Source organism: Gopherus flavomarginatus, chromosome 2, assembly GCF_025201925.1.
Source record: "Gopherus flavomarginatus isolate rGopFla2 chromosome 2, rGopFla2.mat.asm, whole genome shotgun sequence".
Lineage (NCBI taxonomy): Eukaryota > Metazoa > Chordata > Testudines > Testudinidae > Gopherus > Gopherus flavomarginatus.
In genome coordinates, this window is record NC_066618.1 from 161,746,034 (window position 1) to 162,005,707 (window position 259,674).

Sequence of the window (259,674 nt, forward strand, 5' to 3'; positions counted from 1 at the left end):
GGGTATATAATCTCACCCTCAGCTAAGGCCAGGGATTTACATGCCTGCACCCAGATTAGTGATTGGAGGAGGCAAAAAGATCCCTTAGGTCAAGAAATAAACTGAGTGAATGAATGAATGAATGAATGAATGAATCAAATCAAACCTGCTTGGGAGTAATTACATATCACACCACCCATCCCCATTTACCAGACTGTCAGCTCCTCTTCCTGATTGTTATCAGCACACTGGTTACATTCTTCATTCAGATACCTGTTCAATCTGATGAATTTGTCTGTTTCTAAATACATGCCTGGTGAGAGCCTGCTTTAATACCTTGGGCTTCCCTCACTTGCTCCAGTCTAGCAAACCACCTCTCTAATGGGAGATTTGGGGCATTTCATTAGAGTTCTCACCACTTAGAATTGGAACAGCCCAATGCAAAAAACATTTTCAACACAGTAAAGAAACGATGTTTAACAGAGCTCTGTTATAATTGTACTGTGTTGAACAGAACTACACATTTACACAAAAGTTTTTCAACCATTCAGTATTAAAACTGAGAAGAGAGGCTATAAAACCAGGAATAGATACAAGATTCTTTAATCTACCCCCTGCTTTGAGAGGAGCCATTCAATTGCACAGATGCAGAAACTTTGCAAAATGCAACTTCAAAATGAATTCTGATCATTTCACGGAGAAATCTTCAAGCCTAGAGTGTCAGTTCTAGATCAGCATCTCAACATATTCATAGACAGTTTTAAAATCTTAGGTTTTTTTAGCCTCATCCCCTCACATAAATGTATCATCATGTTTTTATTTGTGAGCCTTTCAACTATTCATGCAACATCCTCAGGAAAGCTGCTTACATGGCAACTGGAAAATTTTGGTACTTGAAACAGCTATCCCAGCTTTAAGAGAAAGAATTAAAAAATATTTTTCTTACAGTAACCAGCAACTTTTAAGCACATAGCTGCAAAAACAAATAAAATGTAGGATTCTGCTCTTTAAAGTATTAGATTAAAAAAAGGAAAATGAAGTAGAAATGCAAAAGCATCAAATAAATTCCAGGGTGTTGCAAGGGATTTCCTGGACACAGATCTGGGAATATTTTGTCTTTGGTTTCATACAAGGACCAATATTTGTAAAGCACCAAAAAAAAAAAAAAAAAAAACCAAAACACACACTGAAAGCTACATTCAAAAAACAAAAAGTGCTATTGGAAGACACCATCAGATTTTTGAAGTACACCCAGTGCTTTGGTTTCGAAATTAGGAAAAGGGCAAATATTCAATACTATTGCATAGGCAAGGTTTTCATTCCAGAAAGTCATTTTTTGGAACATGGACTGTTTGTTTGAAACTGTTTACCAGAAAGATCAGTAACAGTTCCAGAAAAGCTTCCGGGTCACTAATCCAACAGCTCGTAATGTACTACTACTACTGAGGCATGGACTGTGGCCAACTCAATGATCTAGTTAAAGGTATATTTTGGAAGTCTTACTTCATGGACCATAATGGATCAGTTCACAAACTCAGCACCTTTTAAACACACAAAACCTAGTTTTCCAGTAAATCAACATTTCCTTTGGTGACGTTAGTCATCTGTGTTTAGGTTTCTGACTTTCTGAACTCATCAGCTGACAATGTCAAAGGAACTTTTCCCCAGACTGCTGTGTAAATCCTGGGTGTAAGCTGACCAATATGGTTTCATACATTTCAGGAGTTTTCTGGCCTACTGTAATCTGTTGTGGTAAACTAGAAACTACACAGAATAGGTGTAAAAACCTTGGCAGAGAGGCAGAGAAAAAAGGAATGAACATACAACAAATGCCGTTTTTATTTAGTTACTTTCATGCTCTCTAACCCAAAGCACAGAGAAAGATAGAATAATACACACAGAAACCTTGATTATTCATGAAGCTACAGGAGCAAAAGGTGGCACCTGATGGAAGGCAGGTGGGTAGTACAGTGGGCTAATATACTGTGGCTTTCCACTTCTGAAAGCTAAGGAGCTAAAATGGCTTAAGTCACAAGTGGAACTAGTATGGTAGCTCAACCTAGTCCCCAGGCATCTCTCATGCCATTGCAGCAGCACTTCTGGCCTGCTAGTCAATCGAAGTGCTGGAGCAGCAAGGCAACCCCAGGACTGGAGCAACAGGGAGAACTTCCTGAAATTCCAGTTTGCACAAGCAGCAGATCATCAGAACAGTTCACCAGGTTGGCACGGTGACAATGTACACCTACATCACATCATCACTCAGTCTCACACTCTTTAATGGAGCTGGAGATAATCCCAGCAGTCACTGGAAATGCTAGGTGCGTGTGACTGCCCCATGCACACCACTTCTTGTGCCTCAGGACATCCTATTAGCCCATGTGGGAGTGAGGAAGGCGGGAACTCCAGAAAAGCAGCAGATAACCCTCCCCCTGCCAAGTTTGACAATGTCTTTAGTGTTTTCCTTGGGCTCTGAATCAATGCAGCTCTCCTACTGCAACCCCCTCTAGGGTAGGAGTGCAGAAACAGGGATTCATGGGAAAGATGCCTTTCACCACACTGATGCAGTTTCTGCACTATGCTTAGCCTTAGCCTGCACTACAGAACTCTTTCTCTAGCACTGAAATGCAACAAAATCATCCCAAATGTAAACAGGACCTCTGTGTGAAGATCTAGCTTTCTCCACCACCCAACACCTGCTGTTTGGCTGAGATTTAAGCTCCTAGAGGATGCATTTACAGTACAAGTACTGAGACATCTCTTAAAAAGTAGGAAATAAAATAAAATAAAAATAAAAGGCAGTGCTATGTTTCTTCTTAACAACGTATCCAGCCACCAGGCTCAAAAATACCTGGCTGTCTCCTTAGGGCTTGTCTACACTACTGCTTAAGTCGCTGTAACTTACATCACTCAGGGGTGTGAAAAAGCCACCCCTCGAAGCTACACACAATATATGGACTTAAGCGCTGCCCACACCAGCCCTAAGTCGGTGGGAGACACTTTCCCACCGACATAGCTCCCTCCTCTCATGGAGATGGAGTAATTATGCTGATGGGAGAGCACTCTTCCATCAGCACAGTGCATCTTCACCAGACGTGCTACAGCAGCGCAGCTGCATCAATGCAGCGTGGTAGTGTAGACTAGCCCTTAGCATGTCACCTGCATATGCTGAAGAAGCAAGCGAGCTCAAACTCTCCCTCACAATGGAACCCTGCACTCCCATTTCCTTGGGCAACCAGCTGACCGGGAACAGATTTAATTGTCTGCAAACTGAACGCTACCCTTTGAAACAAGATTTATCCGTTCCCGTTGCATCTTCACCTCCCTTTGCAAATGGCTGTTACCAGGAACGCACTCTTAAATGGGTACTGTTAAGTATCTTTAACCTTAGGTCAACACTCCAGTAAAGCTAGCCCTACCTCTGCTCCTTTCCTATGACCAGGAACGCCCTGATCACATCCCTCCCTTGGTGTACGAAATTAACACCATTTACTTCTGTGTTGTTGAGCCAGCCTCAATGCCATTAGCCCAGCAGTGGGGAGATGGGATTAAAATGCTTCTGCAGAGGTAGCATACTGCTTTTGTTTTCATACGCAGGAGAGCAGAGCAACAGAAGTCAAGCAGCAGAATACCCCACTGGATTATTGCATTGATTTTAAAGGAGGTTATGTTTCTGGGTCTAATGTTCAAGTGTCCTTTAAGTAACCAAGTAAAAAGAAATGCCGAATATATATATTTATAAAAACAAACTTAGAAGAGAGTCTCCTTTTATATGGCTGTCAGAAGCACTGGTGTGCAGTGTCCCCTCAGAAGGTGACCACAGAGCAATGAAAGCTCCATCCAAGAGGCTCCCTTCTCCATCTGCTGTTTGAGGAGCTAGAGTCTCCCCTTCACCTCCCAGCTTTCCAGGCTACAGGAAAAAGAGTCTCTCACACAGCTGAATAGCTGGCTCATGGTGCAGAAACTGTCCTGCGAGAAAGGCCAGCTTGTGAGCATATTTGCAGGGGGCTGGAACTCTGATAGTGCCTGGCCAGTTCCAGTACATGTGGCAAAGCTTGAAAGTCAACCTAGAAACAACAAGAGGAAAGAAGATTCCATTAGAATTCATACCTCCCTACTTTGGACACTGTATGTCTAACCCACAGGGAACACCATGTGTTTGTGGAGGGCTGTCCTTTCCACGTCACCGGATAGGAGCTCTTTAAGGACCAAACCCTTCTCTCGCTGAATTGTCATACTAGGGCAAACCGTTAACCTAGCTCTGACAGCAGCCCATGCAACATATTTTGGACACTAGGAATCTCCAACGGTATTATATCACCTTTATTAACAGTATATTTATCTTTAGGAACTTGGGATTGTCTTCTGGCTCCATGGGGAGTTACAAGGAGCTTCCTGCAGGAATTAAAATAACTAACTGGGAGGCGATACATCAATGCAAATCCCTAGGCAGGTATACAAGTCAGGAGAGTCCTCCTGCCTTGAGGGAAGTTGCACATACCTGTTTGAGCTGGTTAAAAGGAGGCTACCATACAAAGAACTCAGCTGTATAAAGTGATCACCCTCACATAAGGGAGAGGTCACTCTCACTCAATCCAAGAACTGACACAACTATAACCCAGGGACCCCCTGATGCCACCTGATAGAGAGCATAGGGGGTGCATAGGGTTGTACAGGGGTCCCCTGGATCAGACATCTGCATACTAGTTCACCAACAGGGGCATGTGAGGCCTCTACTGAAAGCCATGAAAAATGTACATACAGATAATATTTAAGGAGTTATGTATCTACACTGAAAATATGCTCTTAGAGTTCAGGCATGTGACCGAATGGAGATGCTCCTTTCAGGAAGGACGTAAATGACACCTACCTCCCTGCCTGTCCATTTGTGTACTGTATGCCTTACACTGTGTGCCTATGTGCATACTTAGCCAGGGATGAACTGAGAGATTATAAAATCTACAGGAACACACACAGGGGAATGTCCTGTTCATGAATTATGACAAATGATTGGTCTGGTATATCTTGGAGTGCAAAGAGACACTTAATCCTTCACTTCAGAGGCACACTGACAGCATGCATGTCTCACAACAAAAAGGTCATGACCTGCCTACAGGGATTTTGGGTGAGCAATACTCTTACGTCTAATAAAATATCGTGCTAATTAAACCTAGGCTCTAGAATGCGTGCTATGATTTTATTTTATAATGGAGCTGTTTCCAATACTTCTAGTTGCTACTACTTGATTTTCTGTACTTTGTTAAATAAACTTATACTTGATTTCACTATAAACATATTTAAGTGTTACATGTTAACTGAAGTGGTGAGTAGAGGTGAAAATGAGGTGCACTGTTTCTTTGGAAGCAGTGGATTGGTGAATACCATGAGTCTTAATGGAGCAGAGATTGCACACTCAATGGAGAAACTTGGAGGGCTTAATGGTTGGAATGTGCCAAACACTGGTCTGCAGAGGCACAGTGGAGCCTGCGTAGCTTGAGAGAGGAGGGCTTGTTTTGTCTGTGGCCAGTAGAGCTGGGGAACTGACCCCCAACAGGCATAGACAAGGCTTCCTCATGCTAAGGGCAGGTGGTAAGCAAGGTGCCCCACAGTCCTGGATACCCCCAGAAAGTGTCACAACAACCTTGTGACTAACAGGGACAGACACTGAGGACAGGGTTTTAAGGACTCTGTTCTTAACAGGGTCTCCATGTAGAAGGTGGACAACTATCTGGTACGCTGAGACCTACGCATTAAGATATGTTTTCTCTGAAATGCTTCTGTTCAGAACAAATAATACTTTGCTTTATGAAGGCTGGTTGGTCACTGGTTAACCCTGCCATTACCCAAGAAAAAGAACAGCTGGTACTGAACTCAAGTCAGATTTGACAACATTATCATAGTGAACTGCAACTTAAATGCTCAGACTGGAGGAGAGGAGTCAAAGGACCGTGCCCCAAGAGAGGTGATGGCTACAGGCCTGAGACCCTTGAAGAGGCAACAAAGGGGATCAGAGGTGCAGTTACCTCAGGAAGTGTGACAGCCAGCACCAGGTACTTCAGAGAAAGGTGCAAAAATCCCTAGTGGACAATTATGGAATAATCTACCCACAGGAAAAGTATGTTCCTGGTCCTCTTGAAAAAAGCAATGACCTACTTAATACAAACTGTGCATACACTCATTATCCATAGATTTCTAACCATTTTCTGAATCCTGCTCAATTATATATTGTCATTGGCAGTCACTTCCACAGACTAATTATACATTGTTTAAAGTAGAGTCTCTTTTTATCTGATTTACATTTATTGCTTTTTTCAATTTCATCAATTCTCTCCCTGTTTTTATACAATGAAGAAGGATAAACAGGGAAATTCAATGTGCCTTCTCTGTACCATTCATTTTTGAGTCGTTAGCATTTGAGCCAATGAACTAAGGCACGACCGGAAGTAATTTCACCTCATTCTTTGTAAAGGTACATGTTGGTCTCTAGCTAACTTCCAGGTGGAGATTGTTTTGCAACAACAGGCCTTGGGGAAAGTTCCAGCTTTGCTGCTGTGTATTGCAAGAGTATTTCTCAACATTAAGTCCTGTTGGAGAACAAGAAATGGCCAAACCAATCAGAGTTTGACATCATCATTGCTGGACTTTTGGCCATGATTCCCCCCCACATCCCTTCAATAAATTCAGAAATATCTCAATCTAGTATTTCCCTGAAAAAGAAAAATGAGAAATAATATGCAAAGATGCCCAACTCGCAAGTGATCCCACCTCACCTAGTAGGACAAATTTTGCAAATAAACTCAGAGTCTATTTCCAAAATGAAGATGTGCCATGCTGGATCAGACCACTGCACCAGTAAGTCCAATACACTGACTCTCGCAGCAGTAGATAGCCAGCATTTCAGGGGGTGGGGAGCAGCTGCTAAATGCACCTCTGCAATCACATCAGAAGGCACAAGGAAGTAACTTCCACTTCTCTTTAGGGCAGGATTTGGACAACAACATCACAAAACATTCAAGACCAGAGTTACATGTCATCAGCGCCACCTCCAGCTACTCAGCCTCTCTGCTGTGCAACTTTGTAGGGAGGGGGTGTTTGAGGAAGACCCCTCTACTCACTGCTCTCACCTTTGCATGTGGTCAGGACTGAGGTTGGCTGTGTTAAGCACACAGATATAGTGAGTCGGGATGCCGCAACCCTGTCGGACGCGATGAGACAACAAGTAAAAATCCACCCTGAGAAGGATAAAGAGAAACACTTTAAAGAGTCAAGTTGTCCACCTGTAAACAAGAGAAAAGCCTGTGGCAGTTCCTTAGGTAGGTCTGTTAAAGGGGGTTTACACCTGAAGTTGAGTTTGCTTTATCAAGATTTCATTCTAAGTTGAAATCACAGCATGATGTCATTGCCTACTCCCTCTGTGTATCCTCCCCAGGGGTACACTAGCATCTAGACATCAAGGATACAGCTGCAGTGCCCAAGAGCTGAATATGTAAGCGGGCCCTTCGTTCCCAAAGCACTTTAGTCTATATTCATGCAGCACATTCTGTGATGGAGAGCAATCAGTACCGTGGGGAAGTGGATGGGAAATTTTGAGCAAGGACAGAGCAAAACCTTATAAATGCTTGGGGTATGTTTTATGCAGTGTTGTAACTGCGTTGGTCCCAGAATATGAGACACACAAGGTGGGTGGTATAATATGTTATTGGACCAATTTCTGCTGGAGAAAGAAAAAAAACTTTTGAGCTTACACAGAGCTATTATTCAGGGGTATGTTTAACATACACAGAGAACAGATGGGACCCTCTTTGCAAGGTCTAATGAGAAAGTGCTCCAGAGTAAATGGCATTGTTACATAAGGTATCCTACTGAGGCAGGTAAACTAAGGGCTGAATTGAACTTCTGGGATCTAGAAAGTCTAGGTACCAAATTCGTTAAGACTATCCCCTCTGGCTATAATTGGCAGCTTCCTCCTATAAGCCAGTGCTGAGCCATATTCAACTCTTTGCTCTGGAATTGAAATATGCACTAGATTTCCACAAGCCAGTAATGCAATGCAACTTGACTCTCCACTTTTATTGGCAGTTACAGAATGGTGATGGGGCAATATATGGATGCTGGCAGAGAACAGACTTTTGTGGGTTGCCTGCCACTCACCAATCCCTGCTGGTGACAGTATGGTCAATTACAGTCCCTGGAGTGGGGGCTACAAAGTGCTCAGTGGACGCAGAGTAGAGATTGGTGCCGATTTTCTTCTGGACCACAAAGACCACCATCTTGGGCTGGTAGTTCTCAAAGGCTTCAAAGCATTGCTGGAGCTGTGGGATCTCGTAGCTGACCACTGTGTTCAGCTGGGCGTCTGACACTCCATCTCTATAAATTGCTATCTTCTCAGGCAGACAGTGGTTCACCTGAATAAGAAACAAGACAAGACAAAGAATGGAAGCTCCTTTGCTGGAGGTTTTCCAAAGGAGACTGGATAGCCATTATGTTGGATGGTTTAGAAACAACAAATCCTGCCTCTTGGCGGGGGGTTAGACTAGATGATCCTCATGGTCCCTTCAAACCCTATCATTCTAAGAATAGTCTAGGGTAACATGGGTGAATTTGATGTCTTAGTGCAGCTTCATGCTGTGAAGGAGACCAAATTATATTTGGAGATTATGGCCTGAGAATCCACAAATATAAGATCAAGTACCATTCTTGATCTGTAACAGAGTACCCACTGACATCAAAGGGCAGTTTGCAAAGTTGAGTGTAGGACATGGACCTTTTAGTTAAAAAGTCACTGCGGTATGCAGCATCACTTGGTGGGAAAGAGGTCAGTAACTGTGAACCTAAATTGCTTGAAAAATCTGACTCGATGTGTTATTAGCATTAAGAGTTAACACCTAATTTTGAAGAAGCATTTTTCAGGCTGAGACAGTGCTGCATCAGTTTTTATTTGGAAGGTTATAACCCCAACCACATGGGCTAGAAACTTATTCTTTCCTTGAAGTGAAAGCTCGCATTCTGTGAAACAGATTGGGCCACAAAGACTACACAAATACACTGACACTTCTGGCTTTGACCACTGATCTTTTTACTTTGGGTTTAAATGCAGTCAGTCTGCTTTTGGACACAAATAATGCCAACTTAACTGCTGCCCTGGAAGATGCTGGTTCATCGACTCCCATGTGGAATGAGTTTGCTGGGTCTCAGTCCAGGCCCAAGTGGACAAGTATCCATATTCTAAAAACCACCATCACAATCAGCACCTTTCTGGACAGCCTCATCAAAAAGGCTAAGGACTGAATGGGCCATGGAAACTGAATCCCCCTTCTCATTCCAGAGCACCATTAAGGCATATTCACAGGACAGTATTTGGAAAAGCTTGCCCTACCACGGCTCATGAAGGACCTGTCCTGCAAGTAGACTTCAGTTTCCAGAGTTGTTAATTTGGCACCTTCCACAAGAAGCACTCGAGATAAAAACCTACCGTATCTAATTTTCATGTTTATAAATAGGACTGACTGCCTTTTAAAGGAGTGCCTTTGCAACTCAAAACCCTAAAGCAGACCTAACCGTGTGTCTGGGAGCATGGCTTTATTTGCGGACACCCAGTGAAGATTAAAGCATATACATGACCCGCTGAAGTGGTGAAATAATCAAGAAACTACATCATGGTCCTTACACTTTCATACAGAATGTACCATTCCTTTCTTTGCATCGAGGAGATTTATGGTGAGATAAAAGGGCTGAGGTTATTCAGAGAGGAGAATATAACTGCTTAAGATAGGTAACGGTATTGAAAGTGAGAAGACTCATCCAGCAATAGCCACAGTTGTGAGTTAGGCCTCATCAAGGTAATTAAGCAAGTCCCTGAGATAAGGAAGGAAGATTAAGCATGCCATGCCAAACAAGGGGCCATTTTAATTTTTAAATTCAAAGTGAGCTCTGCAAAGTCTTTTACTCACTTGCTTAACTTTTAATTTGTTCTACTTTTTGTTTAGAAAGCCCAGTTTAGTATCTTCCACTGATACTACATATGGTAGTTTTTCAGTCGAGATGAACTCCAGGCTGTGTTGGGAATGTTGACACTCATGAACACATGGAGTGACAAACCCAATTACTCATGTACTGAAGCACGGTGAATAGGTGGATGCTACTTATTGGGTAAGATCCAGTTTATGGTGGTCTCTTGGGACAGCAATCCAGTATGTAGAAATTAGCAGACTGAGTCAGGCCTAAATCCATCTAACCCAGTATTCTGTCTCCAACAGTGGCCAGCACCAGATGTTTTAGAAAAAGGTGCAAGATGCACATTCATATATGGGACAAATCTGCCCTTCACACTGGTCTCTAATAGTTAGAGATTGGCTTAAGTCCTGAAGCATGAGGTTTCATATTCCTTTCAAATTTTTTGTCATTAAATATAACAACTCTGTATATTCTTGATATCCATAGAACTATCCCATCTCTTTTTATATCAATAAATGGTACTCCCAACTCTTCACCCTAGGATACTGAATAGAGATGGTGCCTGCACTCCTGAGTACAGAAAAGGAGATGCATGTTTCAGGCTAGGCACACTTTTCTCTTTGCAGTTCTATCCATTTCTTGTAGTGGTCAGCGAAGAGTCACCTACTATGTTTCCTCACCTCATAGAACTTCTGTAAGGCCCCGACCAGACAAAGCTTCAAACTGTCTGCAATTTCCTGATGAGGCATCTGGAACACAACCCTAGAATACCACTTTGAAAGAGTACTCGTGGCAGAAAGAAAAAGATAAATATTACCTACACGACTCTTGTGAGTCTAAGCCCAAAACAGTTCTACAATTCAAAACAAATTCAGCTCCAGCTTTGCATATATCTTTTCTCAGACTGTTTCTGAAAGGATTCAGGCGCACGGCAATAGGGGCAGCACATGATCAGAGATAATGCCAGGTGGTCCTTGGCATTTGGAATTGGTGACTGCAAACAAACAAGTTATTAAACACTGTTGAAAAGGACAATCAAGGTTAAGTCAATATCTCTTGTCTTCTTTAGTAAGGGCAAGGCAGTGCCATAAAGCGACTTTATTAACAAAGAAAAGAGTTTCGCTTCCAGCCACGTGATGTAACTTTTCCACCAAAAATGCAACTGCCTAGCAGCGCAAGTGTAGGGAAACACTCAAGATCTGAAGACTTTTCATCTGTGTATGACAATATGCAGTTTCATCACAGACACCACTTTTTCCTCCAGCAAGGGACTGTCAAAAGCCTGGAAGAGTAAGATAAACTTCCCAGAGAGTCTCCCAGTTTGCTATTGGCCAGGTCTTATTGTGTGTTTGGTTGACCAACACTTCAGAAAGCAGTGGGGAATACACAAGGAGAAAACTGATCAAAACAGCAACTCCCTACTTGAGAACTATGCAGGACCTTCACTGTGACAGAGTAATCTGGAATGCTCCATTAAAAAAAACAGATCCATCTGTCTCCCTCTGTAGTCCATGGCATGTGCCACATTCCTTGCAAACGCTGGCTGTAGTGTGAAGCGCACACATCAGCCAAACACTGAGCTGCTTAGAGGTCCATGTTTACAGGCATGTAAAGAGGTAGAACATACTCTAATTTAGAAACAACTTACTGATTGGTGCTTGCAATGAAGCCAACCACAGAGCGCATTCCCCTGCTGGGATCATGGTACACATCCATGCCAATCACCATCAGCTGTTTCTGGAAAGGAGAAAGGAAGCCCAGTGCATTGGGGAACTGTGAGTCAGAGGCATAACTCACCATTTCACTGGAAACTACATCTGAACACTTTCTAAAGAGCAAAAAAGCAGAGCTGAATTAAATGCCAAGAGGGAGTTCCACCCTCAGTTTGATGCCTGTAGTGGTCATAAAATCCCTGGAATTAATCAAAAGTGCTAGTTACCACCAGAGAGCTAACCAGATAGTTCATTTTATCTATCCTTCATCGGTACTGTGGTATACAACATTCCCCCCCCCCCCCAAATAAAGTAGGGAAGTGTTATTATCATTGTACAGATAGGTAATGGAGGCACAGAGAGAATAAGTGTGCAGGGAAGAGGTCTGTAGGAGAGCTGGTAATCAAACCCATGCCTTCTGAGTCTCAGGCTAGTATGCTGATAGCCTAAGAGAGACAGATTAAGGGTAAGAGTACATTCCCCTGTGAAAGAGGGAAGAAGGGGGATACATTTCAGAGACGTTGAATGCCCCTTTCACACTATGAACTATCTTCCTCTATCTGATCTAGGATGAATTAATATTTGTGCACACACAAAGGAATGAAAGGCCACAGAGAAGTCGCAGATGAGAGCCCTGCACCTACAGGTAGGTCATTCAGGGTGCTGAAGCCTCCCTTGATGGAAATAACTTTCACATGACTTACCAATGGGATGTCCACTCCCCAGAGTTCCCCACCTAGCTTGCAATTAATCTGCAGCAGAATTTTCTGTGCTATGCTCCTTAATTTGTTTGGCTGGGTCATGATAGTTCGAGCATTGATGACCTGCAGCAACGGGAAATATTAAAAATCAGTTAACTCCAGCTAAGTTTTCAAGACTGCAGAAGCAGGGTCTACTTTTTTCCTCCCCAGACTGTATTGCTGCTATAAATCAATCATAAATTTAAACAGATTATACTTGCATATTGCAAGGCATCCAACTACACAACTTTAACGGCTGTTAAGTTTTTCCATTAGTATTCTATTTCTTTGCTTTTTCTCACAACTTTTAAGTAGTAAAAGTAAGACTTTGCATTTGTTAAAGCCTGTATAACCAAGTTCTGATCCCTGGATCTGCAACTGTAATTCTCATTAAGTCAAGAGTTTTGAATGTGCTACGCCTTCACTTAGCAAAAGTCTCATACACAGCAAACACAAACACTGATACCCATCCAGCCCTTTACCCCCAATTCATCCAAAGCTCCCAAGTATTTTTAAGGATGCTTACACCCTAGACTAGCATTTATGTCTTTCTCCACCCATCGGAAAAGAAAAGAGGTTTCCCCAAATGGAATGATGTTTGCATTACATCCTCCAGCAAACTAAAGTGTCTTTCTAGCAAGTTTCACTTTTTTTTTTTTTAAACACACACACAGACACTATAGTGCAGCTACAACAGCCAGCACATATCTTCCTCTTCTGAATGGAATCAAAGCTCCTCAACAGTTGCCATAGGTCTTACATTCACACAGCTAAAGGAGAACCTCCTTTTGCTTAAATGGCAGAGGTCTGAGGTTTTGGAACAGGGGGATTTGAGTTCTATACTTGTTGTTCCGTTGGCTGAGGTGTGAAGCACATGAAGCCCCAGCTAGCCCCAGATACTTACAGAGATAACTATGAAACAGTTCTTTAAGGCTAGACACAATGTTCACAAGCAAGGCAAGAGTCCACAATACAATTTGAATGTGACTAATTACAGATTAAATACAACCTATTGTTATTCTACTATAGAAAACATGACCACCAAGATGATGTTCCAGCCACCCGAGGCCTTTTTCTAGGCATGCCATCTTTGCTATTCTGGACTTAATTTAGAGGAATGCAGTAAATTACATGGCTTGTTCACTGTATACTTAAGGGTTAGGTTAAATGGTCATGATTTTATGTTACTGTAGGATTTTGTTTATTTTTAACTATAGCCAGATGAGCCTGCCTGCTCTACTGCTTCCAGAGGTGTACTGGATCCAGAGAGAAATGGGATGGGAAGCTTCAAATGTAGACGAGGATGAAACGGACAGTATTTTGTGGTCTCATTCCAGGCAAGAACTTTGTGTATGGAATCCTTGCCTCCAGCATGTCAACCCCTCACCCCAAGAAGTTATAATACTGCAGTGACCTGACTCACCTGAGAGGGTACTGGAGATTGCACACAGCACAGCTTTTTAATGGCTCCGTACAAGTCATCTCTGGTCCCAGTGATGATACATACAACCATCTGCATCTTACCCTTCAAGGGACAAATGCAGAATCAGGCTTTAGCACCACAAATTTTGCTCGATGTTCACAGACTTTTCTCTGCCTTGGCAATGGAATGAATGCAGCCTCCCTGAGAAGCACTGTGATGAAGGGAAGTAACACACAATCCTGGGACATTAGCTCCCACTGTCTAATAAAGCAGCAGTCAAGAGCGGTATCACAGCTATTTGTCACAGAGCGAGCAGAATCCTCACCAAGAGCCTATTATTGTAGTTATGCCAATACTCTTAAGAACAGATTTGGTATTATTAGCACCTTCACAGTAACAACCGTGTGTCTCATTAGTTGTTAGGTCTCCCCAGCTCCCTCCACCCCCTTGTTTATACCTAAGGCTTGGAAATGGACTGGATTTGGGAGCACAGGTCTTCAGTAATAGCACCATGAACCGCAAAACTCCAATGTTCCTTTCTAGTATCAAAGCCCTTCACTGATGGGCTCCCATCCAATCTCCACGACATGAACTACTGCAATTAAAGCAAACCTCGTGCCTCATTTAACTGAGATAACAAGCACCAAGGCGTTCATAACTGCATGTTGTGAAAGATCCACTGGCACAAAAGGCATTACTGCGGAGGGCTGGGAAATAATTGTTCCACAAATAACTAATGTCAACAGGCCAAGTCCTTATCACCATAATGGTGCAAAGGAACATTACAAGTGCAACATCTGCATTAGATCCCAGGAACTGAACATGGGCAGGTTGCAAAGTCTCTCAAGACCTCTGCTGATCAGTTGCCTATCTTCAAGCGTCACAATCAATATGCAGCTCTTTATAGTTAATATATTAATTCAAGATAAACTATTTGATAGGCTGCAGCTGAAGAGCAGAGCAACACCATACACAAGTCCCACAGAAACAGTCCACAAAGGGTACACGGTATTTAACGTGGCTAAGTAGGTCTCTCCCCTATGCACAGGGCCTTTAAAGTGCTGCAGAGCTTTCCAGCTCCCACGATTTGTATTTAGGGTGTACCCGAGTCTGATACCCTTGTGATGCTGTATGATTGAAATATGACCATTTCCATCCTCAATACTGCCACTGTTATTCAGTTGCAACAAATCTTGTGCAAAGTGTGTCCCATAAGGTGTCAATGGAAAAGTGATGATTTGCCAAATAAGACTATCCTGCTTAAATCCATGTATCATCACTGTATCTCAAATGTGGGCATTACCCCAGGAACAAAACACAGGGTAGTTTACATCCAATCTAGCCAGCCCATTGTGAATGGGCTATTCAAGCTTGATGGCCCATTAAGGACATTTCACTCATTATGCCCAGACAATTCTTTCTGTGGATGGAGGGTGTTAGAGATTGAGCAGAAGGACCCAGAGGCGGATTGAGTAAACCAGCTTCATTGTTGTGGCACTCGTTCCCCTCGGCCCAATTGTCCAGTAAGCACTGAATTAGTTACAGCACACTCTTTTTGTTTAAGTTAGTATGTAAATATCTGCACTGACTATACCACCACAAAAACCCTTACTGAGTAATATGAAGGCCCATACAATGAATATTAATAGCTATATACTGAGTATTATTATCCCTGCCCCTGATTACTGTTTACAGCATTAAGCATATTCTACAGACAAATTTTACCTTGAAGATACATTTCTTTGCAATAATTGTAGCCACAAATTCCCTTGATCAGCAGTTCACAGGGAAGGAAGGAAGGGGCCATGAGCCCGAGTTCGTTTATGTAGCTAGGAAAGTAAGGGAGGGGGGAGATAACCCCTCTTTGCACAAAGAGGATCCTTTGAACAACTACATTCCTTACGCAGCTGCTACACTTATCAATCCTTACCAAACAGAAGGGAAGGGAGAGAGGTAGCACTTTATCTATCAAGCGCAAAAAACGGTGCCTGCCCGTGCCTCTACACCCTAATACCATGTCAGCATACCAGTGGTTTCCCAGGTCTCTACTAAACCCTTACATATCCCAGTAGAAGGATGCTTCAGGCTCCAAGGAGCCAATGGCTGCCTCAGTGTGTCAAAGCATGAAAGGATATGTGATATGCTCATGTGACCCTGGACTCCATCTTAGGCCAGTGACTTTGCACAAACAGAGGCTGCGAGCTGTGTCTGAACCAGTAAATTTCCAGGCACATGGCAAAGGGTATAAAAGACCCTCTGAGATGACTCCATTTTGCCTCTTTCCTGCCCTGATTCTCTGAACTGTGGATTTACAACTAAAAGGACCATACCGCATTATGGACTGAGGACCTTCCAATCTTTTGGAAGCTACCAGACAGATTTTACAAGCCAGCCATCTGTACCATCACTGCTACAAACCCGATCTAAGGACTTTGCAATTATTGTATGTATATGATCTATTAACCATTAACAACTTCTCTTCTTTTTTTCCTTTTATTAATAAACGTTTAGATTTTAGTTACTAGAAGACTGGCAGCAGCATGACTATTGGGTAAGATCTGAGTTACATATTTATCTGGCTATGTGTCTGATCTCCTGGGATTAAGAGGACACCATATGTGATAAAACTGGTTTTCAATAACCACTCAGAGTCCAGTGTCTAGATGGTGAAATAAGGGCTGGAATGCCTAAGGAGACTGCATTTTTGACTTCTTGTTAAATAGCATGGCGAGACAGAAGTTTACTTTTGTCACTGGCTTGGTGTAATCCAATGATAGAATAACCACCAGTCTGCCCTATTTTTCAGGGGTTTGTTCTGAATGTGGCATTCTAAGTTGTGACCCACTGAGGCATGACTAAAAGGGCAGAAATGAGACACACAGCAGAGTGCAGCTTCTTCCCACCTCAAGGCAGGACCAGGCATACTGTAGCCATGATCGCTCAGGTGGCTTACGTATCACTTAACAGACGTCAAGCCAACAGTCAATGCTTTACAAGAGCCCTCCTTACAGACTCCAACGGAAATGTGGCGCACACACAAGAAACACAAGGAAACTACGCTATGCGCACGTCTGTCCATGGATGATACTTTAAAGAATCCTCCCAAATGGACAGATTCATAAATACATTTCTCATATGTGCAATCAGAGTGTCCCAATCTCCGAGAGATATTAGAATGCCAACTGAAAAGCTTTCTAAATAGGATTACCCAAACCCCATTCACTCTGTCCCTTCCTCCAGATTACCTCAGTGCCCAAGATGGATTTGATAGTCCTGGCATAGGTCTCTATTCGATCATCTTTCAATTCCACCCAGGCGGGCTGGTTTAACTGCATGCCAATTGGGCCAGAGACCTTCTCTAGCATGCTGACCAACTCTCGTGCTTGGTCCACGACCCGTTTTGGATAAAACAATGCCCAGTAATGCATGGGAATCTAGGAGCAGAACCAGACAGCCAACATCATCATCATATAGCCTGTATAAGTGAAGGTGGTAGTGATTTCCCCCCAAGGATCTTAAAACACCTTACCAAGCCATTAATAAAGCCTCACTACCCACCCAACAAAATAGATATATTTCTGTTTTACAGATGAGGAAATCATAGCATAGAGAAATTAAGTGGCATGCCCAAAGTCAAAGAGCTAATCAAAGGAAGAGCTGGGGAAAGGTAGGGTGACCAGATGTCCTGATTTTATAGGCACAGTCCCAATTTTTGGGTCTTTTTCTTATATAGGTTCCTATTACCCCCTGCCCCCATCCCGATTTTTCACACTTGCTGTCTGGTCACCCCAAGGAAAGGACACAGAAGACCCAGCTATTAGAAACGTCTTGCCTTCATATCCCACCAAATTTGAGGTAAGACAGCCAGAAAGCAGACAAAATGTGCATCTGCACTGCACAGTCAGCTTCCAGAGGCCCTGCTCCTTGCTCTCCTGCAGCACAGACTCACCGTGTACTTCAATCTACACAAGCTCAGGAGGAGAAAATTAAAAAAAAAAAAATTGCATTAAGTGATAAAAAGAGAGGATCCTGACTTCTAGTTCCAGATGGAGCACTTCTGAACATCTTTCTCCTAACTAGACACTTCAATGAGCATGCATATTCTGAGGAAGGACTTTTCCCACTAACACCTTGGAAAGACAACCATTGCCAATGTTAACAAAGCTGGTGCCTTGGAAAAATTCAACTCCATGTCCAGCAGGAACAGAAACAGTCGGGCAGCACCAATACTGCTTGTGACCGTCTCAATTTAGAAATCAAAAGGGACACTTTCAAAAAAAAAAAAAACAAAACAAAAAAAAAAAAACCGCACATGCACACAAAACAACCAGCTGAACAGGCTACTCCATTGTCTTCCTGGTACTGGAAAGCAACCTCTCTGTCTGCAAAGGAATTTACTGTAGAGATGGCGACTTCTCTTGTTATTTCTTTGGTCCAGTTTAGGTCCTCAGAAGTCATAAAACAGCTGGTCCTCAGGTTTATTTTTTCCATGGGGAGAACGCGCCCTTGTGTCTGAAGAGAAGAGAACAAGAGCCATATGCAACTGTTGTATACATGCATACTGCAGACATCAGGAAACGCTGCTGAAGTCCCCTCTGCCTTTCTAGTATGCGTACTTCATGTGATCTTGCTTCATGCAGTGCAGTATACCACTGCCAAATACATCAACATGGAAGGGAAAGGAGACTTTCTTCCTACTGTTCTTCCAATGAAGGGTATGTAAATAGCGTCAACTGAACTGTGTATTGTTAATTTATGTCTAAGCTGAGCCTTAACGCTTATGAATTTTTTTTTTTTTTTTAAAAAGTCAAAAGTATTGCCACGGGAAAGAAAAATCTAGATTATTAATATCAAAGCTTTAACCTTAACTCTGTTAATCAAATTGCATAGAAGTCAGGAAAGCCAGAGTTAAAGGTTTTTCATTTTGTTTTTTTGCACGCTGGCCCTTGCGTGTAAGCATTCTGAGAGGATCTCTCATTCCACCATCACTTAAATGCACTTTTTGTTAATAAGGAAAGGGGACAGTAAAAGGTACAGTTTTGTTTTCAGCTATATGCAAAGTTGATGGAGAACAGGATCCAGTAAAGATCAATGAATTGACAGAGCACTTGAACATAGCATATGGAACAACGCAGCACTAGCAGGGAGTGACACCTACAAGGGATTTTTCCGTCTCTGGGCTGGTCTACATTGAGGGGCGGGTAATCAATCTAAGATATGCAACTTCAGCTACGTGAATAGCGTAGCTGAAGTTGAAGTATCTTAGATCGATTTACCTGGGGTCCTCACGGCGCGGGATCGACGTCCGTGACTCCCCGTATCGACTCCACTACTGCCGCTCGCTCCGGTAGAGTTCTGGAGTCAACGGGAGCACGTTCGGGGATCGATATATCGCGTCTAGATGAGACACGATATAGCGATCCCCGAAACATTGATCGCTACCTGCCGATATGGCAGGTAGTTTGGACGTACCCTTAGTCTAGGAGTTAATGGGAGGACATAAAACATGTTGGGTTTTTAAATTCACTGACATTCTATAGTTAGCTAAATCGGCTGATTTCCAGTGGTTGCACCAGGAAGCCAGACAATTGTTTGTTGTGGGTATAAGAGAATACAGTGTGGTGACCAAATGCCATATGGTCCCCTTGGCAGTGTGGTACACATGTATCACAAGAGGATATGCCACATCCCCACCATTCAGAACCTGCTTCTGGTCTTGTGCGCTATGGAATTCACACATGCTTTTACTAAGTCACCGTTACAGATGGATAAGATCTGCAGTGTTTGCTCTGAAGAGGAAGACAGACATTACATAGTCTTACAGCATTAGAGTCATTAGGACGCAGGAAGTAACCACTTCCCTTAAAGAATTCCAACGGGTGACAATAATCTGCCTTTCAATAGCACCTCTCATGTTATCAAATACATTAAACCCCCTCACCCTTATGAAGTATTATCACTATTTTATAGATGGGAAAACTGAGACAATGAGGTTAAATGACTCATCCCAGGCCACAGCAAGCCAGTGGCAGAATCTGTAATAGAGTGCAAGAGCCCTGTTATCCAGTCTCTTGCTCTAAGCACTAGATAATACTCATGTACGAGGGGAAATATATCTTACCTTATACACATCCTTGTCCAAACATAGTCCCCATCGTGACATTTCCTTGCTGGCAGCCTCATTCACCTCAATCCTGTGCAGGAGATTCCTCAGAGATGCGTGGTGCTGCTTAGGGCTCAGATTAATTTGATGGGTTAGGTCCTAGAGAGGTTGGGTAAGGGAACAAAAGAAGTCACATCTGAGAATGTTGCTATCCTGAGGTGGAATTGTATCGATATCAGACCTTGACTTGTATAAGCAATCATTTTCAGGATGATATCATATATTATTCCACTGACACAAGGACACCCAGCTGCAGTTTCATAAGTCATGACACACACACAGCAGCATGGTATATAAGCATAGACAACGCTGACAGTGACATAAAAAAAGCTATGTGCTTAGGAATAAGTCATACGCTTCGAGGATCAGAGTGTGGCAAAATGCAAGTACTGGTCCAGTTGTTCCCAGGTAACTCCTTACAGCAAAGGAGGAAGGACAGTGATTACTGAATCCCATTTATCTGGAGCCACATTACACAATATCTGGCGATTTGCTTACTTAGATGTTTATAATAGTGTGTTATCAAGCACCTAGGTGCCTTACATTTATAGGCAATTACAAGACATTGCAAGTTCCTCAAACTTCCCTGCCACATGTTCTCTCTCTTGTACAGCTCAACTCCTACCCCCCAAGTCCTACCCCCCAAGCTAACCCATACCCACTCCCCAGCTCCTTTAACAACTCCAATCCCCTCCGTTGAAATAAGCCCATAATCCTGCAAATGCCTGACAGATCTCAGGGCTCAGCCTAAAATCTCTAAATTTGGGCTATGGCAGAACACTAGAGGGAAAATAGGTTTGAGAAGACCAAGCCAATGGCTGTGCAGAGTTTAACCCTCAGAACTGGCCATGCAGTCAACTCACTGCACTGTATCTCCTATGACAGGAAAGGCAGGGTAGGGTGCACAGACATCAATATGAATGTTGTTGCATTAAAGTGCTTAGTATAATCAGATCTAGTATGAATTGGCTTCTAGATTCACTCTGATAAACCACCAACTGGGTGCTAGTTTGCAAGTCTTGGGAGCGGAGCAGAGGACATAAGCAACAAGAAATGTCTGCTCGTGGGGGCTGAAGACCTGCCCTGCGGCAGCAATGCTCCAACCTTCATGGCTCTGAAGTCCTTCTTCATCTTCTCAGGGATCCCGGTCATGTAGGAGAGCTCTGGCAGCAACAGAATCTCACCCCTCTGAAGCTGAAGGGAAAGGGGAGCCAGTACACATTAACATACACATACTGCCTGGTGAGTTGCTCCCAGCCATATCATGCACAAGAAAAATACTACCAGCCCTTGCTACTGCTGGGGGAAGCAAAAAAGGGGTGAGCTTATACTGCTGGAAAAAGAGAGAATAGAATCAAGTGCGTCCCAGGTTTAGTTCCTAGTAACATTAAGGGACCATTTCTGCCACTATTGATATCCCAGTTGCCGTCGATGGGGCTCAAATGGGTGCATGTGGACCAGAGTTTGGACATATACCGCTACCTTGATATAACGTCACCCAATATAATACGAACTTGGATATAACGCAGTAAAGCAGTGCTCCGCGGGGGCGTGGCTGTGCACTCCGATAGATCAAAGCAAGTTCGATATAACACAGTTTCACCTATAATGTGGTAAGATTTTTTTTGCTCGCAAGGACAGCATTATATCGAGGTAGAGGTGTACTTTGCCTGGCCCCATTGGTTCCTTCCTAACTAACAGCAGGTCAGTGAACACTTTGAGGCTTATGACTTGGTGAAGCTGCAAAACAATTCACTTCTGACTATGATAAGGACATACATCAAGCAGAACCAACCGTTGACACCAGAAGAGTTAAAAGAAGCCACAGTACAATTGCAGAAGGAAACCTGGATGGCTGAGAGGACTGGTAATGAGAGAATTTTCAGTACAGTGACTGAAGTTGCTTTATCAAATAACTGTTTGGATGGTTTGATGGGAGGACTCGGGTGGGGGCAGTCTCTGTCTAAGGGGCCACCACATTTGGCACTAACTGGCCTCAGCAGAGAGGTCAAAACTGAATAGGCCATGGGGATTGAACTCTTGACTCCTAGAAGTGGTCCACCCATTATACCAGGATTGTGGCACATGGGCACAAAGGGGATGCTGCTGCCTGTGAGTAGACCCCTTCACAATCCAAGGCTGCCAACCTATCACTGGGAATCTGGTGCTGAAATTCCACTACTAGACTTTCCAGCTGCAAAAACAACTCACCTTCCCTTGGGGAGTCCGCCTTTCATTGGGTCTGTGAATAAGCAGTGGCTGGTCCAGCTCCCTGACTGTTATACCATAATTTTTGCTGGAAAAGGAGTTGGGGAACAATTTTAAAGAAGCACTTTCCTGATACCAGAGCAACAAGCTCAGCTCACAGACTGCAGAAGAGGCTCTGTCATAACAGAGCTAGAGATGAGGTCTGAGGGGTCAGACTACATCTTCATTAAAGTTAACGTAAGGCAATGCTCCAGAGGCACACAAACTGAGGTTTCCTGTTCAATGTTAGCTACTAATCAGATTCTTTCTTCCCGCAACATGGCCCTCTGTGTGGCACATACAGAAGTGTCTACCTGTAATAGTCTATGAAGGTGATCTCTTTCCCATCAGACATGGTGAAACTGTCCTTTGGAGTCTTATTCCAGTCAATGTCATCAATACGGTACGTGTGATTATTATAACGGGTAATGATGATATTGCCAATTAGCTGCTTGGTGCACTCATCCTGGAAGGTCTCTCTTCTCTGCTGGTAGATTACATGCCTTTGTGGAGAAGGATGAATGAAAGCTCTCAGATTTCAACCATCTTCTTATACAAGAACGAACTATAAATTATTATATTCTCTAGCTCACGGATGAATTGCACTAACAAGACAGCATGGGGGAAGCTTGCACTACCTGTACTGTAACTGCTCTGTAACGAAACAGAAGATACACAACAACAATGCTTAGACTCCTAACTCAATTGCACTTGTCTGAAACCAACCTTCTGGGAGGTTCAAAGGACAATGCTATGGGATCATCTGATCCCCCCTTTCAGAGAACTATTCCTCATGGCATACTTACTGAAACAGCAGTTCTTTGTATGCACCACCACTGTTTTCTGAGCCCACAAGATGTTTAATTCTGATTTCTCTTTTCTTACTCACATTATATCCAGGACAGAATCATTCCGGATAACCTTGTGGGAGACGTCTGCCAACAGGAAGAGACCTCCATCCGTCCTCCGGATACTGGCTGAGTAACCTGGCCATATCTGCAGCCTTTGGAAAAACAGATTGCATACAAATCAGGATGCTCATCCAAAAAAGTCATAGGGAATATCAGTATATGACTAAGAGCTGTTCTACCAGTGAGAATGTACAGTGAACACAAGGCAAGCACAACACAGGGAATACATTTAACCTAGTCAGCAGGTAGAATTTCAGCTAAAATCTCTGAACTGCAGATCAAAAAATAAGCAGTCTTTTTCAAGTAAAAATGACTAGACAGGAACCTCAGCATTCAGACAACGTACGTGGCAAAGGCCTTGCTGTAAAGGTCTGAGTTTCTAGACCTGAGATGCTCAAATACAATGATGATAGGCCTACCAATACAGTAAGTAGCCCAAGTGTGGAGCCTGGGTCGGTTTGTCTGAAAGGACTGAACCTGTGACCTCAGGATCCAAAAGCATTAGCTCAGAGGCAGTAGCAGACTCAAACCTCTGTAAGTGGTCTAAGCCACCAGTAAGGGACAGGACAGACACTGTTGTCCTGAGTTACTCACACTGAATGAGGATGGAGATTAATGAAGGATTTTTCATGACATGACTGCCATGGGGCATGCCTTTTGCTCAGAAGAAGCCATAAAGGTGGGAAACAGAATGTGAGCCAACCACCACTCTCTCCAGATTGTTTTTTTGTCTTACTTTTGCCTGCACACATTGTAAATTTACAGGCATGGACCATATCTGCCTCTAAATCTGTAGAACATCCAGAACACCATCACAATAGGTTCCCAATCCAGACTGAAGCCTCTTTGTACTACCACAATGCGAACAATAATCATCTGTGAATGGTTCCTCTCCTTTTGTCGAGTCCCGTATGTTCTCTTTGGACATTTCCAAAGTCAGTTTCTGGAGTTTCCCTCCCCCCAGGTCAGTTGGGAAGATGTTCTCAATCAATAGTCCTCATCTATAGAACCCATTCCTGCCAACAGCCCACAACTGCAGGGCTTGACCTCTGCAAATCAGGCCTTTAGAATGTTAAATATTTGCACACATCCTGCAGCTAGTTAGACTAACGTACTGAAGGGACAGGCTCTTCTCCCTCTTATTCACTTTAAGTATTGAAAGGTGCATGGGTACCATGGCAATAGGAGACAAATAATAGTACTAACCTATATTGCTGCAGCATTGTAGGAGTGGTGGGATCATAGAAGTTTCTCCCAACAAGTTTCATATCTAAAATCCTCATCACCCTGGAATAGAAAACTAGGATAATTATAGGATTCTAGGGGCTAGGATAGATAAATGTAACCAATAAAATTGCATTGCATAGCTTACACCATTAGGGAGACACCACAAAAACAGTTATTAAAGGTCTCATCCTGTGAGGTGCTTAGTATCCTCAACACACAATGGAGTCAATATGAATGGAGAAAACTCCATTTTGCAAGATTGGGCTCCTATATGCACTAAAAAAAAAAAAAAAGTAACGGCCCGTCTGCCAAGGAAAAGGAATATGTATGCATCTTTTTTTCTTTGAGGCAAGACACCTGAAACAGGTTTCAGCTTGCTTTTTAAATTTTTCCCCCTTGCCTGTTCTTTTATCTTAATATATTAGGAATGTCACCTCCCCAGTTTTTGCTGAAGGACTAAAGAACTGGAGTGGGAGACTTCTCAGACCTCAGATGAGGGCATGGGGGAAAAGGAGCGTTGCTGAATCTTTCAAAACAATTCTCTTCTCTCCCAGAAGTTTGTCAGTGTCTGTGTTAAATTGGTGTCAACAACAACAAAAACGTTTAAAACAGAGACTAAAAATCAGGTCTCTCTCCCTTGCTCAGGTTCTGGTCTCTTGGTTCCTGGAGTATCATAATACTATGAGTTCTCTAGTTAACCACAGAATTTTCCAGTAAAGACAGAGCAGACAAGGCCTGAATTTCCAATATAAAACTTTTCTGGAAAAACACAAAACTTCAGGCTTTTATCGGAAAGCAAGCAAACATTCTCCCCAATAATCCCCCAAAACACATTTCCCTTCCCTTTGCAGGTTCCCTTTTTAGAATAGCTTGCGTATGGAGAAACTAGCCTTTTAAGTCATTGTATTCATTTGGTTAACCATTATGTATAGATTAATCTGATCTGGGTTTCTACCACCGCCTAAGATTACTCAAACTGAAAGAATTTCCAAGTCTAATCAACATTTCATCAATAAACTACTGTTCACTTTTGCCTCTCTCTCTTAAGCAGGGCAATGAAAACAGATAGCTGGCTTCACTTTCAGGTTCTCATGCACTAGCCCAATAGTGCAATGTTTGTGTTGCAAACACACTGGAAGGGAATGGTTTAAAATTTTAAATCCGAAACAATGGCTTAATTGACTTTTGTTGTAAATGTTCATGACAGCACTTTAGTCATTAGGTTTTACAGCTTTCCCTCGCCTCAAAAAATATATATATTTAAAATTAAGTTACCAATGCCCATTTAAATAAAAAGTTATTTTACTCATTTTAAAGAGATTGGAAAACTCAAAGAAAATTGGGGAATACAAATAGAACCTCCCAGAATAAAACAACAACCCTGTGAAACTTCAGCATAGAAGAAAAAATAAAAGCAATTGGACAAAAACATTCATTCAATTTCTTTGAAGAACCAAAATATGGTTAATTTCCTCAGCCCTCCATAGGTCTTGATCTTGCATCCAGTGGAGTTGCAATGGAGTTGCATCCAGTGGAGTCAAAGAACAAGAAGCAATGGGCTTAAACTGCAGCAAGGGAGATTTAGGTTGGACATTAGGAAAAAGTTCCTAACTGTCAGGGTAGTTAAACACTGGAGTAGATTGCCTAGGGAAGTTGTGGAATCTCCATCTCTGGAGATATTTAAGAGTAGGTTAGATAAATGTCTATTAGGGATGGTCTAGACAGTATTTGGTCCTGCCATGAGGGCAGAGGACTGGACTTGATGACCTCTCGAGGTCCCTTCCAGTTCTAGAGTTTATAAGTCTATAACTTTCATTCATTGACAATAGTGCAGGATCATGATTAGGGAGAGCATACCAAACAAAGAACTGAGTGTTCTTTAAAACGAAGCAAAGAAAGGGGAAGAGCAACTGAACCTGTAAGCAATTTTTTATTTCTATCTGCCTAACTGAACTATATACACCATGCCAATAAAATGGAGTCTAGTGGGTGAAACTGCACAATAAAAAAAAATAGATGTTCTCATACAAGACAAACAAGACTTTCCTTGATTTGTTTGAAATGGGACTGAAACCTCCGATGTCCCAGACTACACATACAAAATGTTGTCATGATGCTTGCAAGAGATTCTGGGGCATTCATAATCAGAAGGCAAGGCAGATGGTTAGTCTGAGATAAATGCCTAAATAACTGATGAGGTCACTGAACATGGTTAAGGATAAATGGATAGATTTTCGATTATGATGCAGGTGTCTGCAAAAATTACCCTGTAGTAACAGGGTGTTGGTATATGTATAGTAGGTCCCTTATCTAGCTTTGGAAGATTTGATCTTCCTCCTCTTATGTTTTTGTAGGATTTCCCTCTCCCTTTATACTCCACATCCACAACCCCCTCACCTCACTTTCTCAGGCATCAACCTTCAGACCAGGAACGTAGCATTGTACAGCCCGAGGCAAAAATCATCCCTTCGGTCCGCCCGAGCTGCAACTGTTTAGAAACTTGAGCGAACCCCAGAAGCAAGAGACTGAATAAAGGCAACCCAAGTCTCTAGTAGAGCACAGTCATTACACAACTGGGATATCCTGTCATCTGGCTGGCAGCCTTGTATTCAAGTCAATGGTTAAGCATCATGCCAAGTCACTGGCCTCAACTTTTCCTTACCTTCTGAAGACCACATTGTAAAACGGAATGCACAGGTCCGAGCTGGGCTCTAGGATTTTAGTCATCTGAAGCTTTATGGAGATCTCAGCTCCATCTGTCTTTCTCTGACACGTCAGATCAACAGTCTAGTACAGGGATGAAGATATCTTAACAGCAGCAAGAAGTGAAACTACTCAGATCATTAACTATAAAAACTCTTTGGAGCCACCTTGTAGCTGAGAATTTGTTACAGCAGGTCCTTCCTGCTGTCCAAAAGGATTAATCTCTGCATTACCAGAGAGCATCCAGTGTCTTCCAAGCAAGAGCTGCTCCATACAAGATAATCCCTAGTAGGAGGGGAAACTTTTTTGGGGAGATGCAAGTATCTGGTCTCAACACATTGCTCCAGCTGAAGTGATGTTGGCAAAATCACAGCCCCCTTCTCCCACTTCCAGCTCCTGAGATAGATTAAGATGCTGAACCACATATTTGTTCTGACCCAGGAGACTCGTAGTGATATGTTTTGTGATAGAGTCTTGAAACTTCCAAGACAGTTATATTAGCAAATCTCTGTGTGTGCTGCCTGCTGGTGAATGACAATTTTGTGCTCCTGAAAGATAAGTACTGCAGATGGGTGCTGTGCAAACTTCCCAAATGTAACTGCTGAAGTACACCAATTTGGACATGTAAGATCCTGGTCTATTCTAGTCCTGGGTCCCCCAAACTGCCAATTGTGCAGCAATTCTGCTAAGTGGAGACAGAATGGTACCAAAGCCATGATCCCTTGCCACACACTCTAGGCTCCCTTCATTATCTCTACTTGTTAGAGGCAGATTTTTCCCTTTTCTAGTTCCTGAAGCGTATGGGGAATGTGTGCTTTTCTTTACTTGCGAGAGTGGCGGGAAAGCCATTTAAAACATTTGAAATCACCAGCTGTTTCTGTGCTCACCAGAATTTTACACATATTCCATGGATTATGTAAATCTAAACCAGGCCATAAGAATTACTGTCTTAGGATATGCCAGTCACAGGATAAAATACCTTCATTTTTTACTGGTAAGCTTCACTTTCACTTTTAAAAAAAGCCACGTACTCAGCTGATACACTCTGGCACTCTATAATAGCTCAAATCATGTGGCACCATGCAAGAGTCAGCCTGTGTGTTTTCTGCACCAATATCATGTCTTACTTGAGGCAACTTGACAGGCAGGTAGAGGATAGAGCCATCAAATGCCGTAACATCTCCTGTCACCGATCTATGTTCCATCATCATCCCAAACCGCATACTCTTGCATTCCACATTAGGACTCCAGGTCAAGGAATTAAGGAGAAAGTGGGGAGAAGAGGAGAGAGAATGCTTTATAGTGTCTACAATATCCTTTTACTTGGAAAATACAAGGATGCATTCAAATTCTAGTTAACACTATTGTGTCCATTACAGGCTCTCAGAGTGCTTTAGTATTACACCTCACAACCCTGCCACAGCTATAACCCAAACCCAAGCCCATGAAACTGCAACAAAAGAAAAATCAGTGCAATATGCAGATTAATATCAACACACAAGAAGAAAGCAGGGGTTCAAATCAACTCTACTGTGTCACCGACAGCCACAATCCTTATCCTATGCTATGGCAACTTAATGCAAAGAAGACCTACAACAACATGTAATGTTTGTGACTGTTGCCCCATCTAGTGGCTATTCCAGAGTAACTATTAATGCTCATGGTACAGTATTAATGCTTTATGCCTATAGAATGGATTTGTATTGTGTTACATTTCCAGGATAATTTTGTGACCATCAAAAGGATTCTGGAAGAACTGTTACCATAACATTCCTCTAATTAAATCCAGATACTCAAAGTATAGCATGTTCCCCAATGCTTAATTTCAGGAATTGTGAAATCAAGCTAAATTAAAGCTATTTTCACTAGGCATGCTGTCCTCCAAATCTCCATGGGAATTGCTTGAAAATCATTCAGAAGGGCAAGTTTATAGAAGTCATATGAGTTCCGCTGCTAATTTCACTAGCTTCTATACCTCTACAAACCTTACTCTAATTGAGATAGATGTTCAAGTGTGCAAAGTGTCACTACCTGAAAGTCACATGGTACTGGTAAACGGCTTCATTTTTGCAGTGTATTTTAATCAGGTTCAGTCCTAAGGGGAAAGGAGTTCCTTTAAATCCTTGCTTCATTAGCGGTTCTCTGTAAAGATATGAAGGGAAGGAAGACAAAAGCACAAAACAGTTTTGTCTAGATTAACGCAAAGAGGCAGCGCAGGATGCCAGCACTGGCTGAGGATCTAAGAAAAAAATATATATCTGAGTGCATCAACACCACCCCTAGACCTCTTCTATATTTTTCACCTGTGCAACAATTAGTATGTGCTGAGAACATCTCATTAGTACTTTCCACATGTGCATCTCAAAGCACTTTGCAAAAATTCATCAACTCCCAACACCCACCTAAACGTAGGAAATATGGTATCCATTTTACAGATGCGTAAACTAAGGAAAAAGAAGAGGTTAAGTGACCTACCCAAGTTTGTTCAGTGACTGAGTGTGTTCTTATCACAATGCCTGTTTAAAAAAATATTAGTTTTAAGAGACAAGTTCCAGCAATATTCTATCCCAGTAAAATTGGCTCAGCTTTGCAACACTGTAAATTCAGATTGTGTGAAGTCTGTTTAGAATCTGGATTGGTTGGTCTGGAAGGGTCTTCCTGAAGCTCACTAGTACTGTCCCCTACCCTTCTCCCGCAGCATGATCCATGTTACTAGTCCTAAACTAAGTCAGGTAGCCGGGTGCCTAGTCTATCTTCGAATATATTAAAAAATGACTCCCCCTGTTGTACAATTAGCAAGTCAGAGTGTAGGACAGCAGCTATCAGTGGGAAGCAGCTGCACAAAGCTACACACGCTGTCACTGTCAGCATTTTTCGTTAACCAGTTTCAGAGAAAGGTTACCTAGATACTGTAGTTTCTTTCACTAAGTAAGCTAGCCCTTCTCTTAGTTTTTTCAAGGCAGCTAAGAAATCCTCCCCTTTGTGGTTTCCACTCTGCATCATGTCCTATTCTTTGTTAATCCAAGACCAAAGCCCCATACCAGAAGGCATCAATGCAGAATATGAGAGGTAGATATTTGCGCCCTCTTCCCCCAACAGCATGAAAGTCTGCAGCAATGAGTCCACCAGGCACCAAGCCACATCACTGAACAGAGGATTTACCTTGGGGTTTCTACAGCATAAATTGCTACAGCATCTATGTACCTACCAGTTGATCTAAGAGGTGTTTAGAAATAAGCAGGCAACTCAACACATCCATCTCTCACTTACTTTCTCTCCATCTGTTCAACAACGGTGGGTGGAGGACTTTCTGGCTGGGGCGCAAACCTGGGGGGTGACAGCAGCGGTTGTGAGAGCTGAGGCTGAAGCACACCTGTGCGCAGGAAAGTCAAGTCTGTAGGAACTTTGCACAACACCCTGCTGAGTGACATGGCTCCTCTTCCAGGAGCTTCCATTTGCCCACGGCCAAGAATTCTGAATCCATATATAAGAATGAAAAAGAAAGATGTTAACCCTTCCCCAACTTTAAGTTTCCACCCACCTTATAAATTAGATGACTTTACTGATGTGAATGTAGGTTATGTTTAAAACAGGCTTTGGTATGTCTTTATTCCACTCCTCTGGTTTTGAGGCTGAAGCTTATTTAAGCCTAAAACCAAGATCCAAGCCTGACAAGACTCAGAGTGTGACCAAACTCGACACACCTGTGAATCACTAGCCAGATGTCATTTCTTCTTTCTGCAGATTTGTATTTCACTAAATGGCACAACTATGACTTCTTGCACTCAGAAGACTCCCCGGTATCCCTGTTCCAGAACCCAAACCCTATAAAAGTAGCACATCAGTGATACCTGACTCTTCCACAGGGAGTTTTAAGAGAGACGTGGACATTGTAGATGGAAGAGAGCTGTTAAAATTCCATCTAAGCCTTCCCCACAAGCCAGTAAAAGACAATTCCCCCTGGTACATTCTTCTTATTTATAAATTTGTATTACAGTAGTGCTTAACTGAACAGGGCTCCATTGTGCTATGCCTGTAGTAAAGATACAGTCCATTCTCCCAAAACTCTACCCAGTCTTGTTTTAATTGAGTCCTCCACTGACTTTCTTTGGAATGTGGTTGAAAACAGAGGTTTATGGGTTGTGCTACGAGCAAACAATCTCCATTTTGCTCCTCCACATGGATTGTATATTTGATTTTTCATCAGTACAATTGCTTGCTATTCCTATCCTATTTCACCTTGGGATAGAACAACAGCACCAACCTTTTACAAAGAGCCTGAGGAAGTTTACTAGCAGTCATGCTTACAGTGCAGGAGCCACACACATCTTGACAATCTGTCTAATGGCACTCTACCTCAACCCTCTTTCTACACATACTCTACAGCAGAATGACAAAGAAAACGAGAGTGCAGCTCTTTCATCACCCAGTCCAACCAATAGCAACTGCTGCATACAATCCTCCAGAGTGGCAATGTCAAACACAATTACTGTACTGATCTCCTGGAGACACAAAGAAGACTAACATCATGCCTGTGAGTTGTTAATACTAATAAATCTCATTTCTGGAGCATTTTCATTCCCCAGTTCACCTACAAGAATTAATTAATTTGTTTATCACTGAAATGCAGCCACCTCTGGTATGCAGATCACCAATCAAACACCACAAGAGAGAGAACTCTGGCCAAGGACATCAAAGGACTTCTCAACTCACACAAAAAAAGCACTGCACCATTTTTACAACCCGTATAGAGCAGACAGACCTTGTTTTTATCTCATTCAAAAGACCAGCACATGGCAAACTGCAGCATACTCAATCTACCTGCCTTGGCAAAATAAAAGATTGAGTCATCCCTGCTGGGATTCAGGCCTGTGCTGCTGATGAACATTAGTATTTCAAACCTGCTGTTTAGACTAACAAGGCATCTCCAATGTCTGTTACATACACTACACATGTGCAATATACAAGCCTAGTTCACTGGTATATGAAATCTATTGCTGACTAAGCATCACATGCACAGTTCTTTCTGAATCAAGAGTTCAGTTCAGGCAAACATTTTACTCACCTGCCAGGAGAAAGCGACATCCTTTCCACGTTGCTGTCCGCAACTGGCATGACATTTGGTGATGGAAAGGTGGGTTGCACTGGCATGACTGCTTTAGGTTTGGCCTCCATATCACCCATGCCCCTGCCTAAGATGCCTCGACCTGAATGAAGGGATAGATTCAAAACATGCCTGAAGAAATCTCCCAAATTATGAAAGAGGTTTCTTTATCAGTTTAAATACTACACCACAAAACAGCCTTTACTGGAACAGAACCTTATACAAGGCTGGGATAACTTACCCAAAGGCTGAACTGCCCGTCCCAAGGCAGGTCTCGGGACTGTCTCAAAACCAAGTCCTTGGAACATGGAATGCAGGGTCGTGGCAGATGGAAGAGGTTCCTGCAGAAAGCCAAAGGATAAAGCTTTAAAGAATGGACAGAGAAGCCTCATTAAGACCTAAACGGAACAATCTCAATGATTAGCTGTACTTCCAAGATACATATCATGCAAGAAACTCTCTCTTAAGTAAGGAAAGCCTCCTTAAGATTTCTCTGTAGAGGCAGCTTATTTGACAGCAGTGTTTTCCTGCAACCCAAGCAGACCAAAAGCAGAGTTTTCTTAGCTTTTCCCCAACAAATATCCACTTGCTGCAGCTGTAAGGTTTCCCTGCAGAGGTTTGTAAACTACAGACCTCAGGTTACACATTCACAACTGCCAAGCAACAATTAAATTCTAAAGTTAAAGCTTTTTAACTTAAAACTATTACAAAGCCAGTTGAATTACAGTGACATTCTTATCTTATAATAAAAAGTCATAAGTTTTTGATCCACATCTTAGTAGGTAGCATTCTAGGAAGTTGGCTGCTAGTCATTCAACTGAGCCCCTACAGAAAAGTAAGTGATGAAACATGGCCAGGCCTCTTAAGAGCAAGAGAACGAATGCTCAGACATCATCCATGCTGCAAAGAGCATATTCAGTTTATTCCACTAGTCAACATCATCAGACACAGCGATAAGAACTGCTATTCAGTTCCACCTGTTTAGGTTAATGTTAATATAATATCCTTAGCTAGAACAAAAACACTAATAGCAGTGAATATATTATTTTCTAATCAATAAGAATGTTATCACTGATCCGTAGACACCTAACCAGAGACAGTCTGCCTTGGAGAGCTTACAGTCTAGAAATACAGTTGTCATAGAAAGTCTCTGATTAAGTTACTTACACACTGTTATATTAAGAATTTAAAATATCAAAAGTCATATTTTGCTACACTTCTTAAAGACTACCTTGATGGGAAGAAGCTGTAATTTTGAAGGGAGAAGTGAGTAAAATGAATGAGCATATTATATCGCTCTCTTTAAGGAGTGGAGCAAAACTTACTTCTACCAATCCTGTCCAAGAGGTCTCATTGCAAATAAGACATTTTAGATTAGAGTTGAAATGACCCAGAGCAATTAAATGAAATCTAAATATTTGATAGGGGAGGTGTCAAGGTCTTATTCCCACTCTGAACTTTAGTATCCAGAAAGTGGGGACCTGCACGTACCCCTCTAAACTTAATTTTTAGCTTAGATTTGATAACGCTGCCACCAACCAAAATATGGTGTTTGGTACACTTTCTGTCCCCTAAAAACCTTCCCTGGGGAACCCAAGACCCAAATCCCTTGGGTCTTATAACAAAGAGGAATAAACCATTCCCCCTCCTTCCTTTCCCCCCACCTAGTCCTGGTGAGTTTACTGTGATTCAAACTCCTTGAATCTTAAAACAGAGAGGAATTTATCTTCCCCCCTCCTCCTTTCCCCCACCAACTCCTGGTGAGTTCAGACCCAGTCCCCTTGGGTCTTACACAAGGGGAAAAAATCAATCAGGTTCTTTAAAAGAAAAGCTTTTAATTAAAGAAAGAAAAAGTAAAAATTATTTCTGTAAAATCAAGATGGAAATGTTTACAGGGTCTCAGCTTTACATAGACCAGAGGGACTCCCTCCCCCCTAGCATAAGTATAAGTTACAGCAAACAGAGGTAAAATATCCTTTCAGCAGAATACACATTTGCAAATAAAGAAAACAAACAAAAAGACTATTCTGCCTTCTAGCTATTACTCACTATTTTGGACATGAGAGACTGTTTTAGAAAGATTGGAGAAAACTGGTTGCACGACTGGCTCCTCTTAATCCCAAGAGAGAACAAAGAACAACCCAAAAAGCACAAAGACTTCCCTCTACCAAGATTTGAAAGTATCTTGTCCCCCGATTGGTCCTTTGGTCAGGTGTTAGCCAGGTTCACTGAGCTTGTTAACCCTTTACAGGTAAAAGAGACATTAACCCTTAACTATCTGTTTATGACAGGAGGGAACTTTGGAGAGGCAGGGCAGCAAGATCTAATCAATTAAAAATAAGGTAAAGATAGTTCCACACCTAGCACCAGCCGAAGCCCCCCAAACAATTATTACAACTTCTGTAATTTAAAAAAAATTGGTTTTCCTCCTGCTTGTTGTTGCGAGAATAACTCACAACCACAGTAAGAGAAACTGACTATCTATACACGGGGGCGGCTCTAAGTATTTTGCCGCCCCAAGCACAGCAGGCAGGCTGCCTTCGGGGGCATGCCTGTGGGAGGTCCTCCGGTTCTGCGGCTTTGGCATACCCGCCGCCAAATTGCCGCCGAAACAGTAAGACTAGTGGACCTCCTGCAGGCAAGCCACCGAAGGCAGCCTGCCTGCCCCCCTCAAGCGACCAGCAGGGCGCCTCCCGCGGCTTGCCGTACCAGGCACACACTTTGTGTGCTGTGCCTGGAGCCACCCAGTCTATACAGAGGAAAGGGAAACTGACCCTTTGCAAAGTGCTGGCCAACAGAGAGTAGACAAATTAAGGCTATGTCTACACTGGAGCTGGAAGGTGTAATTTCCAGCTCAAGCAGACATACCTGTGCTAGCTCTGATCGAACTAGCAAGCTAAAAATAGAAGTACAGCTGGAGCAGCATGACAGACTAGCCACCCAAGTATGTAACTAGGATCTTGGATGGGGTTGTACTTGGGGCAGGGCTAGCGCATCCCGCTGCTCATGCTGCCACAAATATACTGCTATTTTTAGTATGCCAGCTTGATTATAGAGCTAGGACAAGTGTGTCTATTCAACCTGGAAATGACACTTTTTAACAAACATATCCTAAGAGAGATAAACATCTCCTTCTGTCTAACCCATCAGTTATGGAAATCCTAGTCATTTCCCTGGCTCAGCCAGTCTGTGCATCACCCAATACAACGGGGCCGTGACTGGAATTTCTAGGCAGTACTGTAATACAAATTAAAAAACCAATACGCAAGATGTTCCCAGTGAGACATATGACTTTGACAGTGATGGTACCCCACTGGAACATTTACCTGCTTTATCAGCCCTGCTGGCTGCTGTGGCTCCTCTGGCACCTTCTGCATCCTAGGGGTACATGGAAGGGACACTGCCCTGCCACGGATCAGATGCTCAGGCTGAGGTAACTGCGGCTGAGGCCCGGGCATGCAAAACGGGGCAGTGCCCTGGAAAGGGGGCCTCCGGGACTCCATGGCGAGGCTGCCGGAAAGGAAACACATGTGGCACACAGGCACGTACAAGGGAGTGTGTGTGGGGGGGGTGTCACCAACAGGCCAGGGACCTGGGTACACCCCCTGCCTGGCATCCAGGGGGGAAGCTCAGGGACGAACCTCCCCAGGGTCAGGCTCTAGTGCTGCACTCCATGTACAGTGCCCATCGCTGTAACACCAGTGCACCCCCGCCCCAGGGACCCGACCCAATCCGCCCCCTCCCCCCACAGGGGGACGGGATCCAACCTGCCGCCCCCGGGGGGGGCGGGGAGCCAGCCCGTCCCAGGCTCCCCCTCTCGAGGATGGGGGTTTCGGCCCTGCCCTGCCCCCGGCGCTAGGGGCTGCCCTCACCGGGCCGGACACACCCTCTATACGACTCTCCCCCTTCTCGCGCTCAAAGTCAAGCCTCCGCGCCTCGCCCTGACGCCCGGCTCCACGGCTGCCCTCCATTGGGCCACGCCGCCGTCTTTCACTCAGCTCCACCCTCCCATTGGAGACTATCCCCACAGGGGCCCGCCCATGTCAGTGTCCTGGCCTGGGAGCTACCAAACTGGAGGGGAAAGTGGAGAGGGGGGAAAACAACGGTATTATCCTCCAGTGAATGGTGCAGCGGGCTGCCCAGGTGAAATAGCAGTATCACCACCCCCACATAGTGAATGATGAAGCCCATGTGCTCTTCGTCCTCACATGGTGTTCTGTCTTTGTCCTGGTAGAGAGGTGCGTCTAATAGTTAAATTTCAGTTAAAAACAACCGAATTTAGAATGTAGTGCAAATAACCACCTCCTTTTCCTGCTGATAGAGTGGGGCAAAGGAGAGACAAGAGGAAAAAATAACACAAAAAATGGAAATAAAAAATTTGGCTTTTCCATTCTTGGTTTTTAAATTAAACAAACAAAAAAAAATCTACAAATTGTTCATTTAAAAAGGTCCCTTTTTCATTGAAAAGACTGAATGAAAAATTGCAACTATCTCAAGATTTCAGCATGCTATAAAACATTAATCAATAAAACCGCACAACCCCTTTGCGTGCTAGGCATTATTACCAAATGGGGAAACTGAGGCAGAGTGAAGCAACTTGCCCAGGGTAATCTATTTACTTAGCTAGTAAACTATTTGGGTCAGGGACCATGTTTTTGTTCAGTGTTTGTACAGCGCCTAACACAGTGGTTCTCAGACTTTTGTATGGTGACTCCTTTCACACAGCAAGCCTCTGAGTGCAGCCCCCCCCTTATAAATTAAAAACATTATATTAGCACTATTATAAATGCTGGAGGTGAAGTGAGGTTTGGGGTAGAGGCTGACAATTCATGTCATGACCTGCATATAATAACCTCATGACCCCCAGTTTGAGAATCCCTAACACAATGAAGTCCAGGTTCATGGCAGGGGCTTCTAGGCTAGGCGAAACTGCAGAGCCAGAAGGGAAACCAGCAGTCCTCAGAGTTTAGTCACAACAGCTTAGCAGAGGGAGAGGGAAGGGCTACAGGCATTTCTTAGCCAGGTAAAACTCATTCTCTCTGCCCTTGTTGCCATCTGGAGTGCTTTGCCCAGACAGGAGGACACTGCAGTAAGTGAGCAAGTATGTCTCTGCCCGACTCTCAGAGTATAATGCTCCTTTTCCCCAGGATGCACGGAGTAGGGTGGGGTGGGGTGGGATTGGGGGAGTACTGGAGTTCCGTGGTGTGGAGTCTCTCCTTGGGAAGGGGCCATGTGTTTGCTGTGGAGTTTAAAGGGCCATAATCCATTTAATGTGGATGTAAGATCTTAACTACAGTTTCTGCTAAGAGCTTTTCATATAGGCCCAAAGTCCACAGCTTGGCCTGGGCCATGAGGGCTGGCTAACAGCGAACAATACACAGCTAAAATAAAGCTGGAGTAATCAAATAACCTTGTGTGTTTCAAATCAGTGAGCAGAGTCAGCATAACTCCGAATATAATTGGGCATCCTTATCGTGAGTTATAGACACATGAAGTGCTGAGAAAGGCCTCAGGGTTACTCCCTAATGCAGGGAGTAGATAGTGGTACAATACCTCTCAGATCCCAGACAGAGTTCAGAAAGAGGCCTAATATGATTGACATGAGATATGACACCTTCCCCTCACAGATGTATGCCAATCCTAGCCCACAGAAATGCAATGGTAAATTTATAGACTATTGTGTACTAATTACTGCTTTTTTGCTTTAAATCTCCAGGAATGTACCTGTTGGTCAACTGGGAGAGCTGCTACCTCATTTCCCTGAACCTCAAAATTAGGATTGAACCTATACACTTTAATAAACAGTTTAAAAGTAATTATCTGTATATCAGCAATATATTGATTTAAGGCTTGGGCAAAGCCATTACATAATCTTTTAAACAATTGGTTTATTGTGCTTATCTTGTCTTGCTGTTAAAACCTATGCATGGGGCTTAAAAACCCCCATCCCCGTTTCTTCTGTCCACCCAATAAACACCCTATATCATCTATTGTAATTAATTGTTCTGCAGTGTCTCTGAGCCTAATAATCAAGGTAACACTCCACCAGCGCTGTGTGTAATAAACTTCTGTGCTTAACTCTACACCAGTGATCCCCAACCTTTTTTGTCTGACGGGCGCCAGATGACGAGCCACGGAGGACTGTGGTGGCAGATGAGCATCTGCCGAAATTTTGCCGACAAGCAGCAACGTCAATAGGTGTTGCTGCCAAAATGCTGCTGACAAGCAGTGTCATCCAGAGGCATCACCGCCGATATGCTACTGAAAATCAGTGGCATTTCGGCAGCAACGCTTCTGGATGATGCAGCTTGTCGCCGGCTTTTCGGCAGATGCTCATCCCCAGGCCAGTACACAGGTGCACTTAGATGCCCTGGCGGGCACCACGTTGGAACCCCCTGATCTACACAGTGTGGAATTTATGTTCCTTCAGATTGAGTCCTTTCTGTCCCCACTGGGTCCCTGGGGAGCTGTATTCAGCACCACGGACAGCAACTCACAAGGCTGTGTGGCTCCAGAGCCTGGACCTTGAACCCTGTTTTTGCTAGGCCTTCTGGCTGGGAAACCTGGCCCACAGCTTCCTTTCTCCCTCTTTCTGTGTGCCTCACTCGGTCTCTGAAATTCACCCCTTTACTTCTCAGGACCCGAGCCGGCTCCTGCTGGAGATAATTAGCGACTGCCCCATTGCATTATTCATTGGAATTAGAATCATAGCATCATAGAACATCAGGGTTAGAAGGGACCTCAGGAGGTCATCTAGTCCAACCCCCTGCTCAAAGCAAGACCAATCCTCAGACAGATTTTTACCCCAGTTCCCTAAATGGCCCCCTCAAGGATTGAACTCACAACCCTGGGTTTAGCAGGCCAATGCTCAAACCACTGAATTAGGAGGATCAAGTCCTCTAATCCCTGTGCTCTAGGCCTAGGCCAAATTCAGATTTGGCTTACAAAAGGTCTGAATTTGACTCTCCATGGTGAGTCTCTTCCCAGGCAAGGGCGTTCCAGATTTGTTTTCCTCTCTCCTTTTCACTATGGCTTGCATTACCTTTTCCTGAACATCAGCCAGCTCCTGTGGGACTGTTCAAATCCTACTGATGATGACAAGATTTGAAGTCATTCAGCACCTGATAGTACTGGACACTCTATTAGCATAAAGCGTTTATCTCCATCTGTAAGTACTTTTGGTGACCTTTGTGTGTCTTCTTGCCCTTAGAAATTTATGTATAAATCCTTGCTTTTAGTGAGTCTGTATAATTTATTTGTGGGGGGTCAAAGAGAGATTTCATCTGTTCCATGCTATCAAACTATATCTTTCATATTGTTTTAGTAGAATTAAAGAAGGCTTGAACTATTAATATAACTTAAGTGGACACAAGTCAATTTTTTAAAAAATAAATGACCTTTCCTATGCCAAGAATAATGTCTTAGAATATTAAAACTAACTTTTTTTTTCAATCTAATTTCCCTCTCACCACAGCACAGTTTGTCCACATTTCACATTTTTCTCATATAGACAATGAAAATAGGCTGGTCAGTTTTACTTCTATTCCTAATCAGTTTCACTTTCAGGTTTTCATGCACCATTCCAATGTCCCAATATCTGAGCTGTCAATGCTCTGATGGGGAACGTTGCAGTCAAACCAAAGAGGAACTGTTTATAATGTAATTTATTCTGCTCAGTGTTTGCTTGCTAATCTGATTATCCTGCCTGCTCCCCTAATTAATGGTCCAAAACACTCATTGACCAAAGTGGTGCAGAATTGGGTCGAAAATATTTGTGGGATAGTCCAGGTGGTAATATTTGAGTGCCCATGATTTGAGAGTGTCTGATTTCACGAGTATGCTTTTTAACTACTGTATTTTGATGTGCCCTGATAATAGGCACTGTAAACATCAGTACAATTGTTACTAATATTAGATTTTGAAAAACCTTTACAAAAACCCCAAGCCTTCCTGAGAGTATCAATGAAATGTCTTTGTATAAAATATTCAGATCCTTGAACATCTGATTTTTCATCCATGCTACTGGCATTTTTAAAGAATGTACCATTTTATTATGGCTACACCTGTTATACATATATAGAGTTCTTGAGGATATGGAGTGTGAATTGGGCAGCCTCATTTGAGATTTGTCATCATTATGAGAATGCCACTTGCAGGTACGTGGGCTGCAGCATTCTCACACTGACTGCTGTCTTTGTCTTTCCTCTTTGTGGCAGGCTTAGTTCCCAACTTCGGAGACAGCAGCACATAGAGATACTGTTTGGAGAGATCTCCAAAGACCTTCTAACCTGGACTGTGATGTGGAACAAGGTGCTGGGTCTTCCCGTCTGCCTGATGGTCTTTGGGGCTGCTACCTACTACAACATCAAGTGGGTCTCAGATGCCCTGGACTCCACTCAGAAACAGAGGATGAACCTTAGAAAAAAAAGATATGGAGCTTCAGGGATCATGCAGGTAGGTGTGAAGGTGAGGAAAGGAGGGGCACCTGTTAGAGAGACAGAGAGTCACCCACAGAAGGATGGCTGAGGACTTCCTGGAATATAGTTCCATTTTCATAAGGCCTTAAGCCTCCGTCTCCCATTCTGAATAAAGGTTCTTGTGGGTTTCATACTGAAGGACATTTGTACAATGACTAAACACGATAAAATAACATAGGATTTGCCATACTGAGTAAAATCAGTGGTCCATCTGGTCCAGTGCTCTGTTTCCAGCAGGGACCTTAGCAGAGCCACGAATACAAACCAGATCTCCTGAATCCCTGTCCAGTATTCTAAACCACTGGACCACACTACCTCACATGTAGAAGCATATTAAAAATTTAATACACTGGAAAAGTTGATTTCTGAAAAGAGATTAATGTAATATTAATTTTCATATTTGATTCAATCAACTTTTTAAAAAATTCTGAATTGGAATGCTGCAGAAACCAGAAGACCTTGCCAGTTTTAGGCCATTCTTATCATAGAAACTGTGGTCTCATATATTGTGCTCAAGAAGTGCAGGGCCTGCAGATCTCAAGCAATCTACAAGCTTGTCAGCAGTGAAGGACCCAAACAGAGTCCCATTCTTATGCGCCTTGGAAGCTCAAGGAGGGCAACTTTAAGGTCACACAGCAATCACCAAAAATGTGTGATGCAAGAGAAAAATGAAACTTGCACCATTACAGGATAGTTACTTTCAACGACCACACAAAAAAGGTAAAAACAGACAATAATTAAATTAAAATTAATGATACCAAAATTCTTAACAAGTTTATGAGATTCCTTTTTATTTAGCCAAAGACAGAACTGAGACCATACCTGAATTTATACGTTTTATTAATTTAATGTCATAACTATTAATAAATATATTAATAAACAAGGAGTTACAGATAGCAAAGTAAGTTGATATGACAATCAAAGTTAAGTCTATGAATTTAACATGGAATATTCCAATATTTATCAAGTAGGTATAATCAAATCTAGTTAATTCATTTCACACATCAGAAAATGGTGATATTAGCAAGATTTTAGTACAGAACAAAATTAACTATCGGTATAAATCTTTTAATAGAGGTCATTGTTCAACACTTAACTGGCAGAAATAGAAGTCAAAAGTTTTCCAGTTATTACACCTCAAAAAGATCAATAAGGTTTAAGGGATCCGCTACAGCTGCAGAAATGTTAACTTTTGAAAGTCTCTGGAGATATCTTTATTCTGCCAGGTCATCTTCATCCCAGATTTTGAAATTGGGAATGACAGTAAGAACTGAGGTAGCCAGGTAGGTCCTGGATCCCTGATGAGTTTAAAATTCAAACCTCAGTGCTTTCAAACACCTACCCTAAATTAACTTTCACACCAATAAAATTGCACCAAACAGGCAACCTCAACTTTGCACTCTAAGTACATCTAATAATGTACATATACAAAAACATCTACGATTTTCAACAATTCACTGTAAACTAATACCTGAAAAACAATAATCACAAAATACTGCACCTCTACAAAAATACTAACACTTCACAGAAAAATGCCTACCTAAAACATCCAAATCATCATCCTCGAGCATCGACTTAATTCAATAAGCATAAAAACCCATTAAAACACCACTATTATGATGTACATCCATATACACAACTACCAAAAAATACTCTAGCTCTTCTGACACAATGGATGCAAAGTTAAAATTGAATGTGTGGTACAGTTTGGTTGGTGTGACTGTTGAAGTAGAGTAGGTGTTTGAAAGTTGTGAAGCTGGGGGAGTAACTGCCAGTTTCCAGAACAACTTTTAATTTTGTTTGCTTGTTTTTAGCAATGTGTGAGAGATACAGAGCTTTAAAAATATTAACTTAGATGGTAGCTGGAGTAAATGTTAATCTTTTCAACGTTAACTTTTTTGAAGAGTGTTTTTTTTGTGGGGCAGGGGAGGCTTGAGGTGAGTGGAGAATACAAACACATGCCTTCCCTTCAGTTACATCTTTGCACTTCCAGTAGGAAATTATGATTTATTTTTAATAAAAGTAGTGCTTGTTTGTTTAAGGTCTCTGCATTACAGATTCACGATTTTTCCTTTATGCTTTCTGACAAACTTATTAGTAAAAACAAAAAGTACATAAAGCATTAGTCACTCACACTTACATCAAAGGAACATGTTTTCTAAGATGTGTGTAACTCTTTTACATAAAATCAGGTCGTCACCTTGGTAAAATACTTTTAAAATACTTGGTTACATATCTACATGAAATCAACATTTAGATGCAACTAACCAGTTATATTGACAATTTCTAATTGGCAATAGGTAGAAACTTAGTATAATTTCACATGGCATCATTTCTATGGTACTGTTTTGGTATAAAAACGGGCTGAGAGAAAGGAGAAAGGTCAATAGTGTGCCTACGGAAAAAGGTTTTCCAATACTCTTCAGGGTGGCCACCCTACATCTCAGTTTTCTTTCATCTTTTTCAAATAGTTTTACAGCTTTGAACAACTTGTTGTAGCTTACAGAGACTTTAAGAAAATAAAACTGACTTCTTGCTACACAGAAGTCCAAATCACCAAGCAATGACGTGAAAATGACTCGTCAAGGAATCATAAAGATTAAGGTTAATTAATTAAATAAAATACATCTCGCTTTTCTACTAGAATGTGAAAGTGTGATGCACAAAGCATGCTTTATGGACTTATTAGTAAAAGACAATTAGAGAGGACATACATCATTATAAAATAAGATGACATATCAGTTCTCATGTGGCAGAAGTAGTTATTGAATTGAAAGGCTGTAGAAGGAAACTGTTCACCACTCTTCAGTTTTGTGGTGCCACAAGTAATCGAGCTTCAGTTTGTTATATACTGCCTATGAACATTAATTAGCATTTGAAAGGTGACAGATGCAAGTGACTTTGTTCAATTTATCTTTCCAATACACTCATATACCATGGTGCTGGACATGGCATAAAACCTGAAGAAAACACAAAAATATTATTTAAATGCCATGTTAATTACATTACACAAGAAATATTTAATATTGCTTAAGGAAATCAAGTAATGCATAACATTAGATGAATTTATATTAATTGTGTGAATTTATAGTATGATTTACCTTTGAAATAGATCACACAACTGTACTTTGCTCTCAGAATTTGTTTCCTTTCTCCTTCTTCACAGGCTGTTAGCATCTCTTTTCTCATTTTTCAATTGGATGCTTCTGTTTTGTCCCATTCTCCTTTAGAAGATATAAAAAGTGTCCAAGACAGTTATAGCAGATGTGCAATGCTATTTCATATTCTAGATAAACACAACAGAAATATGTTGCATGTTTAAAGACAGAACAAAATAAATTTAAAAAAGAAGTAGACAAAAGGATAAAGTACATTTTCAGTCACTGAAAAAGAAGACTGATGTTCAGATTACAGGTATCCATTGCAAGCTCTAGAATGCACAAATAAAGTAGACATACCTATAGAAGCACAAATGAAAAAAAAACTATATTTCCTGAAAACAATGCCTCAGAACTGAAAGAGGAATAACTAAAAGCAATTATCAATGTATTTTAAGAAAAATAACTCTACCTGACTCACTAAATTAGCATCATACACGGCCAGAAAAAAGGCACAGGAATGTTACCTAATCAACGCTATTTCAAAGCCAAAGTCTCCAAATTTCCCATTGATACTTATTACACTAGGCAGTTAAAAAATCTTCATAGAAAATCAGGAGGAATGAGAAGATCAAGAGCAGCATGGAATAACACACATAGATACCAGAACTAAAGGAAACAGGAAAACTGTACAATCTGACTTATTAGAAAACTGCCACAGAACCCTCCCTTTCTGAGCTTACCATCAACAGCAGCAGGATGTCGGATCTCCAAGAGCACAGTAAGCAGAGCAGAAAGTAGAAGACTTTGCTGCACAGTTCCAGGCAAGTTGGAAGCACAGTGCGAAGGGCCAGGACTCTGGACACAGTCTCATGGGGGCACCATAAATAGTGTCTGATGAGACCTGTACCCTGTTTACAGGGTGTTCATACATATCAGTGGGCTGCACTTGACCTCATGCCAAGGGAATAGAGGGCAAAGACCAGATCCCTGATTACAGGGCGGTCACTCATCTCAGGCTGTGAAGAAAGCACAATGCCAAGAGACCCAAAGGGCCTCGGAGACCAAATCCTAGTTACAGGGAGGTCAAACTGCCCATGTTACTGAAATGGTTCCAATTCCAAAGATTTCAAAAGAGAGATGCAACCTGTACCCTGATTACAGGGTGGTCACTGGGATTAGCCATATAGCAGAGACCGTAATCTGAATTACAGGAAGGTCAAGCTCCTCAAAGTACCAAAGGACTCAATATGTCCCATTCTATAGATATTTGTGACATGCGCCCTGATTACAGGGCTGACAAGCTGACAATTCGGCCAGTGTACGGCGTAATGCCAAATGAGCAAGTGGCAAAGACCTGGACCCTAGTTACTGCTCAGGGTTCCACAGAGCTCAATATCCCCCAGAAGGCAGAAGGACACAAACAATCCCTTCATTACAGGGTCAGGACTCAAACATTGCTCAAGTTACCAAAGAGCTCAATGTCCCTTGAACGTGAGGGTGTGTGTGTGTGACTTGAACCCTGATTACAGGGCAGTCACTCTCACTAGCCCACTAACGGAGCACAATGTCAAAAGGACAAAACAGCACAGACCTGGACCCTGCTTACAGGGCGGTCACGCTGCTCAAGGTATTAAAAGGCTCGAGATCCCCATACAGTGTCGTCACATGACCTGAGATCTGATTACAGGGAGGTTACTGTGCTCGGAGTCCCTTTCCTTTTCCTCCATCTTCAGTGAGTTGTCCTCTTTCCTCCTCTTTGCTTGACATTTCTCAGACACTTCGTTCATCTTGTGTTTGGAATTTCTGGAAATAGAATGATATAGTAGAAGACATATATTAGAACAAGTCCCAAGTTCTCCTCTCAAAAGTCAGTTATTTAATTATGATTTCTATGAAAAACCCTTTATTGCACCATTAATTAGGCTGTAATAATAATAATGTAAATATTCTAAGCGTATTATAGGTACTGATACATTTTATTTTTCCTAAAATCAATGCAGAGTCTCTTCACTCCAAGTAAGTCATGGAAAAACATGAGCATTTCCACAGTGTTTAGATTTCCCTCCTCCGGCATCACCTCAGCCTTTCTCGCCCAGTCCCTGAGCCCCTCCTCCAGCATCACCTCAGCCTTTCCCGCCTAGTTCCTGAGCCCCTCTAGCATTACCTCAGCCTTTCCCGCCCAGAACCTGAGCCCCTCCTCCAGCATCACCTCAGTCTTTCCCACCCAGACCCTGAGCCCCTCCTCCGGAGTCACCTCAGCCTTTCCCACCCAAGCTCTGAGCCTTCCCTCTAGCATTACCTCAGCCTTTCCCACCTGGACCCTGAACCGCTCCTCCAGCATCACCTCAGCCTTTCCTGCCTGGACCCTGAGCCCCTCCTCCAGTGTCACCTCAGCCTTTCCTGCACTGGCCCTGAGCACCCTCCAGTGTCACCTCAGCCTTTCCTGCCCTGGCCCTGAGCTCCCTCCAGTGTCACCTCAGCTTTTCCTGCCCAGTCTCTGAGCCCCTCCTCCAGCATCATCTCAGCCTTCCCTGCCCTGGCCCTTAGCCCCTCCTCCAGCATCACCTCAGCCTTTCCTGCCCAGACCCTGAGCCCCTCCTACAATGTCACCTCAACCTTTCCTGCCTAGTCCCTGAGCCTCTCCTCCAATATCACCTCAGCCTTTCCCGCCCAGGCTCTGAGCCTCCCCTCTAGCATCACCTCAGCCTTTCCTGCCCAGACCCTGAGCCCCTCCTCCAGTGTCACCTTAACCTTTCCTGCCCAGTCCCTGAGTCCCCTCCAGTGTCACCTCAGCCTTTCCCACCCAGGCTCTGAGCATCCCCTCTAGCATCACCTCAGCCTTTCCCACCTTGAGCCCCTCCTTCAGTGTCACCTCAACCTTTCCTGCCCAGACCCTGAGCCCCTCCTCTGTCGTCACCTCAGCCTTTCCCCCCCAGGCTCTGAGCCCTCCTCCAGCATCACCTCAGCCTTTCTCGCCCAGTCCCTGAGACCCTCCTCCAGCATCACCTCATCCTTTCCCACCATGACTCTGAGCCCTCCTCTGGTGTCACCTCAGTCTTTCCTACCCACTCTCTGAGCCCCTTCTCCGGCACCACCTCATCTTTCCCTCCCAGACCCTGAGCCCCTCCTCTAGCATCACCTCAGCCTTTCCCGCCCAGACCCTGAACCCTACTCCAGCATCACCTGAGCACTCCCCCGTACCTCACTTGATTTACCTCAGATCTTTCCCCCCCTCAGCCCGAGCCCCATCCCCCAACTCATGCTACCCCAGGTCTTTGCCCAGCCTGCTGCCTTAAATTCCCTTCTTCACCCCATCCAGTGACATCGGCATTTCCCACCTGAACATGAAACCCCCTTGTGCCCTGACCTCTCCGTGCCTGGCTGGAGCCCTGCCCTCTGGTGCCCCATCAGACACTCCCTACCCCCCTCCTCAAGTTACCTAAGCACTTCCTGCCTCAAGCCCAGCCCCTCCCTCCACTCGTACCCTCTCTCTGGATTTTGCCCCCAGCCTCCTCCTATCCCCTCAGCATCATCCCTTCCCGCTCTGCAGCAACTTCAGCACCTCCTGCCTCAGTGCCCTGCATCGCTCTTTACCCACCCACGCTCTGGCTCCCGCCACCTCAGAGCTTCCCACCAGAGCCCAGCTGCTTCCCGCCATCTCGCTCCAGCCTCGCCTTTGCGCCTCCTGTCACCTCACAACCCGGCCACCCGCTCCTCTTTCTCAGGCGGCGCCTCGTGCTGCTTCCTACGCCCCTCCTCATGGCACTTCCACCCCTTCCTGCATCTGTCACAGCCCCGTAGCTCTGCCCCCATATGGGAGCCTGGTCCGAGCTCCCCTGCCCCGTCTATGGCGCTTGTTCCATCTGGCATCAACCTTCCTGATGCTCCCGGTTGTGGGGGTTCCAGCACGGTTCTGCCGGCGGCTCTGAGTGCTGGGGTTACCTCCCTCTGCCGCTTCTCCCCATTGGGCTTCCTCTTCCCTGAGGGCCTGGAGCAGCATCAGTGCTTCGAAGGCCAGGGCCCCCGCCTGGGCATGTGGCCCTCTGCCCCTGAGCCCCATCCCGGCTCGTGCTGCCTCAGAGGTTCTCTCTCAGTGCCGCCTCACAGTTGGTGCCCACCATCCTCTAATGCTAAGCCCCAGCCCGGGCTTGAGCTGACTCAGCCTCCCTCACACCGAATGCCCTCCCTCTCCAACCCATTCCCGCCAAGCCCAAGTCCCGCACCCTGGTTCCCCGTGTGGGCTCCGTCCAGCCCTTGTGCTCAGGGCTGTTTTGGTGCCTAGTGCTGTGGTGGCAGCGGGGTCAGTGCTGAGCAGAGCTTGCTGCGGAGGTGCAAGGGGCAGAGCTCACCTCTCAGGTCATTTCCCACTGCAGCCCCTACACTGTGCCCACCCTGGTCTCTTCCTGTCGGGAGGTGGGGACCAAACCATCCTCTGCTGTTCCTCAGCAGCTCACAGCCCCAAGCCTGGCCCCATCCCTGCTGCCCAGGCTCTGGTACCAAGCCCGCCCTGGCTTCCCTCGTCCCCAGCATTACGGTGCCATGCCAGGCCCTTTGGCAGAGACCATCACCAGCCCAAGGAGGAGTTGGGCCTCTCCCAGCCTTAGGCAGCGATTTCCCATTTACAGAGCTGGACTCCACTGATGGGAAAGAGAGGCCAAGAGACAACAACCCAGATCCTCCAAGGCTTTTAGGCCCCTCACTCCCGTGATGGCTAAATACTTTTAAGGATCTGGGCCAGTATGGGCAAAAGATACAGCAAAAGTTTCCAATGTAAATAGATATCCACTGCATGGGCATCAGAAAGGGAATTACCTGCTCACTGAAATGTGCTGAGGTGCTGTCAACACATCAGTGTAGTGTGTTCTTAAGGTTATTCTTTTTATCCATAGAGGTCTAAATAAATCTTCTAGGCAAAAGACTTTCAACCTGTGTTTTATTGTACACAAAAAGAAAGAGCTTACAGTTTTACAATTATATCTACAGGAAACAAAATGTCACAATCCAGTACCTTTAATTTTAAATCATACTAGAGTTAAATGGAAATTCTGCCCTTTATTCCCCCTTAAGAAATAGAATACGCTGCATGCAGTTCTTAGTGAGGGTAAATTGATCTACTCACACTTTGGATTTTTTTTGGGGAGAGGCAGGATCTATCTGGAGCAAGCCTAAATCCCCCTGCACCCTGGGCTTTTATGGACTGGGATGCTGAAAGCTTCATAGGCCTTTTGTTTAATTGGGACTAAAAGGTCATAATGATAGGTGGGATAGCAATAAGATGAGGAAGCTTTCCTCGCTGGACCTAGAATAAGGAGGTGGCAGCATGCTGAGAGATGGATCAGATAGAGGGAGGAAGTCTTCCATAATGCCCGCCCCCATATAATCAATAATGAATCAGCCACACACTATTTATAATCTCAATTACTAGCTATTCATGCTCATCGATAATCATCTTTTTGGAAAGAACTATTTTTTTTTAAAAAGGTAAATGATAAATCAAAGTTGTAGCTGTCTATGGGGAAATGTAAATGAATTGATTAGGTGATAGGTCAGGTAGGGAGGGGACAGAAAAGTACCTTGTTTTCCTCACACTCAAACTGAGGATGAACTAACAGGAGCCTGAGCTCTGAGGCAAGGTCAGGAATGGACCCTCCCCTTCCTCCACTGGTGGGGTTTTAATCAATGAAGATCCATCAGTTCTCTGCACAGAGCCACCTTGCCTGCCAAAAGGAGGCAAGGCTGAGTGGGACATCCATTCACCCCCAAGGCCTGATGTTCACTCGGGCTAATAACAGTCCCAAGGATCCCCACTAGGCTGGGACATCTCTAGTAGCAGCAGAGCACTCTGGCCTGGGAGAGGGGCCTGCCCATCCAATGCAAACAAAGAGAGCATCTAGCTAGGAATCTGTTTGATTAAGAGGCAGTGTAGCTCCCTTCCCCTCCTGGTTCTGGCATGGTCAGACGGGGCCCAATTAGCTGAGCACTTGTTTGGGATTTTAGCCTGGTGAGAGTGGGCTTTCAGAGATGGGAAAGGGCAGCTTGTGAGGCAGTGTTGATGTATCTCCACCTGCAGGGTCTTCTGTATGGCTCCCCTGCAAGGGGAAGACCCATTTTGCCAAAGCAATCGTGCAGGCCTCAGGGTGCCAGTTTATACACTTGCAGGCATCTTCCCTGGCTGACAGGTGGTATAGGGAACCACAGAAGCTCACAGCAGCTATTTTCTTACTGATCACCAAGATCCAGCCCTGCATCGTCCTCACTGATAAAATAGGTAAACAGGGAACAGATGCATAGAGATTAAATGACTTGACCAAGGCCACAGAAAGGCAGTGGCAAAAATGGGATTAGCACCCAAGAATACTAACTCCTAGGCTCAGACCACAGGACCATGCTGCCTCCCAGGGGCTGGAAGCAAAGGATTGCTATGCCTGCAGGATCTAATGCTACAGTAACAGCCCATTAGATCACTCTTTTCACCCATTGCTCTCAAACTGCTGTATAGAGGGGATATAATTCGCTCCTTTTACAGATGGGGAAACTGAGGCCCAGAGAGGGGCTGCATCTCACCCAAATCCACATACTGAATCCATGGCAGAGCCAGCTCAGATGGGACTAGAGCCTGGGTCTCCTGACCCCATACTGATGTCCTAGAATAGATGCTCTTGTCTAGGCACCATGGCATCACTTTTGCAGAGAGGGGGCAATTAGGGGAGTCAGGATGAAGTGCTAGGTAAGATTGTCAGTGGTGCAGGGGGATGGGAGGCAGGATGAGGCTGGAGCTCCAGCTATACTCTTGTACCTGTGCTCCTGTCCCCAACAGGCTCCTTTCTGCAGAACTGTTCCAGCGCTGACCATGAAGCCAATGCCATGATTAAAGCCCAGTTCATGAGCCTCTGGGATGGGCTGGAGAGCAGATCTGACTGCCAGGTACCAGCAGACAGGGAAGAGGGAAGTTGTTCCAGTGTTGCCAATGCTCATGATTTTGTCATGACTCTCATAATAATGATTTTCCTTAAAGCCCCAGCTCCTGGAGTCAAGTGGACATGTGATGATTTCAGCCTTCATTCTTAAAGAAAAAGTAAGTTTCTAGCCCTCATGGCTGTGCAGAAAGCTTAAAAATGTGACCTCAGTACACCCTCAAGGTTCAAAAAGCATAAAACAAATAAAAAGAACACCTAATCTATTATTTTTACATAATCTTATGATTTTAAAGCCAATATTATGAATTTTGGTGAGCCTAACATGATTTTTGAACATTTGGGGTTGGCAATACTGTTGTTGGAAGCCTAGCCAGTGTTTTTGGTTTCCTCTTTGTACCTAGCTTGGTGCTTTGTTGTACCAGTTTGTTACCTTTAGGGGGAGCTGCAGCAGATCAAATCCCAGCACTTCCCACCAGATCCAACCAACTGGCAACACGTAACCTGCGTGTCTGATTGTGTTGAAGATGATAGTACTGAGCAACAGACTGCGCGATGTGGAACCTGCCATCCCGAGAATGATGCGTGTCACCTTCCAGATCGGTTTACCTGTAAGAAAACACCTTCCCAACCCCAGCACCCACCCTCTGCGCCCTGACACTCACACCCTGTCCTCCTCTCTCCCTGCAGATGCTGAAGCAGCAGCAAGATATTCTGAAGCTCATTCTGGCCAGAGAAAATATGAGTCTCTGCACTTTGATCCTTCTGCACTGTGCTCAAGAGGCCGTTCTCTGCTCTCTTCAGCACAGACTTGTGGCCTGGCAAGGGGCAAGGTCTCCTAAAAGCCAAGATGCCCATGGTCCAAGAGTCACCAACCTGTGAGTGGCAGATGAGGAGAAGGAAACAACTAGCATTGACAATACAAAGTTCCCCCCAACCAGAGGAGCAGCCCAAGAAGTGGGAGGCTGGGTAGATGCCTAAGCAGGGATGAGCATGCATCATGCAGTGGATAGCCTACACCAAGGGTCGGCAACCTTTCAGAAGTGGTGTGCCAAGTTCATTGTAATTTAAGGTTTCGTGTGCCAGTAATACATTTTAACATTTGTAGAAGGTATCTCTCTATGTCTATATTATATAAATAAAACTATTGTATTTAAAGTAAATAAAGTTTTTAAAATATTTAAGAAGCTTCATTTAAAATAAAATTAAAATGCAGATCTTATCAATTTAGTGTGATTCTTGCCTGGGATCCTTATCTGGGGTTCCAGCCCTGCTCAGTCTGCTTCCGGTCTGGGATCCAGCTGCTGGCCCGGGTCAGCCCGCTGCCGGTCTGGGGTTCCATTCACTCAACCAGCAGTGGGCTGAGCGAAGCCGGTGGCCGGGACCTCAGACCAGCAACAGGCTGAGTGGCTCGGTCTGCTGCTGGTCTGAGGACCCAGCTGCTGGCACCACTCAGCCTGGGGTTCCATTCACCCAGATCGTCAGTGGGCTGAGCGGGGCCAGTGGCCGGGACCCCAGACCGGCAGCAGGCTGAGCCACTCAGCCCGCTACCAGCCTGGGGTTCTGCTCACCCAGGCCGGCAGAAGGCTGAGCAGGGCTGGCGGCTGGGACTCCGACTGGAAAGGGTCCAGGAGCTGGAACCCCAGATCGGCAGCAGGCTGAGTGCTGCCAGCACCCCAGACTGGCAGCGGACTGAGCCACTCAACCCCCCATTGGATAAGTGAGTGGAACTCGAGGCCGGCAGCAGGCTGAGCGCAGCTGGTGGGACTCCAGACCAGCAGCAGGCGCTGAGCGGGGCCAGCAGCCGGGACCCCGGCTGGCAACAGGGCAGCGTCCAGAACCCCAGACTGGCAGTGGGCTGAGCCACTCAGCCCGCCGACACGTGCCATCAAAAATCAGCTTGTGTGCCACCATTGGCATGCGTACCATAGGCTGCCGACCCCTGACCTACACTGCGCTCCCACACCAGCTTCTGTAAAACCCCAGCTACACTGGGATGAGCAAGAGTGACCACATATGCAACCCCTCACCCCAGCAGAAGCAGCAGCAGCATGTTAGTCATTGGGGTTCTGATCCCTTCAGGAAAACACCCACCTCAGCCTGCTGATCCACATTCCTTCCACTGTTGCTCACCCATGGGCCACTTTCTCCCCACCCCTGCCCAGCATGACCCACTTTGAGAAAGGAGTCAGGCCTCAATGGCAACAGGATGGGTGCACATAGGATAGGGATTTACCAGCTGGGGTAAGGCGGGACTGGGACTCTCTCCATGACTTGATCTTATCCCCCAGCCAAGCCCTGAGCAACTTCACAGTCCCCAAGGACTTAAATATCTGGGAAAGCATCAGCCTCCAACTGGTTAATGGTGGACTTATGTTTGCCAGGCTGAGTGGGTTACTGCTCTGAGGAAGCTACAAATTTCCCCCGTCTGAGTGGTAAAACAGTGGTAGATGCCAGAGTGAAGATACTGCCCCTCCAAACCCCCTGCCGGATTAGCAAAGCTGAGAGTCATGGCTGTATTAGCAAGAGAGACCAAAAGGCATAGGGAAGGGTCAGACACTCACAGCACCCAATTCAAAGTGCCACCTCTCCCCCCATCTGGATGAGGATTGGTCCTGCTTTGAGCAGAGTGTTGGACTAGATGACCTCCTGAGATCCCGTCCAACCCTGATATTCTATGAGACAGGCAGCAGGATCCAAACCTGGGGGTGAGAATGGTCAGGTTGGCATGTTGGCACAGGCACCAGCCCTGCCCTGAGCAAAGCTGTGAACCTGAAGGAGCTGGTGCAGAAGACCTCACGCAGTGACCTGTGGGAGCGGTGCAGGGACACCACCATGTATTGCATGCACTTGACTACTTCCACAAGCAGCAGATGAAGCAGATCACCCAGATGCTGTAGGATAGTGGGGACTCCATTGAGGATAGGTGGGGCTTGACCTACTGCTACCACTTCCCCCTTCTGCAGCAGGACCCCTCTCTCTCCTGCATCACAGCATAGTGTGGCCCCTTCGTAGTTACCCTGGCAAGCCAAACCTCTCCCCCTCTTATGGGATAGGGCTGAGGTTTCTTCCAGAGCCAACACTCTTTCCCATCTCATTTGGTGTTTTGGCACAGACCACATTGCTTCCAGCCCCCAGGACATGTCAATGCTTCCTGTTATGTGTCAGAGCCCTAGGCAAACCCCTTTGCCCAGGTAGTGAGGCTGCAAGGCACTGGGTGATAGTACAAGTCTGCAGAGGCTGCAGTGGGGTGAACAAAACAAATACCCTTGGATCAAATCCCAGCAGCCACCTAGTCCTTCCTCCTGTCTGTGACAGGAGCCAGCAGCTGCTTCAGAGGAAAACGCAAGATATGCTGCAGAAGGCACTTATAGGATAACCTGGCCCAGGGGGAAGTTTCCTTCTAACCCCCACACTCTATGGCTAGAGAATGATGAAAGACTGGGAGTCACTGCAGATACACAAAGAGGCTAAAGAAATGGGACCCATCATGGGCAGGTTCAGTAGGGTGGAAGGATGCATCAAAGAAATAGGGAGTAAAAACCAGCTTGAAGCTTAGGGCCAGGCCAACCCAAAGGGTAGGCTCCGATGCTCATGACTTTGCCTCAAGGCAGTGGAGGAGAGGCTGCAACCACTCACCCAGCTGGACCGATGTTTGCCCTGGGGAAGATGAAGATGTCTAATGGAGTAATGGTAACTGCCCTGATGTTGAAGGAGCCAGTGCTGAATTGACATGCTGGTCAGTCCAGTTTGCCTGCGCCAGACAGCTGGAGAACATCACTTGCAGAGATGGGCTAGTAGGCTCTGTTCCCGGCCTTCCTGGCAGACTGGAAGCAGGAAGGTGACCTGGAGGAATGCAACAGGCTACAAGCCCTTGGCTCAGTTCTGGCTGAGCAGTGGTGGATGGGTGGGGAGGGGATGGGAGAAGTCACATTTAAGCTAACAACAACAACAAAAAGGCAAAATGACTAAATGAAAGGAGGAAATTTATTTCTTCTTCTTGGATTGGGCCCAGTTATATGAGAAGGAAGTTTCATTGCTTCAGAAGAGAGGGTGCAGCAGGTGAGTGGTGCATACCTCCTGGTACACGGGGAACAGAGCACTAGTAATGCATAATCTGCACCAGTTTAATACCAATTGTGGATGTATTTTATGCACAAGACGGCTCAGACATGAAAAAGGAGAAAGAGGGTGGTCCAAGTGGTTAAAGGATAAACACAGTGACCAAGGAGATCTAGATACTCGCTCCCTATCTGCCACAGCTCCTCTCTGACCATGGGCAAGATGCTTTGCTGCACTCTGCCTCGGTTTCTCCATCAGTAGTGTTTGTGAGGTGCTTGGAGATCCTCGTGGAGCACACACTAGAGAAGGTAAAGTATTACGCTGGCAAGGAAGGTGCTGTCCTGGCTTGCACTAAGCTAGAGAAAATAATTTCCAGGGAAAGAAAATAAAAGCAGGAATGTAAGAAGAGCTGGCTGGCTAAGCACTCTTACTGCTGTGGGCTGCACGGCAGAGCAGGTGACAGCTGTCATACTGGAAGCTACATCAAGTTCCAGTTGGCCTATACAGATGACTGCAGTGTTGAGATCTCATCTATGCCTAGTGGGAGCTGGTGCATCCCTAGCCTGCACTACCTCTATGGGTGTACTCCTCTGGCTGAGTGGGGGAGGATAGGACTTGTCCTCTATGCTCATTCAGTCCTTAGCTATCTTCTAGCAGCACTTCCAATGGAGATCCATTCCCATGCTTGGAGGTACTTGGCTAAAGCCCTGGTCCTTCAGCAATAGACTGTTTCCACCCTCAGCTCCGTGCTGCCAAGAAGAAAGCCAGGGCTAGGAGAATGAGACACTCTCCTCTGTGGCTGTGGAAATATTTCACACCCCCTCTACAGCTGGCCACCAGCCTATGGCCAGCCTGGGATCACAGCAGCATACATGCTGCTTGTGCAAGGGGCCAGGGCCTTTCTGAAGCATGCTTCTTCAGCTAGGGTCAACATTTCCCCATTGCTAATAAATCATCTGCCAGCAGGGTACAGGCTTGCAGAAGGCAGGGAAGAAAGGGCAATCTCAAACTCTTCCCTTATCCCTCCCTTTCCCCTGCTTGCAACCCAGCCCTCTGCTGGAAGAAGCTTCCTCAGTCTCCGGTGAACGCAAGACTCAGGGTTATCTCCTGCTTCCTCCCTTCCCTGATTGCTAGAGAAAGTCACTCTGGCTGCTAAAGCTAGAGGGCATATTCACCGTTAGCTACAAGTCAGAGGCCGGCTGAATGCTTCGGCTGCTGTCTGGAGACCAGTCCCTGCTGCCTTCTCAGTTAGTTTAGCTATTTCATGCCACCTTTGCAATGCTGATTGCTGCTAACACCCAGGGAAACCAGCTGCAGGCTGCAGACATGTAATAGATGAAAACAAGCTTGCTGTAGCTCAAAAGCTTGTGTATCTCACCAACAGAAGTTGGTCCAATAAAATATATTACCTCACCCAGCTTGTCTATGTAATACAGGACCACGGTCCTTCCTCTGGCACCCGTCAGATGAAAAGGTTAGGGACCACTGATGCAATAAATGAGGCATTTGCTCACAGCCCCCTTCTGCCTCTATTTTCATTTGTAAATTCCTGCGTGTTGCTCCTTCTCTTCTTGCAAAACACAGGCCCATGCCCTCTCCTTCCCCTAGCTGCTGCACTGCTCCAAAATCCAGCTTCCCCAGCCAAAGGAGCATTGGATGTGAGGCAATAAGTTGTCACCCCAGACCAGCATCTTTGGACAGATGAAACCGACACAGGTAGGACAGAACAGCAGCAAACTGATGAGGGTGGGATCCAAGAAGCCCTGCAATGCTAGCTGCATTAGGACATTTTTCCATGGGGTGGAAGAGCTGGTGATCTCTGAGGCAGTGCTTCCTTACAGAGTAAGTCCAGAATGTACAAGCTGCTACAGAAGCACTGGCTCTGGAGAAGTTTCCCACGCAGAAGCTAGAGTGGGTAATAGCATGAGCGCAGTGGTGGACTGGGACCTGACAACTACACCAGTACATGTTCATTTTCCCCTCCACCCTACTTGAAAACATTAAGGAGAGTCCTGAATACACAGCAAAGGATGAATCAACTTGCCAGACAGATATCAGTAAGGATGCACTGTGACATCACAGGGAGAAATGATCTCATTGTCGTCATAGCACTGGCTTGTTTCCAGGGTTGAGATCAGAAGCCATGGAAGGCAGCTAAGCCTTCACACCCAGGGTCCAGCTGCTTGGGGTGTCGGTGGAGGTCGCTCAGTGCAGATGAGAAAAAACACTGCAGGATCTTAGCATCTGGAAATCTGGCTTTGAAGCCTCATTTGGTGAGCACCAGGGATTTACACTGTGCTTGGGAGGAAGTGCACAATCTCACAGTAGTGAGAGCCTCTCCTGCTGCTTGGCCTGAAATAAGTCATTCATTCATTCATTCATGGAAAGAGACTGTATGGACTGAATGTATGCCTTACCCTTCTGAGACCAAGCTGGAGGTTAGAACAAGGGACCTCCTTACCATCAGAGACATCAAGAGGAACCTTCCTCTCCACCTTTCCATGTCAGCAAGGTGGGCATAGCTGCACACATTGCTTCACAGATCACAGGATGTCAGGCTGGCAGGAGTACATCAGCAGCTTGATGAGAGACGGGCTGTGCTGCGATGCAGCAGTGATCTCCATGGCTCACCAGCAGCTCCTGGCTGCCCACCCAGGTGGGGTTCTGGAAAACATGACTCAGCTGGAGATCCAAGCACTCCTGGACAGGAATAGAGACACCCTTCTCACCAAGGGAGCCACACTGGGTGGGGTCAAGTGTCTGGTGATCCGGGACAATCTCTACACAGACACCCACAATTATACCATGGACCTCCGGACCAAACAACAAGAAAACAGTGACACCTGCACCAATGCCATTACCGTTGCCCTGGCCAACCCAGTGTGCTTCATCCTGGTGGGCCAGAACGGGATCCAGGGAGGAACGCTGAACCTGAAGGCTTTCAAGATGGTGTGTTACATTAAGAACTCAATGCACCAATAAAGACAAATCCTGAGTGACCTCCTTCCCCTGGCCACGAGTTCCTCTTTACTCCTCTATCTGTAGGACATCTCCCTCAGGTACGGAGCAGCCCTTAGAACACCCTGTTGATTAACTGCATTCCTTCTGGGCTCCAAGGCTAGATATGGTAACATCCTATGGTAGTTAAGTCCCAATAGAATGATTTGATCTACAGGGCAGTTCTACAGGTGCATTTTGCCAAACCTACCTACTATGCAAGGGGAGGGGGCACATACAGCACACTAAGGATCTTCTGAGAGCCTGAACAACCTGCCAACAACAGGAATTGCTTGCAGCTTCAGCTGTCAGAAAGGCACACTCCTCCAGTATCCTCATTGTAGGGGGCAATGCAATAGCTAGTGGGCCTAGGCCCTAGATTCTGATGTTTTGCCATGCAAGAGATACGAGTTGCAACAGTTCAACTCTGTCAGCACAGACAATACTTAAATTCTGAGAATTAAAAGCCTTTCTATAGCGATCCCAACCACTAGGCTTTCCTAATAATAAAGACATTCCTGGCCATTGTAATTGTGGAGAGCAGTATTTCTCAACTACCAGTCCTGGACCGGTGCCAGTCCCCAAGAACTCCCTGACACAGTTTAGGAAGGCAGCAAGCCAGCCCTGGGTATCAAAAAGAATGAGAAACACTGGTGTAGTGCATCAATGCCATGAATGTGCTGGGGGCTTGCATCTGAAGACAGCTAAACTGTTAGAAGTTGGGCTTACAAAGATGGGCACTTTCCACCTTATTTTACCCTCCTTTGAGTCAAGGGAACATTAAACCATAGAGTCCAACTCAGAGATTGACCATTACACCGTCATTCATCCCAGCAGAAACATGTCCAATGGCCTCAGCAATACCTCTAATACCCTCACCTCTCACAGCATGCACACCTAGTTTTCAGGCCAATAAAGCTGATTATCTGGATGAGTGAGACTTTGCTACTGCCTTCTGAATTGCAGAGAGCAGGATGTTTTATGCTCCCATCAGATAAAGCCTTGAGATTTCACAAATTTCTATCAAAACTGTGGTAGCACCAGGAGCGGCTGTTTGTTTTAACCAGATAGCGAATATTTACTGAATGACTCTCCTTGCCTCCTACAGTAGTAGCAGTATATAGTGCATGTTAAACAAGAGTTAGGGACTAAGCGGCTAGGATACCAAGCCCATCTCAAGCAACAAATTTGGTGGAGGAGAAAAGATGAACCCCACAGAAAACGCCCAGATTCTATTGACCTAGCTTGTGACAGTACATCCAACCTGTCAGATAGAGGGCTGGGTAAAAAGTGCATATAAGATACTACTGAGGAAAGATAACTGCAACATTTCAGGGAGCTAGAGGGCAGATGGATGGGAAAAGGTGGCCTCTAGGATGACAAGATTTGGAAAACTGCAGCAAGGAAGAGCAGATTCCCAAATGCAGGGTGGAGGGGATAAGTGAGTTTCAGGGAGAGAGGAGAGCAACAAGATAGTAAGTACAGAGAGGACGCACAATAGTCTGCTAGGAATAAGCTGTAGCCCACACACCTATACCATGGGTGCACACGGAAGCAGTTTTATTCCACTGATTTCCACACGCAACCCATGCAATGCTCCCGGTATAATCTAGCAGCCTTGACAATACACTGCAGCAAGTGCAGCTCTTTCCATTGGCTCCACTAGATAGAGGCCACAAAGACAAACTGCTGGATCTTCCAAGAGCAACAACCCCAGTGGGAAACCACTTCATTGGCACAAGCATCTGGGGGAGGTAGACAGCTATCTTTAGCCACTCACATAAACTGGGGAGGAGTTCGGGCTGTCTGAAGACTCAGCAGAAGATGTGGAATTAGCTGGTTTCTGTGGAGTACTCCAGAACCTAAGCAGTCATTAAACAGAGGTGGTGTTGGCCATCCTGTTTCTCTACAGCCTCAATAATACAATGAATGCACTGGGAACTTGTTATGTCAGCAGCCAGGTGGGGGAGTCTGAAGGGTGCTAAATGCATTTTGGACCAAGGCTACATTTTAATATATTAAACTCCCAAAAACAAGACTAGCAGCTGGTAAACCTATTGGCACCTTATTCCATGGCTTTCAAGCGGTGCAGGCTGGAAATTTTAAACACACACTACGCATTTGGACAGCACTTTAGGAGTTCAAAGTGCTATCTAGACATTGGCAAACAGGTCTCTCAGCTTCAAGATGGGGGAAATTCACCCACAAAGCCATATCACACATTTACTGGGCACAGGGCCTAGCCTTTTAAAGGAATACTTACGCAAGGATGAGAGGCAGTGTCTCTCTCTGGGCAGTCACCGGGTGATGTGAAAGCAAGCCCTTGAATGACTGCATACCCCTTCTAAAGAGCAGTAGGGCCTCAGGGTATCTGCACTGCAAATAAAAACCTGTGGCTGGCCTGTGCCTGCTGACTCAGGCTGCAGGGCTATTTAAGTGCAGTGTAGACTTGTGGGCCTGAGCTACAGCTTGGGCTCTGGGACCCCAAGAATGGGAGGGTCCCAGAGCCCAGACTCCAGCCCATGCCCGCAAGGCTACACTGCAATTAAACAACCCTTTAGACAGAGCCTGAGTCAACTGGCATGGGCCAGCCGAGGGTGTCTAACTGCAGTGTGAACATCCTATAGACACATATAGGCTGCTACAGCTAAGGAGGCAGAATTTCAGCCTGGATGTTGACAGGCAGATCAGAGACCCGATAGGAACAGCTCACTTTATATCTCTGGTCAAACAGAAACCACTGGTAAAAGTTTACCACTGGTAAAAGTTTAACAGTCTCCAAGATGGGCTTGGCTTCCGGACTTTTCCTAGCAGGGCTTGGGAGGGTGAAAGAGGCAGGGGCAGCTCACTCAACCACAGGGAGCAGAAGGAAGCAGCTTGAGTTGCTTTGCCATGCCTCCTGGACCAGTCCTCCTTCAGCCCAATGGTGGTGGCTGGATGCAGAGACTCTGCCAATGCAAGGCAGGTGGACATGGTAAGATGCCGCAGGTTCATATACAGTCAGAAGTGGGGAAGGAAATCTCCCTCACTGGTACCAAAAGGCTATGGCATACCCCACCCGTGCTTGAAACTCGAACCCGTTGTCTCAAGTCCAGTGCTAGGTCCACAGGCAGAGGTTAGAGTCACTGTAGCTTTTCTATATACACAGAGTGGGAACATACGTATACTTGTGCCAGTGGGGACAGGAGTGCATTTGTCCCCTGTAATTCTTGTTTATAGCTACAGCTGGAGGGGAGGAGCCCTCCCAACTCCCCTCGCTCTGAGCACAGTCAGCAAAGAACACGGATGGGAGGCTTCTAAGAGCAAGATGCCCCTAGGCAGCATAGTGGCACAGAGGGCATTGCACGGCCCCAGTGAGAAACCCTCCTCTGACATGCACCTGCTTCCTGTAGCCAGAACAAAACCTGAACTGGGATGGACGTCCCAGGCCGACGAGAGGAGCTGCCAACCTCTGAGCTGAATCTCCACCAAGGAGAGGAGAATCCCACAGAGAACTCCACTCCTTCTTTCCTTTCTCTTATCGATGCCTGTGTTCCAGCAGGGACTCAAAGTCTGGGGAACACACCAGCTTGTGCTTCACGTGTCCCAGGATGATCATCTCTCCAGTCCTGCTGTCTCCAATGCCCACAGATACCAGCTCCTTTTAACAACACAGGAAAAACCATTAAAAACAGCCAGATCCACTCTCTGTTTAGAGATTACCTACCCATGAGCATAAAGAGGAAGTTTCCCCAAGGCAGGGAGATGCAATCTTCATCAGGGCTGGCTTTAGGCCAATTCCCCTGATTCCCCCGAGTTGGGCCCCACGCCTAAGCAGGCCCCGCGCCTAATTTAGTCGCCTTTCTAATTTTTACTCACCCAGCGGCGCTCCGGGTCTTCGGCGGCAGGTCCTTCAGTGCCACGGAAGACCCGGAGCGAAGACCCAGAGCGTTGCTGGGCGAGTCATCTCTGCTGGGGCCCCGTCGAAACTATTCGAATTGGGCTCCGCTCTTCCTAAAGCCAGCCCTGATCTTTATGATCACTCAAGAGAGCTATGCTGTAGCTTAACTCCCTGGCCCCAATTCATTCCATGAGTGAGTTACGCTCCCATCGAGCATTGATTTCTTAGGCCTTGGCTACACTGTCGCTTTACAGCGCTGCAACTTTCTCGCTCAGGGGTCTTAAAAGCACCCGTGTAAACAGTGCCCCAGCACTGTTCAAAGCGCTGTACAGTTGCAAGTGTAGCCATATCCTAATGCTCTGTTGTATGCATCTGAACTCTGGAGGGGAAACAATTCCTTCCCAGCAGGGAGAGCCGAGCTCAGAAACTCATCTCCTGGCTGCCTGGGCACCAGGATCCTCCATGTGCTGATTGCAGACAAAGCCAGTAGATGACTAGGGTAGGCTAAATCCTTGCTAAACCGTAGGCTCCCCACGTCCTCCCAAAGCAAGTGAGCTGGGGTTCTCTCTCTCATCCACTGTCTCCAAAATAACCTCCCCACTTCCAGTGTTGGGGTGTGGATGCTATAAGCCTTCATATCTTGGGGCCCTTCCTGACCCCCAAATAAGATAGCAGCAGCTCTTCTCAGTCCTCGAAGGGCACATCAAGTGGATGGCTCAGGGGAGTAAGATTTAGATACAGAACCCTGCATCTCCGAGGCGCTGGTTCAAGTCAGGCCCAGTTGGAGAGTAGATAAAGTCACTGCTACCTGACGGCTGTTGGATGGGCCTCTCATGAAATGAGTTTTGGAGCCTCAGCCCAATTCCTAGCAGCTAGGGGTCCATAAGATGGTGTTTACATACCACGGAGATGTACTGGGTTTTGTGACCCATGATGTCTAACAACTGGCTCTCACTAGCCATCTCAATTGAGAGGCCAAGGAGTGAACAGACCCTGGAGAGAGAACGCTCCTCTCAAGCATAGAGGGAGGGGCCCTCAAGGGCAAGTCAGGACTGAAACACACAAGCAATGGGGAAGTAAGCAAGTGTTTGGGGATGGAGGAAGCATTCCCCAGGCTCCCAGCCTGTCATCTATCACCAGCACTAAATTCACCATAGATGCAAGAACAAACCATTTCCCATGCATGCTGGCTGCTGAGCAAGCTGTACCTGCAAAAAGGAGCAAGGGGTCCCCATGGTCACATCCAGAGTCACTTTGCCCAGAACCAGCTGCACCTTTCCTGATTTGCGGATCAGCAGCTTCCCCACCTGCCCTTCTGGCAGGTCCCCCAGGGTGCAGATGTTCTCAGCCTGCTTGGCCTCCTGTGGAGAGAAACATTCAGGGTTAAAGTGGTGCAGCTCCTTTACCCTGGTCACCCCAGTGCTCTTCTCCAGTCAAGAGTGGGGATGCTCATGCCTTTCCTTGAAGGAGTCTCTCCAAAGAGGAGTAAGAGAACCTTTAAGATATGTTTCCACCTCCATGCAGTGAGGTTCAGGTGTGCTGTATCATTGGACAGAAGTTAATTGCCTCTTTCTTTCAAAATTTAATGCAAGTTCCATCAGTGCCGAAACAATGCAGCCTCCTTCAAAACCAGAGCCGTCCTTACGTGCCAAGGTTGCAAGCATATCTGCAACCTGGCTCAAGCTGGTAGGATGTCAAAGGCCAATGGGTTTGGGGAACTTGCACAGTGGAAATAACAATTGCCATGAGCCAAGATGCAGACTGAGCTGCTTACAGAAACTGCATCAATGAAATCCTAGGTGCTTTCGGGGAGTGTGTGAAGGACCCAGTGAAGGGATTGGGGAGAACTGTTAAAGTTGCCTGTGTGCCCTCCCCACCCCAGGTCTCTCACCACTGGATACAGCAAAATTCCCAGAAATGCCAACACAGACTGTCTCTTGTTGCATTGCTCCTTCTCCCATTGCACATGCACACCAGTGCCCTAGTGGGAGCCTCTGTCTGACAGGGCTCAGCTCTTAGCTAAGTTTTATCTACAACTTCTGCTGATGGGCATCCTGAGCCCACATGCTTCTCTAGAGCCTAGCTACAATATATGCATACAGCTCCCATCTAAACAGGGGTGACGCACTGCAAGCCAGCCCCCTGCTACAGTGTACATCTCATTCCCACACCAGGAAGAGTTCAGTGAGGGTCCCGCTTGACCTTGTACCTGGTTCTTCTCCTGCTTCACCATCACCATCTGTCCCTCCTCATTCTGCACCTCTGTTTTGATGGGCTTGGTGTCCTGCGTGGGCGGCTGCCCAGGGAGCGTGTCTGGCAGCTGCAGGAAGACCAGCTCCTCTTCTTTGGTCAGGCTCAGACTCTGCAGCAACTCTGCCACGCAGATGTCTTGCGGGTAGCCGGGAGGTGCCTTTGTCTGAGATGGCTTGGCAACCGCCGGTGGCTCCTTTGAGTCCTCCTCATCACGGGGCTCCTCTTTCACTAAGAGCAGAGACAAAACCGCAGAGCTCACTGGGGTGGAGACAAGATCACAGGCTACCTGTACTCCACCACGAGCGCCCTGTTAGACAACAGCCATTTTCCCATGCTCTGGGAGTGTCCGCTTCACACATCCTGTGGGTGGGAGGGAAAGAGGCTCTAGCCACCTGCAGTGAATCTTGCAGCAGAATAACCAGGGGCATAGGAAGAACGCTGACCTCTGGTGCATTTATTTCACTTGTCAGGCCCAATCCTGTAAGGTGTTAAGTCCCATTGAGAGTCAGTGGGAATTGAAGCTCTCGGCACCATGCAGGACCTGACCCTTAGTGATCAGGATGATGGGAAATGTCATATGTAGTTAATGTCTGGGCTACACATTAAGCCTCTTGAATACACTCTTGGTTCTGGGTGGTTTCGCATCCCCTTCTCAAGAGCTGGAGACAAGAACCATCCTCAGTCAGAGCGAACAGACTTGCACAGCACTGTACCTCTTGTGACCTCTTAGTATGTTGGACCATTCACAGCAGCACATCCCCACGTGGTTTCTCTCTACCCCCTGCAAAACTCTGTACCTTGCTCCTCTTCTGATCAGAGAACGCCTGATATTCACTGGGGCAGGGAGGCTGGAAATAGAAGGGCCAGACCAAATGTATGAGACCTGCTAGGGAGGTCTCCCAGGGCTACCTTTCAGTTAATAGCCAGTACGCTTAGCTGAATGCTTGGATTTTGTGAGTACAGTGGCACAAATCAGCTCCATGTTCTGCTACCCCACGCATTCAAGCTGCGAGGCTGTAGCTAGGGCTGGTGAGCTTAGCCCCCAGGGCTTATCACCATAGGGATCCCAGCACAGAGTCTGACCATGATAGGCTTGGATCCAGTACCTTTCACTGAAGGCAAATCCACTTCCATCATCTCTTCCTTGGTGCTGGTGGCGAAAGGCTTCACATCTTCCTGGTCTTCGCCCTCCTCCTTGAACAGCCAGCCTGAGTGGGCCAGGGGCAGCTGAACTGGTTTGTTCCGGATGTCATTTCTCAAGCGTGGGTCATCAAGGAACTGAAGGAGGAAAGAGGGAGAGGGAAAAGAGTCAGAAGGTAGAATATCCTTTAGTGCGATAGAGGGGAGAGCTGACAGCCAGGACTTATCAGGGACACTGGACACAGGGAAGACAAATACTCTGACAAATACTTCATAACCCCTATGCAGATAGGCACCACCGCCCATTTTACAGAAGGGGAAACTGAGGTACAAAGAGGAAGCGAGTTGTGACTGACATAGCAAGTTGACAACAGAGCTAAGGACCCAACCCGGGAATCCTGCCTTCCAGTTCTGCACACCAACCACGCCCGGATACTGTAATCCTATAACTCTGAGCCACCCGTAAAAGCGCTTGGTCTGATCTGTGTACAATCCAACCCCACAGAAGTCAATGGGAGCTGTTCGTGACTACTGCAGGATCAGGCAACATGAGTATTCTCTCCTCTCCATGAAGCAGTGAAGTGAGGAGAGTAACTGGTGGTGAGCCTGAAGCTCCCACTGCTGGGTGCAGAAACTGACTCTTGGGGAGCAGCAGGGATATCCCGCCTCTGGGGAAACAGCCACTAGGCCCTAGGTGTCTTGCTGGCAGGGGTAGAATTGGGGACTCCCAGACTAACAAACATCAGGGAACTAGAAGCCCTAAACTCCCTCCTCAACCTCCATGACCCCCACCAATGGAACAATCATGGAGTAGGCACTTCTGTTCCAGCAGGTTGGAGAATTATAGCCCTGCGTCCCACATAGTACTGCCCCCTCCTCCCAGCCTTGCTTACATCATCCTTTTCCAGCATACGCAGGATCTGCTTGGTTTCCTCGTCCGTCTCCCTCTTCTCTTTCTTTATGTTGATAATGTGGGAAGGTCCAAAGTCTGACATGTCCACAGTCTTATCCCAGGTGCCTGTGCGAAAGAGGAGAGCACAGGAGTGAAGGTTTGGAACAGGGATAATTCTTTTGTGAAGCACTGTACTTCAATCCCTCTTTTCTTGGTGTGAATTAAGTGGTTCTAGATTCAGAGCCCTGCCGCCCGGGATCCCCTTGTTCCACTCTAGAACAGAACAGCACAAGCAGTGCAAGCTTCTCCCAACACTAGCCTGCCAATGTGCCTCCACTCTGGCCTAGAGGAACTGCACCTCTGGGGAGAGAGGGTAGTTCAGGACTAGTCTTCACTGCAAGTTATCTCAAGTTACTACACGAGTTAGCTGAGCTCGAGTGAGCACGGTCACAGTGCAAAAACAATATCAAGTGACACGGAGTGAACGGATCAGCAGCTGATGAGTCGTTATAACTTAGGCAGCCACATCCCCACTGCATTAGTAGCTTGAGCATTAGACTTGAGCATCAACCCACAACAACTCCGCAACAGCTCAGTGAGCTTGACTTTAAAGCACCACTTAACTCGAGCTAGGTGTGTGCACGCAAACGGGCGCTGGGTTGGGGCAACACTTGAGTTACAGCTTGAACTCATGTTGCTGTGAAGACAAGGCCTCATTCTCCAGCCAGGAAAGAGACTCTCCAGTCTTGACTTCCCCCAAGAGCATGTTACGCAAGCCACCAGGACATTTGCCCACTAGTAACAGCACTGAGACCCACCACACAATGAATTGAACAGTGGTGACTTTAATGGGCTGAATTGAAACTAGTAACCTTGTGGTGAAGAGCTCTCTTACCCCAGTGTGGATCACTGAACCCTTCCAAACCCCAGGTCATTTTATTTCAAACCTTTGCATAAAGGCAGTACCAACGTTAACAAAAACAATCAACCCATGGACAGCACCTTTCATTCCAAAGTGCTTTAACAATTCTGGCACAAAGATACATGCAAGCTGGACACAGGGATCACTCAAGTTGCCACCAAAATGCAGCATCTCTTCCTATCACTGGCCTTCGTTGTAAGTCATCTCCAAGGAGAAAAAGCAAGCAGAAGGGAGACCCTGGGAAAAGTGGCTTCTGTGACACCCTCCTGCCCCCACAGCTGTAAGTGCTGTCTACATTCCTGCTAACAGTACCCTTCTTCTTCATCATTTCTGCTGGGCCTTGCTCAAAGATGGAGTGAGACTGAATGATCTCCGGCCTCCCTCTGCCTCGCCCATGGCCATCTCGCTGCCGATCCCGATCTCTCTCTTTCTTCTCTTTCTTGATGGAGATATCCTCTTTTGGCCTGGAGAAAAAGGTTTGATGGGGTATTGCAAGCTTAAAACGCTCCTGCTAAATCCTAACACACTTGAAATAATCCACCCTCACATCTTATAGTGTAGTTACATACACTCAGAAGATGCCAGAATATTTTACAAACCATCTATAGCAATCACTGCAAAGCAGCCAACCTTGGGGTGGAACGTGGAGGCTGTTTAATAGTGCACAGCAACCAGTACCCATTAATCTGGCTTTTAGATGATCACATCCCACTCCACTGAGACAATATAAGGTGGTCACTTACTCTTCTTTGATCTTCCTGCTAATTATGTTGGGGGTGAAAGTTTTCTACAACAAAAACAAAAAAAAAAGATTACATCACTTGTTCAGAATGTGACAAATATAAGCCACAGAAAACAAATGCGAAGCTATTTGATGACTCCACCATCTGCTGCTGAGCTCTGTAACATGGTGCTAGATCCTGAGAGCCCTCAGCTCTCACTGATTTCAGTAGGAGCTGAAGAGAGCCAGGCCCTGGCCCTGGCCCTAGCCCTTGATGTAAATCTTGCTGTCTGGAGGTACTTTACATCAGTCTCTTGTTTTATCATGGTCCAAGTTTGTTCCCACTGGAGGTGCTGTTTACAAGCCATCTTATGCACAGGCACCCGAATGTCTGTCTAGGCTCTGACTATTTCAGTGCTTATGGATGAAAGATGCTTAAAAAATAGGAGCGAGGAAGCCTGGCACAGAACCAGTCTGGCTGCATTAGAGACTCAGACAATGCATTTGTGTCCTGTACAACTCCCTGCCCAGTCACCTCTACAGAAGGTGCCAGCCCCAGTTACACAAATTGCTCATGTGGCATCAGGAATGGGTTAGAGGGCAGTCTTTGAAAGAAGAGGCTACAGAAGACATGGAAACATGCAGAGATTGGCAAGGTCCTGCTCAGGCTGCCAGTTCAAAACAGAATAATGCTGTTTATCTAAGGCTTATTTTCCAACTGCTCTCCAGACATTCACTGATTAACCATCACATCCTGCTCTATAAGGCGAGTAGATATGTATTCCCCCACTTTCCAGATGGGGAAAGGAAATTGAAAGAGTGACTTGATCAAAGCCTCAGAAGGAGTTAGTGTCAGAGAAGGGAACAGAACAAGGAGTTCTGATTGCAGAGGCTCCTGATCCAACAACTATACTACATAGGAACTGCCATATCTGACCACACCAGTGGTCTATCTAGTGTGGTATCCTGTCTCCTCCTTATCAGATGTTACCTAGGAAGGTGTAAGCCACCCCAAAATGGACAACTTTCTTCTTAACCCAAGCGGTTAAGCTTACGCCCCTTCCTCCATCCGAGACAGGCAGAAAGATACAAAAAACAAGCTGACACTGGAATTATTGTAATAAAAATCAGGTTTCTAAGCTTTTTAATGTCAGGAGGAGGCATCTTTCATTAGACTCCAAAAAGGAGCCAAGAACAATTAGCAGCATCCCTCAAAGAAGTGTCACTGTAAGAGCACTAAGCACATCTGTTGAGTGTACAAACTCTTTGTGGCAGTAACTATGTGTTCTTGATCACTGTACAGCACTAGGTCATGGATACTACAGGCGAGATGCGGCACATGGTAAAGTCAGTGGTGCTGACCCTGGTGGGTTCAGGATCAGGTTCTATAAAAATGAGATCAAATTTATTTTATGGGCCACTTATTTGGTTAAAGAAAGTCAGGAGCGCAGTCTTCTCTGTGCAATTGGGGATACTTGCCTTTTTTACTCCTCCAAGGGTAAGGTCTCGGGAACGGATAGAGGGTAGGCGCCCAGGGGTAATGGGGGTGGCAGGTCTCCTCCCTATCAGCCCCCGTGCCCCAGTGAGTCCAGGCCGGAGGTTGCCTGGGTTTCCAGCGTCGTTGCCAGAACTCCCCTCCGACATCCTTTCCAGTTACCTGGGAAGAGAAACATCAGAGGGAACAACACAGCTGAAATTTCCAGTAACCCAATGAGCTGACACCTGGAAATCCATTTCCCGAGCCAGAAGGAATGGAGGTGGTGCTATAGCCATGCAGACTCCTTCGCTGTCCAGACACAGTTCAGTCAGGAGGAGGAAGAGGAATCTGTTGCGATTGGGAGAAAAGGGAATAAGGCTAATTGCTAGGACAAGAAATTAACAAATCACAAGGGACAAAAGAGACCTGAGATACCAGGGGCACGATTAACTGAAGGGAACTTTGGAGGGTGCGGGGGAGGGAGGGGGCAGGGCACAGCCTGCATGTAAGGAAGGTGTACTGAGCACAGGAGGACAGCAGAGTTGGGAGATCTTTTTTGTAGCTCATCGGCCTTCTGCTGGACCGGGGATGAGTTCCTCAAAAGGGGATCAGAAAGAAGGCCCACATACTCAGCCCTCACTATTTCAGGGCTCACACTCACACGGTACCTTTGCTGTACACGGTCAGATCCCCCTCATTACACGGGGGCTTTGACCCCTTCACTTCTCCCGACACGCAGGGGCTCGGTTACCTCCCAGCGTCCATGTTATGAGGGAACTCTCTCTTGCCACAGGGGGAGGGCTCCCCCTGTCTTTAGGCCCCTCACTGTAGGGGCTCCACATCCCACAGCAAGGGTCCCAGACACCTCCCTTTCAAGGCTCCCCCATCTCCAGGCACCCCCATAGGGGGCTCAGACCCCATCACCTGTCTCCAGGCGTGCAACCCTCCCCCCGCATAGGCTTCAACCCCATATTGCCATCTCCAGGCATGCACCCACCCCCCTTAGGGCCATCGTCAGGCTCACACACCCCATAGGAGCCTCTGAACCTACTCCCATCTCCAGGCACACCCCCCATAGCGAGCTCAATCACCTCATTCCTCCCCCGACCAGACTTGCACCCCACATAGGGGGCTCAGACCCCCCTCCCGCCCAGACACGCATCCCCCCAGGGGGCTCAACCGCCGCCCAGACACGCATCCCCATACGGGGCTCAGATCCCACCCTTGTTACCTATCCCGGCCTCGACCAGCAGCAGCAGCAAGCAGGAAGAAGATGACCCGACGATTGACCTTTCAACTCTATCCCGCATGCGTGCCCCCGCCATCTTTGTGAGGGACAGTGAAAGTAGAAGGACGCCAGCCTCACCGCCATATTTGTGAGGGGCTCGCACTCGTAATGGAGAAAAGAGCGTGCCGCCATCTTTGTGAGGGGCGACCGCTAACGTAGGCGGAAGTAGGCGCTATCTTTGTGAGGGACGCCCACTAAACTGGGGAAATAATTGCTGCTAGTTTGGCAGGCAGGGAAACTGAGGCAGGGCACTGACTTGCCATGGTGACTAAGGAAATAAGTGGACAAATCAAGCATAGAATCCAGGAGTCCAGATTCCCAATCACTTTCCTCCCACTACTGCGATTAGTACCTACCTACCCTAATGCTGCAATCACCTTGCCAAACCCTCTAGATCATACTGGCATCTAAATGCCCATGCTAAGAACTGTACTGTAGACTGTCACTAGCAAGATTCCCCAGGATGAGAGGAGGTAAATGCTACTAGAAGCTTAGCAGTGGCATCCATGGTTTAAATACCTGATGCCTCTTGTCTCATTCTTTGCAAATCAGTGTTGCCAACTCTTGCAATACTTACTGTTTTTCTTAAAAGCCTGAGCTCCCCGAGGATATGGATTGCATGAGATTTCACTGATTTCTTTTAATTTGAAAGAAAAAGGTATATTTCTAGCTCTCATTTTAGAGAAAAGCTTGAGAATGTGTCCTGAATGCATTTCAAAGGCTCAGAAACCAAAACACAAAACATTATTTTTTTAAATCTCACAAATTTTAGGCCACTCTCATGACTTTCTCACGGACTGGCTCTTGATTTTTGAATGCTTGGGGGTTGGAAATACTTGCAACTGCAATTTTGCACTCACAGAACTATACACTCAGACACAATTTTGCAGACACTCCTTACAGTGCTGTGATGTCTAATCACCTGGTTTTCAGGGGGAAGCCAAGCAGCTACATGTCAAAATATGGTACATCCAATTATTTGACCCCATAAAACTAGGCCTGCAATTATTTACTGGAGAAAAATCCGAAGCTGCTTTTCAAAATCAAGCCCTGGCTCTATAAAAAGTAAAACAGTCCTTTGCTCCTGTCAGTGGCTTCTGCCTGCTAGGAAAAAGCCTCAAGTATCTCCTTGCTAGTGCTAAGTGAAAACTGAAAATTTTATAGTGTTTCTGGGCTTTAATTTAACACCTCTGCAGGAGGGGAGGTACATAGGCAATGAAAGTGGGCTCTCCAAGCCTAAGGGAAAATCCAACAGCTGAAATTGTTGCTATCAAATTCATTTTTCACGCATCAAGATAAAGGTGTTTTTTAAAACCAGCCACTCAGAAATGAAAGGTTGTTTCATTACATCTATTGTGCCATGAAACTGCAGTAATGGAGCATGTTAACACTTAAGGTGAAGAGCGGTAAGTTGAAGAGGATGCTGCTGCAGTTGGTCCTCATCCACCTCCGTATCCCTTTGTCCTGTTTCCTGCAATATCCACACCATCTCTACAGCAATTGTGCTTGTACGGTCACCCCTGAATGTGCCTGTAAAACCCATTCTTTGGAGGGAAGAGAGAACTCATTTTGCCAAAATTTGATCCTATTTGAAAATCATGGGTTCTAGATTTAGAACAGGACTCTGCTTATTAGCTCTGTCCAAACACAAATTTTGGGCTGTTACATTATTTCTTTTGTTAAATTTTGTTTTGTAAGAGGCTAGAAGCCACTCAAGAATGACTTCGAAACAAGAATGTCTATTCTCTGCATAGCACAGGCTTTCTTTTCATTAGAAATAGATGCATGGGTCAAATTCTGATTTAACTTTTCCTAGTGTAAATCTGGAGTAATAAATAGAAAGATCCCATGTTGACACTGGTGTAAAGAAGATCAGAATTTGGCTCATCATTGTCAGTAAGAGTTCCCTTGAAAAATAAAGGTATACATGGAACTTGTTCAATGGAGCTATGCTGATTTACATTAGCTGAGAATCCCTAGTTAGATACACAGACATTTTGCAAAACTCACAAAAGTTTCACAAAGCCACATATAAAAAAAACTGTCTAGAAGTTTGATAATCTCTCATGCACCTCTAGATCCATCCTTTCCTAATTAACCTTAGTTTTCATTATGCACTGTAGGTGGGGAACAGAACACAGAGAAGAAATTTCAGATTTGCTTGTCCAGAACAAGCTGATGTTAGTAATGCCCAATTACAAACCCTTTAGAAGGGCCACATCTGCTCCTCAAGTGAATTCTCCCCTGTGCTGCAGGCCAGTCCAAGGTCCATGAACCACTTTAGGCCTACTTAATAAAAATTAATGGGTGACTTTCACCCATCCAAAATAGAGAGATTTAGGGTCAGCTTAGTCCAGGCCTGTGCTGTTTCCTACCTCTGTGCCCCTATTCACACACGCAGTCACACAGAGCCAAAGCACAGAGAGTATATACGGCCATTACACATCACTAAATTTAAGTGAGTTGTAAGTTGGTGCGACTCACATACTGAGGGAGCACAGGAACTAGGTCATAGCTGATCTCAACTGCATTGGGATAACACAAGCAGAGAGATGGTGCCCAAGGTATCTAGGCGCCAAATCAACATACACTCATAAGCAGATGCACACTTATGCAAATACTCACACACAGAGATTCACACAAACGCTCACTGAGATGACCATTCACATGTACTCCTTACATCTGCTCACTCCCTGTCCCCTTTCTGTTTCCCTGGAAATGAGCCTAGGGCTGAGAGAAGCCCAAGGCTAAGGCAGGTAAACTATCCGTTGGCAGCATTGCAAGTTCCACCACGCTCTGGCTGTAACAGAGGGGACAGTGACAGAGAGACATCATTAAAGGCTCTGCCGGGCAGCTGTGGCAGCATCCCGGCTGTCCTTGGATTGCTGACAGCTAGATGGATGATGTAATTACCAGCATCTTGGTTACCTCTACTTAGTGTGCAACTGAGCGAGTCCCAGATGCAGCCCAGGGGATGCTGTTCTGCAACATGATGGGGCAGCTGTGGGGTCGGGGAAGAGAATGGAGAGACTTCTATCCAACCTGAAATCCCTTCACTTGACCATCCATTTTTTTCCATCCGTGCCACTGGGAATGTGAAACTGTTCCACCATGTGGGCTGGGAAAGTTCAGCATCCATGGCCCGCCTCCGCTCCCCGCGATTCCTCAGCAAGTAAAACTTGCAGGTAAAACTGTCTGCACCGGGAGGATCCCTGACTCAGTAGGCAGGATGGTGAGGAGACTTCTGGCTGAGGAACTCACATAAACCTGGCTCCCTTTCTGGAAGAGATGGCTTAGTCAAACACAACGTATTGAGCTCCATACTGGCATCATGGTGAAACTGTGATCGACAGGAGGGCAGTTTAGATAATCTCAGAGTCCCTTCAGGCCTTAAACTCTATGAATCAAACACCCACTCCTCGAACTGGGAACAGAACCCAGGAATCCCAACAATTAGCCCTCTCTACCCACAAGGATAGTGCTTCTCAAATGGGGGGTTGCAACCCCACAGCAGGGTGTGTAAGTTAGCAATTCCCAGTTAACCAGTAAGCATCCAGGTGTGAATAGAATCAGGGCTTGCTGTATAAATGCAAGCATGATGCCTAAAGCTGCTCAGATATATCAGTGCTGCAACTTCTGTCAAACCAGTGGCTGAGTCTGGTCCATTATTCTGAAGTTTCTGATAAGGATTCAGTGTTGCTTAGTGACCACCCGTCTCTCCCTATTTTTAGTACCATGTGTGCAGTACCTCACACTTCTGCACTCAACCTGAGGCTGCATTCCCCTCCCTGCCCCAGATCCTGCCCCAGATCCTGTGATTCCCAACCCTCCGCCACGGGAAAAGCCTCTATAATTTCACAGTGCTATCCTTGCACAGCGGAAGATGCAGCTTGGGGAAGCTAGGCAGGGAATGTGGTTGATCATCACCTGATGCTTTGCAGACTGAGACCCGATTGGTGGAGAAGGGCTGTATTTTTTTTTTTCTCCTCCATGCTGCTTTGATTTTTTTCCCTCTCTGCTTCTTTAGGGTGTCTGCTGTTTCCTAGCACTTGCAAGAGTCTGGGCAGCAGTGAGCAACAACAATAGCAGCCGGAGGCAGAGGAGCAGTGTTAGCCCAGAAGGAGACAGGGGACTGCATGGGAAGGAGCAGCACCTAGCTGGAGAGACTGCTTTTGCAGCCAAGTTTCTGCAAACCAGAAACCTCACCCCAGCTGTGTGCCTGACACACATTTAATACACAAGGCAGCCACACTAACTTCTTAGTGTCAGAGGTTCCCTGTGGAGACAGGTAAGGCGCTTTTACCTTGTACTCGGAGATGGGGTGTGTGTGTGGTTCTGAGCACCAGACCAAGTGCCATGAACTCCGGAGTGCTGAGCCCAGCTGTGGCACTGACTCACTGTGTGGCCTCGGGCAAGTCACTTATGCCTCTGTTTCCTCATTTGTAAAGTGGGAGCAAGAAATCCCTCCCTCCCAGGAATTAATCAGTCAAGTCTGAAGTGCATGGAGGACAAGAAGTGCTAGGTAAGTGTTAATAGAAAGGATGGTGCTTCAGAAGCCCTGAGGCAGGAAAAGCCCCCATATAATAAGACAGTACAGCAGGGGAAGTGAGGTTAAGCAACTCAGGCAAGGGCCCCAACTGTCAATCTCTCCAAGCCCTGGAATCTGTTCCAAGGGCTTGAGAAGGCAGCTGTACCTGTCACATTGCTTTTCACTGTCCCCAAGGAAACGACCTTCTCCTTTTTTCACAAAACAGCCGATTGGAATGGGGAAGATGGGAGAACTTTAACTGGGTTTCCATGAATGGGGGCTAATGTGCCATGCAGCTCTGGCAGCCTGAAATCACATGCTCTTAAAAAAAGCTGCTACTGGAGACCAGATTGGTGTGTCTGTGTGGGGATGTACATAGACATATGTCAGGGGGTGTACATGTGTATGTGTTAATGGGTGTCCGTGAGTGGGTAGGTGTGCTTGCATGATATATGTGAGTATGGAGTATCTGTGAATGGGTGTGTATGTACTGTATATGCATGGTTGTGTAGTCTGTATGCAAGTATATGGGTGGAGGGTGTGTATGTATGTCTGTTAATGGAGGTCTGTGCCTGAGTATGATTCATGCATGTGCATGGTTTTCTCTGTGTTTGCATGTAAGGACATGCATGTGGAGGTATGTATGGTATGTATTTGTATATGAATGCATGTAGATATGTAAATATATATGAGGATGTGTTGTATTATGTATGTTTATGGGTGATTGTGAGCAGGTGTATATGTACTAGGTGTACATGGCTGAGAGTGGATGCGTTGATTGTGATATGAGTAGATACATGTGTGTGGTTGCGAGCATGTGCATGGATGCATAATATGTATGTGCTTGCAGATGGGTGGTTGTGAATATATATGGGTGTGTGGGTTTGTATGCATACATACATACATATGTGTTTGTGTGACTATACTTGTGTGTATACAGTTAGAAATGTGTGTGTGTGTATGTGACTGTGTGCACTAATGTGAATTGGTGTGTTTGTATTTGTATACCTGTAGTTATGTATGTTTCTGTAGGCATGTGTGTGTATACTCAGGGGTCTGAGTGGCTGTGAATGGGTGTACTTGTGTATACATGCTTGTGAGTGGGTATGTATGTATAATATGTACGTGCGTGTGTTCAGGCAGTGGTGTGTGTGTGTGCATGTGTAGGTGGCTGTCACATGCATGTGCGTATGTCTGCATGTGGGTGTGAGGGCTGCGAGGAGGGAGGGGTTGCATGTGAATGCGTGGTGGTTATAAGCTGCACTCTCATACTGACTGCACTAATCTCTGAGGTTCAGTAACATGCTGTTTTTGGTGATCTTGGCTCCCTACAGCTCAGGTTCTCTAGTTCCTGGCAAGCTCTGCTCAGGGAATTACTCTGCCTGCCAGAGCCTAGGGCACGCAGGGGCCATTGCTTTCCTATAGGCAGCTAGTAGAAACCCTAGGCCACCCAGCCAATCTATTGAACAGCAGAGAGCTCATCTCTTCCAACACCCTCCTGCTCCATCTCCCTGGTTTGAAAATGGAGCCTGCTGTTCTGAGTGAGGGTGAGAGGGCTGGAAGGAGACCGTGGGGGGCTGATGCGGGGAGAGGGACTGGCATTTAAAGGGGCACAGATGCAGGGAAATAAGCCAAGGAGGTCAGAATTGTCCCCCTCACGAGGCAGGGGTTTGGGACTCGCTTGGTTTCTTCCCACGTCCCTTCTTTTGAAGTGGCATTCACATCAGAGGTAGGCTGCTAGGCTGGTTTTGCATCAGTCCCTGAGGAGACCTGCGCCCTCCTCACTCCTCCCACACACATTCTGCTCTTTCCTGGCTCTCTCCATGCCCTGCTTTGGATCTGGGCTAGAAGCGTGGGAGCTATCTCCCTTGAGTGCTGGCCGAGGCGCCTCATTCTTCTTTAGTCTAGTGGCTTTTCATTTACAAATCAGAGGTTGGAATGGAGCCCTCTTTGCTTGCAGGGTGGGGTATATGTGTGTGGGTGAAATGGGTGTGCACGATTACATGAGTGTGTGCACGTACGTGTGCACATCTGTATTTATGTCCCAGTCCAGGTCTTCCTCTGCCTGTGCATAGCGTAGGTAACGCGTTCCTCTGAGCATGTGTGAGTGTCACTGCATGAGTGTGTCTTTGTCTCTGTATATTTCTTTCTCTGAACATACACAGAGAGGGAGTGACAGCTGCATCTGTGCATTCCTTGAGCTGTGCCTGTGTGTGCACCTCAAACGTGTGCTCGCCTCTGTTTGTACATCTAATTGTGCATTGTGCCCTGAGCGTGCAGGGAGATAACGCGAGAGCTACACAGGTGTGCATATGTATGTGTCTCCATTTCTGTATGTTTTTGTACATGCACATTGACACCTCTCTTTGACCATGTACAAAGATAAGGTGATTGCTTAACATGTATGTGCTTCCGTTTGCCCCATTCCTGTGCGTGCATCCCCATGCACGTCTGCATACAGAGAAGCAAAGCAATAGCTTCACATGTGTGTACCAGCATCTCGCTGAGTATGTGCGTTTTTCTCTCCATTACTGGACATGTATATGTAGTGCTATTCACTTGTGCCTTGCTTTATACATGCATGTGTACAGCTCTTTTTCTGTGACAGCTACACACACAGTTGGGTCTGTTTCTCTGTGCAGGGGTCTCTTTATCATTGTTAATGCATGTGCCTCCCTCTTTGTGTGTGTGCCTTTTGCCTGGTACATACCTGCATATGTTTTCCAGTAACAGAGACCAAGCAATTACTTGCACATGTGTGTATCTGCATAGGCCTGTCGCTGTTCATATAAGTGCTTTGCCATACATGAACGTGTCTCTGTATACTTGTGCATATACAGAAGCTAAACAATAGTTTTGCATGCATGTATGATGTGGCTGTCTCTCTGTATGTCTTCATGTCTGTGCACTGCCATGCATGTTCTCTCTTTTTGCTCACTTCTCTGTATCTGAGCATGCATCGTGCTGTACCTGTAGGAATCTCTCCTTCTCCATATGCACCTTTTTCTCTCTCCCTCTCTCTGTGGATCGCCACACATGCCTTCACGCCTCTGCATGCGTGGGAGATCTGCATGCATTTATGACTAACTTTGCATGAGCCCATGTGCATCAGACTAGCTGAACAGCCTGCTATGCATTCTTCAAACGCCACTTATTAATTGGAGCTAAAAATGGATTGGAACATTATGCCAGTTGCTGCCAGAGGCTGATCTGATTTGGCCATCCAAAACGCCTCATTGATATCCGTTGCCAAGGTCTGCGTAATAAAAACACATGTACACATTGAACCAAATTTGACCGTAGGGCTGCAGATTGGACTTTGTTTGGTGGTACCCCATGCATGATGAGACCTGTGTGTGTGTATCTTTTCCCTTCCAAAAGCATAGCTTCTCTAGATGCACCACGTCAGGGTTCCTCAGTGGACCTCTGGACTGTGCTGTATTACTGCTGGGGAACCCAGGGATGACCCTGCTAAGGGGTACATAGGAATCACACAGTTCACTATCCCATGGCCCTCGCTGTGCACTCTCATGCTCCGCGGTAAGAGCTGCTTGTACATTTGGTGCAGGTCAGGGCCCGTACTGGAAATGCTGGCTGAGTGACTTCCAATGGTGTGTGGGGCTTCAGGGCATCCAGATCCCTGTGGAGCACTTTCAAAAGGAGAGCAGCAAGCACTCGCTCCTGACAGTATTTTATGTTTTGCTAAGCTCCGCTCAGTGGTGAGATGGGTCTCCGGGTTAGCCGGGCGCTGATGGCCTCCCTGCATAGCGGTTGCAGAGGCACATTTCACTTCAGCTCATTCATCCAGCCAGCCTCGCTGTCCGCCCATTATTGGCATGTAAGTGCTTTGGGGCAGGGGCCTGGTCAGCTCTGAAAGGTGCTTTGGCCAAGCTCCACAAAGTGCATCAGCAGGGCACATGGGGCAGTCCAGGATCTGTTCCCCATCCCCACTCCCTCCTTTGTCCCCTCCACCTCCCGCTCTTTCTCTCCATCTGCTCCTAAGCTCCAGGCACCAAGCCGAATCCAGCCTCCCTCCCGCTCTGTTTGGATTCCTGGCAGTGCTTTCCCCCTAAGAACAGGTTGTGCAGGGAGCAGAAGCAGACACACCAAGGGGCCACAAAGTTTGATCCCTCCTGCACCCCTTGCTTCTGGCTGCCATGCCTCTGCCCTCCTCCCTCCAGATACCAGAGGAAGAACAGCCAGGCTGAGAAATACCACTCTGGAGCAATTTCTCCCCAAGTTCTTTCTCCTGCATCCTCTGCCACCCTGAACCAGACGGGGCCAAAGTGCTGAGCTTTTAGCTTATCTGCTGCAGCTGCTTCAAAGCCAAACTCGATCATCAGGAAGAGCTGAGCTTGCACAAAGAACCTCCTCTCTTTGGACCGTACCATGCTGCAGAGAGATAAGCCTCTCCCAGCAGGAGGCGCTAGAGGAAAATGGCATCAGCGCACTGGATCTGTGAATTTGTACAGCGTTCTCGGTGGACAAGGGTGGCTATTACCAACCCACTGACCACCACAACTATCTCCTCTTCCTTTGCCAGCAGCCTAAGCAGGGAGGCCAAAGACAGAACGTGGCATGGAGACTGGATTCCCCTCTGGCTCCAGAGAGAGATGGGCATTACATCTGAAGCCAGAAGGCCTTGCTCCTCCTCAGTGCTGCCAGCCCGGCACATTTCACCAGAGCTAAATTCACTCGAGGGAAGGGAGGAAAAAGTCAAAAGAAAAAGAAAAAATACTGGTATTGTTTGGGGGTGCTGAGCGGATAGGACCCATGCTGGAGCCAAGCAGAGCTGGAAGGGGGCCAATGAATTGCTTCCTGGAACCTAGCATCAGCCCTCAGCCACAGTCACAAGACACAGCTCTGTTCATTAAATCAACCAGCCTACTGGCAGGTTGGACTGCAGCTGATTTAAAGGACAGTGTTAATGGCCTGGCCAGATCCCCAAGGATCAGTCTCTGAGCAAACAGCATAGCTGAGACCAGCAGCAGCTGCTGGCTATTTATCAGCCAGTGCTTCACACTGATTGGGCTCCCACCCATGTAGAGCTGTGGCTTTCAGAACTTTCTGCCCATAGCAGGGTGGTTGGCAGGGGAATGCAGCCAATAGAGATTTGGGGTTGGGGATTATCTCCCACTCAGTCTCTAACAGCACCATGTCCACAGTGGGCTCAGGATGCCCCTCCTGTCACCCAATTGCACCCAGCCATGTGCAGGATGGTTAGTGCAGGCACACACTGGGGCTGCTCACCAGGGCTATGCATACTGGCAGGTTATTATTGTAGGGTTGCTCACATGTGCGGTGTATGTTGGTTGGTTGTTATTGTAGATTTGCTCTTGGCCTGTGCATGCTGGTTGGTTGTTACTGTAGGGTTCTTCACAAGTGCTGTGCACACTGGTTGGTTGTTATTCTCAAATTGCTTTACATACTAGTTGATTATTGTTGGGTTGCTCATGAGCTGTGCACACTGGTTGGTTGTTATTGCAGGGTTGCTCATGAGATGTGCGTACTGGTTGATTGTCATTGTAGGGTTCTTCGCAAGTGCTGTGCACACTGGTTGGTTGTTATTCTCAAATTGCTTTACATACTAGTTGATTATTGTTGGGTTGCTCATGAGCTGTGCACACTGGTTGGTTGTTATTGTAGGGTTGCTCATATGTGCTAAGCTGATGCCAGGATTCATCTCCTTTTCTCCTTTCCCCCCCATATTAAAAAAGAGTTTGTAGCCATTTGGTTTTGTTGCATGCAGTTATAAGCAAACAAAAGCAGCCCCACTCAAGTCCTTGTTAACTGTGGCACTGACCCTCTAAAATGTGCATCACCCAGGTAACAGCCTTTCCTCCCTCAGCTAGCGCCTATTGCTATGCAACAACTACCCTCCCTATGATTGGATATATTGAGTCATCGCAGGGTTAAATTCTGATGTGCTGAATTCTGAGAAATCGCAACACAACGTGAAGGTGTGGGCTGTTCATGTGGCAGCTATAAATAAAAGCACCTGCGTCCCAAACACAAAGGAGCCATCACGGCAGGGGGGAAGAGAAGAAAGACAATTAGGAAAAATTGACATGAAACAAACTGTGATCCTGCTGCAGGAGCCTGTGCCCATGTGAGAGAGCAGGGGGTGGGAGGAGGGGAGAGATGGAGCGGGGGAAGAGAAAAGAGAGACATTTGCAAATCTGTTCTTCTAAAGGCCGTGCAGCATCCCTGGGAGAGTAGATGCTGGTCTTGCTAATGGAAGAAACACCAAGGGATCTTTAATGACCACAGCAGCTTAGTTAGAGCTTGATTTTACATCTCATCGGAAAGCAGCTTTTCAATACTGACTCCAAAGATCCTGTGCCGACTTGCCAGCACCACTTTTGTTCACTCAGCAACTCTCCCGTCCAAGCACTGACCAGGCCCCAGCCTACTGGGCTAACAGCACAGGGAAGGTGAATTAGGCTTTTTAGCTGCTAGTGATTCTCCCAGTGCCCGTCCCCAGGGGAGCACAGGTGCTCAGACCTGTTCTCTCCAGATAAAAACCTCACCTTTTGAAACTGATTGCACAGTTGTTTCCAAAGAAGCCAGAGCAAAGTGAAGCGAATGTAAAACTCACCAGGGCCAACTCAGTCTGCTCATAGGTGTGCCCAACCTGCTCAGCCAATAATACCTCTGTCCACTTTCATCTGAGGATCAATCTCGAAGCACTTTACAAATATCAATGGGTGGAGTCTCCATGCCCCCATGAAACAGAGCAGTAGCAACTATTAACTGTTCAGATGAGGAAAGTGAGGCAAAGAGCCAGATGAGGGAAGTGACTTGCCTAAGATCAAACAACAAATCAGTAGCTGGATAGAATCCAGAATCAAGCCCAAAGGCCTCAGTGCTGGCTGGGCCTTGGGTATAAAAGCAGCTTTCCCTGTAGCACAAAGAGCTGGTGCGGGAGAACATTGACATGTAATTATACATTTCCCCAACTCTAAGTCCTACATTGTTGTTTTTCTTCCGCCCTCCCTCCTTCCCGCCCCACGTTAAGCAAACATAGTGCCATCCCTTTAAAGAGAAACGCCCAGATTATAAAGGTGGCTTCTTGGCAGGGCTCCTTCCCCTCCGCCCAGGGAGCGCTGCAGCAGAAGAGCACCCATGCGTGCCTCTCGAAGTCACATCTCATCTCCCTGCTCCCGCCCCGTGCCAAGCGGATGGAAGTGAAATCTCTCCTGATTTATACCTCTGTGTTTGAGCTTAGAGTCTCATGCCTAGCTCCTCCTTATGGAAAAAACTCCTCTCGGGCCTCATAATGCTACAAGGAACTGCAGTTTCAGGCCAGACCTAGGCTCTCTTGCCTTTTGCATCTTAAATAATCCCTACATCAAAGCTGCTGGCATCCATGAAGGTCACAGACTTGGGTTCACTGCAAATGAAAGAGGTGTGGAAGAAATAATGTCATGCAACCACTCCAGACACCACGTGTTGGCCCAGAGCTCAGCGTGCTAAGCAGATGTTGGGTGCTGGGCTTTTCTGAAAACTGAGCTCCCAGGATCACCATGGGAGCTGCTCAGTGCTGAGTGCATTTGGAAATCTGTTCTGTTTGCACTCATGCTGAATGCTGGGTGAAATTCTGCCCAGGTACCGCTCAGATTCCATGTACACCCCAAAGCTGCCTATTGGCTGCCATCAGAAGCTAGTAATACATAGCAGAACCCACTTCATTAGCGGGCCTCATGCAGGGCTTGTACCCAGAGTGAATCTGCCTATGTTACCAATTCACCAGGTCCCCTTTTTACACATGGAGTGCACACTTATGTTGTATGAACGTACCCAATACATCCATGCCACATGTACCCATGGATTCTGCCCATTGCACACATATACAACACATGCAGATGTCATGTGAACCCGTTACCTCTGCTCACACACCTTATGTACTTTTATGCATGTTACAAACATACCACCTACACAACCAAAACACACCTTACTGACAGTGTCTCCACCCAGTTCACACCCATTCTTTGCACATACATGCATGCCCCGCATATGCTGTTCACTTTCCCTTGCCTGATCCAGGCACAACACCCTGCATGCGTGTACAATAAACCCCTCTTTCACTGTAACTGCAGTATATGGCTATCTGCCATTCCACTGTGCCCTCTGTACAATGACGGCAATCAAGCTGCTTTAAGCACAGCGCAAAGCAGTGCCTGAAATGACAAAGGGGATGTTAAAACTGCGGGTTACCCAGACACCACCCCGAACCCCCCTCTTGGCGTTCTCACATTTTCTCTAGCTCCTAGCATGCACACCCCCACCCTTCCCTGCCTGCAATTGCTCTCCTTTCAAAACAACCCCCCTCCTCAAATCCCTCCTCCTTTCGCGCCTATTGGCCCAGAGCCCCTTCCCTCCCCAGCACCATCTGCTCCGAATCTGTCCTGTTCAAGGCTTGCGATATACTTGCCGGCACCAACACCTGCAAGGTGCCGGCTGCTCTGTCAAACCTCTGTGTGGGCTGACACCCGCTCTTCAGCTGGCGCCATGGATTCAGATGGAATTAATTAGGGCTCCGATGAGAGGGGCTCATACATGGGGAAAGGAAGCGAGAGAATGACAGAAGCTGGGGAATCACTGCCTTAGTTACAGCTCTTTGGGAAGGGCTATTCTCCATGTTATTATTTGTATTCCAGTAGCGCCAACCGAGATCGGTGCCCATCATGCTGGGCCCTGCACAGCCACAGGATCAGAGACAGTCCCTGTCCCAAAGAGCTCACACCTTAGATAGATGAGGCCCTCCAAGGAAGTGTCAGTAGTCCCCTTTTTACAGTGCGGGAACTGAAGCACAGAACGGCGAGGGGTCAGTTTTTCAAGGGCTCACCACCCACAGCTGGGGCCAGATTTTTCCATAGCGCTCAACATGGTGTGAGCTGGCCATCTGGTGCCTATCAGGGGTGCACACACACAGCACTGTCCTTTTGGAAATCTGACAGTAAGTGACATATGTAAAGCACCAAGGGAGTTCAGGAATGGAATCCAGGTCCACCACCCAAGTCGTGGGCCAGTGCATTGACAACAAGATCAGCCTTCCTCTATAACTGGTCTGTGCTCAGCCATTCCCAGGTTGGCCTCCTAGCCATGTGAGCACCTATGGCTCCCAACTCACAGCTCTCTCCCCCTGTCTTTAGAGCCAGCATTTGTCGGCAGAGCTGTGCCCACAGCAGCTGCATATGCATCCAAATAGCTGTGTAAACATACACCTCCATGGAGTACTCTCTCTCCAGTGCTGGCAGAGGAGCTCCCTCAGAGCACCCCCAAATTCTCACATCGGCGACGAGAAGCTGCAATGGAGTCCCATGCTGGGCAGGGGGTTCTGCCCTGGGGCCATGCTGTGGGCTGGAGGCTAAACCCACTCTGGTGAAGGGAAGTCTGTCCATTAACTCTAATGGTCTCTGGATCTGGTTGTGAGGCCAATTGTTTTTATGGCCTCTACCCCTTCATTGCCCATCACCATACTGATCCCCTCACTGTGCCATAGGAGCCAGGCGGGTTGGACCATGGAGCTGCTGTCCACCCCCCGCAGCATTGAGATCAACAACATCACGTGTGACTCGTTCCGGATCTCCTGGGCCATGGACGGGGGAGACCTGGAGAGAGTCACCCACTACTTCATTGACCTGAACAAGAAGGAGAACAAGAACTCCAACAAATTCAAACACAGGGTGAGCAAGGGGCAGGGGGGGAACGTGGGCAGCGACTGGATGCTCGTGGCCACCCTCAGCCAATGACTGTTCTCTGAGTACTCAGCCCAGTGCTGAGTCACTCCCCATGTAGCCATCTGCTGCCATCTCTTCCTCGTGGCACAGCTGTGTATCTACATCGCAGATGCCTCCAAACTGGTTCCCTTTGTTGGCAGCTCCAGTGAAGGACCCAAGGGGGGCATGTCCTATGGAGCATGGAAGGGGTCCCTTTGGGGGTCGGGACTGAGTTCATGGATAGGGACGGTATAGGGCAGGGCGCTGTGCCTGGTGCTGTGGGTAACTAGAAGAGTCAGGTTCAAAGCCCGGTCCCACTAATATCAAAATCCTTCAGTGGGAGGAGAATTTGGATCTCAGCCCCTCAGACTCTAAACCCACTAGTGTCACCAGCCTGAGATGCCTAAGCCAGGCTTTAATGGAAAAAGAGCCTCCTTTCCCCACCCAACTCTGCCGTGAAGTTAAAACAGGGGTAGGCAATTTATGGCATGCGTACCAAAGACGGCACACAAGCTGATTTTCAGTTTGCACTCGCACTGCCCAGGTCCTGGCTACCAGTCCAGGGGGCTCTGCATTTTAATTTAATTTTTAAATGAAGCTTCCTAAACATTTTAAAAACCTTATTTACTTTACATACAATGATAGTTTAGTTATATATTATAGACTTATGGAAAGAGACCTTCTAAAAATGTTAAAATGTATTACTGGCACGCGAAACCTTCAATTAGAGTGAATAAATGAAGACTCGGCACACTGCTTCTGAAAGGTTTCAGAGTGGCAGCCGTGTTAGTCTGTATCCACAAAAAGAACAGGAGTACTTGTGGCACCTTAGAGACTAACAAATTTATTTCAGAATGAGCTTTCGTGAGCTACAGCATCCGAAGAAGTGAGCTGTAGCTCACGAAAGCTCATGCTGAAATAAATTTGTTAGTCTCTAAGGTGCCACAAGTACTCCTGTTCTTTTCGCTTTTGAAAGGTTGCCGACCCCTGAGTTAAAAGGTTTTTCCTGGGAGATTTGATGCCAGGGGCCAGAGCAGCAGTGAGCCATGGGAGACTTGAGGCCTACCCCTATGAACCAGTGTGGGGATGGGTGAGGAGGCAGCTGTACCCCTCAAATCAGCATGGAGAGCAGTGATAAACGTACCCTCCAACACATAACTAGAGGAGATGTGGAATGAATTACTCACTCTTCCTTCTCCCTCTGGAATGGAGTTACTAATTCACGATCCTTTTAGCAGGATGGTTACCACGGTGATGCTATTTAATGTTAAGTATTTTTTTCCCCTCCCCAATAATAAGCTTCTTTTTCCCACATGTCTCCTGACTCTTCAGCATTTGCTGTTGCCACAGAAACGGCACAGCGCTGCACTGATGCTTTTGTGGTCTACTGACACGGCAATTTATTCCTTAAAACAAAGGTTTTCAGGACATCTCAGAGCTTGTTTGGCTGCTTCCAGGGCTCTGTTAGATTTCTTTGCCCATCTTGCATGCAAGAGGAGTTGGGCACAACCCTTGCTGGGTGGGGTGGGAGGTATATTGGTGCCTTAGTGGTGCAACACGGAAAGCACCATCTCAGACATTGCTCAAACAGAAAAAGAATTAATGTTCCATAGGACTGAATACTATGTTAATGCATACTGCAGTATTCCACAGTGATGAATGCTATGGCAATAATGACTACAATGTTACGCAGAAATGAATGCCATGGCAATAATGACAGCAATGTTCTGCAATATCAAGTACTGCAGTATTTCACTGCAGTGAGTATCGTGTCAATAGATACTACATTTTCTGCAGTAACGAGTACTACAACAGTCTATAATAGTCAATACCATGGTAGTAAATTATTCTGCAATAACAAGTACCAGAGTATTCCACATATATTAATACCATGCTAATGAATATTATAATACTCTGCAGTATTCCACTTCAATAGTTACTATGGCACCAAATACTACAGTAACAGATATTAGTAAGAGTACTACTCTGCAGTGTACTGCAGTAATGAGTGCTATGGTGATGCTAGAAAGCAGTGGTATTCTATTATAGTGAATTTGGCAGCATTCTCGATGAGTCTATGCTATATAAGAGCAGCATATTAGTAGTGAGAGTTGTTTTAGAGTAGTGGCCACTGTAGCAATATACCCAACAGTTTTCCACGCCAGTAGGTCATGCAGCTTACTGTACAGCAGATTGTGGAGCCAATGCAGTTGTCCTTGTAATAGACTAGGATTGTTTTTAAGAAAGGTTTTCCCAAGGTCTCCATGACCTGCCTCTTTGTTCATCATGGGCAGGCATGGACTCCTTTACAGACATGCACGTCCAGTTCAGGGGAGCTGCTGGAGGGTCTTGCCAGATCAGCCTTGTGCAATGCTCTGAGGCTATGCCTGGATGGGTGCTGTACTTCCTGGGGCCCAGGTGTCATGCTGCTCGTGGGAGGAGTCTTTGGCAGGGGGGAATCACTAGCCACACTGCTTCGATCCCAAGCCTGGTTTATTTTTGCATGTGTGGCATGGCTCTTCCCCTTGAACAGGATGTGCCCACCAAGCTGGTCGCCAAGGCAGTCCCACTGCCCATGACTGTGAGGGGCCACTGGTTCCTGAGCCCCAGGACAGAATACAGCGTGGCCGTGCAGACAGCAGTGAAGCAGAGTGATGGGGAGTACCTGGTGTCTGGCTGGAGCGAGACTGTGGAGTTCTGCACAGGCGGTGAGTGTGCCCTGATGAGTCAGGAGCAATAGCTGGTAGCGGAACCTCAGCCACATGGTCCGTGCCCAGCTGGCACAGACTGTGATGAGCCCCCACGGCCCATCCTCGGAAGGGAATCTCCAGCCTGCTGCACCACAGAGGGGAATTGGTTCTCAGAGCTGAGCTCATTGTGGACCCACATCAGATCTGCCCTGGGGGGAGGAGGGGAACTCTGGCATGTCATACTGCTTATACAAGGTCAGGGGAGTTCATGCTGCTTGAATATTAAACGAGAACTGAGCTGTCCATGGGTTGCCCCCCTGGGGCTGTAGCCTCTTTGTGCAGCCATTTCTCTTAGCCAGGGACTGCTCCCTAATGGGCCTGCTGCCAAGTCTGAGGGGGGCTGGCATAGACCGGCTGCCACCAGCACAATACCCACAAATAGATTTCCTTTCTCCTGCCTTAGCTGGGGTGGGGGCAGAGAGGGGATCGTTGCTCCCCTGCTTTGCTTTCAGACAGGTTGGAGCCTCCCCCACAGCCTTTCCACCGACCCCCCCCTCAATTCCATAGTGACAAACAACAGAGGAAGGCTTTGTGTGTGCCCCTGCCCGGACCCCCTCCCAAATTGGCCAGGGAGTTCTCTGTTCCCCAACAATCCCCGGTCCTCTCAGCGCCTTGAGGCAATGGTGCTGTTATCCAGGGAGACTCCCTGCCCCTAGGGCAGGAGCCTATTTGCAGGCTGTGGGTGATCTGGGGAAGGGCTGAGGGGAAAGGGGACAGAAGAGGGGGATGGATGCAGGGCAGCCCAAGAGGGGAGGGAGCATCCTGTGCTAAAGGCATATAAAGAAAAACAAGAGCAGTGTGGGCTGCTGACTCTGAGGCAGAACAGAGGCTGAGGGGTGGTGGGGAGAGCTAGCAAAACCCTGTCTTGTGGAGCTTCAGTGGAAGAATGGGAGGCTTAGGGTGTGGGAGCCAAGGCCGGCTCCAGGCCCCAGCATGCCAAGCACGTGCTTGGGGCAGCATGCCATTGGGGGCACTCTGCCGGTCGCCGGGAGGGTGGCAGGCGGCTCCGCTGGACCTCCCACAGGCGTGCCTGCAGAGGGTCCGCTGGTCCCACGGCTTCAGTGGAGCATCTACAGGGATGCTTGCGGGAGGTCCACCAGAGCCGCGGGACTGGCGAGCAGCAGAGTGCCCCCTGCGGCATGCCGCCGTGCTTGGGGCGGCGAAATGGCTAGAACCAGCCCTGGTGGGAGCTAGTCGCACCCTGAGGGGGAAGCAAAGGGAGGGGGGAGCTGGCTGCTGCCAGCTAGGGGAAAGGGTGGGAACCGGTTGTAAAAGGCTGGGGAAGGAATAAACAAAGGGGTGGGGGGAGCTGGCTGCAGCCATAGGAGAGAGGCAGAAAGATGGGAATGGGGCGGGGGAGCTGTCTGGTTGCTTCAGGTGTAGAGGGGGATCCAGGCTGAGCTGCTGGGGAGCCAGCTGTCTGGAGGGAGTGGGGAGGGGCGGCTAGGAGGGGAGCTGGCTGCATTGATGTAGGTGATGGCCAATGTCTCCCTCCCCTTTGCAGACTATGCTAAGGAGCACCTGGCCCAGCTGCAGGAGAAGGCTGAGCTCATTGCGGGCAGGATGCTCAGATTCTCTGTCTTCTATAGGAACCAGCACAAGGAATATTTCCAGCATGTCAGGTAACACCCCCTACTCCCCCTCCCCGGCCCCCCGGCTCCCCTAGCAGGGCCGGAACACGCACCCAGCCTAGCAAATGCAGGGGGCCTGGGGGGAAGAAGCACCATCTCCAGGAGTTTTCCTGGCTTAGAATGAGAAGGCACAAAGAACACAGAGCTGGGGCTGCAAGGCTGGTCTCCCTTCTGACCCTGTCCTGTCCCAGACCTATCTGCACTCGCTCAAAAGTAAAACCAATTTCAAGCACACTCTCCAAGCTGGGAATAGAACCCAGGAGTCCTGACACATAGTCTTCTGTTTTATCCCACAGACCCCACCCCTCTCTCAAAGCTGGGAGTAGAACCCAGGAATCCTGGCTCCAATCCCACCCCCTGCTCTAACCACTAGTCCACAAACACTAGCTTGTGGTATACTCACACCAGCAAACAGTATCCAAACCCAGATTTCAGTGGGGGCGTGCTGGGGTAACCCCGAGGAGCAGTTAGTCTCTAGTGTGGCTAATGGAGCATAAGAGCCATGCCCCCTCCGCTGGGCTGACTCTGCAGCTCACTCTCTCTCCTCCTGCCTCTCAGGATGCATTGTGGGAATGTGATGAAGCCCTCCCTGAAGGACAACAGCGGGAGCCATGGCTCACCCACCAGTGGCATGCTGCACGGGATCTTCTTCAGCTGCAACACTGAGTTCAACACAGGCCAGCCCCCCCAGGACTCGCCCTATGGCCGCTACCGCTTCCAGATCCCCGCCCTGCGCCTCTTCAGCCCCAACACCAACCTCTACTTTGCGGACTTCTACTGCATGTACACCGCCTACCACTACGTCGTCCTAGTGCTGGCCCCTAAGGGCTCCCCGGGAGACCACTTCTGCCAGGAGCGCCTGCCCCAGCTGGACATTTCCTGCAACAAATTCCTGACCTGTTGCATGGAGAACGGCGAGCTGGTCTATCACCATGCCCAGGACATCATCCTCGAGGTCATATACACCGAGCCCGTCGACCTCAGCCTGGGCGTGCTGGGAGAGATCAGCGGCCACCAACTCATGAGCCTCTCTACTGCTGATGCCAAAAAGGACCCCAGCTGCAAGACGTGCAACATCAGCGTGGGGCGCTAGTGACTTGAGGGGGGAGCTGGAGGGGATGCGTGTGTGGGCAGGCATGCATGAAGCAGGACTTTCTGCAATGGCTGAGGCTTTCTGCAATGGACGTGGTCTGGGATGGGGGCAGGGGTGGAAACTGGGACCTGGATGGGACTTGTGGCCAGAGTGAGCGTGGACTGTGGATTTCCAAACTCTCTGCGCATGCCTTGCTGTCCAATGTCAATATGGACTTTGCAGGATCCCGGCCCTAGTGGGAGAGGGCCTCCGGTGCTGCTCAGATGGGATCTTGGCCTCCATTGACTCCTGCAGACAAACCCTGGTCAGTGTGAGAAGGGAAACACCTGAGCTCCTGACCTGGCTGATAATCTGATTCAAGCCAAGGTGGAAAGACCCGCCCCCTTCGGCACGTGCCCCACTGGAGAGTGGGAGCTCCAGCCCCCTCGGAACCAAGCTGCCCATTCATTGCCATTTTCAAGTTGGAAAGAACAGGAGCTTTGGGTTAATTTGGGAATGTTATCATCAGGGGAACCTGGAGCTCTTCCTTCTCTGATATGAGCTCCCCTTCTCCTAGGTCTGCCCCTGCAGCCCTCCTTCACTCTGTCAATTCAATAAGCCCCTCCCTTTCTGCTACTCCCCCCAACCCTACCCTTTGCTAAGTGCTCAGTCAACTCCTACCTTGCCCAGGTGGGCTAGATCCTCACCTGCCACCTGATTCCCACCTGGGGAGCCCTGAAGGGTCTGTCCCACTGCAGTTGGGAGCCAGGCTCCTAGCCCAGGGAGATCGATTTACACTGGGGGGGCAGCTTGTGAACCCAGCATGCACTTAACCACCTAGCCCAGGTGTGAGTCCTAGCTTAGATGGCCAGCTGGGAAACCAGAGCCTGCTGTTTTCTCCTGATTGGGACTCTCAGCTATTGGAGGCTTGGCAGGCTCAGGAGAGAGCATGCAGCTACCTCACCCTCAGCTCCCTCCATCCGGGCTCTGTCTCAGCCCCAGGCTGTCCTGGAACTTCTTGCTTCACCGCTTTCATTTACCTGGTTAAGCGCTGTGTGGGATGGGTGAGCGGCCCCACTGCAGGTCCTGACAGGCCCTGTGGCACTCCTGGGTTGTGTTGGAATTCCTGGGGGTGGCTGTAGCATGAATGTACCTGCTCCCCAGTCTCAGGAGGAGCCTAGCCCTGCCCAGGAGGCCCCCTCCCGCCCCGGCTGGGCAGGGGGAGGAATGCAGCCTCCCTGCTTGTGACTTCAGCCATGTCCTGGAGTGACCTGCCAGCTTCTGGGGTGAGGAACAATTTCAGCCTCTCTTTCTTTTGTCCCCCCTGCCCATTCCCACCTCCAAGCACGGCTCTCCCCTGGCCTCCCACCACTGTGCACCATGGAACCAGGCTTATTGGAGCGCTGGGTTTCCTTGCTGCTACCATGTCCCTCGGGCATGATCTGCTTGCTATGCTATGGCCTTTGATGTGTTGCCCCAAAAGCGGTCTTGAGTGCTGCTTTTTTCTCCAGGTGATGGGAGAGGAAAGGCTTGGCTAGATCCCAAGGCATTCACAGCAGAGCCCCATCCTTGCTTCAGCCTAACTTGTCCATCACTTGAGGCAGCCTGAGCCAAGCAGAACGTCCTCAAGCTCCTGCCCTGCTCCCCACACCAGCCACCTCCTCCCAAGGCTGAGCCTCTCTCCCTCCTCTTTATAAATAGTGCTGGGCTTTCTGTGCTATGTGAAAACTTTAGCTTTCCAGGGGAGTCTGCTGGCACCCAGACTGCTCGAACATGTGGCGTGAGGCGCCCGTCAGCCTTCTAGCCATGCCTGTGAGCTGCCCTTGGGCCTAAGACAGGACAGCATGAGGGGGCATTTCCTAAATTGGAAGAGAAATGCAGAGTCCGCCCTTTCACCACACCCTGCTGCAGACTGGGGCCAGGGCCTGAAGGACAGAGGCAACAGGGATGTTCTGTGTGGGGAGGTTTTTCGGCATCTGGAAATCAGATAAGACCCACAGAGGAGCTTGTGGGCATCCAAAGCAGCAGGTCCAATCAAATGAAGTAAGGACTCTGGTACCAACAGCTGGAAGATATTCGGCGTCCCAGAATTCTGATTCCCATCCTTTTTACCAACTGGGGGTTTGCACTCAGGAACCTTCAGCTTTAAAAGCCTGAGCTGCTACTGTGTGAGTTAAAGGAGTGAGTCCCCCTGTTAGCAGCAGAAGTAGTAGATTCACAAACAGATTTGATGTAGACTGGCCACTAGCAGCAGATAAAGATCCTATAGTTTCCTGGTGAGCACTCATATTCTAGACTCGGTATGTCCCCAGTTGCCCAGAGAAATAGAGCAGGGCGTTCATTATCAAGCAGTCACCCTTAAAAGGGGAGGGAAATTTCAAGCGCTGGCCATTGCTCTGGGAAGGGAGGCCCTGCTCTGGTGAGCACAGTAGTGTTTTCATTCTTAGTGGCATTTGGAGTGCTTGAACATCCGGCTGTGCAGTGTTTGCTGTGTGCCATCGCAATGTTGTGCTGTTAGTGCTGCAGCCAGGAAGTGATAAGGACCTTGGCTTTTTTTACACTAACTTTTGATTTCCCCTTATACTGGAAAATCCAGCCATGCCAACTGAAACCCCCCCCCCCCTTGTCCATTGGGACGTGGCTTGTGCAGAGGCTGCTGATGCCCACATGCAGTGCAGTTTCCTGGCTGGTCTCTGGCCTGTGCGCTGATACTGACACAGAGGTCCCAAAGGTTGCTGCAGTCTTGAAAGCTTTTCCAAGTAGTAATGTTGATCACTCCAGCAAATGCCACAGGATTTGCAGCAACATGTGACTTATGTTTCATTGCTCGTGGCAATGTGAGAATTGAGATAATATACTGGAGAGGGGTGCAGGCAGCCTTCCCCGGGGACAGGCGGAGGAGGGTAGTGATGACTAAGGGTGTGTTCACAGTGCGATGAAAGATCCACAGCAGAGCTATGGCTGGCCTGGGTCAGCTGCTGCAGGCTCACGGGGCTCAGGTGATGGAGTTATAAAATTGCAATATAGACATTCAAGCTCACCCAGGCTTATGAGGGGGGTGGGTTTCAGAGCCTGGGCTCCAGCCCGAGCTGGAACATCTCCACTGCAATTTTTAGTCCAGCAGCCTGAGCCCAAGTCAGCTGACCTGGGCTCCGAGACCCAATGCCATGGCTTTTTTTAATTGCAGTGTAGACATACCCGGAGAGTGTTCCCTGGAGACAGAAGGAGGAGGGGGTTGGTGACAATCGGCCTTTCCTAGAGACAGCTGGATGGGGGAGGTAGTGAGTGGGATTGACAGTTTCTGTAGAGACTGGAGGAGATGTGTGGCACAGCTGACTGTGAACTCATTGAATCAGTGAGCCCAATTCAGAGGTGTTGTGTAAGGGAGTTGTAAATTGCCCATTGGCCAATGCGTGTGACAGTCGGGGAGTTGAGGCTGGTGTAATGCACACTCTGGAGCAGGAGGTTGATTGAACTTAGACTGACGTAGGTGCCCCATGAGACCAGGAGGAGAGAATCAGAATTTGGCTGGGAGGGTGTCTATAAGGGGGGAGCGGATCTCTGCTTGGAAGCTTCTTGTCATCCCTTTAAAGATGATGCAGGCTAGGTTTCCCTTTCCACAGCATCAGGGTGGGAGCCAGAGAGGGCCGTGTCTGTTCTGAGAGACTCCATCCCCCTTTGCCCTCTGTGCCTCACATGTGGCTGAGAACCGCAGCATGGCGCTTGTGTGGCAGCATCTGCATCATCCGTGGCATGATGTGGTGCTTTTCCAGTCTTTATGTATGATGCACGCTGTAAAGAAACCCCCTTACAAACCTGTGCTGTGCTGACAGTGTGTATCAATAAACTAACAACCTGTGTGCAGCCCAGCCTGCTGCTTCCATTGGCGTCTCAGGGCAGCTGGGTGTGGGTGTGTGGGTGCTCCAGGGAGGTGATCCAGTTTCAAGGAGAGGGCTTTTATATACAGCTGTGCGTGTGGCAGTGGGAAATTTGGGGGTGGGGAGGAGTGCAGTGGCTGGTCCATTGCTGAAGCTCTCCCAACTGAACAGAGCCTGAAATGTCTTCTAAGGTCAAAAGGAAGAAAAGTTTAAAAATGGATGAGGTTGCAATGGTGAATGTAGAGTCCCCACCCCATCCCAGAAACCATGTCCTGTTAATTAACTCTGCCACCTGACCTCCTGCCTGGCCTCAAGATACCCTCCAGCTCAATAACTTCTGGGGTTACTGCTATAGCATTCCCCCATGAAGGCCTCTCTGTACAGCTGGGGTGCTCCTGGGGTGGCTAACATAGCTTCCCTGTTCCCTTTGGGGGCCTCTGTAGTGAAGGTCTTCCTGAGCAGACTCATGACGGGTTACCAAATTGGCTTCTCCCTCTCCCATCTGCTGGTGCCTCAAAACATGGGGATCAATATAAGACCCTGAATGAATAGGCCCCCACAGAACACACCAACTAAGGAGGAATGGACTGTGGCTGCTACTCACCACAATTGCAATGGGATGGATGGATGGAGTCTTGAGGGGACATTACTGATCTTGTGAGCCAGATTAGAGCAACCTCCGTCTGACACTAACAGGGCTATGTTTGGGTGATTTTGCTCTGGCTTTGAGCCATGACATTATGAGGTCTTGACACAGCAGGACTAGCTTGCAGGATGAACTAGGAATTCTACCCTACTTTAAAGAATTGCTACACTATTCCATAGTAATTGATACTGTAGTATACGCCATAGAAACAGACCCAGCAGTGCAGCGCAACAGTATTTAATGCTACAGTACTAAAAAAACAGAGCAATGGTCAACAGAAATGAATGCTACACTATTCTCCAGTAAATAATACAGAATTTCAAAGAGCATATCACTGCTCAGCAGTAATTAATACTACAATAACAAAAAACACAACAGTATCCTACAGTAATGACCCCAAGCACAATAGCTTCACAAAAGAGTTTCTACTAGGCTAAGTCCTACAGTCCTTACTCAGTACTTGACTTTACCTGAGTAAGGACTGTGGAGTATGGCCCACCCTACTTGGCATTATCACTACAGAAGACTGCAGTATTTCTGCCTGTAAGGGTGGAGAGGATCTTGCAGCCCAGGGTCCATTCCCCTCCTCCTCACCTGCCCTGAGATGACTCGAATGCTGCTCACAGATTGACCGCCCACCTTGCAGTTAGGTCTCCAGAGTTTGGCGAACGCTCTGTTTTTGGAACTGGGCACAAAATCCCAGATCCCTGAAGGTATTTAGGCACCTTACTCCCATGGGAATTAGGTGCCTAAGTACCTTTGAGGATCTGTGCACAAATCTGTGCCTGCAAATCAGAGGAAAAGAGTTTGCAGTGAACACAAACAAAGCAGGAAGAGGTTCCGGATTCAGAACATAGAAGTCATTACTTCACAGCAGCCCAGAAGTCGGTCTAGTCTGGGATTCTGTCTCCTGCTGCATTGACTAGAACATGGTGCATCTAGCCTGGTCTCCCAACGGCACCAGTATCCTGTCTCAATCTACATTGAGAGAGCCCAGTGCCCTCTCTCCTGGTCTCCATCTGAATCTCATTTGGACTCCATCTGCATTGAGATAGACCATTCAGCACAGAATCCTGCCTCCAGCTGTACTGGGACTCACTAATGGTCCATCTAGGCTGGTGTCCTGTCTCTCATCAGTAAGAAATGCCAAATGCTTTAAGGGTGGTAAAAAAATAAATAAAAACTTCACTCATCATGCAGAGCTTTCCAAGCCGTGGCAGTTTAAATGCCTGTGATTTCATAGATGTTACCAGTGAGACATTTTAAATTACTCATCTAAGATGCTGCAAAATTCATCTCCACAAGAGCAAGGCACTTCAGAAGCTGCCTGGCAATTAATCCAGAATGAGTGAGGCTTGGCACATCTGCATCACGCACCTGGCCAACTGTGCGGTACAATGCTAGGTAGTGGTGAAAGTGCAGGGTCCCTCCTGACTCCTGGCCGGTGGGCAGCCTGTACAGGGGAGCATGAGGGTCGATGGTTCATGAAATTTTTATTCCAGCAAGTGTCACTGCAGATGTCATTCTTCTTTATGCCAGAATCTGTTGTTATTAAATTATATATGAAAAGATCCTATTCGCACACAAGTTCCCTTTGCAAATTAGGCAAGCTACAGAGAGAGAGAGAGAGAACACTGCTAAATAAGATACTAACTGGCAATTAGCATGCAATTACCCATCATGCTTTGCACTTTTATCCCACTCGTAATATTAGCATTAAGTGCATAAAAAGAAAAGAAAACTTGCCACTTTGCTTGTATATCCCTTCCTCCTGGAGTAGAGGTAAGGACAGGCTGCCTTTTATACTAGGGATCTAGCTGTGACCATCAGATCAGGGTTTTCTCCCAAAGGATATTCAGCTTTCTTATCTACAATTTGCATCATAAGAGACAAGCCTGGAAATTGTGCACAGAGCAGGTACAGCATGGGCAGAGGCAGGCAGTGCAAGCTTCTCCCTACACTCCTACCCACCACTAATAATATCATCTACCTCTTCTGTAGCATTTTTCATCAGTAGATCTCAAAGTGCTTTATAAAGGAGGTTAGTATAATTAACCCCATTTTACACATGGGGAAACTGATGCACAGAGATGGGACAGTGGGAAAGCTAGGTAGCACCCTGGTCTTCCTACTCCCAATACATGCTCTATTCACTAGACCACACTGTGCTTTCCTCTGAATGCTCCATTCAGTCCATGGCCTCTCTGCTGAAGCTACCAACCAAGGGGACTAATTCGTACTAACTGATCATTGTTTTGGGGATGCTGATGCCTGCCCAACTGGGCCAAGACCCAGAAAACTCATTCACGTGGGCCACTGGGCACCCCTCGGACAGACACAGCTTTTGATCATTACCGTCCAAGGATGGAGTTGGATGGATGATCATAAGAACATAAGAATGGCCCTACTGGGTCAGACCAAGGGTCCATCTAGCCCAGTATCCTGTCTTCCGACAGTGGCCAGTGCCAGGTGCCCCAGAGGGAATGAACAGAACAGGTAATCCATCCCATCACTTATTCCCAGCTTCTGGCAAACAGAGGATAGGGACACCATCTCTGCCCATCCTGGCTAATAGCCATTGATGGACCTTCCTCCATGAATTTATCTAGTTCTTTTCTGAACCCTGTTATGGTCTTGGCCTTCACAACTAACTCTGGCAAGGAGTTCCACAGGTTGACTGTGCATTCTGTGAAGAAACACTTCCTTTTATTTGTTTTAAACCTGCTGCCTATTAATTTCATTTGGTGACTCCCTAGTTCTTGTGTTATGAGAAGTAGTAAACAACACTTCCTTATCTACTTTCTCTATACCAGTCATGATTTTATAGACCTCAATCATATCTCCCCTTAGCTGTCTCTTTTCCAAGCTGAAAAGTCTCAGTCTCATTAATCTCTTCTCATACGGAAGCTGTTCCATACCCCTAATCATTGTTGCCCTTTTCTGAACCTTTTCATCTAGTGATGAAGCTCTGTAACTCACTAGCAAACCCAGGCATAACCAGTCCCATGTCTGTCCTTCAGCTCCCTTTTCCTGTTTTCTTAGCAGAACTGTGTCATTCTGTCCACCTAGACCAGGGGTAGGCAACCTATGGCATGCATGCCGAAGGCGGCATGTGAGCTGATTTTCAGTGGCACTCACACTGCCCAGGTCCTGGCCACCAGTCTGGGGGGCTCTGCATTTTAATTTAATTTTAAATGAAGCTTCTTAAACATTTTAAAAACCTTATTTACTTTACATACAACAACAGTTTAGTTATATATTATAGACTTATAGAAAGACCTTCTAAAAACATAAAAATGTATTACTGGCACGCAAAACCTTCAATTAGAGTGAATAAATGAAGACTCAGCACACCACTTCTGAAAGGCTGCCAATCCCTGACCTAGACAACCTGGGACCTAGAGGGGAGGCATGTAGGTTTTAAAGAAGGTCTCTTCAAGGAGTGTGGGTGTGCATGTACACACACACAGACACACACAGAGCAATGTCTGCAGCTGCCCTAAAACTGACACTGAAAATTGCAAATTACTTAAAAACATGATCTTTCCCCAGCCTCTGAAGAAGAAAAAAAATTATTGAATGCTGCAGCACCCCTGCAATCAGAGCTCGCTGCCAGGCCTGCCTGGTAACAGGTGCCCTTGTTGTTATGCTCCTTGGCAACAAACACTCTCACAATGCCCCTAGCAACGGGTGCCCTATCTACTCCATCTCTTCAGAAGCCCTCGCAACCACCCCTGTCCCCATTCCCCACTGCTCACTGCTGCCCCCAACCCCAGAACAGTGCAGTGCAGTGCAGTACACAGACACCACTTGACACTTAGAACAAACCAGCCTCTGAGAAACATTAGGATGGAGGCTATTCCACGGCTGACAACCCCCCACCCCAGCGTACTCCCCCAGCTTAATCCCGTCACTAGCTAGTTTGGTTACAAGGCAGAGCCGCAAAGCTGTCTTGTTTCTGAAATGCGAAGGCACTAAACGAAGTGCAGGGGGAGCGTGGGTGCATAGGTACATTAGCCTACTTCCCATCCGCTCCTCCCTAGGGGAGTGTGTCTCATTTTAGACTCACCTTTGTTATCCCACGTGGACCTGGGGATATCCCATATCTTAAGTGCTGAAAATGACTACCAGCGGCCACCGCCTGAATGCAGAATCCTGAATCCAGGTTCCCAGGAAACAAGATTTATGCTGAAGAACTGGTTATCTCTGCACCATTTCAATTACCTATCTCTGCTGTGTTCTCTTGGGTGTCAGCCCCATACTGTCCTGCTCTTTGCCCCAGCAAGATGACATCTGGGACATTACACATGGTGCATTGGCAGCTGGGTTCATTCCCCCACCCCAACCCCGCTCCACTGCCTCTGAGACCAGATGTGAACCCCCAGACTGGAGCTGCCTGACAAACAGAAGGGAACTGGAGTGAATGTGTTGAATTACGCATCTCACCGCAAATCGCTGCTTACTGGTTATATCATTTGTGATTCCCAGCAGAAAAGTGTGGTGAAACAAAACCATGTCAGGATTGTGCTGCATGCCAGGGCTATGCATGATGTTACCAGCAGAGAGAGAACTCAGCGCTAGCTACTGTAAAAGCACAGGCCATTGTCATTTGGTTCACAACTTTTGCTGCATTTCTACAGAACATGAGGCAGGGATGCATTCTCCTCCTGCCGCTATTCTGTGTTGAGCGATTGATTGGATACTGGGACTTCCTGCTCCACATGTCAGAATCAAGGGTGGTGAAGAAGTGTTCACTGATTGAGACTTTGCTGACGACACTGCCTTGCTGGTGGAGAAGTCCAAGTATTTCAGCCTTCCCCCTCCAAGGTCTCCAAGGCGCCTCTCCACTATGGAATTGAGCTTCTTGTGGCAGAAGATCAAGGGCCAGAACCACAGAGCGGGGCCAGCAGGGCCCCCGTTGCAGGTGGGGTTGAGTTCTGTGGAGAGATTAATGAGTTTATCTACCTAGGCTGCAAGCTGCGTTCAAAGTCGCAGTATTTCTCACTGCCTCCTGCATGATGTCCACATCTCGCTTCTGGATGCCAAAATATCTTTGTGCTGAGACAAAGTTCAGGATCTATCAAACCTGTGTACTACCTGCGTTGTTATACTGTCCTACCTTCAGTGGCCATGGAGAACAATGGATCACTAAATGGATCACTGCATTTAGCTGTATGGAGTGGAAATCCATCAACCTCATGAAGAAACTTGCACAGATACAGACAGATATCATCTTCCTTTCCAAATGCAAACGGATGGACATCATACCAAATGGACTAAAGGTAAAAAATCCACTGCTATCTTCATACTACACAGACCACAGTGATAGATTATGCCACACTCTATCAAAGAAACTGAGGAACCACCTGATCAGCATCCTATACAGCAAACAGGAAAACGTCAAAAAAGAGCTCTCCAACCTCATTAATAACCAAACTTCCATACAAACGGACTTCACTAAAATAAGACAGGAGATCTACATTACTCACTTAACCTCTCTACAAAGGAAAAAGGACTGTAAGCTGTCTAAACTCCTACCTGCCTCATGGGGCCACAACCGTGGTACCCCCAACCCTCCCAGAAATATCGTCAATTTATCCAAATACACACTCAGCCCAGAAGAAAAGTCTGTCCTATCTCAGGGACTCTCTTTCTGCCCTGCCACGCCCACCAACATGATACAGTTCTGTGGCGATCTGGAAGCCTACTTTTGCCGTCTCCGACTCAAAGAATACTTTCAGGACAACACTGAACAGCGCACTAATACACAGGTACCCTCCCACCAACAGCACAAGAAGAAGAACTCCAAATGGACTCCTCCTGAAGGTCGAAATGACAGTCTGGACCTATACATTGAATGCTTCCGCCGACGTGCACAGGCAGAAATTGTGGAAAAACAACATCGCTTGCCTCATAACCTAAGTCATGCAGAACGCAATGCCATCCACAGCCTCAGAAACCACCCTGACATTATCATCAAAGAGGCTGATAAAGGAGGTGCTGTTGTCATCATGAACAGGTCTGACTACCAAAAGGAGGCCGCCAGACAACTCTCCAACACCAAATTCTACAGGCCACTTCCCTCAGATCCCACTGAGGAATACACTAAGAAACTGCAACATCTACTCAGGACACTCCCTACACTAACACTGGAACAAATTAACATACCCTTAGAGCCCCGACCAGGGTTATTCTATCTACTACCCAAGATCCACAAACCCGGAAATCCTGGATGCCCCATCATCTCGGGCATTGGCACTCTCACTGAAGGATTGTCTGGAATGTGGACTCTCTACTCAGACCCTATACCACCAGCACTCCCAGCTATCTTCGTGACACCACTGATTTCCTGAGGAAACTACAGTGCATTGGTGACCTTCCAGAAAACACCATCCTAGCCACCATGGACGTAGAGGCTCTCTACACGAACATCCCACACACAGATGGAATACAAGCTGTCAGGAACAGTATCCCTGATGATGCCACAGCACAACTGGCTGCTGAGCTCTGTGCCTTTATCCTCACACACAACTATTTCAAATTTGATGACAATATATTTCTCCAGATCAGTGGCACCGCTATGGGCACCCGCATGGCCCCACAATATACCAATATTTTTATGGCCGACCTGGAACGCTTCCTCAGCTCTCGTCCACTCACACCCCTTCTCTACCTATGCTACATTGATGACATCTTCATCATCTGGACCCATGGGAAGGAGACTCTGGAAAAATTCCACCACGATTTCAACAGCTTCCACCCCACCATCAACCTCAGCCTGGACCAATCTACACGAGAGGTCCACTTCCTGGACACCATGGTGCAAATAAGTGATTGTCACATTAACACCACCCTATACCGAAACCCTATCGACGGTTATGCCTACCTTCATGCCTCCAGTTTCCATCCTGGGCACATCACACGATCTATTGTCTACAGCCAAGCCCTGATGTACAATCGCATCTGCTCTAATCCCTCAGACAGAGACCAACACCTACAAAATCTCCACCAAGCATTCTCAAAACTACAATACCCACACGAGGAAATAAGGAAACAGATCAACAGAGCCAGACGCATACCCAGAAGCCTCCTACTGCAAGACAAACCCAAGAAAGAAACCAACAGGACTCCACTGGCCATCACAATCAGTCCCCAGCTAAAACCTCTCCAACGCATCATCAGGGACCTACAACCCATCCTGGACAATGATCCCACACTTTCACAGGCCTTGGGTGGCAGACCAGTCCTCGCTCACAGGCAACCTGCCAGTCTGAAACGTATTCTCACCAGTAACTGCACAACGCACCATAGTAACTGTAGCTCAGGAACCAATCCATGTAACAAACCTCGATGCCAACTCTGCCCACATATCTACACCAGTGACACCATCACAGGACCTAACCAGGTCAGCCATACCATCACCGGTTCATTCACCTGCACGTCCACCAATGTAATATATGCCATCATATGCCAGCAATGCCCCTCTGCTATGTACATCGGCCAAACTGGACAGTCGCTACGGAAAAGGATAAACGGACACAAATCAGATATTAGGAATGGCAATATACAAAAACCTGTAGGAGAACACTTCAACCTCCCTGGCCACACTATAGCAGACCTTAAGGTGGCCATCCTGCAGCAAAAAAACTTCAGGACCAGACTTCAAAAAGAAACTGCTGAGCTTCAGTTCATCTGCAAATTTGACACCATCAGCTCAGGATTAAACAAAGACTGTGAATGGCTTGCCAACTACAAAACCAGTTTGTCCTCCCTTGGTTTTCACACCTCAACCGCTAGAACAGGGCCTCATCCTCCCTGATTGAACTAACCTCATTATCTCTAGCTTGCCTGCATATATATACCTGCCCCTGTAAATTTCCACTACATGCATCTGACGAAGTGGGTATTCACCCACGAAAGCTCATGCTCCAAAACGTCTGTTAGTCTATAAGGTGCCACAGGATTCTTTGCTGCTTATCCTCTTTATAACAGCCCTTAACATATTTGAAGACTGTTATCAGTTTTCTTTTCTCATGACTAAACATGCCCAGTTTTTTTTAACCTTTCCTCATAGATCAGGTTTTCTAAATCTTTTATCATTTTTGTTGCTCTCCTCTGGACTCACTCTAATTTATCCATGTTCCCTAAAGTGTGGTGCCCAGAACTGGACACAATACTCCATCTGAGTCCTCACCAGTGCTCAGAGGTGAGGGACAAGTATCTCCCATGTCTTATCTACAACACCGTTAATACAGCCCAGAACGATACTAGTCTTTTTGGCACTTGCATCACATTGACGATTCGTATTCAATTTGTGATCCACTATAACCCCCAGATCCTTTTAATCAGTACTACCACCTAACCAGTTATTCCCCATTTTGTAGTTGGGCATTTGATTTTTCCTTCCGAGTGTAGTACTTTGTGCTTATTCTCATTGTATTTCATCTTGTTGATTTCAGACAAATTCTCTTCACTTAAGTTCAAAAGCAGCATTGCAGCTCTTCGGCCACGTTGTCAGGATGGACAAAAACACCCCAGCACACCATGCTCTCCAAAACTCTCCATTGACCCTACCTGGAGCCCTTTGCGGGCCATCCCAGGGATTTGTGGATTTGCAGGAATGAGCCAGCTCTGGGAACTTCACTACACAAGGCCTGGTGCGACACCATCAAGCATAGTCACTCTGGCTGGTGCAGTGGTCCTCAGTAGACTGTGCATATTTGATGATGCTGATGCTACCTGTCAAATCTCTTTTAGTAGTTATCAATAGTATAAGACTCATGCCACACAGCTGAGCAGTTCAGATACCATCCAGTAGAGGGCAGTGGTGCACATACACATCGGCCAGCTCAGTTAGCGCAGAATTTCATTAGTCAGCAGAGATGTGCTCCAGGTCTGCTCTCCCCACTCAGTCTCTGCCTAAAAGCTGGTCCACTTAGCACAGGGCTGATGGACAGCTACTGAAAAGACTAGGTTAAAACTGGGACTGGCCTGCAAATTATTGCAAATTAGGCTTCACAGGTGACTGGGTGTGCCCTTGATGTTGACCCAGAGATACAGCCCGGGGAGCTGAAAGAAGCTGCATTCTCCGAGTGACAGAACTGTGGCTGCCGAAATGTTAACGGCTGGCTGGGCAATGACACAAAGACAGTGTTAGGGCCAAAAGACATTGAATCCAGATGTGAGCTGGGCAGATGCGAGGGAGTCAGGGAAAGGGAGAAATGAAGCCAACATTCCCTGCAGCTGGCGGCACCTAAATCAAAGTGCCATCCAGAGGTTCCGAGGAGCAGCAATTGCATGCCGCGGTTTTCAAAAGTGACTGGTGCATCCAAGGGCCCCACTTAAGACTGGAGCTGGTCGGGAGTTTTCCAATCCAACGTTTTTTTGGTTAGAAAATGTCAATTTGCTGGGGCTGGAACTGTTTGTGGGGGAGGGTCAGTTCTGATAACTCTCCCCCATTCAGAAGAACAAGTTCTGAAATTGTAGAACTATCCCGCTTTGACATTATTGAAACGAACAGCTTCATTTTCCAGTGCAAAGCAACTTTTTGTTCAGACATTTTGGTTAATTTATACTAAAAAAAAAAGCTTTAAAAATGGAAAAAAAGGTTGAAATGGAAAGAAGACATTTCAAAATTATTGAAACAAAACATTTTTCAGATCATCAGGTCACAAATGTTTGTGGGAGTTTTGACTTTTCATCCCGAGTCGGGATAGGAAAAAAGTTGGAACTCTCAAAAGCACTACCAGGATGGAGAACTGTTGGTCCCCACCTAGCTCTTCTTGAGATACCTTAACAGGGGCTAATTTTTAGACAGTGTTTATTACCCACCCAGCTACCTACCCTCCCTCTGAAAACCAGGCCCCTGTAAGGGGTCTCAAGTTGGGCCCCTAAAATCCAAGTGACTCTCTCAGGATGGGGTGGTCCTTTAAAGGGATTCTGGTTCAGCCCCCAGCCTATGATTAATTAAGCTGCCTCCAAGGCAATGGGGCTGTGGCCAGGGACCAGGTAATCACTTGATCATCCCCATCACCTGGGATGCAGCCTGTGAGGTGCTCAGCAGATGGTGGTGGTGAGGGCCATATAAGGACCTGATTCAAAGCCTAGTGAAGTCTGTGCAAAGACTCCTATGTCCTTTAAATCAGGTCCTCAAAGCCTAGCTAGCTAGATTCTCCAGTGGCTCACAGCAGGCTACCTGCAAGTGCCCACTGTGATGCAGATGGTCCCTGGTTCAGCACTCTAAGCATGCTCACATTAGGGACCAGTAAAACAATAGCAAACAGGAAAGCATCTGGCTGGGAGAGCTAAGACTTTATTATATTTTCCAAATACATTCCAAAGGACAGCAGCCAGTTTTGGATCCTTTCCCACCACCCAGAGCTAGTGCATTCCTTGCTGATTTCTGTTGGGACCTCGCCCCCTGTTGGATAAACCCCATGTTCACAGGAAATCTCCTCAGGGATCGGGACCTTCCTTTCCCCTGGGCTCTCAGCTACAGTTGTGGATGCGGCTGCAGACCACTGGCTGGTCCTGGATTCCCCGTGTCCGCAAGAAGAATCGGTCTGATAGCCATCTGTTGCTACCAGCTCGGTGGTGCAGATGGAAGGGACTTGGACAGCAACACCTTTGTTCCTCCGTTTCTTGCCTGTTTGCCTCCCCTCTTCTTTCATTGCCCATTGTTCATCCTCCAGGTATATGTTCAATGGTACCTCCAGAAGGAGGTTTATGGGTATTTCTCTGCCTTTTCTCTGGCAGTGTTGCTTGGAAGGCACAAAAGGGATAGCTTTTCTCGCCCTTTGGTATCTCCCACCCATGGCTCCTTTTCTCCTTTTTACATTTTGCCTCCTTCTTCCTCTCCTTCCTTTAGAAAATTTTGCTTTTCTAGCAGGAGCCACATAGCTTCTTCCTCTGCAGGGTCTGGAATAGGATGTGGAGGGGCTCACGACCTTCTTTCTGGACTTGGCCCTGGAATAAGATCTTGAATAGATGTGAAGAGAAGGCACATCAGAGTCACCCATATTCTTGGCTCCCCTCTTGCGCCTGGCATTAGATGTCAACAGAGTGTCATAGCCACGCATATCCTCCTCCGCTTTCCCCTTTGCTCTGCAGCTAAATGTCAAAGGTGTGTCAGAGTCTGCTAACTCCTGGCCTCGGCCCCTGGTCCTGACATAATATGTGCACTGGGCCTCATACACAGTCACGTTCTGTTTTTTGGGAGTTGGCTGAAGGTGGGTGACATGTTGGCGAGCTTTGTCCTGGCGAGGCCTGCGATAGCTCTGCACTATGAACTGGGCCATGGAGTAGGTGACTCCAATCTTCTTGGAAAGCTGCCGTGGGGTGTAGTGCATCTCCTTCCATTTTTCTTTCTGGAGTCTCATGCTGCTCCCTGTCCGCTCACCTGACCCATCTCCATACCACCTTCACTTAAGAGTATTGTGCCAGGCGCTGGGGTTTCTGTGACATCAGCAGCTGCCCAGGTGATGTCATAAGCATGCTTCATAGCTAGGCTGTCATCAGAGACTTTCAAGAGGTGGATTTCAGTTTAATCACTTTTAGGACAAAGTTCAGTGACCGGTTTAATGGAATCCTTAAATTCAGCGGTTCTCCAGCTGGGGTCCATGACCTAGTGCTGGGGGGTCATGCCCCCCCTGCTCTTCTCATGTTGTTAAATGAGAGGGGTCCCAGCTAGGCCCTGGCTAGAGGAGTGCAGTTATGGAAAAGGTCGATGATAACAAATCTATCCACCCTATTTACTCTAGGATATCCAACGTCACAGTATTTTGGCATCATTCTCTGCTTCTAGAACCACTGGGCCGAGGAAGGAGCAACAGGCTACAGCTGGCAAAAGAGAAACTTAAGCGTCTGGGTGGTGGGGACACTCTGAATGAAGCAGTTTGCTTAGCAAGGTAATTACAGCACACATGCTGAAGCTGATGGAAAGAACAATGCAATTCCCAAGGTCCTGACTCAGGTTTTAGTCCATAGTTGCTCTTTCCTTAATCAAGCAAACTCTGGTTGGAGTTACTGGCAATTTTGCTGAGTAAGGGCTGCCTAAAAACTGAGTGAGGGTCTGAGGATTTGGCCACATGGGTCTCTGGTGGTTCTTAGTGCATCTAACCTTTATCCTTCCGAGGGAGATCAGATGAGACCCCAGGCTGTGTCTTTTGGAGCAGGCTGACATCCTGTGTCCTCTGCAAAGACATTAAGTCTTTTGGCACTTGGAGTCGGTGTTTCCGCTGGTGTCCCCCAATCTTCCACAGCCCTGTAGGCTAGCTGTCAACAGAGCTGCCATCCCACCCCATAGGCAACTGTTTCCCAGTATGGGGCTCACAAAGTGCCTTGAGAGCCTTCTGAAGGAAAAGCACTGTACTAGTCTCAGACCCACAGGAGAGAAGCCATCCAAGCAGCTCATGTAGAGAGAGACACAAGACAGAACGGAAGAGGGACAGGCAGACTTGGGCAAGGGGATGGAGGCAATATCAAACTTAAGCTTGTTTCTTGGACTGAACAGAGGAGGAGTAGGGGGGATGAGTTTGGGAGGGCTGAGGATAAATGTTTCCAGGGCGTCGTGGTTTCCCTACCCATGTGCCTCCTAATGGAAAAAAAAAAGGCTGCAATTGCGAACGGCAGCAGCTCCACTGCGTCCCTTTCTTCTTCGGCGGCAATTCGGTGGCAGGTCCTTCCCTCCGAGAGGGACCAAGGGATCCACTGCCGAATTGCTGCCGAAGAGCCTGACTTGCCGCCACTTCCCCTTGGCCGCTCCAAGCACCTGCTTGCTGAGCTGGTGCCTGGAGCCGGCCCTGCTCCCGCACACCCATGACAAAGCTGGTGACTCCTCTGTCCACAAGGACTCTGGAGACTGTTTGGGTTGAGAATGGAGAATTTGATCCAAGTGTCTGCATTTTGCCATTGACATGCATTTGACCAGCTCTATAAATCTGTTTCAAGCCTCAGTTAAAGGCTCCTCAGCTTCAGAATGCCTGTTGCAATCAGAGCTGGCCTGTACTGCACGATTCAGGCCTGGCTCCGAGCTTTCCTGCCACTCTGGAGTTTGGGTTTAGACCCATCTCTGGTTCAGAGAGACCCACTTATGTGTGAACATTGTTCACATTGCACGTGTGGTACCTACTGCAAAATGAGCCAGCGACTGAGCATTTCATATTAGCAAACTTGAGATGCAGCCATGCCAGGGTTCAGACCCAGGACTCTGCTCTTTGCTGAATGTAAATGCCCATGTTACCTTATGGGTTTCTTTTGTCTCTCTCAATTACTCTGTAATATTTTCTTACTATTCCCCTTACAAAATGGGGTGAGGGGAAAAGATATCTGAATATAAAAACACGTTAAAAAGTACTTATTAAATATGATCAATTTTAAGTACTCGCTTAACTTTAAGCAACTCCTTAATTGCTTTGCTGACTCAAGCCCCAGATGGATAGGGCCTTTTGTAGTCTTCTCATTTACCATATAGTGGAGGCTTTTCATTGAGTCCACTAGAATTCCTCCAGATTAACATGAGTGTGAAAGGAGAATCAGACCCATGGAAGATTAAGAGATACAGAAGGCTGCAGAAAAGGATCCACAAAAGAGAGATCACAGCTGGAAACATCTGGAGAGCAGAACACTACCACAGGAGCCCTGAAAGAAACAGCAGAGTTGGGGAGCAGGCACGAGTATAGTATCCAAGAGATTAGGCTCGCTCCCAAGAAGGATCCAGCACTGCTGGAACCCAATGAGACAATGGCTTCTGCAAAGCAGGACCCCAGAAAGAGACAGCATCGCTGGAAACAACCACCAGATGCAGAGGATGAAAGAGGATCCAAAAAGGATCCAAAAGAGAGCCCAGATGGGAATACGTGGATAGCAGGCGCACACCAGCAAGGACTCCAGGCGGTTTTGTTTGCAACACTTTCCGTTTATTAGACACAGACTTTCCAAATGGGGCCGGAGGTAGCGTATGGCTCCTTCCCGCAATTGCTTTCGGGGTTGTCTCTAGATCGACTGATGTATCATGAAAGAGGACAACGCTCCAACTGGAGATCAGACTTTTAAAAAGAACGAATGAACATTTGGGGAAAAGGACTCCGATACATTAGGTGTCTATCAGAAAAGCACCACTAAAACAAAACCCCAAACAGACGAGAGTTAAAGAGGCCGATGGCCATCTCCTTACAAGACAGAGTTTTTATTACATTGTTACAACAGATAGCCAGCAGCTTCTGTGTGTTTGCTGGGCTCTTCACTCCTATGGGGTTTGTACATTCAGAGAGCTGAGCTGATACCTGCTTTGTCAAGTTTATAAAGGAAAACGTCTGCCATAAACTTGGACTTTCCTGCATTAAGCGATACCTCTCAGGGGGTGGGGGGTTAGGGAAGTTGGGGGTTACAATCGATTCATCAACGGTAGTTGCAAAGTGGTTAAGAAGAACATTTTTCCTGGCTTGGGTGGTGCCCTGCTTCAAAGAACAAAAAGAGGCCCAGGAATGGATATTTAAAGAGATAAGACCCCCCGCCCCCAATCTGGTCGATGCCAGCAGCTGACTGCGCCTTAGCCTCTGTGTGAGTGTGTCTCAGTGCTGAGGTTCACTGTGTGTTTCTCCATCCAGTCTGTCTGGTTCCCCCCACCTCTCCGCACATGTATTTGTTCTATACAGAAAAGAACCGTCCCTCCAGCGTGGGGTGGCGAGGGCCCTGGTGGCTGTGGAGCCTCATTTCCTTGTGTGCAGAGTGTCCTGAAATTTGGTGCTGGTGAACCGCAGGTGGAAGCCCTTCTTGCTGATGGTGTCGTCCGAGTGGAACTTGACCATGACCGAATCGCCGGCGGAGGAGACCTCTTCCGGGGGCTGGCGGGGAGGCAATGGAGTGGAGAGAGCCGGTCAGGGCACACTGTTTCTCCCTCACAGACCCAGAGGGTGAGAGACAGCAGGGGCCTGAGAGTCGACAGACTCTCTGGGATGATTGGGCTCATCTTCCCCTTCCTCATGGGCCAGTGCCATAAGTTTCTGCTGAGAGAGGTCAGCAGCAAACCATCAACAGCCCTGGAGCCAGGAGGGAGCAGGGCGAAGGCACTGGGGGCTGACAGCAATGGCTGAATCCCAGGGCAACTCCTGGGGTGGGGCAGCTTACACCCCACCTTGCTTGAGGCGGTGTCCACTAGCACAGTTGAGCCTAGGCGGCCATTGGGCTACCAGCATAAGGCTTATTTATGCACCAACCTGAACTGGGTTAGTTCAATGGGTGCAGACCCTGGGTGGACACTGATTTCGGTTTGGCTTACCCCTCTTTCCTAAGGGACCCAAGTTAAACTGAAATATCCCTCCTTGGTCTCAGCCAGCTCTCCCCCAGCTCTGAAAGCTCAATCGCTTCCTTGCCAGGGGTTAGGTGTTTCCCCCTCTCCTCCAATGGGCTTGCCATGCTTTGCATTATCATTGGTTATTCCATTCTCTATAGATTCTTACCCTGCGCCCATCTCTGCAGTAGCTGAGTGCTAGAGCTGGGTCAGGTTTTTTGTTGTTTTTTTCCAGGGACTAATTTATTTGCCAAAAAAGACATTTTTCAGTCCAAACTCCGCCCCCTCTCTGGGTTGGAAATCCAGATTGAATTCAGTGAATAGTTTCGTCTCAAAATAAATGACAAAAAAAAATAGAAAAAGTCAAAAGGGTTAGACATATTCAAAACGAACCTTTTTGACTTTTTGTTTAGAAATTTAGCTAGATTTGCTTAAACTTAAAAAAAAAAAAAAAAAGGCTGAAGACCACCACAAACCATAATAAAACCCTTGGGAAAAAATTCATTTTGGGTCAAACAAAAACATTTGGTTTTTCCTCTGGATTTTTCCATTCAGCCACCAAACTGAACAATCAGTTCTTGGCTCAGAGCGCTATGCAACGCATGGTTTTGCTCCGGACGTGGTGCAGCTCTCCCCTCCTTCTGGGGCCAAGCAGGGGTAGGAGTGGGAAGGAAGTGAGCACAGCAGGGGAACTTACCCCAGATCCGCAGTAGCGCCCCAGGCGTGGCGCTGTCCCGTCATAGCCGTCGAAGAGCTCCATGTAGTCGTACCCACAGTCGGCCTCCTCCTCGATCTCGAAGGTCTGGAAGATGAGCTCCACCCCGTAGCCTTCCTCCGCTACAATCACCCACTCGCAGTCTGAGCCCCCAGGGTAGTTGTTGTCTCCGAACTGAGCGTGTGAGTATAGGTCCTTGGTTTTCACCTCAGCTCGCATCTGGCCCCCACAGACTGGAAGTAAGAACACACATATGCGCATAGCAAGGAGGTGAAGAAGGGTGGGCACCTATTGCCCAAGAGGGTCATCTCCTTTCCTCTCTATTTCCTAATGTCTCACGAAAGCTTATGCTGAAATAAATTTGTTAGTCTCTAAGGTGCTACAACCACCCCATCTGTGTGTCATGGAAGGAAGGAGAGTGGAGCTCAGTTTCTGGCCTCAACCAGACTTTGGCCTCTCTGCTTAGTCTGCCAACCTTGCGTGTTTTTTGCACAGGATCCGTTGAGCAGCCGTGAGATAGATGGTCAAACGGGTCATGCAGAAGTGAATGGCTCCCTGTCCCACCCCTGATCTCCTAAGCCATCCTGCCCTCAAAAATTGTGACTTCAAAAAGAAACATGGCAGCTGCTTTGCTTCTGCCTCTCAACATTGCTTTACTATCAGCCAATGACCCCCTAATCTCTCTGTTCTTCTCCTCCTCTTGCCTCTCTCTACACTTTTAACACCTTATACAAAATACTGAACCATACCAAGCCTCGGAATCTTTAAAGCACCACAATTCCTAGGTAGACACAAGGGTGAAATGGGATAATATTCCAGCCCCTCTCTTCTGGGACCAGAGCTTCACACCTGGCCTGACATCGCCACAACGCTCTGGAGGTTTTAGGTACCTGCCACTGAACCAAACACCAAGTAAACAAAAACCCAGTTACCTGTTGAATAGGTGGCCTGGAAGCCCTTCTTCTGGACGGAGTTATCAGAGAAGAACTTGAGGAACATCTTGTTGCTGGTGGAGATGACGGGGTCCGGTTCCTTAGCCCCACAGAACCTGCCCAGGACTGGAGCCTTGGCATCTTTCCCATTGTAAACCTCCAAGTGGTCATAAGTGCATTCCTGATGACTCTCAATATCTAGCTCCGTGAAGGTCTGGGAAGAGGGAAGGAGATGGAGGGAAACTTACAATGACAGTAGGTGGCAAAGCACTGAAGTTCTATAGATCTCAAGTCACGACAGTGATGGGGGGCCATTCCAAGTCCCATACAGCATGTCTCTGGCTATGCTGTTAGAAGCCATGTTAGTCTGGACACAGCTGGCAGTTTCTCTGTGCAGCGGTCACCTTGTCTGCAATCTACTCCCATCTCATTTGATTGCTCTCAAAGCAACATTAACAAGAAGTGTTCCCCAGGGATGTTACTGCATAATTGTCCCCTTCCTCCCATGTGTGTCATGGCTCCATTGTCCATTATAGAGGCTATACACCTCCTTGCACAGCATCTGGTACTGGACATAGCTGGAGAGAGGACAATGGACTAGACAGACCATTGGTCTGAAGCGGACTGGAAATTCCTAGGTGTTGTATCTTTCACACGGGGACCGGTGGCTGTGATCACCATATCACGTGTGTTTTTCTGCTGCTGTTCCCTTGCTCTATACGTTACCAGTTTGACGCGGTGCCCAGGCGTGGTAGTTACTGCCCAGGTGCATTCTTTCTTGCTCGGGTACTTATCAGGCCAGTTAGGGCTGGTGATGGTACCAGTGATGGACGTCACCTTGTGATCACAGCCGGCTGCAGGAAGAGGATCCCAAAGAAGGAGTCAGCCAGGGGGCTATCCTCCAAAGGGTCATTTCTCCACCCTTCCTCCACCCCCAACACTCACTTACCCAACAATCCCAAAGGGCCAGCTAAGCTGTTTATCCCCTTGCCAGCCCCTTGTTGCTGAGAAAAATGAAGAGATAGGGAAACCTGTGCACGGTCCAGAGGACACTGGCAGCAAACCCTTCAGAGACCTTGTGCGCTGAGAAGCCCAGTAAGGCAACCGAACCTTTCCTGCCATCCTGGGGACACACGTACCTTCTTTGCAATCATGGTTGTTGTCATGCAGCACAAAGCCACTGCGGCACTGGCACTGGTAGCTGCCGAAAGTATTTAGGCAGTCGTGCTGGCACCCTCCATTATCCTTCGAACATTCATCTTTGTCTAAGGAGAAGAAAAGAAGCAGTCCTTGGTTTAGCAGGGCCTAGGTATTGTTCACTGCTGGGTTACGATGAATCGCCAGCATTGCAATGGACAACCCTTCTCAATGGGGTGAAATCTAGGGCAGCTGAGCCATTCAGAAAGGGCCAGACTCACCCTCAGTGCAGAAGGCTCACTCACAAGGTTCTGTGCATTACAAAATCCCACTTAAATTCCATGACTGAATTGGTGTCCAGTGCCTTCCTATGGCCCTTCTGCACTGGGGTGAACATCGGCTTAAGGGACCTCAATCCATACCATCGCCTGTTCGAGTGGAAACATCTTCCATGGAGACAAATTGTGCCAACTAGTGCCTAAATCATACCTCACTCACTACTCCCAGATTCTGAGTGCTCTGCTACTGAAAGTCCCTGGACTGGGACTCAAAACGTTCAGCTATCAGTGGAAGGAAAATATCAGACAAGCAAGTTCTTATTTCCAGCAGCAACCAGATCTATGGGCCTGACCCTGGTTCTCACTTCCACCAGAGTGAATGCAGTGATTGAAGCACCAAACTAGCGCAAGCAAGAGGAGAACCAAGCTCCATGTCTACAAATCTTGCCCTGTGCTAACTCCATATGGAAATCAATTCAATATATATGGGACACAACCATTACCTGCTTACTGTACAGACGGGTAGGTAGAAAAACAGACACAAGGACAACCAAAGATGCAAGAAAGACCAGGACATGGTGTCCTTCTTTACTTATCAATAGGAAATGTCACAGACACAATAAAAATTGGAAATAAGGGTCAACTGGTCAATGACAAACCAGAGGAGTCTAAAAACAATGGTGAATAAAAAAAATAAAAAAATAAAAAGCCAACAACCAGTTCTGTCAAGCACGGAATTTGGGGCCTGGGCCGCTCTCTGAGCGAGGCTGTGAGCTAGGACAGAACGGAAGGACATTGGTTCCCTGTTCCCTGGATCCTATGGAGGCGCAGTGGTGTTCCTGAGAAACTGAACGGAGGATTGGCCGAGTTCCTTTAGGGCCTCGTATTCTTTTCTGCAGGCGGAACTTCAAGCCGGGTGGTCGAGCTTTCGGGGGCTGCGGCTGCTGCTTCGTTTCTGAAACGACAGAGAAGGAGAGAGAGAGAAAATGAAAATGAATCTGTGCCATTGTGCCCAGAGGGAGAGTTGGACACCAAGATAAGGGAGCCAAGTAAAGGGCTGGGGGGCAGTGGGACATGCAGAGAGCGGGGCCATACTCAGTAGCACATGTTACAGAGCCGAAGGAAAGGGGAAGCATAGACACAGCTACTGCTGCCAAACTACAGGAGAAGCACAGCACAAAGGAAAGGCATCAAGATCTACCAGATCCCACTGAGTCACACCCAGCCCATTCCCTTTGGCTCTTGAAAGCAAACTTTAGCTCCAGTATTAAGTGATGGACGGGAGGAACTTTCTGGTGCAGCACCCCCTAGAGGTGCTTGGGGGAGTGTTCCTTTCAGGGCAGAAGCAACTCCTCCTTTCCCACGTTATCCCACATTCACTGGCCTAACACAGCTTTAGCTCTGCATAGAGGAAAACACAAGGAGGCAGAGGTGGGCTGGCAGACGCCAGAGAGGTTGGAGACAAGGGAGTATTGGGAGCAAATTGGCCCTTTCAAGCTATCAGTTAAATAAAGTCTTCACTAGCTGTCGCCTGCTAAAAGCCAATACAAATTCCACATTGTTTCTGTGGGGGACATGAGCATCATGGGGGATAGCCCTCCAGATAGATAACTGAGAGGACACAGGAGCTGCCCATGGTTTGCAGAGTGTTAATTTGGAGAAGGTTTTGGAAGACCATATTTGAGGGATTGTTGTTTGCACTTTGGGCACCTGGAATGGGACGGTGTGTGGAGATGGGAGGAGGCAAATTCCTCCCCCCCTACCCACTTACCTCTGCTCCGCTGAACCCTGGCTGCAATTGTTACAGGAAGGACCTGCCCCTGCACATGGCAGAACTCCCTGAAAGGCGACGTCGTCTCAAGGCTTTGGAGCATGTGCAGGACGGCTGGTTACTTAGGGCTCCCCATGGATTTCCAGCCAGGAAGGTTAGATGATCTTTATGGGCAATTTCTTTGGCTGTAGGACAGGTCAAGAGGCAGCATGGTGACGCAGATAGTGCACCGGACTGGCAGCCAGGAGACCTGGATTCTATTCACCAGCTCTGCCACTGACCTGTTTGTGTGACCTTGGGCAAGACACTTCCCCTCTCTCAGCCTCTTGTTTCCCCTCCCACCCTTTGTCAGTCTTGTCTAGGTGGTGAGCTCTTTGTGCAAGGACTGTTTCTCACTGTGTATATGCACAGCACGGGCCTGATCTCGGCTGTGGTCTTGAGGCACCACTGGAATACAAATAACAATAACAGGACAGTTAAGACTGGGCATTTGGAGATTTCCACTTATGGCAGATCCTGACTCTGGGGGCAGACAACTAAGTATTAAAAATAGCAGTAAGTTGGTCCAAGCCCCAGGTCTTGCAGTGAGCTCTTGCGTGCACTACCTGTTCAGTCTGTAAGCCCCCAGGGGCTGTGGTTCCTTTAGCTCTGTACAGTGCCAAGCACACAGTCAGGGGCTTAAACATCAAGAGTGATGGGTGCTTCTTGCAGACCAATTTCTAGTCAATGAAGAACGCAGGAACACTTTGAAAGAGCCTCCTGAATGCAGCCTATAAGCGGTGTCTCACCTGGAGCCTCGGGCACGGGAGACATCTGGCTTCCAGGGGGGTGTTCTTTTCCCCACAAGACAGCACAAATGCAGGAAAGGTTTGCTGGAGCAAAAGGCTGGTCTTATGGTTAAGGCATCACACTGGGACTCATGAGATCCAGGCTCTGTTCCCAGACTCCCCATGCGGCCTTGGGCCAGTCACTTCACCTCTCTGCCTCAGTTCCTCATCTGTAGAACAGGGGCTTAACAGTCCTTCCTTCGTCTGTTTAAATTGTCAACTCCGCCGGGCAGGGCCAGTCCCTTACTCTGTGCATGTGCAGCGCCTAGCACAATTGGAGCCTGATCTCAGAGCCTTTAGGTGTGCTACCGTGATACAAAGAATAGCAAAAATTGTGAGACTGTGCTGTCTTGTGAGGAAAAGAACACACCCCAGGAAGCCAGGTGTCTCCTGTGCCTGAGGCTCCAGGTGAGACACCACTTATAGGCTGCATTCAGGAGGCTCTTTCATTTAGACATGCATGTGGGGCTCTGTTTAGCACGATGCATGGTCCAGTTACTCTTATGAGCCTGGCTGCTGTTAAGAACAGGTGTGATGTGCCATTACAACCCCCAATACGTAACAGTACGTATCCCCTTGTTCTGACCGCCCACTGCTGCACATGGCCAGACCTGTTTCCTGGGAGGTTTATAACCAGAAAGCTCAAAGTTCATGATGCAGCAGAGGAGGGGGCTTTTAAAGGTCTAACTGTATAGGCAGCAAACAGAGCAGGCGGGAGAAGCATTTCAATCAAGGCTAGGGGACTGCAAGGGGGACTGTGCATAATAAACCCCCTTCAGGAAGGACACCTGGGATGGAGAGATAAAAGAAAGAATTTGCATAGGAAAAGAGCCCACTGGAAAGCTGTATTTAGTAACTGTTTATTCTATCAGTTCGTTCATTGAAAATAAATAATCAGCAATAACGATATCATCTGACATTTATCCCAAAGCACCTTGCAAACTCTGGGCCTGATTCTGCTTTCCGTCTGCATCCCACTGCAATCGAGTGATGCAGCATTGTGCCGTATACACCCGTTTGTATCGACACCCCCCCCCAATTCACGAAAGCACACCATTGGCCAAAGCACGTGCTTAAGTCCCACTGACTTTCAATGTTAAGCATGTGCTTAGGTGCTTTCCTGGAGCAAGGCCACATGTAGTGGTGATGAAATGCAGCCACCACTGGGCTGGAGGGCAACAACTAGGCAGATAACGCTGCACAATAGTAATGAAGGGCTAGGAAGATACCTAAGCCCAAGAGGTACTGAATCACACAAACATACAGCTGTGAAGCAATGCTTCAGTGTGGAAGGGACATGAGAAGGGGAGCTTACCTGAGCACTGACACTGGCAGCTCCAGTGGAAATGGTTCCTTAAGCGTGGTTAGATAAGCACCAAGACTCTGCAGCACCTGCTAAGGAATAGGACATTCCAGCCAATGTCTTCTGTTCGGGGGGTCAACAGCTGCTGTTCCACCACGTCTCTCTCTCTTGCTGATCTCATTTACTTGTCTAACTTACGCACCCACATTAACCCATGCCATTAGTTCTGGCCCCAGCCAGCGCTTTCTCAGGTAGAATCCAGAGTGATCTGCCTCCTGCCAGCTGCCCCTGGTTATCCCCAGCTCCCAAAGTAGCGCAGGAGGTGAAGAACGTGACTCATTCACAAAGATGGGAGGGTTCCTTCCTGTGCAACAGGACAGCGGCGGGGGGGGGGGGGGGGGGGGGGGGGGGGGGGGGGGGGGGGGGGGGGGGGGGGGGGGGGGGGGGGGGGGGGGGGGGGGGGGGGGGGGGGGGGGGGGGGGGTGGGGGGGGGGGGGGGGGGGGGGGGGGGGGGGGGGGGGGGGGGGGGGGGGGGGGGGGGGGGGGGGGGGGGGGGGGGGGGGGGGGGGGGGGGGGGGGGGGGGGGGGGGGGGGGGGGGGGGGGGGGGGGGGGGGGTGGGGGGGGGGGGGGGGGGGGGGGGGGGGGGGGGGGGGGGGGGGGGGGGGGGGGGGGGGGGGGGGGGGGGGGGGTGGGGGGGGGGGGGGGGGGGGGGGGGGGGGGGGGGGGGGGGGGGGGGGGGGGGGGGGGGGGGGGGGGGGGGGGGGGGGGGGGGGGGGGGGGGGGGGGGGGGGGGGGGGGGGGGGGGGGGGGGGTGGGGGGGGGGGGGGGGGGGGGGGGGGGGGGGGGGGGGTGGGGGGGGGGGGGGGTGGGGGGGGGGGGGGGGGGGGGGGGGGGGGGGGGGGGGGGGGGGGGGGGGGGGGGGGGGGGGGGGGGGGGGGGGGGGGGGGGGGGGGGGGGGGGGGGGGGGGGGGGGGGGGGGGGGGGGGGGGGGGGGGGGGGGGGGGGTGGGGGGGGGGGGGGGGGGGGGGGGGGGGGGTGGGGGGGGGGGGGGGGGGGGGGGGGGGGGGGGGGGGGGGGGGGGGGGGGGGGGGGGGGGGGGGGGGGGGGGGGGGGGGGGTGGGGGGGGGGGGGGGGGGGGGGTGGGGGGGGGGGGGGGGGGGGGGGGGGGTGGGGGGGGGGGGGGGGGGGGGGGGGGGGGGGGGGGGGGGGGGGGGGGGGGGGGGTGGGGGGGGGGGGGGGGGGGGGGGGGGGGGGGGGGGGGGGTGGGGGGGGGGGGGGGGGGGGGGGGGGTGGGGGGGGGGGGGGGGGGGGGGGGGGGGGGGGGGTGGGGGGGGGGGGGGGGGGGGGGGGGTGGGGGGGGGGGGGGGGGGGGGGGGGTGGGGGGGGGGGGGGGGGGGGGGGGGGGGGGGGGGGGGGGGGGGGGGGGGGGGGGGGGGGGGGGGGGGGGGGGGGGGGGGGGGGTGGGGGGGGGGGGGGGGGGGGGGGGGGGGGGGGGGGGGGGGGGGGGGGGGGGGGGGGGGGGGGGGGGGGGGGGGGGGGGGGGGGGGGGGGGGGGGGGGGGGGGGGGGTGGGGGGGGGGGGGGGGGGGGGGGGGGGGGGGGGGGGGGGGGGGGGGGGGGGGGGGGGGGGGGGGGGGGGGGGGGGTGGGGGGGGGGGGGGGGGGGGGGGGGGGGGGGGGGGGGGGGGGGGGGGGGGGGGGGGGGGGGTGGGGGGGGGGGGGGGGGGGGGGGGGGGGGGGTGGGGGGGGGGGGGGGGGGGGGGGGGGGGGGGGGGGGGGGGGGGGGGGGGGGGGGGGGGGGGGGGGGGGGGGGGGGGGGGGGGGGGGGGGGTGGGGGGGGGGGGGGGGGGGGGGGGGGGGGGGGGGGGGGGGGGGGGGGGGGGGGGGGGGGGGGGGGGGGGGGGGGGGGGGGTGGGGGGGGGGGGGGGGGGGGGGGGGGGGGGGGGGGGGGGGGGTGGGGGGGGGGGGGGGGGGGGGGGGGGGGGGGGGGGGGGGGGGGGGGGGGGGTGGGGGGGGGGGGGTGGGGGGGGGGGGGGGGGGGGGGGGGGGGGGGGGGGGGGGGGGGGGGGGGGGGGGTGGGGGGGGGGGGGGGGGGGGGGGGGGGGGGGGGGGGGGGGGTGGGGGGGGGGGGGGGGGGGGGGGGGGGGGGGGGGGGGGGGGGGTGGGGGGGGGGGGGGGGGGGGGGGGGGGGGGGGGGGGGGGGGGGGGGGGGGGGGGGGGGGGGGGGGTGGGGGGGGGGGGGGGGGGGGGGGGGGGGGTGGGGGGGGGGGGGGGGGGGGGGGGGGGGGGGGGGGGGGTGGGGGGGGGGGGGGGGGGGGGGGGGGGGGGGGGGGGGGGGGGGGGGGGGGGGGGGGGGGGGGGGGGGGGGGGGGGGGGGGGGGGGGGGGGGGGGGGGGGGGGGGGGGGGGGGGGGGGGGGTGGGGGGGGGGGGGGGGGGGGGGGGGGGGGGGGGGGGGGGGGGGGGGGGGGGGGGGGGGGGGGGGGGGGGGGGGGGGGGGGGGGGGGGGGGGGGGGGGGGGGGGGGGGGGGGGGGGGGGGGGGGGGGGGGGGGGGGGGGGGGGGGGGGGGGGGGGGGGGTGGGGGGGGGGGGTGGGGGGGGGGGGGGGGGGTGGGGGGGGGGGGGGGGGTGGGGGGGGGGGGGGGGGGGGGGGGGGGGGGGGGGGGGGGGGGGGGGTGGGGGGGGGGGGGGGGGGGGTGGGGGGGGGGGGGGGGGGGGGGGGGGGGGGGGGGGGGGGGGGGGGGGGGGGGGGGGGGGGGGGGGGGGGGGGGGGGGGGTGGGGGGGGGGGGGGGGGGGGGGGGGGGGGGGGGGGGGGGGGGGGGGGGGGGGGGGGGGGGGGGGGGGGGGGGGGGGGGGGGGGGTGGGGGGGGGGGGGGGGGGGGGGGGGGGGGGGGGGGGGGGGGGGGGGGGGGGTGGGGGGGGGGGGGGGGGGGGGGGGGGGGGGGGGGGGGGGGGGGGGGGGGGGGGGGGGGGGGGGGGGGGGGGGGGGGTGGGGGGGGGGGGGGGGGGGGGGGGGGGGGGGGGGGGGGGGGGGGGGGGGGGGGGGGGGGGGGGGTGGGGGGGGGGGGGGGGGGGGGGGGGGGGGGGGGGGGGGGGGGGGGGGGGGGGGGGGGGGGGGGGGGGGGGGGTGGGGGGGGGGGGGGGGGGGGGGGGGGGGGGGGGGGGGGGGGGTGGGGGGGGGGGGGGGGGGGGGGGGGGGGGGGGGGGGGGTGGGGGGGGGGGGGGGGGGGGGGGGGGGGGGGGGGGGGGGGGGGGGGGGGGGGGGGGGGGGGTGGGGGGGGGGGGGGGGGGGGGGGGGGGGGGGGGTGGGGGGGGGGGGGGGGGGGGTGGGGGGGGGGGGGGGGGGGGGGGGGGGGGGGGGGGGGGGGGGGGGGGGGGGGGGGGGGGTGGGGGGGGGGGGGGTGGGGGGGGGGGGGGGGGGGGGGGGTGGGGGGGGGGGGGGGGGGGGGGGGGGGGGGGGGGGGTGGGGGGGGGGGGGGGGGGGGGGGGGGGGGGGGGGGGGGGGGGGGGGGGGGGGGGGGGGGGGGGGGGGGGGTGGGGGGGGGGGGGGGGGGGGGGGTGGGGGGGGGGGGGGGGGGGGGGGTGGGGGGGGGGGGGGGGTGGGGGGGGGGGGGGGGGGGGGGGGGGGGGGGGGGGGGGGGGGGGGGGGGGGGGGGGGGGGGGGGGGGGGGGGGGGGGGGGGGTGGGGGGGGGGGGGGTGGGGGGGGGGGGGGGGGGGGGGGGGGGGGGGGGGGGGGGGGGGGGGGGGGGGGGGGGGGGGGGGGGGGGGGGGGGGGGGGGGGGGTGGGGGGGGGGGGGGGGGGGGGGGGGGGGGGGGTGGGGGGGGGGGGGGGGGGGGGGGGGGGGGGGGGGGGGGGGGGGGGGGGGGGGGGGGGGGGGGGTGGGGGCCAGGCTTTGTTTCCTGCCTGAATCTGGAGCATGAGTGACGCAAGAACTCCAGAGAGGACCAAGGGTATAAGAATACATTTAGAGAGGAGACCAGCCAGCCAAGCAAACATCTGGGAGCTGCTCATGGCTGGCCCTGCCTGGTGTTGGACTGTAACAATAGAATATTCTGGAAGTAAATAGGGGTGATACACCAAATAGAGAATCCAGTTCTCTTTGTGTCCTCCAGCTTCATCTTGCTGTGACCTGAGTGAAGAGACAGAAGGGATATTTTTATGGCCTTGTTAGCATTGGGCACCTCTGGTTATCCACAGCCTGAGGACGTTCCAGTGAGTAGAGCCCATGGGACAAACTGGGGGCTCCCCGAGAAGTCACCTATGGTTCCCTAGTTGCCACAAAATGTGAACGAGGGTGTGTAGTGGCCATCGCAGTTATAAAGCCACGGATCTGAATTGTTCTGTGAGTGGGTAGGTGCGATTTGGGAAGTCTTTGGGGAATGCTGTGTTTCTATAATGGCAGATGGGGCAGGGGAGCAAACACAAGGAACATCAAAAGGCTGAGAAGGACCTAAATTGGTGCCTGGGATCCTGCATCCCCTACCCATCCAAGTAGTGCCACTAAAGCAATGGGTGAAATCCTGACCCTATTGAAGTCAATGATGAAATTCCCATTGACTTCAGCAGGGCCCCGATTTCACTCACCTAGGTGACTAAAGGATCCAGGAGCAGGCCATTAAGCTAGGAAGTAGAGGAGAATAAAACACTTACCCGGATGCCTCGGCAATCCTGCTGCATGATCAGCTGCTGAGGCTTATCTGAGGTCGTCCTTTGCTGGATGGTGGCGATTCCTGTTGGCTGAGCCAGGCCGGATTACCTTACTTGCCTTGTTTTCATTTAAAAAAATAAAGTAAAAATACCATACCCGAAGCCCGTCCATTGGCTCTTCATTCATTCCAGCCAGCTGCAGAAGGCCTTGATTAACAAGTGACGTGATGGTGCTATAGGAGCTGCAGAAGCCCTGTTGGGTGGGTTCTTTGGAACATCTCCGATGGCAGCATGGGATGGGGCAGGGCACTCATCAGGAGCTGTAGGAAATTCTCTGAGCTTTGAGGGCACAACTGCTCAGGCAGATGGCTTGAAGGGGCCAGGACCTTGAAGAATCCATTGGGGATTCAAGGAGTTTGTCATCATTGCTCTCCTTTCTTTGGCCCCGATTCAGGAATGCCCTTAGGCATATGCTTAAATCCATCCCTAATCAAGAAGTTTGTGCTTCCCTTTAAACACGTCCTTCAATCCCCTGGACTTCACTGGGACTTCAGCATGCGCTTAAAGATAACCATGTCCTAAACATGTATGAAATGTATCAAAGAGGATTTGCAGCTGCAATGTAATGAAAGGACCTCAGGACAAATCCTGTCCAGACTTAAAACCTGTCCTAAACAAAAATGAATTGGGGTCCTCGAGCCAGCCCCTCAACTGGTCTTCCATGGAGCTATGCTGATTTACATCAGCTGGAAAGCTTGCCCAGGAGTTTGGTTTTTTTAAAGAAGAGGATAAAGGATTTCCAAAATCGAATGCTGCTTCCAAGGCATTGGTGTAGGAAAGAAGAGAAAGACACACACCACACAGGAAATAAGCAGGTAATGGTTTTCACTGGAACTGTCCCAACATTCCCTGTCTGCTTTAAAGGAAGGAGACCCAACCCAAGGAGCGTAGGCAGCTGAATGGCTACATGTATCAAAGATGACTGACCGCCACAGCATAATTAAGGGACCTCAGGACAAATCCTGCCTAGACTTAGACCCAGTGCAATCCCATTGCCGTATAAGGTACAAGCCAGGGATCCAAATGACCCTGCACAGCCAAGACAGTAGGACGGGTCAATATTTCACCACTGTTACTAGTCGAGGAAAGTAGGGGGAGTTTTTAGTCCATTCTAGATCAGCACACATCCCAGCAAGAGGAGGAAGAGAGGGGACACCCTCGAGCAGAGAAGGAGCGCCGATGCTTTGCCACATCCTCAGCACGACCGGAGGAGGGACAACTAGCAAAAGCATTGAGCAGACAGTGGCATCGTCGAAGCAGAGCCAGGGATTGGGATGCACTGCGGGGACAGGCAAAGCGGAGGAGGCGATGCGAGGAGACACCTGTAGCTAAGGTGAGAAGTGGCCCACTCGGAGAGCTCAAATTCCTTGAAGCTGTTAAGATACAATGATGCTAGAGAATGCAGTGCCCTGGGAAGGGAAGGCCAGCACCAAGGGCAGTCAGGGACTAGGGCAGCTCATTGCTTTCCCAGGAGTTGTCCCGTTAAATGTAGCACAACTAATCAGATGGCAAGCTCTTTGGGGCAGGGCCTCTCTTTGTTCTGTGTTAGTACAGCACCTAACACAAGAGGTCCATGACTGTGGCTCCTAGGTGCTACTGCAATACACAGCATTAATAATTCCAGATACAGATGACAGCACTTAGATATCTGAGGCCTGATTTGCAGAGGTGCTGAGCACCAGCAGGCCCCATTAACGTCATCTGGCCCTGTGGGAGATCAGCATCTTTTAAAGTCAGGCAGGCACTGACAACTGGCTATGGAGCCGAACGCTGGTTCTGGCAGTTTTGCACCTGTAGTTGACTGCAGGGGCCCAAGGCCTAGAGCTGACTTCAAGGTCTAGCCTTGCAAATGAAATAAAAAGCACGTGGGCTTGTCTATTCCGAGACCTAGCGGGTGGCAAGCAGGAGTTTCAAGCAGCAAGGTGCCAAAGTGCACTAGGGAAATTTTAGTGCAGGGTAGCAGGGCCCACCCAGCCCCTTAGTGTGCGGCAAGCTGTAGATTCACACCCCAGCTGGCCACGCACTCAGTCTTTGTGTAGACAAGCCCTGTTTGTGTCAATGCCACTAAAAGCTTCCCAAGTTGGGAGTGGACAATGCCCAGGCTTCCTGAGTTGGAGGAATACTCATGTGGGGAGTTTGTTTGAAACCAATGAAGGCCCATAGGCATGAGTTGGCATACGGCTGTGTTAGCTGACACGTATCCTTTACTTAGAGTCTCTCACCCCCTGACTGCCATATGGATGTATCCTTAGCCACATGCAGCAGTCAATGGGAGTGGAGGCCACGTTGCTGACAGCCGAATTTAGCCCAGTGTGTATAACTTACCCCGGTAACAGTGCAGCTTTATGTCACTGCTAACTTGGCGCAGAGGGATCCACTGGGGCTGCCCGGGCTCATCCCAGGGGGTGGCTGGCTGTATCTGACACACACACACAAGGCCACATTCTGCTGCCCTCACTCACGGTGAGTCTGCCTTTGTGCCATTGACTGCACTTGCACACCAGGCGTGAGCAAGGGTGGCAGAATCAGGACCAGAGTAAGCCGTGAGGCCCACATCCTCAAAGATAGTCTGGCACCGGACTCACAGTGTTTTAAATGGGAGTTCAGTGCCTGAATACCTGAGGATCTGGGCCTAAGTACACTGGGCCAGATTCTCATCTCCATTACACTGGTGCAGACCTGCAGCCACTTCAGCATCCTCTGGATTTACCCCTGCAACAGGGGGCAGAATGCGGCCCATACACTGTACACAGCCTGTAGCATACAGTGACCCACGGGAACTAACTCCAGAGGGACAGAGATTTTGCCTATTTAATGGAGAGTTTGGGAAACAGCCTTAGTTGCGGGTTGGTTTTTTTTCAATTTCCTTAAACAGGGGCCTGGCTGGGGTTTTGGTCCAAATCTTCCACTGGTGTACATCAGTGTAGCACCGATGCTGGTTTACACCAGGTGAGGATTTGGCCATTTCTAGTTGGGATGAGCTGCAGAAACTCGAACATGTTTCCTCACTCCTCCCTGGCTCTCCGGTGCAGCTGCAGGTGGAGCAGGGGAGGCATCTGCATAGAACTTCCTGGAGGCAGCAGAGTGTCCTCCAGTGAAAGGGGCTGGGGACTGCACCCTCTAGGCATAGGTAAGCGGCTGGAGCTGGTTAGCAATAGGGTGGGGGTGAAGGGACAGAGGATACCCAGGCTGCAGGCTGGCGGGTCTACCTGAGAAGAAATGGGCTTTGAAGCCCTTCTTGGAGACGGTGTTGTCAGATTTGAACTCGATCCTCATATTGTTGTACTGGGAAGTGATGACGTCAGGCTTCTCAGCACCGCAGAACTTGCCGTGCAGCTTGGAGTCGGCTGACAGCCCACTGCGCACCTCCACAAAGTCGTATTTGCACACCTGCTGGGGTGAGGGTGGAGGGGACAGACAGAGGAGCCAGGCTGAGACAGAGTGAGGAGAGGCAGCCAGCAGGAGCTGACCAGCAGCTCATCTGGATGAGGGTTTAGAGCACTGAGCTCAGGGCTTGTATCAGCACTAGCTAGACAGTGGCTGGGCGCTGATGCTAGAAAAATTCAGACTGGAAGTAAGGTGTACATTTTCAACATAGAGAGTAACTAACCACTGAAAAAATCTACCAAGGGTCCTGGTGGATTCTCCATCAGTTGCAATTTTAAAATCCAGATTGGATGTTTTCCTAAAACATCTCTGGTTCAGACAGGAATTAATTTTAGGGAAATTCTCTGATGATCACTGCGGTCCCTTCTGGCCTTAGAGTCTATGAATTTAGTGCAACAACCAACCCGATGTAGAAAAGTCTCTCACTTCCTCTGAGAGCTACTACATTGGCTTTGACCCATGCACCTACCAGGACGTAGAACCACCTTGAGAAATGAACGTCTGACCTCCCTCTGCAGTCATGCCTCCCGCTAACCCCAGACCATGCATGCCGAGGCTTGCAACGTTGCAGGGATCTTCACCTGGAGATGCAGCAAGCAGGTCTTTTGCAGGTTGTGGTGAAGAGTTTAGAAAGGAGGAGCTCCTCCCATAAGGAGATGGGGCCTTGGTACTCACGTCATTCCCCTCAGTCTCAAAGAATTCGAATTGCAGTGAGATGCGGTACTGGGAGGGCGCCACAAGATGCCAGACACAGTCCTTGTTGGGCGGATATTCCTTGGGCCAGCCAGGGCTGGTGATGGAGCCGTTGAGTCTGGTGAGGAGGCCTCCACAGGCGGCTGCAGGGTACAAAGCATGAGAGCATTGGCCAGGCTTCCCTCCTGCATGACACTTTGACTGTTCTAGGCCCTGCACCGCTCAGAAGCAGATGGGTGGGCTGGAGCAGTGCAGGGCTAGGTGTGGAGGGGAAGAGCAGTTACAGCTCTGGAACTGTCAGCAGGGTCAAGAGAAGGGTCATGGCCACTCATAGATACCGACCTTCACACCGGCGCTTGTCCAAAGCTAGCTCGTAGCCAGGGTCACAGGCACACCGGTAGCTGCCTAGGGTGTTCACGCAGCGCTGCTCACACCCGCCGTTGTTGGGCTGCGAGCACTCGTCTACCTCTGCAAGGGGACAAAGGCAGAGAAAGGGTTTGGTAGTGGGACACCTGGAACAGGCTGCCAGGGCCACGTCCAGTGCTGGCCAGCAAGGGGGGCTGTGCCATTCTCGGAGCCCCCCATGGAGGACAGGACTGGGGACTGCAGCCCCAATTGAGCACTCAGGAGAAAAACTGGGGAGCAGTGGCCTGAAAAGAGAGAGGCCTCTGAGCAAGCTAAGCTCCCAGCCAGTCGCTAGAGGGTTGGGCCATACCTTGGACTGGGCTCGCTTTTGGTCCCTCTGCTCCTGGAAGCCCAAGGATAATGGTTGGGATTTTAAAGCCAAAGAGCTTCCCACTGCTGACATGAGGGAACAGCTCAGCCTGCCCCTTTCCCGCTGGCAAGCAGAATCCATCCACCCCGGCACGCTGTGCCAAGCCCACTACCCATGCACAAAGAAAGGGTCCATTGCCACAGGAGCTCCAGATGCTGCCGGCAGAGGAGAGACGAAGGAGACTCCGGTACCTTTGAAGAAGTTGACGGCAAAGCCAGCCTTGTTGATGGAGCCGTCCGAGACAAACTTCATCCACAGCTTGTTGGAAGTGCTCTTGATGTCGTCGGGCTTGTCGTAGCCGCAGTACCGGCCGATCAGGCTGCTCGACTCACTGCTGCCATCCCGGATCTCCAGATAGTCGTAGGCACAGCTGTCGTGCCGCTCGATCTGAGACAGGGGGAGCAGGCAAGACAGCAGTTCGCCAGAGGGCTCCCAAGGATCCCTCAGCTGCTCAGTGGCCTGACTAGCCAGATGGCAACTTCACCTGCTGAGCTTAACTCCCAAATCCAGTAGCAATGGCCAAAACCATTGTGCTTTCACTTGGCAGCTCTAGCTCCTTTCAGCTAATGATCCCAAAGCAATTGAACAACAGCCCCAGCAGGCAGGGTCGGCACCATGATTTTAAAATTTGTGAAACTGAGGCACGGAAGGGACTTGCCTAAGGTCAGCCAGCAGGTCAGTGGCAGAGAATGGAGTAAGACCTAGGCAACTGATCCAAAGGAGAAACGTTACAGGTTCAGTTAAGGTGCGAGCAATTTCATACCCCAGAACACAAACTCGACATGCAACCAGGCCTGAGAGGTATAGATCAGGTATATGAGTGGGGGTCATGGTACTGCAGCTACAAAATGGAAGTTGGGGATGCAGGGTTTGATTCTGCTTTCCTCTGAACTAGTTCTGTACTGGTCTGATCCTAATGCGTTCAGCAGTGACGCCTGATTTACACCACCGTGAAGGCATGAGCAAGCTCACAAGTGGTAGGTAAAGTGCATCTACAGGCATGTCTGTGCTAAGCATGGGAGGTGTCATTGCAGCACATGTACCTGGCCTAGCTTCCATCAAGCTGGCACACCAAAAACAGTGGTGAAGGCAGGGCCTCATGGACTAGCAGCCAAAATACAAGCCCTCCTTAGACCCCCAGTATGGACAGGGCGGCCCAGAGGATTCCGGGGGCCTGGGGCCGTCGGCGGCAGGCGGCTCCGGTGGACCTCCCGCAGGCATGCCTGCGGAGGGTCCGCTGGTCCCGCGGCTCCGGTGGAGCATCCGCAGGCATGCCTGCGGGAAGTCCACTGGAGCCGCAGGACCGGCAAGCGGCAGGGCGCCCCCCGCACGGTGGAATGTCTAGAGCTGGCCCTGTTCGGCGGCGGGGGGCCCTTCCATTCCGGGACCCACTCCCGAAGTGCCCCGAAGACCTGTGGCGGGGGCCCTCCGCCGGCGAACTACCGCAGAAGTGGGACCCGCCGCCGAAGTGCAGCCCGCTCTTCGGCGGTAATTCGGTGGCGGGGGACCCCTGCTGCGGGTCTTCGGGGCACTTCGGCGGCGGGTCCCAGAATGGAAGGGCCCCCCACCGCTGAATTACCGCCGAAGACCGGGTTGCACTTCGGCGGCAGATCCCACTTTGGCGGTAATTCGCTGGCGGGGGATCCGTCCCCCCGGAGCTGAAGGTCCCCCCCACCAGCAAAGACCGGGAGCGGAAGAAGCTCTGGGGCCCGGCCCCGCAAGAGTTTTCTGGGCCTCCTGGAGCAAGTGAAGGACCCCGCTCCAGGGGTCCCAAAAAACTCTCGTGGGGGCCCCTGTGGAACCCGGGGCCTGGGGCAAATTGCCTCTCTTGCCCCCCCCTCTGGGCGGCCCTGTGTATGGACTCCCCTGCGTTGTTAAGTCTCCACTGCTATTTTCAGCAAGCTACTTCAATAAAAGCTACGTGGGGATGGCGCCCCCTGCTGCAGTTAGACCTCTCCACTGCAGCGTACATAGACCCTGAAAAGGCAAATGATGTTTGCCCAGGCGGAGCTGTTCCAAGGTGTGGATGAGGTGCAGTTACACAACTCTCCACCCCCTTCGACTCTGACCACAAGCCCATGCTGTCTTCCTACTGCTGTAGAGCTGAGCTGGGCAGAAATCCTCCAGCGGAACCGTTTACTGTTGGAAAATATTGATTCAATGGAATAGACATGTTTCACTATTTCGTTATCAATATTTTGGATGAAAAATGATCTGCACATTTTGTTTCGATAAGGGCAAAGTGCTACATTTTGATTAATATCATATCAAGAGTCAATATGCTTCCTTCAAAACCAAGCACTTTGACAAGGGCGTTTTGATATTAGCATAAAACCATGTTTTTTGAAATTTCATTTCGTGGGAATTTTTGGAAATTTTCACTTGTCGATGTGATTTCGGGCACAAGGAAATTTTGAAATTTCAGGATTTCCCAAGGGATGGATGTTCTGAGTTCTGACTGTCTCTGCAGTGAGCTTGCCAGTAGGTTTCTTGTTGCTAAGGAATGCTTTTCTAATGGGAAGAGCCAGCGGGTGACTCCAGATGAGTGCCGATGACTCAGTTTTGTGGCTTCGCCTACGGAGTGGAGGCATGTGGTGACTTCTGTGAGCCTGCCTCTTGTTAGGCAAGAGGAGAGGATGTGAAAAGAGAGGAGAGTGCGCGTTTGCTGCAGCCTAACGGGAATTGCTGTTAACATGAGTGAGGCGTGATTTAGGGCTCAGATTCTCAGTGCTGCCAAAGGGATTTAGAAGGGGTTTAAACAGAGGATAGGGAATCAAGCGTTCTGTGTTATAATCCCGACATTGACCTGCTGAGTGACCTCAGCCAAGTCACTTCCCCTCTCTGTGTCTCAGCTCTACCGTGAGTAAGATAGCAATACTTAACTCTTATATGGGGCTTCTCCTTCAGGAAGCTTAAAAGGATCATTACACCTACATGGGAAAACTGAGGAATGGAGAAGGAAAGTGACTTGCCCAAGGTCACCCAGTATGTCACATCATAGCCAGAAATAGAACTTTTAAGCCTAGCCTGATGTCCTATCCACTGGGCAATGCTGCCCCCTCACCCAGCAGCTGCAAGGATTAACTAATTAATGCTTCGGAGGCGCTTTGGAATCTTCAGGCAAAAGGCTCTAGCAAAGTGTTGGGTGAAATCCCAAGAGGTGTTGGGCTCCTGCCAGCCTCAATAGGGCCAGAGAGAGTCCCAGAGGCTCAGCATGTCTCAGGATCGGGAATACAGTGAGCGTTAAGGTTCCATGCCCTGTCCCCATTGCCCTGCACGCACTCACAGTGCGGGCTGGACACTCGTGCTGTCCATACCTCGAATGACTGGAAGGTGAGCCCCACGTGGAAGCCCTCAGAGATCGTGATCTTCCAGGTGCACACTTTGTTGGGCCGGTATTCATCCGGGTAATTTGGAGACTGGATGTGGCCGTTATCCTTCTTCATTTCTCCCCCGCAGATGGCTGCAAGGGAAGGTAATGCCAGCCCGGCCGTAAGCAGTGGGCCAACCAGTGCACAGGAGGGTGATGCTTGCCTGGAGGAGAGGTGGTGCTGCTGCCAGGGCTGGCCCTAGCATTCTGGGGTGGGGAGAAAGTTATCTGGAGAGCCTGGGACCAACCAGCCCATTCCCAGGAGAAGGCTTAGCACTGACAATCCTAATCAGCCCTCCCCAAAGAAAAGTAACCCTTGAGATACTGGGTGGAATCTCTCCCTCCTGGAGTCACCTCCCTCCCTGCACCAACATGAGCGACTCAGCCAGTCCCAGGGGCAGAGCCAGGTACCTTCATAGACAGCGAAGAACCCTTTGCCAACCCAGTTGCTGCTGCTGCGGAACTCAATCCAGAGGCGGCTGTCGGTGGAGATGATGGGCTCGGGGAGCTTATTCCCGCAGAACCTACCTGGAGAAGGACACGTGCTTTATTGGGTATCTCTCAATGGCATTTACTGCCAGCTGGCAGTGGCTCACGCCCTCTGCTCCCTGCACTGCAGTTGTGGAGCAAAACATTTGGCAAGGCAACATCACTTCCCAACAATACCTGATTGGCACTGGAACGTGGCTAGTTTTGGATGTGAAAATGGCCATTCTATGGCAATTGCACAAACATCTGATGTTTTCAGGAGGGGGTGAAGTGGCCCACAATGTAAGGATGTGGAATACTGGGGAACATTTATGTCATCATTGTCATAGAGATCAAGTTCTGGGGCTAGAGCAAGTTACCAGAAAGGTCTTCTCCTTTTGTTCCTGGGTAAGGAATTCTGCTGACCCCTGTGTTGGTTGGCTGAAAAAGGCTTGTGCAGCCATAAGTCTGAATCAGCCATTTTAAAAAGGCAACGTGAGCTAGTGGTTGAGCCAGGGACTAGCAATCAAGTAATTCCTGGGTTCTGTTCCTAGCACTGACTCGCTGTGTGACCCTTGGTGAGTTTTTGAGGGCCAGATTTTTCAAAGGAGTTTCGCTGAGGGAGGGCTGAGATCTTTGGAAAATCTGGCCCATCATATCTATCTGTGCCTCTGTTTCCCAAAATGGGGTGACTGACTCGCTTGCCTGCCAGATGGGCCATGCGAATTAGGTTAATCTGCTAATAGTCACATGCAGCGCTCACACATGCATGGGTCACTCCACTGAGGTCGATGGAGTTGCACTAGCTTCATTTGCAAAGCACTTGGAAGATGTGGGTGAACATGGGGGAGTAAATAGCCATCATTAGATGTTTATAAGAACAGGCTAGACAAACACCTGTCTGGGGTGATCTAGGTAGACTTAATCCTGCCTTTGCACGGGGGGATGGACTAGTTAGTGTTTCTCAACCTTTTTGATACCAAGGACCAGCTTGCTGCCTTCCTAAACTGTATCAGGGAGATCTCAGGGACTGACGCCGGTCCCCAGACCAGTTGTTTATGAAACACTAGACTAGAAGATTCCTTGATGTTTAATAGGCAGCAGGTTTAAAACCAACAAAATGAAGTATTTCATCCACAACACACAGTCAACCTGTGGAACTCCTTGCCTGAGGATGTTGTGAAGGCCAAGACTACAATAAGGTTCAAAAAAAGAAGTAGATAAGTTCATGGAGGATAGGTCCATCAATGGCTATTAGCCAGGATGGGCAGGGATGGTGTCCCTAGCCTCTGTTTGCCAGAAGCTGGGAATGAGTGACAGGGGATGGATCACTTGATGTTTGCTCTGTTAATTCCCTCTGGGGCACCTGGCATTGGCCCTGTCAGAAGACAAGTCACTGGGCTAGATGGATTTTTGGTCTGACCCAGTGTGGCCATTCTTATATCCTTGCCAGCGTTATGTCCCTATGATTCTGTGGGTGAGTTTCTGATCTCACACTCATGTCAATTGGGATTAACCCCATTTAAACCAATGGGGTGAGTGAGAGGAAAACCAGGCCCAAGACACTGATTATTCCGCCTACTCTGGCTGACGGCATGTGGATCAGTCAGCATCGATGCGGAAAGTTCCTTGCCAAAGTCAAATAAAGCAGAGAAGGCGGGGAATGCGGGGAGGCAGAGCATCACTGGAGCTGGGAGTTAATGGTGGAGGAAGGGGTCATTAGAGGGACTGACTTCCAGCAGCACAGCGTAGCTTGGCCCGCCCGCCCAAGATTCCTGTTGGTTACCTCGCTGTGTGGCCTTTCTCCAGAACCCGTCTCTCACCTCCACGTAATCATACCAGCACAGCCGGCTTCGGTACAGATCCATGGACGTGAAGTTCAGGATGATCTGAGAGGGAAAACAAGCTGAGATGAAACTCCCGCCAGGGAGGGACTCTATGGTAACAGACAGGCCAAGTGAGTGCCTGTTCCCCCTCTGATGGCTAGTGCATGACAGGATAATAGCCTACTACTGGTGCCAGCTCATAGAGTTACTCCTTTAGCTGATGTGGTATTAGTCTGTGCTGCAGTACTAAAGCTCCCAGGTTCAAATCCATCCAGGAAATCATTATGCCATTCCAGCCATCTTCCTCCAACAGGCTTTAGGGGTGGGTGCGTGAACCCAAAAGCAACAGTAGGCTTTCCACTTGGCTTTCCACTAATCTCATCCTCTGCTCAACTAAAGTTCTTTCATCCACCTCAGGTATCTATAGGGCTCCAGTAGCCACTGTGTCCAGATGCCACTTTGATCAAAGGCCTACACATTTCCAGAAGTGAGTAGACACCCTACAGGGGGCCCGACTTACAGAGGGGGATGCTCAGCATTGCCTGAAAACCATGGCCCATTCAGGCACTACAAGGTGCGAAGCTAACAAGGGAGGTACCCCAGGATCACTAGCCACAGGCCCAAACTTCTGAAAGCAGAGCGTTTGCACTGCAGCTAGCCCAAGGCCCATCCGTTATTGTGATCACCCCAGGCAAGTATCATTGGGTGCTGCAACCGCTGGCTGAGGAAAGGTGTCAGTTAACACAGGAAAGTGTTCGCAGGAGGCCGTGCACCCTGGGTTTAGCTTTGAACTTCAGGGTTGAATAAATGGCAGAAACTCAAAGGGAAGTCCCGCTGAAATAGCAGAGTTTCATTTGATTTTGGGGTGGGAACCGCAAACATTCCAGGGTGTCAGAAAAGCAAAGCACCGGCCCCAGGTTCATGTGAGCCTGGCCCAAGCTATGAGTCTATAATGAAACCCCAACTCAGGCAATTGTGACTTTGCGTAAAGCTCTGCTGATTAACTCCTCCGGTTAGAAATGGGCCTAGACTGCAGAGTCTGGCTCCAGATCACAACTCAACCCAAGTGTGGGCATCAGATCTGGGTCCTTCTCCAAAGTCTTGAAGGGCTCAGGGATGGACAGGCGCTTGCATTGAGATATGGTAGCCAGAGGCACTAAATACGCAGAGCTGCTTAGCTGGGCTAGCTGCTAACTATGGAAAGCCAAGAGAGCCGTCTGCTGGCACGATTCATGGGAAGAGAACAGCAAGACCGGGGGAGGGGGAGGGGGAACTTTAGCGTGATCTGATTAAGAGGAATGGGGTAAAGTTGAACAAGAGGAGCAGTTAGAACTTGATCCCACACCCCTTGAACTGGTTGGGAGCCTTCCCAGTGACTTCAGCAGGCTCTGGATTGAGCCTTCAGGCAGATGATCGGAGGAAAAAGCTTCCCAAAGGAGAGATCTTTCCGAGTCCCTCTCCAGGCAAGTGCTGGGAGCCCCCCTGTACTTGGGACATTTCCAACGGGCTGGCCAGAGCCCCAGGGAATAGCCCCCACCTTGGTGCTAACCCCCACTGGGGATGGCCCACAAGGCCTTTTCCATCCCCAGCTGGCATGAACATCTGGCCATCCCATTAGTGGGCAGCACAGCAGGGCAGAATGGGAGGGTTGAACCACCGCGCCTGGCTACACAGGCCTGAGGGTAAAGGGGAGAACCAGGCTGTTTGAAGGGTAAGGTCCTCACTGCTTGTGACCCAAGTAGCAGGCTGGATCCTGGCCCAAACCGCCCCTGTTCTCTGGTGACCCCCACTCTGGAGAGGAGCACTTGGACTCCCAAGAGGCACCAGCTGCTGGCTACTGACCTTCCCACTGCCCCTCCCACACAGGCAGGCATAGCCAAAGGCGAAGCAGCACATCAGTGTGATGTCCCAGCTCTGGGGCCCGTACCCTTTCCTTGCAGGCGGATGGGCTCAGTGCTCTAATGATCATTATCTCTTTGTATTCCGATTACACCTGAGAGCCCCAGCCATCGACCAGGACCCCACGGTGCCAGGCGCTGTACAGACACAGAACAAAGTGACAGTCCCTGCACCAAAGAGTGAATGGCTCTGATGGCTCTAATGCAGTGATTCACACCTTTTCCGTTCCCTGACCCCCCACCTCCAAGCCATGATCTAGCTGGGATCCCCTCCTATTGGCAGCATGGGAAGGGGAGGATGGTCCCAACCCCCCTGTTGAAGGCACATGCTCTCCTGGTCTTTCCCATCCCTAACTGATCGGAGCCTGGTGACCCTGAAAGCATGAGGCGGGAGGAGGGGGTAACATTCCAATGGGGCGCAGCAAAGGAGCGGTTCCCACTCCCGTTTCTGCACTCTGCCCTGTGCTCCATATCGAGACCCTTCCAGTGGATCTGTGGTAACGTGGAGCCGCGCAGTGGAGCTTGGGGAGCGTACAGTTAAATAGCTGCAGCTGTCAAGACAGTTCCCAGAACATGGGATCCCAGCCAGAGTGGGGCGCTGCCATAAGAAAGCAAATACCACATTGCGCGCTGGAAGCTGGATCTAACCTGCCAATGGGAAAGGAGAGAGAGAGAGAGTGTGTGTGTGTGTATGTGTGTAGCCGAAGGAACCACAACACAAGAGGCACAAAGGAGTGGAAGGAGAGGTGACCATTTGTATGGTGTTACATCCAGTGCTCCACCAGGGGGGGCTACTGAGAAGAAGATAAAGTGGGGAGAAGGGAAAAGGGACAGACAGAGTGTGAAAGGCAGGAAGGGAAAAATGGGGAAGAAAGAGGAAGGAGAGCAAGCGGGGGGAGAGACAGAGAAAGGAAAAGGGGACTAGGAAGAGGGAGGAACAAGAAAGAAAAGCACCACTCAACACCTGGAGTTCCCTCATTTAATCCCTTCACCCCCAGCCCTTTGCAACTGTGCACCCCACCCCAGGCACTTTGGAGTGGGCTCTGGTACCTTTTCTCCCGGGGTGACCGATATCCTCCAGACGCAGTGCACATGTGCAGGGTATCCGTTGGGGAACTCTGGGGAGGAGAAATTCCCCTGACTGTCCTGGAGGGTCTCTCCACAGGCTGGGAACAAAACAGGAAAGGGCAGAAGGTTAAAAACCCTTCAGCAAAGCCACCGCAAGCACCCAGCCAAATCATCGTGTCCCTCACAAGCAGCCCCAGAGTGGATCCCCATTTCAACAGCAGGTTGGGTCAGAAGGAACAAATGCTCCTGTACTGCCATAAATCTGCCAGGGCAGGGAGTGAGAGGCAGATGGATCAGGGGTAAGAAACAACCAAATCAGAGAGATGAAAGAATTTTATTCCAGTCTTCCCCCAAGTCCAGCACAAAGGTAGGAAGACCCTGGACAGACAACATATCAGAGATCAAACTCTGGATCCAAGCTGCTTGCTCGCACTGTTACAAGGGTTAACATGTCGCTAACCACTCCCTGCCCTCCCAAAAGCGGTGCCTTGAGTTTTCCATCTGCAACCCTCCCCCTGCCAGCTCTGCAAGCGTGAGCGGAAAGTATCTGGGCTGGCTGACTTTAGTGTCTCTCCTGGCTATAGTGGAGACACACGAGGACGTGTTACAAGCATGTATTCTCAAGGTGCACGACGAGCCAAGGCTTCTGAAAGGGTTTGTGACAGAAGGAGCTGTATGGCCGGGTGGGCAGGGGCACCAGAACAATTTGTATAGTGCCGAGAGACATTGAATCAAACTGTAAACCTGGTGTATGATGGAATCCACTTCAAGCCAAGTGGTGAGGCAGCACCTCTCAGGGCCCCTCGTTCCAGCACCTATGGGGAGGCTGGGTACCACTAGCAGCAGCAGGTGGAATGAAGTGTCCAGAGCTGCCAGGTTTGTATCAGGGAGGAAGAGCAGCTGTGGGATGAAGGCAGGAGCTAGAGTCTAGGTACAGGAAGAGCTCCTGAATAATAGCTCGGTGCGAGTGGGGGATGGTCACAGGGTTGCGTGTGGGGCTGTTTCTTGAGAAGGATTATATGGATTGGGGTAGTGGTGGGGAACTAAAGCTGTAGGGAACCTTAGAAACCCCAGGGCCTGCTTGAACTCCCAGCATTCTGACCAGTCCTGATGCAAAATCAGGTGAACCTCTCACATGCGCCAGGTATACCCCAAAGCTCTTTGCTCTTGCACCGCTGTTCCAGGGACTCCAGCCTCCTTCTGTGGGCCCAGCAGTTCTGAAAAGTCTGGGCTTCTGACGCTGGAATGGGACTGGAGGTGCCTTTAGACCTGGAGCCCCATTCCGAGGGAGCACAGATCAAAGGAGGCAAGTGCCCATAGGAAATGGCTCAACAGACCACTAAAGCGCTGAAGGTATGCTGGGGAGCTGTCCTGGGGACAAGGAGAGGGTGCACTCTGCAGCCCTGGGAAGTGCTCCCACAGGACCATACGGCACAGCACAACGTGCTCCCAGTTACTGTACAGACAGAGAATTGGGCCAGGCTTGCCTTTCTGGACTGCCAGAGTGCATGCTCTGTCCCTTGGTAGCTCTCACGGACTCCAGCGTCCCATCCAGAGGGAGGTTGCTGCCAGAGATCCACTCAGCAAGCAGGTGCTTGGAGCAGCCAAGGGGAAGGGGTGGCATGTCGGGCTCTTCGGTGGCAATTCGGTGGCAGGTCCCTCACTCTTGGAGGGAAGGACTTGCCGCCGAATTGCTGCTGAAGAAGAAAGTGGCGCGGTGGAGCTGCCACCGATCACGGCTTTTTTTTTGCTTTTTTTTTTTTTTTTGCCGCTTGAGGTGGCAAAAACCCTGGAGCTGACCCTGGTTGCTGCAAGATCTAAATGTAAAGTTCAGGGATGTTTGGATCAGGTTCAACAACCAGCGGCTTTCAAAGATCCCATCCCAAAAAAGACACACCCCCGTCACAGGCAGCACATCGCAAAGGGAACAATTTATCCCCCTTACCCAGGCTGAATCACCTTGGCTGGGAGTTGGCCCTGTATTTCTGCAGAAGTTAGCACTTCCAAACCTGATGTTTAACACACACCCCCAACCCCTCTGGCGGCGTTGCTCCAAGGGAAATCTCCGTCTTTTGTCTCTGGGCTTTGCTTCTTGTCACCTAAACAGCAGCACTGGCCTTTTTAAGATGCATCCCCCTCACCCCCCCAATCAAATCAATAGCCTGGACTGAAGCTCCCAAGTAGCCATGGAAACCCAACCTGGTGCCATGTTGCCACAGCAACCGAAGTCCCAACTTTAAGATGGAAAATTAAACCTTACAAGAGTTTTTGTGTCGCCCCCTCACTCAAGTCTCAGCCTTTTCAGTAGAGAACCATGGATTGAACATTCTTCTATAAACAATTTCCCCTGCCTTTCAGCTTCAATAGCCACCAAGCCAGACCCTCAAACCCAGCCAGAGGTGAGCCGCATCCAAGTGCCAATTAAAGCTTTCCACGAGCTGCATCTGCACTTACGCCCCCATGGCAGCCCCGCCTCCCCCAGGGCAGGAATCTTCCCCCACACACACCCTGCCACGCCATGCCATGGCCAGCCAGCCAGCTTGGCCCATGACGGGTTTACTACTTAGCACTATCTGGAGCTAGCCCAGCACTCCCATCTGGAAGCCACATGATCTAGTTGGCTGTGGCGAAGCTCAGCAACGTTTCAGTACTGCTGTCCATGGGCCAATACATCCTTCCCCGCCTCCCTGAGTGTGGAGCCAGCACTGGGGACTGTGTTGATGGAGCCAGATTAAAGGTGAAATGTAAAAGATAATTTCAGAATTGGGGTGTGAGCCTGTCCCTCCCGTGGAAAAAGGAGGCTTGGACTCTTTTTAATAATAATTTTCCCTGCTTGGTTTCTAACCGTAGAAATAATAGCAATTTCCACTCTTTTCCGCCCTGAGTTTGCTGGAGAACCTCTAGAAGGTCTCTTGGGTGTTCTCACTGCAAAGGCCAGGCAAAGTTGTTATATGTTTAACAAAGACTTCCTTTCTCCAAGAGGCCAATTAGTCACTGGAGTTAAACAGGAACTAATGATAAACCAAGGGCAAAAAGTCCATGTAAAAGGACAAAACTCCTGCAAAGCCAATGGAGACAATTTGGCACAAAAAGTTCTAAGGTCTTTGACTAAAAATCCCTTCTCCACACAATTGCCCAACTTGAGCTCTCCTCGCCTATGTGATGTCATAGTTCTCCCTAGTTCTCCAGTCCTCCATAGAGTCTTCCACCTAAGAGCGGACCCGAATTTCGATTTAAAACAAAGAGACAAACAAACAGAAGAAGAGATGTCACTCCTCCTTACTTATGGGATTAATCAACAAAACAAAAAACAAAAAAAACCTCGTTTCAGGCCTCCTTCTCCATTATAAAGAAGCAAAAATAAGGCACGTCTCATTTTATGCCACTGTAAAAATTATCTCTAAACAGCAGGGATTTCTGCAGGGTCTGCTCCTGTCCTGAGTCAGGGTCCATCTAGATTTCTGGATCTCAGTCTGTTATCTGTAGCGTACTTAGATATCACATACATTTGTAATGCCTCGGTCACCATAGCGTCTACCATAGATGCCCTGTAAATACATTACCCATTTCTAGCACCTTCACCTGAGGATCCTAAAACACTTTGCACACATTGATGAATTCAACCTTGCACTCCACTCCCCTCTGGCCCAAAGAGCGTGGTATTACCCTCATTTCATAGATGGGGAAACTGAGGCACAGATAATGACTTGCTCGAGCCCAGTCAGTGACAGAGGCAGGAATAGAACCCAGGTGCCCTGGCTCCTACACAGCATTGTTCTTTGGCTCACAGGGCTAGGTTCAGATCTTGGGCTGCACTGGGAGTAACTCCGCTGACTTTCCCTCTCTGTGCCTCAGTTCCCCACCTGTACAACGGGGATCTCAGTTGTTTTTTTGTCTGTCTTGTCCATTTACATTGTGAGCACTTTGAGGCAGAGGTCATCTCTTACTATGTGTATGTACAGCACCGAGTGCAATGAGGCAGCCAAACAGAACTTGTTAGGAAATTCAATGGTGTCAGCAAAATCGACTCATTCTCACTGACATTGCAAAACAATATTCCCATTACTGACCCCATCGCCTCCGCAGCCAGATGGGCCACATGGTAACACCATGCACATCAGGAAAACCAGCTGGAAGATATTCGCTCTGATGCCTGCAGGAAGCCCCAGGGAAGACAGGAGACTGACAGCTGTTGGCCAGCCTGTCTTGTCCATCAACACCCTGCCAGCTGGGAGTGGGGGAAGCTGGTGAGGCACTTGTCACAAGGCATGTGTCTCCATGGCTATTTTTCATGGGTGGCACTCCAGAGCCCCATTCTGTTTGCCTGACACTTGCTTTGGTTCTTTGTAACATCCTCTGCTTGCAGCAACCCGCAAGGCACAAGGGGGAAGGTTTATAACAGAGTTTGCCGACCTCTCTTAGGTGGGCTCCAGAGAAAGCAGCAGAAAGGGCCCATCTAGGGCTCAGGAAACTCAGCAGATTTTTATCATCTTTATTTTCATTCTGTTTTGACTGTATTTAGGGGAAATGGAGTGGCCCCTGAAGTGATCAGCACCAGTTAGAGCCAGACAAAACGAGGGTGGGGTTCAAGTTCCCCACACACAACTCTGCCGGAGCACCTCAATCCTGTCCCACTGCACCTGTCGCTATTCCAGCTCTGGGCTACCCACCCCACCTCTGTCAATGCACCTCAATCTTACCCTGCTACCTGAGCCCCGTGCTCTCCACACCCTGAAGCTCCCCCTCTGCTATACCACCTCCTATTCCCTGGCACTGACTCATCATTCCCTTCAGAAATGTTCCCGCTGCCATCACTGAACTCCTTGGTGGAAAAACAAGCCCATTCTGTTTACAAGCCTTTGACCTCTCTGTGAACACAGAGGGTGAGTGAGTCCGGTTGTCTGGGATCTCCAGGCCTGACAAGGACTCAGGAATCAAATGGGAACCAGAAGTTTCACACACTCCCGGCTCTTCTCTTGACTACTTGTCCCTGCCTTCCTTCCTGACATCTGTTTAATCGTTGGCGTCAGAGCCGGGGATGGCTGGACGGTCTCCAAAGCCTTGGTGAAGATAGGAGCTGTCGGTCCAGACTGGGCTCTCAGACTTGGGTTATGTCATGCTATTTCCATTCATAAAGCAGTGGGAAGCAGTCAGATCAGAGCATGTTGTCAGAACCCGGGGGACATAACATACAAGGAAGGGGTTGGGACATCAGGCTCAGTTCACTCCAGCTGGTGTTACCAAATCGGAGGCTGTGATTCCATTCCCAGTGGAACTCCCTACGGGTCACTGACTCATTCTCTGCCCTCTAAACTCCTTTCTGAGTTGTCCTTAGCAAAGATTTTACATTCATGCAGCTAGGAGACAAACAAAATAGGTGTGTGGCTCAGCTAGAATAAAATACACTACAGATCTATAAAGAATGGTGCCACATTCTGATTGCGGTCACAGCAGTGTGTATTTGAGCTGGGCTTTGTTTTTTTTTAAATTTCTTTCTTTCTTGCTATTTATTTATTTCCCTGGTTTTATTGTTTATTTTTCTTTGAAGTTATGTCAAAAAAAATTTTAAAGGTAAAAAATTAGTCACTCCATGGTTGATTGAAAACCAGGCAGAATTGGTGAAAAAATTGTCAATTTTTTTGGTCAAAAATTTGAAATTCTGATTTTTTTTGGCAGAAATTTCAAAATTTGAACAATTTCAACTGGAAGGGTTATGTGGTTAAGATTTCCTGTGGTCTCATGTTCAATTTCTGCCTCTGCAATGGACTCCCTGGGGGAAAACCTCGCTGTGCCTCAGTTTCCCCTCTGTAAAATGGAGATAATACCCCATTTTCCTACTCTTTGTCTGCCTCCTCTATTTAGACTGCAAGCTTTTCAGGGCAGGCACTGTCCCTGACTTATGTGTATGTACAGCACTTAGCACAACAGGGCCCCAAACTCAGCTGGGATCTTGGATGCTACTGTAATACCAGTAATAATAATACTGTATCAGATCAGGCTAGTGTAGCTGGTTTCTATGTTGCCCTTTTTCCCTTGATCCGAGCAGGCAGATGAATATTCTGCACTTACCCTACCCCCACCTTGGATACTGAGTAGCCAGTGGCTCTTACCTGGACATCTGTAAAGCTTGCGTGCCTGGTCTATGTCCCCTTTGCTGAGTCGAGTCCGCTGGCCGATGTGGGGCACTACCCCGTTCACATTGTATTTGGGCTTGATGGTATCAAGGAAAACCCCCCTGGAACAAGAGCAGAGAGAGGTGAGGGGAATGGATGACGCCAGCTACTCAGCTCCCCTGGGTCCTCCATAGCAAAGTGGCACCTGCAGCAGAAATTCATATTTCATGGGCTCCATGCAGGGCTCTCCTGCTGTCCAAACTGGCTGCAGAGCAGGGAAGGTTCCTGCCCTCTTCTCCGAGCATGCTGCCTCGGTAGCACACCCAGGCCCAGTCTGAGAACCTAAGCGAGGCTCGGTGGGCATGCCAGATCCAGGTCCGCTCATGTCTAAGCTGTACATGGGCACAGCAAACCCCGCTCACTGCCCTTGGTGAGAGGCTGGAGTCAGTGGAGTTATCCCAGAGACGAACATGGCCCAGACCCTCACTGGCCACACAGTCAAAGAAGGTGCCACAAAAATTCAGCTCAGTTATTTCCTGGAATGACTGGTGGTGTGAAGGGGGGAGAAGTACCAGTCGCTCGCTCAGGAGACAGCGCAGCTTCATTGTGGGAGATTTTAGGACCAAGTGGGTGAAAGAGAAAAGGTGGATGGAGAAGCAGATGGGAAGGAACAGCACCGAGGAAGGCGAGAGGAGCAGAACACATACCACAGGATCATACAGTAATGGCCCCAAAGGCTGTAGGGAAACCACACTAGCACTGTTACTATAGTACTATTAGTAGTGCAGTATTACAAGTAGCATTGCGTATTAGAGCTAGGATTAGAAGTGGTAATAGCAGCATTTATAGTACTATCAATAGTATTGAAAACTATCTTAGAAATGTTAAGTAGTATTATTACATGTGTATTATTAGTACTAGCAGGAGCATTTTGTAGTGGTTTTTCTACAACTATTCTCAGTAGTGTTGCAACTTATCAGTAGTAGTAGTCACAGTACTGGCTAAGCAGCAGTTCTGCAGATAAGGACCTGGAGATTACAGTGGACAAGAAGCTGGATACGAGTCAGCAGTGTGCTCTTGTCGTCAAGAAGGCTAGGGGCATATTGGGCTGCATTAGTAGGAGCATTGTCAGCAGATCAAGGGAAGTGATTATACCCTTCTATTTGGCACTGGTGAGGCCACACATCGAGTACTGTGTCCAGTTTTGGTCCCCCCACTACAGAAGGGATGTGGACAAATTGGAGAGAGTCCAGCGGACGGCAATGAAAATTATTAGGGGCTGGGGCACATGACTTATGAGGAGAGGCTGAGGGAACAGGGGTTATTTAGTGTCCAGAAGAGAAGAGTGAGGGGGATTTGATAGCAGCCTTCAACTACCTGAAGGGGGGTTCCAAAGAGGCTGGAGCTTGGCTGTTCTCAGTGGTACCAGATGACAGAACAAGGAGCAATGGTCTCAAGTTACAGTGGGGGAGGTCTAGGTTGGATATTAGGAAACATTATTTCACTAGGATGGTGATGAAGCACTGAGATGGGTTACCTAGGGAGATGGTGTCTCCATCCTTAGAGATTTTTAAGGCTCAACTTAACAAAGCCCTGGCTGGGATGATTTAGTGGGTGTTGGTCCTGCTTTGAGCAGGGGGTTGGACTAGATGACCTCCTGAGATCTCTTCCAACCCTAATATTCTATGATTCTATGAACAACAGTATTAATATTATAGCACCATAGTGCTATACATCCTATTAGCATTGCTATGGTCAGCAGTATCATCAGTTATCGGTAGCATTAGTACCAGCCATGGCATTGCTACAGTCAGCAGAATCATCGGTTATCAACCAGAGTGAAGTTTGCTTTGACACCAGTCCCTTGATGGAGCTGGGGCACAGGACCGGCTCCAGGGTTTTTACCGCCCCAAGTAGCAAAAAACGCCGTGATCGCAATCTGCAGCTCTACTGCCACCACTTCAGTCTTCGGCGGCAATTCAGCGGCTGGTCCTTTGCTCTGAGAGGGAGTGAGGGACCTGCTGCTGAAGACCCGGACATGCTGCCCCTCACTGTTGGCTGCCCCAAGCAGCTGCTTGCTGGGCTGGTGCCTGGAGCCGGCCCTGCTGGGACAGCAGCTCAGGGGGCAGGACGGGGACAATTCTGCAGGAGCTGCATTGCTTTGGGCCAGGCCGACAGGAGACCATAAGAAACACATAGCTTTAAATCAGCCATCCAGGGGTAACAATCACAAGTGTGTGGGGAAAGGTGCTGAGGGGAGGGGGCTGAAATTGAATCAGGAGGAGTGTAATGGCAGCAGCAGCACTCCTAGCTGAGCACAGCTGGGGATGCGGGTCTGGCCTGACCTGTGGGGACCACATCAAGTCAGCTGGGTCAGAACTCTCTCATACATAGGCTTGCTTCCTCCCCTGGGATCGTGTGTGGGTGTCACACACCACGCCCCAGGAAGAGTGGCATAGCTGTAAAGTTCCAAGCAGACGTCAGCTCTGTTCTAGGGAAAAGAAGGGGCAAGCTGCTAAAAACAGCTCACACACCCCTGTAATTAAAGTGCTCCTTGTATATGTGAAGGAAAGTGAGTCAAACAGGCCGGAAGCCCGTACTGATGGAAGAACAGGATTGCATGCAGCTGGTGGGAGGACAGGGGCAGCTAACTCATCTGCCAGTCAGAGACTGAGACCTGGGTTGCAGTGGGAGCAGCAGGGCTGGGGTGGGGTTGTGCAATCTCCCAATTAAGGTGAGTCTTGTTTGGGGAAAGTGGTCTAATGGTTAGAGCCGAGGGGGTTTGGAGCTAGGACTCCTGGGTTCTAACCCTAGCTCTGGGAGGGGAGTGAGGCCTAGTGGTGAGAGCAGAGGGGGTCCTGCATTCTAGTTTCATCTGCGATGCTGCTTGCATGAAGTATGTGCCTTTGGAGTGACCCGATGCATAATCCTGACCAGCCAGCAGCAGCTGTACGGAACAGGGCAGCTCCCCATGGCCCTTCGCCATTTCACAACCAAACGTGAAAATACACCAAAATGTAAACAAGGGTGCGGATCTGTCATGAAAGCCAGCCACCAGCAAGCAGGGCAGCCAAGACATGCTGGGAGAACCTCCAGGGGGAGCAGGGGGGGGCAGAAGCTTTTGTCGTCACCAGAGACCAAAACCACCAAAGGAGTGCCCTGCAGGGAGAGTGGAGAGGGATTGTTCATGGGCCAGGCTGTGGTCTGAGGGGATTATCCCACCTCTGTTCTGAGCTCATCCCACAAACAGGAGCGGGTCAGGGAAGCGGCTTCACTTCCTATCACCAAGGTGGACGGCAGGATGCCAGCTGGGAAGCTCCTTGTCTCTCATACCATCTAATCCAACTGCTCTCCAGGAAGAAGGCAGGATCTTCCCCACAGACACACCATCCCGGAGGGCAAGGCTCCTGCACTCAGCTTTCCTGGAGGGCCTCCCCCAAGGCCCAAACCAAAGTGATGAACACCCCTACATTCTGATACGCCAGTGCACCCGATCCTGGGGCAACAGCAGTTTCCCTAGCAACTTTAATGGGAGCAGGATTGGGCCCAAAGTGTATTGCAGACACAGCATTGGCCCATCCTATGCCCTGTGCTTTGGTGTCTATATTTCTTGCCTCTTCTCAGAAGCCACTCAATAGGGAGCAAATTCCATGGTGCCCACAGGCTGCTAGGTAGGCTAAAGCCAGCCAGAGAGAGAGAAAGAGCGAGAATAAAACAGGGCAAGGAAAAGGAGGAGAGAAAACGAGTGAGAATGTGTGTGGAAGAGGAACAGAAGACCTGTCTACACAGGGAACTTACACCAGCAAAGCTTCGTCTCTCAGGGATGTGAAAAGTCTACACTTCTGAGAGATGTGGCCAGTGTTTCCTCTAATTTTTTATGTCCATGGGCAGGATGACTTTTGTTATGTGCACCAATATGGAGGTGATGCGTGTCATGACCCTGTGTGACACAGCACCTCCATATTAGTGCACACAACAAAATTCTTATGGTGGGGGTGGGGCCGAGGGGTTCGGAGTGTGGGAGGGGGCTCAGGGCTGGGGCAGAGGGTTGGGGTTCGGGAGGAGGAAGGGGGAAAACTCTGTCTGGGGGTGTAGGCTCTAGGGTGGAGCCAGAGATGAGGGATGTGGGAGGGGGCTCAGGGCTGGGGCAGAGGGTTGGGGAGACGAGGGCTCTGACTGGGGGTACAGGCTCAGGGCCAGGGATGAGGGGTTCGGCATGCAGGAGGAGGCTCAGGGCTGGGGCAGAGGGTTGGGGAGATGAGGGCTCTGACTGGGGGTACAGGCTCAGGGCCAGGGATGAGGGGTTTGGCGTGCAGGAGGGGGTTTAGGGCTGGGGCAGAGGGTTGGGGTGCGGGCTCTGGTGTAGGGCCGGGGATGAGGGGTTTGGGCTGCAGGTTGCCCAGGGGTTGCGGTGGGGAGAGAGGACTCCCCTCTGCCCCCTTTTGCCACAGCAGCTCGGGGCTAGGGGAGAGGTGCACCTCTCCCCAGTTGCGGCAGCTCTGACATGGCTGGGCCAGGCCAAGGTAGGGGCTCTTTTTCCCTGGCTGGGGCTTAATAGATGGCCGCACAGCTTAGAGGGAATTTAGGATGTGGCTATACTGACCTAACCCCTGGGGCAGATGGCGTTAGGTTGACAGAAGAATTCCTCTGTTTATCTAGCTGCTGCCTCTTAGGGAGTCATGTTACTACAGTGATGGGGAAACTGCTCCCATCGCTGTCATTAATCCACCTCTTCAAAAGGTCGGCGTAACTCGAGGGTATGCCTTTTTCACGCTCTGACCCACGTCATCGTTAAACCGACCTCCTTTTCCAGTGCAGACCAGGCCTGACGCACTGTGGCAGTGTAGACATACCCCGAGAGAGAGAAAATGAAAGAATGAGAGGAAGAGGAAATGGAGGAAAATGAAAAAGAATGAGAACCAGGCACTGAGACAGAGAGAGGCTGTGCAAGCAGCTTGGGCTCTCTCTCCCCCACGGGTCAGGACTCTGCCATTAATGAACGGAATCTTTCCCTGCTCCTGTTACCATATGGACGTGTTTAAATCTGGAAGGAGGAGCATGTGGGGGGAGGGGGAGGGAGAGAGGGGGCTTTTATTTCTCGATAGTTTCCATCCTGTCATCTCGAGTGATCTGCAGGCATGCTTTCCTGGCCCGTGGAGTTATTGTTACACGTTTCACCCAGTTGGCAGGGACTCTCATCTGGCAGCCAGGGCAAAGATGGGAGAGGCAATGGAATTTAAAAGAGCAGCACAAGGCAAGGCAGATGGGACATTCTCTACCAGCAGCAGCAGCACCACCACCACCATGTGTGGCAAATCCTCCTAGAGGATGCTCCATGTCCAGCCTTTTTCCTCCTCAAAAGGCTTTGGCTGGAGATGGAAAATAAGTGATGAAATTTCAGAGCCGGTTCTGCAGTGAGTAACCATGGCGCGAGTTGCCAATGATCCTGGGAATATGAATCATGAGGGAGCAGCCCAAGCGTCTGTCCCATATCGAGCCTCCAGGGCCCAGCTTTCATGAAAAAAAATGTGCCGAGCAACTGTGATTATGCAAAGTTCTTGATGGAGGGCCAGGACCTCTCAGCAATCAAGGCTGCTGTGGCTTTGCAGATGTCACTTCACCCAGCAATGGGCAGATGTCCAGTTTCCCAGATCAGCAGGACACTGTTCAAATCCTTCCCCTCCTTCAGGGTGCCTGAAGAATTGGTGTCCAACTGGTGGAGAATTCTGCAGAATTCATCTGGAATTTCTATCCTCTCTTGGTTAAGAGAAGATGGATGCATGCATCCCCTACTCCCCTGAATTGGAGCTGAGAGTCCTCAACACCTCTGCAAAGAGAGGTCCCGAGTTGAGGACCAAAAGACAAAGGCACCTCAAATTATTATGGTAGCACCTAGAGATTGGGGCACCATTGAGAGGAGTTTACAACCTAAATCAGAAAAGGAAGGTGTGACAGAGAGGTGAAGTGACTTGCCCAAGGTCACCCGGTCTGTCAGTGGTAGAGCTGGGAATAGAGCCAAGACCCCTCCCATTGGTTCAGGCTGCCCTAGCTAGCGACTTTTGAAAATGTGAGCCAGTAGAACTAAAGTGCTTAGTTAGGACGCTGCAGGCTCTGATTCAGCAAAGCACTTAAGCACCTTCCCAGCTTTATGCACCCAGGTAGTCCTGCTGACGTCACTGCAACAGACTGGACACATGCTTCTTCATCTGCTGAATGGGGGCCTGAGCCTGGCTGGTTTCACTGAATACGCTGACACCCAGCAGTGGAAGGGAACCCCCATACTAACTCAGGCCTGACTCCGTGTATCTGGACCCCTGTCCTGTTATACTCCATGGTAAATAGCCAGAGGGACCTGCCTCCATTACAGATAACAGGTGGTTTGGGTAGGTTTGGTTCATGCCATCTGGAGAACACTGTGTGTCTCTTACGAAAGCAAGACCCAGCAGCACGTCCCAGGCAGCGTGGATGAAACTGGCAATAGTACCGGCTGAAACACGCCAGGCAGCAACACAAACACAGAGCAACGAGAAACTGCACCAGCTGCACCTTCGTAGCCTGCAGTGACACGCGTCTGCAAAGCACACACCGACGGGCTCGGCTGAAAGGAATTCACAACCTGCGATTCACCTGCTGAGCCAACCTCCCCAGGGAAAAGACAGACAAGCCCAAAAGCAGCAACAAAAGGAGGGATAATCTGGAGCCCACAGGCTCAGCAGAGGACATCGTCAGCTCATAGCATGCAAGGACACAACCCGCTGGGAGGTGGGCTGCAGCGCAGTGCAGTCAGGCTGCGGCGGCAAATCCAGATGTGGTGCCGCTGGCTCGCTCCCAGCGATCAGTGAGATACAGTAATTAGCGATTTGTATTTTCAAAGCCCTTTTCCTGGCTGCGGCTGTGCCAGATGGTGAACTTCTCCTAAGGGGATTTCTCATGCATTTAATCAGGATTCAAACACGGCTTGCTGCAAGTGAGAATACATTCTGTGCATCTCTCTCTCTCTGCTCCAATGCACCTCGGAGGAGACCCCAGCTTTGCGATCACGGAGGGGTTAGAGAGATTCATTCATGGCCATGGGAGATGGGATGAGATACACCTGACCTGCAGAAACTGGGGCTGAAGAGCAGGAAACATTTGGTAATGAGGAAGAGCCCCATGAGTTTGAAACATTGAAACCCAAATGGGACAAACCCTGGAGAATATACGGCAGGGAACAATCCTGCATTGGCAAGGGCAGAAGACACAGGAGAAGCCTCAATACTGCAGCTAAATGGTTATCTTAGAGCTGGGTATCATTATTAAATACAGCTTTTTGATTTCTCCTTCCTTCCTCTCTCTCTCCCCCCAAGCTAGTACCTAGGCACCCTATTATATGGCTTTCCACAGCAGCTGTGGATAAGGAATTACTGAATCAGGGATGAAGAAGGGAAGAATAGGAGGCAGGAGTGTGCAGCCTGGGAGAGCATAGCCTTCTCCCCAGGACAATGAGGGGTTTTCCAGGCCCAGTTCTGCACTTCCCCTGCCTTTCTAAGGTAAACACTCAACTCTTACTCCTGACTCCTAGGAGGCAGCAGGCCTTGGCCAGCCCTTGTAAGTGCTGCCAGGACTATTTTGACAGAGTAGTTTGCTTGGGCCTGCCTTGGGATGGGCTTTTACTGGAGTATTAGCTCAGGCTGATTCAGGAGCTGCTCTCAAATGACCCTCTGGCACAGCCCCCTGAAGGACGCTGCCTCAGGGCAGCCCAGAGGATTCAGGGGGCCTGGGGTGTTCAGCAGCAGGGGGCCCAGCCCCGCGAGAGTTTTCTGGGGCCCCTGGAGCGAGTGAAGGACCCCACTCCAGGGGCCCCAAAAGACTCTCATGGGGGCCCCTGCGGGGCCTGGGGCCTTGGGCAAATTGCCTCACTTGCCCCCCCCCCGGGTGGCCCTGCGCTGCCTCCATATGGGACCTTGATCAGGAGGTGCCTTGAGATTCTGGAGGAATGTCCCAGAGGCACCGATTATTTTTCCTCTCCTTCTCAGTGCCCTTGGCTGCAGGCCTCCCTGCTAGAGGCTGCACCTCCCAACCCATTTCCTCCCCTCTTCTGCCATCAGTGGACTTCCTGCCAGGTGACCAAGGCGGCTGCTTCTCTCTCTGGCCGCTCTCCGCTCTCCGTCTCCACTCTGGCCACTGCATGTTGTCAGCAGCCCCAACTGCCTAATCCAGGCTAGGACTTGTGGGAGAGCTTGTGTGGGGACACTGGGCAGCGCCGGCTGGGGAGCGAGACCTGTAGAGTCTGTCTGTGCCCAGCTGCCTTAGAAGAGTACCCTCCTGGCTTTCCCTCAGAGAGGGGAGATGGTGAACCTCCCTAGAGCCATAGCTAGCTCATCACCTGGCACACACGGACAAGGAATCCCTCCCTAATGTCAGTGGAGTGATGCCAGTAATGAACTGGGCTTAGGGGTCTAATTCTGCAGCTCCTCAGGAGCTGCTCACCTGCAGAAGCCTGAGTCAAGGAATTTTCTCTGCCTCCTCCTGCGAATTCCCTCCCTATTACATCCCCTGGCTTCTTTAACCCCCATCCCCTAAGAAAGGCCTCTGGTTCCCTCAGGCCTCTTCCCAGGGCAGAAGGGACAATTATCCTAGCCTGACCTGGCCAACAAGCCAGCAGACAGTGCCCAGCTGGGAATCTCATCCTAGCCTGTATGCCTCACGCAGTAGGTGAGGCTCATCCCTGTGGCAGGTCCACAGGGTATCAAAGAGGGCTAGGGCTCAAGGCATGGCTTTCACAAAGAAGCTACTGTAGGAGAGGCCAGGCCTAGACAAATTGGAGGATTGGGCCAAAAGAAATCTGATGAGGTTCAACAAGGACAAGTGCAGAGTCCTGCACTTAGGATGGAAGAATCCCAAGCACTGCTACAGACTAGCAAACAAATGGTTAGGCAGCAGTTCTGCAGAAAAGGACCTGTGGGTTACAGTGGATGAGAAGCTGGCTATGAGTAAACAGCATTTTGGGCTGTATACGTAGGGGAATTGCCAGCAGATCGAGGGACGTGATCATTCCCCTCTATTTGACATTGGTGAGGCATCATCTGGAGTACTGTTTTCCAGTTTTGGGCCCCACACTACAAGAAGGATGTGGAAAAATTAGAAAGAGTCCAGTGGAGGGCAATAAAAATGATTAGGGGGCTGGGGCACATGACTTACGAGGAGAGGCTGAGGGAACTGGAGTTATTTAGTCTGCAGAAGAGAAGAGTGAGGGGGGATTTGATAGCAGCCTTCAACTACCTGAAGGGGAATTCCAAAGAGGATGGAGCTTGGCTGTTCTCAGTGGTGGCAGAAGACAATACAAGGAGCAATGGTCTCAAGTTGCAGTGGGGGAGGTTTAGGTTGGATATTAGGAAAAACTTTTTCACTAGGAGGGTGGTGAAGCACTGGAATGGGTTACCTAGGGAGGTGGTGGAATCTCCGTCCTTAGAGGTTTTTAAGGTCAGGCTTGACAAAGCCCTGGCTGGGATGATTTAGTTGGGAATTGGTCCTGCTTTGAGCAGGGGGTTGGACTAGATGATCTCCTGAGGTCCCTTCCAACCTTGATATTCTATGATTCTATGTGCACGTGGGCTGAACAAGTGACTGAAGCAACATCTCCTTGGACTCTGACCTAGAGAAGGTGTTCCTGGCATAGTGCATGATGCTGTCGAAATCATATGTCTCGCCCAGGGACTCCACCTCTTCAGGCTCCATCTTCAAGAAGTTATACTCCTGCCCTGCGGAAACCGGGAGAGACGGAGGCATGAATAAAGCAAGGGAGGCAACAGCGGGTGGGGAAGGGCTTGGGAACCTGGATAAGCCACGAGAATGGGCTGATTACTGCCAGCTACTTCCCAGTTCCATCCTTAAGGGTGCCGGGCGTGGGGCAGAAGGGAAGGGGAGGATAGACAAAGAGGGAAGTGGAGAGGAGTGTAGAAGAGAGGAGTGCAGGGGCCTTTACCTGGTTGGATATTCTCCCGGACGATGGACACATGGTCATCCCGGTCTGGGCGCGTGTGCTCGTGCCAGAAGCCGATGACGTGACCCAGCTCATGAACCACGATGCCGAACTTGTCACAGTTTTTGCCAATGGAGATGGCCTGGGGTCCCCCTCCTCTGTGGCCCACATAGGAGCAGCACCTGGGGTGGGTGGGGAGGAGGAATAAGAGCCCCATCGAACCCCATGCGTAGCAGGAATGAGATCAGCCAGCCAATCAGCAACTCTCCTTAACTCTTTGATCACTGCCATTTCCGAGGGCAGGGCTCAGGGAGAGGTGCTGATATGCCAGTCTCCAATGGGTTAATGGCCTTAAAGCTATGCACTGCCCCTGGCGCTAAATGGTCTGGGGTTAGAGTTAGGGCTTCATCCATCATCCTAGGATCCCTAGATGGGCAGGGGTCTGCAATCGCATGATAGAAGGTTGGGAGTAACCTGCACTTGCGAGGATACACCTACCTCATCCTCCCGTGACCGAGGCACGTCTGAGAGTTGGGTGGAGAAGGAAGTGCCCCCCCTCTGACCATGGGGAAATCATGACTCTTTGAATGGTCTGGAAATCAGCAGGACCGTAAGTGTTAGCGCTGTAATGTCTCCACAAGAGACAGTGCATCTGGAAAAGCATTACCCTCTGGAAACTTTGAATGGCCTGCCCAGGTTTTATTTAAATGAAAGCCTGTGCGACTTTAACGCGAGTAGGGTCTAGTCGGAAACTGGGAAGGCTCAGCACTTCCCACAGGGCTGAGAGGCTGCAGCTGCCTGTGGGATGGAAAAGTGAAAGCTGCAAAAGTGAATGTCACCAGCAAGGGGGGGAAGCTGCCCCAGGTGGGATGGGGGAACCAGTCTGGATGGAGTAAGACCTGGCCTGGATCTTTGCCTGGGACCAGTTTGGGGTTAACGCTTAAGAGCAATTGTGTTTCCTTTCTGCAGCTCTGCGCTCCGGCCGGGACCACAACTAGAACAGCCAAAATACCACCAGGAAGGCTCCTTGGCCAGACTCCAGAGGCTCTGAGAGCTCTGACGAGGTCTGCCTGAGCATCCGCACCGCTGGTTGCTGCTCTGAACTGAACCCCAGGATGCACCCACCACTTGAGGCCGGCAGGGAGAACTCTGCACTCGGTGGGCCAGACTGCTTTACCTCCCCTGAAGTCATTGAACATACCCTGGTCTATACACCCATTAAAGTCAATGGGGAGATCCTCACTGGCTTCAGCGGTTGTTGGCCAGTTCCCAATGGGGTCAGAATCTGGCCCCGTGGCTCAGGATGCATGGACATTTCCTGGGTGATGGTTCTAACATCTTGCACTTTGTGATCTGTCTCCCTCTCCCCTGCGATTAGAGGTGGGTCCTCGGGGAATGCCCTATGTTTGTCTACTCCTCTCCTTAAAGATTTGTGGAGTCAGCCAAAGCCACAGCGGGCTGAGTAGCCAGAGAGAGGCGCTTTCTCCTTTTGGAAGCCTGAATGTGCTGCCAGCAAATCAAGGTAAAATGTGTACTTTAGGGCCTGATCCTGTGAGGTACTGGGCACCTCCTCTCAGCTGTTCAGTGCTCTCAGCTCAGCATGCAGGCTTCTAGCAAATCCAGCTGTCTCATTCAACAGTGCATCTTATTCTATGGCTATGCACGCCTGAGGTGGAAGAGGAAGAACTGGATCTGAACAAAGCAAGCAACCAAGAAGCTGAACCCACTGTCGCTTAACGAAGGGGTGAACGAATCCTAGGACCTTGAGAGAGCCATGCTTTGGCATTGCTACTTATGCTGGCCAATAGGGGCTGCTCCGGAGCATGACCGAGTTCATCACTCCTGCTCCTCCACCTCTGCAGTGCACCAAGTCCCTGCTAGTCTCCCACCAAGAGGCTTCATTCCTGGGTAATGAGCAGGGCTCCTGGTTGTTACTGTCTGGCTGTGGGAGGAGGGTGGTTTCATTGCTCCTCCGTGGATCAACTCTGCTAAACCAAATACTATGCCCCAGAGGATTAATTAATAACCGTGCTTTATTGCATATGTACCACACACAGGTACGAGGAGGAGAAGCAGCATTCATGCAACTCCAGCACTCGGGCTGGGGAGCCCCAAGCAAAAAGCTGCTTCCCCAGCTCACCATATCTGCTGAGCACAAGCAGCACCTGCCATGCTGGGGAGCAGCCCTCCTTCCAGCTAGAGTTGCCTTCTGCCTTGATGTGGAGATGGAATAAAGCAGGTTGGCCCCATCCTGTCTACCCAGCCTGGACAGCCCAGGATTGTTCCATTCACTAGGCTAGCTGAAGGCCTGCAGAATCCACCACTTCCCCTGGGGAGGCTGTTTCACAGCCTGATACATCTCCCTGTCAGGAAACATTTGCTGAGCGCAACCTTCATCTTCCCTTGCTTAATTTAATCTTATTTCAGCCCCCACTCCAAAGACTCTGCTCCTTTCTCGCTGATTATGTGGACAGCTATCACATCCCCCACCTACTTTTCACTGCTGCTTCACCAGCACAATCAGACTGGGTTGTTTGAATCCATCCTCATTGTTCTACCATATTTTCCAATTTGCAGGCATATGCACACTGTACACAAACGGGTCTGTGAATCACAGGAACATAGGGACCACCTAACTGGGTCAAAGCAGAGCTCCACCTAGCCAAGAGTGTGGTCTCCAGCAGTGACCAGCACCAGGTGTTTCAGAGGGTGGTGCATGAAACTCTGCAAAAGGTGGATGTAGGATAACCTGCCTTCCAAGAAAAGTTTCTTCCTGACCTTCATTAGTTAGAGGTTGGCACATGCCCTGAAACATGAAGATTTCTCTCTCTTCCCCAGCTCTTGTTTTATTTTTTCTTACTACTAGGACTCTGATTAGTCTTATTAGCCATATAAAAATCTCCAATCCTTTTTTCAACCTGCTAAACTCTTGGCCTCAAATATATCATGCGGCAATGAGTTCCACAGCGTAAGTGTGTGGCAATGTGTTTCCTCTTATCCTGCCAGGAGGGCCAACTTGGGAAACCCCAATTTGTATTGCTATATTGAAAGGATCTTTGCACCCAGCTCCTTAAAAAAGAAATTCCCAAATCAGGCACAAAGGGCAAGATCCTCAAATTTATTTAGGTGCCTAAGTTGCATTTATTTCAATGGGAGTTAGGGGCCTAAATACCCTTTGATGATCAGGACCAAAGTTTCTACTGAGCTGGGGCAGAGCAAATTCTGCTAGGCAGCATTTCAATGCCCAAGATACCTAACTGGGTCTAATTAGTGCTCCCACAAGCCACCACTCTGTTCACCGGCAGCTGAGTGTCATCACACAGGGGAGGAGTCCACCCCTATCTCTGAGCAAATGGATTCCTGCCACATCTGGCCCTAGAGCCTGACCTACCCCAGCCTGGCACTAGAGCAGAGCACTGACACACTCTGCCTCTGCTGAATGATCACAAGCAATGACCCCAACAGACGGGACTGCATCGGAATGGCACATGGGGTCTGCTTCTAGCACTGGGCCTGGGCCTGCAGCGAGAAGACCTGTGAACTTTAATGAGACCGCCTGGGTAGGCAAGGGCTGCAGGATTGGACTCCATAGCATGCAATGGTATGTTATGGACTTGCTCTTTCAAATGAGGGAGAGTCAGATAAGCAGCATAGTCTAGAGTGGGACTCCAGAGATCTGCATTCTATCCCTGGCTCTGCCACTGCGCTGCTGGTTGACCTTGGCCAAGTCACTGCCTCACTCCATGCCTCAGTTTCCCTTCCTACTTTTTGTCTAGTCCTGTCTATTCCAACTGTAAGCTCTTGAGGGCAGGGACTGACTCTCACCATTGCATGTACAGCACCTAGCACAATGGGGCCCCAACACAGATTGTGGCTTCCAGGCCTTGCTGTAACAAAAATAATAAAATTTCCACTGGCTGCCTGCAACTTGGAGGCCTGATTCTCTCCTCACATTTACACTACATAGCTACTTGACTTCAGCAGAGTTACACCAGTGTGAGAGGAGAGTCAAGCCCTTTGCACTGCCAAGCCAGGCACATTTCAAACTTGGCTCTTCATAATTTTCTGCCACCTTTCCTCTGAATTCCAATTTGCCAATGTCTTTTATAATTAAAATCATAATTCTTAATCCAAGGCCCTCCTTTCGCCCCTTCCATTGGAGGATCTCAAAGCACCTTACAGAACGAGTCCTCCCAGTCCCCTGCAGGGCAGACCTATGCTGTTATCACTACTGGGCAGATATGGAAACTGAGGTCATCCAGCAAGTCAGAAGCAGATTAGAGCAGAAGTGCTTTAATCACTAGACAATGCTGCCCTACTTGTTAGGCTGGGGCTTCCAAAGGGGTCCTATGGGAGCTCAGTTCCTACTGAATTTCAAAGTGAAGTAGGTACCTAACTCCCCTGGTCCACTTTGAAAATCTCAGCCTCAATTCCCAGTTTGGGCAATTCTGTCCAGCGCACAATGTCCCCTTGGGCTCTAGTGAACAAGAACCACCTCCCACCTGGTAGCGGCCTCAGCCCCACTCACCCACATGGCCTGTGCGTGAACACTATGTAGCTCTCCTCAGCATTGCGCTCCAAGAAGGTGACGCAGGTGTGCTTCTCCCAGTGGCGCATGGCCTGTCGGAAAATCGCCCGCTGGCTGCCTGCAAGAGAGGCCAGGAGTTCAGCTCCTTACACTCTAAGCCCCATGGGCTTTTTGTTCTCTGTTTGTACAGCACCTAGCACCAGGGGGCCCTGGGCTGTAACTAGAGCTCCCAGGTGCTACAATAATAAATAATCACAATGGGTCCTGCTGAGGTGGGTGAGGAGCAGCACAGGAATATGTCTGAGCCGGACCTGTCGCAGGGGTCCTCAAGCACCTGACAGAGCAACGCGCTGGAATGAGCAATGATCTTTCACTCTTACGTGGCACTGCAGGGCCGGATTTTCAAAGGAGCCCAGCACCCAGCAGTTCCTGTTGTTCTCAGTGGAAGCAGTTGCATGCACAGGTCTCTTACCAAGTGAGGTAAGAGTCATCATTACCAAATTCAGGACTGTGAAAAATGCATCACAGACCGTGAAATCTGGTCTTTTGTGTACAGTAACTCCCCACTTAACATCCTTTCACTTAATGTTGTTTCAATCTTACGTCCCTGCTCAGTTACAGAACGTGCTCTATTTAAAGTTGTGCAATGCTTCGCTGTAACGTTGTTTGGCTGCCTGTTTTGTCCACAGCTGGCAGCCCCCCTATCAGCTCCCCTATTCCCCCCTCACAGCTCCTCCCACCCGCTGGCAGACTCCATGGATCAGTGCCTTCCCCTTCCTCCCCCGCCTCCTGTCCACAGCAATCAGCTGGCTTGCAGCATTCAGGAGGGAGGATGCAGGAGCAAGGACTCGAGGCGGACATTCCCCCTCCCTCCTCTGTCCTTCAAATGCTGCAAACCAGCTGATTGCCACAGGCAGGAGGCAGGGGAGGGAGGGGGGAGGAGTAAGGATGCGGTGTGCAGAGTAAAGGAGTGGGGAAGAAGAGGTGGGTTAAGCATGGGGGCTTGGGGGAAGGGGTGGTGTGGGCAGGCTGAGGGTTGAGCCCCCTCCCTTGGTGCTTGCAGAGTAGAGGAAGCTGCCACTGCTGCTGCACAACCTGCTTCTCTTAGCCTGCAGCACCTTCAGCCTCCTTGCCTGCCTCATTGTCTCCAGTGCCAGTGGGCTGGGCCTGTGTGGGGTAAGGCGGGGGCACCTCCCAACTATTGTACTGTACTGTACTGTATGGCAAAAAAAATAAATCCTTGGAACCAAAACCCCTCATTTACATTCATTCTTATGGGGAAATTGGATTCGCTTAACATCATTTAACTTAAAGTCACATTTTTCAGGAACATAACTACAACGTTAAGTGAGGAGTTACTGTACTTTTATCCTACACCACACAGATTTCACCAGCATTTCTCAAACTGGGGGTCCTGGCCCAAAAGGAGGTCACAGGGAGGTTGCAAGCTTATTGTAGGGGGTCATGATATTGCCTGCCTTACTTCTGTGCTGCCTTCTGAGCTGGGTGGCCAGAGAGTGGCAGCTGTTGGCAGAGTGCTCAGCTCTGAAAGCAGCACCCTGCCAGCAGCAGCGCAGAAATAAGAGTGGCAATACCATACCATGTCATCCTTACTTCTGTGCTGCTGCCTTCAGAGCTGGGCAGCCGGATAGTGGCAGCTGCTGACCAAGGGCCCAGCTCAGCAGCACAGAAGTAAGGGTGGCAATACCATACCAGGCCATCCATACTTCCACGCTGCTGCTGGTGGCAGCACTGCCTTCAGAACCAGCCTTCCGGCCCGCAGCTGCCACTCTCCGGCTATCCAGTTCTGAAGGCAGTGGCGCCGCCAGCAGTGTCGCAGAAGTAACGGTGGCAATACCACAACCCACCTCCAATAACTGTGTTACCCACCTTGCCCCTTTTGGGGCAGGACCCCTACAGTTACAACACTGTGAAATATTTAAATATCTGAAATCATGACATTTTTAAAATCCTGTGACCATGAAATTGACAGGGCCCTAGTCATCATCACCCCCATTTTAACAGACAGGGAAACTGATGCACAAAAAGGGGAAGCCACTCATATAAAGTCCCATAGCAAGTTGAGGGCAGAGCTGGGAACAGAACCCAGACGTCCTGATGCCCAAATCCCCTGCTCTAACCACTGGACCGCACTGCTGCCATGTCGGAGCCCTTCTCTCCTCAGCAATAGAGAATGAGAAAGGAAAACAGCTTGGCAATGAAATGTGCGCTCCTGGAGTACTGACCCGGCGGGCCCAGCATGTGCCGATCACTCCCACTCACCACTGAAGTTCCCGCTGATCACGTAGGGAATGACCCCATCCGGCCACACCCTCTCATGACGGGAAGTGGCGGCACGGCGGCTTCGAGACTGAGCCTGGCCCCGCCTCCATTGCCTCTTCTGCTGCCTCCTGAACTTCAGGCTGGTGCTGTTGGTGCTGGTTCCTGGGGGCATGAGAGCAGCGAAGGCAGGGGGTGTGACCATGGAAGCGTCTCATTTAGTCCTGGTGACCTGACTGTCCCCAGGCCAAATTCCTCCCTGGTGTAACACCACTGACTTCAGTGATGCCAGCGATGGACCTGGCCCAACGAACCCAACACACCAGAGCAATCAATAATCCCTGCTCCATTACTTCTGTTCTGAGGGGGATGAATCCAAGGCCCAGTTTGAGGGTCATGAGAACAGGGACTATGATGAGACCATCGAGCTCATTTCAGGAATGAGTCTACTGCACATTTCACAGTGGAAAGCCAGGATGTGACCACCCCGCTAGCCCAGATTATAGGCAGGATGGACTAATTACTCGTCTAGCATGGCCTTCACCAAAGCCACCAGTTCTCTACAGCGCCGAGGAGACAGCGGCTTTGGTCCCTCTTGAGCTGGATCGGGATGGGGCAGAGCAGAGGCCAGCTAGTGCCCCCGGGATCTCAAGCGACGTGTGCTTGGCTTGGGAATCACAGCCGTTCCAAAATTTTGCCTGTCTCTGTAAGAAAATGAAATAAAAGCAGCTGTGGCGCACCAAGTTCTTTGTCTACAAATAGTTTGGAATGCTGCCATCAAAGGGCTCATGGAAGATGCTGCCTGTCGGGATGGGCCAGGGTTGCGAAGGGACATGGCGTGGCAAAGGTCGCACAGATGGGCCCCCTGCCAAGGAGACGGTGCACAGGGCTTGCTGATTTTGCGATGGACAGTATCCAGGACAGAAACCAAAGAAGAGCGAGTTGCCACCGCCCCCACGTCTGTGGGAAGGGCATAGACACTGGGGTTATGCTGTGTCCCTAGCTCTGCCCTGGGACCCCTGACTGGTTCATAGGAAGAGATTTTTCAAGAGTGACTTTGGGTGCCCAATTCGAGATGCCTTAAAGGGGTCATGTCACCAGAGGGCAGGGGCTCTGCACTGTCTGAAAGTCAGGTTCCTTTGGACGGTGTCAGGCTGAGCACCTGAGAACAGAGGTATCCCAAGGGCTAATCACTTTACAGAATCTCAGCCAGAATGGACCATGGGGCCCACTTTGCGTGAGGCACGATGGTGCATGAGGTAGGAGAAATGACAGATGGAGAAAACCTGTTAGCTCCCGACTGGTCCATTGCCCCCGGGGCCCATGGCAGGACTGTCTCCTCTATTTCCCAGCACTTTGCCTAGCCCAGCTATTACAGTTCCAAGCAATGGGGCGTCTGCTCTTCTCTTTGGGGAGAGTCTCCCCACAGCCTAATAGATCCCACTGCCAGGGAGACAGCAAAACTTGAGGATAGATCCCCAGGAACTCCAGGGGAATGTGAATGGTTAAACAGCTTCCCTGAGGTGATTATGGGAATTGGCCCTGGTGAGCTGGGGTACCTTTGTCTTAACCCAAACGGACATGCAGCCTGCAAATATTATCAGTGGAGCCATGCCAGAGGTGGCTACCCCCTTTTCAGTCGGTCTCAGGACTAGCAGCTGAGCTAACAGTGGAGCAGCTTGCAGGGCTAATGACCCCTGCCTCTCAGCAGGATGGGTGGTAGGGTCTATCCAATCCTTCAGCGCTGGCCAGGCTGTTCTGTTTATCTTCGGTATGGGGCGGGGAGGATGAAAGAAAGGCAGGAGAACAGGGCTGGGGAGCCCTGGCGTTAGGGTTGCACCAAATGGCTCCTATGCACAAGTCACTAGTTAAAGGCTTGTGGTGAACAGAGCTAGAGCAGGAGGGTCTGTGATTTGTATGTGGCACAGAAAGAGACTCCTGGAGATGGCGAAGTGTCCTTCCTACCTGTGGCTCTCAGGGCTAAACCAGCCAGCTCTTTGGGGGCAGGGATTATCCCTTTGTTCTGCGTTCGTACATCACCCAGCACAATGGGTCTTGGTCCAGGGCCTGGGCTCCTAGGTGCTATGGATACTACAAACAATCATGATATCAAGCATCTGAAGACGTGGGGGGTAGGGGGGGATGTATTAAATCTACATCTTGCTCCTTTTAAGAGAGCTACAACAGAGGCCCCGCCACAGGCAACCAGGACATGAATAATAAGCCTCTGTGCTTCCCATCACTCGAGCTCAAAGCACTGAGTCAAGATGGGCAAGTGTCGCGATCTCCATTTCCAGACTGAGTGACACAGGTAACATGACTCACCCAACGTCACACAGTATAGCAGTGGCAGAGCCAGGAACTTGGGACCTCCTGACTCTCAGGCCAGTGCCCTACCACAGGGTCAAGCTCTCCCTTCTGACAGCATCCTAAAGCCAGGCATTCCGCAGTAACGAATACTGGGCTAATGATACAGGATGGAGTGTTCAAAGGGGCTTTCAGGGAGCGGGGCTCCCAATTCCCATTGACTTTCCCATCAGGACTGTTTGAAAATTCCAGTCCATGATCCCGTCTTCTCAAGGTGCCCTAGGTCAAGCCATCCCCTGCCCTTTGCTTTGGGGACTCTCCCTCCGTTCCATTATGCAGCATGCCATGCGACACTACCCGCCAGAAATCATTTAGAAAAGTGACCTCAGTGACCACCCCAGCATCAGCGGCTTAGCAGATGGGGGCAGAAACATCCCGCTGCTTTGGGCCTGGGGAGCACTTAGTAATCCTACCAAATAGCAATAACTGTGAAAGACTTTGGCAACCCCACTCTTCTCCAAACCTCCTCGTGTGCGGCGGCATCTAAAGGAAGTACCAGGAAGAGACCAGAGTAAAGAGCTCTGGCAGCTTAACAGTCAGTACCGCTCTTAAGGTGCTACTGTACCTGAGGTGTTAGTGGCTGTTTTCTCAAAGGTGCGGCGTTTGAGGTCCACGAGTCGGTCCACTTGGAATAACCTGAGATCCTCCTCGTCCAATGCTATGTCTCCCAGAAAGGCAGCTAGAAAATGGAAAAGGGGACAGGCCAGTTATGGGGCAGAAGTTGTCAGGGTTTTAATTCTGCTGCCCTCTGAGGGTAGGCGTTTTATAAGGGGACCACTGGAGTTTGCAGTCATGGGATATTATTCAAGCTGACAGCTTGGGAAGAATCAAGAAAAAGATCAGATACTCAAGGCTGGGTTTTCAAGTGTCCTGGAGCCACTGCTGAGCCAGATTTTCAAAAGAGCTCAGCTCCCATTGCAATGCTTACAGGTGAAATGTCCAAGTACGTGGCCTTTTGCAGAACCTATGTCTCACTGAAGGTAGAAAACGGAGACTTTCAGGATCTCAGTGATGCACAGGGTTTGTTCTGGCCCTCTGTCACCAGGAAGGCTAAGACCAGCACCTAGCTGCCAGAGCAATCAATGCTCTAGAAACGGGGCTTTGGGGTCTTGGTTCCAGGGTCCCGTATGGTACCAGAATCATAGCTCAAGTAGAAGGGGCAGGAAAGTGACGGACAGCTGGTGATGACTTGTAGGCATCACAAGATTGCTCTTGTGAGTCTGTCATGGAGTCTTGCTATATTTGGTGTATTTCTCAAGGCACTTTCTGGCCACAGATGAACATGGTTAGGTGAGAATCTCCACTTTCATTTTAAAAAAAAAAAGGAAGTTTCTAGCATTTATGGTTGCAGAGAAAAGCTTGAAAACAGGACCTGAATGCACTCTAAAGGCCCAGACATAAAGAACTAAAGAAAAATAACCCAACAGTTGCTGGGTTTTTTCCCTCCAAATCTCATGATTTGTAAGCAAGGCCCATGATTTTTGGGACACAACTCATGATTTATAAAGGCTTGACATATGCAATACTGCCAGCATATATTTATTCTCCAGGATTATTAGTTCAGAATATTCCACTGGACCTTCTGAAAAGAACAAAGAGGCAGGGGGTTAAAGACTGGAGATCCAATTCTCTGTTACACCAGCACAACGGGGTGTCAAATGCTACCCTTCGGAACTGGCATCTTACAGCCACTTGGCACTGGTGCAAATGACTGCACAAAGTGGACAGTGCAGAATCAGGCCTCTGGACGTGCAGCTCAGAGGGTGCCTCATGGATACAGAGATTCCAGGGCCAGACGGGAACACTGTGATAAAGCACAGGGCAGAGAATTCCACCCAGCAGCCCGGTGAGTTAGGAGTCCAGTGCACATGCTCTAGTCTGTTGGATTCTCATTGCTACCAGTAAATCGAGCTCAGATCAACCCTATTTCCTTAGCCGCACAGCAGCTGCAGAGTGCCCTGCAGGTTTGGGTCGGGGCACATTTGCCAGCTCACGAGGGACACTGATAAACATTGTAAACGATTGGAGGGGGAGACAGTATTTGGTGTCCCATGACCTGCCCATGGATTCTCTTGTGCACAGGCACCTCAGCCCGTGTCACAATCCCAGATAACCGACCTCAGAAAACACACCACTGGGGCAAAGTGCAGCTCCAGTCCAGGGATAACTAAGACAGATTCTCTCTCCATTTCTCCTCTTGCCCAGCCTCTCCTGAGTCCCAGGACAGGAAAGGTGAGGAGTTAATCTCCGCCTCAAATGCACCTCCCAAAGAATGCAGCAGGGGTTTCCTCTCCTCTCCCCCTCCTTTTTAAAAATGAAATCACAGTGAGTGCAGGGAAAGCGGCAACAAAGAAGACTGATGGAGATGGAGCACGCACTGGTGCTCTGTGCTCCACCATTGTGTCGGATCACCAGCTCTGCAAGCAGCAGCAATGCTCAGACATTTGGTTTGGAAACAACAGGCCTCCGGACTTTTTTATTAATTATTATTACACAAATTGTTTTAACCCGGAGCTTCTTTTGCACGTTCCCTCTTTGCACCCTCCTTTTTCTTTGTGTCTGCACACACACACCAGTCTACAGCCAAGGGATACTCAAATAACCTCGGCTTCCTCTGTCAAAGAGAATAGAAACCATATGGTACAACAACTGAGAGATCACTGGTGCAAACACGGCCTCTGCCTCCCTCCTTCCCCACAGCAAGCCTGGATTCAGCTTCTTTGCACGATGGACACTGTGGACAGCAGCACCAGAGTCACAATGGAGGCCCTCAGAGGCTGGGGGTGGGGGCCCTGTGCCTGATTTGCCAGCCTGGGAGGAGAGGCAGTGGGGCTCCAACATTCACAGGGGAGATGGGGCCCAAGTTGCAAAGTCTGGATTCAGATTTTAAACACATTTTAAGTTTGGATCTAAGCTTGGGGCTGTCCTGGAATAAAGATTAGTGGCCCAAGTGCATTGTTCAGATCTGGGAACTGATCCAGTGGTTTGGTTCGGGTCCATCAGGAGCTGTGAGCCAACCCCTGAGCTCACGGTGCAGCCCCCATTCAGGCAAATCCCACTACAACCACTGGAAGTCTCGCCTCGGTAAGGAAGGCCCAGAAGATTTGTCCCCATGTGTACAGTGAAATTCACCCCTGAGCAGAGTACCCACAAGGCTAGGCACCACTTTAGTCCTACTTAAGCCCTCAGAATTGGGCCTTGCCTCATACATAGGCCTAGTCCTGGCCCAGTGCACAGTGTGTGTGGGGAATTTGACCCCAGAGAAGACGGAATATCCTGCCTCCTGACTACAAGGGCAATTCTATGGTAGCAAGCTCTCCAAGCATTGCAGTAGAGCTCTGGGTGGTTAAGAATCGCACTGCACCATGCAACCAGATAATGCCAGTCAATTCTCTGTGTAGAACACACCTAGAATGGAGGCCACAGGTATGTGATGGAATGGTCCCAATATGTGACAGCAGAGTTCGGGATGCACAGAATGGGGACACCTAGTGCATGTGATAGGAGAAAAGAGATGAGGGAATCCCAGTATCCAGCTTCTGAAATCCCATTATGACTATTATGTTTATTACAATAGTGCATAGGGACTAACCAAGAATGGGGCCCCATTGTGCTGTGTATGGTCAAACACAGAGTACCAGGAAGTCCTTGCCCGGAGCAGCCTACAATTTAAATAGACCAGGAGCCAGTTCAGAATTATCCTTCTTGTGTTTAAAACCCTTTTTCCCGCTGTTTCACACACCTGGTCTCCCTCTCTGCTCCTCTCCTTCCCCTTGCCCAGCTCTGGCCTCCTTCCTAGTCTATCAAACAGACTTGTCTCACAGCCATTTGACCAGATAAAATGTACCCTGGGCTTGCATTTCTGCCCTAGCAAAGCTACCCCAGTGACTGGCTACTGATAGCTGGAATCACCAGGGTAAACAAAGCCTGCCCTGTATGCTGCATACAGGGGGACCCTGGGAGCAACCTAATCTTGAAAGGATATAACTTGCATTGCCACGGGGGCGGGGCTGGGAAACAGTGCTAAAAGAAACAGGATGGTTTCTGGCCAAAGGAGGCTGAGAAAGAATCCCCCAGACTTAACAATTGGCTTGGCAGATGGCTTTGTCCTCCTCCCTTCATTTCCTTCCCCTGGAAAAGCCATCTAGGCTCTCCTCTTTGCTGCATAGATGGAATCCACATGCAAACCCTGGGGGGCTGCATCTCAGAGAGACACCATCAACACTCAGCCAGCCAGCCCCGGGATGGTGATTCAGCTCAGTGATAGGAATTTGGCACAACCGTCTGCCTTGGGGGCCAGACTTTCACTGAAACACCCTGAGAAGGTCTGGGGAGGGGGTTAAAGTCATTTACCTTGTTCCTATAAAAGCCCAGTGTCAAAAGATGGCTGTAGATTGCAAGCTCTTTGGGACAGGGACCATCCATCTCTGTGCTCTGTCTTTGCACAGTGCCTGGCACAATGGGCCTGGTCCATGAACAGGGAGTTGCAGACTGCATGAGGCAGTGTTTTGCCCTTCCCTCTACAATGCAATCAATGGACAGCCACAGTCCATGTTAGAATTATTGAATGGGAAGGCAGCCAGCGAAGTGGAATGAGGGCTTAGGGAAATAAGCCACCTCCTCCTGCATTTCTAGCTTACCAAAATTTTCTGGCTCCAAGGGAAAGGTGGAGGAGAGAGTAATAAAAATGAAAACGAAGGTGACAGGATCAGTTAACGCGTAAGGAAAGATGATGCCCAGTCCCTGCTTTGATGCAATTAACATATTTAATTATGTCTTTAATTATGAAAATAAGGCCGGACAATTAGGGTAACTTGAAAAAACCAAAAGCCTTCTGAATATTGGGCTAGAATCAGATCCAAACCCAGAGAGGAATGTGGTACCTGCTCTCTTTTACAATGGCTGAACCAAACCCCCACCTCTGACCAAAACAAGGAGACCTTTGGCTCTAGACTTTGTGGTTCAGGCCTGTCTCTAGTGATCACAGCTTTAATCAGGTGCAGAATAATGATGTTCTACGCTACCACGTCTCCACTACCACTTATGTCAGCAAAACTTATGCTGCTCAGGGGTGTGAAAAAACACCACCACCCCCGGCCGAGTGACATATATTTCTCTGACATAAGTGGCAGTGTGAACAGCGCCATATCGGTGAGAGAGCTTCTCCTGCTGACATAGCTACTGCCGTTCACTGTGGTTTAATTATGTCAACAGGAGAGCTCTCTCCTATTGGCACAGAGCGGCTACACGAGAGATCTTACCACAGCCCAGGTGCTGTAAAGTCTCTAGTATCTCAACACACTTCCCCTGGAAGGGTAGGTTTTCTCCCTATTTTACAGCAGAGCAGAACAAGACACACAAGAAGTGACTTGCCAGAGTCACAGAGCAGGCCTGGGGTGAAACTGGGTGAAGAACTCAGGTGTCTGGGCGCCCAGTCTGGCATTTGTCACACTGCCTCATGCAGCTAGAAAAAGGAACCCGGCTATGAATTGTGCAATGTTTGGAATGACTATCCATTTATATGGGCCAGGAGTCAACACAGTAGTGCAATAAATAATAATAATAATAATAATAATTACAACATCATAAAAAAGAATCTGGGGAACATGTCAGAACCTGCAACTTCTGCAGGGGAAGATTAGGGATTGCAGGAATTCTGACTCTCAAATAGATTAATGGACGATACCCTCGCTTAGGTAGTGCCAAGAACAGTACAGAAAGGCAAGGGAAAGTAAACTCGCTGAAGGAGGCGCAAGACTGTGAATGCAGCCAAGAGGTATAAATTAAGAGAATGTCTGGAAGCCTCATGGGGAGACTTATGGTACGTGTAAGACCTGGGTAACAAAACTGCAATGATTTGGAGCCAGATTCTCAGCCTCATTCCACTATCTCCACTAACTGACAAATAAATACATCTCCTCTGAAAAGTGGCGATGCTTTCAACAGAGCAATGCTGATTTATCGCGGCTAAGGATCTGGCTCATTGAAGCTGGGTGTATCCCTAAATGAAGGTGGCTTTGTGCGTTTTTAAGAGGCAATGTATTTTAATAGCCATGTGGGTGGAGAACGCAGTTCTCTGCAGCAAAAAGATCGTTGGCGAAGAGAATCAACACAGACAAATTGCACACTTAGGATTTGGAAAAGTTCCACCACCACCTCCTACCGCGGCAGCAACAAAACAAAAACAGAACATACTGGCCACTGCAACAAGGTGGCAACAATGCCCATGAGAGGAATAGGCACAGTCTAAAATCTGCCCTCTTGACCAAGCTCCTAAGGGCTCCAGCAGGAATGGGAAACCAATAATTATTACTATATTTTTTAAACATTCAGCAAAAGCAAGGCAGCAAAGTATCACTTGTGAGCTCCTGCCAGCAGCACTTTCAAAGAGTTCAGCTACACATGTACCAACAAGACTGCAATGCATCATGGGTAACATGTTCGGCAGGATCACTGTAAGTCAGGGAACGTGTCAGGGAATGCTGGGGAGAACGATTTTGGCTCTACGTAGACTAGCCCTTTCCCCCCATTGTCACCAGATCAGCTCCAGCCGTCAGCGTTTTTACTGGCATGTTGTCTAACCCTGTTCAGAGCAAGCTAAGTGATGTGAGGGTTAAAACGTCTGTAGTCATTGGCACCACTAGCAGATTCTAAAGGATACTGGGTCCATACAGGGTGTGTATGGACCCAAAGATGCAGAAGTATTTAGACCAAGGAACTAGGAAATCAGGACTCCTGGGTTCTATCCCTGGCTCTGAGAGGGGACTATGGTCTTGTGCCTAGAGCAGCTAAGTGGAAATCAGGACATCTGGGTTCCTTTGGCTGAGAGCAAGTGGTGTTTAGTGAGGTACAGGAGGCGACTGGGTGTCCGGACTCCTGGGCTCTACTCCCAGGATGCTATTGACTTGCTGAGTACCCTTCGGCTAGGGCCAAAGCCTGCTCCTGTTAAAGCCAATAAGCAGGGTGGATTTAAAAAAAAAATCGGATTTTTTTTATTTACATTGGATTTTTTTGATAAAATGCTTTTTGAGGAAAAAAACCTCTATCTAAAGATAGTTTTAATTAAGATACATTATAGCTCACATATCTCATCATGGAGTAGGGATTATAAATTCTAATTTGATAGTATGAGACTATATATTCAGGTAATGTTTAAGAAAAGTTTTGTAAATTGAGTTCCAATAGTTCATGGATTAGGGACCCAGTTTTATGGGGTTCCATGGGCTTCTGTATAGATTATTTAGGTTAATCTTTCTATCTACCCAGTGGGACTCAGTGCTCAGTCTAGAAGATACCATCAGAGATGCTTAGTTTTGCAGTTCTTAAACTGTGGATTTGTGTCTCCAGAGGTAACATGCTTGTTAACAGCAAAAAGGGTTTTAAATAAATATATATGTAGAGGTGAGAAATAACAGACCTCAACCCTATTGTCCCTCTGCAAATTTGTGTACACAGAGTCAATCCCTTACCTCTCCCTAAAAGTGCCAAGTTTCAAAAAGTTCAATGACTAGAGGATTGTTGGGGGCGGAATCAGGACTGGCACTAGGGGTCTGAGCGCCCTAGGTGCACGGCCATTTCGCCACCCCGCGCGCTGGTCCCCCAGCTCCGCAGTCCTGCCTGCGGACGGTCGGCTGCTCCCGCGGCTCCGGTGGAGCTGCCGCAGTCGTGTCTGCGGGAGGTCCACCACAGCCGTGCGAGCAGCCGACCGTCCGCAGGCACGACTGCGGCAGCTCCACCGGAGCCGCAGACCAGCGGACCCTCCGCAAGCATCACTGCGGCAGCTCCACCGCAGCCGCCTACCGCCCCCTCCGGCAAAATGCAGCCCCTTAATAATGCTGGCGACCTAGGAGATTGCCTAAGCTGCCTAAATGCAAGCGCTGGCCCTGGGCGGAATAGATGTGGACAAGTAGAAGTCTGGAAATAAATGTGAGACACGAGGGACATATGCTTGTTTTGTTAAAATATTATATGTTTGCTGTTGAAGAAAAAAGTCCAGAATACATAATGTTGTTGTTTTAGTTAAATAAAGCAATTTAAATGTCTGTCTGGTGATCTCCTCCTCCTAATACAGCATGGCAAGAAAATTCTCCAAATATTAATGATTAACCTGTTGAATTGGAGATAAGTCACTGAGAGGTGAACTCATAAATATCTGCTTCAGTTACCTTTGGTAAATGAAATAACCAAACAATCATTCATTTTCAGATATAGCTGTAAAACTAATCTGAAAAGTTTTCAGAATAAATCACTGTTTAAAAATGTATAGTGTGTATCTTCTAAAAATGAAACCTACATCTATCTCTGAATTGTGAAGAAACTGTATTAAGGTTATAACCAACAAGAATGAACTTTTATGTAGAAAACCATGATTAAATCGAGTCTTCCTGATTAGTGATTTAAATAATGATTTAAATCAAATCCATCCTGCCAATGAGAGTTTTACCATTGTCTCAACAGGTGCAGGATTAACATCCCAACTCACTTACTTCCCTGTGCCATCTCTTTCCTTCATCTGCAAAGTGGGTTATGATGATACTCATCTATCCTGCAGAGGGTTGTGGGATTGAATTAATTACTGTTTGCAAAGTGCTTTGAGATGGGTAGAGGGCAGGGGCAGCTCTAGACATTTCGCTGCCCCAAGCACGGGGCGCTCTGCCGGTTGCTGGTCCGCGACTCCGGTGGACCTCCCGCAGGCGTGCCGCCCCAAGCACGTGCTTGGAGAGCTGGGGCCTGGAGCCATCCCTGGTAGAGGGATACTGTCACACAGGGCTAAAGGGGTATTAGAAACTAACACAGCTGGTTATGGCAAAGATTTTCCAAGAAAAACTTCATAACAAAATAAAACTTTTTTTTAAAATTTCATAAATGTTTTTCAGTTTTTAATCGTTTTCAACATCCAATAGATATAATTTTTTCATTGAGAAAATGTCACAAAAACCAAACCTTTTTTCTATTTAAAAAAGGCAATTTTCATCAAAAATCTTTTTTCAAGCAAAAGATTTCAACTAATGCCATAAAATGATCCACTGGAGTTTCCCCAGCCACCTCACACATAACAGAGTGAAGGAGCTAAAGGAGTGTTCAAAAAAAGAGAGATTCCCAAGACACTTTTAATTTCTCTTAGAGCATTGGCTGTAATTGATACAATGTTGTTGTGACTTGTTTATTCCCAATTAGCATAATGGCTGGTGCTGTCTCATGTTTGTAGTTCACTGGTGATAGCAGATTAGCAAGCAGAGTGCTCTGTGTAAATTACCCTCTCTGCAATGCAAGAAGGAAGTGGAGAATTTTAACAGCCTTCAACCAGTACTAGACCCCAACCAAAGCTCAGGCAGATGGCGGGACATGGCAGTACAGACTGTGGGGTCACAAGCAAGAGCTGCCAGAAGGGAAGGGAAAACTGGTCTCTGGGCCAGCTCCTCCAATTATCCTGCTGTCAGATGGAGGAAACTAGTTTAGTGCACAGGTTGCAAGTCTCTGCAGGGCTTCAAGTAGAGACTTGTGTCTGAACAAACAGGTAATGGGCTTCAGCCAATTATCCAATGTCTCAGTATGCTGTTGATGGGGCTAAACTCACAATTTTCTCCTGAGCCTTGTGACATTTGGTGGGTTTTTTTTAGTCCTAGCTCCTGGAGTCATGTGAATCCCTGAGAATGGCAGTTTCCATTTTTAAAAAAAAAAAACTTTTCTAGCCATCATGATTGTGGAAATGAGCTTGAGAATGTGACACTTCTCTCCGTCAAACACTCAAAAGCCAGAAGGCAAATAAAAAAAGAGCCCCAAATTCATAAAAAATCTCATGATTTTTAAAGACAATCTCCTGATTTGTGGGGGCCACCACTGACTCCTGAGTTTTTAACATCTAGGGCTGGCAATACTGCTTCTACAGTCACTCAGAGGCCCCTCTCAAGAGCAGGGTTTGCGCTGTGCAAGGCACTGTACAAACACATACGAAAACAAGGGACCTGATCCATTATTGCCCTGCACCGTTTGGAGGCGTTGTATGAATGAGGCTAACATGTGCAGCAGAAAGGAGAGACGGTGTGGTCTAGTGGGTAGAGCACTAGCTGGTGAATTAGGAGATCAGAGATCTATCCGTGGTTCTGCTTCTGACTTGCTGCATAACCCTGGGCAACTCCTCTCACCTTTCACCCTTTGTCTGTCTTGTGAATTTAGACTATAAACTCTTCTGGGTGAGGGTTTCTCACCAGGTGTTTGTACAGGGCCCAGGGCTGGCTCCAGTTTTTTTTGCTGCCCCAAGTGGTGAAGAAGAAAAAAAAAAGATTGAGCTGCTGCCGAAGAGGAAGAGACGGAGTGAGGGACTTGCTGCAAGACTAAAGCGGAGCGCTTGAGCTGTTGCCGGTGCCTGGAGCTGGTCCTGACAGCGCCTATAACAATGGTGTCCTAATCTTGGTTCTGGTTCTAGACCAGAGGTAGTCAATTATTTTTGTCTAGGTCCAAATTTCTTGGTCATGGTATAGTCAAGGTCCGGAATCCAGAGAAAATAATAAAAAGCAACCACAATAATGATAATACTAATAATGAGTAAATAAAAAGATTTCGAGGTCCATTCAAAAGCATCTGATGATCTGGATTTGGCCAATGGTCCACTTATTGACCAACCTTGCTCTAGATGCTACTGCTATATTAATAATCTATTTTAGGGTTTTATACTGCCACCCATCACCACAGTATCTGAACACAAGCAATAATAATGGCAGCAGGTTACACTCACTTTGCATTCATGTACATGACGCCACAAGACGCAAGACACAGGTGGATCAGACCCATGGCCCCTGCCCGGAAGAATTTACAATATAATTCATAAGCTACAACCATACGCTCAGCCACCGACAATGAACCATGTTGTTTTACACTCTGATGTGACCCCATGTGAACCAGTGGAGCTATTTCAAGACAGACAAGCTGAGATAGGCCTGGGTTCAACCATTCCTGGGCAGGTTTGTGAATGGCCTGCCTATTTCTCCAAATTGATCTTACATGGACATGTTGATTTGTTGGTTTTTTGGACTGGTGACAAAGTTGCTCCATATGCTGAGTATACACTGTAAACCACAACAGCTGGGCTGCTTTATATTTGCTAATGATCTCCCTGGGAACAAGACAGCATAATCTGCTAGAAGTCTCTGAGGCGGCTTATAAAGGTCAGGTGTGCAGGAGATGCCTGGCTATGAACAGAAGAGGTTGCTCACATTTTTGCAGGAAGACAGTCGTAGGCAGATGGTTACGTGAATGGCAGCCCTGGGAGATGCAACACTTTAATTTTAAGCATCATGCACTCAAATACACATATTAGTCTCAGGGGAATAGTGATCAAATGTGGGGGCTTTTAACCTCTAGGACACACCCAGCTCAGACCAATAGTCACTGAAAGTTACCACTGTGGTCAGATGTTTGGCTGCAGGTGTGTGTTCTCACTGTGTGCTGTCCCAGCTCTGCACATACAGTTGGCACAGCAGACCTCAATCAAACTGCCCAATGACCACAAGATCCGTTAAGGGACGAAGGCACTCAGCCAGGTTTATTGTCGACAAAGCACGGTACTAGCACCTGGCAGACTCTACAAGGACACTAAGACAAGAATGCCCATGACAATGGATGCAGCTCAGTCAGTGGCAGGACTTTCCACTGCCCCTCACCCTGGCCAAAGATACTCCGTCTGAGATATATCTTTACATATTGATTCAATTTAAACATTTTTATTACATACTGTCATCCTGACCTCAGCTTTTAGGAGGGGTCAGTGTGTTTCTGTTGTGCTTGGAGAATGTTTTTGTACCATCCTTGATATTGGGATGTGTTTGCATCAGTACTCTGTGACTAGCACTTCTTAGGAGTGCATATTTCTGCAATATCAGCCCTGTTCTTGCCAGATTCTGTGAGCAGGTCCTGCCTCGTACCAGACTTCTTGATACAAGGGCTTATGTCTCAGGCTCTCTTCCTACTACAACCACCATCCTCCTCGGTAACAAATGGACTGAGACTTCCCCTTCTTTGAACAGGGACAGGGAGGTGAGATATTGGATGTCCAGCTTGAAGGCATCAAAAGGGGGCCTGGTTTTCAAATGGTGGGTCCCCAGCACTATCTGAAAATCAGACCTTTTTGAGGAGTCTAAAGACGGCCTGCCACAAACTGAGCACCTCCAAGTCACCAGGCACTTTTGAACCACGTGGCCAAACAGTGCTACCTGTGCAGAAGTGCAAAACATGGCTATTACCATGTGAAAGGTGCTGGTTGGGAGGTCTCCGTCCACTTCCCCAAACAATTGCCTACCTCACAAATAAACACCCCTGCAGGCTAGCAATTAACAATATATTGGGGAAGTCCCAGCTCACAGGCCAAGGACCAGCTGGATCAGCCAGACTGAAATCCCTTCTCACGGATGCACCTTGGCAGGCCAGTGTGGAAAGGAAGGTGGCCCTGATGCTGCCCATGCTGTACTTGCTCGAGCAATAATTAAAGGCGCTCATTCGCCATGACTGTCAGCCTGGTACCTATCAAGAGCACTGAATACACAAGACAAAATAAAGAAGTAGGTGGTCTGGTCTGCACGTTTTACCAGTAAAACTTGCCTCACTTCAACACATCTTTGCATGTGTCCACACTCAATTTTGCATTCTGTCAGTAAAACCCCAACTTTCTGTGGATCATGGTAAGCCAACTCCATGGACAACACAAACCATCTCACAGCCCTATTGCAGAGGTATCATGGCTGAGTGGATGCTGCATTCACTGTTCTGCTGTCAACAGTCCTCCAGCAGCAGTCCCACAATGGCCCTGTCCCTGCGACGGTGACAGCTCTGGTCACAATTCTGAACTCTGCTGCCCAGGAGTTGCAGGGACCAGAAGTCTGCCCATCACTTTTAAAACCTCTACTGTGTTTTTGAAATGCCTCTCTACCCGCTAGTCCACCTTGGCAAGCACACAGGTATGGCTCCATGTAAAGCTCCAGATGAAGCTGGTGTGGCTGCAGGGTCCAGGAAAGAAGCCTTGGATTTCCTCAGCCTGTGGGGAGGAGGATCAGTTGAAGCCCAGCTACAGAATAACTCCAAAAATGTCTATTCGGACATTGGAGGGGAGTGACTTTTTTTTTCTTTACTGTATAGCTATTCTGGTACAACTCTAGTATGGATACAGTTATTCCACTAAAAATGCTTTTTACCAGGCTAGCTTATTCCCCTTTCCATACCGTTGTACCAGTATAAGCACCTTTATACCAGTAGAATCGCATCCACCCTAATCCCTAGCTATACCCAGACAGCAGAGTGCTACAACTTGTGTGCGCGGACAAGGTCTGACTTTGAGCAGTAGTCCTATTGATGGCAACACACGTGCTTAAGCACCTTGCTGAATCGGGCCTCTCTCTTCACAGGAATTACAGCGTTGTCTTCAAAGGCTCTTTCCAAGCGCCAAAGTGTGACGTTGTCTGCCTGTGCAGTCTCATCTCAGAGTCTTTAGGTCAGCTTCAGTCAAGTACGTGATTAAGAGACTCAAATCCCAGGACAGAGAGGTTCTGGTTCTGGTATTGCCCGCCCGCAATGGGCTCCCTCAAATTCTTCTCAAGGCTTTGATGTTTTCTTGCTCCTGTTGTGTGTTTCCAACCCAAGGTCTACAAAATAACGCAGCAAAACGGTAAAAGTGAGGCCTGGCTAATTAGGGATATATATAGTGAGCTGATGGGATAGAAAATAAACCCTGTTATTCCCAGGGCTGGTGCCACCTCCTTACTGTGGTCTGACATGTACTGTTCTCCAGGAACTCCCAGGGGCCTCTTCCCAGCCCTGCATTCACTGTTATTCAGAATCCACTGGGGCTCCTGCCAAACCCAGTGCCACATTCACTGTTACCCAAAGACCCCAGGGGCTCCTGCCCAGCCCCAGACATGCATTTGATTGAAGTCCCTGGGGTCGCTTCTCAGACCCTGTGCTGTGTTCTCTCTTACCCTCTTAGTGACCCTCCAAATACCATAGCCTAGGCCAGGGGTAGGCAACCTATGGCACGGATGCCGAAGGCGGCATGCAAGCTGATTTTCAGTGGCATTCACACTGTCTGGGTCCTGGCCACTGGTCAGGGGGGCTCTGCATTTTAATATAATTTTGAATGAAGCTTCTTAAACATTTTAAAAACTTTATTTACTTTACATACAATAGTTTAGTTACCGGTATATATTACAGACTTATAGAAAGAGACCTTCTAAAAACATTAAAATGTATTACTGGCACGTGAAACCTTAAATTAGAGGGAATAAATGAAGACTCGGCACACCACTTCTGAAAGGTTGCTGACCTCTGGCCTAGGCCCTGCTCTCAGAGATGTCACCACCTGGTCACGATCCCTATAACCACTAAGCCCTGGATTGGGCGAGCAGAGATCACCGCTCTTCAGCTGCCAAGCCGTCCTCCTTCAGTGGCTGCCCAGGCTCCACAAGGGTCTCCTGTTCCCACAAAGTAAGAGACACGTGGACTGTGATTTGAACCCTGGCCTCACACTAAAGGTCTCAGAGCAATAAGCCAGAAGGCCAGGGCTTGGCATAACCCGTTATGTCCTTTTGTACCTTTTCCTCAGGGAAAAGTCCTGTAGAATTTAACAGAGATGAAAGCAACAGGGTTCTATTACAACGACCTATCTGGCCAGATCTTCAGCTGGTATAAAAAGCGTCGCTGCAGAGGTCAAGGAGACCATGAGCTAAGGATCTGGTCCATGGAATGTAACAAAGGGACTGGGTGAGGTTGCACTCTATAGCAGGGATACAATTCTCTACTCAGGGCTTAGCTACACTCGAAACGCCAAGGCACTGCCGCGGGAGCGCTCCCGCGGCAGTGCTTTGAAGTGCGAGTGTGGTCGCGGCGTCAGCACTGGGAGAGAGCTCTCCCAGCACTGCAAGTACTCCACCTCCCCGTGGGGATTAGCTTGCAGCGCTCCCAGCGCTGGGGCACTGTTTACCCTGGCGCTTTGCAGCACTGTAACTTGCTGCGCTCAGGGGGGTGTTTTTTCACACCCCTGAGTGAGAAAGTTGCAGCGCTGTAAAGCGCCAGTGTAGCCAAGGCCTCAGTTCTACAGGGTGGTGCAAAGACCCTGCAGAGAGTTGATGAGCCATTGTGAAAGGAGCAGAGCTTTTCTGTATGGGCGGGGATGTGTATTAGTGCTGCTCCCCTCGGGGCTGCCCATCTGCTTAAACAGCTGGGCTAGTCCGCAAAGAGCTTAGAAAAATCCCTTGCTTAAGTTTCCGACTCACTTTTGTTACTGTAAATTCCAGTGCTGCAAAGGGGAGAGACGCCGGGGAAGGGGAGAAGTGGGAGGGTTACTGGGGGAGAGGGACAGACAGCTCAGCCTCCGGTTTCGCTGTGCAGTGGCCTGTCTACACTTGGGGAAGCAAGCGTTGTGTGTCACGGGGCATTAGAAAACTGCTGAGCAAGCAGCCTTAGAGGTCTGCATGTTGAACTGAGCAGGGAGTAGGAGCTGGCTTGCTGTGGAAAGCTCAAACATAGAGGCCCCAGGCAAGGCCAGGTAGGGGTACAGGCACCTAAGCACTTAGCAATAGTCGCAAGGGTGCCAGGAAAGCTAGGAGCTGTAGGGCAGTCAACCCTGTCTCAGTTACGTGTCTGGAGCATCCCAGACAGTCACAGCCATTACTAATGTGCTCCTACTCTCGGCCCCAGGATGCAATCTGCATTGGGATTACCAGAGGTCTTTTCCTTTGGCTATCACAGGTCCCAGATTGCTTCACACAAGCTCTATACATACAGCCCAATGACAATGCAGCCACCTCTGGGGAGGAGAGCAGCAGTCAGATACACAGCACCATGCAAACCAGTGCAAAGGGAGAAATTTTGGTCAAGGGCCTCAGGACAAAGCCCTGCTCTCATGTCAGTGCTGTTGGATCTGTAACATTCACACAGGGCAGACTGGAAGCAAGTTTACCAAGGTCTCAGCTACAACAGTGGGGCACTCTGGAGAGGCCTTTGCCTTGGAGGGAGAGATCGAGCGCTGGGTTCCCTCAGCAGCACAGAGAACAGCTGACTGCATCAATGTCATCAGCCTTTCCAGTGAGCTGAAGCAAAATACAGATGGCCTGCAAGTGTCTCGGAATGCTGCCAGCCAGCACCAGAAACCACTCATTTTCTTCGCTGGAAAAAGAGAAGTCCCTCGGGGTTTCAGAGGGATCTTTAGTCTTTAATCCCACTCCCCTCCTGACACTCCATTTCATTCACAAAGGAGCTGGGTGCTTCAGTCCAGGTTTATCTCCACTTGGCTCTGCCAGTGGCTGTTTTGTCTCTTTCAGAAACGGGGTCTTATCTGGGTGAGACCGGGTTCAACCCAAGCAAGTGTGTGGAGGGCAGAACACACACAGGGAGACAAAATAACAGCTCAGCAGATCTGGTCTGGGCTGCAGCCAGAGGAGGGAGAGAACACAGCAATCTTGAGCAGGTGCAAGTTCAAGGGCAGCTGCCCGGTGCTGATGTGTTTTCCTCTTCGACCTAGTTCCCATCTACAGTAGCTGAGTGGGGTAGAGGAGGAAAAGGAAAGAAAATTGTGAAAAGAAGGGGGATGCTAAGCGGAAAAGAGCCTTTCCTAACAGCATAGCAATGAGCTCTCTAGCTGTTTCGCAAGCACTCCCTGCTTCCAGTGTAGTGATCGGCACAAGGTGCTTTCATCTTGATTAACTGAAAGCCCCTCTCTCCTCATGCTGTACCATGGCAGCTGAGTTCCTCCCTCAGCAGCACTGGAATTAATGCTCTGATTATCTGGGGGACAGGATGCAGGGCATCCATAGTGAAGGGACTATGCAATTTGATTCCTCTACTGGCTTTTCAAAGCCAAAATGGCACATCAACTTCTGTGCTGCTTGCCCTCTCGGACTATTGCTAGGGTGGGAGTGGACAGGGGAGTGGGAATCTAGGGCAAGGGTAGGCAACCTATGGCTGGGTGCCAAAGGTGGCACACGAGCAGATTTTCAGTGGAACTCACATTGCCCAGGTCCTGGCCACCAGTCTGAGGGACTCTGCATTTTAATTTAATTTTAAATGAAGCTTCTTAAACATTTTAGAAACCTTTTTACTTTTCATACAACAATAGTTTAGTTATATATTATAGACTTGCAGAAAGGAGACCTTCTTAAAATGTTAACATGTATTACTGGCACGTGAAATCTTAAATTAGAGTGAATAAATGAAGACTCAGCACTCCACTTCCGAAAGGCTGCCGACCCCTGGTCTAGGGGTTCAGGATGGATCTTACATTGGACGTAATCATTGCTGAAAGTAATACAATAACCTAGAGATGACAGATTGATACTATAGGCCTGACATCCAGAGCTCCCATTGACTTCAGTTGGAATGGTGAGGGCTCAGTACCTCTAACAATCAGGCCTTCTATCTGGGGGTAGACAGATCGTGAGGATGGGTTGTACAGAAACCCAACGGAGAGATAACTTTGAGGGGGAGCTACCTGGGGCAGGATCTTTTTATTGGTACTGTACAGGTGAAGAAGCACAATGAAGCCCTAGTCCCTGACTAGGGCCTGTAGGTGCTACCCTGATACAACTACAGTAGAACCTCAGAGTTACAAATACAAGTTATGAACTGACCAGTGAACCACACACCTCACTTGGAACTGGAAGTACGCAATCAGGTAGCAGCAGAGACAAAAAACAAAACAACAATAAAAGCAAACAGTAGGGTACTGTGCTAAATATAAACTATTAAAAAACAAACAAAGGAAAAGCAGCATTTTTCTTCAGCATAGTAAAGTTTCAAAGCTGTATGAAGTCAATATTTAGTTGTAAACTTTTGAAAGAACAAACATAACGTTTTTTTCAGAGTTATGAACATCTCAGGGTTACTAACAACCTTCATTCCCAGGGTGTTTGTAACTCTGTGGTTCTACTGCTAATGATAGACAGAAAGGGATTTTTTTAGAATAGTTGTAGATGGACTCAGAGCATTGGATGGGCTCATTTTTACAAGCTGAAAACAAAAACAAATAAACAAACAATTGGGAGTGGCCATGAAGAATCCAATGGGTTTCACATTCTTCCTTAATTCATAACGAAATCACACACACACACACACACACACAGTCTGTTATCTTGTTCACTGTCACATAGTCTCAGTCTCTGAAAATCAGACCCACATGTCTCAGGTCAGGCACCTAACATACATCCAATGTAGTGGCTACTTTTGAATATTTTGTCTTTAAACCCTCTGTGCCTCAGTTTCCCCATCAGTGATTCCGGGATAATACTGACCTACACCCCTCCTACCCCCAAATGAATTAAATCAGTTCCTATTTCTGAAAGGCTTAGGATACAATTCTCCTCTGGGCAGAGGGCCAACTCAAAGTCTATGCCCTCATTAAGCCCTATTCAGACTGAAGCACAAGGTCTGTGTGCTTAAACTCAGGTAAGATTTGAGTAGAGCATGGGCCATGTGCATGAGTTCCTCATGGGGAAGGTACTAGAGAGCTGCTAAGTATCAGCGTTATTGTGAATGGGTCACACTGAGGTGCTGCTGTGTCAGAAGTGCTGGGAATTCTCACTGAGGCAAAAGAACTTAGTTGACCGGATTTTTCCAAAGGCTGGAAGATAACTTAAATACTCAGCTGCTTGACGTTGTCTCGCTCTCTCTTTTACTTCTTGGAATGCTGATGTAATCCCAGGGCTGAGCTTTGTACAAACAAGGTTCTTATTATGACACAAGCCAGTCCCTGGAGTATTCAGTCCCTGAACTGCAAGAGGCATGCTCCTTTAATAAACAGAAAGCTCATTCTCTCTCTCTGTCACCCTTCTAATCCCCACCTCCATACCTCAGCACCCCACCATGTTAAAAGATCTCCAGCAGCCCCAGATGGTTTGTTTTGGCAAACCAAAGAGTCTGGTAGCTCGGTAGCCTTCCAGTAGCTCCTCAAAGCTAGAAATATCCTGCAGGACATGATAAAATTGTACTGCTCTGTCAAAAGAATAGTCTTTCCCAAATCATTTGCAGCAGTCACTTCAGGATGAGTTAGTTAGACCCCACATCCACACCGGCTGGGCTGGCGGAATAGCAGGAGAACCGGGAGGAGCAATGGGGCTGTGTGCACGCACACAAAAAGTGAACGGTGTTCTTGTGAGCAAGCAAGAGCAAACATGGATTTGGGGAATGATAGTGGCAAAGGAGGGTCATGCAGATGAACAGAAGCAGATCACATCTCAACTCAACCTGGGTGAACTGAACCTCTGTGCTGAACCAGATCAAGTCCTTTGCACCACTTCAGTCCCACTTAAGCTCTCAAAATAGCATCCATTTGCAACACACTCTGGGTAGACGCCCCAAGAGAATATGGCTCCTATTCCAAATTAGGGTGTCAAACAATTATTAAAAATTAATCACCATTAATCAGTTAATCACAATAAATTTAATACCAATTTAAATTTATTATAAATATTTTGGATGTTTTTCTACATTTGCAAATATATTGATTTCAATTACAATGCAGAATACTAGGTGTTGAGTGCTCACTTTATATTATTATTTTTTAATTACAAATATTTGCACTGTAAAAAAAGTGCAATCTAGAAATTGAAGCATGAAGGAGCATACAAATATTTAACATACCTGGCGTGCAAATACCTTGGAACGCTCACTAAAACAGTGCCACACGAATGCGTGTTCTCACTTTCAGGTGACATTGTAAACTAGTAGCAGGCAGCATTATCTCCTATAAATGTAAACAAATGTCTTTGTCTTAGCCATTGGCTGAACAAGAAGTAGGACTGAGTGGACTTGTAGGCGCTAAAGTTTTACACTGTTTGGCTTTTGAGGGCAGTTATGTAAAAAAATTAATAATTCTCCATTTGTAAGTTTCACTTTCATGATAAAGAGATTGCACTACAGTACTTGCATGAAGTGAATTGAAAAATACTATTTCTTTTATCTTTTTTATAGTGCAAATATTTGTAATAAAATAATGTAAAGTGAGCACTGTACACTTTGTATGCTGTGTTGTAATTGAAATAGATATATATGAAAATGTAGAAAAACATCCAAAAATATTTATCATAAATTGAAATGGGTATTCTGCTATTGTTTAGCAGTGCAATTAAAAATGTGATTAATCATGATTGATTTTTTTAATTGAGTTCATTTGCTTTGAGTTAACTATGATTAATTGAAAGCCCCATTCCAAATGTATTCTCAAGACCAGTGAATTGCAATTTAAGAATGAAAAGGGGGCAACAGAATCAAAACATGGTCACAAGATGCAAGAACGATTCAGAGGCATTCTCATGCCCATGCTATACATAAGGTCAGACTAGATTGGAGTGAGCAAACTACAGCCTGGCGGCCACATCCACCCCTCCAGATGTTTTAATCTGGCCCCCGAGCTCCTGCCGGGGAGCAAGATCTGGGGCTTGCCCCGCTCTGGCGCTCCAACTGGGGAGTGGGGTCAGGTGCTTGCCCCACTCTGCGCGGCCCCCGGAAGCAGTGGCATGTCCCACCTCCAGCTCCTATGCTTAGGGGCAGCCAGGGGGCTCCATACCCAGGAACTGCAGCCAATGGGAGCTGCAGGGCAGCGCCTGCAGACAGGACAGTGCACAGAGCCGCCTGGCTGCGCTTCCATATAGAAGCTGGAGCGGGGACATGCAGCTGCTTCTGGGAGCTGCTTGAGGTAAGCACTGCCCGGAGCATGCACCCCTTACCCACTCCCATGCCCAACCCCCTGCCCCAGCCCTGATCCCCCTCTTGCCCTCCGAACCCCTCAGTCCCAGCCTGGAGCACCCTCCTGCACCCCCACTCCCTCATCCCCAGTCCCACCCCGGAGCCTGCACCCCTAGCCAGAGCTCTCAACCCTTCCTGCACCCCCACCCCTAATTTCGTGAGCATTCATGGCCCGCCATACAATTTCCATACCCACATGTAGTCCTCGGGCCAAAAAGTTTGCCCACCCTTGGACTAGGTGATCACAATGGTCCTTTCTGGCCTTAAACCCTCCAGACAAGGATAAAAGGAAAGAAAAACAAAGAAGAAACCACAGTGGGCATTTTCTACAGAGGACCAAAGCTGGGAAAGAGAGACAAAGCAAACAGAACCCCCAGGCCAACTCTCCAGATACTTAAAACTGCAGGACGCCACACAGGAGAGACTTTTACTATCCAGACGTCTGTGGGATAATAAACACAGCTGGGCACATACCACCAAACAGATTCCCAGAGAATGGAGAGGAGACAGTTTTATGCTCTAGAAAGTCTTAGCCAGAGGAAAGGCTATCTCTGATCAACTGCCAATGTAACACCATGACGCTGGGTGCGTTGTTGGTATCAGGGATTGAACCTGAGCCCTCTGGCTTTATGTGCACGAACAGGTGACCAGACAGCAAGTGTGAAAAGTCTTGACAGGAGGGGAGGTGTAATAGGAGCCTATATTAGAAAAAGACCCAAAAAATCGGGACTGTCCCTATAAAATCGGGACATCTGGTCACCCTATGCATAAACCTCTACTGCCTGAGTCAAAAGACGCAGCCCTGCAGCACCAGTTCACATAAGGCTGGCCTACATTACCATGCAAGTTAATGTAACCTACGTCAATTAAGGTGGTGAAAACAACACCCTCCCGAGCAACGTAAGTTACATCGACTTAAAGTGCTGTCCAGATGCTCTCCTGCCAATATAGCTCCTCGCCAGATGCGCTACATTGGGAGGTTTCAAACAAGTCCTGAAACAACTCTAGAAAACAAAGAGTAAGGAAAACTGCAAGAAAGCTTTGGTTGACATGGGGTGGGGCAGTTTGTGTCACCACTGACAATTGTGTGGCTTCTTGCACCTTCCTCTGAAGCATCATTACTGGAGACAAGACTAGTTGGACTATGGGTCTGATCCAGTGTGGAAAGTCTCCTATTCCAAAATCTCTGGGGGTGGACTAGATGGGATCTAAAAGATCTTTTCCAAATCTCAAACTGGATTCCTGTGCCCACCTGGAATGGAATTGACATGTAGCCCATAGGAAGACAAGACCCCGACCTGCATTCCTGCACCACCGGAAGGGATTGTGGGTTTACCCAGAACAGGAAGGCAGCTCAGTGGAAGGAGGAGAGCTATTTAAAAATGTGGATCCCAGACAAGTGCTGATCTGGCAAATAATACAGCCTCAGCGTCAATAGCTCAGCATCCTACTTCCATCCCAAAGTTGTTAAATATGTCAGGAATGTTCCCCCTCCCCCCGTCCAGCCTGGCTGCTGCACAGAATATGCTATGCTTCCAGCAAAAACAGAGACACCAAGCTGCAAAGAGCAGAATTCAGCCAGTTCCAGGTTCTCCCCCTGAAATACTGGAGCTCCATGACACAGTGGAGGATGGCAGGGCTGCGGGAGGGAGCTCAATCCTGCACTGCCAGCACTGGCCAAGTAAAAAAAAAAAAAGAATCCAAAAAACAAACTTGATAGTTTCCCAGTATGACCAAAGAACCTGTGGGCTTCCTTCTTTGAGAGTGAATTTAGCCCTGGTGAAAGTCACCGGCCCTTAATGCCTCGGCTTGTACACAGAGGGCACCAGAACTAAAAGTGATTTGAAACCAAGGCACCTTTTACACCACAGGGGTTTTGCCCCAGTGTAACTAACAACTGGATGTGGACCAGCCCCTACCTTCCTCTGAGAGCTCCTGCATTGGTTTTACCCTGTGGGACCAGGATGTAACATGGGAGAGGGGGAGAGGCAGGAGTGTCAGGCCCCATGTGTCACTCAATCCTTAGAGTTGCTCTTTATCCTTAGGGACTTGTATGGCCCCCACCATCCCGGTAGCAGTGAGGCAGAGCAGTGCTATTAGTTCTATCACAGATGGGAAATCTAAGGGCCTTACCCGAAGTCATACAGAAGGTCTGTGGTGGGGCAAAGAATTGAACCCAGAGATCCAGGCTAGCACTCTAATCACTGGGCCACCCTTCCTCTCTGCCAGGTTGATTACCGTTCTCATTGATTTGCTCTGTGGACACGTTCCTGCTAGGAACAGAAGTTCATTTCACAACCCCATGAACCCGCAGTGCTATATAGCCTTGCTGTGTACCCTGTCAGCTGAGTGGAGCATGCAGAGAGCACACGCTAACTTGAATGGTCAGTAACGTGTCCCCATTGCATCTGGACAGGGCCAGCACGTGCTCCCCCCTACCCCCCATGTCCTTCCTGTGTTTAATCTCACAGGGTGGGAGTGTTTATCTGGCCTTGGGCAATCACTCAGCTCAGAGGCCTGTGGTCATTCCACAATGCTTACCATTTGCTAAGTTTGGCCAGAGCCAGGCAGGGCATTCATGTTAGACCAGCCCATGACGCCCAGGCACCAAGCAGAGAGTCCTATGAGCACATACCGGAGTGGGGATATATATCCCAGTGCGTGTGCTGCAGAGAGAGTGACCCTCTGCACTAAGCCTCTGCATCCACAGTCCTGATCTGAGTCCTGCAGCTTGAGCCCCTTCATTTGTCATGGGGGTGGGAAGGAATAAAACCCTCGCTCAAAAGTGTCTTGCCTAGCAGCAGAGGCAGAGATTCCTTGGGGTGAAGTGGACGGTTACCTGGCACCAGCCCTGCTCGCTGGTGAAGCTTCTGTTCCTTTGCTGGGCCTGCAGCGTACCTCCTGATTGCTGCAGTGTTTGAACAAGCAGGCTCCGGGATGTTTGCCTGGCAGCAGCCTCAGCTGTGCAAAGAGATTCTGAGAACAGCAGCGAGGGATGGAGACAAACCAGGAAAACAACGGAGGACCTCTGCGAGATTCCTCCCAGATGCACCACTCTGCAGCCCCCTGGCAGTGTCCCTCACTACCAACAAAGGAGGGGGAGCAAACAGCCTGCGAACACTGGCTAGGGATATTTGCTTTCCCATAGCACCTCCCTTCTGATCCAAACACATGTCTGTCACACACATATAAAGAAATTCAGCTTCACAACCTGTGCTGTGGAGCAGGTCATTCTCACTGACACTGTTTTAACAGAGGGGGAAACAGAGGTACTGGGCAGGAAAGTGGCTGCCCAAGGAGTGAATCAGTATCAGAGCTGGGGCTAGAACCCAGGGACCCTCTCCTGGCATGTGCCCTCTCTGAGCCAGGTAGGTCTTACTATAGTTTACTGGTGTCTGCTAGCAGTGAGTGAACAGTTGGTCCAGCTGTGCCAGTTAGAGGACTTGGTTTAACCGAGGTCAAGAAAAATTCCCTTCTGTGCTGAGATCAGGCTAACATCAGTGTTTGGAACATATCTCCTGCATGACAAAAAACGTCATGCCAGAACGCAGCAGAGCCGGCGGCTTTGAGGTAACAGTACGGCGCTGGGGAAGGGTTGGAGCCCTGGGGCATTCTGGGGAACAGGGAATATGGTGCAGGGGCTGGGCATTAACAAACAACTTGAGGGTTCTTTCTTCAGCATGCATCCTCCTCAGTGCACCATTGTATCCCTGCTCCTGGGCCTGGAGTCAGTGAGCTTTCTGCTCCTGCAGTGAGTACCTCGCTGTATTCCAAGCTCTGCTACATGTCTGTTGCTTGGCCCCTACTTCCGAGTGGCTCCCCCGCTGCTCGTCACCTTAACCGCTCTGCCTCCTCCCCCTTGGCTCACAGGGCGAGTGTGTAATTACAGACTTGGTGAGCACCGAATCCCTGCTAGTCACAGCCCTACCAGCCGCGAGGGCTGTCAGTACCACGGGCTGCATCTGTGCAAACTGAGCGCAAAGGCAGAGTGCATCCCGGGCTTGCTGGCCGAGGGGAGCGCAACAAGAACGCTATGCACCAAGGCACACAGAGGATGGAAACAGCAGATGGTGCATGGACAGGGGAGAGAAAGACACAGAGAACTCAGGTATAAGTGAGTTATAAAAAGAACTAAATGAGTTCGTGGAGAATAGATCCATCAATGGGTATTAGCGAAAATGGTCAGGGATGCAACCCCATGCTCTGGGTGCACATAGCCTCTAACTGCCCGTTGCTAGGACTGAAGAGTAGGGAGGGGATGGATCACTTGATAATTGCCTTGTTCTTTTCATTCCCTCTGAAGCATCTGGCATTGGCCAGGTGAGAAAACAGGATCCTAGGCTAGATGGACTCTTGGTCTGACCCAGAATGGCTGCTCTTATGTTCTTTAACTGTTGGTGGAGGGAATCAGAAAAGGGAGGGAGCCAGCATCCTTGGGAATAGAAAATGGGGGTGATGGTGGTTCAGATATGGGGAACAGAGGAATCTGGAAGGGGATGAGGAGGAAAGGGACTTTTTATATCAGAGCATTAGGCAAGTGGAATAGATTGCTGGGAAAGCAGATGGGGAATGTGGGACCTGTTGTGTGATCTTCAGGAAGTCTCTGCCTCTCCGTGGGCCTCAGTTTCCCCTCCTGCCCTTTATCTGTGCTGAGGAGTCTAGATACTAAATAAACAAGACAGATAAAGGTAGAGGACAGGAAGTATTTGCCTTCTCTTTTTTACAGATGGGGAAACTGAGGTGCAGGACAGTGACTTGCCCAAGGTCACACATTGCTGGGACTAGAACCAAGGTCTCCTGAGTCCCAGTCTAGCACACTGGCCCCTGCCCCTTCTCTCTCCTGTTTTGTAGCAAGCTCAGCATTTTTGCCCTCTCCTCCCTTTGTCCACAACTTCTCTTGTCCAAGACTCAAGGCCTTGCCCAAGACTCAAGGCCTTGCCCAGCTCTATTCTCTGCCTTAGTTTTTCCCCTTGCCTCCTTATCCTACCAGTGCAGTCCAGGATATCGCAGGCGAACAACTGCCCAAGGCAGGAGACACTGGGCAATCGGGCTCACTGACATCAGTGCCATTAGCCCGAGTCGCTCACAGGCTACTTTGGGGTTGGGTAGAGAAGTTAGCCATGTCCATGGGGAAGCTACGGGGACTGAGGAATGAGAAGGCTATTTAGGAAGTGTCTCAGGGATGGGATAATGGCCGGGTGGCTTTGGGTCTTGTTTTGTAAATCTCTGAGGTTGGCACGCCCATTACATCTGGATCCCACAAAGCTAGAAAAATGCTTCTGACTTGGGTACCTCTGAGCTTAATCAGAGCCCACTCAACAATGAAAGGAGCTCAGCTGAGCTCTCTGGAATTCTCAGGCCAGGAAGGACCATTGTGATCACCTAGTCTGACCTCCTAAGTGGTTCCCAGCTAACACATGCTCAGAGATGGGTCATGAAGGGGAGATGGTCTGATCACCCCAAAAGAAGGAGGGAGGGGAACTCTCCTTATGGGGGTGGGACTCATCTTCCTACTGCTCCTGCTCCATTACTCCGAACAGAACAGATGCTTCCCAGCTGCCAGGCAAGGACGCAGGGCGAGGAATCAAACCTAACACATGTCAAAGCCTCTCTGGAAGCAAGCAAAAAAGGAAGGATATTTATTAAACAAAGAACGCTGCAAGGGGACACTGAGGGGACTTGACACACATACACACACGCTCTCCCTATTCCTCGAGTTTGAATTCAATCTGCAAATTCAAGTCAACTATGAAAACAGAACTGGAGCCAGCAGAGTTAGTCACTTACTGAAAGAAGAGCTGCTGGAAAGAAAAACATTTGGAATCTATTCAGCAGGGGTACCAGATTTTTTTTTAATCCTTCCCCAGTTCTTCATGATCAAGGTCATCTGCATGGAAACAGGATCTTCAGAGGTGTGAGCAGGTTTTTCAGGAGGAAGAACCAGGGACCAGCAGAGTGCCCCCTGTGGCTTGCCTCCCCAAGCACGCGCTTGGCATGCTGGTGCCTGGAGCTGCCCCTGGAAAGAACACTGTTTGTGGTGCAGGGACAGGACTGGGAGCAAGGACTGCCGGGATCAGTTCCTGGCTTTGCTGTATGACTGTAGGGTTAATAACACTGACTAACTCCCATCGTGCAGATGGGGAAATTGAGGCACAGAAAGGTGGCGTGGCCTGTCTAATGTCACACAGCCAGTCATTGGCAGAGAGAGGAATACAACCTGCAAGACATGTCTCCTGAGCCTTTCTCCTCTTATTGGAAAGCTGGGAAAGAACCCAGGAGTCCTGACTTCCAACCCACCCCTCAACCCCAGTGCTCTAATTATGAGACAACACTCCCTCCAAATCTGGGAATAGAACCCAGGAGTCCTGACTCCCAAGTCCTCTGCTCTAACCACTAAGGAACCATTGGCCAGCACAACTTTGCTGGTCACAGATCACACTGCATCACACACTTGACCAATGTAGCTAAGATAGGAAGTATGGCAAAAGACCAACCTGGCTTAACCAGGAGATCTTCAATGATCTAAAAATCAAAAATGTGTCCTACAAAAAGTGGAAACTAGGTCAAATTACAAAGGATGAATAGAAACAAATAATACAAGTATGTAGGGACAAAATTAGAAAGGCCAAGGCACAAAATGAGATCAAACTAGCTAGAGACATAAAGGGTAACAGGAAAACATTCTAGAAATACATTAGAAGCAAGAGGAAGACCAGGAACAGGGTAGGCCTGTTATTCAATGAAGGGGAAAAAATAACAAAGAAAACATGGAAATGGCCGAGGTGCTTAATGACTTTTGTTTCAGTTTACACCAAGAAGGTTGGTGGTGATTGGATGTTTAACACAGTGAATGCCAGTGAAAATGAGGCAGGATCAGAAGAGGCTAAAATAGAGAAAGAACAAGTTAAAAATTACGTGAACAAATTAGAAGTCTTCAAGTCACCAGGGCTTGATGAAATGCATCCTAGAATATTCAAGGAGCTGTCAGAGGAGATATCTGAGCCTCTAGCTATTATCGTTGGAAAGTCATGGGAGACAGGAGAGATTCCAGAAGACTGAAAAAGGGCAAATATAGTGCCCATCTATAAAAAGGGAAATAAGCACAACCCTGGGAATTACTGACCAGTCCACTTAACTTCTGTACCCGGAAAGATAATGGAGCAAAAAATTAAGCATTCAGTTTGCAAACATCTAGAAGATAAAGAGGTGATAAGTAACAGTCAGCATGGATTTATCAAAAACAAATCATGTCAAACCAAGGTGATAGTTTTCTTTGACAGAATAACAAGACTTGTGGATGCGGGGGAAGTGGTAGACATGGAATATTTTGTTTTTAGTAAAGCTTTTGATATTGATATTGTCCTGCATGACCTTCTCATAAACCCACTAGGGAAATGCAACCTAGATGGAGCTACTATAAAGTGGGTGCAAAACTGATTAGAAAACCATTCCCAGAGAGTAGTTATCAGCGGTTCACAGTCAGGGCCGGCTCCAGGCACCAGCACAGCAAGCAGGTGCTTGGGGCAGTCAATGGAAAGGGGCAGCATGTCCAGCTCTTCAGCAGCAAGTGCCTCGGAAGGACCTGCCGCTGAATTGCTGCCAAAGAATGAAGCGATGTGGTGTACAGCTGCCACCGAAGTGCCGCCATTCATGGCTCGATTTTTTTCTCACCACTTGGAGCAGCAAAAATGCTGGAGCCGGCCCTGTTCACAGTCACACTGGAAGGGCATAATGAGTGGGGTCCTGCAGGGATTGGTTCTGGGTCTGGTTCTGTTCAATATCTTCAGCAATGATTTAGAGAACGGCGTAGAGAGTACACTTATAAAGTTTACGGACAATACCAAGCTGGAAGAGGTGGCAAGCGCTTTGCAGGTTAGGATTAAAATTCAAAATGATCTGGACAAGCTGGAGAAATGGTCTGAAGCAAATAGGATGAAATTCATTAAGGGCAAATGCAAAGTACTCCACTTAGGAAGGAACAGTCAGTTGCACACATATAAAATGGGAAATGATTGCCTGGGAAGGAGTACTGCGGAAAGGGATCTGGGGGTCATAGTGGGTCACAAACTAAATATGAGTCAACAGTGTAACGCTGTTGCAAAAAAAGCGAACATCATTCTGGGATGTATTGGCAGGAGCGTTGTAAGCAAAACATGAGAAGTAATTCTTCCGTGCTGATTAGTCTCAACTGGAGTACTGTGTCCAGTTCTGGGCACCACATTTCAGGAAGGATGTGGACAAATTGGAGAGAGTCCAGAGAAGAGCAACAACAATGACTAAAGGTCTAGATAACATGGCCTATGAGGGAAGATTTTAAAAATTGGGTTTGTTTAATCTGGAAAAGAGAAGACTGAGAGGGGACTTGATAACAGTTTTCAAGTGTATAAAAGGTTGTTACAAGGAGGAGGAAGAAAAAATGTTTTTCCTTAACCTCTGGGGATAGGACAAGGAGCAATGGGCTTAAATTGCAGCAAGGGAGGTTCAGGTTGGACATTAGGAAAAACTTCCTAACTGTTAAGCACCGGAATAAGTTGCCTAGGGAGGTGGTGGAATCTCCATCTCTGGAGATATTTAAGAGCAGATTAGACAAACACTTGTCAGGAATGGTCTAGATAATTAGTCCTGCCATGAGTGCAGAGGACTGGACTAGATGACCTCTCGAGGTCCCTTCCAGTTCTATGATTCGATGCCAGAAAAACTTTTAAATGTCGACCAGGCCTGAGTCTCTTGGTGCCTCAGTTCTCCCCCTCTGTGAAATGGGGAGAAGAGCAATTGCCTGCCTTGCAGGGGTGTTGTGTCACAGTTACCAGGCTAACTGCACCTCGGACCCCTTCTGGCCTCTCCAAGGGCATCCCCTCTCAGGCCTTGGGCCGTCACCTCTCTTCGGGTGGAATCACACAATTCTCTGACCCTCAGATTGGACCCTGGACTGCAGCCCCAGATACTAACTGTGATTGCCTCATCAGGGATTTCCTCTCTGTGGGGAACGACACATGCCAGAGTTACTGTCAGTCTCTCTAGAGCACCAGCCCAGGTTCAGGGAAAGAGGACATTTTCTTTTCTTCCCCAAGTGCCTCCTTCTTCCAGCCTATGGTGCTGCCTGCGCTCAGGCCCTCCTCTCCCAGCCTGAAACTGTTTGTGTGTGGCTGACCCCAGGAGACCTCATAATGAGTCAGTGCTGCCCGAGGCCTCTCTATCCATTTGCTCAGTAGTCATGGAGGTGCTGGGGCCTTGTCTCAAGCTGTGATAGTATCACATCTTCAAAGGGCCAGGCTGGGTCAGTGCTTGGACTGGAAACCTCCAGGAAGTACATACGCTGCTGATAAACCAGGAGGAGGCATTCTCTCCTCCCAAGCAATGTCTAGTATGATTCTAGGTTTTGCCTTAAAGATAAAAGCAGGTAAGAAATGCAGTCCTCAGGCAGATCAACCCCTGGAAATAACTGGTCCTTTCCTCTTCCATTCAAACAGTTCTTTCACCCACAAATTAAAGACCCTTCAAATCTTTCCAATATAGTTTCTCTTGCCAATCTCTCCTCTTCTGCCTGTGCTGCTTGCTGGATGCTTTGTTCTCTCCTTTCCCTCCTCTGCCAGAGAGGAGAGAGAAATCTGCAGGAAGTCTCTGTCCCATTCTGTCTCTAGCACGCTGAAGCATCCTTCCTGTCCAAGTGCATTGCATGTGCTCCCTGTTCCTGCCCAGCAGCAGTGCTGGTTGATAAGCCTCGGGAAGTCCTGCGTCCCTTTCGACATGACCCGCTGGCATGAATTAACAGCAGGAGGATTTCCCAAGCTGCTGGCAGCGCTTACAGAAGGGCAGATGGGAGGTGCAGCCAAGCCAGGCATGCAGCCCTGTGCTTCGCCATGGGAAATCCTGCCAGCTCGCCCCAGGATTAAAACCCTAGTGATCAAAATTCAGCACGCAACTAAAGCTTACCTATTATTAACCACATTGCCACCACCATGCCCTCCCAAAGCTCCAGGATGAGAGCTGACCTCTCCCCAGTTCCGTTTATTATAGAATCATAGCAATGTAGGGCTGGAAGAGACCTCATAAGGTCTTCACTCCATAACCCACACTGAGGCAGGAGTAAGTCCAAGACCATCCCTGACCAATGTCTAGTCAGAGGACACTGCAGTGTGAAATGAGCTATGCCCATGCACTAAAACAAAATCCAAATGTCATGGTGTGGAATTCACAAGGTCTATGCACCACTTTAAATCTGCAAACAATGCACTGATAGAGGAGATCCAAATGTCAAGCTGTGAAATTCACAAGGCCTATGCAGCGCTTTAAATCTCCAAACAAAAGCCTCGTACTGGCTTCTGCTCAGTGAGCGCACTTTACCCTGGATGAATAAATGACAACAGTTGGAATAGGTCTGTGCATCATGATGAGAAATACAATTGTAACAAGTGACTTCAGTTGACTCAACATGGAAACTGGAATTTAGGTCAAACGCCGCTCCCCTGCAACCAGGTGTGTATGGCCGAGATACCCAAGGTATGATCTGGGACGTTCTTGCATAGGCAGATGGTGGAGTTCACTAACTCTCCCAGTTATTTGGGGGATAATCCTATCTCATTCCCAGTGATCAAGTATCCCACACATTTTGCTATCCTGGATGCTCAGAGATCCAGAAATCAGGGCCCACGAAATGTTATCACACCCTGACATATTGGAAGGACATTTTGACCAGCAAAGGGTCCAGACTAAACTCCTGGAACAGAACGCCACTACACTTCAGAATGGGAAGATTCAAATCAGCCCTGACTCTGGGAAGGGGGGGGGAGGGTCCAAAATCTGGACCCATGTTTTCCAGCTTTGCCCCTAAAGATGTTACATTACAGAGGCGGGGTTACTTCAGCAGCACATCAGGCTGATAGGAACTAGTCACACAGGGCCAAACCCACAGCTACTGTCCCTCTCTAATGGCTCAAGAGACACCAGGAGTTTGTTTTCATTGCCGAAGAGCTCAACAACTGTGTACTAACCTCCCAAGGACAATGGCAGCACAAACACTATCTGGTTAGCACTTAATAGGGTGTTGTGTGTTCAAAGCTCTGTTGCAAATGTTAAAGCAGCCATGTGCACAATAAACCAGTAAGGTCGGTCAGTATCAATATCTCAGTTTCACAGCTGGGGAAACTGAGGCACATAGCTGCAAAGGGGTTTGCCCACGGCTGCACACAGCAAGTTAGTAGCAGAACTGGGAGCAGAATCCAGACCCCTATGCTCTAGCCATTAGACCACATTTCCCTCTCAGGGATAGCACCCAAGAGCCCTGACTGCCAGTCCCGCCCACTCATTCCAGCCACAAGTTCACACTTCCATCCCAGACTTGGAAAGAGAACCCAGGAGTCCTGACTGCCAAACTCCTGCTTATTCCTCTAGCCCACCATGTTCAACAGGAAACAAAGCGATATTTAGTTGACGTATAAACGGACTCTGTCACAAAAGATTGACTCTGGCAGCAGATGGGCCCCCCACGGGACTTGCTAATCCCACGGGCAAGCCACCCTATAAATACAGCAATTGTACAGAGCAGCATGTACAGAGATATACAAAAAATAAACAAAGCCCTACTAAAACAAGACACCTCACTGCACAAACAAGACACTGCACACTGCCGCAGGGGAGGGAACAACCCACATGTGAGGATGCCACTTAATGTCCAGCTGGAAGGTACTTCAGATAGGACAGTATTGAGGGTATGAGAACCTATACATAGTAAAAAAGAATAGATGGACACTGTTATCCCAGCCCAACAGGGAGAGTGAATGCCACAGCTAAGCTCTCCTCTCCTAGCGTTGCCAGCCCCCGGGGTTGAAATCGAGGGGGTGTTAGTCTGAGTGCTGCAGGGGATCCCGGTGCTTAGGACAGAACCCACAGCACACACAGACTCCCATGCAGCTCACTGGTCCTGGCATTTACCAAGGGGCCCCTCAGGGCTGTGGAGTCTGGACTGCTAACTGACTGAATTGGCCTTGTCAACACTGGTTCTCCACTTGTAAGGTAACTCCCCTCTCTACAGGTGCCAGTATATTTATACCCGTATCTGTAATTTTCACTCCATGCATCTGAAAAAATGGGGGTTTTACCCACAAAAGCTGATGCCCAAATACATCTGTTAGTCTTTAAGGTGCCACCGGACTCCTCGTTGTTTTTGTGGATACAGACTAACCCGGCTACCCCTTTGATACTGAACAGCTAAGGAAGCAGCAGCTGCCATGGCTTTGGATCAGAGCTGGGGAGGTTTATTTTTACAGGAGGTAAGAAGATGGACTGCAGGACTGGGGCCACTGTTTCCATCTAGGGAGCGGGCACAGCTGTGATGTGGGAGCTTTGATGCCAAAGCTGGCGGTACCACAAGCCTGGCTGCATTTCTCAGGAAAACGCCTATTGGCACCACAGCAGGGTCTGGGCCAGCACCACCCTGGGGTGGGGGTGGAGGGAAGTTCTGCAGCAGGGAGAGATGGCAAGGGGAACATTAGGGCAGCCTCAGGATACCCTTGACATGAGCTGTGCAGTGAAAACCAAATCCATTTCTTGGCTATTCCCACTGCTCCTTCTCCATGTGGAATTTAAGGGAGCCACGGAATAATTCCAAGTGCCAAGGAGTCAGCTGTTTCTGGCTGCTGCTCTTAAAGTCCTAGGAAACTTACTGCAGCTGGTGCCTTGAGAGAGAAAAAAAAAACAAAAACACACAGACTCTCCCAGAGCCTTGTGGGATATGTAGTTGGCCAGGCCAGTCTTAGCAGAGGAACTGCTTCCCTGTCCTGTAGGAAGCAATGGGCAAGCTCCCATCTGACCCCTGGATCCCGAGTTACACTTGAAGCTAATCGAGTGATGAACTCTTCAGGATAGGGCCTGTGTTTGTACAGTGTCTAATGGAGCCTGATTCAGATTGGGGCCTCCGGACACAGCCACCATACAAATGGCAATAACTCAATTAGTCACATATGGATCCAATAAAGGTGGGGGGCAGGGCTCCAGCATGCCGCTCCACATGTCTCTCACCACACAATGGACCAGCAAGCACAATCAGAAGGAACTCCTCCGGACCTACCTCTTGTCCAGACTGACCTTCATTAATTTAATCAACAATTAAACCCCCCTCTCCTACGCACATGCACAAGGTGATGAAGTGGAGGCTGAACAGAACAGATTTAAAGGGACAACTGGTTCCTATGTCCAGAGCACAAGGTTAGGCTCTGCAAGATCTGACCTACTGTGTGACCTTGGGCAACTCATGGCTGCTCTCTGGGCCTCAGTTTCCCCTCCTACCTTTCATCACTATTGTCTATTTCAATTGCAGGCTCTTTAGGGGCAGGGAGCATCTCTCATTCAATACAGCACCTGGCACAATGGAGCCCTGATCTCAGCTGAGGTCTATAGGTGCTGCTGTAATTTAAATACCACCCCCTTAGCCATCTCCTGGCCTGGCTTGCTCAAGGAAGATAATAAACATCATTCTAATACAATAATAACCACAATTAGAGGGTGCTTTGTATGATCACAGTGATACACACACAAATTCAGCCCTACTCCCACAATCTAATCTGCCCCAGGGGACCCCAGCACCCATAAGGATACCATTGTGGGTTTAGATTTTAAAATCTCTCTCTGTTGGTTGGTAAAGCATCATGTTAAACTGATTAATAATCATAAAGAGCGAGATAATATTACAGTGAGATAATATTACTACTGAGGCTCTGTAGGGCTCTTTTCCTCATCAGATCTCAAAGCACTTTACAAAAGACCGGCCTCATTATCCCCATTTTACATATGGGGAAACTGAGGCACCAGCAGTGAAGTGACATGCCCAAGGACAGGCAGCAGGCTAGTGGCAGAACCAGGAACAGAGCTAAGTCTCTGATCAAATAACATGTCATAATCACTAACTGAGATAACACTCCTCCCACCCAAAATCCCTCTTTATCAATCTTAATCCAATCCCCACCCTTAACACCACTAGGCTTTTCCGCTGTTGTTTCGGTTTATACAGTTGCCTGGGAGAAGGAAAGAACAAAAAGTTTTGCAAACTCTTTGGGTCCCGATTCTCCTCTCGCTTACTGGGTTTTGGAGCAGGATCCCCACCCCCTTCACACCGGAGTGAGACAGGAGTGAAACCGGTGTAAACGAGAGGAGACCTTCAGAGATCTTAGCCAAAAAGCCGTAGCTACTAGTGGGCCAGATGTGCCGGGGACATGGGGGCGATCCGGGCTGGAGGAGTTAGCCTGCTTTGACAGCTCCTCCTGGGAAGCGGGAGAGCCCCCCCGCCCCCGAGCCTCTTCCACGTCCGAAGTATAAACAGATGGGTGGATGGATCCCCCCAGCGTAACCTCGTGGCAGCTTCCTTCCCCGTCTCCCTTACATGAGGTATGATCAGCCCCCCTTCCCCTGCCAGACCCAAACCCTCCCCACAAAGAAACCCAAAACTCCTCGGGAGAGGAGGAGGAAAAACTCCGGTGCGGGGGGGGGGATTCATTTCCTGCAGTACAAAGTGGAGGTGGGGGGAACAACCCAGAAAACTCAAGTCTCCAGCCCTGGAGCTTTTCCCTGCCCGAGGCTGTGTCTGCCTGGGCTCTGCTCCCTCCCAGCCCCAGCAGCAACTTTGAAAGTGTCCCTGAAACACCCCCCACGTCCTGTTTCTTTTGTCTGCAGCTGCCCTGCCAGCCAGGCAGTCTGCATGACCCAGGCTCACCCAGCCCCTGTCCTTCCATGGCCTCGCTGCCCCCACACAACCCCCCAGCCGCCCACCAAAGGACGCGGTTGCACAGGGGCTTGGGAGCCGGGGATCCCTTTGGCCCTACCAGCTTTGCAAGGATCCTTGTAGTCAATGGGCTCAGTGTCTTCCTCTTCCTCCAGCTCATAGGTGTAATCGGGGAAGTCCAGGGCTCGTCCCAGCACCGCGAAGGACAGGAGCAGCCAGCACGCCCTGGCCCCGGACATGCTGGCTGGCGAGTCCCGGGCAGACGCGCCTCGGGACCGAAGGGAAAAGCGGAGCGGGAAGGAGGGGGAAGGAGAGAAGTGGAAGGAGATGGGAGGGTTTTCCCCCCTCGCTCTCTCTTTTTTTTTTTTTTTAGGGAAATGAGAGCCGGTGGGGGCGGGTTCAGGCCGGGAGCTCAGCCCCTCCAGCCTGCAGAGTTTGCTCGCAGCCCTGCTGGGAACCGGGCCAGCCTGGGGTGGGGGAGAAGCGGCTCCCGGAGATGCTCTTGCATCGCCGCTCACCGGCCAGGGAGCGCCCTCCGCGGGGCCTCCGGGCACCCCTCGCCGCTGCGCTGGGATCCCCGCCCGTCCGGGGCTGGGAATGCCCGGCATCCCGCGGCATCGCTGCGCGGCGTGGGGCCGTCATACCCCGCCCCCGCGTGGGCACCGGGGGCTGGACCCGGGAGGACCCGCTGCTGTGCGCTGCCCCCTTTAAGTGGCAGGTTTCTATAGGGCGGCAGCGGGGGGGGGGGTCTAACCTGTGACCTGTGTGTTCTGACCTGTGAGCTGATCTCTGAGCTGCGGGGCCCCGGGGAGCCCCCTGCCGTGGTCCTGTCCCCTCGCCCACTCCTTTGGATGCGGCTTCTTGCAGCTAAGCCCAGAGAAAAGGGCAACCCCAGGCTGCAGGGCTCCCAGCTGCCTGAGGAGCGATCAGGATAGCTAGGAAATGCTGCCCCCTCTCTGCTCCGGCCCTTGGTATGTTTACTGGGGAGGGAGAAGGACTGGGAGACTCATCCCCTGCTGTGATCCCAGGGCAGGTCGATGAGTGGCAGGGCTTGAGTGCCATGGGATAGACCCTAAAGCAGCTGCTTGCTGAGAAAGAAACTGGGAAGCCTCCTTAGCGGTCTGTTGGTTGCTTTTAATAGGGGCTTGCATTGGGGTCTCCACAGACAGGCATGAACCAAAATCCTCACTCCAGCCATTCCCAGGATCCGAGCATCACAAGAGATTCTCCCCCTGCCTCCATGCAAAGAGGGTGCAAAATGCTGCTGGTGGTGTGAGGGTCAGTTCTGGTGGGCTGGAGTCTCACACTCACTTTTCACAGGTGTAAATGGCTACCGAACTGGGATTACATCTAGCCCCCGGGTTGGGAAGGGGAAAGGATGCTTCCCCAGTGTCAGAGGAAATACAGGGAGGAGTGCTGTGCCCCTGTGAGTTCTCCATCTAGGAATCTAGCCATCCCTCCCCCCCCACAGGGGGAAGTTCCTCAGATGCCTGGCACTCATTTCAGTAAATGCACTGAGCATGGGAAGCACAGTCTCTGCCCTGTGAATCTGTGTCACTCAGGGGCCTGGTCTGGAATGGGACTGGCGAGTTCATAAGAGTCTGATTTGGACTGTGTGAACCTTTGGCAAGGAGCCATCAGAGCTGCAGGGGGCTGCACTCTTTTGCACATCTGGCTCCGCTCACAGTTTTCTAGCAGCCCTTCTCACAAGGTGAATTTCATGCTGCTGAGATGTGCTGGCCTGACAACCCTGGAGCGGAACACCCTCTATCCCTGGAGCTAGCACAGAGCTGGGGCAAGCGTCCCCTGTACACACACTGGGCCCCGCCAATGCTCTCAGCCTCGGAGTTCTCCCTCAGTCCACTCGCTCCTGGACCTCCCTGCTGGAGCCACCCAGGCTAAGCAGTGCCAGCTGCAGCAGGGGTTTCACCTGCACACGTGTGAGGTACACACTTGGCCCCATAAGAACCCACCAGCTTGTTCTGACACAAGGCCAGTACCTGTGCAACATGCTTCTCCATGCGGGACTGATGCACAGGGATGGACTCTACCCACTGGAGAGGGTGTCTGAGCAGCTAGGGGTGCTGCTGAGCCCCAGTGTTCAGCCAGGTTAACAGCAGGGAAATCACTGTAGGGTGACTGGTGTGCTGAGGGGAGGGGGACTGTACTGTGCAGAGGGAGCAGGGCAAGGGAATTGCTTGGTGGTGCTAATAGATGTGTGTGTAGGGATAAAGCCAAGCCCTGGCAGCAGCCAGAGCAGGGAGAGATGAACAGCCTTTACATGTGCAGGGAGCTCCCTACATGTGAAGTTGGGCCCAGCACCCGTGTAATGGAGGTCTGTGGGCGACATCTACAGGTCAAGCCCTGTCCCTTCAGGCCTCTCTCATGGCTGGCAGCTGCTGGCTGGCTTGCACGATGAACCTGAGACCTGGTGTTGTCAGAAGCCCTTTCGAAGCTGAGCCCTGGGGAGCAAGCTGGCTGCACACAGAAGGCCTAAGGAAGCGGGTCCCAGGATGGCAAAGGGACAAGCAAACATTCCCTGTCCTGCTCCCAGATTGGGACTAGTCCCCTTGACTTGGTTGAGGCTTGGATCTCCCCAGGTTGTGCCCAATCTGCAGAACAGCAGTGGGATTGTGCTTTTAGGTTATTCTCCACCCCAAGAGCAGCTATGACCAGAGGCAACACATCTCCCACTTTGAACAGATCCTTACCTTTCCTTCCTGCCTCTAGGACTTCCTTGGCTGCATGATGGGTCTGGCAAGATGTGCCATGCATCTCAATGCATTAGCAACTGCTGGAGTAGTAGAAACCTTTAGCTGCTATAATAGAGCTTGTGCAGACACTTTTGTAACTTTTACCCTGGGCTAGGCCATAAACTGCAGTCTCTTCCCAGCAGCCCTGGATATCACACTTTTGATACGGTGAGTATGTGCAGGTGTGTATATGGGCAGGAACAGAGGTCTCACTTATTAAGGTGTGTGTGAGGATACTGTTTTATATATATATATATCAATGTGCTTATGATGCTTATGTGTAGGTGTGAGCAGTGTCCATACCTTTGAATTCACTAATTGCCCTTGTCTCTCTTACACCTGCAGAACACAACCCTGGCTGTACAGAAGACAGAAAGCAGAGTTACCTCTGTGAAGATGAGATGTTGTGGGGGTTTCTTCCCTGTGGTTCTCAGTGGCATTTCTACTGCATGCTCCTCTGAGAAGGACTAGATCGCTGCCTGTATCAAACACTGAACACCGGCTCACAGAGCGGCTGGTGGTGCTGATGGGAGAGGGATGCCTTCCCCTCTCACAACTATACTGTCTTGTTTCCAAATGGTTTGGCAGAGAAATGTATTTAAAGTGGTTAATATTGTTATTTAGATTATGGGGACACAAAAAGGTCCGCACTGAGCTCAGAGCCCCATTGCACCAGGGGCTATCCACATAGAGAGAGACAGTCTTGTTCCCGGTCTTCCTTTAGCATCTATCCCCCGCCCTTCTCATTGTAGTCTTTTCCTCCCTCCCCTCCACTGGACGCAAAACACCATGTTTCCCATCCCAGGCCAAACCCAGCTGAGTCCAAGGGATTAAGGGAGGCCTAGGTCTGGGAGCGAATTCAGGCAGCACTGGGGGGAACTGCTGCAATGCTGTGCAAGGCCGTGATTTGTGAGGGTTGGCCACTGGCCAGCACTGGGATCAGCCCAAGTAGTGGCCACTAGGTAGAGCTCCAAGCTTGCTGTTGTCTGTCAAGGGCAGCACACATGCAGGGCTGAATTGTTACTAATTTGTATCACCATAAGTGCCTGGGAGTCTGAGTCCTGGACCAGGTCCCCATGGTGCCCAGCACTGTACAAACAGAACAGAGGGATGGTCCCTGGCCCAAAGAGTTTACAAAACCCATACATCTCCCTTAAAATCAATGGGCAAGATGTGCATCCCCATGTTTTGATGGGGTAGGATAGATTAGGGGTTCTCAACCTTTTTCTTTTTGAGGCTCACCCCAATATGCTATAAAAATTCCATGGCCCACCGGTGTCACCACAATTGGTTTTCTGCATTTAAAAGCCAGGGCCAGTGTTAGGGAGTAGCAGGGAGGGCAATTGCCTGGGGCCTCAAGGCCCATCTCCCCCTCCCCCCAGTGAAGCTACATTACTTACCCTTTGGCTTCAGCCCTGGGTGGCAGGACTCAGGGCACTGGACTTCAGCCACATGCAATGGGGCTTTGGCTTTCTGCCCAGAGTTAGATTCCGAGCCTGCTGTCCTGGCTGGGATCGGTGGCCTGGGCTACACACGATGTCAGACTAGGTGATTTAATGGTCCCTTCGGGTCTTACACTCTGCATGCTGTGATGCACTATGCAGCATACAGTGTTCCAATTTGCTAAGGACTTTAAATGCACTGTGAACTGCTCTTGGCCCTTTTCCATGACTAGGCCCACAACAGTGCACAGTGGCATCACAGGGGCTTGGCTGAGCTGCCTGAACTCACCAGGTTCACTGACCACTGCTTCTGCTTTCACGTCCCTAAGGTGATGCTCCTATAGGACCCAATCCTGCTCCCATTGAAATTGATGGCAGATTTCGCAGCAGGACGAGGATTGTCCCCAGCTTGCAAGTACCTATGATTTGGAAGGGAAGTGTATTGAAAGTGGTGTGACAAAGTTCCTCCTCTACCTTGGTGGGTCCTGTGCTTATTGGCAGATTTGCTCACCTCAGTGCTCTACCCCACAGTCTGGATCAACTCCTCCTGCGTCTGATCAGGAGTTGGGAGGTTTGGGGGGAACCCGGGCCCGCCCTCTACTCCGGGTTCCAGCCCAGGGCCCTATGGATTTTCAGCTGTCTATAGTGCCTCTTGTAACAGCTGTGTGACAGCTACACCTCCCTGGGCTACTTCCCCAAGGCCTCCTCCAAACACCTTCTTTATCCTCACCACAGGACCTTCCTCCTGGTGTCTGATAACGCTTGTACTTCTTAGTCCTCCAGCAGCACACCCTCTCACTCTCAGCTCCTTGCACCTCTTGCTCCCAGCTCCTCACATGCACCTCCTCTCTTCTGGCTCCTCCCCATCTGACTGGAGTGAGCTCCTTTTTAAACCCAGGTGCCCTGATTAGCCTGCCTTGATTGGCTGCAGGTGTTCTAATCAGCCTGTCTGCCTTAACTGGTTCTAGCAAGTTCCTGACTACTCTAGTGCAGACCCTGCTTTGGTCACTCAGGGAACGGAAAACTACTCACCCAGTGACCAGTATATTTGCCCTCTACCAGACTCCTGCACCCCACTGGCGTGGGTCTGTCACATATCCCTCACCCCTGCTCAACACCAAGGGGTTGGGCAGCTTGGGAAGCCAGACAGTGCACACGTGACAAGCCATCAGCATTGCCGTGACGGCTCCCTGATCTGTGTTGCACAAGGAACTGGAAAGGTTGGAGGGATAAGAACCACCTGGTCACCCTTGTGTTCTTCTCCTTGTTCCGTTGCATCCGTTGAAGAGGGGCATTGTCGGTCACAAGGACAAATCTGCGTCCGAGCAAGTAGTAGCGCAATGCTTCCATGGCCTATTTTACGGCCAGGCACTGTCTCTCCACCACTGCATATTTTTGTTCCCTCGGAAGGAGTTTCCTACTGAGGTAGAGAATTGGGTGATCCTCCTCCCTGACCATCTGTGACAGAACGGACCCAACCCTACTTCCCATGCATCTGTCTGCAGGATGAATTCCTTGGAGAAAATCAGGGGCTATCAATACGGGGTTACTGCAGAGGGCAGTCCGTAGGTCTGTGAATGCTTCCTCTGCTGCGTCAGAGCATCTCACCAGATCAGGTCCACGGGCTTTCACTAGGTCTGTCAAGGGGCTTGCCCTTGTGGCAAAGTGGGAGATAAATCGTTGGTAATACCCCACTACACCTAGGAATGCCCGGACTTGTTTCTTGCGAGGTGGTCGGGGCCAATTTTGGATGGCCTCCAATTTGTTCACTTGGGGTTTTACCAGACCTTTTTCCCACAATGTAGCCAAGATATTTGGCCTCCGTAAACCCTACAGTGCACTTGGCAGGGTTTGCTGTAAGGCCAGCTCACCTGAAGGTATCAAGGACTGCCTCCACCTTCTCTAGGTGGGTTCCCAGTCTGGGGTATGAATGACCACATTGTCCAAGTAGGCAGCAGCATAACTGTTATGCGGGCATGATGGCTTGTCCATGAGGTGCTGGAAAGTAGCTGGGGCCCCATGTAGTCCAAAAGGGAGGACAGTATATTGAAAAAGACCCTCTGGTGTAGAGAACGCAGTCTTTTCCTTTGCATCTTCCGCAAGGGGAATCTGCCAGTACCCCTTTGTCAAGTCTAGGGTAGTCAAGTACCGGGCATTCCCCACACGGTCCACTAGCTCATCTATGCGAAGTATGGGATACGCATCAAACTGGGATACTTCATTTAGTCGCCGGAAGTCGTTGCAAAACCTTGTGGTGCCATCGGGTTTGGGCACCAGCATGACTGGGCTGGACCACTGACTGTGGGATTCTGTGATGATCCCCAACTCCAGCATTTTTTTTTACTTCTGCTTTTATTTCCTCTCTTTTGGCTGCTGGCACCCGATAGGGCCTCATTGTTATTCTGGCCCCAGGGTTCGTGACGATGTGGTGATATGTCTCGGTTGTTCGACCTGGTTTTGTCGAGAACACATCTTGGTTCTGGAAGATCATCTCAGACACCTCATTCTTCTGGTCTGGTGTTAAATCGGGAGACATTCTCACCTGTTTGGAAGGCTTGTTTTCCTGGGTTAAGTCTTTTCGGATAGTTATGCATGCCTCTTGTGCATGCCAGGGTTTCAGAAGGTTGATGTGATAAATCTGTTCTTGTTTTCGGTGTCCTGGCTGCCGCACCTTGTAGGTTACTTCCCACATGGGTTCAACCACCTCATAGCGCTCCTGCCATTGGGCCAGAAGCTTGCTTTCTGCCGTGGGTACCAACACCATCACCCGATCCCCTGGTTGGAACTGTCGGACTTTTGCCTGGCGATTGTAATAGGTTCTCTGGGCCTCCTGTGCCTTTTCCAAATGTTCCTGTACAATAGGGGTGACACGGGCTATCCGGTCTCGCATCTGTATTACACGTTCTATTATATTTCTCCCCTCATTGGGTTCCTCTTCCCAAATCTCTTTGGCGATATCTAGTATGCCACGGGGGTGATGTCCGTATAATAACTCAAGTGGGGAAAACCCAGTTGAGGCCTGAGGTACCACCCGGATAGCGAACATAAGGTAGGGCAGTAGGGTATCCCAGTCCTTCCCGTCCCGACTTACCATCTTCCTTATCATAGCCTTGAGGGTTCGATTAAACCTTTCTACCAACCCATCAGTCTGTGGATGGTAAACTGAAGTTCTCAGGGTATGTATATGGAGCAGTGTACAGAGGTCCTTCATTAGCTTTGACATAAATGGGGTTCCTTGGTCCGTTAATATCTCCTTTGGTAGCCCCACTCGGGCAAAGATCCCCACCAGCTCTTTGGCTATCGTTTTAGAGGCTGTGTTCTGCAGGGGGACAGCTTCTGGGTAGCGAGTAGCATAGTCCAAAACAACAAGTATATATTGGTGGCCCCGAGCCGTCTTCTCCAGGGGTCGCACTAGGTCCATGGCTATTCGCTCAAAGGGGATGTCTATGATGGGAAGGGGCACTAAAGGTGCCCTCAGGTGGGGACGGGGATTGTGCAGCTGACACTCCAGGCAGGATGCACAGTACCTTCGCACTTCTTCATGTACTCCAGGCCAGAAGAACTGTCGTAGGACTCCTGCCAGGGTCTTCTCTACCCTCAAGTGCCCCCCAAAAAGATGACTATGTGCAAGACTTAATACAGCGTTCTGGTGTTTTTGAGGTACTAAGATCTGCTGCACCTTCTGCCCCTGTACTGATGCAACTCAGTATAAGAGATTCTTCTTCATTATGAAGTAGGGTCCTGGTGCCTGTGTTCTCCCTTTCACGGGGACCCCATCTATTTCAGTCACCTCCTTTCTAATGTTGTTGTACCTTGGGTCTTCAGCCTGCTCCTGTCCAAAATTTCCTCTTCCGGGGCTAATCTGCCCAAGATCTAGGGGCCCAGTCTCTGTAGCTTCTACTGGTTCAGAAGCGTTAGGGTGGGGGTCAGACTCAGGAGCTTCTCCCTCCTGGGTGGCCTCCTTTTCAGCTGCTCGGGTCCGCCTACCTACGAGAGTGACCCTCTGGATTTGGGCCAGTATTCGGGTTCCCAAGGCCTTAGCTGCCCTCCTTTCCCTTTTCGACTTTCTACCATGTCTGGGAATGGAAAATAAATCTGGGGATATTTCAGAGAAGACTGGGGGTTGACAGTCTACTGTGGATGCCTCACTAACTTCAGGATTCCCCTCTTTCTTCAATCATCCTACTGGGAGTAAGTCTCCAAACCCTGGGAAGTCCTTTCCTATAAGCACCCGGTATGGGAGTTTAGGGACTACACCTGCTGCTACCTCAGTAATGTTCCCCTGAATCTCAATTTTTACTGGGATGGTGGGGTAATAACCAACTGTCCCAGGGACGCATGTTATCCTCGTACGCTTAGCCCGCAGCAGCTGACTACACTTCACAAGCTTCCCCAAGACAAGCGTGATAGCACTCCCTGAATCAACCAGTGCCGTGGTCTCTATCCCATTTAGTTTTACTGGTCTGGTGTACATATGTGGGGTTAGTGAGACCCCCACAAGGTGGATTAGGGAGCATGGGTCTGCCCAGTTCCCCAGGTTACACTGCATAGGCTCCTCAGCATTGGGACACTGTGCAGCTGTATGTCCCCACTCCCCGCAGGCATAACATCTGTATGGGGCCTTAGGCATTCCCCGGTCTCTTGATCTGGGCAATCTAATATCTCAATCCTCTTCTCTCTCAGTGCTCTGACTCTTTGTGGCCTCTCGTGAGCCTTCAGCCCCTCTCTTTTTCCACCTGGCTCTCCTGGTGGCCCCTTCACTCGAGTTCTAGGGCTTAGTGCTGCTAGTTTAACCCGAGGTGCCTCTTCCTTAACTGGTCGGGTCAGCTCCCTCGCCGTCCTTCGCCTTTGTACCAGTGCAACAACCTCATCATAGGTGGAGGATTCGTTCTGGCTTACCCAGGCACAAAGGTCTGGCAGTAGTCCCCTCATGTATCAGTCGATGACCAGAACCTCTAGTATCTCTTCTGGACTCCAGGACTCCGTTCGAAACCACTTTCGTGCAAGATGGATGAGGTCATACAATTGGGACCGCGGGGTTTTATTTTCCTGGTACCTCCACTCGTGATACCGCTGGGCCCACACTGCAGTCGTTACCCTGGATCTGGCCAGGATCTCTGCTTTCAGCTGGGGGTAGTCTGCTGCAGCCTCTTCAGGCAGATCATAGTAAGCCTTCTGGGCCTCTCCACACAGAAATGGGGCAAGGATGGTAGACCACTGATCTCGAGGCCAGGCCTCCCGTAGGGCTGACCTCTCAAAGGCCAGAAGGTATGCCTCTACATCATCCTCCCGCGTCATTTTCTGCAGCCAATGGCTGGCCCGCATGAACTGCGTCCTATCATGGCCGTGGTTCAGCTCTGTAAGGTCTTTACGTGGTTTACCAGTTCTCGCAACATAGCTCGGTCTTGAGAAGCCTGGTCCATCAGCAGGTGATTAGTCTCTTGCTGCAGCCGCACTGCCTCCTGTTGGGCAGCTGCCTGGACACGGGTAGCCTCCTGCTGGGCAGCCGTAGCTTGTATCAATGCACTAAGTCTTCTATTGTGGTGAAAAAAAATAAACCCTCTACCTTTTTTTTTTAATTTTTATTTTCTTAAATCACCCTCCTTCTTCTGCCACATTGTGCACACCAAGATCCCACCCCTGACACCAGTTGTGACAAAGTTCCTCCTCTACCTTGGTGGGTCCTGCACTTATTGGCAGATTTGCTCACCTCAGTGCTCTCCCCCACAGTCTGGATCAACTCCTCCTGCATCTGATCAGGAGTTGGGAGGTGTCACGGAGTGTGGGGGGGGTCTGGTCCTGCACCCCTCTTCCTGGGACCTACAGTGACTCTCAGCCAGCCAGTAAAACAGAAGGTTTATTGGACAACAGGAATGCAGGTTACAGCAGAGCTTGCAGGCACAGTCAGGACCCCTCAATCGAGTCCTTCTGGAGTTTCAGGGTGCTTGGGTCCAGCATAGGATCCCCTGAATTCCCCTCATCCAGCCCAAAACCGAAACTGAACTGCCTCTCCTCCAGCCGGCCAATTCCTTTGTCCAGCTTCCCAGCCCAAGGTGCTAACCCCCTCCCCCCTACCTGGCTCAGGTTACAGGCTTAAAGATCCTGTCCCTCACCTAAAGACATCCCCAGCTCTCCCATCCCCCAGGCAGACAGCCTCTACTCCCCCCTTCGAGACTGAACTGAGTGGGGTCACTCTGCCCAGTGCACATCTCTCCCCCCTTCGAGACTGAACTGAGTGGGGTCACTCTGCCCAGTGACCTGGGGAAGTTCAGGGCCCCTCCCCCTCCGGGACAACGCGTCCGCTATCAGGTTGGCACTTCCCTTCACATGGACCACGTCCATGTCATAGTCCTGCAGGAGCAGGCTCCACCTCAGGAGCTTGGCGTTGGCTCCTTTCATCTGATGCAGCCAGTCAGGGGAGAATGGTCGGTGTACACAGTGAAGTGTCGCCCAAAGAGATATGGCTCCAGTTTCTTAAGGGCCCACACTATAGCCAGGCATTCCTTCTCGATGGCCGCGTAGTTCTGCTCCCGGGTTAGCAACTTCTTGCTCAGGTACATGATGGGGTGTCTCTGCCCCTTTTCATCCTCCTGCATTAACACCGCCCCCAGTTCCGTGTCTGAGGCGTCAGTGAACATCATAAAGGGCTTGTCAAAATCTGGGTTTGCCAGAACTAGGCCACTAACCAGAGCCTCCTTCAGCGCCAGGAGAGCCTTCTGGCACTGCTCAGTCCAGATCACCTTGTCTGGCTTCCCCTTCTTGCACAGCTCAGTGATGGGGCCGTGTCATAAGCAGATTGTTAAGGGTTAATGTCTCTTGTACCTGCAAAGGGTTACAAGCAGGGAACTGGACACCTGACCAGAAGACCAATCAGAAGACAAGATACTTTTAAATTTGGGCGGAGGGAAACTTTTGTGTGTGTGCTTTGTGTGTTGTGTGTTCTTCTCTCGGAGGGTCTGAGAGAGACCAGACATTACTACAGGCTCTCTAAGTTTCTTTTCATAGAGTAAGAAAAACAGGCGGTTTAGGCTTTTTGATTGTTTTTTACTCTATTTGCAATTGTGGATCTGGCTGGTTAACTTTTATATGTGTAGTTGCTGGGAATATTCTGATTTGTATTGGTACTGGGGGGGAAAGTCTCTTTCTGGTGTCTGTAAGCTATAGGACCCTGTAATATTTACATCTTGAAGTTACAGAAATAATTCTTTACTTTTTCCTTCCTTTTATTAAAAGATTTCTTTTCTTTTTTTTTTGAGAACCTGATTGATTTTTTCTTCCTTGTTTCCCTTGTGATATTCCAGGGGACTGGGATACTCACCAGGATGGGTGGGGGGGGAGACGGGAGGGGGAGAGATAGAATCTCTCTTTGTTTTCCTTGAATCTGTTTGCCTCTTTGTGGAAGGGAAGGGAGATGCTTCTCTGTATGGTGATTTAGAGGTTAGATCAGTATCTCTCAGGATAGCCCAGGGAGGGAAATTCTGAGAGGGGGAAAGGTGGGGGGAATGGTTTATTTCTCCTTGTTTTAAGAACCCAAGGGATCTGGGTTCTTGGGTCCCCAGGGAAGGTTGGGGAGGTCAGAGTGCCTCAAAACACTATATTTTTGGGTGGTTGGCAGTGCTATCAGATCTAAGCTGGTAATTAAGCTTAGAGGATTCAGGTGCTAGTATCTCATTTTCTGAACTCTAAGGTTCAGATCTGAGAAGGAATGCTATGATAGGCCGGCTATGGCACTAAAGTGGGGCACGAACCTTCGATAGTACCCCACCATCCCAATAAAGGCCTGGACCTGCTTTTTGGTTTGGGGAGCGGGCCTGTCTCTGATCACCTCCACCTTGGCTGGTTCCGGCTTTAGGCAGCCGCTCCCCACCCGATGGCCCAGGTAAGATACTTCAGCCATCCCCACCTTGCACTTCTTAGCCTTTACGGTTAACCCAGCCTCCCGGAGTCAGTTCAGCACTTGTTTAACTTGGGACACGTGGTCCTCCCAGGTCTGGCTGAAGACGCAGATGTCGTCAATATACGCCACGGCAAAACTCTCCATTCCCCTCAGTAGCTGATCCACCAGGCGCTGGAAGGTGGCTGGTGCTCCCTTGAGGCCGAAGGGCAGGATTAGAAACTCGTAGAGCCCCAGAGGGGTGATAAAGGCCGATTTCAGCCTGGCATCTGCGTCCAGCGGCACTTGCCGGTAGCCCTTTGTAAGATCCATGGTGGTGAGGTACCAAGCACCTCCCAGCTTGTCTAGGAGCTCGTCAGGCCTGGGCATGGGGAGGCATCAGCTACGGTGATGGCATTGAGCTTTCGATAGTCCACACAGAACCGGATTGACCCGTCCTTTGTGGGGACCAGCACCACTGGCGAGGCCCAAGGGCTGGAAGATGGTTGGATCACCCCCAAAGCCAGCATGTCCCTGACCTCTCTTTCTAGGTCCTGGGCAGTTTTCCCGGTAACCCGAAAAGGGGAGCATCTTATAGGGGGATGTGACCCAGTTTCCACCCGGTGGACAGTCAAATTAGTGTGTCCAGGCTGGTTGGAAAACAGCTGTCGGTATAGATGCAGCACCCCTTTGATCTCAGCATGCTGGGCCAGGGTCAGCTCATCAGAGAGGGGAATCGCCTCCAGGGGGAACCAGCTTTTGTCCCAGGGAATAGATCCACTAAGGGGTCATCTCCCTGCTCCTCCCAATGTCCACACACGGCCAACACCACATTCCCCCTGTCATAGTATGGCTTCATCATGTTCACATGGTACACCGACGGTGATGTGCCCGGTTTCACAGCTCCACCACATAGTTTACCTCATTCAGTTGCTTGATAACCTTGAAGGGCCCTTCCCAGGCGGCCTGGAGTTTGTTTTTCCTCACGGGGATGAGAACCATCACTTGATTCCTGGTGGCGAAGGCGCGGGCCTGCGCCGTGCAGTCATACCAGACCTTCTGCTTCCTCTGGGCTCGGGCCAGATTCTCCCTGGCCAGGCCCATGAGCTCGGCCAGTCTTTCCCGGAAGGTCAGGACATACTCCACCACCGACTCTCCATTGGGAGTGGCCTTCCCCTCCCATTCGTCTCTCATCAGGTCCAGGGGCCCCCTTACCCGCCTTCCATACAACAGTTCAAAAGGCGAAAATCTGGTAGATTCCTGGGGTACCTCCCTGTATGCGAACAGCAAATGAGGTAAGTACTTGTCCCAGTCCTGCGGGTGCTGGTTCATAAATGTTTTTAGCATCATCTTCAGCGTCCCGTTGAACCTTTCCACTAGCCCGTTAGACTGGGGGTGATACGCTGAGGCCCAGTTATGCCAGACCCCACATTTTTCCCACAAGCACCGGAGCAGGGCCGACATGATGTTGGACCCCTTGTTCATTAAGACTTCCTTGGGGAACCCCACCCGGCTGAAAATGGTCAGCAGCGCATCTGCCACGGTGTCCGGTTTGATAGAGGACAAGGCCACCGCCTTGGGGTAGCGAGTGGCGAAATCCACCACCACCAGGATGTATTTCTTCCCCAACCGGGTCGTCTTGCTGAGAGGTCCCACTATATCCATGGCCACCTTCTGGAAAGGTTCTTCTATGATGGGTAAAGGCCTCAAAGCTGCTTTCCCCTTGTCCCGGGCCCTCCCCACCCTCTGGCAGGGGTCACAGGATTGGCAGTACTGTCGGACATGGGTAAAGACCCCAGGCCAGTAAAAGTTCTCTAGCAGCCTCTGCCTGGTGCGCCGGATTCCCTGGTGCCCTGCAAGAGGGATGTCATGGGCCAGGTACAGTAGCTTGTGGCGAAACTACTGGGGAACCACCAGCTGCCTCCTGATTCCCCATGACTCTACTTCCCCTGGGGGAGCCCATTCTCGGTACAGGAACCCCTTCTCCCACAGGAACCTCTCCTTGCAACCTCTCCTCATGGTCTGTACCACACTGAGGTTAGCCCGGTCCCTGGGCTTCCGCAAGGAGGGATCTTTCTGCAACTCGGCCTGGAACTCAGCAGCTGGGACAGGGATGGGGACCTGCTCTCTCTCGCTGGTTGGGTCTGAGGCCCCAGCCTCTCTGAGACATGTCCCTGGGCGTTCCCCCCCCCACCAGGTTAGGGTCCTGCTCCTCGGGCAGAGTCCCTTCCCCGTTGTCGGGGCGCAGTGCCCTTCGCTGACTCTGACTGCGAGTCACGACCAGGGCACTCTGGGTGTTACTTGGCCAGTCCTCGAAGTCCCCTCCCATTAACACATCTGTGGGCAAAGGTGGGTGTACCCCCATGTCCTTGGGGCCCTCCTTGGCCCCCCACTTCAGGTGTACCCTCACCACGGGCACCTTGAATGGGGTCCCGCCCACGCCCATCAGGGTCAGATAAGTGTCAGGCACCATCCGATCCAAGGCCACCACCTCGGGCCGAGTGAGCATCACCTCTGCGTCCATATCCCAGTACCCAGTGACCTTCCTCCCATCTACCTCCAGGGCAACAAGGCACTCTGTCCAGAGGGGCAGCCCTGCGCCCACTCTGTAAACCAAAAACCCAGAGCCTGGAGCATCCAGCCCCCCAGAGGAGCTGACCTGGGGACCTCCTCCCTCCTTCACAAGTTGTACGCTGCCAGCCTCCCTTTCCTGGGAATGTTGCCCCTCCTCCGACTGGGTCTTTACCCAGTCAACCCTCTGCGGGTTGGGTCTGCTCGGTCTGTCCCTGAGCTTGGGGCATTGGGCCCGTATGTGGCCTCGTTGGCCACAGCGATAGCAGCCCATGTCTCGTGGGTCCCCTCAAGTGGGTGGGATGGACCTGAAGCTGGATGTTCCCCTTTGGCGGGGATTCTCCATAGGCCCCCGCTGGGAGGTCCCATGGTGACTCTCTCTCTGCGTTGAGGCAGGCCTGCTCCTTCGAGACTCCTCCCTGTTGTCTCCTGCTCGACTGTCCACAAATTGGTCGGCCAGCTGGCCTGCGTGCTGCGGGTTCTCCGGCTTCTGGTCCATCAACCACAGCCTCAGGTCGGACAGGCTCTGCTTGTACAGGTGCTCCAGTATGAATACGTCAAGCAGGTCCTCTTTAGTTTGGGCCCCAGCTGTCCACTTGCGGGCATACCCCTGCGCCTGGTTGACCAGTTGTAGGTATGTGACCTCACGGGTTTTATGCTGACTCCGGAACCTTTTCTGGTACATCTCAGGAGTCAGCCCAAACTCGCGGAGCAGGGCCTGTTTGAACAGTTCGTAGTCCCCTGCCTCCGCCCCTTTCAGTCGGCTGTACACCTCCACGGCTGTGGAGTCCAGTAAGGGGATGAGAAATGAGATCCTGTCTGCAGGGTCAACCCTGTGCAGCTCACAGGCATTCTCAAAGTCCGTCAGGAAGGTATCTATGTCCTCCCCTGCCTTACGCCGGGCCAGCAAGCCTTTATCAAAGCTCTTTGTAGGCCTGAGTCCCCCCTCACTCACCGCAGCCGGGGTCCCACTGCTCGTCAGCTGGGCCAGCTCCAGCTCATGTTTACGCTGTTTCTCCTCATGTTTACGCTGGATCTCCCATTCCTTCAGTTCTTGCTTCCATAACTCGCGCTCTTCCCGTCTCAGCTCCCTGTCATATTCCAGCCGCATCCGCTCCACGGATGCCGAGCACCGCCGGGACAATCCCCTGCTGGGGGGTGAGCTTCCCTGGGAGGATCCCCTGCTGGGGGGTGTCACGGTGCCCTTGGTATTCGCTGGGCTCCTTCCCGCCCTTCTCCTAGGCACAGGAAGGGGGCAGTCTCCAGAAGCCCTCAGCTGCTGGCTGACCACTCCCAGCTAGGACAGACACTGGTGCCTGCGCTGCATCTGCTCGGCTGCTTCCCTCAGAGACAGGGCTCTGTTCATTCAAGTGATCTCCCTCCTCCAGCCGGGCAATCAGCTGGTCTTTGGTGAGCCTCCCTCTGCGCAGCCCCCTCTGCTTGCACAGCTCCACCAGGTCGCACTTGCGCCGCTTGGCATACATCTTCCTGCTGGCCACTCACAGGCCGGGGTGCTCGCCGCTCCCCATGGTTTCCAGGGAGACCCCCTAGTGCACCAGCCCTTCTTGAGGTCACCACCTCTCTGCCAGGGTCGAGCTGCAGACTCCTCCGCCCCTGGGACCACTCCTGCAATCCCCCCGGGGACCCTGTTTCTGCAAAGTCCTTCTCACTGGGCACACACTCCCAGGGGTTAATCACCCCTAACATCATCCCTTCGCTTTACTGCTCCCCAGTCACTTATTGCAGGAAGCGTCATCCACGGGGTGCAGTATATCCCACCGCTAACACCAGTTGTCATGGAGTGTGGGGGTGGGTCCAGTCCTGCACCCCTCTTCCTGGGACCCACAGTGATTCTCAGCCAGCCAGTAAAACAGAAGGTTTATTGGACAACAGGAATGCAGGTTACAGCAGAGCTTGCAGGCACAGTCAGGACCCCTCAATCGAGTCCTTCTGGAGTTTCAGGGTGCTTGGGTCCAGCATAGGATCCCCTGAATTCCCCTCATCCAGCCCAAAACCGAAACTGAACTGCCTTTCCTCCAGCAGTCTGATTCCTTTGTCCAGCTTCCCAGCCCAAGGTGCTAACCCTCTCCCCGCTACCTGGCTCAGGTTACAGGCTTAAAGATCCTGTCCCTCACCTAAAGACATCCCCAGCTCTCCCATCCCCCAGGCAGACAGCCCTTCCTCCATCACAGGAGGTTTGGGGGGAATCCGGGCCCGCCCTCTACTCCGGGTTCCAGCCCAGGGCCCTATGGATTTGCAGCTGTCTATAGTGCCTCTTGTAACAGCTGTGTGACAGCTACACCTCCCTGGGCTACTTCCCCAAGGCCTCCTCCAAACACCTTCTTTATCCTCACCACAGGACCTTCCTCCTGGTGTCTGATAACGCTTGTACTCCTTAGTCCTCCAGCAGCACACCCTCTCACTCTCAGCTCCTTGCGCCTCTTGCTCCCAGCCCCTCACACGTACTTCCTCTCCTCTGGCTTCTCCCCATCTGACTGGAGTGAGCTCCTTTTAAAACCCAGGTGCCCTGATTAGCCTGCCTTGATTGGCTGCAGGTGTTCTAATCAGCCTGTCTGCCTTAACTGGTTCTAGCAAGTTCCTGACTACTCTAGTGCAGACCCTGCTTTGGTCACTCAGGGAACAGAAAACTACTCACCTAGTGACCAGTATATTTGCCCTCTACCAGATTCCTGCACCCCACTGGCCTGGGTCTGTCACAGTGGTTAATATTGTTATTTAGATTATGGGAACACACAAAGGTCCCCACTGAGCTCAGAGCCCCATTGCGCCAGGAGCTATCCACATAGAGAGGGACAGTGCCTCTCCCAAAGAGCTTGTGTTGTAAATAAGAAAGGAATCAGAAATGAAGGGACTTGCCCCAGGGCATCCAGTAGATGAGTGGCAGAGCCAGGCCTAGAAACCAGTTCTGTTGACTCTCAGTCCAGGGTTCTGGGCATTAGGTAATGCTGCCTCTCCGTTAAACAGTCAGGTTAATATTTTGCCCATTTGTGTGACAGTCTCAAACTCCTTTGCAAACATTAACATTCACTGCAGGTCAGTGTTGTTAGTCACAATACAGAGACTAGGACGGAGGCATGGAGAGGGCAGGGCCAGCCTCATTTTCAGCTGGCTGAGCACCGTCAGCTCCCCCCGATGCCAGCTGGAGTTGCATGTGCTCAACTCCTCTAAAAATCAGGCTAGAGGTATCTCAAGTTGGGTGCCAAAAATCTGAGGCCACTTTTGGACAAAGTGCCTGACGTTCCATAGTGAGTCAGTGGCAATGAAGAAGACAGAACTCAGGAATCTGGGGTCCCAGATTCCTGCTCTGGGTACTAGCTAAAACTTTCTTCCAGAGATGGGAATTGAACCCAGGAATTCCAGCTCCCCCTTCCTTTTCCTATCTGCCAAATAACATTCCTTATCTCCTGTTTTCTTTTCAGTAACTGTTAAATTCAGAATTCCTCTCATTCCAATTCCTTACTCAAACATCACTGCTGAGGGGGAAAGCCTGTCTCTTTAATAAATCACCTTTGATGTATTTCCCCTTTGTTTCCGCCCACCCACCCTGGGGTAGATAATGTCAGGATATACACTATTTCAATTACACAAAAGTGCAGATTATTTTTAGACCCAACATCTAGATTTTTGTAAAAACAAGATTTTAAAGCTAAGTGCAACTAAAAAGAGTTTCTGTTCAACAAAGAACCCTTTGAAAACAGTGGTTTTTTGTTTCCCCCCCTTTCATGGTGTGCAACTCACACACTGCAACATTGGGCTCGTGCATGAGAACGCAAAAGGGCAAGAGGCAAATCCAGTGTCATTGTCTGTGTAGTCTCGAGAGGAGACAAAAGCATCTGTGGTGGAACGTTTAAAATGTAAAAGCTAAATGTCTCAAACACTTTTCATTTTGATAACTTCAGGCTATTTTAGGATTACAGGAAAAATGTTTGGTTTCTGGAAGCTTTTGGGCCAAATCCTCAGCTGGTGTAAATCACCCTCCACCTATTGATTTCATAAGTGGCCTTGTCTCTCATTCTGATTGCCACTTAGGAGAACTGGAAATCTCACTGATCCTTGTCCTGGAATTTCATTCAAAGGGCTTCATTATATTCTTTTAGCAAGAGGTGCTCCAACGTACAGAAGTGCCCTTTAACAAGTCCATTCCTTAATTCTTTCAAGTGGGCTTGTTGGAAGCTGGATATTCAGTACCCTCAACAGGACAAAAATGAGAACCTCGCTGGCATTATTTAGTGAGTGTAGTGCCATGTGGCATCATGGGGCCTGGGGAGGTTAGGTTGACCTCACATGTTCTATTTAAGAACTAGAAAGCTAAACTCTAGGAAGTCCTTGACAGCCAGTCACTGGGCGGAATGTACTTTCTCCTGACGTATCCATTTATTTATTTATTTAAGCTGAGGAATAAACAAGTAAACCTCCCAATGCTGAACGTCCTGAGTTAGCAACCAATTCTCCTCCATCCTGCAGCCTACTATCAAATAAAATAATTCATGTGTTTCTGTCCATTTTGGATAAGCCTCTACGGATTCCCAGGCACTGCTGCTATTACGCGCTGCCAAATGGTGCAGTGAGGTAAGAGGCTATGCTTTCTATCAAAAGAAAATTTTACACAGGGGGGAAATTTAGAAGATAGCTGGAGATATCAGCCAAGAGCTGAACCTGGAAACAGGTTCAGCTCTTGACTGAGTTTTGTTCTTGGCTGGCCACTTTGCTAATTCCTAAAAGTGTTTGCATTTACACAAGGTTCTTTTGCTTTGATCCTTCAGTGAAGTTAAGGTGTTGAATCAACAAAGTGACTGTTGTGCTTTCACAACAGAGGTAGGATGGTCTAGCAGCTAGGGCAAGAGGCTGGGAGTCAGGACTCCTGGCTTCTATTCCCAGCTCTGGCTGGGAGTGGTTTAGGGGTTAGACCAGGGACTAGGAGCCAGGATGCCTGGGTTCTATTCTCAACTGAATCTTAACTTCTCTGTACATCAATTTTCCTATCTTTTAAATAGGGCTTTTTAAAGAAGCTACTTAACCACCTTGGGAAAGCATGTTGAGATTCTCAGCTGAAAGATGCCACATAAGATACTGTAGCCCACGAAAGCTTATGCTCAAATAAATTTGTTAGTCTCTAAGGTGCCACAAGTACTCCTGTTCTTTTTGTGGGTACAGACTAACACAGCTGCTACTCTGAAACCTATATAAATTCAAAGCATTATTAGTATTATTTATTAACTCACTGCAACCAAGGCTGACTCCAGTTTTTCTGCCGCCCCAAGCGGCAAAAAAAACAAAACAAAAAAGCCGATTGGCAGCAGCTCAGTCGCACCACTTGATTCTTCAGCGGTAATTCAACGGCGGGTTCTTCACTCCCTCTCTTCCTCTTCGGCGGCACTTCGGCAGCTCAAAGAGGAAGAGAAGGACTGAGGGACCCGCTACTGAATTCCCGCAGAAGACCAGGAGGTGCCGCCCCTTTGTATTGGCCGCCCCAAGCACCTATTTCCTTAGCTGGTGCCTGGAGCCTGCCCTGACTGCAACATTGAAGCAAAAGACATATGTGGGCTGTGAGCTAGTGAAGGGTTGCATTTGCATTCATACAGCCTGAGAAAGGACCAAGAAACATGAGATGTATATGGAAAAGTCATTTTTGTCCACTTACATACATTTCAGATATCATTCGGAGTAAATCTCTCCATACTTGGTGTTCCCTCTCTCCAGACCACAGCATCAAATCCATTGCACAATGATTGGGAACTGACACCCATTAGCAGAGGGATAAAATGCACCCAAATGTGATTCTCCAAACAGCAAAACAGACAGACAAGAAAGGATGGGGTCAGGATCTGCTCTTGCAGCCAGGGCTGGAGGAAGCCAAAATCAGCTTCTCAGCTGGGCTGGGCTCTGTTTGTTTTTCACGAGCAATGATGGAGAGTAGGAAGTGGTGCCAGTCCCAGAGTTCCATGCATGTGGTGGGCTCCGGGAATTCAAGGACCTAGGCTCCCCAACGCTCATCCCCATGGGAAACATGCATAAGGGCTGGTGCACTGGAGTCACCTCCAAGGGATGGCGCTGCAGGATACCTCCCTATGTCCACTGTGAATCTGCCCAGGACCTAGTTTGGTTGGTAGCTGGACTATCAGGGTGAATGTGAGGTTCTTTCCTGGGTGAGTTTGTAGACCGTCTGAGGGCCAAGAGCTCTGGGAAGATGATCCCTGTGCTTTCCCCACGCAGACAGGCTGCAGCATACCCCTGGCCCCCCCTCCACCCCTGCCCATCCAGCCCAGGTCCTGCCTGCAAGGATGCAGCGAGGATGCTGGCATTAGTGCAGGGATCTTGCCACTTGAAGTGAAGGATCTTCCGGAGGCATCGTTGATGATACCTCGCCAGACTCTTTAAGTGCTGTCGATGGGTCACCCAGGTTTCGTATCCATAGAGGAGTGTATGAACAATTGTCTCATAGACCTGGTGTCTTGTCATAGATCACAGTCCATGAAAACACATCAGAGCAATTTCCCAAAGGAAGCACTTGCGCACTGGATTCTGTGCTGGATCTCACTGTTGATTTTTTTTTATTGGCTCGCTCTGTTTCTGCTTGCTGTCGGAGCTGGAGGGGCTCAGAGTCAGGACACCGGTAAGTGGGGACTGCTCCTGGAGGGGCGTTTATTCCAATACACTGCCTAGGAGAGCAATCCCAATCCCTATGGTGCTGATGACTCCCAGGGTGTACCCCAATGAAGACCCCAGTCCCTACTCTCTATGCACAAGGAGGGACAGGGACTGGTGAGGGGACCCACAAAGTGAGACCCCAGGCCTTGCTGTGGAGGGGACTCCCAGGGCTGTACCCCCTTTAGGGACCCCAAGCCCCATTTAATGTGTAAAGACAGAGGGCCAGATCCCCAGCTGGTGTAAATCCGGGGAGCTCTATTGACCTCAGTAGAGCTACCCCAGATTTACGTCTGCCATGGATCTGGCCCACAGGGTGGATTCTTTAGGGGGATGGAGGGTGGGCGAAGGGCCCCTGGCTCATGAGAATTCTTTAGTATTTTGGAACAGCTGTGAAAAGTGAGCGGGGGGGCATCATTTAGGGGATGTTTGTACTGCAGCTGGAAAGCCTGGGCTGACAGACTGAGTCACCGGGGTACATGGCTGTGGCTAGCCTGGGTCAGCCGACTCAGGCTCAGGGGCCGGCTGCAGGGCTATGACATTGCAATGCAGACCTTCAGGCGAGTCTGCCCGTGATAGGGTCTCAGAGCTTGCAGGGCGAACCTGAGCCAACTGACCTAGGCTCTGAGACTCAGCATCATGCAGATTTTTATCACAGTGAAGACACAGAGCTTAAGGACAGAAGGGACCATTCTCTAGTCCGACCTCCTATATAGCACAGATCATGGGTCCATGCCTCCTCCACACTGAACCCAACAACCAGAATTAGACGAAAGCACCACAGCCCCCAGGAGACCAGACGATTACATGACACAGGCAAAGAACAGGGACCGAGGTGGACCTCCCTCACACGCTAGCTCTGAGCTCGGCTGGCTAGCTGAGCCTCCGTTGGTGTGGCAGCATCAACACTACTATTTGTAGCCTGAGTCTCTCTCCCCGGGCAGGAGACGTGCTCCCAGCTCCAGCGCAGACATCTCAGAAAGGTCCCAAAGTAGGGCTGAGTCCTGAGAAGCCGTTGATCACCATGGGCAGCTGGGCGAGACCTTGGCATACGAGTCCCCAGGCGAGTGTGGGAGGGAGAAGGACTCCTCGCCCCTTGGGCTGCTGTGGAGATGTGGAGAGGGCTGTGGTGAGTGAGAAGAGGCTGAGGACTAGCTGGGTGTCCATGTTCTGCCCTGCAGGAATATGCCCCCTGCACCTGCTCATCGGCCTGGACATCACTGATTGCCAACAGTCCAGCCTGCACCAGTACCTGGAGGGCATCATCTGGGAGCTGTTCTCCCTGACCAGGATCAGCTGCGCCCAGCTCAACGTTACCCTGAGCATCCAGAGCGTGGACCAGGGAGGCGAGGTCCTCTTCCGAGCCCACTTCGCCAAGTACCAGCACGACGTCTTGCAGCAGCTGCGCGTGGTGCATGCCTTCAGGCGCACCTACCTGAACCAGCCCTCCCTGCACAGACTGCTGGAGATGAACCGAGGCCTGCCAGAGAGTAACAAGGTAGAACCTCAGCTGGCCAACAGCTCCGCATGGGCACATCCTGCAGGCTCCCTTTCTCTGCTAGCTCTAGCCATTTAACCCCCTTGCTGCCAGTTCCCTGCTCAGCTCCCATTGTTCCACCACTTTTTCAAAGAGGAAGGCTCCTAGGAGCTCAGCAGAGGGTTCACCTGGGTTGTTTGGCTGCCCGGGTCAGCACAGCAGGTGCATCTGGCTTGGGCAGAATACCTGCTACATCGGGCAGAATCAGAGCTGCTTTGCTGCTGCTGGGGAGTGCTGTGTGGTCCCAGGCTGGGGGACACCAGCTGTCTCTGCCCTGGATCCTGCTTCCTCCACAGCGGCCTGTAAGCTGATGTGTCCCAAACATGTCTGTGCCCCAGGTGGTGCTCCTGTTTACAGACGGGTTGGACGATGATGTGAGGAAGCTGGAGGAGATGTCAGCCGCTCTGCGGGTGCAAGGTATGTGGCTGGATCACACAACTTCCTGGTGACCGGTGGTTAGATCTGGAGGGGAAGAGATTTTCAAAAAGTTAGCCCGGGACACAGTCAGACCTCAGGAGGGGATTGAGTGCAGGGGCATTGATGGAATGTGGGGATTTCAGCATGGATTGAGCATGGTGTCTCTGTTCCCCTCTTATCCCAGGGACTGTAGTCCTTCACTACGTTGCATCTGGTTCCATGATGCCACGTTTTACCATTGCCCCATGGTGCTGATCTGCCCTGGCACCATCCGCCTCTTCCCTCTGAGGATCACAAAGCACTTTACAAACATTTACTAATCCTTATCCTCCCTGTGTGGCGGGATAGTGTTATTGCCTGCACCCTATGGATGGGGAAACCGAGGCATGGAGCGGTTGAAAGACAGAGTCAGAAAGGGAGTCATATGCCCCATGGTGCCAAGTCACCTAACCCACACCCCGCTGCAGTCGGTAACCTGTGTCTCCTACGCTGACCCCAGCTCTGCCCTCATTTCCATCCTAGGCCAGCTCGATGCGCTAGTGACTATTGCAATGAACAATGCTACCAACCTGGAAGAGCTGCAGCTCATTGAGTTTCGGCGAAGGTTCAGGAACAGCCAGCAGCTGAGCATGGAGAGCCCCGAGATTGGCAGCGTTTTGAATCAAGAGCTGGTAAGAGAGGGCCCCTTCCCAGCAGGTTGGCTCGAGGGCCCAGGGGTCTGACCCCTTCCAGCAGAGGGCAGAGATACTTGACAAGTATCAAGTGGTGGGTCTATCCTTTGGGGTCCATCCCTGGCTCAGCTGTCTGGGTTGCACAGAAGCTCCTCTGCTCTGAGCAAAGGAAGCCTGATGACTGGGCTTGTCTTCTTAGCAGTGGTCAGTCACTTGCTCTGTGTCAGCCTGCAGCTCCCCTGCACCTTGCACGAGACCTCAGGGGACTCATTCTCCGGGCCATCCTGGCTGTGACGCTGACGCTCTCTGTCCCGCTGCAGCTGGCTGCGTCGGAGAGGAAGTGCTGCCACCCGTGCCCCTGCACCTGCATTGGATTGCCAGTCTTGCAAGGCCCCTTGGGCATTCCAGGGCGTAAGGTAAAGTACTTGTTGTGGGTCACCGGTCCTGGTGCTGCATGCAGGGCTGTCATGTGCAGCCTTTGTTTTTTTTGGGGGGTAGGGGTTGTGCTGTTCCCTTCCAGTGCTTTGGACCAGGCTCTAGCAGGAGTGTGAGGCTGTGTCTCACAGCTTGCACCCCCCCCACACACTCTGCATGGAGGTGATGAAGCAGGCGTTGTACTCTGGGTTTCTTTACACTGGTGCAAAGCTCCACTATCCACATGCCACACCAGTGTAAATAGTGACTCCTGCAGATAAGGCTCCAAACCATGCTTGGGTGCAAACTGCTCTGCACAGCTTTGCGGCATATCTGCACTGGTGGTGTGACACCAGCAGAGCTGCCGGTGCAAAAACACCCTGTGCAGACAAGCCCTAGGAAAGCACTTGTTCCCAGCTACATGCCTTTTGCACTTACTCACCGATCTGAGAAGTCAGGATGAGGCCAGATGTTTGCACATCTGAATCTGAAGAGCATGGGGGAATGATATAAAGGCACAAGGGGATTTTTGTTTTCTATGTGTTGATCACTGATTACTCTCGCCCCTCGCTCCACCGATATGGTCACAAGGTGCCCGTTATGTACCGGGTAATGAGCGTTGGGATAGGGCGGAGGCTCGATCACTGGATGTCCTCGGGAGGGTTAACAAGTGCCCCGAAGGTAGCAATGGGGATAACGCAAACAATGAGTCGTGGGGTTAAAATTGAGGGTTTATTGAATGGGTCACAAGTGAGGATGAGGAACAACTTAATACTAGTTACAACTTGGGCCTACAATATAATATTAGAACAAATAATAAAAATACTACAATTACAAACAGAAGCTGACCCTGGTACCGCGCTAAGTCCGAGTAGTTATTTAGGTCCTTCCAAGGGTTAGTAAAGGTGCTATTGGTGCTATTATTAAGCATAAATGCAATTACTCGTCTAAGTAAAAAAAAATGCAATAAGACAGTTAAAGATTGCCGTGAGACTCCGGCCAATCCCCCTTGCGTTCAAGGTTTCCTGGTTAGCGGGTTTCCCCTAGCAGGAGCCTTGGGGCGGCTGGAATCGGCTTTCGTCTCCGGCTTACAACACGATTACAGGCTCAGTTAGTTAGCAGAATTAGCAGAATTAGCAGCTAGGCATACTTACACACACAAACCACAAATGTTTCATTACCACCGGCAGACGGGTAGGCTTCTGAGAACACGGAGCCGAGGGAGACCTCGAGTTGATCAGGCTCGGTTACGGATACAGGTTTCTGCGTTTTCTCCCTGCCCACTGCTTGCACGGTGGGCAATTTATAAGGGTAATGACGTGTTCAGTTTTTTGGCCAGGTTTCTCCTAATTAGGAGATTTACAGGTGCCTCGTTACCACCCTCGGGGGGGGGAGGGTTTCCTGGAAATGGCTGACCACAAAATTTGCCTAGCCCCAACGGTAACTTTCGGGTAATGCTTCTCGCTTGAGAGTACGTGCATGCTCGTTTCCCGAACATGGAAGCCAGGGCAAAAGCTACCTAGGGCTGTGAGACTAACATGCCCCCATGCCCTGGGCTCCATGTGAACGTTATGCCTATACCTTAGATTCATCGTCCGACTCGCCATCCCCTTCTACAAGAGGGCGTGTGTCGGGGGAAGAGGCAATGTAGGCCGACCAGATAACGCGATGGACGCAGGCTTTCAAACAGGCACAGCCAAGGCAAAGCAGGATACACCCAACCAGGAGGGAGATAAGGAGAGATTGGAAATAAGCCTTGTAGGCTCCGAGACCTAACCAGTCGAGCCAGGACCAAAATCGGAAGGTCTCCCTGGACTCACGCCCGGCGGTTCCTAAAGCCCTGAGGTTATTAATTACTTCTGTTAAATTTCCAGATACAGAAGAAACAGAGACACAACACTTATCCTTAAACTGTGGGTACATGGATATGAGGGTCTCACAAAAATCCCGTGATTGCAGCAGAAATTGTATCATTAATCGGTTCTGAAAAGAATAATCTGATAATTCCGTTAGCTGTTGATTGACTAAATTAAAACCTTTTGCTGTGGTATTTGCTAGTGTTTCAATAGCCAGTGATTGGAATAATACTTGCTCACGTAATAACATATATCCAACGGGGTTAAACGAGACCACTGAAGACACTACAGAGGACAGCGCACCCTTTGCCTTCTCCCACCAACCCCAGGAACGTCGAACCCGTCCGGCTGAGTTGGGATGCCAGGTCTTAACATAAATACCACCCCCTTTTAACAGGATAGAGCCAATGGTACATATGCCTCTAGGGTTAGGGGGGAGCGCCGTACAGGCTGCCTCGCCACACAGCCTGAAGTGACCTGGTCTGGGGGACCAGGGGGAAAAGACAGAGTCCTGGCATGCCGAGCCTCCCTTAAAAACTAATTTCTTAATGTGGCTGTGGGATAGACATGTGTGTTTGAGGGGCTGGTAGAATCTTTTGCCGCTATAAGTGATGCCGCCGGACCCAATTTTTCGGCCGCGGCTACCGCATAAAACGGGGGGTGGGAACGTACGATTGAAAATAGGGCTGCTGGCCGTCTCATTTCCGTCTACAAGCTGCCACTGGGAACAATTGGGGTAGGCCCCGACCCAAATGGTTTCTGTTCGATTATTTCCCAAAAAGGCCCAACAGTGGGATGCCATGGGCCTTTCTCCAGGTGACAAGGGGAGTGGGCCCATACGACGTAGCCTAGTTTCATTAAAAATAGAAAAAACAAGGGGGGAAATGGGGTCGAAAAGATCGTTTGTGCAACCTGTCCATTGTACGGTGGGAAGCCACTGAGCAAAGGGGGAGGAGCAATTAAGGGGACCATTAATGCTACTAAAATTAAACACTAAAGGCAATAAATCAAACAAAGACCTATTTACAGACAGCTTATTGGAACATGCAAGGCAGTTATCAGGGGTCAGTGAGGATAAGTCGATGTTTCCTCCCAGAACTTCCTGGATCCAATAAGCTGCAAACATAAGCTGATGGGTATTTTCGTTCACGGGATACTGATGCCTCAGGTTCAGCAGATCTGGGCCCTCCTGGTTGTCGTCCCAGCTTCCCGCCACTATGGCGAGCTGCAAGACAAGCAGAAGGCGGCCTTATTGGCCCCCGTTAGTTCGCTCCTGATTCGGAACGTTTGCTTATCCAGTTATGGTGGACCAAGGTGTGATTGCCCTGGACATCTACAACCGTATAGGTATTGGGATATTTGCCCGCAGTTACAATTTGTGCGGCATAGGGTTCTCGGTGACCTGAGGCCTGTGGCTCAGCCACCCAGACAAGTTGGTCGGGGTGATATACGGGAGTCCAGGGGCCTCAAGGCCTGGGGCTGATTTCGGGCCAACAAGAATAGTTTGCGTTGAGGGAGATAAGGACCTGTGGTAATAGCGTACTGCAACCTTTATAGTCAACGTTGGGATTGACTGAACGTATCATGGTTTTCAGAACCCCGATTTTCCGCTCTACAACGCCATTACTTTCAGGGTGATATTTTAAGTGAATATGGAGGGAGGCCACCCATCCCAACACCAATGCTTCAAAACGCTTGCTGGTAAAAGGGGGTCCCCCATCTGCTTGAACTTCGGAGGGCACACCCCATGCCACGGCCACCTGTTGCAGCGCCCCAGCCACGGCCGCCGCCGTGGTGCTATTCAGGGGGATGCAGTGAGTTTGACAGGAGCCCAAATCCACCACTACGAGAGCCTTTGGGTGGCGACGGGCTCCAGGTAGGGGTCCCATTAAATCTATTTGCCACACCGCGCCGGGAGGAAAGTACTCTGCCGCGTACGCCCACCGCTCGTAACACGGGCGGTTTTGGGACTTGATTTGTGCACACTTAAGGCAGGACTGTACTATCCTTTTGCAGTCCTGCCGCCGTACCTCGGGTTTACCCTGAGCAGCTCGGGCTAACTGACCGTATAAGCGGCCGCTAGGCAAATGCCCCCAATCCTCATGAAGCCATCGGAGGAATGGATCGGTTCTGAGCTGAGGCTGTTGCCCCAGACACACTTGGGGCGCTTGAATTTCCCTCATTTTTTGGTCCAATTTGGAGTGGAGGGGGTCAGAATTAGGACGATGCGACGGACAATGGGTTATAAACCAGGGCCGGGAGAACTTACGTACCAGGCTAAAAATAGTGTCCCACAGGGGCGTAAATGCTGTGGAGTTAGCCTCTCCCGTGAGAATGCTGAGACAAAATTGTGAGTCTATGCCCAACACGACTTGAACAGAAACGGAATGGGCCCGGGTAACGTGCTGGGCAGCGAGAAGGACCCCATGGACTTCGCTATGCTGGGCTGATGAAGCCGGCGGGAGGAGATCAACCTGGAAGTGGTCGCATTTAGCACAGAGGACTCTGCCCGGGGGGTCGGGGAAGTGCCCCCGTCGGACACAATCCAGGGGTCATATTTTGTTTCTATACACAAGGGCTCCGAGGCTGCTGGGAATCGGACATCGTTTGGCAACGATTTAAGCGTCCATTCCCGCCACATGATTTCCCCCAAATAACACAGCTGTTGCCAAGTTAGGCTGGTCCCGTGAAAACTGGGGGGGGGGCAGCTGCATGAGCCAAGGAATGAGGTGTACCTCTGGGCCGATCAGGGTTCCTTTACTAGATAGCGAAGCCCAAATGCTCGCCTCGCCTGCGGCTAGCAGCATAAGTCCTATGGGCCCATATCGATACTGAGGGCCCTTGAGCCGTCGGGCCTAGTTATAGACCGGTTGCCCGTCTTGTGATACTGAGTACCCATAATGATGTTGTGTAAAGAAAAGGGTAATGGTAAAAGGTGAGTCCCTTTTATATCGCGCCAGCCGTGGGTTAGAGGCAAACCAGGCGGCTATTCGTTCCAGGCTCTTTTGGGCCTCAGGACTCCATATATCCCGTTTCTGTTTTGACGAGAGGGGCTCCTGGATCGTTTCAAGGTCTATGAGGTGTTTATCCGGGATAAAGTGTCGGTGATAATTAATTAGGCCTAAAAGTCTCTGTAGTTGCTTTTTACTCTCGGGCGGGTCTCTTACCCAAGGGTCTAGAAGTCCCGAGGTAGGTTGGCCACAGTTGTAGGGGTCATAATGTTGGCCTAAGAAGGAAAAGCTTTGAGAAGGCACGAGGTGGCTTTTTGTCTCATTAATTCGCCACCCATTGGCCTTTAGCTCGGCTACCACGGTGTTAGTTACGTGTTGGACTATGTGTTCGTTGGGCCCAATTATGATTATGTCGTCCACATAGGCTAAAATGGTGGTGCCCCCAATGGCTTCTACCCCTTTTAAGGTTTTTGCAAGAGCGGACGTGGCCAAGGCGGGGGAATTACAGAACCCTTGAGGGCACACCTTCCACTGGTACTGTGTGCCCTGGAACGCGAAGTTTAGGATTTGGGGTTTGTCCTCTAATGGGATTTGATAGAACATATCCTTTAAATCCAGGGTGCAGGCCCACCTCCCACTGGCATCGCTTAGCTGTTGCCGTATTTCTGGAATGGTGGCCGGGCCCGCAAATGGAAGGTGTCGGACTCGGCTGTTTGCTTGTCTATAGTCGATGACCAAGCGAAATTCAGAGGGGTTTCCGGGCTTGGGGATACCCCAGCCGGGCGATAGATAGTTTGACGCGGTTGCCTGCGCTATCCGTCCCTCCTTTAATAATTGGTTGAGCAGTTGCTTAATGAGGGGGATGCCTTCAGGCTTCGTGGGAATAGGGGAAAATTTCCATGAGCTGTTATTAACCAGCTTGGGGCTATAAGGGGGGGGCCGTCGGGCGACAGGGTGACAGGCAGGGCCTGACAGACCTGTTTTTGTAATCTTAGTCGTTTTATATCCCCAACCCCCAGCAAATTTGTTCCTCCCAACAAAGCCTTAACTTTCCGCTTATACCCTTTATGAATCAGAGTAAAGCGGACTACGGGTTTTTCTTCAATGTGTTAAGACCCTGAATAAACATAGTAGAACTTGTGGGTACATGCGGTACATCGGGTTTAATAATGAAGATTTGAGCTCCGGTGTCCAACAGGAAAGATACAGGGGTGTGAAGGGGTTTGGGACCGGCTACCAATAGGGTGTAATATGGTCGCTCATCCCATGTCTCCGTGGAGGCCGGGACGCACCCGGCCTCTACTCGTTTTTTGTTCTTAAATAATCGTCCCAGTCCTTCCATCCTAATTGTTTCCCCAGGTCTTGTTGTTGAGAGTTAGACATCTTCCGCAGTGCTTCCTTGGGCACCCCCTTATGTAACAGGAACCCAAAAAGCGCCCTTTCGGCCTTGGTACGTTCAGGGTGCTTAGGTTGACCCTTATTAACAGGGTTCTCAGCTGGAAGGGCTGAGATGGGGCTCTTGGGGGCTTGTGGCATCCGAAGACGGGACATAGCCTCATATAAAGTAATAAGAGGTTGCCCAACCCAACCATGCAGCAAAAGGGTTCCCCCTGTGTCAATCGGTGGGGTGCCATCTATGGCTAAGTCCACTGCATCCCTGTTGACTGGGATCTGGGTGGGGTCCCCAACATAAATGAGTGGCGTGTTGGATTGGGCTTGCTGCGGATTCAAGTTCAAGGGCACTGTCTGTGGGTCCCACATTACGATGGATGCCCTGGCAATAGCCCATATGATTTCATGGGGTGTATTTATGCTGCCGGGAGGTATATACATGCCCTTAAAACTGCCCTTCATGGCTAAAGAGGCTGCGGCTGGTGTAGTAAGTGGCCAGACCCCGTTTCTTAAGAGGTTATGGCCTGAAAATCCTCCCGACCAGGTGGACGTTTTGGCCAAGAGACTAGCCTCCTCTCTGTTCACTATCTCTGCCCCGTGATCCAGGGCCAGACGGCCCAGCCAAACGAGGGCGGGCTCGCTCTCCCCACACCTAGTGTCTACCATAAACTCCTTCAATTCTGCCTTAGTGCGGGTACGATATTCGGTGGTAGTAGTAATTTGGCCTGTATTAGAGTCCACCTTGCTTTTTGTAATAGCAACAGGCATTGCCTCCATCCGCATCTCCTTCTCAGGCGCAGGTGGGGCTGAGGGGAGAGCGGGATAGATCGAAGGGGGAGGGGGGGCTTCGTAGGGGGGTGAGTTTCTACCAGCCTGACTCCCGTCCTCCTCCTCCTTGTCACTCATCTCGCTTTCTGCGTTATCGGTGCCGTTCGCGGCGGCCTGTTTAGCGGCAAACATAGTGCTTCCATGAAGGACCGCACAGAGGTCCAGCGCTTTGTTTAGTGCGCTGAACAAGACCGTGGACACGTCTTCCGACTTATACTCGTCCGGTCTAAGTTTCTTTGACCGCTTGGTCTGTTCTAATTCCTCCATTAATTGGGTTAGCAACCCGTGGGCTGGGTCACCCGGCTGTACCCGGGGCGGGGGTATGAGTTTAGAAACGGTGGCCCCGGATTTTTTAACGATACGGCTACACTCCTTCCAAATGTCGGACGGTGTCTCAGTCCGACTAGTATCCGCGACCCCCGTGCACTGGGGTTGCAGGGAACTATCGGCCGGCTGACATTTAAACATGGGATGGCAATGGAGGAGACACCCTACAGTGGTCAGGGTTAACGAGGTCTTATAGCTTTTTTACCCTGACCCTGACTCTATAACGCAAACCCAATCTAGGGTGGGCCTCTCAGATTGTCTGCTGGCCACTTGGTGAAATTGTAGGTGTTGAAATTGCTTGAGCTCAGACTGTTCACGGTCCCCACTACACCACGGGCACTGGCCCTCCCGAAGGCATCCTGTTCGTGACGCCATGTTGATCACTGATTACTCTCGCCCCTCGCTCCACCGATATGGTCACAAGGTGCCCGTTATGTACCGGGTAATGAGCGTTGGGATAGGGCGGAGGCTCGATCACTGGATGTCCTCGGGAGGGTTGACAAGTGGCCCGAAGGTAGCAATGGGGATAACGCAAACAATGAGTCGTGGGGTTAAAATTGAGGGTTTATTGAATGGGTCACAAGTGAGGATGAGGAACAACTTAATACTAGTTACAACTTGGGCCTACAATATAATATTAGAACAAATAATAAAAATACTACAATTACAAACAGAAGCTGACCCTGGTACCGCTCTAAGTCCGAGTAGTGATTTAGGTCCTTCCAAGGGTTAGTAAAGGTGCTATTGGTGCTATTATTAAGCATAAATGCAATTACTCATCTAAGTAAAAAAAAATGCAATAAGACAGTTAAAGATTGCCGTGAGACTCCGGCCAATCCCCCTTGCGTTCAAGGTTTCCTGGTTAGCGGGTTTCCCCTAGCAGGAGCCTTGGGGCGGCTGGAATCGGCTTTCGTCTCCGGCTTACAACACGATTACAGGCTCAGTTAGTTAGCAGAATTAGCAGAATTAGCAGCTAGGCATACTTACACACACAAACCACAAACGTTTCATCACCACCGGCAGACGGGTAGGCTTCTGAGAACACAGAGCCGAGGGAGACCTCGAGTTGATCAGGCTCGGTTACAGATACAGGTTTCTGCGTTTTCTCCCTGCCCACTGCTTGCACGGTGGGCAATTTATAAGGGTAATGACGTGTTCAGTTTTTTGGCCAGGTTTCTCCTAATTAGGAGATTTACAGGTGCCTCGTTACCACCCTCGGGGGAGGGGGGGGGTTTCCTGGAAATGGCTGACCACAAAATTTGCCTAGCCCCAACGGTAACTTTCGGGTAATGCTTCTCGCTTGAGAGTATGTGCATGCTCGTTTCCTGAACATGGAGGCCAGGGCAAAAGCTACCTAGGGCTGTGAGACTAACACTATGTTTCTGAGAAGAGTTTAGAATGTTCTCTTTCCCTTCCAGTTGGGATAAATCTCCTGGTGTCTCCAACTTCCATTCCTATTGGCCTTGCTGGGCCTATGTTGTCTGACCCAGCTGTCTGGTTCCTACACAGCTGGGACCTTGTCAACTTGGCCTCTATGTTGCCTGAGCTCTATCATCTGATGTTGTGTCAACTGGAGTCACCAGACATTGAAGCTGGTCTTAACCACTGAGTCATAGTGATTAATTCTTAGCTCTTCCATTCTGAGTGCTTTCCTCTGGAGATCTCACAGCACTTTACAAACATGATTGTTTTACTAGTGGAGAAACTGAGGCACAGAGGTGAAGTGATTTGCCCAAGGCCACTAGACTGCACTCCTTCCCACGGTTGGAGAACCCAGGCATCCTGAATCACAGCACCTTGCTCTAACCAGAGCTGAGGATAGAAACCAGAAGCCTTGACTCTCACCACCTCTGCTCTAGCCATGAGAGTACTCCCTCCCTGAGTCAAGACTAGAACTCTGGGGCTCTGACTCTCAAACTCTTGCACAGAGCTGGGAAGAGAACCCACCTAGTCCTGATTCCTAAGCCCCTTGCTCTATGCACTCCCCTGCTGTGCCTAGAACCCAAGACTCCCAGCCCTGTGCTCAATCCACTAGATCACTACTGTCCCTTCACTTGAATCCCTGATTAGGCAGCTGCACCCAGCACAGCTGTTACTCAACCCAGACCCCCACCCCTCCCAGTTCTTAAGCTGCGGCACCACCATGTGAGCCAAAGAGATCACTCTGAGTGAGCTGGTAGGAGCTGTGCAGAGCTTGCCCTCAGGCGCTTGCCTTAATTCTGCACTGATGCTCCCCTGTGTTGTCTGGGGCTCACAGACTGGGACTTTATGTCCTGCTGGGTCCTAGCATTCTGGGCACTGGGAGGGGAGTGAGCCCAGAACTGATGCCGCTGACTGTTCTCCTCTGGAGTGCTCAGACTGGAAGCTAGTGGTGTAGGCTGTGTCTCAGGGGAGCTGACTTCAAATGTTCTGCTGTCTTGGCTCTAGGGGAGGAAAGGAGCAAAGGGGCTGGTTGGAGACCACGGGCACTATGGACACAGCGTGAGTAGAACTGTTGTTTGTTTCTGAAATCTCCAGTGGAGGGGTGGCTGCTGCTGGGCCCACTTTGTAGAAATGGGGTGTGTGGGATGTACCCCACAAACATAGATCGGGGCCGATATCCTCTTTCAAGGGCAGAGATGCTGTGCACAGGGTAGGAAGGCCACTGGGCATGGCCCTTGGCGTGTACTGGTGAGCAGAGTGCTGGCCATAAAGACCCGATTCCCTCCCCACATCTTCGATCGGAATAGCATGGAGTGGGGGCTCTGGCATAGCTTTACCACGCCAGGTGTGGACACTGGAGTTTGCACACCCTGTTTAGAGATTGGTGGCAGCAGGACAGCTCGAGCAGAAACCAGAGCAATCATAAAGCCTGGGGATAGTGCTGGAGCCGACACTTGTAAGTATCCCACCAGCTGAAGATAGCCCTCTCACCAGCTGCCTCTGGCACCCCCTGGGCAGTGCAGGCTAGAGTCCCAGGTGCCAGAGGTGGAACAGATCAATCAGAGCCCATCTAATTCTGTCCCTCATGGGCCAGTGCAGGATTGTGCCCTGGAGATTCATCTACTCTGCTTCTAAAGTCCATGTCATGGGCTCCCACTGCTTTCCATGCTTACACTGGCCCATGAGTCCCCTGCCCAATGGCACTGGACAGTCCCATGCTCAGACTTGCTCCATAAGCAATCAAATAGCATTCACTGCTAGGGAGAGCTTCCTGATACCCAGCCTGGATTCTCCTTAGCTCAGCGTTCTCCCATTGCAACTCCTGCTTATACTCCCTAGACATTCCCCCAGCTAGACAAAGCCGGTTCTGAGGGACTCCCAGCCACTCATCTCCGTAGGCCTCCAGCATTGTGTGAGCCTGGTTGGGTTGTGTAGTAAAGAATCAATGTCTGTCTTCTCCCCAGAGCACGTGCCTGAAGGGGCAGAAAGGAGCCCAGGTGAGAACTGATGAGTCCCTGTTACTCCCCACCCCGAGGGAGGGAAATATCCTTATCCCCAGTTTGCAGATGGGGAAACAAGCCCAAGGGCAAGTGATTTCCCCGAGGTAACAGCAAGTTAGGGGGATTGCTGGGGTTAGAACCTAGGCTCCCAGTTCCCCTCTTCTGACCCACACAGCTTACCAGAGAGAACCCAGGAGTTCTGACTCCAGCCTTCCTGCTCATTCTGGAATCTCTCCCTGCTAGCTTTTGTTGTTTGGTGGAATTGTTTCCCACATGTTTCTCCTCTCCCCCACCTCCCCTGGAGCAGGTGGAAACACTGGACCTGTTGGTGAGGCCAGTGTGCACCAGTAGCAAGCCCCACCCACACCCCTACAGTGGGTAGTAATGGGCCACTTTGCAGGTCCCTGGAGGAGTTTTCATCCCTTCCAAAGAACACATTCTAGCAGAGCCAGTGGGTGATTTTCCACCCCAGGTCAGCTTAGATTGGCAGCTTTAGGGGTGAGGAATGCTCTGACAGAATCCAGGCTCGATGCCTGAACTGCATGGCAGACTCAGTCCCTCTAGATCCCGGTGGGTGGAATAGCCCAACAAAGGCCATCTTGGCCTGTTCAGAACCAGCTGCCCGCCTTTGGCACTCTCTGATCTGGTGCATCCTGGCTGCAGGGTGTCCCTGGAGGGAGGAGTGAGACATTTCACTCTGGTCCTTTGGCTGCATCCAGACTGACCCTTCCTGGTCTCTCCATAGGGCAGGAAGGGCATCGCAGGTGCTCCAGGCATTGCTAGGGAGAAGGGCTACCAAGGTGCACAGGTGATGCCAGCTGGATCCGCCTACGGGCACCTGCCTAGGACAGTCTTCCTGAGCTTGCACTTGGAGCATCTACATTTCCCCTCTGCTGCTTATGTTCCAGGGGCTGCGAGGTCTCAGAGGGACAAAGGGCATCGCAGGTCACCAGGGGTGCCGTGGAGCTCAGGTGCCGGCTCTCGACTGCCCCTGCTTTACAGCTGACCAGAGATGAGGACGGTGAAATGAGGGAGTGGTGCTTCTGCTCAGTCCCTCCAGTGCTGGGATCCATCCATTCATCTCCCAGCCCCAACAGGGGCCCAATGGTGTTAGAGGGCAGAGTGTGTTCTCTGTGATTTAAATGGTTCCCTTGCATTGTTCATGTTTCCCCAGGGACACACAGTTGTTTGCTGCAGGCTCCAGGGCATCTGCTTTGCCAGTGATGAGCCTCCTCACCACAGGGCCCTGTCTCTGCTGGAAAACGGTCCTAAGGACTGCCCTGTCCACGCCAGCTGCGGCTCTAGTGACACGAGCCTCCAGGCAGCCCTGCTCTGCCAATGCCTCCTAGCAGTGGGTCCTCCTTGCATGTCCCAGCCTATCACCCCAGCAGGTGGAGTGAGCTGAGCTAGTTGCCGGGCATTGCCCCAAGGCATTATATTTAGTTCCTCTTACGCCAGGGGGCTGGATGTCCTGGTACCAGATCCGATTTCAGAGTTACCGTTGTCTTTTGCCAAGGGGCTTTCCGGAGATGTGGGCTCCCCAGGAAACACCGGCCCTGCTGGTCCCCAGGGTGAGAAGGTCAGTGAGATCACAGTGTATTGCGTAACAAGGCCATGCTGCAGATCTCTCCCCACAGGTTCTCTTGACTATTGGGTGTGGCTCTGTTTGCAAGAGCCCTGCAGAGCCCTTTCCTGGTAGCTAAGAATGTTACCCCTGGGCCAACAAGTGTGTTTGTTGGTGGGGGGGCAGAGGAGGTGCATTAGTTAGATCTGGGTTCAGGTGGGGAATCTCCTGAATTTCTCATCACCACCCCTGAAGGTTTACCTGGGCACAGCGTCCCCTTTTCAGCCCTGTTGGTCCATTAGCACTTCCCCTGAGCTGGCAGGCTTCTTTCTCTTCCAGGGGCAGGCAGGAGAAAGAGGCGAAAAAGGGAACACAGGGTCTCTGGGGCCCAAGGGGGCACTGGTGAGTTGGGTGCGAGGAATGTTGGCATTGCTCTGGAACAGGTATATTTCTCATGGTGCTGGACTTGGTCAGCCAAGCATCCGAGAACAGGAACTCCTGGCCAGAGGCCACTGCAGATGGGAGCTAAGGTTCCCACCCCTCCTCTTCAGGACCCAGCTCTTCCCCCTTTGAGACCCAAATGACTTGTGGGAACTCCAGTGGGAGTCCCCTCCCAAATGCATTGCAGCCACCCAGCACCAGTGCAGAGGGACCTAGGACCTGGGTGTTGGGTGAAGATACTCCTGGTATGGCTCCGTCTGTCCCTTAACGAGGGGATGCATGAGAAAGAAAAGTCACCTCCATTCCTGGTCCGGGGTGCCTGGGAGAGGATCTCCAGAGCACTTTGTGATATGTTCCCATTCTGCCAATTTGATTGTCCCCATGCAGACCCCCAGCAAACTAGGGAAATTCACAGGACAGGTTGGCGCTTTCAGGCTGAGCTGGGACAGAGGTATGTGCAGGTCCTACAGTAATTATGTGTGTTTTCTAGGGGGAAAACGGATGTGATAATCGAGGATCTCCAGGAAGGAAGGGCCCAAAGGTAATCGCTGCTGCCAGCAAACCAGCAGCATTAACCCCACATGGGCAGAGTCCATTCTCCTCTCCCCACCCCCTTGCCCTCCGCACTTCCCTTGTTGAGCCTGATTCTGGTCTCACCAACCCTGGTGTAAATGAGCAGTTGCTCCACTGAAATCATGAAACCAACCCCAAGCCTGGAATTCTTCACTTTGCCCTAAACTGTTGCTGTGCGCTGCAGAGCCGACTGCATTTCAGCCCCAGGGGAAGCTGTTCCTGAGTGTGGAGTGTGAGGAGCTTTAGGATCCTACCAGCCAAGGGTCACTGTGTGGGCATAAGGTGCTTATTCCAAAGGCTTGGGCTGGTGATTGAGGGGTTCATGGAGGACCCCCATTCCTCGTGGCATTTTGACTGCAGATGGGAGCCTCCATCCATATACACTGCTGAATTCCAACCTCTCCATTGTGACTCTATGCAGCATGAGCTTTGCCTGCTCCCCTGTGATCCAAGGGCCCCGCATAGCTTCGCTTCCTGCCTGGATCCATTCCCTGGGTGCATTCACCTCTCTCCTGCTTTCTTGTGTAGGGCTCCTGTGGAGGCCATGGAGACCCTGGTGCTCAGGTGAGTGGAGAGCCAGCGGTGCCCTCTCTGCTCAAAAGCTGCTGCCGTCAGCCTGTGGCTACAGCAGGAAGGCAGCTGCTTAGCATTGTCGTTTCATGGTGACTGCATTGGGACTAGAGATAACTACCCATAGTCTGGCAGCGCTTCCGTGTTACCTGCCAGCTGCGACTCTCTATTGCTCAGCACGGGCCGTGGTGGCAAGGTTAGTGTGGAGGGCCTAGGGGACAGGAGGGATGGGACCAGCTGAGTTGCTATGCAGGATCTCTATAAGTGGAGTGTGAGGGACATCCCTAAGGGACAGGCAGTGGCTTCCTCTCACCCAGCGCTGGTGCCTGACCCTGCTGTCTATTTCCTTCTATTCTCAGGGTGAAAGAGGCGACAAAGGTGCTGGGGGGACAAAGGTTGGAAAGGCCTGCATGGATCCAGGGTGAGTACAGTGCTGCCATGGCCTCCGATACAAGTTGGGCTTCCTTCTCAGGATGGATCCAGCATATACACAGTCTGCCATGTCACAAAAATGCCCATCTCTCCCCCCAGTGCTAACCCCTAACCCTCACCCCACACCCTATGCCTAATGTCCACCTGCAATCCCAGCTGGTCATATGTGAGCAGCCAGTGCTCCCCATAGGAAAGCATCTTTGATCCAACTCTGCTAAACACACCACTCTCCTACTGCCAAGTGCAGACCTAGGGAGAGGGGCCCTTTGCCCTGGACTGTAGGTGCTAACAAGGCCCCTAACAGGCTCTGGAGTAGGGGGATGGGGAGGAATGGCACTTTCTGCTGACTGAGTTTAGCTGGTGGATCTCATTTGTTCCTGCCTGTGAAGCACAGGGCTATCCCCGGGGGCTGTTTCTCCTGTACGCTGCTTTTTTTGCTGACCTGCAGGTCTCTAAAACTGCCCCTGATCTTTCAGGGGCCTCTTGGGAGAAAGGGAGACCAAGGGCTGCATGAAGCGTGGGACCTCCAGGAGAGATGGTAGGGTCTCGATTCATGGACTTCTTGGTGGGACTGCATTTGGAGGGGTAGAGAAGTGGGTCTGGGGGCACAATCAGCCAGCAGCTGTGTCTGGGCTTATAAAAGCTATGGATGATTTATTTTGGCTATTAATAACCCAGCTCTTCATGCTGAGATAAGGGTCACCAAACCTCATGCTTCAGGGCATAAACAGATTACCTGCCCAGATCATGAAGAAACCCATGTCCAGCATGGCCCTGACTGGTCAGGTGTATCAGAGGTATGTTCCTCTGAGGAACTAGATATAGGCCCTTTCCAGAGGCAGGAGACTGGCCCTGGCGGGAAATGATCCCACTCAGCAGGGCTAAACTTATTTGCCTAAGTGAGTGCTTCGTGTGTGTGTTGATTTCACTGCTCTGAGTCTTCTGGTGCTTTCTCAATAAGGTTTCTCATTGCCTTTTCATTCTCTATTTTTCCTTTCTGCTTCAAGAATCTGAGAGGTTTACCTGGAGTTCCCCTCTTTACGGTAAGGGGTTCTTCTGTTATGCAGTGTCTCGCTAGCTTGGCTGTGTGCTCGTTGGGTGGGTCAGGAAGGGCGTGTGATGGCTTGCGGGGAGTGCTGCTGCAGGCATGTATAGTAGCCTTTTCCCTCTGGTGCTTCCTGCCATAAGAGGTTGCTATTCACCCTTTAAATCCACACCAGCTACCCCTGACTCTCACCACTGTACTGGCTGCAGCTGGCTAGCCTTCTGAGCTGTTGCATCTCTCTGAAGGGCCATGAGACATCCCAGCAGGAGGAGAAGCTGTAGAAATGGCTGTCTTTTGAGAGACAGGATGGAGCAGAGATACTCCAGCACAGCCAGTTGTGTGCTGGGTGTTTGTGTCTGCATGAGCTCCTCCACACCTGGGGGAGCTGTTTGTGGGGTGGATGGAACCCAAGAATTTCCTTGCACACAATGTGGGTGGTTCTAAGTCTGAAGAGGCAGCGTACCATACAAGGTCATAGTTTGAATGATCACATGCAGGTGGAGCTTGGTTTATGGGCAGAATTTGAGTAAGTACCACCCAGAAAGTTGCCCTCTGGTGGAAATACCCCAAGGATACAAGATCTTCTGTTAGTTCAGTCCTGTGAATGACTCTCATCCCTTTGACAGAAGGAGCTTGCAAAAGACCTAAACACACAGAGAACCCTGGGTCTAGCTGGGTCTATTGCATCACAGCCTCTGGGGTCAGTTCCGACTGGCCCACAGGTCTCCCTCTCTGTGTCACTTGGGAGAGCTGGGGAGGCAGAGGGGGAACCCCACTGGCTTGGAAAGAAAAGGCAAGGAACAAAACTAGAACTGACCTGGCTTCCCACTCTCCTTTCCAGCCCTGTGAACTAATTGACTGTATCCGAGAAAGATGTGGTAAGTGCTCTGCCTGATTTGTGAGGAGTTGGCAGAACTGGGGATGGGAGGTCTGCACTACTGAGAAGCACAGTGAAACCAGCAGCATGAACTGATACCTGAGATACTTAGTTTGCTGTGACAGACAGAGGTGCTGGGAGTTTCGGAATGACAGATGGACATGCTGGATGGACGGACAGATGGATGTGGCCGGGACAGTGGGACATGGATGGATGGACAGACGGGTGGGTGAGGTGGATGGATGGATGGACAGATGTGGGAGGAACAGAGGGACATAGTGGGTGGGTAAACATGCCAGGTACAGATGGCTGTGCTGGGTGGGTGGATGTGGCAGGGACACTATAAGATGTAATGGCTGGTTCATCCTGTTCTCTGCCTGGCTAGTGGTGGTAACTGGCTCACTCTCTAAATGGGCAGCACTGCCCTCTGAGGAGGAGGGCTCTGTGCTGCTCCAATGTGCAGCCCCAGCTGCCATAGGGTCTTTACTTTTTCCTTCTCTGTGCAGACCCCAACTCCCTGGCCTGCCCGCTCTTCCCCACCGAGCTGGCCTTGGTGGTAGTGATGTCCGCCAATGTCACTCCCACTGAGTTTGGCCGCATGAAAGACGCCCTGGCCTTCCTGCTCCGGGACCTGTGCATCTCCTAGGGCAACTGCCCCGCCAGGGCCCGTGTGGCCCTGCTGTCCTATGCCTCCACCCCCACTTACCTGCTGCGCTTCACCAACATGCAGACAAAGGGGCTGCTCCTGTGGCTGGTGGGGGACCTGTCCTATGTGCACTCTACCCAGAGGGGCCGCCTGGTTACTGCCATGAGGTTTGTGGGCTGCAATACCTTCAAAAGGGTGAGGCCAGCCTTTCTGGGCAGGAAGGTGGCGGTGTTCCTGACCAGTGGCCAGGGCCAGGCCCAGGAGGGCATTGGCAAGGCCGCCCTGGAGTATGTGGCCCTTGGCATCGTCCCAGTGTTGGTAACCTTGAGCTCCCTGCCAATAGTGGAGCAGGCATTCTACGTGAGCAGGCTGAGCTAGGGTACAAAACTGGTATCTCCCTTGCAGGGGGCCAGCCGTACATTACATAATGCTGGGGGGGGGGGGTTTAGTGATTTTTCCCACCCATTCACCCCCTTGTATCACGAAACAAACACATTGTCACTTGAAATGAAGAACCCATCCACCCCCTACTGCATAACATAACTTATGGACAGCCCCTATCTGCACATGCAGAGGGGACCCAGCATAAAGTGCTGGCACAACCCATGCTGCGCCCTCTCTGGGGCTGGTCCAGGGCAGGACAAGAACCTACTAGAGCTACCAGCTCTTTAGCTCAAGTGGAAGAATGCTGGAGGTCCTGGGTTCCTGCTGGCAGCCCACGGAGATGGGGAATCTTCAGGGTTGTCACCTCTAAAACACTGTCCTCTGGGATAAGCTGGCTGCCTCTCCTTGTGCCAATGGCTTTTGGCCATGTTGTGATGTACTGGCTTTGTGCATCTCCATGGATGTTTGGGGATATGTTCATGGCCTGATCTCTCAGGAACATCCTCCAGGCTTGTGTCCTGGTAAATAACCGCTTGGCTAGGGGCTGCAGGCAGCCCGGTGAGTGCCATTGATTGCACCTCTCCTGACTGACACGTGCAAAGTATCATGTGCGGCTGTTGGCAAAAGCCAAGACGCCTGTAAACAAACAGGAGGCCCCTGTGGCCAGGCTTGTGCTGTGGTGCCAGGCTATAGGACTGGATGAGCGGTTCCTTGGCTCTTCCCCACTGCCCAACAGGGTCTGCTCTGTGAGTGGGGGAGGAAGAATCTGCTCTCCCAGGCTGGGCGGTGGCTTTGGGGCTCTGGAGCCTGCCCCCTTGCACGCTGTTTCCATCATGGCCACTGCGCCAAATCACCCCTCATTTACACCTTGTCCGTCTACCTCTCCTGCCAGATGGACGAGACATTCAGAGTGGTCCAGCTGCTGGCTGCAGACTCATCTCAGGATGTGGAGGCGCTTCAGGAAGCTGTGTTCCTCTGCACACTTTGCTTTGGTAAGGTGCTTTGCTGCTCCATGGGACTCTTGGCTTGAAGAGCCTAAGAATCAGTCTATATGGCAATGAAAGACCCATGGCACAGCTGCAGCTGACTCGGGCTCGGGCCGTGGAGCTATAAAATTGCAGTGTAGACGCTCAGACTGGAGCCCAGGCTCTGAGGTCCCATGTCTGGGGAGGATCTCAGAACCCAGGCTTCAGCCCAAGCTCCAGTGTCTACACTGCTATTTTTAGTCTGAGGAGCCCAAGTGCTGCAGTTTTATAGCTGTGTAGATGAACCTTAGAGGACTAGAGGGAGTCCCAGGCCAGCTGAAATATACCTGCAGGCTTTGTTATTTCCCCATGTCCTAGAGACCCTGCTCCAGAGCTCCCCGTTTCCCTTTGGCCAGCAAAGTTCTGCATCTTACAATTCCAACCTGGGCATAGGGTCTTTTCCCAGACCCCCTTACCATGCTGCTGTTGGGCTCATTGCTGTGAGACAGGAGCAGTAGAAAGTGCTTTGGGATCTTTGTAAGAAATACCGCCCCCCAGCGCACGCATGCTGCAGAGAGAGGCAAACCCTCCCCCACCCAAGGTCACTGCAGATCTTCCTTCCTCACTCCATATTTGATGATCAATTATACCCTGAGCATGAACAAGCCAGCCAAGCACCTGAGAGAAAGAATACTCAGTGGCACCACAGAGCCCTGGCCCACCCCCACGTAGCATCCCATCTCCAGCCATGGCCATCCACAGACTGATGGATTTGTCCTCCCCTCCAGAGCTAAGGCAGTGCTAGTTTTTCAGTGACTTGCCCAAGGTCTCCCAGGGGTCTGTGGTAAAGCCAGGAATTGAACCCAGATCTTTTGAGTCACAGCCCAGAGCCAGAACCCCCAAGACCACCCTTCCTTTCCCCCTACAAGTGACATCACAATGGGAGCAGAGAGTCCTGTGGCACCTTGTAGACTAACAGACGTATTGGAGCATGAGCTTTCATGGGTGAATACCCACTTCGTCGCCCACAAAAACTCATGCTCCAATACGTCTGTTAGTCTATAAGGTGCCACAGGACTCTTTGCTGCTTTTACAGATCCAGACTAACACGGCCACCCCTCTGATACTTGATCACAATGGGTAGCTTCCTGCTTGCGGGCGTATTTCAGCTGTTGCTTCAGGAAAGATGCGCCATTATTTTCTGTCCCTACCCCCGAGATATATGCAAGCCTGGGAACTGCACGAAGGAGCCCCTGCTGCAGAACCCACTGGGGCTGGACCTGGATTTGGTTCTGCTGGTGATAACTCCCCCCTTGCCCTGCCAGTCGGGAGCCTGGGGAGAGTCGCCCATCTCTTCAGCAGCATCCTGGACCATCTGAAGATCTCCCCACGCCCTGAGCTGCCTGACAGTGGTGCCCGTGTCTCCCTGGTGCTGATGGGGCCTTCAAGGGCTCACCTAGCTTCTGGAGAGGTCTTGTGGGAGTTTCCTTTCACCCAGCATGGCTCTACAGAGAGGATCAAAGAGCATCTGCAGCTCTCACTGGCTGCCAGGGAGGCAGCAATGCCGGCCAGCCAAGCCATGGAATGGACCCTGCACCAAGCATTCTGGGAGAGCCCTTCACACAAACTGTGGGTGCTCTTTGCAGTAGTTACCAAGGAAACTGACTTGTGGGATCAGGAGACGCTACCAGAACTGTCCCGCTTTGCCCAGTGTGGGGCGTTTGCCATGTTCATCCTAGCTGTGGGCCCGGAGGGGGCTGGCAGGCAGGAAGGGATCGTGCCAGAGCCGCTGGCTTTCCTAGCATGGAGATACCACTTCCTGAGGCTTGGCTCAGTCCAGGAGCTGGAAATGGAGTATGCAGAGAGGATGGTTCTGGGGTTCCTGAGGAACCTGCTGGGTGAGTGACAACTGGGGCTTGAGGATGGGGGGAATTCCCATCTGCCATGGAGACCACTGCACCACCTCCTCCTCCAGCCATGGCACTGACTGCAGCAGTCATGGACAAAGAGAGAAGGAGAGTTTGTCCAATGACCCATTAGCAGGGACTGACTCTGGGACATCCTTCCCCTCAGCATGTGCCGGTATGCCTTGAGCTGAGGGAGTAACCCCTGCTAGCTGGGAGCAGTAGTAGGCAATAATCTTCTATATGAAACAGCCACTAGAGGGGTTGGTGACTCACTTAGCCAGTGTGCTACACTTGGACAAAGTCTTTCTGAGTGCTTCAGGACATAGGATCCAGGGCTGATTATAGAGGGGAGGCAGTGAACCTCACAAGGTAGGGGGCTGGACTGGCTGGGAGGCAGAACAGAGGCCTTGCTCATTCTTTACCTGCTTGCGCTTTACAGTGGAAAGCCGACGGCGTTCCCTGGAATGCACCAGTGCTTGGTGTGAGCTAGAGCTCTCCCCCCGCCAATCCTAGTGCTACACTTTCACCTCCAGTGAGCCCAGATAGATGAGTGGATGGCATGTATTGATCCTGCCTTCCTAGACCCTCTCCTTAACTGCCTGGAACACAGCAGGGGACTGTACCTTGGCCAAGCTACCTGTGGCTGCACTGCAGGCTGGAACCCCTGCATCTCTGCACTCAGGGCAGCTAGTGCAACTTGGCAAGCTCAATGACAAATTTTCTTCCTCTACTGTTGGGGGGGGGGGGGCAGCGGGAAACATGGTTCTCCAGATGTGGCCTCCAGTGCCCAGCCAGCTGGGTTAGTCAGCAGAGCACCCTCCCCAGATTGGCGATTCCTAGGAAGTACTGGCTCCAGGAAGCAGGGGCATAAGCAGAACACAAGCTGTCATATTAACAGTCAGGAGTTGCAAGCACAGCAAGAACAATGGGAGATGGGAGGTTGAGGAAGGTGGCTGAGAGGAGTGTCTGCATTCCTTACTCTTTGCACACACCATTTCTGGAGTGGGACAGGGGTTGAGGCTGCATTCCAGGCACCTGGAATTTTTTCATTAATACAGTGAGACTTGGTATTAATGGACCACTGGGGTTATTGGAGGCAGCCAGACACCTGCCCGAAGATAATGCCAGTGTTGTGTGCCAGGTCATACTGGTTCTCTCTGTCTGGGAGGGTTCAGTAGCACTATTGCTGTGAGATCTCAGCACTTGCATGGTATTCTTGGAGGCAGTCTCCAGTCCAGATCTGGGCCCAGAAATATCATCTGAGTTTCTGACCAGGCCTTTCAAAGACATCATTTTTAGAAGCCTTACCAGCCAATCTGGATCTGTCACTGAAGAGTCAATTGCTTTAACAGGGTCCCCAAACCTGGTGCTCTGCCTCAAGATGAGATGGAGGCAGCCACCATCAGCCTCAGTGAGGTGAGAGGTGTTGTGGACGGTGAAGATCCGTGCTTCCTTGGCAAAGACTCTGGGGTCAAGTGCACCAGCTATTCCTTATTGTGGTACTACCGGGTGGACAAGGGTTCCTGCAATCACTTCTGGTATGGTGGCTGTGGCAGCAATGCCAATCGGTTCAACAGTGAGCAGGACTGCATCCGCGTGTGCATTGACCGAAGTACGTGGGGCAGCCTGTGACTGTCCATGGCTTGGTGTCTGGGAGGGATGTATGGAGGCACAAAGACCTGTCCTGGGGAGATGGCACCAATTGATGAGATGAATTCAATTAGCTTCATCATCTGTAAGGCTGAGCCAGAGTTTGTTCCAAGGCAGATGGGCCAGAATTGCAGTGGATTCTGGGACCGCAGCTATCTTTGACTGAACTCTGGTTCTCACACACTATTTTCCTTGGCTGTACAGCTTTTATCTTGCCTATATGCTGCCTCACCAAGCCCATTGCAGCTATGGCTCAACTGCTTTCAACACCTCACAATCCATAACAACTCCGTCTCGAATGGCTTTGACTGAACGCTGGCGCAACCCACTAATGCGTTTAAGAAGTTACCTCAATATACCCAACACCTTTGCTTCTCAGCCAAAGTCCTAATGACTTTTAATGTGCTCTTGCTCCAAGTAGAGACAATCCTGACTGATATTTTCACAGGGAGAGCTGGCTCCATAAGGGGGTGGGGGCTCAGCCTCAGCTATGCCAGGTGTATCCCCACCTCACCTCCTCAGTGAAGGGAATGAGTCCAAGGGGTCACATGATGGGAGCATGTGATTCAGACCCAGGCCTGCTAAGGAATATAAGGGCAACCAGAGTTCAGCTACATGCTCCCATAACATGACCCCTTGGAATTGTTCCCTTCGCCTGGAAAGGTGGGGCTACAACTGGTACAGGTGAATCTGCCTCAACTCCTCCTTAAAGGGGCAGCTCACCTTTTGACAGATGTCATGGTTCAGGACCCAGTCGTGCTGCTGCCATTGTCTAATACAGCATACACTCTGTGCCAGCACAAGATTAGCCCAAACGTCCCATGACTCCAATGGCTGAGATTGCTCCATCCTTGCGGGCAGCGGGAGTGACTTAAGCAAGAATCATCCTGCATTGGTTCCATAGCCTGCATTATGTTATAATATATGGAGATATACCTATCTCATAAACTGGAAGGGATCCAAAAGGTTGTTGAATCCAGCCCCCTGCCATCACTAGCAGGACCAGGTACTGATTTTTTGCCCTAGATCCTTAAGTAGCCCCCTCAAGGTTTGAGCTCATAACCCTGGGTTTAGCAGGCCAATACTCAAACCACTGAGCTATCCCTCCCCTCCACTTGCCCTGTGGTGATGCTCTGACTGTTGTGATTCTCTTGGATACAGGTACGCATGCAGCTGGGCTTGGGGAAGAGAAGAACTTGACTCGAGGTAAATGCTTTGTGAAAGGATCGACGGTGGAGCTCTAGCATCCTTTGCAGTAGTTCTTGTGAGCTGAGCTTCTCTGCAAGAGGGACTGTCTGGAAGCCTGGCATAGATGACACATGGAGTTTTTAGGGGAAATAGGGCACTGAACACACGGTCTATAGGTTTCCCTGTGTAAGCCTTCTGTATCTCCTGGGAAATCCAGTGTTTTGCAGTGATGGTCCAACTCAGAGTTTGGAGGTTCCAGGGGGATAGGCATGGAGGGAAATCTGGTCTAGTGGAGAAGGTCCTGGCCTAGGAAGCCTGGGTTCTAGTTCCAGCTACAGTGTGATCTCAGGTGAACCCCTTCAGTGCTCTGGGATCCTTCAGCATGAAGTGAGCTTGTGTGGGCCAAGCCCTGCAGACCTTGATAATCCATTGACTTCAGTGGGAGTTCTGCCTGCTTGAGCAAGAGTAACCCCCGGTGAGTGCCCTTCTGTGCCTATCCACAGGGCATATCAGTCTGCTGCAGTCCCAGCCAGAGAGCCTTGGATCTTCAGCTCAAGCTGCAGCAGCTTCTGCTTTTAGCTCTGGAGGTCCCTGTTGTGTCTGGTTTGGCCCTGTTAGCAACACCCCATGATGTCTCCGACTGCATCAGGAGCCCTCTGATATCTGTTGTGTTTTGCAGCTGTGTGCATGGAGGACAGAGACGCAGGCCCCTGCCACTCCTTCACCTTGAAATGGTTCTTTAACAATACCCAGCCTGCACGCTGCACTCCCTGTTGATATGGTGGCTGCGAAGGGAACAGGAACAGGTTTGAGACCTGGGAGCTGTGCGAATCCACCTGCCTGCCCTTAGCAGGGCAGATGCTGCTGCAGCAATCTGCTGGGGAGTCCCTGCAGGCTGACGAGTCCAGGCCTGGCTGTGCAAGTGGGGCAGATGTGGGAGGAGCAACCGGGAGAGAGAGGGGAAGCTCCTGGCATTTTTTGTCATGCAGTCAGGTTAAGCTGCTACCCATCCTCTGCTACTGAACAGCCAGCCACCCTTCTGCACAGGGCACATGTTACACGGAAGCTGTGGCTTTTAATATGCAATGAACTAAATCTTCCCCCCAACACACACCCGCCCCAGGCTGCAGCCAGCAAGTTTCCATAGTATTCTGCTTGCTATCGCTGGTGCTCCCTTCATATCTGCTCCTTGCCCATCTGCTGCCCATGTGGCTTGCTGGAACAGCACATCGCAGTTTCCAATACACTTATACCAAGAGATCCCAGAGTGTCTTCCCCTTCACGCCCAGGGTGGCCTCCAGCCACAAATCCGATCTCACTTTTAATTAATATAAACAGCTTGTAAAGGTGGCTCAGCTGGGAGGCCGGAATGACACATGGCACACATTAAAGGGACAGATACCAGGATGGGTAAGGCTTCCTGGGCTCTAGATGTTACCCTACATTCTTCATTTTGAGTGTTCGTCCCCAAAGGGTCGTTGCTGATTTGGAGGGAACAGAGCAAAGCGAAACAGCCACATGGTGCGGGAGGGAGAGTTTGATTCTAACCACCCCTGTATAAACCCTCGTGATGTTTGCAGATGAGAGAATCGGCACGTGGAAAAATGCACAAATATATTGGGGGCAGATTTTTAAAATAGCTGTGCATCCTACAACTCCCATTAAGCCACTTAAACAAGTGGCTGGAATTCAGCAGGAGCTGCTTGCAGCTGAACCCTCATGAGGATCTGGCCCTCTCTCTCCCTGGGCTGTTGTGTCCCAAATCTTGGCTCACTTTTGTATATGCAGATAAATGAGGCAGTTGTATGATTTGTTGCCTGACTGGCATGTTTGGGCATGCCCAGCATGCAGGTGCCCATTTTTTTTGCAAGTGCGGTCTCTCGCAGCCACAGAGCTGGAGAGTGGCACTTAAACTCGGACCCTCATTCATGTAAGAGACTTTGCTGCTCTGTGCCTAGAATCTGTTAAAATGTAAAATAATATTTTTTTAAAAAAATAAACCCATGTTTCACGCTCGCTGGTGCTGTATGGTTGTAGAAGCGGTGATGGAAAGGTATAGGGATCTGGGTGGTAAAGCGGCTGTGTAACTCTTGATTTCTCAGGTTGTCCCCATGTGCCTAGCAGAAGATGAAGCCACAAGAAGGGGAGAGGGTTTGTTCCAGCTGCCCAAGGAGGGGTAATGAGGGAAGATGGGATGAAAATGGAGAGAGAGTATAGGGGGATGCATTTCCCATTGGTGAGGAACTGGGATAATCTCCCAAGGGAATGGGTGGGAGCCTTATTGCTTGAATCACTTTAAAAGTAACCAGAGCTGGGGCAGTTAGTCAGTAGAGAACAATCCAGCATTGGCCAAGGAGTTAAACCAGAGGGGACCTAATTAGTCTCTTCCATCACTGTCTGCCTGGTCCATGCAGGACCGTGGGCTTTACAGAGCGGGTAAGGAGTGCAAAAACCACAGTGCTTTGGAAAGAAGCAGGGATGGCTTTCAGGGCAGCTAAATACCATGAATGGGGACCATGCAAGCACAGGCTGCATGTGAAGCACATCAGAGAATGTAAGTGTGAGAGAGAGAGCATAACAGTCTGTTCCAGTGGAAAATCAAAATCCCCACCTGAGAGAAACCGTCCCAACTCCTGCCAAGTACTGAGCACTATTAGCACACTCTGGGTGGGGCCCAGGCACCCCAGTTCTGCAGGGGGTTGTTAGAGAACAGGCTCCCATGTAATCGCCACCACCTGGCTTTCTTTCCGGCCCATTAGTCACCAGCTAATGTCTGAATGTGGGTGAGCACCGAAATGTCTGTGACAGAAGCTAGTTCATAGATCATGTGTCTGTACTCTGACTCTGGGTTGGTGAGATGTGCTGTTGTATGTCTCTAAGAAACATACTGGAGGCGTGTGGGGAAAATACAACCCAGCTCCATAGCTACAGATGCAGGAGGGAGGCAACTGTATTTAGGATGACCAAATGTCCTGATTTTATAGAGAGAGCCCTGATTTTTGGGTCTTATTCTTATATAGGTTCCTATTCCCCTCCATACCCTGTTCCAGTTTTTCATATTTGCTGTCTGGTCATCCTAACTGCATTGCTGGCCTGCTCTATTTCCCTGGGGTGCTCTCACTGGCTTGGAGAAAATCTGCTGCCTATAGGTTTGTTTCCCCTGCCTCTTCCCCTGGCTGCTATGTATTCTCAGAATCTCAGCCTTCAGGATCAGGCCCGGGCCTGCAAAAATGCTGGAGAAAAGCCAGATCCAGAATTTGTAAACAAGCACACGCCCCATTGTGGTTGCCAGAAACTTTTCTCTTCCCCAAGGTGCAGCTGGTGATGCATTGAGATTTAGCCTCCATTATGCTCCTTTACCTCCCATCTGTGTCTGGCCTGTTTATAGCATGAGCTCTTTGGGGCAGGGGCTGTTTCTCACTAGATGTCTGTACAGTGCCTAGCACCATGGGGCCCTGATTTTGGCTGGGGCCTCTGAGTGCTACTGGAATATTGTTACTACAGTGTCAAAGGCATCCCACTATTGCAGCCTTCACCATCCCATTCTGAGGCTAAGTCCTAATAACCTTGGGCAAGTCCCCCGGTTTTCCCCAGCTGTAACACCAGGGGGATATTATTACCCTACTGCAGAGGGGCAGGTAAGGCTGAGTTAAATGCATGTCTACAAGGATGAGGGGGTATTCCTATGGCTAGAAAGAAGTGTGATGAGGATTAGGCACTGCTCCTTCACCAATCCTTCCTGAGCCCCAGCACAGTCTTCCCATCTCTTGGCCTCTACCCAACAGCTAAAAGTTCAATCTTCTGCTTACCCTACCCCTGGCAGTGTGGTATTTGTTCTCAGGTGCAGAGCTTCCTAACCCCCCCGAGCTGCAACCAGCAGGCCTGAAGCTGAGCCTGCAGGAAGGGACAGGGGAGAAGATCCCCAGTAAGCACAAAGGTCAGGGCAGGTGTATTTCAAATGGCTCCAGTGCTGTGTCTCTATGCCTGCCCTGTCCCCTTTTTGCTGCCTGCTAGGAGGCTCCATAGGCAAAAGACATGACCTACTAACAAGAATCCCATCCATTAATCTATTATTCATGAGCCTCTAGGGTTGCGGTGCCACTTTGAGTTAGTGTAAATCCTCTATCAATTATGTAGCCCTCTTACAGTTCATTGCCAGTCCAACCAGAGAAGACAATAACCCGGTAATTCAGGGCAGGCGGAGTTGGCCAATCCAGAGTCTTTGGTACCAAGGACCCAGGCTGTGCCATCTGCAGCTGTCTGGCCACTACTAGTGAAGGCCAACAGATCCCCCTGGAGGATGTTTTGATCGTCATAAATTGTGAAATTCAAACTGATTCAAAGTCAGTGGCAAGACTCCCTGTTTGGAAACCTCTTCTTCTGCATGCTGACTAAAGCTATTTTGGGTGCCTGTTTTACAAAGACTTTGTTTAATTGTTTCATCTCCAACTTCTAGCAATTACTGTTGGAATACTAAGACTTTCTTCCTTAATCCCATCTATATAATTACAGCTTCCTTCAGCTTTTGCCATTCTTTGGACCAGGGATAGTCAATTTTTTTTTATCGCGGTCCAGATTTCTTGGTCAAGGTATAGTCAAGGTCCAGACTCCAGAGAAAATAAAAAGTAAATAACAATATTTTAGGGTACATTCAAAAGCAGCTGACAGTCCAGATTTGGCCGTGGTCCACCTGTTGACTACCCCTGCCTTAGACTTTTTGTACAGTGGGTGAACAATCACCTAATATTGAGTAGTTGCTTTTCAAGTTGTCCATTTTTTAATAAAAAAATCATAGGGCAAGATTAACAAATCAAAGTGCATCCCCATACATATTTCAGTGGGACAAAAAACATCTGGTATGCTAGAAATTAATTAACAAATGCCAAGAGTGAGAGACTGTTTCAATTCATTATTCACCAAGATAGTTTTCTTCACAGCATTAGCATAATTAATACTTACTTAGTGAATTATATCTTTATGTACCCTTACCAAAGATAATCTCTAGTTCTCTCCTACCCATGTGGAGTCTCATTTTTAGTAAAAATTCTGTTTAGTGCTTTTCTTCAGCTCTCAAAACACTTCACAAATAAGGTGAGTACAATCATCTCTCCCCCTTTTTTTTAAACAGATGGGAGAAGTGGCACAGGGAGGTGGAGTGACATGCCCAAGGACAGACAATGGACCAGTAGCACAGCCAGGAATAGAAGCCAGGTCTCCTGAATCCCAAACCAGTACTTTAAACCACTAGACCACACTTCCTCGCATGCAGCAGCATATTAACAATTTTGTACACTGTAAAAATTAATTTCTGACAAACATGAGATTAAATTAAATATAAAAATGTTAATCAACTTTTAAAAATGAATAAATTCTGAACTGGAATGTTGCAGACAGCACCGAGGACCTTGCCAGAGGACCCATACTGGTGTCTGCCAAAAAACGCGTAATGCAAAAGAAAAATGAAACTTGCAACATTATAGGATAGTTACTTCCCATGACCACACAAAAAAGGGTAAAAAGATGATAATTAAACTAAAATTAATGATACAAAAATTCTTCACCAGTTTACCAGATTCCTTTTTATTTAGCCAAAGACAGAACTGATACCATACCTGAATTTATGTTTTATTAATTGAATTACATAAATATTAATAAATTAAATAAGGAATTATAGAAAGCAAAGTAAGGTGATATGACAGTCAAAGTTAAATCTATGAATTTAACATGAAGTATTCCAACTTTTGTCAAGTAGATATAGTCAAACCTAGTTAATTCATTTCACACATCATAAAGTGGAAATATTAACAAAATCATCTTAGTACAGAACAGAATTAACTGTCAGTATAAATCTCTTAATATAGGTCATTGTTCAACACTTAACTGGCAGAAGTAGACGTTTCCCACAATTATTACACTTTGTAAAACTCAATAAGGTTTAAAGAATTCCATGAAGCTGCAGAAATGCTAAACTCTTGAAAGTCCCTGGAGATATCTTTATTCTGCCAGGTCATCTTCATCCCAGATTTTGGAAATTTGGAATGACAGTAAGAACTGAAGCGGGTACTGGATCCCTGTACAGCTTAAAATTCAACTTCAAGGCTTTCAAACACATACTCTAAATTAACTTTCACACCAATAAAATTGCACCAAACAGGCAACCTCAACTTTGCCCTCTAAGTACCTCTAACAATGTACACATGCAAAAATCATCTAAATTTTTCAACAATTCACACTAAACCAATACCTGAAAAACAGTCATCACCACAAAATACTTCACCTCTAAATAAAACATCCACATCATCATCCTCGAACATCCTCTTAATTCACTAAGCATAAAAACCCATTAAAACACCACTATTACCATGTACATCAATATACACAACTACCAAAATATACTCTAACTGTTCTGACATAATAGGTGCTAAGTTAAAATTACATGTGTGGCACAGTTTGATTGGTGTGACCGTTGAAGTAGAGTAGGTGTTTGAAAGTTGTGAAGTTGAGGGAGTAACTGCCAGTTTCCAGAACATTTAATTTTGTTTGCTTGTTTTTAGCAATGTGTGAGAGATACAGAGCTTTAAAATATTAAGGTAGGTGTTACCTGGAGTAAATGTTAATCTTTCCACCTGAACTATTTTTGAATTTTTTGGAGGGGGAGGGGAGAATTGAGGATGATTGGAGAATACAAACACATGCCTTCCCTTCAGTTACATCTTTGTACGTTGTAGAAAATTATGATTTATTTTTAATAATAGTAAGCTATGATGCTATAGTGCTTATGTGATCTGCATTACAGATTCACAATTATTCCTTGGTGCCTAGTGACAAACTTGTTAGTAAAAACAATAAGTACATAAAGCATTAGTCGCCCAACTAATAAAAGTCACACACTTAAGTCAAAGGAGCACATCTTCTAAGATGTGTATAACTATTTTACATAAAATCGAGTAGTCACCTTGTAAAACACATTTTAAATAATTAGTTACATAGGTACATGAAATCAACATTTAGATGCAAATAACCAGTTATATTGACAATTTCTAATTGGTGATAGGTAGAAACTTAGATAAATTCCATAAGGCATCATAGCTATGGTACTATTTTGGTATCAAAAATGGGCTTTCTTATGAACTGGGAGAAATATTAATAGTGTGCCTACTGGAAGAGGTCTTCCAATGATTTTCAGGGTGGCCACTCGCAGCCAGCATCTCAGTTTTCTTCTATCATTTTCAAATAACTTTTCTTCTGTAGCCAACAGAGACTTTAAGAAAGTAAGTCTGACTACTTGCTAAACAGAAGCCCAAATCATCAAGCAATGTCATGAAAGCCTAGTAAAGATTAAGTGTCTTGAATTAAATAAAAAAGATACATCCTGCTTTTCTACCAGAATATGGAAGTATGATGCACAAAGTATGCTTTATGGACTCATTAGAAAAGACAATTTGAGAGGACATACATCTTTATAAAATAAGATGACATATCAGTTCTCATGTGGCAGAGGTAGTTACTGAATTGAAAGGTTATAGAAGGAAACTGTTCGCCACTCTTCAGTTTTGTGGTGCCACAAGTAATTGAGCTTCAGAGTTTGTTATATACTGTCTATTAACATTAATCAGCATTCCAAAGGTAACAGATACTAGTCACATTGTTCAATTTATCCTTCCAATGCATATATATACTGTGGTGCTGGACATTGTATAAACCTGAAGAGCAAACAAAAATATTATTTTAAAGCCATGTTAATTATGTCACAAATAAATATTTAATATTGCTTAAGGAAATCTATTAATGAACTACATTAGATGAATTTATTTTCATTATGTGAATTTATAGTATGATTTACCTTTGAAATAGATCACACAACTATATTTTGCTCTCAGAATTTGTTTCCTTTCCTGTTCTTCACAGGTGGTTAGCATCTCTTTTCTTGTTTTTAAGTTGGCTGTTTCTGTTTTGTCCAATTCTCTTAAGAGGATTTAAAGAGTGTGCATGACAGTTATAGCAGACTTGCAATGCCATTTGAAATTCTAGATAAAAATAACAGAAACATATAAAATGTTTAAAGAAGTACAAAATAAAATTAAAAAAGAAGTAGACAAAAGTACTGATTCAGTTACTGAAATAAAAGATTGATTTTCAAATTACTGGTATTCATTTCAAACTCTGGAATGCACCAATGAAGTGGACAGATGTACAGAATAAAAAATAAAAACGTATATTTGCAGAGACCAAGCCTCAAATGTAAAAGGGGAATAACTAAAAGTGACTAAATATGTATTTTAAGAAAAGTAAATCTAGGTGACTCCCTAAATTAGCACAATACACAGAAAGCAAAAAGGAACAGGAATGTTACAAAATAAATCCTATCTAAAAGCCAAATTCTCCAAATTACGATGACTACTCCACCAAGAAGTTCAATACTCTTCATACAAAATCATCAAGAATTAGATGATTGACAGCAACATAGAATTAACAAACATTAATATCAAAATTAACGGAAAAAGAAAAACTGTACAAAAAAGATTTATTACAAAAGTTACACAGAACCCTCTCTTTCACAGCTTACCAGTCACAGCAGCAGGATGATGGGTGGCCAAGATCAAGGTAAGCAGGGCAAAAAACTTGGATGCACAATTCCAGCAAGCTGGAAGTGCAGTGCGAAGGGCCAGGACACTGGACACAGTACGTGAGGAAGAAAGCAGGAGACCTGGCTGCAGAATTCCAGGCAAGTTGGAAGCCCAGTGTGAAGGGCCAGGACTCTGGACACAGTTACATGGGGGCACCATAAATAGTGTCTGATGAGACCTATACCCTGTTTACGGGGTGCTCATTCAGTCCAGTTGGCTCACTTGGCCTAAACCCAAGAGACCAGAGAGCCAAGACCAGATTCCCTGATTACAGGGCGGACACTTGCCTCAGGCTGTGAAGAAAGCACAAGGTCAAGAGATCCAAAGGGCTTGGAGACCAAACCCTAATTACAGGGAGGTCAAGCTGCCCATGGTTCCAATCCACCAGAATTCAAAAGAGAGATGCAACCTGTACCCTGATTACAGGGTGGTCACTGGAATTAGCCAAATAGCAGAGACCGTAACCTGAATTACAGGAAGGTCAAGCTCCTCAAAGTATCAAAGGGCCCAATATATCCAATTCTATGGATAATTGTGACATGCACCCTGATTACAGGGTTGTCACGCTGACTAGTGGGCCAGTGTACAGCGTAATGCCAAACGAGCAAGTGAGCAAAGACCTGGACCCCAGTTACAGGGCGGTCACACTGCTCAGGGCTCCAGAGAACTCAATATCCCCCAGAAGCCAGAGGGACACAAACTCTCCCCTAATTACAGGGTCAGAACTCATACCAACTGGCTGAAGTAGAATGGAGGCAAAAGAATAAAGGGCAGAGACCTGAACGCTGGATACAGGGTGATTATGCTGCCCAAGTACTAAGGGATACTGCACTACCTGTGAGTCACAGACATGTGACATAAATTGTCCTCCTTAAAGGCAAGTCATTGCCATCAGCCCACTAAAAGGAGCTCTACCTAAACAGAGCAGAAGAGGAGAGACCAGATCCCTGTTTACAGGGCAGTCACACTGTCCAAGGCACTAAAAAATGACATCAGAGCCCTTACTCTTTCCTTTTCTGGGGAGGAGGAGGATAAAAACATTAATACACTTTGAGCTCTTTTTCCAATTCTGAGAAGAGTAAAGAAAAAGCACTGCAGCTTAAAAAAATAAAAATAAATAACTAAAAATTAACAAGCTTGCACACCCACTTGTATCACGTGCTCTCGCAAACACAGCTGTACAAAACAAAAGGGGACTCCCCAGAACAGAAAGAAAGCTCATGGCAACAGGTCACTCTACCCACAGTGTTAAACTCGACCAATCTTCCTCCCCTCAAAAAAACAAAGGGAAAAGGGACAAGACCTGCGCCCTGATTACAGGGTGGAGTCCAAGTGACTAGCGCAACAACCCAAAGGGGAAAGGACCTGAACCCTTCTTACAGGGCAGTCCCTCGGGCTAGCCAATTAATGGAAAATACATCAAAGAAAAAGAAAAGGAGGAGACCTGAACTCTACTTACAGGGTGGTCACTCAGCCCAAAGCGCTAAGGGAAACTTAGTCCTCCCTAAATAAGAGGCATGTGACCTGCACCCTAATTACAGGGCAGTCATACTGACCAGGAAGAGAACAGGACACAATCCCAGATGAGCAAAGGACAGAGACCTGAACCCTAGTTACAGGGAGGTCACACGGCTCAAGTAAGAAAGACATCAGTAACTCCCATAAGCAAGGGAAATGTAACTCTCACCCTGATTACAAGGTCATCACTCTGACTAGCTGAATTATGCAGCATAATCACGGATGACAATTTTAGACCTGAACCCTGATTACAGGGCGGTCATGCTCCCAAGGGCCCTAAACTAATCCTAATCCCTGATAAATGAGAGGGATTCAACCTGCACTCTAATTACAGGGTGGTCACTCTGATCAGAAAGATAAAGATGCATAAAGCCAGGGAGCAAAAGGGCAGAGACCTCTCCCCAAATTACAGAGAGATCACACTCCGCATGGTATGAAAAGGCTAAGTATTTCCCATACTACAGAACGGTGCGACATGCACACCAATTAAAGGCGGTCACAGTGACTAGATTATCAGCAGAGCATGATGCCAAAACAGCAAGAGGGCAGAGACCTGACTCTGAATTACAGGGAGGTGAGTCAAACTGCTCAGGGTTCCAAAGAGCTCAGTATCCCCCAGAAGCAATAGGAATATGACTTCCACCCTGATTACAGGGTCATCATCCTGACTAGAGGGCCACAACAAGGCGTAATGCCAAACGAGCAAGTGGGCAAAGACCTGGACCCTAGTTACAGGGCGGTCACATGCTCAAGTTACTAAAGAGCTCAATTCCCTCGAAAGCGAGGGAAGGGGGTGACTTGCACCCTGGTTACAGGGCAGTCACTCTCACTAGCCAGCTAAAGGAGCCTAATGTCAAAAGGACAAAACAGCACAGACTGGGACCCAGCTTGCAGGGCGGTCACGCTGCTCAAGGTATTAAAAGGCTCGAGATGCCCGTACAGTGTCATTACATGACCTGAGATCTGATTACAGGGAGGTTACTGTGCCCGGAGGCCCTTTCCTTCTTCTCCATCTTCAGTGACTTGTCCTCTTTCCTCTTCTTTGCTTGACATTCCTGACACTTCCTTCTTGTCCACTTGTGCTTGGAGCTGCCTGAAACAGAGAGAGCACACAGGAGAGTGTAACTCAGATGCACTTATGACAAAAGCACGTCCCAAATGCAAACTGAGCGTAAACTACGGATCCAGTGTGGTTTTCCGGGTCTGCAGACAGCGTGGATATTCAGCTCCTAGATGCAGTCCTCAGACACTTTCATAAGGACTCTCCCCTCCTCCTCAGCCACACTGGGTGAGAAAAGGACCAGACTCATCTGACTCCAGAGTCACAATCTCCAGGTTTCCCCTTGACAACTATTACACCAGGCAGTCTCCATACAAAATGAAGAGCAACTGGATGATTAAGGGCAGTATGGAATTAATTGACAAGTATTCCAAAATCTATATCAGGTGGTATACTGCCGGGATTGACTTAGTCCCAAACTGCCACAGGACCCTCCCTTTCTGAGCTTACCTGCAACGGGAGCAAGATCTCGGGTCCTGAGGAGAACAGTATGTGAGGAAGAAAGCAGGAGACTTGGCTGCAGAATTCCAAGCAAGTTGGAAGCCCAGTGTGAAGGGCCAGGACTCTGGACACAGTTACATGGGGGCACCATAAATAGTGTCTGATGAGACCTATACCCTGTTTACAGGGTGCTCATTCAGACCAGTTGGCTCACTTGGCCTAGTGCCAAGACACCAGAGGGCCAAGACCAGATTCCCTGATTACAGGGTGGTCACTTGCCTCAGGCTATGAAGAAAGCACAATGCTAGAGACCCAAAGAGCCTCGGAGACCAAACCCTAATTACAGGGAGGTCAAGCTGCGCTTGGTTCTAATCCACCAGATTTCAAAAGAGAGATGCAACCTGTACCCTGATTACAGGGTGGTCACTGGGATTAGCCAAATAGCAGAGACCGTAACCTGAATTACAGGAAGGTCAAGCTCCTCAAAGTATCAAAGGGTTCAATATTTCCCATTCTGTGAATACTTGTGACATGCACCCTAATTACAGGGTTGTCACGCTGACTAGTGGGCTGGAGCATGGCGTAATGCCAAACAAGGAAGTGGGCAAAGACCTGGACCCTAGTTACAGGGCGGTCACATTGCTCAAGTTACCAAAGAGCTCAATGTCCCTCAAAAGCGAGGGAAGGGGGTGACTTGCACCCTGATTACAGGGCAGTCTCTCTCACTAGTCAGCTAACAGAGCCTAATGTCAAAAGGACAAAACAACACAGACCTGGACCCTAGTTATAGGGCGGTCACATGCTGAAGTTACCAAAGAACTCAATGTCCGTCGAAAACGAGGGGGCGGAGACTTGCACCCTGATAACAGGGCAGTCACTCTCACTAGTCAGCTAATGGAGCCTAATGTCAAAAGGACAAAACAGTACAGACCTGGATGCTGCTTACGGGGTGGTCACGCTGCTCAAGGTATTAAAAGGCTCGAGATGCCCGTACAGTGTCATTACATGACCTGAGATCTGATTACAGGGAGGTTACTGTGCCCAGAGGCCCTTTCCTTCTTCTCCATCTTCAGTGACTTGTCCTCTTTCCTCTTCTTTGCTTGACATTCCTGACACTTCCTTCTTGTCCACTTGTGCTTGGAGCTGCCTGAAACAGAGAGAGCACACAGGAGAGTGTAACTCAGATGCACTTACGACAACGGCACGTCCCAAATGCAAACTGAGCGTAAACTATGGATCCAGTGTGGTTTTCCGGGTCTGCAGACAGCGTGGATATTCAGCTCCTAGATGCAGTCCTCAGACACTTCCATAAGGACTCTCCCCTCCTCCTTAGCCCCACTGGGTGAGAAAAGGACCAGACCCATCTGACTCCAGAGTCACAATCTCCAGGTTTCCCCTTGACAACTATTACACCAGGCAGTCTCCATACAAAATGAAGAGCAACTGGATGATTAAGAGCAGTATGGAATTAATTGACACGTATTCCAAAATCTATGTCAGGAGGTATACGGCCGGGATTGACTTAGTTCCAAACTGCCACAGGTCCCTCCCTTTTTGAGCTTACCTGCAATGGGAGCAGGATGTCGGGTCTCCAAGAGAACAGTACACGAGGAAGAAAGCAGGAGATTTGGCTGCAGAATTCCAGGCAAGTTGGAAGCCCAGTGTGAAGGGCCAGGACTCTGGACACAGTTACATGGGGGCACCATAAATAGTGTCTGATGAGACCTGTGCCCTGTTTACAGGGTGCTCATTCAGACCAGTTGGCTCACCTGGCCTAGTGCCAAGACACCAGAGAGCCAAGACCAGATTCCCTGATTACAGGGTGGTCACTCACCTCAGGCTGTGAAGAAAGCACAATGCCAAGAGACTCAAAGAGCCTCGGAGACTAAACCCTAATTACAAGGAGGTCAAGCTGCCCATGGTTCTAATCCACCAGATTTCAAAAGAGAGATGCCACCTGTGCCCTGATTACAGGGTGGTCACTGGGATTAGCCAAATAGCAGAGACCATAACCTGAATTACAGGAAGGTCAAGCTCCTCACAGTACCAAAGGGCTCAACATGTCCCATTCTGTGGATACATGTGACATGCACAGCGTAATGCCAAACGAGCAAGTGAGTAAAGACCTGGACCCTAGTTACAAGGTGGTCACACTGCTAAGGGTTCCACGGAACTCAATATCCCCCAGAAGCCAGAGGGACACAAACTCTCCCCTAATTACAGGGTCAGAACTCATACCAATTGGCTGAAGTAGAATGGTGGTAAAAGAATAAAGGGCAGAGACCTGAACCCTGGATACAGGGTGGTTATGCTGCCCAAGTACTAAGGGATACTGCACTACCTGTGAGTCACAGACATGTGACATAAATTGTCCTCGTTAAAGGCAAGTCATTGCCATCAGCCCACTATAAGGAGCTCTACCTAAACAGAGCAGAAGGGGAGAGACCAGATCCCTGTTTACAGGGTGGTCACACTGTCCAAGGCGCTAAAAAATGACATCTGAGCCCTTACTCTTCCTTTTTGTGGGGAGAAGGAGGATAAATACGTTAATACACTTTGAGCTCTTTTTCCAATTCTGACAAGAGTAAAGAAAAAGCGCTGCAGCTTAAAAAAATAAAAATAAATAACTAAAAATTAACAAGCTTGCACACCCACTTGTATCACGTGCTCTCGCAAACACAGCTGTACAAAACAAAGGGAGACTTCCCGGAACAGAAAGAGAGCTCATCGCAATGGGTCACTCGACCCACAGTGTTAAACTCGACCAATCTTCCTCCTCTTAAAAAAACAAAGGGAAAAGGGACAAGACCTGCGCCCTGATTACAGGGTGGGGTCCAAGTGACTAGCGCAACAACCCAAAGGGGAAAGGACCTGAACCCTTTTACAGGGCAGTCCCTCGGGCTAGCCGATTAATGGAAAATAATCAAAAGAAAGAAAAATGGAAGAGACCTGAACCCTACTTACAGGGTGGTCACTCAGCCCAAAGCACTAAGGGAAACTTAGTCCTCCCTAAATAAGAGGCACGTGACCTGCACCCTAATTACAGGGCAGTCATACTGACCAGGTGGAGAACAGGACACAATCCCAGATGAGCAAAGGACAGAGACCTGAACCCTAGTTACAGAGGGGTCACACGGCTCAAGTAAGAAAGACATCAGTAACTCCCATAAGTGAGGGAAATGTAACTCTCACCCTTATTACAAGATGATCACTTTGACTAGCTGAATTATGGAGCATATTCACAGAAGACAATTTTAGACCTGAACCCTGATTACAGGGCGGTCATGCTCCCAAGGGCCCTAAACTAACCCTAATCGCTGATAAATGAGAGGGATTCGACCTGCACTCTAATTACAGAGTGGTCACTCTGATTAGAAAGATAAAGGTGCATAAAGCCAGGGAGCAAAAGAGCAGAGACCTGTCTCCAAATTACAGGAGGGTCACGTTTCGAACGGTATGAAATGGCTAAGTATTTCCCATACTACAGAATGGTGTGACATGCACCCCAATTACAGATGGTCACGCTGACTAGATTATCAGTAGAGCATGATGCCAAAACAGCAAGAGGGCAGAGACCTGACTCCGAATTACAGGGAGGTGAGTCAAACTGTTCAGGGTTCCAAAGAGCTCAGTATCCCCCAGAAGCAATAGGAATATGACTTCCACCCTGATTACAGGGTTGTCATTCTGAGTAGTGGGCCAGAGCACAGCGTAATGCCAAACGAGCAAGTGGACAGAGACACCGACCCTAGTTACAGGGCGGTCACATTGCTCAAGTTACCAAACAGCTCAATGTCCCTCGAAAGTGAGGGGGGGGGTGACTTGCACCCTGATTACAGGGCAGTCACTCTCACTAGTCAGCTAATGGAGCCTAATGTCAAAAGAATAAAACAGCACAGACCTGGACCCTGATTACAGGGCGGTCACGCTGCTCAAGGTATTAAGACTCAAGATCCTCGTACAGTGTAATTACACAACCTGAGATCTGATTACAGGGAAGTTACTGTGCCCGGAGTCCCTTTACTTCTCCATCTTCAGTGACTTGTTTTTCTTCCTCCTCTTTCTTGGACACTTCTCAGATTCTTTGTTCTTTCTGTGTTTGGAACTGCTGGAAATAGATGGATATAGTAGAAGACAGACATTAGAACAAGTCCCAAGTTTTCCCAACAAAAATCAGTTGTGCATTTATCATTATTTCTGTGAAAAACCTTTTATTGCACCATTAATTGAATAAAGCTCTTTTATTTAATTATCCTTAGAATCTCATTGGAACTGACACATTTTATGTTTCCTAACATCAGTGCAGATTGTCAAAAACACGAGCATTTGCACAGTGTTTAGACGACCCTTCTTCTGCGTCACCTCAGCCTTTCCTGTCCAGACTCTGTGCCCCTTCTCTGGTGTCACCTCAGCCTTGCCCACCCAGTCCCTGAGCCCCTCCTCCAGAATCACCTCAGCCTTTCCCGCCCAGGCTCTGACCCCCTCCTCCAGTGTCACCTCAGCCTTTCCCGCCCAGACACTGAGCCTTCTCAAGCATCACCTCAGCCTTTCCCACCCACAACCTGAGCCCTCCTCTGGCATCACCTCAGACTTTCCTGTCCATTCTCTGAGCTCCCCCGTCCAGTGTCACCTCAGCCTTTCCCACCCAGACCCTGAGCCCTCCTCTGGCGTCACCTATCACCTCAGCCTTTCCTGTCCAAGCTCTGACCCCCTCCTCCAGTGTCACCTCAGCCTTTCCTGCCCAAACCCTGAGCCCCTCCTCCAGTGTTACCTCAGCCTTTTCCACCCAGGCTCTGAGCCCTCCTCTGGCGTTACCTCAGCCTCCACCCGGGCACTGCGTCCTCCTCTGGCATCACCTCAGCATTTCTTGCTCAGACCCTGAGCCCCCTCCAGTGTCACCTCAGCCTTTCCCACCCAGGCTCTGAGCCCCTCCTCCAGCCAGGGGCGGCTCCAGGCACCAGCATACCAAACGCGTGCCTGGGGCGGCAAGCCACGAGGGCGCTCTGCCGGTTGCCGCGAGGGTGGCAG

General features: G+C 49.6%; 7 protein-coding genes and 1 long non-coding RNA gene across 15 annotated transcripts; 4 read left to right on the forward strand and 4 right to left on the reverse strand.

The window, feature by feature from the left end:
* Window positions 1-441: 441 nt before the first annotated feature.
* On the reverse strand, window positions 442-36,106 carry PIWIL2 (piwi like RNA-mediated gene silencing 2). 4 transcript variants are annotated; one of them, XM_050939895.1, is made up of 23 exons: window positions 36,033-36,106; window positions 35,487-35,670; window positions 32,402-32,501; window positions 32,122-32,263; window positions 30,327-30,530; window positions 29,088-29,198; window positions 28,184-28,301; window positions 27,016-27,140; window positions 24,333-24,413; window positions 23,105-23,218; window positions 22,530-22,718; window positions 22,180-22,264; window positions 21,073-21,162; window positions 19,927-20,067; window positions 18,204-18,317; window positions 17,051-17,239; window positions 13,806-13,907; window positions 12,347-12,466; window positions 11,579-11,667; window positions 10,611-10,716; window positions 8,128-8,381; window positions 7,101-7,208; window positions 442-4,043 (listed from the first exon to the last, which is right to left on the reverse strand). In XM_050939895.1, the coding sequence occupies exons 2-23, from the start codon at window positions 35,661-35,663 to the stop codon at window positions 3,887-3,889; spliced, it is 2,916 nt and encodes a 971-aa protein (XP_050795852.1). In that variant the 5' UTR covers window positions 35,664-35,670; window positions 36,033-36,106; the 3' UTR covers window positions 442-3,886. The 4 variants fall into 4 exon arrangements, with proteins under 4 accessions (XP_050795852.1, XP_050795853.1, XP_050795851.1 ...); XM_050939896.1 differs by lacking the exon at window positions 36,033-36,106 and adding an exon at window positions 35,928-36,024; XM_050939894.1 differs by lacking the exon at window positions 36,033-36,106 and having other exon boundaries at window positions 35,487-35,690.
* Window positions 36,107-49,169: 13,063 nt separating this feature from the next.
* On the forward strand, window positions 49,170-52,106 carry LOC127044679 (outer mitochondrial transmembrane helix translocase-like). The gene is made up of 5 exons (XM_050939754.1): window positions 49,170-49,219; window positions 49,786-50,006; window positions 50,556-50,662; window positions 51,180-51,263; window positions 51,343-52,106. The coding sequence occupies exons 1-5, from the start codon at window positions 49,170-49,172 to the stop codon at window positions 51,532-51,534; spliced, it is 654 nt and encodes a 217-aa protein (XP_050795711.1). The 3' UTR covers window positions 51,535-52,106.
* Window positions 52,107-57,264: 5,158 nt separating this feature from the next.
* LOC127044680 (profilin-2-like) lies at window positions 57,265-57,696 on the forward strand. Its single transcript, XM_050939755.1, has one exon. It carries the CDS (start codon window positions 57,265-57,267, stop codon window positions 57,694-57,696), a length of 432 nt encoding a protein of 143 aa, XP_050795712.1.
* A 1,549-nt stretch (window positions 57,697-59,245) lies between these two features.
* POLR3D (RNA polymerase III subunit D) lies at window positions 59,246-70,328 on the reverse strand. 3 transcript variants are annotated; one of them, XM_050940155.1, is made up of 9 exons: window positions 70,228-70,328; window positions 68,999-69,176; window positions 67,542-67,585; window positions 67,111-67,262; window positions 65,878-66,002; window positions 64,951-65,122; window positions 63,801-64,072; window positions 62,800-62,952; window positions 59,246-61,351 (listed from the first exon to the last, which is right to left on the reverse strand). In XM_050940155.1, the coding sequence occupies exons 2-9, from the start codon at window positions 69,161-69,163 to the stop codon at window positions 61,229-61,231; spliced, it is 1,206 nt and encodes a 401-aa protein (XP_050796112.1). In that variant the 5' UTR covers window positions 69,164-69,176; window positions 70,228-70,328; the 3' UTR covers window positions 59,246-61,228. The 3 variants fall into 3 exon arrangements, with proteins under 3 accessions (XP_050796112.1, XP_050796114.1, XP_050796113.1); XM_050940157.1 differs by having other exon boundaries at window positions 68,999-69,344; window positions 70,228-70,281; XM_050940156.1 differs by lacking the exon at window positions 70,228-70,328 and having other exon boundaries at window positions 68,999-70,126.
* A 3,835-nt stretch (window positions 70,329-74,163) lies between these two features.
* Window positions 74,164-93,851, forward strand: PHYHIP (phytanoyl-CoA 2-hydroxylase interacting protein). The gene is made up of 5 exons (XM_050940217.1): window positions 74,164-74,572; window positions 84,318-84,501; window positions 87,068-87,242; window positions 88,789-88,906; window positions 89,474-93,851. The coding sequence occupies exons 2-5, from the start codon at window positions 84,337-84,339 to the stop codon at window positions 90,006-90,008; spliced, it is 993 nt and encodes a 330-aa protein (XP_050796174.1). The 5' UTR covers window positions 74,164-74,572; window positions 84,318-84,336; the 3' UTR covers window positions 90,009-93,851.
* Window positions 93,852-108,415: 14,564 nt separating this feature from the next.
* On the reverse strand, window positions 108,416-196,035 carry BMP1 (bone morphogenetic protein 1). 3 transcript variants are annotated; one of them, XM_050939891.1, is made up of 20 exons: window positions 195,739-196,033; window positions 160,770-160,883; window positions 157,841-158,002; window positions 155,558-155,675; window positions 151,033-151,211; window positions 150,703-150,808; window positions 141,066-141,190; window positions 134,938-135,053; window positions 131,950-132,052; window positions 130,107-130,223; window positions 129,643-129,788; window positions 126,517-126,712; window positions 125,893-126,018; window positions 125,533-125,693; window positions 124,680-124,863; window positions 112,587-112,712; window positions 112,174-112,301; window positions 111,448-111,661; window positions 110,498-110,748; window positions 108,416-109,354 (listed from the first exon to the last, which is right to left on the reverse strand). In XM_050939891.1, the coding sequence occupies exons 1-20, from the start codon at window positions 195,875-195,877 to the stop codon at window positions 109,220-109,222; spliced, it is 2,946 nt and encodes a 981-aa protein (XP_050795848.1). In that variant the 5' UTR covers window positions 195,878-196,033; the 3' UTR covers window positions 108,416-109,219. The 3 variants fall into 3 exon arrangements, with proteins under 3 accessions (XP_050795848.1, XP_050795849.1, XP_050795850.1); XM_050939892.1 differs by having other exon boundaries at window positions 124,680-124,860; window positions 195,739-196,032; XM_050939893.1 differs by lacking the exons at window positions 108,416-109,354; window positions 110,498-110,748; window positions 111,448-111,661; window positions 112,174-112,301; window positions 112,587-112,712 and adding an exon at window positions 113,420-113,817 and having other exon boundaries at window positions 124,680-124,860; window positions 195,739-196,035.
* An 18,790-nt stretch (window positions 196,036-214,825) lies between these two features.
* Window positions 214,826-236,906, forward strand: LOC127044681 (collagen alpha-6(VI) chain-like). The gene is made up of 12 exons (XM_050939756.1): window positions 214,826-214,867; window positions 216,760-216,911; window positions 218,125-218,441; window positions 218,819-218,897; window positions 219,420-219,568; window positions 219,889-219,984; window positions 230,723-230,755; window positions 231,504-231,676; window positions 233,254-233,304; window positions 233,865-233,900; window positions 234,266-234,327; window positions 236,767-236,906. The coding sequence occupies exons 2-12, from the start codon at window positions 216,770-216,772 to the stop codon at window positions 236,904-236,906; spliced, it is 1,278 nt and encodes a 425-aa protein (XP_050795713.1). The 5' UTR covers window positions 214,826-214,867; window positions 216,760-216,769.
* Window positions 236,907-248,820: 11,914 nt separating this feature from the next.
* LOC127045030 (uncharacterized) lies at window positions 248,821-256,316 on the reverse strand. The gene is made up of 4 exons (XR_007772598.1): window positions 256,211-256,316; window positions 255,578-255,793; window positions 250,844-251,027; window positions 248,821-250,703 (listed from the first exon to the last, which is right to left on the reverse strand). It is a non-coding gene; the product is annotated as an uncharacterized LOC127045030 (long non-coding RNA).
* Between the last annotated feature and the right edge of the window lie 3,358 nt (window positions 256,317-259,674).

What these genes read in the sequence shown, in the direction of transcription:
- PIWIL2 (XM_050939894.1), bottom strand. Translation starts at nt 35,690, where the DNA reads ATGTGTTTCCTTTCCGGCAGCCTCGCCATGGAGTCCCGGAGGCCCCCT. An exon ending in CAGTACCATGTGACTTTCAG is followed by an intron (nt 28,302 to 29,087) that starts GTAGTGACACTT and finishes CTTGACCTGGAG; the next exon opens with TCCTAATGTGGAATGCAAGA. An exon ending in TACAATGTGGTCTTCAGAAG is followed by an intron (nt 24,414 to 27,015) that starts GTAAGGAAAAGT and finishes TTTCTATTCCAG; the next exon opens with GGTGATGAGGATTTTAGATA.
- LOC127044679 (XM_050939754.1), top strand. Translation starts at nt 49,170, where the DNA reads ATGCTCATCGATAATCATCTTTTTGGAAAGAACTATTTTTTTTTAAAA. An exon ending in CGTCCTCACTGATAAAATAG is followed by an intron (nt 50,007 to 50,555) that starts GTAAACAGGGAA and finishes TGTCCCCAACAG; the next exon opens with GCTCCTTTCTGCAGAACTGT. An exon ending in AGAGCAGATCTGACTGCCAG is followed by an intron (nt 50,663 to 51,179) that starts GTACCAGCAGAC and finishes ATTGTGTTGAAG; the next exon opens with ATGATAGTACTGAGCAACAG.
- LOC127044680 (XM_050939755.1), top strand. Translation starts at nt 57,265, where the DNA reads ATGTCAGGCTGGCAGGAGTACATCAGCAGCTTGATGAGAGACGGGCTG.
- POLR3D (XM_050940155.1), bottom strand. Translation starts at nt 69,163, where the DNA reads ATGTCGGAGGGGAGTTCTGGCAACGACGCTGGAAACCCAGGCAACCTC. An exon ending in AGCAGGAAGATCAAAGAAGA is followed by an intron (nt 67,263 to 67,541) that starts GTAAGTGACCAC and finishes CTTTTTCTCCAG; the next exon opens with GCCAAAAGAGGATATCTCCA. An exon ending in AGAAATGATGAAGAAGAAGG is followed by an intron (nt 66,003 to 67,110) that starts GTACTGTTAGCA and finishes TCTTTCGCACAG; the next exon opens with GCACCTGGGATAAGACTGTG.
- PHYHIP (XM_050940217.1), top strand. Translation starts at nt 84,337, where the DNA reads ATGGAGCTGCTGTCCACCCCCCGCAGCATTGAGATCAACAACATCACG. An exon ending in CCAACAAATTCAAACACAGG is followed by an intron (nt 84,502 to 87,067) that starts GTGAGCAAGGGG and finishes CCCCTTGAACAG; the next exon opens with GATGTGCCCACCAAGCTGGT. An exon ending in TGTGGAGTTCTGCACAGGCG is followed by an intron (nt 87,243 to 88,788) that starts GTGAGTGTGCCC and finishes TCCCCTTTGCAG; the next exon opens with ACTATGCTAAGGAGCACCTG.
- BMP1 (XM_050939891.1), bottom strand. Translation starts at nt 195,877, where the DNA reads ATGTCCGGGGCCAGGGCGTGCTGGCTGCTCCTGTCCTTCGCGGTGCTG. An exon ending in AACAGCCACTAACACCTCAG is followed by an intron (nt 158,003 to 160,769) that starts GTACAGTAGCAC and finishes TCATGCCCCCAG; the next exon opens with GAACCAGCACCAACAGCACC. An exon ending in GGACAAGCGCCGGTGTGAAG is followed by an intron (nt 125,694 to 125,892) that starts GTCGGTATCTAT and finishes TGTACCCTGCAG; the next exon opens with CCGCCTGTGGAGGCCTCCTC.
- LOC127044681 (XM_050939756.1), top strand. Translation starts at nt 216,770, where the DNA reads ATGAAAACACATCAGAGCAATTTCCCAAAGGAAGCACTTGCGCACTGG. An exon ending in GCCTGCCAGAGAGTAACAAG is followed by an intron (nt 218,442 to 218,818) that starts GTAGAACCTCAG and finishes TCTGTGCCCCAG; the next exon opens with GTGGTGCTCCTGTTTACAGA. An exon ending in AGCCGCTCTGCGGGTGCAAG is followed by an intron (nt 218,898 to 219,419) that starts GTATGTGGCTGG and finishes TTTCCATCCTAG; the next exon opens with GCCAGCTCGATGCGCTAGTG.